Source organism: Onthophagus taurus, chromosome 11 (assembly GCF_036711975.1).
Source record: "Onthophagus taurus isolate NC chromosome 11, IU_Otau_3.0, whole genome shotgun sequence".
In the NCBI taxonomy this organism is placed as follows: Eukaryota; Metazoa; Arthropoda; class Insecta; order Coleoptera; family Scarabaeidae; genus Onthophagus; species Onthophagus taurus.
Genome location: NC_091976.1, coordinates 17,861,616 through 18,110,855, shown reverse-complemented (window position 1 = coordinate 18,110,855; position 249,240 = coordinate 17,861,616). Strand labels below are relative to the sequence as shown.

General features: G+C 32.2%; 17 protein-coding genes and 3 long non-coding RNA genes across 33 annotated transcripts; 7 read left to right on the top strand and 13 right to left on the bottom strand.

Moving 5' to 3' along the window:
- Positions 1-2,494: 2,494 nt before the first annotated feature.
- Positions 2,495-3,565, bottom strand: LOC111424120 (Zinc finger protein RP-8). The gene has a single exon (XM_023057552.2). The coding sequence runs from the start codon at positions 3,546-3,548 to the stop codon at positions 2,556-2,558; it is 993 nt and encodes a 330-aa protein (XP_022913320.2). The 5' UTR covers positions 3,549-3,565; the 3' UTR covers positions 2,495-2,555.
- A 9,561-nt stretch (positions 3,566-13,126) lies between these two features.
- LOC111424176 (sphingomyelin phosphodiesterase-like) lies at positions 13,127-21,260 on the top strand. Its single transcript, XM_023057619.2, has 11 exons — positions 13,127-13,269; positions 13,331-13,443; positions 13,511-13,613; positions 14,387-14,557; positions 14,609-14,736; positions 14,810-14,964; positions 19,848-19,926; positions 19,981-20,153; positions 20,218-20,412; positions 20,465-20,718; positions 20,770-21,260. Exons 1-11 carry the CDS (start codon positions 13,215-13,217, stop codon positions 21,207-21,209), a joined length of 1,866 nt encoding a protein of 621 aa, XP_022913387.1. The 5' UTR covers positions 13,127-13,214; the 3' UTR covers positions 21,210-21,260.
- On the bottom strand, positions 21,239-21,999 carry LOC139432132 (uncharacterized). Its single transcript, XM_071200481.1, has 2 exons — positions 21,682-21,999; positions 21,239-21,628 (listed from the first exon to the last, which is right to left on the bottom strand). Exons 1-2 carry the CDS (start codon positions 21,997-21,999, stop codon positions 21,239-21,241), a joined length of 708 nt encoding a protein of 235 aa, XP_071056582.1.
- A 4,207-nt stretch (positions 22,000-26,206) lies between these two features.
- On the bottom strand, positions 26,207-33,013 carry LOC111424195 (sensory neuron membrane protein 2-like). Its single transcript, XM_023057640.2, has 9 exons — positions 32,515-33,013; positions 32,306-32,463; positions 32,098-32,245; positions 27,629-27,791; positions 27,479-27,570; positions 27,210-27,421; positions 26,861-27,158; positions 26,679-26,804; positions 26,207-26,629 (listed from the first exon to the last, which is right to left on the bottom strand). The coding sequence occupies exons 1-9, from the start codon at positions 32,626-32,628 to the stop codon at positions 26,273-26,275; spliced, it is 1,668 nt and encodes a 555-aa protein (XP_022913408.2). The 5' UTR covers positions 32,629-33,013; the 3' UTR covers positions 26,207-26,272.
- A 3,877-nt stretch (positions 33,014-36,890) lies between these two features.
- LOC111424228 (arylsulfatase I) lies at positions 36,891-42,508 on the top strand. Its single transcript, XM_023057707.2, has 6 exons — positions 36,891-37,225; positions 37,277-37,613; positions 37,668-37,967; positions 41,405-41,872; positions 41,929-42,196; positions 42,254-42,508. Exons 1-6 carry the CDS (start codon positions 37,091-37,093, stop codon positions 42,414-42,416), a joined length of 1,671 nt encoding a protein of 556 aa, XP_022913475.2. The 5' UTR covers positions 36,891-37,090; the 3' UTR covers positions 42,417-42,508.
- Positions 42,410-43,840, bottom strand: LOC111424229 (uncharacterized). Of its 2 annotated transcripts, none has more exons than XM_023057709.2 (4): positions 43,040-43,840; positions 42,737-42,981; positions 42,617-42,678; positions 42,410-42,564 (listed from the first exon to the last, which is right to left on the bottom strand). In XM_023057709.2, exons 1-4 carry the CDS (start codon positions 43,110-43,112, stop codon positions 42,501-42,503), a joined length of 444 nt encoding a protein of 147 aa, XP_022913477.1. In that variant the 5' UTR covers positions 43,113-43,840; the 3' UTR covers positions 42,410-42,500. The 2 variants fall into 2 exon arrangements, with proteins under 2 accessions (XP_022913477.1, XP_022913478.1); XM_023057710.2 differs by having other exon boundaries at positions 42,621-42,678.
- A 5,717-nt stretch (positions 43,841-49,557) lies between these two features.
- LOC111424124 (uncharacterized protein KIAA0930 homolog) lies at positions 49,558-57,224 on the top strand. Of its 2 annotated transcripts, XM_023057556.2 has the most exons (6): positions 49,558-49,891; positions 49,959-50,119; positions 50,508-51,330; positions 51,538-52,302; positions 56,698-56,847; positions 56,898-57,224. In XM_023057556.2, exons 1-6 carry the CDS (start codon positions 49,783-49,785, stop codon positions 56,936-56,938), a joined length of 2,049 nt encoding a protein of 682 aa, XP_022913324.1. In that variant the 5' UTR covers positions 49,558-49,782; the 3' UTR covers positions 56,939-57,224. The 2 variants fall into 2 exon arrangements, with proteins under 2 accessions (XP_022913324.1, XP_022913325.1); XM_023057557.2 differs by lacking the exon at positions 51,538-52,302 and having other exon boundaries at positions 49,563-49,891.
- A 60-nt stretch (positions 57,225-57,284) lies between these two features.
- LOC111424141 (extracellular matrix protein f-spondin) lies at positions 57,285-67,627 on the top strand. The gene is made up of 10 exons (XM_023057573.2): positions 57,285-57,547; positions 58,296-58,548; positions 58,610-58,745; positions 58,808-59,138; positions 65,089-65,219; positions 65,270-65,495; positions 65,552-65,726; positions 65,778-65,950; positions 66,796-67,221; positions 67,290-67,627. The coding sequence occupies exons 1-10, from the start codon at positions 57,373-57,375 to the stop codon at positions 67,499-67,501; spliced, it is 2,238 nt and encodes a 745-aa protein (XP_022913341.1). The 5' UTR covers positions 57,285-57,372; the 3' UTR covers positions 67,502-67,627.
- LOC139431690 (uncharacterized) lies at positions 58,926-65,094 on the bottom strand. Its single transcript, XR_011641747.1, has 2 exons — positions 62,844-65,094; positions 58,926-59,945 (listed from the first exon to the last, which is right to left on the bottom strand). It is a non-coding gene; the product is annotated as an uncharacterized lncRNA (long non-coding RNA).
- Positions 67,628-67,728: 101 nt separating the features above from the next.
- LOC111424259 (uncharacterized) lies at positions 67,729-69,250 on the bottom strand. Its single transcript, XR_002707593.2, has 2 exons — positions 67,912-69,250; positions 67,729-67,844 (listed from the first exon to the last, which is right to left on the bottom strand). It is a non-coding gene; the product is annotated as an uncharacterized lncRNA (long non-coding RNA).
- Positions 69,251-69,575: 325 nt separating this feature from the next.
- Positions 69,576-81,997, bottom strand: LOC111424066 (uncharacterized). 3 transcript variants are annotated; one of them, XM_023057479.2, is made up of 5 exons: positions 70,929-72,241; positions 70,276-70,545; positions 69,912-70,217; positions 69,724-69,846; positions 69,576-69,666 (listed from the first exon to the last, which is right to left on the bottom strand). In XM_023057479.2, exons 2-5 carry the CDS (start codon positions 70,328-70,330, stop codon positions 69,638-69,640), a joined length of 513 nt encoding a protein of 170 aa, XP_022913247.1. In that variant the 5' UTR covers positions 70,331-70,545; positions 70,929-72,241; the 3' UTR covers positions 69,576-69,637. The 3 variants fall into 3 exon arrangements, 2 of the variants coding, with proteins under 2 accessions (XP_022913247.1, XP_022913245.1); XM_023057477.2 differs by having other exon boundaries at positions 69,906-70,217; positions 70,929-71,696; XR_011641827.1 differs by lacking the exons at positions 69,576-69,666; positions 69,724-69,846; positions 69,912-70,217; positions 70,276-70,545 and adding exons at positions 70,602-70,875; positions 74,649-81,547; positions 81,620-81,997 and having other exon boundaries at positions 70,929-74,581.
- Positions 81,998-82,490: 493 nt separating this feature from the next.
- LOC111424174 (aspartic and glutamic acid-rich protein-like) lies at positions 82,491-88,389 on the bottom strand. Its single transcript, XM_023057618.2, has 2 exons — positions 88,082-88,389; positions 82,491-88,013 (listed from the first exon to the last, which is right to left on the bottom strand). Exons 1-2 carry the CDS (start codon positions 88,202-88,204, stop codon positions 86,514-86,516), a joined length of 1,623 nt encoding a protein of 540 aa, XP_022913386.2. The 5' UTR covers positions 88,205-88,389; the 3' UTR covers positions 82,491-86,513.
- Positions 88,390-88,592: 203 nt separating this feature from the next.
- Positions 88,593-89,153, top strand: LOC111424126 (UPF0587 protein GA18326). The gene has a single exon (XM_023057559.2). The coding sequence runs from the start codon at positions 88,649-88,651 to the stop codon at positions 89,132-89,134; it is 486 nt and encodes a 161-aa protein (XP_022913327.1). The 5' UTR covers positions 88,593-88,648; the 3' UTR covers positions 89,135-89,153.
- A 99-nt stretch (positions 89,154-89,252) lies between these two features.
- On the bottom strand, positions 89,253-95,403 carry LOC111424125 (Nedd4 family interacting protein). The gene is made up of 5 exons (XM_023057558.2): positions 95,255-95,403; positions 94,957-95,175; positions 90,086-90,200; positions 89,846-90,031; positions 89,253-89,789 (listed from the first exon to the last, which is right to left on the bottom strand). The coding sequence occupies exons 1-5, from the start codon at positions 95,294-95,296 to the stop codon at positions 89,686-89,688; spliced, it is 666 nt and encodes a 221-aa protein (XP_022913326.1). The 5' UTR covers positions 95,297-95,403; the 3' UTR covers positions 89,253-89,685.
- Positions 95,404-95,686: 283 nt separating this feature from the next.
- Positions 95,687-181,382, top strand: LOC111424091 (glutamic acid-rich protein-like). Of its 7 annotated transcripts, none has more exons than XM_023057517.2 (8): positions 95,687-95,905; positions 130,218-130,332; positions 143,876-144,038; positions 144,371-144,545; positions 161,994-162,113; positions 171,332-171,476; positions 178,547-178,753; positions 179,023-181,382. In XM_023057517.2, the coding sequence occupies exons 2-8, from the start codon at positions 130,218-130,220 to the stop codon at positions 181,314-181,316; spliced, it is 3,219 nt and encodes a 1,072-aa protein (XP_022913285.1). In that variant the 5' UTR covers positions 95,687-95,905; the 3' UTR covers positions 181,317-181,382. The 7 variants fall into 7 exon arrangements, with proteins under 7 accessions (XP_022913285.1, XP_022913282.1, XP_022913283.1 ...); XM_023057514.2 differs by having other exon boundaries at positions 178,912-181,382; XM_023057515.2 differs by lacking the exons at positions 95,687-95,905; positions 130,218-130,332 and adding an exon at positions 138,984-139,136 and having other exon boundaries at positions 178,912-181,382.
- On the bottom strand, positions 99,490-109,665 carry LOC139431754 (uncharacterized). Its single transcript, XM_071199882.1, has 2 exons — positions 109,581-109,665; positions 99,490-102,727 (listed from the first exon to the last, which is right to left on the bottom strand). Coding segments are annotated over exons 1-2 (1,947 nt in total). The 5' UTR covers positions 109,583-109,665; the 3' UTR covers positions 99,490-100,782.
- On the bottom strand, positions 154,080-155,103 carry LOC111424093 (uncharacterized). Its single transcript, XR_002707575.2, has 2 exons — positions 154,726-155,103; positions 154,080-154,639 (listed from the first exon to the last, which is right to left on the bottom strand). It is a non-coding gene; the product is annotated as an uncharacterized lncRNA (long non-coding RNA).
- A 6,800-nt stretch (positions 181,383-188,182) lies between the features above and the next one.
- On the bottom strand, positions 188,183-210,595 carry LOC111424113 (E3 ubiquitin-protein ligase SH3RF1-like). 4 transcript variants are annotated; one of them, XM_023057542.2, is made up of 8 exons: positions 209,714-210,595; positions 209,531-209,645; positions 201,523-201,764; positions 201,122-201,469; positions 200,117-200,852; positions 198,014-198,177; positions 190,730-190,858; positions 188,183-189,442 (listed from the first exon to the last, which is right to left on the bottom strand). In XM_023057542.2, the coding sequence occupies exons 1-8, from the start codon at positions 210,139-210,141 to the stop codon at positions 189,142-189,144; spliced, it is 2,463 nt and encodes an 820-aa protein (XP_022913310.1). In that variant the 5' UTR covers positions 210,142-210,595; the 3' UTR covers positions 188,183-189,141. The 4 variants fall into 4 exon arrangements, with proteins under 4 accessions (XP_022913310.1, XP_022913308.1, XP_022913311.1 ...); XM_023057540.2 differs by having other exon boundaries at positions 188,183-189,445; positions 209,714-210,593; XM_023057544.2 differs by lacking the exon at positions 188,183-189,442 and adding an exon at positions 197,574-197,611 and having other exon boundaries at positions 190,769-190,858; positions 209,714-210,594.
- A 1,160-nt stretch (positions 210,596-211,755) lies between these two features.
- Positions 211,756-248,847, top strand: LOC111424156 (Nucleosome-destabilizing factor). Its single transcript, XM_023057591.2, has 9 exons — positions 211,756-211,854; positions 211,942-211,978; positions 212,512-212,594; positions 212,670-212,796; positions 212,856-212,969; positions 213,049-213,219; positions 221,848-222,021; positions 247,821-247,952; positions 248,115-248,847. The coding sequence occupies exons 1-9, from the start codon at positions 211,820-211,822 to the stop codon at positions 248,766-248,768; spliced, it is 1,527 nt and encodes a 508-aa protein (XP_022913359.1). The 5' UTR covers positions 211,756-211,819; the 3' UTR covers positions 248,769-248,847.
- LOC111424155 (immunoglobulin domain and leucine-rich repeat-containing protein 2) lies at positions 227,931-231,444 on the bottom strand. Its single transcript, XM_023057590.2, has 5 exons — positions 231,197-231,444; positions 229,319-231,031; positions 229,119-229,263; positions 228,916-229,056; positions 227,931-228,592 (listed from the first exon to the last, which is right to left on the bottom strand). Exons 2-5 carry the CDS (start codon positions 230,992-230,994, stop codon positions 227,939-227,941), a joined length of 2,616 nt encoding a protein of 871 aa, XP_022913358.2. The 5' UTR covers positions 230,995-231,031; positions 231,197-231,444; the 3' UTR covers positions 227,931-227,938.
- Positions 248,848-249,240: the final 393 nt, after the last annotated feature.

Here is a 249,240-nt window from a genome sequence, read left to right as displayed (position 1 = left end):
ATGAAGAGGAAGATGATGAAATGGACGTTGAAGACGAGGAATTGTCAACGATCGAAGACGTTATCAGATGAATCTGTCGTAATTTAGATTAGATCAAGTTATTATGATTATTATCATCAAGCCATTGTTAGACATAGGTTTCCCCTATTCTGTTCCATTCGATTCTATTCTGCGCTGTCTGAATCCAATTGTTGAGCTTTGCTACAATGTTGACCACATCATTTGCACCAGTTCTTCTTCATAGGTCTTCATTTCGGTCTTTGCGTTACTTTTAGCCTCCTGGCAGTGGCTACCGTTAATGTTAATGTTTCGGAGCCTTATGTCATAAGCGGAAACACGCATTGATTGAAAGCCTTTCTTTTCAAATATATCGCTCTTGAAGATGTCTCTAAGTTTCCTGTAGGCTGTTCAGTTCGCTTGTTTGATTATCTCTCGATAGACGAACCTCATGGCCAAGATACACATCTGTCAACCCTCTCAATTTCATTATCCCCAATGTTGATGGTACACTTGGGAACAAGATTTGTCATAAATTTTGATTTCTTTACGTTAATATTTAGCCCGACTCTTGCACACACCTCCTTTAAGTCGTTCACCATTAGTTACATCTCTCCAAGCCTATCCAAAATAAGAACTATATCGTCTACGTAGCGTAAAATACTTAGGTATTTGCTATCAATGTTGATGCTTTTTTGGATCAAATCCAGTTGTTTAAATGTATTCTCCAGGACTGTGATGAACAATTTGGGTTCAACATTGTATCGCTTTATTTTACTCACAATCAGCACTTTACTATTTCTACTCTCTTCAGTATTTTTATGCAATTTTACCGTCATTGTAGCATTCTTGTATGTTATAAACAAGTTTGGTGTATCGATAATCGACTCTGTATTCTTGAAGTGCTTGCAAAACTGCCAACAACTCAATTTAAATTAAATTTTATAAATACCTCTAAATACCCATCTTGGGTAAATACCCCCGGGTATATATCCAGGAAATTTACCCTTGAAAATAAATACCCGGGTATTTAACAACACTGAGTACAACACCCTTGGCAAGTAATTTTAAAAGATAGCCTGTTTAGTCAAGTTTCCAAAATGGTACTTCACTTGCCATTTTTCTTATCATAAAAAATATTATTGCCTGTTTTTCTGCAAAAAACACGTTATTTAAAAAATTCATACTTTCGTATGTTATTTGTATTTCCTCCAAAATGATTTAACAAGTTTGTTAGAAGATGTGCCACTTAATATCTACAGAGAAATGTGGTTTCAACAAGATGGTTGCCCAGCTCATTCGGCTTGTCCTGTACAGAATTGCATGCAGAATACCCAGAAAGATGGATTGGGCGTCGTGGTTCGATTACGTGGCCTCCTCATTCTCTGGGTCTAAATCCCCTTGAATTAGTTAGAACTTGTATTAGTACCGACGGCAAATAATTTGAGCATTTGCCTTAGTTTTAAGAAAATAATGTTATAAAAGTAATAATAAATAAATTTGTTTGTTTAATTTTGTCTTTAGGTTAACCTTATTTGAAAGAGTCTTTTTGCAAGACATAAGGGCAACCATCTTGTTGAAACCACATTTTGTAGTTCGTAGATGTTGACTGGCACATCTAACAAAGTTAAGAGGAAATAAAAAGTAAATACAAATAACATACAAAAGTATGAATTTTTTAAATAACGCGTTTTTGGCAGAAAAACAGGCAATAATATTTTTTAGGAAAAGAAAAATGGTAAGTGTTATACCATTTTGGAATCTTAACTAAATAGGCCATCTTTTAAAATAACTTGCCAAGGGTATTGTACTAGTCCTTTGTTTAGAAATCGTTGAAATCGTGTGTCAAACTTAATAGACATAAATTCTTTCAACCTTAACTCAATCAAACTGATACTTTTTCTTGCAAAACTAACGACTTTTGTTGTTCGATTTGCGACTGCATAGTAGCATATTACCACTTAACTAAGGGACATGGAATTTTTTTCTTATTTTTACCAGAACAGGTATGAGTTGGCGTCTCACCCAGTGCCTGTTTGACGTTGAGTTTCTGGACACCTGTATATTTTAAATTTAAAAGTCATCTAAAAACGTTTCACTTTATGATGTGTACTAATATGCTGTATTGTAAATGACTTATTGAATAAACTATTTTATCTCTCCTTGAAAAGTATATATTTTTAATTAAGATTTTTTCATTAGATAAAAAGATCTTATAATAACTGAATTATTTGAACTATAATTATTAAATGAATTATTGTCGAAATCTAAGGAATAATTTTAAAAATAAAAATTTAGTCACGTAATAAATAATTTGTTGATGAGTTAATCTTAATTTTTTTATAAAGATCCCATTTTTCCTTGATAACAAATCATATAATTTAGATAAGAATTTGTATGAACTCAAAAATTATTAATGGACTGCTAAATCAATTAAAAACAAACTATAATAATTAATATAGCTCCAATAAAAAGGCTATTAAAGTCTTAACTAATCTATTATTTAAACAATTTATTTTCAAACACTTTGTAATTAATAATTACACAGTATCATTTTATTATTTGCAAACATCTTGTTTAAAAATAAATTCACAAACATACTTATTTCCTATATCACAACTTTTCACACATGTGTAAACGGCCAATATACCCCAATCAAGAACGCAATCTTTAGATAATAAATTTAGAATTTGTGGCATTATTTGAAATTCAAATTGTCGAGGTTCTCCACAATTATCACAATTAGGAATTGACTCAGGAATGGGTTCTTCAGCTATCCAAAGTGGTTCACCACCTCTTTCATATCTTAAAATTTGATCGGGATAATTCTTGATGTGTTTTTGAAATTTTTGAAATGTTTTATCGGTAATTAAAGATGAATGGGCTTCAATTTCTTCTTCTGATATATCTTGTAAGCTTAAACCTTGCAATTCTAATTCTTTTAATTTTTCAACTTCTTTATTTTCGTCAATTTCTGGCTTTAAATCAATTTCTTCTTCTTCAATAACTATTTTATACTCATCAAATAAATGTCTTGATTTTTTCTTTTCGACCATTTCGCCTTTTCCACAAAGTTCTTTATGATTTTCTTTCCAATCCATAACTTGGTGTTCTTTACAACAATACATCACTTTTTTACATTTACTACAACATTTATTAGCCTTTCCTCCGCATAATTCACACAATTTCACCCATTTCGATACAGAAAAATCTGTATCGTCATTTTCATTTGGTGGTTCATCGGAATAAAAATCATTTTTCCTAGGAATGTTGCTTCTAAAGACTTTTATTGTATCAGGAGTATTTAAAGAACAATTCATACATACGAAAACAAATACGGTTCGGTGGAAATTCTTTTCGTCTTCTTCAAAAGGGGCATAAACTTGGCATAAAAACGATGTGGGTTGATTGCAGGATTTACATTCTAAGTTTGGAACGTTTTCTAACGATAACCAAGCTGGTTTTCCACCGATTTTACTTGGAAAGAAATGAGATTGTAACTCTTTTAATTGAGATTTTTCTGCAAAGCCTAAATCTACACGTGATGACATTTCGAAAGTGAGGTTAGAAATATTTTAAGGTTATGTTTACAATGATTGCAAAATATAGTGAAGTCTAATTAAAAAAATAATTTTTAAATATAGCAATAGAGTACAATAAAGGAAGGAATACAGTATATATTTATGAAATGCAATAGAATTTTTAAAATTTGGAAAGAAATTATTTCAAATACATTTGATGCTGCCATCTCTTGGCAAGTAGTTTAACCGTTACGCATGCATGAGCAAATCATGTAATTTACAAATAGGGGTTTTCCCAAATTATTACTTCCGGAAAATTGGAATCACATAATTTACGTACTTTATTATAAACCCTGTTAAATCTTTGCTGGTTTTAGTCTGTATCTATTCGATTTATGTGAATATAGTGATATTAATGTGTACTTTTGAAGAGTTCGTTAATTACCGAAATGAATAAATAAGTAATGAACTAAATAATTATTCAATTCTATTTTTTAATACCATTATTTTTCTTAATCACACTTCCTCAGTCTTTCAATTAGTAGCAATAACGTTGCTATAAATTATGAAAGAGTTAAACCATTCAAAACCGACCTACATCACCTACATCTTGGTCATTAATTTTATTATAACAAAAGAACCACTGAATCGATTTTGATAAAAAATGTCTCATTCGAAAGCTGAATCCTTAGCCAATACGAAAGTGGAAATGCCCGATTCGAAATCTCTTTTGAATTCCGCTAAAACGCCAAAATATTGCGAAGGTACACGAAAATAACACAAAAACGACCTTCTTTAAATACTCATAACTCGTAAACGATGTACTCGATTATCAAGATCTATACGTCATTCGATTCGTCATAGTTTCTTCTATTGAAATCACAAAAAGCCCGATCTCGATTCTTTTCCGTTAACTTTGTACAGCCCTCGAAATGACACCGTCTACACTTAATTTCAAATTATTTCATGTTTTGACAATGTTAATAATTAGATCTTTATAATTTTTCAAGCACAAAATGTAAAAATTTATTGAATGGTACCGTTTTTCAAGCACAAATCCAACGAGTAGCGTTCAAATGGTTTTTATCTAGCGTTCAAATCGAAATATCCCGATATGTTTTGGTAAATTAATAAAATTGAAAACGACTCACCGAATGGATGTTGTTTCCCTTGGATTTTACTTCGAAGCTCAGCTGGAAAAGAAAGATAAATTAATTTATTGTAACAAAAAAAATGAATACTATACCTTTTAACATCCATAAAATAGCAATCCGATGATCTCCACATCACTAATATCACCTAACACTTAGCACAAATATGGCACATATTTATGAGCAAATCATGCAATTTACAAATAGGGGTTTTCCAAAATTATTACTTCCGAAAAATTGGAATCACATAATTTACGTACTTTATTATAAACCCTGTTAAATCTTTGATGGTTTTAGTCTGTACCTATTCGATTTATGTGAATATAGTGATATTAATGTGTACTTTTGAAGAGTTCGTTAATTACCGAAATGAATAAATAAGTAATGAACTAAATAATTATTCAATTCTATTTTTTAATACGTTTTTTTTCTTAATCACACTTCCTCAGTTTTTCAATTAGTAGCAATAACGTTGCTATAAATTATGAAAGAGTTAAACCATTCAAAACCGACCTACATCACCTATATCTTGGTCATTAATTTGATTATAACAAAAGAACCACTGAATCGATTTTGATAAAAAATGTCTCATTCGAAAGCTGAATCCTTAGCCAATACGAAAGTGGAAATGCCCGATTCGAAATCTCTTTCGAATTCCGCTAAAACGCCAAAATATTGCGAAGGTACACGAAAATAACACAAAAACACCTTCTTTAAGCACTCATAACTCGTAAACGATGTACTCGATTATCAAGATCTATACGTCATTCGATTCGTTATAGTTTCTTCTATTGAAATCACAAAAAGCCCGATCTCGATTCTTTTCCGTTAACCTTGTACAGCCCTCGGAATGACACCGTCTACACTCAATTTCAAATTATTTCATGTTTTGACAATGTTAATAATTAGATCTTTATAATTTTTCAAGCACAAAATGTAAAAATTTATTGAATGGTACCGTTTTTCAAGCACAAATCCAAGGAGTAGCGTTCAAACGGTTTTTATCTAGCGTTCAAATCGAAATATCCCGATATGTTTTGGTAAATTAATAAAATTGAAAACGACTCACCGAATGGATGTTGTTTCCCTTGGATTTTACTTCGAAGCTCAGCTGAAAAGAAAAGATAAATTAATTTATTGTAACAAAAAAAATGAATTAATACTATACCTTTTAACATCCATAAAATAGCAATCCGATGATCTCCATATCACTAATATTACTTAACACTTAGCACAAATATGGCACGTATTTATGAGCAAATCATGCAATTTACAAATAGGGGTTTTCCAAAATTATTACTACCGAAAAATTGGAATCACATAATTTACGTACTTTATTATAAACCCTGTTAAATCTTTGCTGGTTTTAGTCTGTATCTATTCGATTTATGTGAATATAGTGATATTAATGTGTACTTTTGAAGAGTTCGTTAATTACCGAAATGAATAAATAAGTAATGAACTAAATAATTATTCAATTCTATTTTTTAATACCAGTATTTTTCTTAATCACACTTCCTCAGTCTTTCAATTAGTAGCAGTAACGTTGCTATAGATTATGAAAGAGTTAAACCATTCAAAACCGACCTACATCACCTATATCTTGGTCATTAATTTGATTATAACAAAAGAATCACTGAATCGATTTTGATAAAAAATGTCTCATTCGAAAGCTGAATCCTTAGCCAATACGAAAGTGGAAATGCCCGATTCGAAATCTCTTTCGAATTCCGCTAAAACGCCAAAATATTGCGAAGGTACACGAAAATAACACAAAAACGACCTTCTTTAAGTACTCATAACTCGTTAACGATGTACTCGATTATCAAGATCTATACATCATTCGATTCGTCATAGTTTCTTCTATTGAAATCACAAAAAGCCCGATCTCGATTCTTTTCCGTTAACCTTGTACAGCCCTCGGAATGACACCGTCTACACTCAATTTCAAATTATTTCATGTTTTGACAATGTTAATAATTAGATCTTTATAATTTTTCAAGCACAAAATGTAAAAATTTATTGAATGGTACCGTTTTTCAAGCACAAATCCAACGAGTAGCGTTCAAACGGTTTTTATCTAGCGTTCAAATCGAAATATCCCGATATGTTTTGGTAAATTAATAAAATTGAAAACGACTCACCGAATGGATGTTGTTTCCCTTGGATTTTACTTCGAAGCTCAGCTGGAAAAGAAAGATAAATTAATTTATTGTAACAAAAAAAATGAATTAATACTATACCTTTTAACATCCATAAAATAGCAATCCGATGATCTCCACTATATCACATCACTAATATCACCTAACACTTAGCACAAATATAGCACGTATTTATCACTTAATTCGAGTAATAAGTTTTATTTTTCTAAACTACTTTATCACCCTTAAATGCCCGCACATCAACTAAAATGCGTTATTAGCGAATCAACTTCCAAACATCCCCTCCTTAATTTATTGTGTGAAAAAGGAATACTGGAGGTGAATAAACAAAAAATGTAAAGACGACGGGGCGAAGCGGTTTTAAATCGTTTTTTGGTTTCAATAAAAAAATTACTCGTTTTCTCGAAACATTTCAAATAAAACTTACGTAATTTTACTAAAATAAAACGCACTAATCGAATTTCAATGTTTAATACTTCCTGCAAAAGAATCGGATGTCCAACAAATAATTAAAACTAGTGATGGAACGGATAGTGATTTTACGAAATGCCGGATACCGGATTTTTCAAAACGTTGTAAAAAAAATTGTAACATCGAAAATTTTATCAAAACTTCAAATACTGTTTTCTCAAAAACTATAAGTTATTTTTGAAAATGTGTTGATTCATTGGAAAGAGGACACTCTTATTAACACTTTGAGTAATTTTCAAACTCATATTCCAAGAAATGTATTTTATAGGAATTTTTAAAACTTAATCGGCGAAAATTGCAAAATTCGAAAAAATTGTCGATCATTTCAAAAATTTATTTCTCAAGAACTGAAAGTGATTTTTCAAAACTGCTTTTTGCATTAAAATGGGGATACTTTATTTAATAATTGGTGATATTTCCACAAGGATCCTACAAGAAATTAATTGTATAGCGAATTTTGAAAATTATCGATGAAAATTGCAACATCGAAAATTTTATCAAAACTTAAATACTGTTTTTTCAAAAACTAAAAGTTATTTTTCAAAACGTGTTGGTTCATTGGAAAGAGGACACTCTTATTAACAGTTTGGGAAATTTTCAAACTCATATTCCTAGAAATGGATTTTATACGAATTTTTAAAACTTAATCGGCGAAAATTGCAAAATTCGAAAAAATTGTCGATCATTTCAAAAATATTTTTCTCAAGAACTGAAAGTGATTTCTCAAAACTGCTTTTTGCATTAAAATGGGGATACTTTATTTAATAATTGGTGATATTTCCACAAGGATCCTACAAGAAATTAATATTACAGCGAATTTTGAAAATTATCGATGAAAATTGCAACATCGAAAATTTTATCAAAACTTAAATACTGTTTTCTCAAAAACTAAAAGTTATTTTTCAAAACGTGTTGGTTCATTGGAAAGAGGGCACTGTTATTAACATCATATGATATAATTTAAATTTGATAACAAGTACATCAGCATACTAATAAACACAACTTCTATCCATAAATCTAAGGCCAGTGTGATGTCATAAACATAACTACATAGGCTTATTGAGTTGAAATTTCAGTCAAATAAAGCAAGAATAATAATTCGAACAATCCTATATTCTACATACCTTGATGACCACATTATTTAATTAAATTATTTATAAAATAATTTGTTTATATGTTATTTAATTTGAAATTAGAAAATTTATTAAATTTAAAGTCCATTAAATTAGAAGTAAAATGCCATCTATTATCAAGACTGAAGACTGAATAAATAAGTAATGAACTAAATAATTATTCAATTCTATTTTTCAATACCATTATTTTTCTTAGTCAGACTTCCTCAGTCTTTCAATTACTAGCAATAACGTTGCTATAAATTATGAAAGAGTCAAACCATTCAAAACCGACCTACATCACCTACATCTTGGTCATTAATTTGATTATAACGAAAGAACCACTGAATCGATTTTCATAAAAAATGTCTCATTCGAAAGCTGAATCCTTAGCCAATACGAAAGTGGAAATGCCCGATTCGAAATCTCTTTCGAATTCCGCTAAAACGCCAAAATATTGCGAAGGTACACGAAAATAACACAAAAACACCTTCTTTAAGTACTCATAACTCGTAAACGAGGTACTAAAAGCCCGATCTCGATTCTTTTTCGTTAACCTTGTTTTGCCCTCGGAATGACACCGTCTACACTCAATTTCAAATTATTTCATGTTTTGACAATGTTAATAATTAGATCTTTATAATTTTTCAAGCACAAAATGTAAAAATTTATTGAATGGTACCGTCTTTCAAGCACAAATCCAATGAGTAGCGTTCAAACGGTTTTTATCTAGCGTTCAAATCGAAATATCCCGATATGTTTTGGTAAATTAATAAAATTGAAAACGACTCACTGAATGGATGTTGTTTCCCTTGGATTTTACTTCGAAGCTCAGCTGGAAAAGAGAGATAAATTAATTTATTGTAACAAAAAAAATGAATTAATACTATACCTTTTAAAATCCATAAAATAGCAATCCGATGATCTCCACATCACTAATATCACTTAACACTTAGCACAAATATGGCACGTACTTATGAGCAAATCATGCAATTTACAAATAGGGGTTTTCGCAAATTATTACTTCCGGAAAATTGGAATCACATAATTTACGTACTTTATTATAAACCCTGTTAAATCTTTGCTGGTTTTAGTCTGTACCTATTCGATTTATGTGAATATAGTGATATTAATGTGTACTTTTGAAGAGTTCGTTAATTACCGAAATGAATAAATAAGTAATGAACTAAATAATTATTCAATTCTATTTTTTAATACCATTATTTTTCTTAATCAGACTTCCTCAGTCTTTCAATTAGTAGCAATAACGTTGCTATAAATTATGAAAGAGTTAAACCATTCAAAACCGACCTACACCACCTATATCTTGGTCATTAATTTGATTATAACAAAAGAACCAGTGAATCGATTTTGATAAAAAATGTCTCATTCGAAAGCTGAATAATTAGCCAATACGAAAGTGGAAATGCCCGATTCGAAATCTCTTTCGAATTCCGCTAAAACGCCAAAATATTGCGAAGGTACACGAAAATAACACAAAAACGACCTTTAAGTACTCATAACTCGTAAACGATGTACTCGATTATCAAGATCTATACGTCATTCGATTCCTCATAGTTTCTTCTATTGAAATCACAAAAAGCCCGATCTCGATTCTTTTCCGTTAACCTTGTACAGCCCTCGGAATGACACCGTCTACACTCAATTTCAAATTATTTCATGTTTTGACAATGTTAATAATTAGATCTTTATAATTTTTCAAGCACAAAATGTAAAAATTTATTGAATGGTGCCGTTTTTCAAGCACAAATCCAATGAGTAGCGTTCAAACGGTTTTTATCTAGCGTTCAAATCGAAATATCCCGATATGTTTTGGTAAATTAATAAAATTGAAAACGACTCACCGAATGGATGTTGTTTCCCTTGGATTTTACTTCGAAGCTCAGCTGGAAAAGAAAGATAAATTAATTTATTGTAACAAAAAAAATGAATTAATACTATACCTTTTAACATCCATAAAATAGCAATCCGATGATCTCAACTGTGTCACATCACTAATATCACCTAACACTTAGCACAAATATAGCACGCATTTATCACTTAATTTAAGTAATAAGTTTTATTTTTCTAAACTACTTTATCACCCTTAAATGCCCGCATATCAACTAAATTGTGTTACTAGCGAATCAACTTCCAAACATCCCCTCCTTAATTTATTGTGTGAAAAAGGAATACTGGAGGTGAATAAAGAAAAAATGTAACGACGACGGGGCGAAGCGGTTTTAAATCGTTTTTTGGTTTCAATAAAAAAATTACTCGTTTTCTCGAAACGTTTCAAATAAAACTTACGTAATTTTACTAAAATAAAACGCACTTATTGAATTTCAATGTTTAATACTTCCTACAAAAGAATCAGATGTCCAACAAATAATTAAAACTAGTGATGGAACGGATAGTGATTTTCCGAAATGCCGGATACCGGATTTTTAAAAAAGTTGTAAAAAAAATTGTAACATCGAAAATTTTATCAAAACTTCAAATACTGTTTTCTCAAAAACTATAAGTTATTTTTGAAAATGTGTTGATTCATTGGAAAGAGGACACTCTTATTAACACATTGAGAAATTTTCAAACTCATATTCCAAGAAATGTATTTTATAGGAATTTTTAAAACTTAATCGGCGAAAATTGCAAAATTCGAAAAAATTGTCGATCATTTCAAAAATTTATTTCTCAAGAACTAAAAGTAATTTTTCAAAACGACTTTTTGCATTAAAAAGAGGATACCATAATTAATAATTGGCGATATTTCCACACGGATCCTTCAAGAAATTAATTTTAGAGCGAATTTTGAAAGTTATCGATGAAAATTGCAACATCGAAAATTTTATCAAAACTTCAAATACTGTTTTCTCAAAAACTAAAAGTTATATTTCAAAACGGCTTTGTTCATTGGAAAGAGGACACTTTTATTAACACTTTGAGAAATTTTCATACTCATGTTCCAAGAAATGAATTTTATACGAATTTTTAAAACTTAATCGGCGAAAATAGCAAAATTCGAAAAAATTGTCGATCATTTCAAAAATTTATTTCTCAAGAACTAAAAGTGATTTTTCAAAACGGCTTGTTACATTGAAAAGAGGATACTTTAATTAATAATTGGTGATATTTCCACAAGCATCCTTCAAGAAATTAATTGTATAGCGAATTTTGAAAATTATCGATTTAAATTGCAACATCGACAATTTTATCAAAACTTCAAATATTGTTTTCTCAAAAACTAAAAGTTCTTTTTCAAAACGCGTTGGTTCATTGGAAAGAGGACACTCTTATTAACACTTTGGGAAATTTTCAAACTCATACTCCAAAAAATGGATTTTATACGAATTCTTAAAACTTAATCGTCGAAAATTGCAAAATTCGAAAAAATTGTCGATCATTTCAAACATTTATTTCTCAAGAACTGAAAGTGATTTTTCAAAACGGCTTTTTGAATTAAAAAGAGGGTACTTTAATTAATAATCGAAAGTGATAACAGCGACAATTCGCTTAGTAATGAATGTGATAATGAATAACAAGCGAAGAGAAGGAAACTAGATGAAACTGCAACACGTTATTGCAATATTACTATTACTACTTATTATTACACAATATTGCCTCATATGTCTAGATTAGTCTAGATAGTATTCCAATAATTCTTATATGTTTAATTGTTATAGATGTTACAGGGTACATCATCTATAACAAAAAAGGAAGATATCTATAGTTATCTAAAGATATCTAAGATAGTGTCTTACAAGCTGAAGTTGCTTTTCTAATTTAATTGTTTTTAGTCATCAATACTGTACAGATTTATTATGTAATTGATGTTTTAGGCAACATATTAATATTTGATTTGTGAAAATATCTAATCCGATTCTTTCACGATTATAATCTTAATAGATTTTTTAGTTAGATGTTGCTTCTACAAATTATAAGTTTTTGCAACCATCATAGGATATAATTTAAATTTGATGACAAGTACATCAGCATACTAATAAACACAACTTCTATCCATAAATCTAAGGCCAGTGTGATGTCATAAACATAACTATGACAGCTTATTGAGTTAAAATTTCAGTCAAATAAAGCAAGAATAATAATTCGAACAATCTTATATTCTACATACCTTGATGACTACATTATTTAATTAAATTATTTATAAAATAATTTGTTTATATGTTATTTAATTTGAAATTAGAAAATTTATTAAATTAGAAGTAAAATGCCATCTATTATCAAGACGATAAAGTGACACTTTTTTAAATTTATTCATTATATGTAGTACATCATGACATTTATTTATTAATATATAATAAAAAAATTTAAAATAACCCAATTTTTATTTAAAATAATCAATAATTAACACCATTAATCATAATTCGAATCAATAAATGCACTTTTCACTTCAGATTTCGAAACAAATTCAAAAATTGCTTATTTTGTATAACTTTAAATAAACAACTCGAAATTAGGGCGTTTTAAAATCGTTTAAATGGAAGAATTGTCGATTATATTATTATAATTATATTATTATTTATAACTTTTTATTAAATTTTATTTTTTCTTTAATCAAACCAAATTACAATCGAAAAGTTTAGAAAAACATCTATGAGCGCAAAAGTGTTCAGTTCTACTAGGAATACAGGTTGCCTCGTTAACCTTGGCTCTTTAAAACAATAAATATATATGCATGCTCAGTTCTGGATGTAAAGCGAAAGAAGTAACATCTTTTTATTAACCGTGACCAAAATTTAAAAAAATAAGTAGTTGATATTTTTTTATTTTAACTCCAAAATGTTTCATTTAAAAAAATTCGTGCTTGTTTTTTGTGTTTTAAATCACATAAATGGTTTGTTTTGAATCATTTAAATTTATTTAAATTTAAAAAAAATGTATACATAAATTTTTAGGACGTGTTATAAACTTCGAAGATCCGTGGTCTTATGAAATACCACCTCACAATGATCCTTTATTAAATGAGGGAGGAAGTAATCATATTTTACCTCCAATGAAAGAACACAAAGTACAAATTTTAGTGAAATTTCGGTTTTAATCTTTTTGGGTTAATCTGTTTTTGTTGTGTGTTGTAGGCTAAAAGTTTTGTTCGGCTTATAAATGCAAATAGAGTGGATATGAGTAAAGAATATGGAAATTCTGTTCGTGAAAAACTTTCATGTTCAACTTGTAGAATTGGTAAGTAAATAATTTAACAAAGATTTGTTAAAAATGTTGTTTTAAAAAACCCGTTTAAATTGTTATTTTTTAATTTCAAATGTACGTAGTTGTACAATTAAATTATTTTTAACCCGATGTATCAACAAATTAAACTCGGACCTTGATACATAACCATTAACAATACCCAGGTTTTGATTTCACCTACAAAAATGTTTATCTTTCGGTTATCACACGATTATTGCATAGTATATAAGTGTCTCTACGTATATCAAATATTTGTTTTAATAATAAATTTTCTCAGAATATCAATTCATAAATATTTAATATATCTAATACGACGAAGAAATCTTCCTATTTTGGTAATTTAAAATATGATTAATCAAAAATTTCGAAATTTAATTGGGACATCTTGTCTGGATTAATTAACTATTACAAAAAAAGTCATTAGTGACGATTAAAAAATTAAAGTGGTGTTATCACCACATTCTTATAATAAATGATTCATTATTTTTTAAATTGATCAATCGATAAAATGATTTAAAATTAATATTTTAAATCGAATGTTTTTCTGACGTCAATAAACTTAGAGGAGAATTTCCCTCATCGTTTTTAAATTATTAACTTGAAAATCAACAGAGGAAACCGCAGGAGTAAATAACATGAAATTAAAATGCGAATTGGTGTCATCGTCAATGTCAGTGTTGATTTGAACAATTTTATTTTCTATATAATTTACAACTTAACATTAAAAAGTTACTTTAATAAAAAAAAAATATTATTTTTTACTTTAGGTACAATGCTTTTGCAAGGAGCAATCCTAGATGGATCTTCCTTTGAAGAAATAAGAACTCAATTTGTATCAATTTGCACCAGTTTAAATATTGAAAACGAAATTGTTTGCACTGGACTCTTCAACACTTTCGCTCCAGATTTCTTACCAGCTTTAAATCTAACAGAAATTAGTAAATTCAAACAAAAAATTAATGCATCCAAATATATTAAGATTTTTTTAGGTGTTGAACAAATTTGTAGTTTAACCGTTGGCGAACTTTGTGGTGATATTGAAAATCCTTTGCATGAATGGGACATTAAATTACCCGATAAACCAAAACCACAATTACAACTTGCCGAGTTACCATTGGTAAATAAAATATTTTTGTAGTGTCCCATTAAATATTGTTTATTTTATATTTGTTTTCTTGGAAAAAAACCAGAAGGATTCCCCAACTTTCAAGGTTTTACACTTAACAGACGTTCATTATGACCCGAATTACGTTCAAGGTAGTCCAGCAAATTGCGATGAACCCATGTGTTGCCACGTTTATAGTACTGTTGAAGATGACGAAAGAGTGATAGAACCAGCAGGAAAGTAAGAAATTATTATAAAGAGTACAAAGTGTGTCCCCGGATTAATCATCACTGCAAAAAAATTAGTATTACGCTGCAACTCGGGATGTCGTAAACTAAATACAACCAAGTTTCAAAGTAGTGAGCAATTTCGTAATCATTACAGATAATTTGGAGATTGTGTTAGAATTACGATAAAATCTCAATCGTAATTTTCAAGAATTTTCATATTTTGCAATAGAATTATCGAATCATCTGTTCACTATCGCAATATCATCACTTTAATCACCGTCCGATATCCTTTGTGCTTGTGTAAGAGTGAGATAAAGAATTCTTTATTGACTACTCATCTATATTTGTTAAAAATAAGCTATTTATATTAATATACAGGGTGTTACAAAAATGTTGGGCTGGCTATACATAGACGGTTTCTACAACTAAAAATAAGCAAAAAAGTTTATATAAACATATGTCCTAAAATGGTTCGTTACAGAGTTACATCCACTTGAAATTTTTCATTTTTTTATTTAGAAAAGGTTACAGAAAACGGAAGTTTTTAATGTAAATCATAACAAATGTTCAAAATGACCTCCATGGGCAGCAACACGCTGCTGAGCTCGTCGTGTCATGGATTGCCTCACGCGCTCAAAAAGTCCTGGTGTATTTCGAATTTGCTGACATCCATCTTCCACCCTACGTTGAAGATCCTTAATATTTTGAATTGGAGTCCAATCCATCTTCCAGGATATACGGCATTTAACCGTCATGCATGAACCACATGCGTTCTCTAACATTTAGTGGAACAGCTTCCAGCAAACCTGGTAAGTCGTTTTCTGAAAAATAACGATAATTCTGCCCAGAAAGTCATACTCTGCCCAGAAGTATACTTGGTAAGCATACTGATAGAAACTTAATGGATTGTACGCCAGATTTGCTCAGTTGCTATTTCAATTTGACCACAATCTTTAACAGTATATGAACAATATTAATAACAACATCTTGATTATCAATAAGTTACCTCTTAAACTCTTCCTGGTTGGTGCCCCCGATGCATATTGTGGGGTCTAGCGGCAAATCAATTTAAAATAGAATATGAAAATGCCTATGGTCTGAACACAATGGATCAGAAGGGATCATCCATGGGAATTTACTTCTGCTCTATGAATTTGAGATAAACATTGTGTCTAAAACCTCTGCTCTATTTTTGACAAAAAAGATCACACAATAAGGACTCAAAAAGACACTCGTCTCTATAATTGCTTTAATCATTGCTCTAATAGGGCTGAACTTCGCTATGTGATGCCCGTAATTAATACATACAGCCAGCAATTAGGAGAAGATCAAGGTTCCCGAGAAATTTAATCTCCACAGATGACACAGTGAAGAAGTTGACTGCTTTGAGGCGTTTAATCTACCCTGAGTGAGATTTTACAAAAATAGTGACATACATCTACTTGAGGAAATCCTCTAATTAAACCAATTTAAGGGTGGCATTATCCGTCAGCAATTTATTAAACAATTCTTTGTTTCATAATGCTTTCCAATTAACCACTGAGAGTAAAAGAAACTTTAAGCTGTATAAAATCTTAATAACATCCAAGAAGGCCGTTTTATGGAAAGCAGCTTCTATATCTGCAAAACTCCCAAGGCGGTCTCTTTAGAGTCCAACACCTGTATGAAAAAGTTGATCAGTCTGAAAGCTGTTGATTAAGATCTAGAGACTTATGTAGAAGTTAGAGTTACACTTATTTGTCAATGACATAATCCCAAGGTTTTCAATAAAAATATTAGATTAATAGATATTCTATAACAACTATGGCGTATGATGCAACACATATCCATCAGTTGTATATAAGTGCTCGTTGATACAAGTATACCTTTGAAATTTTACTGGTATTCTACATCAGCTGAACTAAGACTTAGATACTTAAATATAAGTATGCTGAAAGTATGAGTGTTTTGCTGAGGAAATAATCTCGGATATGTTACGTTATTCTAAAGCCATTTTAATAAAGGAAACGCAACGATTGACTTCAAAGTATAGCTATATACAATTTAAATAAAAATATCACTACAATGCTTATAAAATCGTTTGATGCCAACATTCATTACCGTGATAATCACCCAAAAGAGAATTTATGCCACATTTTCAGTTAACTAGTATAATGACCTTATAATCAATCAATTTTACTTATTTTAATTGTGTACATTACTCAAATATTTTGTAACAATTATTGTTTCAGTAGAACCATAATTACTTGAAATAATTAGTTTGAAATTTTTTGTATTTACCAATTATGTAGATATGTGCAAATGCGGTGAAAAAGTGAATTGTAATGATAAAGCTAGAGCAAGTCATCGATTAATCTCCAGATAATATCAATCATAAGTTGTTTCACAAGTAATACTTAGCCCCGAAATAGTTTCATAGATTTATGCGATGGATTCTCTCAATTATATATTATATATATATAACTACTACTACTACAACTAAATTATATATATATATAACTCAATTATAAAAAGCTAACTCCAAAAAAGGTCTCCATTTAAAATCGCGAGATCACTCATCTATCCCAACATCTTTCCTACGTCTAATATACCTTTTATACTTAGGTCCACTTTTATCATCCTCTTGATAAACTATCTAAGGATAGTTACCATGGTTACAGCGCTTTTACGCTCTCTCATTGGCTAAGGCTCGTTACTACCATCTTCTGGTTAAGCTATCTAAGGGATTATTACCATGGTTACGGCTATTTTACGCGCTCTCATTGGCTAGTAGATGGGTTTATCTATTAGATAAATTTAACTAAAAGATGGTAGTAATGGACGTAAGAGCGCCAATTTATCTATCGGATAAATTTATCAAGAGGTGGTAAAAGTAGGCCTGAATAAACTTTTTAAACCAATTTTTATAAGTTTGAATTTTTATTTTCTCAAATATGCTTAGCTTATTTTTTATATTCTCTGTCATTGTATGTTTTGCTTCCGTAACATATAGTAGATCTTATATACTCTATGTTTATTGTTATTATAAACATTTTTTGCTATTAGTCTGTAAGATAGTGCAAAGTAAGATCTGTTAGTAATGGTGATTCCTCTAAGACTCTAAGAATTCCTTTTTTTTTTCTTTCCATCCGATCTTAGTTCCGTTCCCAAGTATACCAATGGGTAAACTTACGTTATTGATATGCTGCATATATCTACTGCAATGCGTGTGGGTCGTTAATATCATGGTTTTTTGCGTATTCCAAATAGATTTTATTTGTTGTAGATGCCGACTACTAGACTCTCCCTCCTACTTCGTTAAACTCACTTTGTCTTTTCCTGGTTCTTCTTTGTATGTATCTCACATGTGACCTATTTCACTCCTCGAGCTTGATTATTTTTCTCTTTGCTGCCCATTGTCGTTTTGGCCATTTCTTTGAGTACTGTCTTGACATTATTCCAGCAATCCTAGACACTAAGATGGTTTTACAGTCTTGATCTTATTTCTCTGTCTAAGTTTGTTTTTACGTTTGGCAACTGTACTCTATCCCTATCAGGTTTCTCTTTCTTTTTGTCCCTGTGAATACTAATCTTGATAATTAACTTAATTTTGATTATACCAGAAAAAGAGCTGAGTCATAATATGCCCCTTTTCTTGTTTTTGCATCTAGGATCTATTTGGTCTATTTGGTTTATTATACTTTCATTCGGTGATATCTATGTTGTTTTGTGAATGTTTCTTTTCATACTTTGGCGTTGAGTAGTTATCATATACCTTTCTTCAGTATTCCTGTGCCTCGCGTGTACATTTTCGGCCTCCATATTAAAATCCAATTCCGCCACTTTACCTCCTCCTATCTTACTATATGGCCCGCTCGTCTCCACTTCGCGCTGGCATTTCTTTTTATGACATCTTCCACTTTTTTTTGTTTATCTTTCTTTTTTCATGCATTCCAATTTTCCAATAGCTGCCCGTATTAGCCGGATTCTTCCAGTTATTTTAGACGTCTGGTTCGCTATGCCTGTTTTGAATGTGTGAGCCAAGTAGTTAAAAACATATACGTGGAAAAGATTGGTTTTATTCCTTTATGCAACAGAATCCAACTTTAATCACTATAAATGGTAGGTTACTATAACTGTTGGTGTTTAAGTGGCTGATATTTGCCTCCTTTCCCCTACATGCCCGGACTTTAGAGTCGTGCATTTTTTACCTGCTGGTCTTGTTTCGCTGAGACCGTGAATGTTATTCAGTTCTTCTTCTAGTTCTAATTGATGTTTTATAGAACACTTCGTTTGTATATTGTACGTGGCTAAATGGTTTGGGCCAACTTTTGTCTCCACCAGAATCCATGAGGCAACTCCCTTCGAGATGTGGGATTGAACAGTAATGATGTATTATCTATCAGGAGTACTTTCCTGTTCGCTTAAAAGTTTGTCGCCATAATCTTCCACGTTGTCCAGGCTGAAACCATCTGTTTCAGGAATAAAGTTTTGAAAGGATTAGAACTAGATTTCTGCTTCGAAGAGTTGAGGAGGAATCTATACGAATATTTTTTTGCTATCCCTGGCTACGGAAATTAATTATCCACGTCTTCTTTACATTTGGGATTTTTTCGTCAAAATACTTACATTCATTTTCGCTTCAGAAGGAACCAAAAACTCAATATGGAGTTCTTTGCTAATTTTTTGAACATAGCTAGCTCAAGAAAACCTTTAATTCTTTGTTCTGAACCACGATTGAAATCAAATTCCTGACATTAACTTCATCATATTGACAGCATTTAATATAAAACTTTGTTCTACTTCCGGTTATATGTTAGTAATATACAATAATTATTATCATTAAGTATAAAAATATGATATAATTGGGGGACACACAATACAGAATTATTTTGTAATATGAATTATTTCTAGATGGGGAAGTTATTCAAAATGTGATATGCCAAAAATTTTTATAGAAAGTATGTTAAAACATATTGCAGAACAACATCCGGTTCGTAAAATGATCCAAAAAGTTCGATAATATATAATTTTTTTAATTAATTAGGATATCGATTATATTCTTTGGACCGGAGATTTACCACCGCACGATATTTGGAATCAAACCAAAATGGGTAATTTGAAAATAATTCAAGAATCTGTTGAGCAAATGTTGCGATATTTTCCTGAAACTCCAATCTTCCCAGCTGTTGGAAATCACGAAAGCTCACCGGCAGGGAGGTATATTTTTTATATTTTAGTTTTAAATATTGAATTTGTTTAATACTTTTTTTTATTTTTTAAGTTTTCCTCCACCTTGGATGACAAACCAAAACAATTCAATTTCATACCTTTATGACACCTTAAGCGTAAACTGGCGAAAATGGTTACCTTCCTCGATAAATTCCACAGTAATCCATGGAGCTTTTTATTCAGTTTTGCTTCGACCAGGATTTCGGTTAATTTCAGTCAATTCAAACTATTGCATTTCATTGAGTTGGTAAGTTATAATTAATTAAAAAAGAATTAAAATAAATTTGATTTAATTTTAGGTTTTTAGTGGTTAATAGCACAGATCCGGCTCAAGAATTAAAATGGCTTGTTTACGAACTTGAACAAGCCGAAAACGCCGGAGAAAAAGTTCATATAATCGGACATATTCCTCCAGGTGATTCGGATTGTTTAAAAGTTTGGTCAAGGAATTTTTATAAAATAATTGATAGATTTGAAGATACAGTTAAAGCTCAGTTTTATGGGCACACTCATTCAGATCAATTCGAAGTGTTTTATGACACAACAAGTTTTAGTAAGAAAATTTTAATAAACCCAAATCAATTTTTATTTTTTTTTATTTTAGAAAGAGCAACTAATATAGCTTTTATTGCACCTTCTGTTACAACTTTTGAGCATCACAATCCGGGTTATAGAATTTATTATGTTGATGGGGACCATGAAAGAACTACGCGAGAAGTAATCGACCATGAAACTTGGATAACGAATTTAGAGGATGCAAATAGCGATGAGAGCGAGCCAATTTGGAAAAAATTGTATACAGCACGAAGCGCGTATAATTTAGAAAGTTTAAGACCTCAAGATTGGTCCGATTTAATCGATAAAATGGTTGATAATCCGGGTGTTTTTAATCTTTATTATAAACATTATTACAAAGATAGCCCGGTTAAACCACCCTGTGATGATAATAAATGTAAATTATTGTTACTTTGTGATTTGAGAAGTGGAAAATCTCACGATAGGCATCATTTATGTCGGGATTTAGAAGAAAAACTTCGCGAATAGAAATATTTTTAATAAAAATATATATTTTTTTAATAAATAATTCTACAATAAGGATGATTTTTTTCGCAAATTTCCCCAACATTTTCAACTTCATCAATTGTGGGAAGATGTTTATATAAAATATTTTTACCCGAATCATTTTGAGTTGGATTATTTTTTAAATAAGTTTGCATCTTTTCAATAAAAGGGGATAATTTACAAATTAGTAATTGAATACAACCGGAGTCTTCATCAGAAGATTTTTCTTTTATGTATTTAATTATAATTTGAGAAAGATCTTGATTTTTTGAGTACTCCAAGAGGTTTTTAACTCCGTAATTATTTAGAATCCATATCAAAGGATCTTCTTGTGGGGAACTTCTTAACTCGTCCCTTAATTCTTCTTGTTTGTTGAAATTTGTTGATAAAGATGAACTTATCTAGAGATTAAATCAACTTTAAAGATTTCGCGATAAAATGGTGTTAAACTTACCAATTGTGCCATAAAAATAATTCCATTAACTCCAATAGCAGCAATTTTTTTCGGATCAAACCCAAAAATCCTTAGAAATCCCGCAAAAATATTATCATTATGATTCTTATTTTCGTCATTCTCAACAAATCCATTTTTTAAGCGTTTATTAGAACTGAAAGCTTTCGAAATTAACGAGCTTACATCAGCTACATGATCAATTCCGAGTAATTTCCCCGCAAATTTAAAACCAGACGCTAATTTATCAAATAAATTCGATTCTGAGTTGATGTGAAACCAATTTATGGTGAATATAAAAAATAATAAAAACGTCTTCATTGTGAAAAGGATAAAAGTAGAATGGGAGAAATTTCTTTTCTTACACTATTTTAACGGTTATTTTCATGTGTAACGATACGAAATAATTTTTTCTAGATAAAATTTACCGTTTTAATTTTTAATCTCAAAAAAGAAATTTTATGTAGCGTATGGCATCAAGACACAACAACGGAAATCACAATCAGAATATAAATTTAAAACAAAATCAAAAAAAAATAGAATGAAATTAAATAATAACGGCATTAAAACATTCTTTTTTCAACGAGACGTGGTGGCATGACTGGAATTAGTTGCGGGTAAGAATAACAGTTATTCTTGGTTGGGGCCAAGGAAGCTAGAATCTAAAAGGACTGCTACATCCTTTATTCTTTTGTAATCCAGAAAATAACGTCAGTATCGGACCAATAAGACACACCTGTTGTGTCACGGTCAGTCAGCTGTCCTGAAGACGCAGGGCTCAACCCGAAACTCTAGTTCTAGATCTAGTGTTAGTCCTAATTGTTATTCACCGCTAGATTTTTGTATATTTTTCTTGAACTAAAAGCAGAACTAATACTAGACCTAGAACCTAGAACTCGAATCATTCGGGTTTAGCCGTCTTAAGAAACACTCGCTAAATCCGAATGTTTCTAGTTCTAGGTCTAGTGTTAGTTTTAGTGATAGCGCTAGTGTTAATTCCAGTTTTAACTTGATCACGATTTTTCTTTTATATTATGATCTTTGTTAATTATCAAACGTTGATGTCACAAACGGGCCGTTGAGTTATGCACGTGTTCCTGAGATATAACAGTCTTTTTAGATTCTACCATCCTTGGATGTGGCGCGGTAGTGTTTTTAGCCGAGAACGTTGATGGTTGAATTTGTCAAACATCACGTTTGCAGTAGAAACCTACTTTTCACGAAGCCAATTCTCCTCGGAGTTCCGTAGACGGTAAAATATTCCCCCTCGAGGTGCTATTCCTGCTCGGGGATCCTATCGTTGGTGGAAGCTTTTAGAGCAATTGAAAATTTGTCCTGCAAGAGACCAAACATCAATGCCGTCCGAGCTTAAATTTTGCGATCTTCTAGACGCTCTGCTTCAAAACATGCGGCTGCTCTGTCGCACAACAACTTTTCGAATGTGATTTGGTTTCTTCGACAAACGGCATGCGACGCCCCTTGACAATTTGCCCGCTGACGCTGTTGTGTGGTTTAGTAATTAAGGTCATTTCTACATCTCAGATTCTGTTCACAAACAAAATGTGCGATATTGGGACGATATCAATACAAAAAGAATCATGATACTTCATGAGAGGCCTCTTCATTCGGATCGGGTCACAGTTGGAACTGAGGTGTCAAGAGTAGGGATCATTGAGCCACATTTTTTCGAAGAGAACAATCTCTTGAAAATTGGGTGGAGTATGATTTCAGCAACATGAAACGACTGCCCACACATCTTGACTTATTTCCATTAGAGGTGACATCTCGTGGACTGCAAGCTCGCCAGATTTGTTGTGCTGGAGAGAGTCCACTTTCACTTCAGAAATCAGATAGAACAATGCATCGATAAGAACGTTGGACACATACCAAATATTGTTTTTATTTATATCTTCTCTACGCTTCTTAAATTTGAAATTACTTGCTGATCCATTGGCTGTAATAAAGGTGTGGTGTTAGGTGGCAGAAATTTGATCTTAATAATGTCGTATGCAAGATAGGTCGCCTTCAATATATGGAGGATGAGCATGAGCATTTTAGGGCCACTTTCTTTTAGTCAAGATATGTTTTAACCGAAAGACCAAAAACGTCAGTCATCATTCAACTCTTTAAAATATTCTTTTAACCCAAGCCTTACAATTTAATCTCCACATTACTGGAAGCTTACGTTGTTTTACTTTAATGCTCTTAAATACATGCGGATTGTCAGAATCGTATACTTGAAAGGGGATTAATTTTGAAATTTCCACTTACATTTGCTCACAGTAATAATCTAAACCTATCGTTCATTGATTTGTGGCCAGGTAGTAACGTTTCCTCTTTGTTTATGTATATCCTCTATTACATTTTTTTCCAAAATAGCCCCATTTCATCGCAATTGAAAAATTAATTCGAGACCTAAGCTTTTAAGTCTATAAATTTACCAAAGTCCTTCACATATTTCTCTGCTGCCTTTTGGTCCGAACTAGCCGCTTCTCCATGCCTATCAACACTATAAATTCTAGTTCTTCAACGAAATCTTTCGAACCATCCCCTACTTGCCTAAAATTCCATGACACTACTAGTATCGCTTGTACTTGGCTGGTTCGACAATAAATATTGATGAAGTTCTAAAGCGTATCAAGGCTTGTTAGAACTCTAGTGAAGCAAAATATGTTCGCAAATTTTGTTCGTATTCCGATTTGTTCTGAACTGACAAATTCGCAATCCGAGGTATGACTGTAGTTTACTTATGTAAAATGTTGATTCTGGAGTCAAATTTTCCGGCAGTCCATCTCAAGTTGTTCAAGGGCTAGGGCAATCTCCTATAATATGTTTCACGGTTTTATTTTCACCGCATTTGTAGAAGGGCCCCATGTTTTGCCCCATTTATTCTACTTAGAGTTGACCAAGTTTTGCGTGGTAAATTAAAAACTAGGAGGCTTTTGGGTAATACATGAGATATATTCTTCTGGTTTGTTATCCATTCTAGATGCCAAGCTTTAGTCAGTCTGAATCCTTCATCTGTGGCAGTGGCTGCTCTTTTAATCAGTAGCTTTCTGTATCGTAGACGGGTGTGGTTGGCGTCCTCAATCTCCTTGTGTATTGATAAGTTTTGGTTTCCCAAGATCTTCTTGTACTCTCTCGTGAGAGCAGTTATGCGATGCAAGTTTGTAGGGATGGTATATGGCTTACTATTGGGAGCCATTCCACTGGAGCAGATTTGAAAACCCCCTTGCTGATCATTCTCATCGTGTTATTCAGCTGAGCATCGATTTTCTGTACATAAGGACTGTTAAGCCACACTAGCGCACAATATTCAGCGATTAAGAAGGTCATGTTGTTCCATAGAGTTTTTGTATATTATTGTTCCTCGTTTTTAGTATTTCCGCTGTTTTCATTATATGTTCTTTGAATGAGATCGTTCTATCAAGTATAACGCCTAGGTATTTTGTGGTTGATGGTGAGTAAGCCATGAATTCTCAAATTGTATTCCAAACTTTCTGCCGAGGAGTTTATTGTTTAGATGGAAACATGTTACCTTACTTTTGCTATCGTTTAGGTGAAGGCACCATAACCGGAAGTACCTTCCCAGAATCTCTAGTTTGGTTGTCAAGATCTCCTCTGATTCTTCGAACGATCTACATCCATTGCGAGGCGTAGCCGTGTTTTTTAGGTCTTGTTTCTGGCGTATCTGCGATATATACATAGATTAAAGAGAAACGGTGAAAATACCGACCCTTGTGGCAGGCCGTCCTTGAGTTTGCTTGCTGAGCTCACATTGGACCTCATGACAATTCGGAATGCTCTATGATAACACGGAGGAATTTACGGATTATGCCTTCTTTTCATACAGAGTTGTAGGCAGCCGACACATCAATGAATGCAGCAGAAGTTTAACGCAACTCCGTTTTGCCCTGAATCCTGCTATTATTATATTACATCAAACACTCTCTGACCGATTCTTTTGTAGATAAGCTTTTCAATTAATTTGTACGTTACTGATGATTCGATGTAGCTTTTAGATGAGTCCCTGGTTTTAGGATGGCTATTACCTTTTCCTGTTTACATTTTCTGAGTAGGTTACCAATCTGGATTACATCAGTGAAGAATCTGCCAATGTTTAGTGTATTTTTCACTATCTATTAGGAACTCTGGGTTGATATCGTCAAGTCGTGGTGCCTTTCCTGACGTGATTTTCCTGAGCGCTCCCTCAACTTCTTTAGCTGTCAAAGATATCCGTCGCCTCATTCCACAGGTTTCTTGATTCTTGTGTTATTTTGGTTGCAAGTAACTTTTTTGGTGTTGTACTAGATATTGCTACTATGTAGGAGGCAAAGTCCATGCTTAGGGGCTTGAGGTCTGGAGGTTCAGATTTTCTACCATTTCCAACTATTTCTGTTGCTTTGCAGCATCAAGGCTGTGGAGAAGCTCATCCGCCACCACATGGTTGCTCGTCTCAAGGAAGTTTAAACAAAATGAAATAAAAACAGCGGAATAAATTGTAACATCTTTATATTCTCTAAACAACAACAATATCTATCTCATCTAATAAAAACTTCATCGAATAAACATTTTTTCAATTATTTTTAACTCATTACAATTTGAATTGCCAAACTTCTCCTTGATTGTGCTGATTTTTATTAATAAAGCTCATATTTAAATTTCGATTTTCTACCTGTGGATATAAAGAAGGACGCTTAACGGGATCGTTTAAAGCGATCGCTGAAGAATCACGATTACTTTGAACTTGAAAGGGTTCAACATTTGAAATCGAAACTTTTCCTCGATTCGAAAAGCACATTAAACTCTCCTGATGCATAACCAATAAGAAGGAAATGACCATCAATATGATTCCGGTGGTGATAAAAATCCATTTTACTACGTCTAAAAGCCCCATTTTTTTAAAGTTCGATTTCATAAATGAAATAAAATCATCTGGGATGATGACAAACTACAACAAAAATTTAAATAGTTTAAATAATTTGGTAATAAATTTGTACCTCATCCAGCCATAATATTGGAAAAACACCTTGGGTAACGTTTGCTAAAAGTGGGATTTCCTCGATTGATTTAAGAATCATACTCATTTGGACTCTTTTAGCACCGGTTAAAGGCGTAGCAGTCATCTTACAAAAAAGTTTTTAATAAGTATAAATTAAAAATTGATTAAAAAATTTCTTACTGGTTCAATAATTAAATATGATTCATGATTATTTTTATCCGGATTTAAACCTTTGGCAAACTCAATTAAAGTTTTATCAGCGTATAAAAAATGCGGAAACGACAATAAAACCGGCGCTTTTATACAAGGACTTAAATCAACCAATCCATCCGGTGGACAAACGTAACTTCCTTCATCATTTGAAGGACAAAAACACATATTATCGCTCGTTTTTGATAAAGATTCTTTACGAGCGCTATATTTAAATGCTTTTATTCCCTCAAAAGTTACAGGTTTTTCGTATTTTACAAAAACGGATCTAAAAAATCATAATTCAAAAAAATAACAAAATAATTAAATGTTTCCTAACCTGCAAATATCGGCTGTAAACGTATAAATTTTCTCAACTGGCTTTTTCATGGTGAAATACATTCCCGAATCACTTCCATTTAACATATTACAACCATCACCGTTCCAAACATCCAAACTCGGTTCATCCAAAAAAGAAATCAATTCGCCTCTTGTTGAATTTGGTTTCATCCCCCTTTCCATTATGTAAGGCCCAACAGCAGTGTTGTTCATCTTAATTAATAAAAAAATAATTAATTGATTGTTGTGATCTAATAAAAAAGTTAATACAAATCTGAACATTGAAAAAATGAAATCTCGATCATTTTCCGCCACTTCAACCGTTTGAGGGAGAAATCCTTTCATGGTGCTGCAGAAGAAATCTAAAAAAGGCATAAAATGTTTTAATAAACTCAAATCATAGGAGGTAATTGTGATTACCTATTTCGGGAGCTGAACAAAATAAAGTTATTCCACCAAACAATAATTCTCCTATTGTTGTACGTAGAAAAACGTCTTTTGAATCTGGGTAAATGAAAGGGTAAGCGTCTTTTACCATTGTTAAAGCTGATGGTAACATAGTTTGTACTTGAAGAATCATCCCCTAAATATAAATAAATTTTTAATCATTTTATTAAAAGTTTAAATTATTAATTTGGACAAGGAACAATGTCTTTATGGGGTTGGATTAACTTAAACCTCAAAGTCAAGATTACAAGAAGTAACTGATGCATAAGAAGGCTAAAGTTGAAAATGATAACTGGAAAAGATTGCATCATAATGGAAATAGTGAAGAATGTGGAATAGGCGGCAATCAAGTTGCTGTATACAACTTGTAGTTAAGCCTGGAAAGAAGAAGAATACCACAAGATTAGCAAGTAAAAGAGTTGGTTCCTATGCCCTAAAAATACAAGGAATTGCAGTAACTGCAGATGAGTTTTGCTTTTGTTAAGCATACCGTATTTGAAAATGTTGTGGAAAAAAGGCTGCGTCTAGTTACAGAATCTCAACTATTTGTATGATTGAGATGGGAAGTACACAAGATTCACGCATTGTGAACCAAGGAAAAAACTGTAGGCATGTCTAAGATAACCAAAATGTACAATACAACTCGCAATCAGATCAGAAACAACAATAAATCAGTAGAATTTGTCACTAAGGAGTAAGACAGGAATAAAATTATTAACGCACACAAGAATAACAAACCACGATTTGTTGGATATAGAAATCTGACAGCAGTAAAAGTTTTTGACAACCCTTTCGCCGATGACAGCAATTGTTGCGGAGTAAGAAGAAGAACTCAATAGAAAACAGCAACTGGCGTAAGGTAATCAATATAAATGACATGCTAATGAATAAGGAACAATAAAAGTAATGCTTATATCAAAAGATAAAGGAATGTTAACGTACAAATAGATGGTCAAGAAGTAAAATAGGTCAACGATACAATATTTGAAAACGATGCAAGACATCAAACTGAAATTAACAACCAAATAGAGAAAGCTAATCGAATCTACCACACCTCAATCATCTTAATAAGAAATCTATTAGAAACAAAGACAAAGTGCCTGGTAAGCAAGTATATCCACGCGGAAGATCAAAAATGTCCTTGAGGCGCTGCTGTCTTGAATTAAAGTATCATTCGCGACACCATCATCAACTCAAACCAGCATGAAGGCTCAAACAATGAAAACCAACAAGTTTTTTAAAAAGTTTTAGAGTTGACATAGATATATATTATCTTATGTCGAATATGGGTATGATTACTGCTAAAAGAGACAACACAGAAGACTATGTAGAGCATACACATGTACTTATACTTGTAGTATGTCAAAGCATATACATATTCATTTTCAACCTGAAGGAATTTCTTTTCTTATAGAGAACCGTTGGAATTATATGGACATGATCGTTAAATTTTAAATTAGAAGGCATGGCATAAACACTTCCACAACTTGTTGGCTTATCTTTTATATTATTAGTTATTAATAACTAAAATATGGACTAGCACGAATTAACGTCCTGTTTATTGATACTCAAATTTAAAAGTTTTAGTCGGAACTATAGTCTGTAATATTCATAGAACTTTATATATAGGCATTTGGAGCTATTTTTGGATGCTTGCGACTTGACTGTTCATATGTTGCTGTGAAGTTCATTAGTTGTTCATTTTAAGTAAGTTAAGCGATGTCTAAATTTCCAAATATTTAGCACATGAACTTAAAAGCTATGCTCTCGATGATGTATTTATAGATGTTGGAGAACAAATTACGGTTATATATTTTACGGTCATTACGAGGTAAGTACATTGTTATCATGCAATACATTAGTACACGACTATAGGAAACATTTATCAAAGTTCTTTTCAATTTGTGATCAATGAAAGCACAGATATAAAAAATGTTGGCCAAGTTCAGGAAAATTCAACCTTCCTCTTGAAAGGCTTGTTGCTATAAAAACTGACGATGAGGACTGATTAAGAAAGTAAAACTTGTGATAATAAACCAAACGCATTCTCTCAAATTTGATGAGTACAATACAATTTGAAACTAAATATTTATCTTTTGATTTTTCTGTTAACCCACGAAAAACTGTTTTCGTAAGAACGAATATGATCTAAGCTATAGAAGTATAAAGCGTCGATACGTTCAAATGGGTGAGATAACAGGAGATTATACCCATGGAAATGGGTAGTTTTTTTGGGGTTAAAACCAATGCTCCACTGTAGAACATTCTCCCCAGATGAAACTGTTTGAAACTTCTGTATCACCTTTTTTCCATTGAATGTAAAAATGATTACGACTTGCGTTGACAACGGTCAAAGCACTTTTCTGAAAAATCCTTTACAGTTGTAATAAAGAGGAAAAGAGGAGGAATTATTTGGACATACACGGAAACTATACCTGAGCATAGTTTCCAACCTGCTACATCTCCATGCATCAACTTCCAGCGGTTGACTTCACGCATTTCAAAGTCCATCTCCCCCAGTTATCTCAATTGTAGACAATTTCTCCCGTTCCTTGGGCGACTTTAGCCAAAGGAATTGTTTCGTCATGATCTAACGTGGAAGCAAGGAAATTATACATCTATCCTCCCTTTGTTAAGACGTGACACTCCCAAGCTCCGAAAAACTTTACGGTAGTGCCTTTTGTAGTACTCGAAGCGAACTATAGCTCAAAACTCTAGAACGAGGAGAGTACCATATACGCACACACGTTTCTGCAACATAACATCACAGACAAATCATGCAGCTATAATCTAGTTCTATATGGCTCAGAAGTGTGTGGCCTGCAATCGTATCACTATTAGATAATAATCTTCCAAAACTTTGTACCACCGTAAGGAGATTGTCTTGAGTACGAGAGGTTAATTAAATTATAGTGTAAGCTGCACAGTTTTTTTTACAAGCGCTCACTGCCCGATCATTACAGTTGCTTGTTAGTGTCAACACCTTCTTTACTTGGACATACAATACAAATATCTCTCAGATGCTTAGTTATCAATGTTTGATATAGAACCTCTTTTAAACACGTACAAGCATTATGTTCTCTTCCGTCAACAATATTTCTCCCTCTTCTAATAGAACTATTTATTGTTTATTGTTCGTAGTGAACATTTTTAAGATTTCAAAAGTTAATAAACAACAATATCATCATAACTAGACTAATGATATCTTAAATATTAAGCTTTTTGAATCTCTTAGAGTTGGATTCAAAACGCAAGACTTCTCACCCACTCTTTGAATTAAAGTAGAAAAATATAGAAATATTTATTTTTATACAATGCTAGTCAGTTTTTCTTAGAAAAATCCTTTTTGTGGAAATTTCTTTCGTAATTGCTCTATTTTTACGCAATTTATATTTATAATTCATATATGGATTTATGCATTTAATTTCGATATGAACAACATTCGAAAATATATGCAAGAAGATGTAATCAAGTTGATTTACGATTCAGGAACGAAAGATGACTTTGAAAATATGGAAATTAAGTCTTTTTCAATAAAGGGTGGTCATCGGTTATGATCGCAGAAATAGCTGCAATATTTTATATATGTGTCAATGGCTTAATTATGCAAGAAAGGGGAATTAAAAACCAATCAATTCTTAACGAATGTTCCAAATTTTCAAGGACACAACTTATTTTGCAACTAATTCCAAACGAGTCACAATTGGAAAAGTTTAGAAAGAGCAGGATTAAACTAACATTTTGGTTCATCTAGATCAGATCTGCCATAATTATTATAGCATTTATTTTGATTTGGTTGTTATTCAAAATAGATAAGTGATATAGGAAGGACAGTAAAACCTCGATGTAACAGAGCAATACGGAGCAATAAAAGTCAGTTATATGAAAAATTTCGTCTTTAACAAAAACTTGATTAAAGTCGAATGTTTCTAGCTCTAGGTGTAGTGTAAGTTCTAGTTTTATTTCAATAAAAATTATATAAAAATCTAACGGCGAATAACAACTAAAACTTGACCTAGCACTAGGATTGGAACTAACACTAGACCTAGAGCTAGATCATTTGTGTTTTGCCGTACATCTCTTAAGACGACTAAACCCAAATGATTCTAGTTCTAGGTATAGTGTTAGTTCTACTTTTAGTTCTCTAAAAATATACCACGATATAACGCTGAATAACAACTAAAACTAGAACTAACACTAGTATTAGAACTAACGTTTGATCTAGAACTGGAAATATTCGGGCGTCTCTTAAGAACACAAAAATAGCAAGGTTTGCCTTGGTATAGTAGATCTAATGAAATTAAGTTCGTTCAGAGAACTACGCAGAATGATTAAGATTTGACCAAAAAGTAAGATTCTCCCTCATAGTTGTAGTATATACTAAGAAAGTGTTACGATTTGAAATATGTAAGGTGATTAACAAAGTATTAAATTTTTTTTACCATTAAAGCAGCATTTAAAATCGTTACTTTATCTTCTTCACTTCGACAACCAGATAACTTCTTATTAAAATGAAATGTTTTCTTTAAATAATATTTAATTGTATCATCTTTTTCATTAATTTCAGCTTTTGTACGTTCAACTTCAATACTACAATTTAATTAATATATTTCTTAATAACATAAAAATTAATTTAACTTTTTGGTTTACTCATAAATGTATGGCCCCATTTCTTTAAGAATAGGCTTTTCACCTATCATAACAGCATCGGGATTAGTAACATGAAAAATGTAAACTTTAAAAAGTAAAGGAAATGGTTGTTTCTGCCAAACTTCGAAAGCTTTCGTCCCGGGATGAAGCGCAATTTGCTAAAAAATTAAATAAAAATTTAAATTTAAAAAGTTACTAATTTAGTTTACCTTCGAAATTTCGTGATCAATTATTTTTGGAAATCCATACCAAGTGCACAACACCCCAATTATTAAAACTAAAAACCCGGATAAAGCTGTAATAACTGGACAATGTTTATACATTCTTATTAAAAACAATTTTTAAGTTGAAATAAAAAGATTTAATTAACTCGTTCTTTGATAACTCTCGCGGTCGGTTTAAAACAATAACCAAGTCGGAATGGTAACATTACCAATAAAAAAATAAATTGTTACCATACCAATTCCTAGATTAAGGTCACATGAATATCGGTCACAAATTATTTATTATAATGTTGCACCACAGACATAGAGATATTATCATATACCATCAAGTGAAATTTCCCGGCGATACTATCTTTGTGACTCATGTGTGTGCCTGTTTAACTAATCATTAAGTGGCCATCATTGCATACTCATACCTTTGAGAACACACTTTGTTATTACGTACTGAATCGATTAAAGGAGGTGCAACAATTTCTTTTCGAATTACTAACGATTTATTTAAGTGAATTCACCAGAAAGCGATTACAGGGAAGTAAAAGGTAAAGAAGATTAACATTTTAATCAATATTCTTGTATTATGAAGTGTTTAGTAATAGATGATCGTAATAATTCTTTCATACATATATGCATAAATAATTTAATTATTGGTTTTCCATATAGAGAAATCAATAAAAATGTACAAACAATTATTAAACAACACTGAATAAATTAAAAATTTTTTATGCAACAAACTTTTCGTTATAATTAGTGATGGTACGGTAGTGATTTTGCGAAAAGCAGGATAATGGATATTCGGTATCCCCTTCGGTAGGATATCCGGTTATCCCGCATATCTATCCGGCCATTATGGTTATAATTTCTGGTACATTTCTGAAGTGATACCCTAAATTGCCACATTATTGCGATATTTGATAAAAATGAAATTAATAAGAAAGCTGATGATGTTAACTTATTTGGATCCAAGATACAAAATGAACTTTTTTGATGCTGATTTAACTAATGAAGCAACTCTAAAAAGAGGATACTTTAATGAATAATTGGCGATATTTCCGCAAGGATTCTTCAAGAAATGAATTTTATAGCGAACTTTGAAAGTTATCGATAAAAATTGCAACATCGAAAATTTTATCAAAACTTCAAACACTGTTTTCTCAAAAACTAAAAGTTATTTTTCAAAACATAGTCGTTTTTGGAAAAATTTCAGAGAGACAAAAAAGTTTTAGAATACTTTCATCTATCTATGTAAAATTTTTCTAATGTATTAATTTATCATCTACATAAAAAAAATTTTCGCAAAAATGCAAGGGGGGTGGTTACGTTTAGTAGTTTAGAAGGGTAGATTGAAAGTACAAATAGGGTCAAAACATGCCCTACTATGTGTTAAACATATTCCCCAAATTTCATTTTCCTAGCGTTTATGGTTTTTGAGAAAAAGAAATTAAACCAAAATTTTCCGCTATTTTTGGAGGGGTGTAGCTCCTTAGGGGAGCCGAAGTCGCCCATGGTTCCTATATGAAAGTACCCTTAAAATTCACTAAAGAATCACCCCTTGGAGTTTGTTGCAGTCATTCAGATACTGCAAGAATGCAGATTTAAGACTGCAAGAACATAAAACAAAGACGAATTCTAACATATTCAAACACAGTCAATTGACTGGTCATATTATCGACTTAGATAACACGAAATTGTTACATAAATGCGAGAAAGGGTTTAAGCTGGATCTTTTGGAAACATATGAAATCGATAAACATAAGAGAAATAAAAGAATAAATCTTCTCAACGATCAAGTTGATACTTTTTACACCCCATTATACTCCTTCCTATCAAAAAGCAAGAAAAGAAAAACTAAACAAATAAAATAATAATTTTCTGATTTTACCATCTCTTTATTCAACCGATTTTAATATGTAACCGGTTTATTCGGGTGGTGTACTTACTTTCATGTAAAATTTCCATTATTGTGCGCTGGGTTCGTCTTGTTGTGCGTTTCATTTTAATTCGTAACATATTTATTTAATTTTAACATTTTACCTTAGTTTATTTATTTAAATTTTAATATTTTAATATTCAATGTGTTATTTTTATAAAATTCAACGTTAGCATTTTCTTCATTGATGACGTAAGTTATATAATTTTTATAACGAAATTTGATTTTGATGTTTTTATTTTTCGCTTGCAAAGTTTTTGGCTGATGATGACCTTTATGTGTCGAAACCGATTCCAATAAATATTTAAAATTTAAGCAAATAAGAAGTTTTTTATATTTTTATATGTATATATACATATACATTTTCTCATACTAAGTAATAGGTTAGGATACCGTATAGTTACCGGATATTCGTTCCACCACTAGTTATAATGCACTAGAGATGTTATAAACTAGTATTTTTGGAGACAGGTATGATATGTTACTGCTTCCAAAAAGTAATAGTTCATAATACCTATTTCTTTGCTCATGTGTTCCTAATGATTTTGAGTTATGGAGATTTATGCTATATCTCCAAAATATCAAAATAGGATGATTTTTCTTAATAAAATCAATTACAACCTAACTACTAAAACTGACGGAGAAAGACGTTATGCATAAAAAATATGTTTGTCCACGACTACCTTATAATATATACCTTATAAATGAGTTTTCTAAAACAAAATGGTAGTCATTTTTCACGGAGTGAATAATAGCGGTGAATAATAATCATTATCCACGGGTAGCCATCTTGACTGATAATAATTATTTGAAACGTTAAAAGTTCAAAAACGTGAATTTAATTCAATTTTTTAGCAGTTTCTAAATGTTTGACATTAAAAAAACCTAAACAAATTCCTTTTTTCGTACGATTTAAGCATAATAGTATATTATTATATGAGCATAATATATAATGAGGGCTATTATTCACGAAGGTTAAGTTTATGTCACGAGCGTAGTGAGTGGCATAATTAACCTGAGTGAATAATAGCTCATTATATGCGAGTAGAATACTATACTTTGTCCACGACTATTCAAAATTGATTCCATAAATTTATTTTTTAAATAAATTTTTGAATAAAGGTAACTGTAACCAACTTCACAACAATTTGTCAAAATTAAATGTCAGTTTTATAAAACGTCGTTTTCTTTAGGAAAATTAATTAATTTATGCTTAAATCATACGAAAAATAGTATATTGTTTTATATGGAAGAGAAGCAGTGTTTTTTATGGCGTGGTCTGTCGTTTAGCGACGAACGCAGTGAGTCGCTAATGACAGATGAGCCGTTAAAATTGTGGCGTGTCCGACAGTTTGCCGGACGAACGAAGTGAGTCCGGCAATGACGGACCAGCCACAAACGAAACTGCTTCTCTTCCGAATAAAACATAGTATTTTTTCTTCAAACGTCATTTCCAATACGGCGCTAAAGTGACATGTGCTTCAGCGCTATGGCGCTAAAGTGAAATTTACTTTAGCGCCGTAACGCTGAAGTACTTTTTTGCTATGTTGATCTTAGCAACCGTCGTTATGCAACAATGACTTACTTCTACCGCGAGTAAACACGACAACAAAGTTGTCATTTAATGACGTTTGAAGAAAAAGGAATTTGTTTAGGTTTTTTTAATGTCAAACATTTAGAAACTCCTAAAAAATTGAATTAAATTGACGTTTTTTGAACTTTTAACGTTTCAAATAATTATTATTAGTCTGGTCAAGATGGCTACCCGTGGATAATGATTATTATTCACCGCTATTATTCACTCCGTGAAAAATGACTACCATTTTGTTTTAGAAAACTCATTGATAAGGTATATATTATAAGGTAGTCGTGGACAAATTAATTAATTTTCCTAAAGAAAACGACGTTTTATAAAACTGACATTTAATTTTGACAAATTGTTGTGAAGTTGGTTACAGTTAGTAACATTGAATTTGTGTCACATTGACGTTTAACCTTTATTCAAAAATGTATTTAAAAAATAAATTTATGGAATCAATTTCAATAGTCGTGGACAAAGTATAGTATTCTACTCGCATATAATGAGCTATTATTCATTCAGGTTAATTATGCCACTCGCTACGCTCGTGACATAAACTTAACCTTCGTGAATAATAGCCCTCATTATATGCTCATATAATAATATACTATTCTAATGCATCATGAAATCATAATCCATACTTATTTCATTTTTATCTATCACCAGTTTCTAGTGATATAGCATAAATCACAAAATATCAAATTAGGATGATTTTTCTTAATAAAATCAACTAAGTATAACGTTAGTAGTAAATACTAATGAAGAAAGTTATTATAAATAAAAATAGTATTATTTAAAAGTTCTATTTATGGTGTTAATTAATTCTGATTATTTTAAAATTAACTATTTATTTATACAAAGATGATGACATCATTAACATTTATAAAGATGATTTTTTGAAACGGTGGGGGATTCGTTAGATTTCGGCTTTTTGAATAAACCGTCGACCGAAAGATCAATAACACTAGCTTGTTATTAATTCTCGTCTCGTAACACCGAGAACATACACGTAACACGTAACTTTAGCTTGTTTACAAAGCGTATTTATAACAGTAATGCAGTGTATAAAATATTCGTTAAAACAATCGTTTATTTTTTTATTTCTTACGATAATATTAAGTGTTATCAATATTAATGGACTTGAAACCAAACAACCTCCTCATATAATATTTATATTAGCCGATGATTTGGTAAGTTTAATTTTGTTTTTAAATACTTTTTAAATTTAATTCTAATTTAAGGGTTTTAATGATGTTGGGTTTCATGGTTCGTCTCAAATACCAACCCCAAACATCGATATTTTAGCTTACTCAGGAATTATTTTAAACAATTACTATGTATCACCGATATGTACGCCTTCAAGAAGTGCTTTAATGACAGGAAAACATCCGATCCATTTAGGAACACAACACGGGGTTTTATACGGAGCCGAACCCCGAGGTTTATCGCTTTCCGAGGCTATAATGCCAGAATTTTTCCAAAAATTAGGATACAAAAACCGAATAGTTGGAAAATGGCATTTAGGATCATGGAAATTAGTTTATACCCCAACCTTTAGAGGATTCGATTCGCATTTAGGCATGAAATTATCAATATTAATTTTACTTCTTTATGAGTATTTTTTATTTGAAGGTTTTTGGACTGGTCATCTAGATTACAATGATCACACTGCGATGGAAAAAGGAACTTGGGGTCTTGATATGAGAAACGGTACTAAAATCGCTTATAATCTTCATGGGGAGTATATAACAAGTGCAATTACAAAGGAATGTGTTAAAATTATTGAAAACCATAACGAAAATGATCCATTATTTTTGTATATTCCTCATGCTGCTGTTCATTCAGGAAATCCTTATAATCCTTTAGCTGCACCTGATGAAACTGTTGCTGAATTAAATCATATTTTAGATTATAATCGAAGAAGATTTGCAGGTAAATTAATTTTTTATCTTATAAAAGAATAAAGAGTCTAAAATTTACTGATTACATCATTTTGAATGTTGCAACTATATTCTGTCCCACCTCGCAGCGTTCATAAATCACCCTGATAGATAGATAAGCTTTTCGTGCATTCGAAATCTTGCCTGAGATAATGATGATATTGTTAAAGTAAGCTTATATGCCTCATTTAACTTACCTGTTACTTCATGTAACTTCATAATGTGCAATTTAGCAAGTTGGAATTATAATAACGAAAAGAATCCGTGAATCACTTTTTAAATTTCATCCAATATCTAGATTATCTAGAAGACTATGCCGCATAAGACTATGACTTCTTTTCATTCTTATGCGGTGTAGTCTGAGGTTGTGAAAGAGCATATTGCAGAACAGATATGATGAACTCCAAAACGTATGTGAGAAATTTCCAAAACATGACGCCATTATGGTCCTAGGAGATTTTAATGCTTAATTTGATAGATAACACTGTTTTACAGATATCCTTTGAGAAACACAGCCTCCATGCAAAGACAAATTTTACCGCAAGCAATAACTTGAAAGTCTAACCAAGAGACTAACCAAATAGACCATATGTTAGTCTGTAAGAGATGGGCTACTTCCATCTAGAACATCAGAACATACCGAAGCCCAGACTGTGACTTAAATCACTAATTGGTCCAGTAGACCAATGGCCCAATAACACAAGAAGAAATTCAGCGAGACTTGAAATTGAAAATGTAAAGGAGGAGTACTAGACGAAGTTAAATTAGACGCTGACAAACTGTCCTTGAGATAGCAACTCGCACTATGGGTGTGACGGGAAAACCAAGTAATGAAGAGTGGCATGATGAAGAATGTGGTGAGGCGAATTATCGAGGATTCACGTTCCTAAATGTGTCTTAAATAATAGAGTAGTGGAGTATACCAAGGAAATTCTGGGCGAGAATCTATCAGATAAAATCAGTCAAATTAATAGAAGCAATTTTAGTGACTGAACCCAAAAATTGGTTCATTTCATACCAAGGCGTTTGGAGGCCGTTAGAAGAAAGCCGCTGCGGAAAGCCATCGTATTTTGGTGGAAGTTTATGGAGATCATGCTCTAGCTGAAGCAATTTGTGAGTGGCGATTTCGACGTGTATGATAAGGAGCGTCCCGGTCAGCCGAAAGAGTTTGAAGATGAAGAATTGGAGGCTTTGCTCAATCAAGGCTCGTCTCAAACGCAAGAAGTGCTTGCAGAATCATTAGGAGTAGATCAATCAACAATTTCTAGTCATTTAGAAGCACTTAGATTCATCCAAAAGCAAGGAAATTGGGTGCTATACGAACTGAAGCCAAGAGACGTCAAAAGACGATTTTGCATGTCTGAAATGCAATGTTTCTGCATCGAATTGTTGTGGGCGATTAAAAGTGGATCTATCCATTATGGCAATCCAAAGCGCAAAAAATCGTAAGAAACCCGACCAACCAGAAACATCGTCGCCATAATCAAATATCCTTGGTGCTAAGATAATGCTTTGTATTTGGTGGGATCAGAAGAGTGTCATCTATTATGAGCTTTTAAAATCGGGCGAAACGATCAAGGGAAACCTGTACCGAATACAAGTGATCCATTTTAACAGAGTGTGATGCGCAGTCAACTACACTACTTAATTTGGTGGTGGAAGCAGCCACAGAGAATTAAACATCACTGGGTATATTGGTACCGAAACATCGCAAGTATGCGAAATGTGAAATGATTAAGAGAATACTTGACCATATTGGCCATTGAAACGCAGAGGAGAGGGCTAGAATTAAAAGAAGGCTACAAGAATTTGCTCAAATCTAGAATATTGAGAAAAATATAAAACTAACTATTTATAAAAGCCATATTAGACAACCCAAAACAAACTTCTTAGGACACTTGAACGAAAAATTCGACAGAAACATTTTCTGCAGTTTTACAAAATGAGGAACCAATTGATAAATTGTGCCGATATTTCCAGGTTCGTTAAAAATAGGAGACTCGTATGGATGGGGTACGTGGACGAATAAGCGATGAGACAACAACAAGGAGAGTTGCAGATTAGAAAATAGTGAGTCGAAGCTAAGAGCTAATCATTAAAAAAGCACTCATCAATGACAATATGTACTTAAATGTCAGAACCTAAAACTTGAGTCCGAAACTTGAGGTGTGCCTTTCTTCAGAGAAGGTTAACCTCGGAACACAATCCTTTCTAAACTGCAATATTGACTGTATGCATGATCAGTAGCCCACTCATTTTAAAAAATCGCTAACATCATCTTCTAAATCAACTTTTCCTCTTTCATAAGAAAATGAACAACTGTATTTCCGAAAATGTTCAAACCATGCCATAATTAACGCTGTTTCCCTCTCACCCTCTCATATTTTCTATTATCGATTTCAATTTTTCTTGCCTTCTTTGTATTTCCAATAAAACGTCATACTATGGTCTACCTCATTTTTGATGAATTGATGTTGCAAAGATGAATTAATAACAATAGAAGAATCAAGTTTATTACAAATGTTTTGAATACATACAAAGAATGTTTGGACAATGTTTGGAGAGCGAGGTGCAACCATGAAATAAACAAACATCTCGAGAAACGTCCTCTGTCTGACTATACGAATATTCAAAGACACCTGAAAAGAACGATAAATAGCCAAATGCAGGGAAAAAGACCAAGGAAAAGATGGAAACACGCCAAGAAAGGGTACTCAAAGACATGGCTGGGAGTGCGAATTTGGAAGAAATCAGCTGTAGATAAGAAAGAATAAAGAGGCAAACTAAAAGAGGCCAAGGCCCAATTTAGGCTGCAGAGCCATAGAAAACTAACTTTTTATATGAAATTCTCTTGCAGAGCTCTTCAATCACCAAACGATTTAATAAAAGCTCCTACTATCCGTGCCAAAAGTCTCTTTAAAGATTCATATCGGAAAACGGCTGTGTGGATTTCAACGCGGTTTCAACCAAAATATGTGTAATAATAATAATTATAAATTAAAAAAAAAACAGTAATACATCATTTAGGGAGTTCCGTCTAATCCGGCTGCTGTGTGTTCTAGACTAGACGTCGCGCCTTTATTTTACCTAGAAAAAGAAATAAAGGCGCGACGTTCACACATAATAGCATCATCTTTTCGGATTAGACGGAAATTAAACTATTTTTAGTATCTTGATTATGAATGATTTGATGTCTTTTTCTTCTTCAACATTGCGCAGCTCATCATATGAGTCAGTACGAATATATAATAATAATCATCATGGAATAAACAATTAAAATAAAAATCTGAAAAATGATGATTAGTATATCTTTGTGGTTATGTAGATCATTGTTTATATTTTGTGGTTATCTTAAGAATATTATTGTTATTAAAAATAAATATAAATTATAATTAACATTATTAAAAAAAACATGTATTTATTTTTTAGCTATGATGGTTGAATTAGATAAGTCAGTAGGAGAAGTAATAACCTCTTTAAGTAAAAAGAACATGTTACAAAATTCGATAATAATTTTTAGTACAGATAATGGTGGTCCTGCTGCCGGTTTTAATTTAAACGCGGCTTCGAATTTTCCGTTAAAAGGTGTTAAAAATACATTATGGGAAGGTGGGGTTAGAGGGGCAGGATTTTTATGGTCCCCTCTACTTAATAAAACGCAAAGAGTTTCCCAACAAATGATGCACATAACCGATTGGTTACCAACGTTAATTACAGCAGCTGGTGGGGATCGTTCTTTGTTCACATCAGATATAGCAGATTTAAAATTAGATGGTAAAGATTTATGGAAAGCTTTGTCTGAAAATAAACCATCACCGCGTAATGAAATTTTACATAATATCGATGATGTTGAAGGAAATTCAGCGTTGACACTTGGCGAATGGAAAATTATTAAAGGTAAAAAATAAATTTCAAATTTATTTAAAACAAAAATTTTTAAATGTTGAATTAAGGTAGTACTTACAAAGGACAATGGGATAATTGGTATGGTCCATCCGGAAGAAGTGATGTTTACAACGTTTCGAAAGTTTTAACATCAAAATCTGCGGTAGCACTTGAAAAAATTGGAAAAATTCCTTCGCATAATGAAATTTTAAATCTAAGAAATGAAGCTACAGTTACTTGTTCTAACGAAAAACGGGTAGAGTGTAGCCCATTAATTCAAGATTGCTTGTTTAACATTAAAAATGATCCATGTGAAACAATAAACTTAGCGGAGAAGTAACGAAATATTTTAAAATCGATATATTAAGTTTATTTTATTTTAATCATTTTTAGATTCCCGTCGGTTTTAAAGGATCTTCAAAAACGTATTTCTGATTGGAATACAACAGCAGTTCCCCCAGGAAATCTTCCCGTTGATCCAAGAGGTGACCCTAAATATTTCGAATATGTTTGGACAAATTTTGGAGATCACGAATATCAAGTTTTAACTTCATAAAAAAAATTTATTTAAAAACAATATAAATTAATTTCAATAAATTACAATAATTTTAGTCCTCAACATCAGATTTACGGACTCGATTTAAGTCATTTGCGGTTTTTTTTTCTTGCCCTTCCTTCTTGGATCCCTTTTTGGAAATTTACATCTAGAAAATTACCGATTTAAATTATTTCGTTTATTCAGGAATAGATACACACTTGCAATTGTCACGTGGATTTGGAAGAGTTCCGGTTGTGCAAACAACATCAGTACAGTTTTTCTATAATAGATAATTAATATAAATAAATACAAAAATAAAATAAAAACTGTTATAGTACCTTTTTGATGAGCTTGGCTGTACACTTAATGTGGTCTTCAATTGTAACTTGTGTGCATGTTTTATTCTTAGGCACACTTATTGTTATATTCCGTATCGTTGGTATGCATTTAAAGAATTCATGATTGCTGATACATTTATTAACAGTTATGACCGGATGATAAGATGATTTATTTTTGTAATCCGTAATTGATTTATATGTCTTTACTAGTTGACATGGACTAGGATTCTTATTATGGCACATATCTTCAAAAAAATTTTTGTAAATCGCTTTAAGATTGTAAAAATTTATCTTTAAACTTACCTATAACATCTGCTAAACAATAAACCACACAACACATAGAAATTAAAATAGCACATCTAAAAACCACTGCCATTTCCGGTTCTTAATACTTTATCAAGAAAATGACTTTATTAAGAAGTTATCCTTAAAACGATTTCAGACACACTAAGTATTCATCTCTGGATTTAAGCTTTTTGTATGCGAACTGTTTAATATTTTATTTAACGTCATCGCGGTTTCCAATTAAGTTCGAGATAATTTGACGTATTCTTTAGAAGGGAATATGTTTTTTCCTTTGCATATCTTTCAACAGTGATACAAAACGTGGCTTTAAAATATAAACAAACCGGATATTATACATGTGACAGACGTATTTCAGACGCCTATTATAAATAAATGAAATGAAAATTATGAAAATAAAGTTAAGTTGGAAATCCCTATATCCGGTATCACTTTAAAATATTTATAAATTTATGTTTGTTTGATAACAAATTATGGGACGAATACATTAAATATTAAACATGTTTAATTTTTCGTTGCATTCCAAAATCGAAATACAAAGTATGATATCATTCACAAAACATAGCATGTCGTAGTTATGATTCTCGAAATACGTTTCACTTGCATCATAAACATCTGTAAAATGTTAGTGTAACATCTTAATTAATTTACGTGGGATTGCGCTGGATTATCATGCGTATGCATGCAATGTTGTACGTCATACAAATCTGTTCTGTGCTGTGATAGACTTGGGTTTAATATTGAACAATATTGCATAAGTAGTTAATGTTACATCATACTTATAAAAAGACTTTTAAAGAAGAAGAAGCTCACCTAATTAACAAAGAACATTTTTCGAATTAAACTCTAAATTCTAAGAAAATTTCAAAAACTACACTAGTAAAACATTAAATTGCAAATATGGAATTTTAGTGGATAGAATTAAATTAGTTTAATAAAGAATTAGGAATTACACTGGCCAAAATCTACGACGAAGTGTGAATTGCACTGAATAAATTTCAAATGTAAGAAAAAGAATCACACTACAATGATTACAAGTTCTTGCCTTCAAAAAGAAGTCTGAAATAACACTTCGCAGACTCCAGATTTTAACAAAACCTTCGAATTATACTAAATGCAAGTGAATGTCTGGAATTACATTAAGATTCCACCTTTCAACAAAAAATTGTTGTGGAAGGACTAACCAATACACCTACATGCAATTATTTTCAAGTTACTCTGTGTTCTTATACAAAGAACATTCTCAAACATGCCATTCATAAGCACGCCGAAATTTTCTGTTACATTATCACAATAGCAATAATAAATAGTACTCTAATTACGCTGTGCTGCAAGATTTTTGTACAGTTGATGAGTTGAATGTTTTTAGTTAATTTTCGGTTGGTGATTTCAAATATGCCTTCCATTTTTCTGTACGTCACGTTTTTTTTCTCTCACTGCTGCTGGACATAGGATTTTATATTGCAACAAAATCTTCTTAAAATCAAAATTTTCTTAAAAATAGTAATGTTATGCAATTTCCGGTGTAACCGAAAGTGGTACAAATATGACACTACCTCTAAAAGGTTCACAAGGTTATACAAGTTCTACAAGGTTCATATCTCTTCACCTTATATCAAGGTACCAAATATCAAATTCATTGCATCTATAGTTTCCCTATAAAATCCTAAGTCTCGCAGAAACGTGACGTGTTACAAAAAGTAGAAGGCATGTTTGAAATCATCAACCCAAAATTAACTAAAAACACTCAACTTATCTACTGTTCACAAAAAAAAAGTTGAAGTTTGCAGCACAGTGTTATTATTGAAGATGTTCAAACATTTCTGGTTCAGCGTTGAAGCAACCCGTCATTTTCATGAATCATCCTACAACCCTGTTCTATTCGTTGACGCAAATTTTCCAGATGGTTCACAGATGTCGAATAAACTAAACTGTTTAAATAGCCCCATAAACAAAAGTCTAAGGAAAAACTACATCTCCCAGAAAATATGTTGTTTAGACAGATAATGCTTTCTGCGGTGGAGCTCTATCTTGTATAAACCAGAGATTTAGTCTCCATTTTAACGATAAGTCTTCCAAAAATCCAGGATGAGTATTTTCCAAGAAATCTAGGTATGTATGACCGTTGTGGTAAAAATCGGTCCAATTTGTTGATGTCTGATTTCAGCAACTGCTCAAGTATTCTCGTCATACCACACATGATTATTATGGAAACTGAATATGCCCTTTCTGGTAAAATCCGCTTCATCACCAAACAAATTGTTAGGAAGTGTGGGCGTTCAGAAGATTGATAGACATAAACCATTGACAGAATGTCAATTTTGCTTGGTAAAGAGGACTCCGGAGGAGTGAAGGTTTGCCCACGCTGGATATGGTAAGGATAAATGCTATTCACGAAATTCTTCTCCCACTTGTGTTATGATTTTCATCCTTTACATTTAAAATTTATTCAATCTCCGGCTTACATACGGATGTCTGCCGTCCGCTATCATGAGACCTTTTTTTCTTAGGGCCCAGTTCTCTTTAGACGGTGAAAAACTATCTGAAACATTATCGGTGAAGGCAGTTGGGAAATGGGAAATGTGTCCATAACTTAAATCATTCGCATTGACACGACCGACATGAACATATCGGCCATTAGCATTTGAATAGACCATTGCAATCGATTCAAATTTCATTACGGGTTTTGTAAAGCCGAACCGAATCAAGAATCAACATACAAAATTGTAAATCAGAAAGTCATTTGAGCAAGGGCGTCGCCAGCCAGTGGGCCAGGGGGGGCAGGACAAAAAAATGGAAAAAAACACCAAATTATTTAAAACATAATGTTCGTGGTTTCTTCGCGAATTGGTCAACCAGATTATTATTAAAACCCTCAAAGTTCTCAAAAATATGCTTCCTATACACACTCATCATGGGAAGACCATTGAGACGATATTCTGCCACAGTGCTTCTAAGCCAGGTTTTATTGTCCTCAAGCTGGTAGAAGATCGTTCAACAGTATATGGGTAAAGTGACCAAAATTATAAAGGCTTTTCTCGTCTCAGGGAAAAAAATGTCGACATCTTTTACGACATCCACAACACTTAATTCTTTTGAGTCAGGTTTATCTTGCCATAGTTTGATTTCGATATTGATATTTGATAAATTGTAAAATTGGGAAGACTTCACCAGCTTCTACGAGGTCTTCAAGGGACATGTCTAACATTTCCGCCGGGTGTAATTTAGATAAGGAAAATGACGGGGTGTTTTCTTCAGAAAAGCGAACTTCAAGAGAATTAATAATCGAGTCTAAGTATGGTATTATTAAAGACCTCCGCCAGAATTCTGAGGGGCTTGCTGCTGGGTGGTTGTTCTCATGTTGTTGTCTCTGAACAATACGGGCACGGACTTCATGTCTTCTCCCAGTCCAAGTTTTTCTGCGACGATAGTAGCGTCCCTAATAATTCCATTTGTGACGTTTTCTGGACCGTTACGGTGGTTTTCTATAAATTGCAAAAGGCGGCTAATCTGCTGGTATGCCTTAACTGCTTCCAAAGCTACGGATTGAAGCATGTTTACCACAGGTTCCATCATAGCCAAGTATTTGGCTATCAAAATAAAGCTGACAATAAACGAAACTGTAGAAGCTGCTGCATGGAGCTGATAAGTATTTTTTCTAGTCGCGTTATTTATTCTTATTTTCTTCCCGTGACAAGGTTTCTAAGGCCTTCATTATAACAGGAAAACTCTCTTTAAAAACTCTAATATTTTTGTGTTTCTCGCTCCACCTTGTTTCGCAAAGCTTGGAAATATTTGGTATCAATTTGCGTCTCCAAACTGATTCTTGAAAAAATGTAATAATATTTTTGATGGTACCTTCGGTGTTCCGGATTTCAGACAGACTATTTAGATCATTAACGACTAGATTTAATTTGTGTGACGAGCAGTGAAAGAACAAAGCTTTTTTATATTTTCTGCGTAGGATTGCTTGCACACCACCTTCTTTCCCGGACATCGTCGAACAACCGTCAAATCCTAAACCAACACATTTCTCCGAATCAAGATCTTCTTCTGCCAAAAACGCATCTATTGCTTGTGCAATACATTTCGCATCTAAAGCAAGGTTTAAGGCTCCAAAGTCTTGTTCCTTTATGTCGTCCTTGTTTAGGTGTCAGGCAAACCTTAGCTCGGAAAATTTTGTATCTTAGGCGACCTCTGGCGACGCAATCACACAGAATATGTTCAGCAGTTTCTGACTTGCTGTTACAAAGTCGACAATTTTTGATCTTCGAAGTATGGAGGACTTCGAAATCCCTCTCCAGTTAACCCTTGTAGCGATTTCGAGGTCGACCTGGTTATCTCCTTGTCATGTTAGACTCGAACATTCTTCTTGATAGTCGGTGATTTGCCATTCTCATGTCATGCCCAATCCACCTAAGACGTTGGGCCTTTATGAAGCGTACAATGTTTTCTCTCTCTAGGCTACCTTCAATCTCTGCGTTCGTTCGTATTCGCCAATCCCGATTATTTTTCTTTCAAAAACAAAAGTTTCTTTGTATCGCTAGCTGTCAGGCTCCATGTTTCTGATCCATATGTGGCAACCATATGTTTATTTCGGCTCCCAGATACATGAAATTTTCGACATATTCGAATGTTGCATCCTCGATAACGATGTCATAACGACTTGTAGATAATTGTCCCAGTATCCACGATATTTGTTATTGTAGCTTGAAGTACCAGATTGAATAATGTGACTGATTGTGAGAGGGCGTCACCTTGTCTTACCCCTCTACTCTATATGAACTCTCTTCCACAGCGTCCATTTACAGAAACTCTTGTCTTAGCATTCTGTAGCGTAGCTTTTGTCAATCTGAGTATACGTTTATCTCGTAGCATTTTTCAAATGTCTGCCTGACAATGATTTCTTCTGTGTAAGGTGTTAGTTTTGACAGTAGGATATTTATACATTCGAGTATTTCGTTCCCCTATAATTATTACATTCGAGTTTGTCTCCTTTTTTGTATACTGGGATGATGATGCCTGTTTCCCATGTATCTCACTTTCCCTAATGTCTTCGATTATCTTGTGCAGCTCTTTTACGACATCTGGTCTTCCATTTTTAAATATTTCGCTAGGTATGTTGTCCAAACCGGGTTCTCACTGGTGTCTTAGTGTTCTGAGAAAGGCCCGCATGTCGTTCTGTTCTGCCTAAAAGGACGGTCAAATCATATCGGGGGATTGCTTTTATCACTTAAGTTAGTTTGTCGTAGAAGGTCTCCTTTTCATCTTCTTCAGCTTCTCCATTTGGGGCATAGGCTGATATCAATGTGATATTGCGAATGCGCCCTTTGATACGGATTTTAAATAGGCTTTCGTCTATAGGTTCGAAGCCAATAATATTTTTAATTATTTTCTTGGTCGCAAAGAAACCAGTTCCTTCTACTCCTGCTTTCTTTTGGTTGCCGCTATAATAGAAAGTGGAGTCCTTTTTTCTTATTTCACCCTGCTCCTTCCATCTAACTTCCTGAATCACTACTACATCAAGTACGAACTTCTCTCCCGATTTCCTGCATCTTTCCAGGTGCCAAGAACGTTCTGATGTTCCAGGTCACCAGCTTTATTTCGTTTTTTCATTTCCTAGGTCCATTGTATTATTGCATTAAGCCCCCTTTGTTGAGACATAAAATCTCTTTGGTTTTCTTTTGCGACGCAGCTATCATACTCTCTGAATGTCTGTGCCCTTGAAGTTGTTTCTACCTTTGAATCATCCCATGTATTAATCACCTGTTTTAAGTGTCTTTTTTATAGTCCATAGCCGGGTTGGGGTCCAATAAAGGGTGACCTCTTTGGCCAGCTTGTCAATGACAATGTCTTTGTGATCTGGAACCTATCATATACCTAACTTCATTACCCCTGACGAGTTTTCTCAAGATATTCCTTGATATATACATTCCTTGACCAGCGGTTTCACAGGTGTAGGCCTGAATTGTCTTTAGGGTGGCCCGACTGTCTGTAAAGATGTTTATCCATGATCCTTTCTGTTCCTTCGCAATGTTCAAAACGGTGCAGAAGCTTATGGAAAAAACTTCAGCCAGAAAAATTGTTGTATCTAAGCTTTTTTTAACTATGTGCTTAATAAACAAATATAGATATTATTATTAAATATTGTTGAAGCAAATATGATGTTTTTATGTAAAGAACAATTTTAGTAGCAGATGTTACATACAAACATAAACAACAATTTATTAACGTTCATATATGTATAAATTGTCAGTGACTTATCAAAATTATCAAGTGTTAATCAAATAATAAAAAAAATTTTGTTATGGATCATTATTGCAAAATATGATATCAGTTAAAAGCAAACAAGATATATCAACTAAAATCCAATTTTGAGATAAATTTTTATCAAGAAAAATAATCTTATATAACAAATTCTTTGAAATTTCCTCAAACTTCTACAAATTGTAAAAATTCATATTTAAAAATAATAACTACATAACTTATAGTACAATTTTAGTTCGCGTGCGCGAATGATAATCGATCCACTTCTCTTTTTGTATAACCAGAGAAAATGGGAGTTCCTCAACGACAACCCGACAACCAAAATACATCAGATAAGCTCCAAAAATAACGGTAAATACTAAATACAAAACCTCGTCGTCTGTTTATAAACAAACTGTGTCAATTTGGTGATGATTCACGCGAGATAACACTTCGTTTGCTTTGTATATTTAAATACATATGTAAAAAGTCTCGAGATGGCTTTTTGCAATAACCCCGTTTTAAAAACGCCGACAGTTTTAGAACAATTACTCGAGGAAATCAATTTTCAACGTACGAAGGAAATGAGGCAACTTATGAAAGACGGTAAACATAACCTTAAAAAATTTGGAGTTATAAACAAATTAAATAAATTTAATTTTTGTTATTGTAGATTCTGGGTTTGTTATGCTACAAGGTACCACTTACTGGACCGATCTGTTCGTGAGACATTTCTTATTCCAAAATGAGACCAGCATTGATTGTGATGATTTGTTGTTTTTCGTTAGGAAGAAACATGTTAAAGGATCACCTAGATATTTACCTAAATTTGAGGTAATTAAAACAAAAATAAGATTAATTTAAAGAAAAATATTATGAAAAACTTAATAAAACCTGATTGTAGACTTCAAATCATGAAATGTCAAAAATTGACATTTAATATAACCTACAAAATTGATTAAATTAAAAAAATAATTTAATTAATATTTTTTTAATGTAAATAAAACATAAAAGTTTTAAAAACTAAAAATAATTAATTTGAATTAATTTCTATAAATATCGTAATTTAAATTAATAAATTGTGAAAAATTTGACGTTTAACATAACCTCAAAAAAATCTAAAATTAATTTGACATTAAACATAACCTCAAAAAATCATCTAAATTAAATTTGACATTTAACATAACCTCAAGAAATAATCTAAATTTTATTTTACTTTCAGACGGAAGTAGATGTTTTTCGTAAAGACAGTAGAAAACTCCCAATAGGTGACCCTGATATAGATTGGGAAGAAACAGTTTACTTAAATTTAATAATACACCAATTTGAATACACCTTAACGTTAGCGATTTGCACAAGAACGAGTCCGAAAGAACTACAAGTCCTTAAACGTCACTCCCAAAAAGTTTACGCATCTCCTAGTCGTCGCCGAATGGATACAAAAGGAGAAGTAGAAGAAATGACTTATCCTCACATTTGTTTTATGGTCGATAACTTCGACGAAGTCTTCCACGATATTTTAGTACGCGATGGCGAAATGGTTTGCGTCGAATTAGTTGCTTCAGATCGCGAAGGAACCATCCAAGGCGTAATATTTTTGGGGTCGATTCGTTACGATGCTTTAAAACGCGTTTACGACGCGCGACAGTCGAGTTTGAGCACGAAAATGGCTCAACGAATGACGTTTGGGTTGTTTTCAAATTCAAATGCGCAACGATGTGAATTTGTGCGGATGAAGGGACCTCAAGGAAAAGGGCATGCCGAAATGGCTGTTACTAAACCTAAAGGATCAGGGGTTGAGACTCCTACTTCAGAACCTGGGTTCTGTGCTACAGATTTATGGGATTCTGATTGGGAGGAGGACCCAGAAGATTTTTATAATTATCGTCAACAGAGGAGACTTAGCGATCCGAGTGCTAATATTAATAATTTCGTTCGAGGTGGGTGGAAAACGAAATTGGATGTTAAATCGAGATCAGAAAATGAAGGGTTGGATTCGATGGATAATGGGGTTTCTGAAATTGAAGCTGGTGATTTAAGAGATGGTAAGATAAATTATTTTAATTAATTTATTTTTTTATAAAGCACCCCACTTTCATTTATTTATTATTAGTTAAGTAGTTGCTTAAAACATAAAGAAGCAGGACTAGAGAGAAAAACATTACAACACGTAGTCAAAAATACCTAAATTTCCACAAAAAACCTTTTCATTAATAATTTTTTATTAATTTCTTTTTGTTGTTGTTTTGTAGTGGGCTCTGGTCCTGTTTCATCGACAAAAACGAATTGCTGCGGCTGTTTCCGTCGCTCCAAGCGTGATTCTCTCACCCTTTCGGATATTTACTGTCGTACACCTTTGGGGCCACCCGAACAACAGCATTGTTCTTGTGCCCCCCCACCAAATAAAATCGCAAGCTTACTCAATCAATCCGAATACGAATTGGGTAAAGAAAAACCAAAAACCATCAAACAGAAGAAAAATAAAGATGCAACAAGATCCAATGCAAATTATAACACTGAATTTGAATTTGCTGATGACGCCATTAGTTTAAATAACGAAACGAATGCGGAAAATAATACTAATAATACCGATAATGATAATAAACCGAAAGGTTCTTTAACTGAAAATCCTTATATAACTGTTAACGGTAAAGAAGAACTGCCTTGTGTGCAGGAATTAAAGAAATATTCATTAACCATATCGAACGCGTTAATATCACCGAAGAAAAACGCGAAACAAATTGAAAAGAAGACTGAGGCTAAAGTAATAATTAATCATAATGAGTTTAAAGTGAATAATGCTTTGAATCGTGCGAGTCATTTCGATGGAAATTATAATAAGTTGAATGTTAGTAAGATTTATAGTTATTGTACTTTACCAAAAAGGAAAAATGGGGCTCCACCTACAGTTGGAGTTAATAGGTGTTTTCGTCCACTTTTTTCACCTCCCAAAAGAATTACTCCAGATGGTACTCATATTTATTATTGGTGTGATTTACATAAGAAATGCAATAATGGTAATAATTATAATGATAACTTTACTAAATTAATTTTTTTTAATTTAATAAATATCAAATATAATACACTTAAACCTCGATATAACGGAAAATATTTTTAAGTCATACTATTAATATTGTCTATTTAATTTATCAGTATATTTAAACACAAATGTTAGTTCAATAATGCTGCATTCTATGTTAATAGATAAACGAAACTTGGAGTATTCCCCATGTCTATATGATGTATAAATCAAGGACATTAGAACTAGAAATGTTTGGGTTTAGCCATGCATCTCTTAAGACAGCTAAACCCAAATGTTTCTAGATCTAGTCTTAGTTCTAGTTGTAGTTGTTATTTAGCGTTACATTGTTATATATTTTTCATTGAACTTAAACTAGAACTAGTTTTAATTGTTATTCAGCGTTAAATTGTTGTATATTTTTATTAAAAATCAAACAAAAGGCAAATCAAACTGGAGGGAAAGAAGGTGCAGATAGTCACAGTATACAGGGTGTTAATAAACAAACTTTACACACGCTGTCAGGTGATAGTAGAGATAAAAGCAAGAAAAAAATCCTAATACACATAGGTCCAATACTCATTGGTTTTCGAGATATGGAATTTTTAAATTTTCATTGTCAGCTATAAATTTGAATGCGATATCGCACTACCATTAACGCGATAAAACAACAGCCGCAGAAACTGCATGTCAATAAACATTTTGTGACTTATTCTTATTTAAGCTAGCTTATTTTCGCAATGGTTCAATTTACATTCGCGGAATACGCCGATATGCAGAAAATATATAATACACATAGGTCCAATACTCATTTATATTCCAAGATACGGCTTTTACAAAAAAAAAATTACAACACGCAACGCATTTAGCACACTCGTTATCGCGGAAGATTTTCAAACTGTCGTCCTTCCTCTTGTAAACAAAGTTGCACTCGTTGTCGAAGAGAATTACGCACTCGATTGAAAGCAGTTTGATTTCTTAGTTGCTGGCAACCGACTACTATTCTCTGCCAAAGTTCATCTTCTGTATAAACTTCCGTGGCATAAACAATACCTTTTAAATGTCCCCAAACAAAAAAATCCATTGGCGTTAGATCAGGAGATCTTGGTGGCCACGCGACAGGTCCTCCACGACCAATCCATCTGTTTTCGAATCGTTCGTTTAAATAGTTTCTTACGTTTAGCGAATAGTGGGCTGGGGCACATCTTCCAGTAACTCGTTTAAATTGTCACGCAGAAAGTTCAAGTAGATTTGACATTTAACCGATTCCGTAAACGAAATGGTCCAATTAAAAAATCACCCACAATGCCGGACCAGACATTTATCGAAAATCCAAATTGATGGTTTCTAACATGAGTTGCGTGCGGATTTTCATCAGACCAAACATGCATATTGTGGAAAGTAAAAACTCCATCACGCGTAAAACAGGCTTCGTCTGTAAACAAAATCTTCCCAAGCAAATCTGGATTTAAATTACATTCATGTATCAGCCATTGGCAAAATTGGATACGGGGACGGCAGTCCGTCTCTAACCGTAGATGATGAATCTTCTGTAAGTGATACGGATGAAGTAATTGTTCTTTAAGGGTCTGCCAAACAGATACAGGATTTACGCCGATAGCTCTACTTATTCGCCTGGTACTCACGTGGGGATTATTATCTACAGCTTGCAAAATATTATCTCTCGGTGTTTGGCGTGCGGACTGTACGAAGTTTGCCAGTGTCTGATTTTGGCGGCTTAAAGCATCCTGTTTCTCTGATCCTACGGTCGACTTCTTGAAAGGTTTATCTCTACTATCACCTGCCAGCGTGTGTAAAGTTTGTTTATTAACACCCTGTATAGCAAAGCAATGAAAGAGGCAATAAGGCAATGGGAAGAGATGACAGGAGGAGAGGGGGGGATGTCTGATTACACAGACCTGCAAAAATGAATTTAATAAAAACTTTTTTGAATATTTAGGGTGATCTAACAGTTTTCAAACGTGCTGAATCCGAAAATGGCAACAGTTTTTCACGCTTTTCCGCATCTCAACACAATAACCTGAAACTAACTGGTATGAATATAGACTAACTGGATTTCTTAGATGAAGTGACCAGCAGTAGTCACCAATCATACTGACATTCCAATTACCCTGATATCTCCACTCCATGGTCTTAATATCCAAATAAGAATGTAGAAAGTGAACTTTTATGCTCATCAGGCATTGTACATCAGGCAATGTATTGAAGAGTGCATTCCTAGTTAACTGGACAGGTGGCTTTGTTGTCTTTGTATAGACATTTTCAAACATATTTTGTTCTTCTATCTCATTTATCATAAATTGTAAAGCTATATCTGCTTTTCCTAGTGCAATACACCGCTAACATAAGGCTTTTACAGTCAGCTTTGCCGCTTCCAATATGGTTACTAACGCTTTAATAAGTTCGTACTGTGAATCTACAAGAAAGGGCTCTTTTATGTCAACCATTGCTTTACGTGTGCATTTTTCTAATAATATGAATCGCTCCAACATATCAAACAGTGTACTCCACCTAGTCTGACAATTTAAAATTAATTTCATTTCTTTTTCATGGTCTTTTTTTTTGTGTAATTTTGTAATATCAAATGCGTGCTTGCAGTGTCAACCGATAGATCGAGTGAATCGAGTCTTATTCTTCAAGAAATAGTAAATTAATGACATAAACATAACCCCGAATATCCCGAAATTATAATCGATTTCCCGAGATAATTTTCGAGATTTAAATATGTACGGAATCCCTATCTGTATATTTAATTTTGTTAAGCAACTCTTCCAAATTCTCGTAATTTTCTTTGAGGTGTACAAAATGCCCTAGAAGAAGAGATGCATATGTGTTACCATTGTGTCTTCAGGCTTCTTTTTGAAGAATCAATGAAAAGCCTTCATTTATCAGCTTTGTATTCAATTTCAAACTTTTAAACCAAACCAGGAACATCACAACAGTAAACCAACTCGCCTTCTTGTTTGAAATAGTCAGTGTTTATTCCTTGCTTTGCTATTTCATTCAGAAATATGTTCCAACAGCCAGCTTTTTTTCTTTTAGTCTAGAACAAAAGAGTTCAGCATTCTCCTTGGTAAGTCCCAAGTCTCTCACCAAATCATCAAGCCGATTCAGACTGAGCGAAAAGTTGTGGGGTGGCATAATCTAAAGGATCTTGAAAATCTTCATTCACATCAGAATCACTAGAGCTTGTCACACCTAGCGTTGCTGGAGGCTGAGGTACAGATACATCTGGTCCATGAGCTACAGGTCGCATATCAGAAGGAAGCCGGTGATACACTACATCTCTTTTATTATTAGAGTTATAGCCATTAAAATCATAGTAGCAAAAATAATAGTCATCACTGTGATTTTTTGGTTCCCTCCACACCATCGAAATGCCAAATTTGAATGATTTTTTTACCTCATTACTACTTCCTGCGATCTTCTACACAAATATAGCACACTTTGTGAGGTGCCCATGATTTGTCCTGGTCCCCAAGTCTCACCCCGAAATAGTACCTAACAAAGTGTGTAATGTTTCTCTGGTGTTTCTTAATGACAAGTTCACCACAAATGTAACAAACATTTTCGGGAGAATTACCAAATAAACACACAGATGAGCGCGTAGAAGGGTGTTTGTGTTGAGATGACTTAGAGAAGTGAGGTATCGAGGATTACTCATTCATGACGATATTTGCGAAAAAACTAAGGGTGATGGAAATATTTCATTATTTTTCTCGGATTCAGCACCCAAAAATCAATAAAGATCGGCAAAAAAATTTTTTTAGTCGCAGACCTGTGTTATTGGAGGGGACTTTAATGCGTGAATAGGGGAAGAGGGTGTTGTGATGGGGCGACGATCCAGAGATAAGACACTGAATGGAGAAGGAAAGGAGATGTTGAGGTGGGCGGAGAACTGAATGGGAATAGGGAGGAAGAAAATGAAAAGGAATATACTTATATGGGTGCAAGGGAGGCGTCTGTGATAGATTATGTGGTAGTGAACCAAGAAATGTGGGAGAGGGTGGATAGATTCAGGGTGATAGATCTGGTAGATTCGGATCACCAACCGTTGAAGGTGCGATTGAAGAGGGTAGGAGGGAGAAGGCGGCGAGAAGAGGAAGTAAAATATGTTAAGACAGAACACTACAGGGGAAAATTGATGTCACGAACGGGCCTTTGAACTGTACACCTGTTCCCGAGATGTAGCACTCCTCTTAGATTCTACCATCTTTGGTATAAATATAAAGCCAGGTAGACTGAATGCAACGATGTGGAGTTATCCGAATTTGTGTGCATTAGAATTATTCATTCAAATATCCCGTATTAGTCCGTTATATTGAGGTTTTACTGTATTTAATAAATATTCATAAATTGATTTTTTTTATAGAACTCGATGATGGAGCTTATAACCCATTGTGGACAATGAGAGGATTTACTCAAACATTCCACTTTTGGAAAGAGAACAAACGAGCTCAATCAGTTCCTTTGAACGCGTTTTTAACGTACGTTACATTGCCTTGGTGGAGTATCGCAAAAGGTAATTTCTAAATTTAATTAATACAAAAAGTAAAATTTTTTTTGTTGTAGATATTTTAGATCATCGAGAAGGTCCCATTTTAACATTCTAGTATTTTTGGTACATTTTATAAACGTACAGAAACGAACAAAAAAAAAAGACAGCCACAAAATACTCTAGTCATAAAACACTCTTCTTTATTATTAATACTTAATTAAGTTTTGTATTTTGTAAGATTTATTTAAAACTGTGATTCTTTTTGTTTAAAAACCCTCAGATCTAAATCAATCGATCTGTGATACAAAAAAAAACTTTAGTTTTTTTGTGTCGTTATGATTTTGTAATTTCTTGAAACAACAACAAAAAAAATAAAATTAAATGATATTCTCAATTTAAAAGTTTGTTTGATTTCTGTGTTGACCTCAGGTCATGGAACCCATTCCAAGAACCGTTGATAACGTTAAAGATATCATGTTTAATAAACATCCGTTCATTTCTTCTTGTTTTAAAATAGTTTAAACGAGTAATCTAAGTGAGAGTAACGCGATGAAGGTCGCACTTTGGGGGTTTATATTCGTTTTAGGGGTCGTTGTCGTTTTGGGGTGTCCGCGAGAACCAAGTCCTTATCATTCGCACGTAGGGAAATTAGAAGGGGATAATGGATTTCAAATTAAAGTTAATGAAAATCCCGAAAAGTATATACCAGGACAAATTTATACAAGTAAGTTACTTAATTATTTTTCTTTTTTTATTGGGATGTCGACAAAAAAGGCTAAATAATTAAAAAAACACTTTTAAGACCAAATAGTCTAAAACAAACAATTAATGTTTATGATTGTGCAAGGTTGAATTGAAAATTGATAAGTCTGATATTTTATGGTTTGAAAAAACTATTATTAAGATAAGTATGCCAGCATGCGAGACTCTATATTTAATTTGATCGTATTGTAGCTTGATAAGTTGTATAATTTTAATATAATTCCTCAGACAGAGATTCCATCAATCTATTCAACATCACCCTGTTGAAAATTGTACTGGAATCTCCTAGCAAGATTTTTAAACTAACACTAGCATTATCAGTAGAACTAACCCTAAATCTAGAACTAGAAACTTTCGGGCTTTCTTTTGAAAAACTGTTACTTATCCTAGCAAGTTTATTAATTTGCTGTAATCGTTGCTGCACTTCGAAAGGTTACCCTTTTTCCCTATTTTGACAATGATGTCTTCAAGCCATTCTGCAGGAAATGTCTCGGTATTCGAGATATCCTGGAATGAGAGGTATAGATCAACAGTAGTAGTTTAGTTTTTGTATTGATGCTTTTGATATGGTATTGATGTTACTGAAGAATTGACATTGACAAATACATTTTTATAATAATACAATGATATTACATTGCTTCGGTTACAGTTTCTTTCTAAACTCAATAAAACACAGATATACAAATACTTATACAGCAATTTATTTTTAGTGTACTTAATGGGTTCAAGAACATTTGAAAATGTCCAACATTTTAAACGTTTCACAATTAATGTTGAATCATCCCAAGAACCTGGAAATTTGTCCCCACAAAAAGTGGGCACGTTTCAATTATTTGGGGATTCTCTTTCAAAGTTTAACGAAGATTGCGTGAATACAATCTCGGAAACGAGCGTTTTACCAAAAACTGAAGTATTTTTTATGTGGAAAGCTCCACCACCAGGATCCGGTTGTGTAACATTCAGGTTAATTTAGAAATAAAATAACTTTTTAATCTTTGAAATCATATATATTTTAATTTTTTAGAGCAATGGTTCTTGAAGATTCCAAACGTTGGTTCGCCGATGAAGGAAAATTAAGCAAAACGTTTTGCGAACAAACCGAAAACGATCTTAAATTTAATCCTGATGATTGTTGCGCTTGTGATGAAGCAAAATATAATGTAAAATTACAAAATTTTTCCTTAAATTTTTTTAACATAATATATAATTTACACATTTTTAGTTAATATTTGAAGGTATCTGGTCGAATAAAACCCATCCAAAAGATTTTCCATTTTCACTTTGGCTTACTCATTTTTCCGATATTATTGGGGCTTCCCACGAGCGCAATTTCACATTTTGGGGTGAAGGTCAAATTGCATCTGAAGGATTTCGAAGTTTAGCCGAATGGGGTTCTGTGAGGCTTATGGAAAGCGAATTAAGGGCGAAATCAAAGTATTTACGATCGATTATTAAAGCGGCTGGTTTATGGTATCCTCACGTTAACACAAACACTTCTGCGACGTTTAAAGTTGATAGGAGACATAATTTAATATCACTAGCTTCAATGTTTGGTAAGTTAATTTAAATAATATTTAAAATATAATGATTCAAAGATACGTATTACAAATTATGGTTGGTACTTAGGTATACACATTCCGTTAAATATTTTTTCATCACCCTTACACTTGACAGTCTCGAAGCTTTTAAAATGGGTACATCTTTGCGTTACGACATTATTGTTGGGAAAGTTGTAGATAATTTGACAAAGAGCCAAAAAATAAAGACCGAATAGAAGAAAATGCATCGTTCTTAATACGTAAATAGACTCTAAAATGTTTTCAAAATAATCCTACTTTTATAACCAATCCAGTCAATCCAGATTTTATCTGTTTGTTCTAATAAATAGAAATAAATTACAAGTATATTGAGATAATATTTTAAGCAATAAATTCTCGACTTTGAACAGCACGAAGTTATGCATGATGCAGTTTTAAGTATCTTGATTATCCCAATATAGAGATATAGACTTTAATTGTAAACAAACAAATTCGCAGTCCTTTTGTCCTTGTTATTGCTCGGCAGAATTTTCATGGAAGTTGTGCCGTGATGTTTATGATAAGGTCCGTATACCTTGTAGGGGATCTTCCACGCGACGTTTTTCCAGCTACTATGCCCTCTAAGTCAGTCCTTCTCACATTCGCACCACGTGTCCAAAATATTTTGCTATGTTTTGAACTACCACGCCTCGCCATCTGTTTTTGGTTTCAATTGTTGTAGTGTTGTCTATAACGTTAGTTGTCCTCTGCGTCCACGGAATTTTTAGAATTCTGCACTAGCAAAACATCTCCATGGCATCAATTTTCTTTTTGCACTCTGATCTGCAAAGAAAGATAGAGAACATCAGACTCCTTACCAGTCTCATTTTCGTTGTTAAAGATATTGACTACTTCATGTGCATGTTAGTCTAGTCATGATTTCTTCACGATAGGTAAATGACTGTATAATAAATGTATCAGACAAAAAGACTTTGTACATACTTTTATGTGTTTTTAAGAACATCTTAAACTGTGGCTGTTACAGTTTTAAGTTTTTGCAAGAACTTCTTCAACTTTTTCAAGAAGTTGTGAAAGTTACTAATGCATAAGGCGGATTAAACATAGGTATTGTTTTTGCATAGAGGGATTACGAAACATCTTCAATATTAATATTTAAAATAGAGAATGCAGTGTAAAGAACCAATAGACCCCCATCATCTTCATACTCCCAAGCAAATTCAAAATCAGTAGCCATCAAGTCACAATCTGAATCTAAAGCGTATACATTTGACGATGCCATATCTCATCAACTGTTGGCTTATACATAAAATTGAAAAAAAGAATAAAATTCTTCGTGTTACAAAGACTACGAATTTTTTAAGTGAGAAATTAGGTGTTACTTCAGCTAGGAAAGATGTAGAATATGTAGCAATTCACACAGACATAAATTCCATAATTAATAACAACAACATTATCAATAGTATTGGTAAAAACAACAAAAAGATTGTTAGAAAAAGCGCTACTCAAAATGATGCACAATATCTGTTTATGGTATTAACTACATCGCCTCGTCTGGAATCAACTTCCGTTTTTGACCTATATGAGGTGCTTGATTACTACTTTTTTGATTAATACAATTATCGCAAAACCTTTGGGGCTAACTAATTTTAGCTTTTTCCAATCTTATCTTAATATTAATTGGTATCGCTTCCGATTGACGTGCTGCAATATGTACTGATAAGTTTTGATCAATGATTTCGACTAAACTAAGCGATCTCTCATTGCTATGATGTTTCTACTTGTTTTTGCAAACCATGATGTGATATAATTTTTGCCCAGTGCTTTGAATTTTATAATGAAGAAATTCAATGAAGTGCAAATAAAATGGTAAACCATGTATAAAGCAGCCTACTCAAGACAACCTCACCTATTACACATATTTTAACAAATGAGTCTCTTATTTTCGGTTTTATGAGTAGAGGAGATTATGTTGCAGAACTCTATGTATGGTAGATATGAAAAGCAATGCATGCTCTGTTTAGGATACTTTTAGGATTTTTGTCATCCTGGCTTTCAGCTCGATTCTTATTTTCTTTCTTCTTCTTATCGAAAGTCTTATGACTTGGTTCTGCTTCTTCTGTGATACTGAGGTCTAGCTGTCTTTCCATCGCTTTGAAGATCTTCTTATCGGCCTTTTTATGTACGTTTTGCCAAACACAACTGATCCATTTTTGACTCATATGACGATGTGACGGTGTTGCATTCTTCTCTGATTTCTGTGTTTCTCTTACGATTCTCATTCGATTCGAGTACAATAAAAGATCCAGCTCGATATTCAGGAGTGCCACGAGTTAATTGTAGAGCGTGGATACACCCTCCCTGCATACACGCTAGATGTAGATGAAACCAATCCACATATGACTACCTATGTGGTTGCACCTTGGGGGAATATGCTAAATCGTTGGAAGTTGAAGCAAAGGAGATCGGTTAAAGACTATGTATAGGTACTTTGCTAATGATGACAACATGGGAGAACTAAGTTTAAGTGTAATCTGGTTAACTACATCTGCACATCATTCTAAAGATAATCAAATATACCACAGTCTGTCTCAATCCCGGATAAAGTGGGACGAATGAGCGAAATCACATATAATCTTTCTTAATTTTAGCAGGAATTACGTTTATTTACAAGCACTATAAACATTCACGAAAAATAAATAAAATAAATACATAAAAAAGAAAAAGGAAGTAACTAATTAAGAATGTGTGTTTGGATTACTAAACCAGTAATAGATTAACACAATTTCCGCCCACCACACGATTACGAATTTGATAACGAACTTTTACTACAAAAGCAACTCAAACAATGGAAATTCAGAAAGTCAATAAAAATTCCTTATTTAAATAAACCACATTAAATTACCGGTGTAACTATTTTAATTCGTATCATCTGAACATCACGATGACGAGTGACGAAGATAGTAGATTGGAAGAAAACTTGCAGTTTAGAAGACGCATATTTTGAAAATCATTATGTAAAGATCTGATTCTAGCAGATATAAAAGAGTGATTATCAATCGAATGCCAGGGGAACTTTAATTAAGCACATTAAGTAATTTCTAGCCAGTCTTTGCAAGTGCTAGATGCTAGACGACTTGATATTAAATGTATTTAGAATTTGTATTGTTAATGGTGGAAGAAAAAAAATACACCCACCAGTTAAAGAACTATCAAAGAACTAGTACATATAGTGTCATGAACCACCTAATTATATCTTCTTGGCATGTAGTGAGGTCTCACATCTTTCAGAACGCTCATAAGTTTTTTTTTATTTAAATAGTTTATAATTTTGATCATGACTTACGATTAGATCAATGAGTGATATTTTTCAAACCTCATCTACTAATTTAGAGAGTTGAGATTCGATATTCATCGTAAGGATTTAAATTAAAATACCCTGGGGTTCTTTGTACGACGAAAAATAGTTTAAATACTAAATCCATTAGTTCCTGAAGTCGCGTGGTGTCCCTCCGATTTGTTTTGCTTATATTTTGCTCTTCATTATTGACGTCGTGCCTGAGGAAGGTTTTTTCTTGAAACCGAAACAGCTGTAGCACTGATTTGCCAGTTTTAATAAACTATTTTTCGTCGTACAAAGAACCCCAGGGTATTTTAATTCTCATCTACTAAGGCTACGAAGCTTATACACAAGAAACTACTCACTAACACAAATTACACTACCTTGAAGAATTGGATCCTCTTGAGTTCTCTGATCTGGTTGAAGAAGTTGCTGTACCAAGGAGTATACCCAGGTGTACCAGTATAAGCGTTTTCCTGATTAACTCTAAAGACTTGATCTCAGATATAAGACTTCAGCAATTGTGCCAACTAGCTAGGTAAGGGCTTGCTTAATTTGTAGTGAAATCGCACACTCTATCAAAAGCTTAAGGTACATTTAGAAATACGGTGGAACAAACCATTCTTTCTTCCAGCACTTTTTCAATTATATCTGTGATCCTGTGAAACTGTTTAATAGTTTTGTGACTCTTTCTAAAATTAGATGAGGGAGTTTGATCCATGTTGACCAGTTATTTTTTATATAATATAAATTCAATAAAAGCAATACTTTTTCTGGTCTTTTTCAATTTATTGTCTAACCGGTTTCGGCTTACGCCATCATCAGAGACATTAGAAATATAGATTAGATTTTAGCAACTTATTTTCCATTTAATTGTTCATGTAAACGGCTTCACAAAGGTATACAAGATAAAATTATAAATATGAACACATTAAAACTCACGTTAAAAGTTAAAATTTACACGTTAAAATATATAACAATACTATGATAGTAGTGTTATATATTTTATTTAGTATTGTTTTATATTAAACAATGTGTAAATTTTAACTTACCTGTGAGATGACACTTCATTGCTGGTAATTTCTATACCTTGGGTACATTCTGTAATTTCTATTGGTATTTCTTTTGAAACAATGGATCTGATATATCTTTCCCTTGGGTAAGATTCTTCTAGTCGAGAATATCTTGACACTGCTTTGGCTGAAAAGTGTTTTCAAGATATTCAGCATATCTGTTGGCCTTTTCTGCATTACTTTCTGCCCACCTACTTTCTAATTGGTAGATTTTGTTGGATTGGTCTTAAGCAAAGGTTCACAATGTGCGGATTGGATGTTTGTCTAAATATATCAATAAGGCTGTACAAGAACTTCCTTTGTTTAACCAAATCAAAACCATCGATCCTATTAAACGTGACGGCGTGGGTAGCATTCTTTTATTACTGATTACTGGGGCGATAGCGCACTTCTATTGTGTTTCACTTATGAGATGGACATAACGCTGAATAAGCTCAAGGCGGCTTTACCAAAACCGTATTTACTTAACCCAAGTCCCCGAATTATATTCTGAGACATTCCGTTGCTAATTTTCAATATCTACTGCCAAAACACAATTCTGCCATAACTGGTTGTCAACATCACATCAAATAAAAACTGTGTTAGAAGCTTACTACTGACCCACCGTTTGGATTTACTTTCAAACAACCAATACAGTTTCTGTAACTTTGTACAGAATAACGTTTGGATGTCTTCTCCACAAATAATGACATGGTTTTTGGTGGTAAAAATATGACAGAGACACTACGCTGATGAATAGTTGCTTTGATAGGGGTGGGAAGATTTTCATGTCTTGATATCTTATATGAAAGTATCAAGTCAAGTTTTTTTCCATCTTTCTCGTAGTCGGATTTTTTTTTTAATAATATACTCGAAGGTTATTCAGCTTCTTGATTTGATTTGATCAATATCACAACCTTATCAATTTATTTAGTTTATTTGTGCTTCAGCTTTATCAACTTGTTTAGCACATCTGTTCTAGTTTCGGAAAATTATAAAAATTGAATATAAGAACGAATGCAAGAAAACGCATTATTTTTACTACTCAAACACTCAATTTTATTAATTTCAAACATTTTCTTGTACATATTTTTATTAGTTTCGCAAATTACATGTTTTCTGGCTATCTTGTTTACATACAGATATGAATGTTGAAAAATAACACACTAATTCTAAAATAGATATAATTTAAGATTATAACCATACATTTTTTTAATTATTTTTTTAAACTCGTTGAAAATTTAATAATTTTCCTACACTTATTTTTCACTTTCACATAACCATCTAAACACGGAGCCCCAACGATGTTGCTTGATTTGGTGTTTTCAAACATCTTCATAAAATTCTTAACTTCACGTATTTCTCGTTTGTCCTTTCCGCTTTGTACCATTTGGAAATGAAGAGAAATTATTAAAATAACGGAAAATAACCACCACGAGATTCGCATTTTCATCTCAAAAAAAGGAAATTATAATATTATAGTAGAGCGCCGTTATTTATTACAACAAATGAGATTAGATTAGATTTAACCTTGGTCTGAAAAAAACATAATTTTCTTCCCGATGAAATTTTCTAGGTCCTACGCCGGATTGGGTCGTTGGAGTTAACGGATTAAATTTATGTTTAAGAAATTGTACGTGGATAGAAAATTTGATTTTGGACCTTTATCCTTATGACGCAGGAACTGATAGTGGAATCACTTATATGGTACTAAGAAAATCAATAAAAATTATTTTTTTGTAAATAATTTTTTTTAGTCCCCAAATAGTGAAACTAAACCTCGCGAAAAAATGTATAGAATCACTACAACTTATCCGGAAGATCCTAGAGCACCATTTTATGACCCAAGTAAAAATGAAATGCATCCTTTAGCTAGGATGTATTTAACAAGAGAAAAAGTCATTCCAAAATCATGCGATGAAAAATTTTTAAATGCTCAATTAGAAGTGGAGGTTAATGAAAATACGGAAGATACATCAAGAGGTTTTTTTGGTCTTAATCATTTCCACAAAAATATTTTTTTTTAATTATTATTGTAGTTGAATGCAGCGTAACCGAATACTCCTCATGGAGCGATTGTTCAGTTACTTGTGGTAAAGGTTTAAGAATGCGCACAAGAGAATATAAAATGCCACAAAAAGCACAAATGTTTAGTTGTAATCGACAATTAGTTTCAAAGGAAATGTGTGTTGCCGCTGTACCAGAATGCGAAAAGTAAGAAATTTAAAAAAGTGATTAATTAATATACATCTTTTTAATTTTAAGCAAACCAGCCGAAGATTCCGAAGAAAAATTAGAAGTAAACGATGGTATTTGCGCAACAACCGAATGGACTCTTTGGTCGGAATGTTCTTCAACTTGCGGAGTTGGAATGAAGACCAGAAGTCGTCAATTTTTGGATGCAATGGGAAGAAAGAAATGTCCTCATATTTCAACAAGTAAATAATTTTTTTTCTATTTAAACGTTTGTAATGGTGCAAAATTCGATTCGAAATTTTGACGAATTTATACGTTGTGATGGTGATATTGTAATGATTTTATTTAAAGTGTTATAGGATTACCTTGCAGATTATGATCCAAAATGCATGATTTTATTAGATATAGGCTTCTAGCGAGATCAAAGATATGGACTCAATACTGCCATATTGACTCAAAATTACTTATCTTTTGATCCAGAAAGACACAAATATCCGTCGGTACAGATTTTGATTATGAATACTCCAGCACCGTCTAAAGGAGTGACGTGGAGAACGATTTCGTGTGAACAATGACTTGAATTTTGTTTGGTTGCTCCTAAAAAATCTGCAGAACTCGTCGAAAGATGTTTGATGAAATTTCGTTTCATAATAAGCGGTAGATTTCCAGGATATCCTCTAGAAGAATGATGTGGTTTGGAGAGTGAAGAGCTCCGTATTAATCTATGATCGATATCTGTGTATGAACCTTTGAAAACAGATTCCATCTCGATGCCAAATGCCCGAATGCAAGGAACAAGACCTAGGGCTCTAGGGGAAAGTCGACAGCAAGATGGGAGAAGGAAAGGGATTCTTGACGTTCCTGGTCAGAGATATACTTGGTCCAGAAAATGGTGAAAGGAAACCATGGATAGAGAGGCTTGGAGGAAAAAATTGAGGGAAGCCATGATGAAATGCAGTGATAATACCAATTCTACTATGAGCCACAAGATAGCATATAGAACGGCACCAATGCAAACGCTAGTCACTCTAAAAATTTATTTATTTAAGTTCATTTTATCATAAAATCAAATAATGCTTTGTTTCAGTGGAAAAAGAAAAATGTATGGAACCACCATGTCAACCAGATCAAATTGAAGTACCAGATCCGATGTGTCCTGTATCCGAATGGAATGATTTTAGTCCTTGTAGCGCTTCATGTGGAAAAGGAGTTAAATTCCGAACGAGATTATTGCTCGTCGAACCCGGTTTACAAGAAAAATGTAGCTCAAGAGTTGAATTAATGCAACAGAGACCTTGTATGGATTATGTGGATTGCACTTTCGACATGGCAACTGCAAAACGAGTGTGTATGGAAGAACCAATTCAAGGACCCTGCACCGGATACTTTAATAGATGGTACTTTGAACCCAGCAAGCAAATGTGTGTTCCTTTTGTTTATGGGGGTTGTAGAGGAAATCGAAACAATTTCTTAACGGTAGATGAATGCAATGAAGCATGTAAAATAATGAGAGGTAAATTAAGTTAAATTATTATAAACAAAAATTTGTATGGGATAATGTGTTTTTATTAAATTTAACAGGTGAAATACAAAATCCTAATTTAGCACCAACAGCCTCACCTGCAATCGATTGTATGGTTTCTGACTGGTCTCCATGGTCTGGATGTAGCGTTTCTTGTGGTAAAGGTTTTCAATACAGGCAAAGAATGATTAAAAGAGAACCGGAAAATAACGGAAAACCTTGCCCGAATTTAACAAAGAGGAAAAAATGTATTAGAGCACCATGTTTATAAGGAAGTGCAAGTTTATTTTAGTTTTGTAAATTACTTGCAAAAGATTTTAATTTTTTTTGTATAAATTTTTCTTAATTACTGGTAAAAAAAGAAATACAATAAATATAATAATTATGAGTAATTAAATTATATTATTTTTTCCCCCACTTTTCTATCTTTTTGAAGAAAGAAGATGTTTTTGACTAACATTTTTTATATAGATATTTATTTCATTTTTAAAAACATAATTTTAGTCTGGAAGCTACTTTTATTGATATTATATTTGCATTCAACAAAATTATCGTTCATTAATGATGTTTATTGCGTTTTCTTCGGTGTCTATGGTTTCTTTTTTCTGCTTAGTCTAAAAAAGAAACTATTACTAATTATCACTGATTATTTAAAATATAATTTTCTTTGTTGCCTTTTACCTTCGTCTAAAAAGGCTCGAGATCTGGTTCGCAATCAATTGTGATTTCTTGATAGCCACGTTTACACGGAACTTTTACAATAAACAACCGACGTTTAGGAGCTTCTGTTTGCTTTTGATCCATATCATCAATATCTCGCCCTTGAACGTTATAATGTAGGCAAATCGCCAGGAATATAAGAACAAGTAAACGAAAATGCATCGTTCTTGATATTCAAAGATACTAAGATTTGTTAATTTCAAACATATCTATTTCGTATTATATTTCTTATCAGTTTCGCAGATTATTCTTTTTTTAACTATCTTGTTTGTGTTCAACAGAATTATCGTTTATTAATGATGTTTATTAATTTTTGGTGTCTCGATTTTTATAAGAGATCCTCAACAACATTCTGAACGATTTCTGCTGTAACTAGTATTTGTTAAGCTTTACATCATATTATACAGAGTGTTTCTGTAAATCGTAGCATAATTTTAATCCCAAATAGTAGTCAGAATGATGACGATTCGGGTAAAAATTTTTAGTACAAACCCATAAATGGCTAAGATATAGGCCATCAAAGTTAAGAAATTTCTAACATTCTTTTAAATATTTTCAAAATGGTTTGTCTTAGAAAGATTAAATTTGGCAAACAGTGCAATGTTGTTGCACGGGACCAATGCTATACAGAGTGTTCAGCCATTTATGGGTTTAGATCAAAAATTTTTACATGAATCGTCATCATTTTCACCCTACTATTTGTGATTAAAATTATGCCACGACTTACAGAAAAAAACCTGTATATTGTGTGTACTTTTATCATTTCGGTATTGATTCCTTTGTTATTTCAACTTTTATATTTATGCATTTGTTGAAATTTTCATGCTTGTAATTCTTCCTTTCTATGTGGCACACTGGTAAAGAATGTAGGTAACTTTATTTTTCCGAGTGTGCATTTTATAGTGTAACTTGAAGCAGCTGCCAAAACATTTTTTAAACATAATACACTAGCTCTATTAATATGATATGATAGCCAATAAGTCCAAGGCACAAAAAATAACCATATGGCTCGTTGTATATTAGTAACCAGCATGAATGAATACGTGATATATAGTTCCACTGCCAACAGTAGATAGTTTTGAACCTGATTTGTTCAAAATGTTGAGTAATGGGATACAGCGGATAATGTCGACCGAGGGTTGGATTAAAAGGAGTTGACAGAGCAATGTGTTAAGCGTAAAATTTGATACAAATTTTGTTCAAAAAGTTTTCTGTAACATACTCCGAATACCGAGTTTTACCATAAACAACTTGTTAAACTACGTATTCTTCTAAATTTCATATTTCCGTATTGTTCTCGACATTTTCTCGAGCAAAAGTGAAAGAGAGCATTGTTGTTGAGAATAAAATTTGCTACAACTTTGATTGAAAAAGTTTTTCTGTAACATGCTCCAAATCTTGAGTTTTACCATTAATAACTTGTGAAACTACGAATTCATCTAATTTTCATATTTCCGTATTTTTCTGGCCTTTTGTGCATCTGAGAGAAAAGTGAAAGAGAGCATTGTTGTTAAGAATAAAATTTGCTACAACTTTTGTTCTAAAAGTTTTTTACAACAAAACGAAACCATCAGTTCATTTTGATAAAATGATGAAGGTTATTTTTTTGATATAAAGGAAAATGATTGCGGCTGAGAAAATCTTTAATCTTTATTTTGAAGATTTAATACAATAAATCAATAACAATTCAATGATGTTTATGATGTTTTTTATCACCTAAATTCATAAAATGAATAATTAAAAAAATAGAATTAAAAAATTAAAATAACTTACTTGGTCCAGGATTTACCACTGTTGGTTCTTGTGAAATTGTTGATACATCTGGTTGTTCTGTTGTAGATGATTCAGGACATGGACGGCAAGGACAATAATGTGGAATATACCTTTTGTTTATATCTATAAAAAAATTCATTTAAACAACTAGTTTATCACGAATTATTATTTAAAATTTATACCTTTACCATTTCTAACAGCGTGATGTTTTTTATTAGGAGCATTAAAAATCTTTTTATTATGAAACATATGTCGTTTATTCTGAGAAGATTCTGTTGGAATCGTATCAATTGCTTCAGTCGTTTCAGTTGTTTCATTTGGACAAATAACTCCACAAGGACATGCAATAGCGGATCCGGGTTCCGATATAGGTGGATAAGAGTAAATGTTTGGAGTTGTAGTTTCAGTGGGAGAATCAGAAGAAATTTCAGTCGATATGGGGTCACCGTCACGAAGTTGATGGTGATGTTTCTTAATATAATGACGATGGGAGGCTTAAGTTTAAAATATATGTTAGCTTGAAGTAAATACACAAAAATTTTTTTATTTTACCTGAAAAAGCTTCGCAGGCAACGCCTAAAGAAATAATGAGGAAAACAAATTTCATTTTTATTTCTATAATAAATACGAATACACTAATTTCGCAAAATAAAACAACGCCTTTAAATATATACTTCAACAATGATGGCTATGTGTTGTTTAAATATCTTCTAAATTTATAAATAATTCGTGTCATGATCGCTTTTGTTATGCAGTTATACTATGTTGTCAATGTAATAGTTGCAATAACTTTATGGGAGTACGTAGAATGACAACCACTTCCTAGAAAAACTTTTATTAATATGATATTAATTTTACATATGTAAAACAATAAAGCTATAATAAATATAAAACTCAGCCTTTTTTAAATAATTAACAAATTATTAATGATTTATTTTAACAACTTTAAGCAAAAGGTAATGATGTGTGATATAGAAAGAAAAACTTTTAAATCAACTACAATTCATATAGCAAATTCTAGAATTTCAAAAATTATTGATTTACTTAAGCTGAAACAATCGTGTTGTAAAGATGATTAAAATCAGTGATGATTTTTCTTCGTATCATGGTGCTTAACATGATGTGCTTTTACGTTATGGTGTTTTTTACCATCTGAATAAAAAGAATATTAAAATATAAAATAGGAAAATATGTTAGTTACTTACGTCAGTTTTGAGGTGCTTCCGTGGTTGATGAAGTTCCTTCACTTACAGTAGTTTCAGTACTTTCAGTAGTTTTTTGATTTTGAATACTTTCTGGATTCTTTGTTGTTGTAGTACTTGTAGTACCATTATTACATCGACTAACATTACATAGGTTTAAAATATATACTATATGCGATTAGCTAACATTTTTTGGTTCACAAGATTACGTATAGTTGATGTGGTTTGATAGTATTCTTCAGTCAAATTAAGACTCTTCCTCCCATAAAATCACCGAAGGCAGCAAATTTACAATCTTTATTAAAAACGACATTTCGCCTAGACAGAACTGGGCATAAACACGTCTTAGACAAGCAAGTTTCGAACAGAAACACAACATCATCACAAACGAACACGAAAAACGCAATAGAACATGCGACTTAACACAAATACCATGCACATGTTAATAATAACAGTGCGGAGGGTTATAACTATGTGCTAAATTTATTAATCTTAGAACTTTGCACTTCGATGAAGGGGAGTGATAAAATTTTGCCATACCTCACAATCTTTCAATCAATTAAACTTAATGTAACCATAATGTAAGTTCCTATAAGTAGACGAGGATTTAAGATTAAATAACCAAATCATACTAACCAATATGAACCATTCAATGATATGTAATAATATCCAGTCTGAGCGAGCATCAAAAATCATCAAATCATCAAAAGTCAATGAACTGGGTAATAACGAGACTTAGATGCTGATACGGAGGATGACATAGAGGTGGTCTCGCAATTGGTATATTTTCGAAGAATACTGGCGGCCAACAAAGTTTTCTATACAATAGCTCATATAATCAAATCTAAATATATATTTATATAGGAACATAAAATGCCGAATCTACAAAAACATGTTAATGCCTATAATGACATATGACTGTGAAAACAGCATAGATGTCTTCGAGTGGAAGATCCTTAGAAGAATTGTAACACCGATATATGAGCATAATAACTAATAACAGCTGACATAATACATGAGAATAACCAAGAACTATACAGCTACTACAAGGAGACAATGCACTCAGGGTACATCAAGATGTAAAGATTGCAATAGACAAAACATGTGGTCAGGATGAAGGAGGAATAAATACAGAAGCAACTACTTAACAAGAGAATGCAAGGAGCGAGACTTAGGGGAAGATCAAGAGCAAGATGGGAGGACGAGAGCAATCCTTGGTGTACCTGTCCAGAAGTATGCTTTGTCCAGAAAATGATGGAGGGAGACCATGGATAGACAGGCTCGGAGGCAAAAATTAGGGAAGCCTAGCCGCTAGTATATAGCCAAATATTAATAGTTAAATAAACATAAAGTTAAATAATATAATCAGTGGCGGCGCTACGTACATTCAAAGCAGGCAGCCGCCTATAGCGGCCAAAATTAGGGGCTGCCGAAACCACGTTCCTGTCAGGCATAAAAAAACTGATATTAATCACGACTATCAGAAGTTATTCTTACACTAACTAAATAAAATTTGCCATTTAGAGGAAAATCTGATGTACTCTTTAAAAAAAATAACGGAGTGTTTTTGAAATTTATTGAATGTCTAGGTTTATAGGATCCAATCCTTAAAGAACATCTTCGACGTATAACGTCTAAAGAGACACAGGTTCATTATCTTAGTAAAGACATACAAAATGAATTAGTAGGTTTATTGGCACAAATGACTAAAAAGATAATTACAGAAATGGCAAAAAAGCCGAATTTTATTCTGTAATCGTGGAAACAAGTCCCGATATCAGCCACAAAGAACAACTTACATAATAATTAGATTTGTTAACACCGAATCAAAGAATACATATTTGGTGGAAGAACATTTTATTGAATTTCATCTACTACTAATTTAACATTAAAAAAAATTTAACATTAATGCGATCAGGCTCGTTAGATTTTTGTCCCGTCACTTTTTGGTATTGTAGAACACACGTCTTTGCTGGGTTCTCTTGGAAATAATACTAAAGTAGATGTAAGCAATATATTAGAGAAGTTTAATTATCAGTTCATATGCATTACAATAATTTGGTATAATATACTTTTGATGTTAACAGAGTAAATCTTCTACTACAAAGCCTAAAGTGCACGGTTTGTGCAGCAGTTAAAACAATTGAACAGGTTGCAAATATAATCTAAAAAAAACTGAGAAGTGACAAAGAGTATCAAAAATTGTTAGTTATAGCGTCTGAACTAGCAAATTTAGTAAACGTACAACGAATCTTTACAGAAATCAGATTAAGACGTCGAAAACGCAATTTCAATAATGAAATTTTTGACAACCCAATACAAGATTCGTTACAAAAATTTAAAGTTGATGTAAAAGTAATTTAATTTTAATTAAGTAATGTACTTGACATAGCGATTCATTCAATAGCGGAGCGTTTTCAACATACATTCGGATTTTTGCACAATCTTGCCCACCTAAGAAATTGGGAAAAGACGACATGAGGACGTCATAAAGCAAAGTATGAATTTGGAGATTACTCTTATACATAACAATAGAAAAGACATCGACGGCATCCAGCTGGCGGAAGAGTTGAGTTTTATTTCAAAACTTTTAAACTCAGGTGACACACCTTATGAAGTTTTGAAATATATTTTAAACAACAACTTCATTGTTATGTATCCAAATCTTTATATCGCTTTGAAAATCCAAAGAGAATTTTAACAAATTTATATTTGTTAGACTGCAATTCGCAACTTGTTCAATAAATAAATAGAAATAAATCAAAATGAAACATTACACTTTCGACATGGCAACTGCAAAAAAGGAGTGTATATATGGAAGAGCCAATTCAAGGATCGTGCACCGGATACTTTAATAGATGGTACTTTGAACCCAGTAAGCAAATGTGTGTTTCTTTTGTTTGTGGGGGTTATAGAGAAAAACGAAATAATTTCTTAACAGTAGATGAATGCAATAAAGCATGTAAAATAATGAGAGGTAAATTCAGTTATTATGAATAAAAAAATTATATGAGATAATGTGTTTCTTTTATTTCAGCTGGTGGAATAGAAAACCCTAATTTAGCACCAACTACCTCACCTGTAATCGATTGTATAGTTTCTGACTGGTCTCCATGGTCTGGATGTAGGGTTTCTTATGGAAAAGGTTATCATGCAGACAAAGAATATTTAAAAGAGAACTGAAAAATAAAGGAAAACCTTGCCCGAATTTAACAAAGAGGAAAAAATGTATAAGAACACCATGTTTATAAGGAAGTGCAAGTTTATTTTTAGTTTTGTGAATTACTTCCAAAAGATTTAAATTTTTTTTAATATAAAGTGTTCTTAATTACTGGTACAAAAAGAAATACAAAAAAGAAATATAGTAATTATATTGAATTAATGTATTACTATTTCCTCCACCTGCCTTTTTTTTGAAGAAATCAACTTTGCTACATTTCCCATTAGAACACTCAAAACGTCCTGAATCTTATTCGCAATTGAGAATAAATTAGCATCTGATTTTTTTGGTAGTAATTAAATTCCGACGTCATTTTATTTGGATAAACTTGACTAACATTTTTTATATAGATATTTACAAAATTAACAAAATTATCGTTCATTAATGATGTTTATTGCGTTTTCTTTAGTGTCTATGCTTTATTTTTCTGTTTAATCTAAAAAACAATCTATTAATAATTATCACTGATTATTTAAAATATAATTTTCTTTGTTGCCTTTTACCTTCTTAACATTTAATTGTTTGCAAACATTTCCGATTTTTATATGTCCAGGTCTACACGGAGCGATTACAACAGACAACCGACGTTTAGGAGCTGGTGTTTGATATTGATCAATATTATCAATATCTCGCCCTTGAACGTTATAATATAGGCAAATCGCCAAGAATATAAGAGTAAGTAAACGAAAATGCATTGTTCTTAATATTCAAAGATACTAAAGAGTTTAATTTCAAACGTATCTTTTTATTTCTTATCTGTGTCACAGATTATTCTTTTTTTAACTGTTATGTTTTCTTACTGTGGCAAAAACAATGCTCTGGATCAGTGATGGCGAACCTATGACTCGTGAATCAGTGTCTGACCCACGCAAGATTTTTAACTGACCCACGATTGCTAGACAACCATTTGTTTGTTTACGCCCGTTTATTTAGATTTTCTAAATTGTGCGGATAATTTATATTCAGTTTGTATTTTTTTTCAAGCATTGCATTAACACAAAAGCAATTTGAAAAAATCTACAAACAAAGCTATTAACTATATTTAAAACACTTTCTTCAGATAAAATGTACTTTTGTTAGAATTAGAAAAAAATATTTCTTCGCAAATACACAACGACTTAAATTATGGAGAAATGGTTACGCACAATTAGCAGTTTTTGCTCGGTATGCTGGAAATATAATGAAAGAAGAGTTATTAAAACTAATAACGTTGAAACGGTAGTGTACAGGTCTTGATATTTCTAAAGAATTTGATATTGCATGTAAAGAAATTGATATTGATGTTCAGAAAATAGTTTCTGTACCAACAAGGCGCACCTACTATGACAGGGAAAAACATTGGATTCATTGAGAATCTTAAGCAAAATATTTCACATTCTCTGATTGAATTTCATTGCATAATACACCAACAAATGTTATGTGCGAAGCATCGTTTAAAAACATTTTCCAGTGTAATGTCAATTGTAATAAAAATAATCAACTTTATAAACGCAAGAGTTCTTAATAAACGGCTATATTCACAATTCTTAGAGGAAATTGAATGCCAATATTCAAAAACGTGCGATGGCTTAGCTTTGGACAAGTCCTTAATCGCTTTGTAACGTTATTAGTTATTATTAGAAATTAAGCTCTTTTTAATTGTAAAAGACAATATTTACAAACATTCGATATATATCAATAGGACAGTTTTTAATGCGTTATGGCCTATCCAGAGCAACAACAACGCTGATTCTAAAGACGCAAAAAAAATTTTTGAAGAAAACGATTATAGTAAAAGATCCTCAACAACATTCTGAACGATTCCTGCTGTAACTAATATTTGTTAGACTTTACATCATATCCTATGCCACTTCAACTTTTATATTTATGCATTTGTTGCGATTGTCATGCATGTAATTCTTCGTTCCTAGGTATGTGGCAAAATAACAACGAATTGTTGAACTATTATCATTGACTTTTAAAGATGATTCAGGCAAATCCAAACCTTTTATCACAAACGCTATGGATGCATGAAGATGCTCTTGCAGGTCATTTTGGTATGTTGTGCACGTGGTTTGGGAAAGGACCAAAAATCCATTAAATTTTCTGCTAACCGGCTGAAGGTTCTTGCGTGCGGTTGTCTTATTTCCGGACACCTTGTGAAATATAATTCCGCGACTAACGTCGCATTCTTTTCTGATAACATATAGCATTCCATCATGTTACATTTTTGATAATTTTCGAAATTCATTGTAAAGTTTTATTCAGTTTTGTTATACTTTGACACTTAACATGCTGGTGCTTCGTTCACATAATGCCAGAGTTGTTATCGAATTTTTAAATGCAAACTTTGGCAATTATTTGATACATTATGTTCCATCATAGTATGTATGGCTATCACCATAGTAACATTAACTTTTAAATACATACATTAGTTTTAGATAGAACAAAATGAATTTTTGTTAATTATTATTCAATAACTATAAGAAATATACCCGACAAACTATATATATTTGTTATCAAAAGAAAATAACAAATTATTTTAGGTCATAGCCAACTATGGTTTCCATTTAAAAAAATATATAATATAATATATAATGATTTATTTATAAGACTCCATCTTTGATAATAAGTGAGATATTCGCGATTGTCGTTTTCGCAAAATTTTCAGTTTTTGCCGATAGGGCGAAAATAAAAGACGATCGCTGTTCAGAGTTTTCGGCATTAGCATTTTCTCGAAAAACGAGATCATGACATGTAAGCTACTTTTTTTCTATCTCTTTTATTTTCGGAGATAGAGCCTATGCGGACATCGAAATTGGACACTCTGTACAACAAAAGGTAAACCGGAAACATATTCTAAATCAAATTTATTTATGCATTCTAATAACAGTATGAAACAAACCAGAAAAAAATTAATATTTTATTTATGTTTTGTAGACTAATTTATTTAGATTTAGTCATTTCAATTGGATGGTTTCATAAAACTGGTGATGGTAGTTTGGCGACATAAATTCTTTTTCTTCTCACGTAGGATTTATTGATAGCAGGCAATCGATTGCTCTATTCTTCTCTTTACTGTCATAATGCGTTCTTCATTATTATCTATTTCTTCTAAAACCTTTATGCCATTTTGTATGCAATTAAGCCCTTCTGTGAATTTTGCGATGGTTAGGGTATTTTCCGGCTGTGCTGGTTCAACATTACTTTCTTCACAGTCATTTTGTTTTTGCATTTCAATCACATCTTGCACAGTAAGCTCCGCATCATACGACTCTAAGAGCACAATGACATCTTCATTATCAACTACCAAATCGACTTGTTTTCCTAAAGTAACAATATTTAGTACTACTTCGGTTATATCGTTTTCTGGCGCTGTTTCTGGTGAGTCAGCGAAAAAGTCCGAGCAAAGTTTTTTCCAAACCCCCTTCAGGGACCCCGTTCAGTATAATAAGCTTTAAATGTTTTTTTTGTAATTCGCGGCGGTAATGAAAGCTCTAACAGTACTCAAACGGGTGCTGTAATGAGACTCCTTACAGCATCCGATGCTGTAATGAGATTTTAGTAACATTTTATGGAACCAGTTCAAGTTGGTGACATTGGGTCATTAATTTTTCTAGTTGTCAATGTGACAATTTTTGTCACATTGACAACTAGACATCATACAAGGTCCACAATGATGAGGACATTAAACATTGAGCAATTTCTCTTATTTTGGGAGGTGTATATGAAACATTTTTTTCAGGTGAATACATTTTGTGTTTTGACAGTTTCTAATTGTCAATTAAAATTTCTATTTTCAAGTGTTACGATGTTACCAACTGCTACATACCTATTTCTCTACATTGACAAAATTTATTTTATTTTTCTTAAAAAAAAAGGATAAAAATGCGAATTATTATTTTTTATTATTTTTATCAAAATAATGTAAACCCTAGAGTGCAGATAATGCAAGCTTTTATGCTTGTTGATGAACATGAAGTAACTATAATAATTAATAACATTAAAACTGCAGCGGCGGGTTCTGATGGTATCTCAATCTGGATGATTGACTTGTGTACCCCTTTTCTCATTCCTTATATTACTCACGTAATAAACGCTGCTGTTCATCAATCAGTTTTTCCGGATGCCTGGAAAATGGCTGAAGTAATTGCATTACCTAAAGTATCTTCCCCTTCTGCCCTAAGGGATTTTAGACCGATCAGTATCCTCCCAGTAATGTCAAAAATTTTAGAGAGAGTCTTGGAAAAGCAACTTAGAGCACACTGCGAAAGGTATAGTATACTGCCAGATCGACAATCTGGGTTTCGTTCGGGTTTCAGCTGCGCAACAGCTTTATTGAACCTTACTGATGATGTATTTGCTTCTAGAGAGGCCGGGCAAGCCGCACTTTTGTTATCGTTGGACTTCACCAAAGCATTTGATACAATAAATCATAATATACTTGCATCTAAACTTAATTATTTTGGTCTTGGAAATCAAGCTGCAATTTTGATAAAGTCATTTTTGTCGGACAGATCTCAGGTTGTGAAGATTAATAGTCAAGTGTCGAGTGCTCTGTCTGTTACTCGTGGAGTCCCTCAGGGGTCCATTTTGGGGCCACTATTGTTCTCTATTTGTACATCTGATTTTGACCAGGTTCTCGAGCATTCGCAGATTCACTTGTATGCAGACGATACACAGCTTCTGCTGAATTTTAATCCAAATAATTGGGTTGATGCCTGCATAAAATTTAACTCAGATATAGCATTATTTTCTGATGTTGCGAAACGCCATGAACTTGTGCTAAATCCATTTAAGTCTTCTGTTCTTCTGTTTTGCGGTAGTGTCACAAGGAGAGCGATTAAGCCTTTGATATCCGGTCAATAGGTGGTGGATGGCGAACCTCTTACTGTTTCTGATGATATAAAAATTTTAGGAGTCACATTGGATCATCAGTTGAGGTTTGAGGAGCATGTGGCCAGGTGCTTGAGGGGTGGGTATGGCGCCCTGCGTCTCTTGTATGCCCATAGGGATGTCTTAAGTAAAAAATTAAAAATTATGCTGTGTGATAGCTTGGTTCTAAGCAAATTAAATCACTGCGACGTTGTTTATGGTCCAAATTTAACGGAGGCGAGTGGGCGTCGTATCCAGAACCTTCAGAACGGTTGTCTGAGGTTTATTTACGGAATTCGTAAATATGACCATATTTGTCATAAGTTGGCAGATACTGGGTGGTTGAACATGAAAAACAGACGTAAACTGCATGCAACTTGCGTTTATCATAAAATTATTAAAAGTCAGCGGCCTCCTTACTTGCTGCAACGGCTATCTTTCAGAAGCGATATCCATAACATTAATATAAGGAGGAAGGATGTATTGACGGTACCACGCCGCGCCTCGCACCGATCCTTTTCCTACCAGATAGCTAAAACGTACAATGATCTACCTATGAACCTTATAGGATTGAACTGTATTTCGTTCAAGAGTAAATTAAATTCCTCCCTCCTGCTTGAGTCATCATGATTTTTTTTTTATATTCTGAGTTACTAATGTATCGCTTTATACTGGCATGTCGTCGTATTTTGTTATTTTGTTTTTTTTTTATTTTGTTTATTAGTATTGTTAAAAACATTCTCATTTTTGCTTTATATATATATTTTCTGTATATTCTGGATTAAGTGGAAGAGCAGTTGGTTAATAACCAAACTGAACTTCGTCCAGAAAATAAGTCTATTTTCTAAGAGTGTATTATTATTTTCTTTCCTTTTTTTGCGACTTATTAATAAAGGTATTATTATTATTATTATTATTATAATTACAAAAAATAGCATAACAACACGTTTCATAAGACTTCAAGTACTCATTCATTAAAAAACTCGTGGCTTTGCCACTCGTTTTTCAACTTGAATTCGTGCATTTCAAGCGTGTCTTACGAAACTTGTTTTTTAATATACTATTATAACACCTTGATCCATAGGTTGAAGTAAACTAGTCGTATTTGTGGGCAAAAACATTACTTTGACGCGAGAATCATAGTTGATAAGAATGTGATGAAATACCTTTTCATCACGTGCAATAAAAATTCTTCGCGGCATTTTCTTCCACAAAAGGCCCGTTACGTCTACATTGAACTATAGCCGCCTTCTTGTATTATATTCTTTAATTTGCCAGGAAAAGTAGATACAGCGACTTTATCTGCACTTGCTGCTTTTCCACTCTGTGTAATATTGTGCCAGTCGCATCTTTTTTTAAAACTACAAAACCAACTATTGCTGGCTAAAACGGTTTCATCTTTTGCTTCGTCACCAACTTGTGTCTTTAGTTCTTCAAAAATCTGTTTGGCTTGATTGTATATAGCAGGGGTGGCCAAGCTCCTTGATACTCCGAGCCATTATTCAAAATTCGAAATTTTTCGCGATCATTCAAAGAGCCGCATGTGGCTCGCGAGCCGCAGTTTGGCCACCATTGGTATATAGTATTTTGGTCAACTGGACAATTCTTGACTTTTACTTGGTTTTCGCACCATACTTTAAACAAAGATTCCATTTCCGCTATCAAACCATGCCGTTTACGAATTATATTAGAAGTTAACGGATGAGCATTTTTAACTGCGTCGAAAATTTTACATTTGTCTTTTATTATTGTATACACAGTATAGGATAAATTGTGCTTGTTTGCTAATTGACATGTTTTCAGGCCTTGTTCAAAATTTTTCAAAATCTCATACTTTATTTTTAATGTCAATTTCACTTCTTTCTTTCTCTTTGACATAATAACTAATATGAAAGAAAATAAATTAATTTTTCAACTAATATTTACGTATTCAGTATGTATAACATAATAAAATACTTACGTTATTCTAAAACACTTAAAACCACGATTTATAATAGTTATGTACTGACTGATTAATCAGCTCTCTACGAAGAACGCGAAGAACTCGCATAAACTGAAGGAGCTAGAAAATTTTATGATTCAATTCGCTATTGAGCGAAACAGGGGAATACCCGACAAAAAATATAATAGACAAATTCGTAGTTACGTATCTCCGAATTTACGTAAGTCGGGGTATTACTGTAATAATTATAAGTAATTAAATTGAAATAATTATATTATTGTTTCATCCACTGGGTTTTTTTTTGGAAGAAATCAACTTCGCTACATTTCCAATTAGAACACTCAAAAGTTCCTGAATCTTATTCGCCACTATTAAAATACCTGTAATGGAGAATAAATCAGTACCTGATTTTTTGGTATTAATTCATTTCGGACGTCATTGTATTTGGATAAAATTGACTAACATTTTTTATATGGATATTTCATTTTTAAAAACACAATTTTAGTCTGAAAGCTACATTCTATTGATATTATAGTTGCATTCAACAAAATTATTGTTCATTAATGATGTTTTCTTTGGCGTCTACGTTTAGTTTTTCCGCTTGATCTAAAAATAAACTATTAATAATTATCACTGATTATTTGAAATATAATCATTTAAGTCTTTGTTGACTTTTACCTTCGTGCAGACTTTCTTAATGGTTTGCATATATTTCCGATTCGTATAGAACCATGCTTACAGGGAACATTTACAATAGACGTATAAACGATATCTGTTTTCTTTGGTATTTTATATATAGAAGCTTTTTTTTGATATTGATGAATATCTCGCCCTTGAACATTGTAATATAGGCAAATCACCAAGAATATAAGAACAAGTAAACGGAAACGCATTGTTCTTAATATTCAAAGACACTAAAGTTTGTTCATTTCAAACGTATCCTTATATTTCTTATCACTTTCGTAGATTATTCTTTTCTTAACTATCTTGTTTTTGTAGATCTACATGCGCAGAAATAAATACACGCAGTAACCTCTAAAATAGACATAATTATAACTCATAGCACCGCGATTCATAATAATTTAATTATTTTTCATTAAAATTTTAAGTAACAAAGCTACAACTCTCATAAAGACAATATTTGACCAGCAATTCTAAAATAAAAAAACTCGTCTAATCTCAAGGACAACGCTGATTTTAAAGATGCCAAAAAAAAAACTTTGAACAAAAACGATTTTTGTAAGACTCCGCATTGCAAAATGTTAATATCCTCAACAACATTCTGAACGATTCCTGCTGTAGCTGATATTTGGGAGGCTTCACATCATATTACATATTCTGTGTACTTTTATTATTTCGGTATTTATTCCTTTGTTATTCCAACTTTTATATTTATGCATTTGTCGAGATTTTAATGCATGTAAATTTACATTTAATTCTTCCTTACTATCTAACTGCGTTTGCTACAATCTCGCAGACCGTTAAGGTCAATTAAGATGACGTTAGAGCAAAGAAGGAGAGGGCTAAAATCTAAATTACAAGTACGATATTAATAAGGAATTACACATTCGTTTATTTTTTGTTTTGTAAATTACATGCAAAAGATTTTTAAATATCTGATATAAATTTTTCTTAATCACTGGTATAAACGAAAGTACAATAAAGATATAAATCAATTAAAAGTAACTAAATCTAGTTATTTATATTATTTTATATTACAAATTATAGTATATACACATTTTTAGATATCTTTGAAAAATTATTAACATATTTTTATAGAAAATAAAAATCATTTAAAATAACTAATTTATATAAAATAAAAACAAAAATAAGTAATTGGATTTCGGATATAACGAATTTAAAGTGTTACCAATAAAACTAACAACAGTTTATGTTTAAAAAAAAGAGTTTCTGTTACTATAAAACCTATATACTTTTATATTTTGCTCGGAAGAAGTCTCGTAGTAGACAACCAATAAATAACATAAAAAAAAATAAACGTGATAATCATAAAGATGCCTTTTATTATTCAAAAAACCTAACTATAAATATGAGTAATTCCGTTTATTGATGTATTGATATACAATAGTAGAGAGCTGGCAAAGATCAGCATATTTATCAGCACATTTTTCTCTTTGATGTATACTTATGTTCATGTACTTACGTAGAGACTGATTAGCATTCATTAATCTACCACCGAAAAGGTTGTACAAATGGAAATCCCCACTAGACTCTGGGGAACATGTAATGAGAAATCATATCGACTATATATTAGTCAATAAGAGGTACAAGAACTTTTTTACATCTGTTAAAATTTATCCTGGGGCAGATATAGCGGACCATATTCCCGTAGTTGGTATACTCAAGACTAAAACTAAAAAGGATACATCAACCAGGAAATAAGAGCAAATATGATATAATGAAATGCGACAGAACACACAGAAAGCGAAAGGAGCAGCTGAGATGTGGTTTCGGAACTTGAAAAACTAAAACATGTAATTAATTCGAAAAATTCTTAAGACTAGACCAAAACGTCAGACGAAATTCATGTGTCCATCGATGTGTGGTGATATGCTATAAATGATGGAACGAAGAAAACTCATAAAAGAATATCTAAATAATTGGCGATCCACAGGCAAATACAAAGAAAAATCAAGGAAGCTAGAAAGAAATTAAGGAACAGCTGGTCTGCTCAAACCCAGAACAATATGGTTTAAGTTGCCAACAATCACGTCATAGACAAACAAAATAAAATAAAGACATATTATCTATGGTCATCTACAGCGCTGAGTTATTTCAAAACTTACATCGGAATTTTAAAGCTTTTTAAATCGGCAATTATATAGATGATAAGTATGTGAGTGACTACAGCAAGACATATTGTTCCCTTTATTATTCAACGTCTACTAAGAATATATATTCAGAAGGCTTCTTTGTGAATGAAGGAATATCTGTAAATGGGAAAAGATTGAATAACATCCGGTACGCTGACGATACAGTTATTATGACAGACAGTCTGATGGGGTTGCAGCAACTGATGCCTCAAGTGAAAAAAATGTCAGTAAAAGATGTGGAGAAGAGTGAGAAGATGCAGTTTACTGCAAAAAAATAGTGCAGAAGACTTGAAGTCATCAGAACATGAGTATTCCGTGCAGCAGTGAACAAGGTTGTGATAGAGAGAATGATCGCTAAGATCCGCACCGAATAAGCACTATAAGAAGAATAACTGCGTTCAAGACTGCGCTTAATCTTATTTATGCGTATTTAAAATAAACTCAAAAATTACTTCAGGTTTTGTCTTCATGTTTATGAAATATTACTGTTATTCTTTCATTGAATAAAATGATTAAGGAGATTCATAATCGAAAATGTGAAGGAATGATCTCTGGTGATACATTCTGTCTCTACCCTCATCATTCTTACAGTAATATTTGAAATTTTTTGTGACAGAAGAGCATTTAAATTTTCAGTCACCAATATTACATACATTGATTTACTTCAAACGAAGAAACATGTTCTTATAGAACTTATAAATATTTTTAGATAAATATAATAACTATAATCTTCAAATATAGTATACTAGGTCATTCACAAAATGTTCATGTTACTAGAACAGTTAAGGGAGGAAACCACATTAGAAGGTTAAAAAAATCGATAGTTCTAGACAGAATCGACGTAGTTCATTGGAGTCGAAGAAAGGTCGGCAAGTTTGAACGGCATTGCTGCAGGCGCAAAATGAAGCCTATGAGGAAGAAGAAGGACTAATATATGGTGCTGAAATCGCGGATTAATCGGTGACTGCTTTATATTATTCACTTTTCTAAATTTCTAGTTTTCGAGATGTTTTTTTCAAACGCGTGTTTCTCAAAATGACATTTTTCACATTTGCGGGAACTCTAACTCAAAAAGTAATGAACCAATCATTATGATTATTTATGAAATTACGAAATATATGAACCAACTTTTGAGATGATATCATGATTTTAAGAGTTTTTCTTGCATAATTAGTAAAGAAAAAATGTGAAATTTGAAGTAAATTTTTCCAACACCTGCAAAATTTTTAGTTTTCGTTACATTTACCTGCATTGAGGTTCATATTCTTAGAAAATAAGTTATTAATCTAAAATGAAAAACTTTTTGATATCAGATGAAAATTGAAATGGCTACACGTCCCGCAATTGGAGAACTCTAGGTACAACATCCAGCGGACATCAGAGCATAACTTTGTTATTTTTCGATAAAATTATCCAAAAAATTCACAAAAGCTGTTCGAAATATAAACAAATATTGTCAAAGTTTGATTAAATTCTAATTAATTCTTCCCACCCAAAAAAAAATCCTAAAAAATCAATGAAAATGAGTCTCCTAATGCGGTTTCCCCCCTTAACAATAAAGTTAATACTAATATTGTACTGCATTCAATATTTTGTAACAATCCACTAAAAAAGTATAGATAATAGTAATGAATATAATTCGTTATAACCAAAATATCCTTATTCAATAAAACCAATAAATTTATTTTAGAAATAAACGAAAATACGTTATTTACTTATTTAGCATTTATTTGTAATTGGATCCAAGATAATCCTTGGATTAAAATTAAGGAATCAGCCATGAAGAATACATGGAATAAGTAGTGTCTCCAATTTTGCGGGTGATGAACAAGCAAAAGACGAAGATCTTCAAAATGAAATTGTGGGCAAGATTGTAAAAATGGGAGAGCGATTAAATCTAGAAATAAATAAATAAGTGACAATCCCATGAAGCAGAACTTTCCATAGAAGATTTACTTCAATTACAAAACCCACTTGATGTCGATGATAGAGACTGTTCTGTTGAAGAAAGTCTTGTTGCAACACTATCATGTTATAGTTTTTTGTTTACATATTAAAATAACGTATGGTTTGTTAAGATTTTTATATTCTTAATTTTATATGAACCTGCTTACTATTTCTTACGATCTTTTTCAATTCTAGTACGTTAATGCGGATGGCGATGGTACGTTAGACGAACAAAAGGTTTAAAAATATCTTGTGTGTACTGCATTCAATATTTTGTAACAATCAACTAAGAAAGTAATGATAATACTAATGAATATAATTCGTTATAACCAAAATACCCTTATTCAATAAATTTATTTAAGAAATTCCAATTTTAAATGATTTTTAATTTATATCTTAATTTTATAAAAATTTTTTTAATTGCTATAAAAGGTTAAAAATTAACTTTTAACTACTCCTACTATGTAGATGGGGCCTTACTTTGTACTTTGACAAATAATTACTTAACAAAAAAAAATTGTGATGTATTAAAAAGTACTAAATGTTCATTAAAATCACCCTGAAACGCAGAGAATTGGTCAAAACATCGTTTTTATATGACTAGAAGTTGTTTAAAAATCTTATTGGAAAATGAACATTCAAAACAATTCTAACAAAATTAATATCTATGTATATAAATTAATCTATTGTAAAATCAAATTAGGATTAACGCAAAATATTAATGCCTTATTTACAATATTAATTTAAAAAAGAAAAATTAAACTTATATAAGTAAAATAAGCATATTTTAATTAATCACTATCAAACGAATCATATTCTGTATCTGTCCTTAAATTATTTTTAAAATCATACTTGCCACTCCCACTACTTCTACTTTCTCCGCTTCTCCTCCTGCGTTGGTAAATTGGAAATCTATTTAAACGTGTCAATAAAGCCTCATCGATTATCATTCGAGTAACATCCACTTTAAGTTCTCTTTTTCTTAACATTTTGTGTAAATCTTCAGGAGATTCAGATTCAGAGGATGATGTATCAATTATATCGCGAACCATTCTTTCTGGTTCTAAGGCACTTGGTATATAACAAGAATTTTCTTCATCATCTTCACTTTCTTCTATTTTATCATCTAAATTTTCTTCATTAACTTTATCATCTTCACTTTCTTCTATTTTATCACCTACATTTTCTTCATTAACTTTATCATCTTCACTTTCCTCCTCAATTTTATCATCTTCACTTTCCTCCTCAATTTTATCATCTTTACTCTCCTCAATAACTTTATCATCATCACTTAATAAACTCTCACCTTCAGCAATGATATTATCTTCTTCACATTTATCATCAAGCTCAATTTCATTATATCTATGTATGTCATCTTCACTACTTGTGATACTTGAATTATTTGTTTCATTTTTTTCGCTTGTTATTGAAGAATTTTCTTGTCCTGTATCTAATTCTGAATCCTCCACGTCGGATTGTTGACTACTTTGAGATAAACTTGTGTTTAATGAAGGTGTAATAACTTCAGGAGACTCTTGAAATCTTAAAATTGGGCTATCATTAATTTTTCCTTTTTGTATCAAAACTTTTACATGAAAATCTCCTGTTGTAACCTGCTTTGAATTGTTATTTGGATGATCATTATAATCAATACGATAAAAAGACGTCATTTCTTCTGAAGCTTTATGATGTACGAAATCTAAGGATGTAAATCGATCCGATCTACACTCACAACAAAAGTATTTCGCTAATAATTCGTGATGGGAAACGTGATCTCTTTCGAAATTTTCCTTTTCTTTTGCGCCACAATCGACGTCTTCTTGCATCGCGTTTAATAACCTTGAAACTGATCTGGTACGTTTGTTTAATAATCGGCCGTCTTCATCATAACGTAAACAAGGGGGTGAAACTCCTGTGTCGTCATCAATTGTTGATTTAGTGGATCGTCGGCGTTTTCTTTTTGATGGCCTAAAAACTTTCTCCACTTCTTTGTCAATGTACGGGGTGTTTCTATCACTCGAATAATCATAATCAATTTCACACGGAGTTGAATGCATTGGTTTTAATAAATCAGATACACCACCATCTTCCATTGAATCCCCATCATCAAAATTTAATTTATCTAAGTTGTGTAAGAAGAGTTTGTAAGCTGCTGAAAAGCTTACGTAAGAATCTGAGTTAACTGTATCGTCGATTATTGTTTTAACCATGAAGTTTTTTATGTAAATAAGCTTATTAAGGAGGAGGACGCAAGTGCTACATATCCCGTGATCTTCTTTTAAATATTCTTCCTAAAATTATTTTTTGAGGTTAGGTTCTTAAAAATCTTTATAACTCAAATAAATTAAACTAATCTTACCACATCTCCGAAGAAACTTATAATATAACTTGTAATTGGTCTTTCCGTACGCCCATAAATCTTGTAAATGTTAAATAAACGCCGTTTTCTTTTGCAAAATAAACAACTTAACATTGGTATCATCTTATTTTTTTTTAATCACACAATTTTAAAAGGTTAAAATACTTCCAAATCTTATTTCTATTCAATTTTAAGGTATTAAATTATACTTTAATTATATATTTTGATGTATATTATATTTTAAACATGATTAATAACAAACTAAAATTTTTTTAGGTTATCCGCCTCTAACTCTAATAAGTGGTTACTGTTTTACCGACATGTATAACAAACTAAATTTTATCGAAATTAATAATTTTCCACAATTATTTTTTAACCAAATCATTTTTTTAATTGAGATAAAAATAAAATGTAACGTTATTAATTAATTTTTATCTAAAATACAAAATGTGTTGTATCATTATTTAGAAATAAAAAATTCTTTTTAAACGAAATGCTCTATATACTTCGACATTTTTAGGGTTGACATAACCTAAAAAAAATTGACGTTTGTTAACCTACAAAAAAATGGTTAAAATAAGTCTTCAAATTAAAGCAAATCTAGAAAACCTCGACGAGCTCTTCACAAACCATCCGGATTACAATTTCCTCTTAAAACTAAAATGTTTAAATTGTGGTGAAATCTCCGATAAATGGCATGATGTTCAAGAATCCCAAAGATTCCCCACAAAAACGGGAAAATCAGATACTCATTTTTTAGCGCGATGCAAGCTTTGTGGAAGAGAAAATAGTTTGGATATAATTGAAGGAAGTAATGGGAAATACACAGGAGATGATGTAGGGAAGTTTAAAACATTGGTAACTTTCGATTGCCGTGGGATAGAGCCCATTGATTTTCAACCAAGTGATGGTTGGATTGCCAAAGTTGAGGAAAGCAACAAAACTTTCAATGATGTTGATTTATCCGAAAAAGAATGGGTGGAATATGATGATAAATTAAAACAATCTGTTGGGATTTACGAATTAGAATCAAAATTTGTTAAGGTGAAATAAATTAAAATAATTTTATGTATTACGTGGTTTTATTTGGGTCTTATTACACAAAAAAAATAAAGGTACAATAAGTAATTTGATAAATTGTGCTAAAAGATAACTAAATTAAAAAAGCACCTCATCGTTACATTTATTTTTATTGTTTATATTTTTTTTACGATTATATGAATATATACAGCTTAAAAAGAGGCAAGAAAGTGCCTCTTATTTAGAAATCTAAGAATAACTTACTAACTAGTGAATAAAAAATAAATACAATGGGAATGTAAAAAAATATACAACATTGTACAGGATTATTATACAAATTGACTTATTTAAGCAATAACAAATAATAAAAAAATATCCTAAAATAAGTAGACCTAAAAATTTACAACAAAAAGAAGGTGCTCGGTTCTTTTATGCAAAAAAGTCAACTTTTAAAGAGGTGTAAAGATCAAGTTAACACAGCCTCGAAAAACATACCTACACAAAAAATGATAAAAATAAAAATGATTATTATCATTATTATTATTATTGCGATCTCCTTCCATTTATTTTTTCACTTTTAAAATTTAGTAAAAAAATAATAAACGTTCTTGATGACTGGCAGTCAACATTCTCCACCCTCTCTTGATACTCCAATATTGTAAAATGGCTCGGATACAAATTATTAATCCTAAAAATTTCAAAATCACCAAACAACCTCTTTCTTTGCCTCTAGGGATAACTTACCAAAAGTCATTATCAACCACCATAACCAACTATTGTCTTTTGATGCTAAATCAGTTGAATGTTTCACAATTAATGTCCATTTAGCAAGGGATAACCCAAATCCTGATAGGGCACCATAGCGAGATGCGATTGTGTGACAGAAACACATTAATAAAAGAAAACCGATCCAGTTAAATATAAAGGCAACTAAAATTAAGAAATTAAAAATTAATATCATTATTACACAATTATTTTACGAACCAAAAAATGCTGTATAAAACATAAAATCAGTCCCCAATAGACTAGTATCTCCATCTCCGGTTTCTTCTGCGTCCAAACCAATAATTGTTCTTTGAGTATTTGGTAAAAATTCACTCTAAAAATTAATTAATTTTATATTCTTTTTTCGGTAGGATTTTATTTTGGTGTAGTTTGTATTAAGAAAACCTAATCTCAACTGCAAATCAGGAATTATTCTTGATTAATGATAAATTAATAAATCAAATGACGTTTTATGTCGCAACATCACTTTCTTCGAGTCTTAAAAAGTAATCATTGAACATAATCTAATTTAAGCACGCAACTTTCAACGTGGAATGATTCGATTCAATAATACAATACTTTCGCTATATATGGAGATTAATCATTCCGATTTTAACAACCAAAAAACGTGCGAATATTTTTAATGATGTTGTTATGGTTCAATTATTTTCACGATTATACCTGTTACAGTTACCATATTTTCTCGAATCTTATCCGCACTCGAATCTAATCCACATCCCGAAATTAAAAATGCATAGTGGTAAAAAAATTTAGTTTGCGAATGTAACCGCATCTTTCTTTGAGCAATTCGACAACACCAAAACGATGCAATGGTTGTTGTTAACCATAAATATATATTTTTTCCGTTGACTGACGCTGATGCACCTAAAGAAACCTTGTTTACGACGAGTTTTTATTATACTAATAAATTTACCAAGCCAGAAAAAATTGGAAAATAAATATAATTTTAAAAATAAATAGTAATGCCTAGCACGAATTCAGTTCATATACCGCCCTCGTAGTAGCTCAAACGTGGTGTGTGCTTAAATATACATATAACAGCGTAATTATGGAAACGAAGTAGCAAAAATCGAAGAGATTCTTCTATACAGCGAAGTTTAAAGAGATGTTATTAAGTTAGCTTTAAAAGAAGGAAATCGAAAAGGTGGTACAATTTTTGCCGTTAATGAGAGTAACGTTGCGGCTGTTGCGGAAAGACAAGGCAGCTATTGCAGACTATGAGGCATTATTGGTACTATTGATATTGGTCTATATTTACTTTTATCATTTGTATCCCCTGGTTTTTGAATGGGAATTACTCTAATATACTTTAATAATTGTATAAGTTATCTTATTCACATTAAAAGCGATCTACCCATATATCAATTTAACTCGTTAATCTTTCATTAGTCGTTTCAGACTTTATATCAAATTATTTTTGTAAGACTTTATTCTAAAGCTCTCTAATTGATTACAAATGCGTTCATTTAATACATACTTGTATTCAATGTTAGAAGGTATAAAAAGGAACTAATAATAATATGTATGTAAGAATCCTTTCATTCAAACACATTGGGGTGACACAGTGTGACTTTTACACTAATTGTAAGACAAGAATCCGCAATGTATTCAATGGTTCTCAGAAGAACTTCAGATCAAATCTGAATCTTCAATTCCTTCAAAGTTATGAACTCACAACAGTAACTTGCCATCTCTCATCTAGCAACTCATTGTATTCGAAAACTTGCTGAAGAACAAAGAGAAAACCAGTTGTTCGGTTCTTTCGTTCATTTTAGAGACAATTACATGGATGACATCATCTCCTCTATAATAATTAACAAGAGGAAATTTCAGTCTATAAAGCGACTTTAACATAGCGCTATTGTAGTTATATACGAAAGTTTATCATCTGGATGCAAAGGCTTCACAGAAGTTCAAAAACTTTCTTATATCCGTCATAAGAAAAATAGTCACTTTGGAGAAGATTCCATCCTTTTGATTTCGATGCTAAACGTTCTTTCATTTCCTGTAGGATATCTATATTATCACTTGGCGAAGCAGTGGATTCCAGTTTTACTCAGGCAAAATCTAAAAGACTGGTAGCTTTGAAACATGATACCATTTTTGGGTTTAAATCTCGGAAGTATGTTGAGTTGCCAATTGTAATTCAAAGTAGATGTTAAGCCGTCGGTCTGAGTAACCAATCATACACCTCTAGATATCGTTATCATGCATGTGCAGAGAAGACTAAACACTGGGAAGGATCCCCCATGATGGCACGGGGGTTGAGGAGACGGCACATTGGCCAATAACTTCAATAGCTACATAACAACGTAATTTTTAATTAAAAATAAATTGTTAAACCTAAGTAACAATAGTTTTCAAGACTTTAATTTGGTTGATCCTCCTGGATATTCTATAGCTACGCAAAAGAATTAGGCATTAATTAAGTTTATTATCTCCTCTTTGTTCTATGATTGCTGTAACGGAGATTTGACCATTTTTAAAAGTAACAGCTAAAAACTAACCCACTAAAAGCTTAATGGGTGCATAACTCAGCTCCAGCTTTTGATAACGTTTACAATGTGCTTTGGGTGGCAGTCTTGCCGCAAAATCCAGCGTTCCTCAACTCCCAATATCCACTGATAACTTCAAAGTTTATTGTAATATACTTTTCCTGAAACTGTCATGTAATGTTACAATTGCAAGGCTGTTTTGATAAAAGAAAGTTAGCCATTTCCAGGCTCTGTTCGATAATTTTAAAGTACTTACTCCTTTCCTAGATTCTTTCTGCCTTCAACTTTTTTCTAATCTAGGATAGCGTAATTTATTTGAAATTTGAATTTATGTTTATCCCTTGCAATTTACACTTTACGGACTTGGATGTAAATTAAAGTAAACTATTTTATACAAATCGGGCCATAGTACTGTAAATCAGTAAATGTTTCCTATAACGCATATTGCAATAGCTCTCCAAACCATAACATTGCCTGTGTTGTGCAGCTCTTTCCAGCAATACATTTTTCTGGGCAACATATGGTAGACAAGAAATCGATTTCTTTGTCAACATGAGATTGAACGAATTCTTCTCTTTTACAAAGTAAGAAGTTTCTGTGGGGTGCCTTACTGAAAATTTCATTATCACATAGAACTCTTTGGACACAACTTATTAGATACAATTGCGACATGGTCGACTATCTTTCGTGAAATATGCAGCATTCTTCAGTATCTGTTAATTAACTATAATACTAATTTCACTTTAATTTCACATTTTAAGACTAGGCTTTTGAGACTAGCGCATTTTATATGGGTAGAATTTAAAATTTAACGCAAAACTGTTCTCACAGATTCACTAAGTTAAGCTGTAACTGGCGTGTATGTTGCTATGCAAATCGACTTAGAGTTCTTTCTTACTGCCATGAGATTTTCGAGTAATCTTGCTGTTTTTCCAGAACATGGCTACTTTTTCTTTACTATATTGCTTGTTGTACTCAATTTTTCTACTAATTTCTGGATTATCTTGTGTCATAAAACAGTGTCATTGTTACGATATTGAAACGGCCGGAAAATCCACTACTAATCATTTTAATAAAAATATTATTTTTAATAGAAGAGGACTAGAGTTTAAAAGAAGGCGGAACAAAATGGCTTCGTTTTCTTGCAGCAACAGGAATACTGTTAAAGCTTCGTTTTTGTCAGATAAACATCGGTTCAGAACGTCACTCGCCTTCATAAATGTGACAAACCTCAGAAACGAACTCCACGATTGAGCAAACATTCAACCGCCAAAGCGATCTTTATGTTTGCCGCCCAGGTGATGATTTAGGCAAGAGTGACTTCGACAGGGAAGACACCATTGGATTTTTGTGGATTAGGGGGTCAAGATTAATTCCCCTGGAATACCCCAGGACATTACAACAGGACTCAGCGCCCGCGCACAAGGCTAAGATGGTTCAACAATGGTGCCAGACCAATTTTGCAGCCATGATCACCCCCACTGAATGAATTTCGACAGTCTGAAGCGAGCCCTTCAGAAGGCATGGCACAATCTTAACGTTGAGTATCGCTCCGTTAATTTAAAACAGAAATACCGTGCTACCCGACTTTTGTGGCACCCTGTATAATTCAAAATAATTATCTTTTTTTTTGGTGTCAACATGATATTGAAATGTTTTCATTACATCTATTCATGAGTCAACATGGGTCATATTGCAATCATATACAAGTAAACGTTGAAATTCTTTTATAATTTACAGTGAGTCAATTGGACTAACAAAAAAAGTAAAGATCTCAAATTACTCCTATCTACAATACTAGATTTCATTTTAAGTTTCTGTTATTATGTTTTAAATAAAACAGAAAAAATCAAGAGTTCACTTTGTCACATCAACCTTCTACAATTACATAAATTAAAATATAAAGATTTTTTGACATGGTTAAGTATAAAAAGTAGGTAAACATAAAATTGCTTTAAAGTGCAAAGACTTCAATTGGAGTTCACAAACAGTTAAGGCTTTAAAGTATCCAAAAATAATCCAAATGTGCTTGAATTTGCATTTTTTCCAATCAGTTTTAGTCATTTTTGGTAGAAACGTAAAATTATAAATTGAATGAATAATTTTAAGGTATCAAAATCAAATAATAAATAATTTTTATATCTTCTTAAAATAAAACAAACCTATATTATTGTTTAAAAAATTATTTTCTCCATGAAATGTCAATTTGACATTTAAAATTTCATTTTTAGGTTATGAAATGTCATTTTGACATTTAAAATGTCACTTTTAATTTACAAACAAATTTAAAGTTGAATATAATCTAGATAAAAAAATGTAATTTTATCACCGTAAAATAAAGTGGTTATTAAAAACATTCCTAAATCCATAACAACATAATTAACATTCCTAAAAGCTTATTCGCCTTTATGAATTTTTATGTTAGAAAATATGTGGAGAGAAATGCCTTATCAAGTAAACACTAAATATCTGAAGTAATGTACTAATAGTAAAAAAATGTATAACTTTGAATTTGAAATTAGATTTTCTGTTTTTTTTTTATGAATTAAATTCATAAATCTTATTAATCCTTACTGTTACATGTTGATTTTGAGCACTTCCTTGTCCCTCAAGATGTTTTTCTCTTTGAACTTCCTCATAAGTTGGCAATTTTGTGGCTGCCTCATAAGGTGGTGGTGCTGAAAAATCTGGTTTTGGTGGCGGTATATCGTCGTAAGCATATGCGGTTATTGTCATCACTGGTACGTAAGGGATTACAGATGTGACCTCATTACGTTCTTCCGGGGAATGTCTCTATAGTATGTGAGATGTTTTTTAAAAGGATTGGTTATGAATGTATATTGTTAAGAAGGGATTTAAATTGGTATTTTACCTCTTGCTGAGGACCCTCTGTCGAAACGGGGTGGTTATCCATATTTTTTAGGACACTTTTTTATGATTTTGATCCGTTTTTATGATAAAATAAACAAATAGGGTTACAATATGGCCACCAAAACTCTCTCTCTGTGGTGTTGGAAATGTTCGTTTTTCTGACAGATTTGTATGAATCGGTGTTGGGTGTTTATAGAATGCACCCATTTTTGTTTGTATTTTCATAAATTAGTTACTAAATTTTAAATATTTACATGAAATTGAGTTTAAAAATCTAGGATATTAATAAAAATATTTATAAAACAAATAAATGTTAATATATTTCATTTTAAATACAAAAGAATATGTGAATACGTTCTGAATCAACTGTCAATCAAGGTTAAGATAAATGCCGCTAGATGTCCGACTTCAACACAAACATTCTGCACGGAGCAACAGTTGACATTTTACCTTTGTAAGGTTAAGACGTATGTGAAGTTGTTGTTGCACGTGTTGTTTTTAAGTTTAATTAATTATTTTCTTTTTGTTTATGGTTGATATTCGTTTTTGTTAAATGAATGTGCCCTTTTACTGTGTTTTAAATATTTAAAAGTGTCCGAACTTGGGGATGGTTTGCTAAAAATGTTCTTTGAAAAATCTTAAAAAACTTAGGGTAAGAAACTTTTTATATTTCTTTTTCTTTTAATGAACTTGAATTACTACTTAATTGAATAAAATACAAACTATGTATGCACTTATTTTCAGATTAGTGCATATAAATAAATTTCTTCTTTGAAAAATGATGTGTTATTTTTCGGTTTTTAAGAGGACTTACTAATGATATACTAACATTAAAAATAGAACATTCATAAAATTCCTGTGTTCACAGAGCATTAAGGTCAAACGAGAGCAAAATACGACTTCTTGGAATGAATAAGTTTTTTTTAATATCAAAAAAGTCGTTTTAACAAGCCAAAGTTATTTATTTAAAATCCTTGAAGACTTTTTAAATGTGTTATTTTAACAAAACTTTGTTTAAACGACAATAAGAAGTTTTTATTTAATCATTTTCGGATTATAAAAGAGAATTGGGAATGAAATAAATTTTCTTAACAAGTTGTAACAAGTTTAAAGTTATTTGGTAAGAGTCCTACTTAAAAAATGAATTTGTTATTTAAATTCTTTTGTTTATTTTAAAATTATAACATTTTTAAATGACACTAAATAGAGTCAGTGTTTGTATAAATTTTTTTAGTCGAATCAAATCTATTCATTTGAGCACCTTGAATTTACTTGAGACCTTTTTTTGGGGCTATAAAAGGAGAGCAAAATGCTACTTCTTATGTTCTTGTAATGAATAATCCTTTTTAAGCGAAAATCTCGTTTAAATAAGTTAAAGTTATGTGTTTAAAAACCTTGACGACTTTTTAAGCGTTCTACTTTGGTTAAAATCAGACCCATTCTTTGTCTAAATGACTCAGTTTTTTTTTTGTACATCATAATTCGATGTCTATTTTTTGTTAATAATACTTAAAGTTTAAAATTACATTTAAATATACATATATTGTCTTCTTCAATGATTTTCCTCCACATACAAAATTTCAAAAACAAAAAATGCGAGTTTGGTAGAATGAGACAGGTGTTTAAGTAAATTATTACTTCCGGTTGCGCGGCATGTTTAAAATTTTACACCTGGTTTATTTGTTGCTATGTAACTCTTCGTATAAATGAACGGATGATTCGAAAATCAACATTGTTGGTGATACAGTTTTAAAGATTCCTGAAAAATATCTGAAAATGCTTATGGAACACTTTGTTTAGTTTTCCGAGTATTTAAAGAGCCAATTTTGTCTAAACCCATGAAAGTTTTAGGGGAAAGAACAAATACACTACTCCTTAGTGTTTTGATAAAAAAAAAGTTTGGTTGGTGAAATATTAGCTTGAAAAGATTTTTAATCTTAACCTCCAGATCTCAGCCATTCTATAACTGAGAGGTAGTGTTACATGAGATCGTTGATTGTTGTGTCCTTTCGTATAAATTCGAGATAACATATTTAAATATACCTAACGTTTACAAGGAAACAAAACATTCAGTGACAGTGCAAGAATAACGTTTTGAAGTGTAGGTGAGGTCTGCTTAACCCAAGTGTGCCTTTCGCGTGATATTTTTTGTTAAGCATTATTGACTAGTTTAAACAATTTTAAATATTTTACTTGGTAAGTTTTAAAATTTGCTAAGTCACACAGGTATGTTGTTTCATCTTAGTAATAGTATGGCCACTACAACTGTTAAGGAACTAAAAATCGAAGTAAATAAAATGTTAAAGAGGACGCTTTCAGTGAAGAAGAAAGTGAAGAAGATTCCGATCAGTTTGAAGAACAAGAAGTTTTAGATAGTGAGGAGAGTGACGAAGATTTACATCAACAGGAGGAAGAAATTGCAAGTGAAGCATCGGTAATATCAGGAAAAAATGATTACAACTGGTTGAAATATAGCATCGTTTATAGCAGTGCGAAGAACCAATGATGAATTTGATCCTCTTAGGAAAATTTGAAACATATTTATTTCAAATTGTCATAAATATTATACAATGCACTCGTATTGCACAATAAGATAAGTATGATAAGTATAATTTAAAATAGTAATGATGAATGACTGTAGAATTTGGTATATGATCAATACAATTCCATATGTAGGAAAAGTGTTGTCGGACCGTAAAGAGTCAGTTCCTATGTAAGAAAGCATTCAGAACTAACGCATGGGACGGGATGAAATGTTACTGTTGACAATTGGTGTTCTTCTGTAGACCTCTTCGATAAAATGTTAGTCGATCACAACATTAACATGATTGAAACTCTGAAGAAAAATAAACGGGAGGTACGTTAATCATTTCTAAATGGAAAAGCAAGAGGTTGTTGCACATTTGCGTTTGATATTAATGAAACACTCCTTCATTATGTCCCAAAAAAAAAAGATTAAAGTCGTACTTCTGCTATTAACTATCCACCGTTGTGACAGTATAAATGATGAAATGGGAATCCTGTAATTGTAATGGATTATAATGATACCAAAGGGCGTACTGGCACATTTTATAAACTGCCACACTTATATAATAGCGAGAGCGACCCGAAATTCTTTCTTCTATGGAATATTAGATCATAGTGGAATAAACGCTGCCATATTACTTAATTTTGTACATACTAATGACAGAATGAATAGAAGAAAATTTATTAATGACCTGACCTTTCTGCCAATAGAGGCACTATTGAAAGCTCGGTTAGAAATCAAAAGTGTAGAAAGATCACTTAAGACATATAAGACATGTTGATTCGAAAAATCTCCTTGATCGGTAGAAAATGCGTATATACATATAAGGGTGATAAACTGCTTAAAATCACACGGTTTCCTAATCGATATACAGGATAAGTCAAAAAGGATATCAAATCTATGAACTGAAATATTAGACACCAAAATAGTCGATTAAATTCAATACGCTTATACTAATGTGGTTAGTTAAGAAGATACAGATTGCACAAATTGTATTTTTTTCTTAAATATCTTAATAAAAGAATACAAATACCTAAAACATTCAGAATTTAATAAAAAAATTAGAAATGAACTTCAACAAAAATAACGATTTTATGGTAGTTCAGAAAAGGAACAAGCGTAAAACTACGCTCGCTACTATTCATGACACAGCCGGCGATGTCGAATTAAAAGTTGCGTGCTATCCGTTATGTGCACCTGCACGTTTACAGATTGGTACTAAATCAATCATTTTGGAAAAATTCTTAAATAACAGAATTGAATAGTTAAATGCCTATAATTAGGTGCTAAACACACGGGTTCACCGTTCAAAGTATCTATTTCTTTTAAGGAATTGCAGATTAAATTGAATCACTGGGATGTATTATGGTTAAATAAACATTGGATAGCTGCGACGTCACAACGTGCTAATGCTGGTCTTAAAAGACCAGAGGTGGCGCGTTAATATGCGTAAAATCAAATTTTATAAACATGGAGATAAAATCGGTTAAATGCTTTCTATAGATAGAATCATTGAATGCACCTGTTACCACCCCCGAGCGTGAGGTGGTAAGAGGCCCCCGAGTATATTCTCGGAGAAGGGTATTCTCCTCGGGTCCACTCTTTATAGGAGCCTCGTAACGTGGTTAAGTGTGTCAAAAGACAATGGGGAAAGGATCAAGCGGCGGATGTCAATAAACAAAATACAAAAGATCAATAAAAACTTTGAATTAATTAATGAGATACTTTAATTTAATTTCTTTTAAACGCAAATAAAATAAACAAAAAAAAAAAAAAAAAAACAGTAATTATTTCTATCTCGTACTCACATAATGGTTTTTGGGTTGATTGACACCTTTTTCTTCTCTACTTTCTTCTCTTATTTTTCTCTTTTAATTTCTTTTAGTCTTTTTCCACTTTTCATTCCCACACTTTACCCATGCCTCTACTCTAACTCTCGACCACACTCTCTCTAACCTCTTCTGTCTGCCTGCTCTTTTCGCGAGTCCCTCATCCGTTGTCCCCACTCCCAAAATATTTCTGTACTTCCCCGAATTAAATATAGATATCTTTTCTGACTTGTTACATTACTCCCCCCTTTAATTAAGATGTTGGTTACGCATTACCAACAACTTATTTAAAAAGAAAACAGAAATATTTTGTATAATCCAAGTGTCAATCAACAATTTTATCAAAAATCCAATACATAATTAAACATCAAAATAAACTTAACTCTATTACAAAAAGAAATTGAAATATTTTTTTTTTTCTTATAAAGTACATATATGTTTATAAAACTAATGCCTTAAATACTCATCAACATGGTCATCAACATGTTATCAATACTCGTTTACGTTTTTACCCAAACAATATATCTATTCAAGATTTTTTTTTTTTCTTCATTGTAGAGCATCATCGTTACTATTAGTGTTAACTGGCTGTGTCAACTACAGTTGTAACTTAATTTTCGCTTTTCTTCATAACATATACATATATATTGTTTTGTTTGTTTTTTCTTTCTTTTCTTTACTTTTTAATATATATGTATTTTTTTCTTTCTTTCGAAGTTTTGTGGTAATTTTTTTTTTTCTTTTCCTGTCTTTACTTTTTCTGTATCGTTTTCCATACGACATGCCCGATAACTAACAGCTTCATCCTTCGTAGTTGTTTTTTTTTTTAATCCATTCTAAGGAAAGGAAGGCGTTTCCTTTTCATTTCCCAGCATTTTTTTTTCTTTTTCGGAGAATTATTTTGATAAGATATATTGCGTTATTCAATATGCAAACCTTTGTTTAAATCAAAACTTTTCATTCATAAATTTAAAAAATTTTTAACAACTCAAAAAAAAAACTATTCGAAACTTATTACCTCCACATGGTGATGAGTATCAAACTTTCTTAACTTTCTCTTAATGAATTATTATTTTTTTTTTCCTTTTTCATAACAATAACTTCTTAACCTAATTACAGACAATAAGAGTGTCTTTGTGTTACAAACACGTAACGACATATTTAATCGAAAATTCATGGCGTCTCTTGTACAATATGGATTTCCGGATACATCACTTTACTGCTATGGGGTGCTGTAGGTTGAACAGAATGACCATCTTGTACTCGTGCAAAATCTTCCTGGTTCTCTGGATCTGATACTTTGTGATTATAACTTCGATGTAAAAACCATGAAGTTAAAGTCGTCCAAAAACTGGCAATAATCGAAAATCCGCATCCCAGAGCCTGGTATAAAACAAAACCATTTAAAATTACTGAACAAATATATTTTAGGATGATAAATGCTATGTATATTCCCATAAATCCTGACATAAAAATCCCAATATCGGTAAACCAACCCCAAGCATAACTTAGTGTCGACTTAGCGATTCGTTTAATTTCTTTTGAACTAAATAATTTTGTTGTGTCGTACTGGTTTGAATCATCAGTTCTACCTGCAACCCGATTGACTAAAAATGAGGTAATTGCATCACGCTCGGATCCAAACAGAAAATTATGTTGAATCTTATCAATTTCATTTTGAGTATACAATCCTCCACTTCCCAAATTTCGAATAGGACTAAATTTTATATTATTTTCATCGTTAATTTCTAAAGAAGCTGGAGAATTATACACTGTGGGATATGGACTAAATCCTACCCATCGGTTCTCTATGTAAAATAGTGAAGGAGCTACCGGAGAGCACATTATCTCTTCGGCATGCTCTTGCACTACATGTGTGATTGGAGCCATAAATAATGACTCATTGTTATTAACCAGTATCGGCAATTCATTATAGCATTTATCAACCCTTCGCACTTCTGCGATTTTTGGTTCACATTTAATGATGTATAAAACTTCCCCTAAAACCCTTCCCATATACCCCAGAGAAGTCTTGAAAATACTGGCAATAGCATTTGTATTTAAAGGTGCCATCAACAATCTATTTCTCAATACTTCTCTCTTTATTAAACATCTTCGATATACTGCTTGAACATGTAACTCTCTAAACAATAATTTTGACGAAATTTCAATATACATAAATTTTGAATTAACATATGTCAACAGATTTATATTATTGACGTCATGAGTTTTAGAATTTAAATGATAAAAAGCATTTTTAGATTTTGTTACTAGTAATCGAGGATGTTCGGTAACCCAAACCTCATAGTTACATACAATACCCTTCCTTAGTAGATTCAATGCAAAGATGTATTCGTCTTGCTCAACAACCAAATAATTTTCAACTGTATCCTGACTACTTACTGAAACTTCTGTTCCAATACCTTCATAAATAATTGAATATTGCCGTTTCTTACAAGCTCCTTGTTCTATTTCATCCCAAATAGTTTCACCTGCTTCAACATCCATACAGTATCCATCTACAAATGGACATGTAACTCCTCCCATCAATGATATTTCATTAGAATCCAAAGCGATAGTGGCATAATATTCTTTTAACATAAATGTAACAGCTGCAGTAACAACTACCCTAGACCATGTCTGACCATTTTCTGTATAAACTGTTCCTTCACAATCTCCGTTCATAGATAACTTCCCAGCAACGGTAATTGATGCAGATGTTGTGGCATTTACTTTTATATTAGAAATAACATTCCCTGAATATCCTATATAAGTACCAGTATTATGAAGTTTTCGACACTCATCTCGTCCAATTGGCCTGATGGTTTTCATCAACCCTTGGTGGACATCACTAACATGACTATTCATACCACAATATCTTATCAACCGTGTTACTTCTATAAGACAAGTTTTTACTTTTATTTTGGAATAGTCATTTTTCTGAATCACTCGGACATTTATTTTCTTCTCGGTGTAGTTTGTTTGCGGAGATGGACAGGGTGCCACATCGTGAAGCGACACTGCTGTAATGTTGGTAGATGGTCCCCGACAATCGTATACAATTAAACCCTTTATATACATCCCCGTAAAAATCAGTAGCCAACTAGTTAAATAGAACCTGAAAATATATATTTTATTAATGTATTCAAACAATTATACTCCTATAAATCTATAAATCCCAAGAAAACGTATTATATCTATGTATTAATATTCGAAGCCTTAACAATATACTATGTCTAGATAGATAAAACCTTATTAATAATAATCAATGAAAACAACCAACAAAATGTATACATAAAAATTATTAAATTCTTTTCGGTAATACCCATGGCAATTCTGGTACATCACCTCTACTTCTGGTAAGATATGAATGCCCAGTGTTTTCTTCTCTTTGAACCGTTGTATCATTCCCTGGTTCAGTTGTTTCGAGGTTAGTATCTTCTATATTTTCTTCTGGAACGTATTCCACTATACTCTGAGCTGTCTGTTCTTCTAACAGATCTTCCCCTCCGTCTTCGTTATTTTGGTCCGGAAATACTTTCCAATCATACCACATAGGTTCTTCTATATCAAAACTCAATTTGTTGTTCTCTAGGTCTTTAGTATCTGACTCTTTCTTTCTCTTTTCTTCAACATCTCCCTTATAGAGTTTTATACGATTCGAATGTACTAATTCGACTTTTGAACCATTAATTTCCTTTATTTTAAAGTTTACTGGACCTGTTTGTCCTATTATTCGGTATGGTCCTACCCATGGTTTACTTAACTTTAAATTTACTCCAGTTTTGATCCCTGGATTATATAATAATACTTTGTCACCTAGTTCCAGATTTTTCTCTTTAGCCCTTTTATTAAATTGAACTAATTGTTTATTTTTAGCTTTGACCTCATGACTTCTCACAAACTGATACGATTGATGTAATCGTTCCAGCAGTTCGGATACGTAATTGTCGTCATAATCATATCGATAACGATCTGGTTTGGTATAAAGTTCGTAGGGTAGATTCATATCCCTTCCGTGAAGTAAAAAGTATGGAGACTCTCCGGTAGTAGAATGTACGTTGTTTCGGTAAGCCATCATTACATATGGCAACCAATCGTCCCAATCTTTTTGTTTATCATCTACCACATGAGATAGTAAGTCCTTTAAAACTCGATGCATTCTCTCAATCATGCCATTCGTTTGTGGATGATATGGAGTAGTGCGAATCTTTTTGATTTGTAGTAATTTACATACTTCGTCCATTAATTTCGACATGAAATTTGTGCCTTGATCGGTAAGTAATACCTTTGGAGTCCCATGCCGCGTAATCACATGCACCACAAAAGCTTTCGCCACTGTCTCAGCCTTCTGATTTTGCAATGGGATCGCTTCGGTGTATCTCGTAAAATAATCTTGAACCGTGAGTATATATTTATTTCCATTGTAGGTGATCGGCAATGGTCCTACGATATCCATTGATACCCTTTCAAATGGTTCCTGTGCTGGCGTAAATAATTGTAATGGAGCTGGTTTTAAATGTGACGAACTTTTCCGTTTGTTACAGGCTAAACATTTGTCACAGTAGCTTTTTATATCGTCGCCCATATTTTTCCAATAGTACTTTTGCTTCACCTGAGACTTGGTTTTATCGACTCCAAAATGTCCAGCATACGGCAAGTCATGACATTGATACATAATTTCTTTTCTTAATTCCGTTGGTACTACTAATCTATGGTATCTTTCATTCTGTTGTTTTGTTTTATATAGTATCCCCTCTTCGTCAATAAAGAAATCTAAATACTTTGGATCGTTTTCAATTCTTTCAATAATAGTTTTAGCAAAACAATCCTCCTTCTGTTTATCTGCTATTGTCTTTATCTCTCCGGTGGTTAAAGAATTTACTCCTGCCTCTATTTGCACTCTGGATAACGCATCAGCGTTTCCGTGTAATCGTCCTGGTCGATGTATTATTTCAAAGTCGTATTCTGCTAGCGTTAATGCCCATCGGGCTAAACGTGAGCTTGGATCTTTGATTGACAATAACCATTTTAATGGTCGATGATCTGTTATGATTTTAAAATGTTTTCCAAACAAATATACCCGATAATGTTTAACGCCCCATATCACCGCCAAGCATTCTCTTTCTGTAGTGGAGTAATTCATTTCTGCTTTTTGTAGTTGCCTACTGGCATATGCCACAGGTTTTTCATGTCCTCCAACTTTTTGACTTAGTATAGCTCCTATTGCTATTCCCGAAGCATCCGTGGTTAGATAAAAAGGTTGTGTGAAATCAGGATAGTGTAAAACAGGTTTATCACACAAAGATTTCCGAAGTAAAGTAAATGATTTTTCCTGTTCTTCTCCCCAAATAAAAGGTTGATCCTTTTTTGTTAATGCCGTTAAAGGTTTAGCAATTGCTGAATAACTTTCAATAAACCGCCTATAAAATCCTGCTAATCCTAAAAATGCCCGAATATCTTTTACAGTTTTTGGTTTAGGATAATTAAGTACAGCTTGAACTTTTTCTGCATCTGGTTTGATTCCTTCGTTTGAAATAACGTGACCCAAATATTTGGTTTCGGATAGTAAAAACTTGCATTTACTTGGTTTTAATCTCAAATTTGCCCTTCTAATTCTTTCAAACACTTCTTTCAGTCTGTTTAGATGTTCAATTATTTCGTTCCCACTGAATACTATAACGTCGTCTAAATAAACTAAACACTTACTCCCCGTTAATCCCGATAAATTGGTATTCATTAACCGTTGAAAGGTACTGGGCGCATTGACCAGACCAAATGGCATCTTTTTACAATGATAGTGCCCTTCTGGCGTACTAAATCCGGTTTTTTCTTGATCTTCTTCTTCTATTTCCACTTGCCAATACCCAGAAGCAAGGTCTAGTGTTGTAAATATGGTAGAACTTCCCAATCTATCTATTGTTTCGTTCAGGTTAGGTAACGGATAGAAATCCCTCTTAGTGACTGAATTTAACCCTCGGTAGTCAATACATACTCGAACTTCTTGTTTTCCATTATCAGACTTTTTCGGTACCATAACAACAGGTGCTGACCAAGGTGATTGCGACTCTTCAATCACTCCTTCGTCAAGCATTTTGCTTATTTCTTTATTTAAAATTTCCCTTTGACTATGTGGTACTCGGTATGGTGGTTTTGCAATTGGATGACAAGCCTCTGTAACAATTCTATGTTTCACGCCATTAGCAGTTCCCAATTTATTATTTCCAAATAAAAAGATATCTTTGTACTCAATTAACAATTTTAATAATAACCGTTTATCTTCACCTTTCAAATGATTTAAATCAAATAACTTTTGTATGTCATCCTCCGCGTTTTCAATTCCAGTATCTATTACACGAACTGAATAAGGGTTCACATCCCTATCCAATCCATTAAGATGATAAATTCTCACCCAAATATTTGATCCTTTAAATATCCATCTGATCATATTGATAACTCTGTCCCACTTTAACCCATCTAACCCACAAGCAATCTTTGGTAGGGCTAATTTATGAATATTATTTTTCTCACAAAATTCCCTTAATTTTCCCAAGGTATAAAACAAATCTTCGTAAGTTGGTTTATAAAAATATTTTCTTTTAGTAATAAGGTACAAAATATACCTTCCATCTCGTCTTAAATACAAAACATCTCTCACTTTTGGATTCTGTTTATTTAATTCTTTTATTCCCATAAATTTCTCTTTGACTTCAGCAGCGATTCCTGCTCCCATTTTCAAATCTTCACTCACACAATGTGCCAAGCTATAATCCCTCGGCGCATCAAATAAATTACCCTTATCTTCAAGAATATCCCAATTTTCTACAATATTTTTCGATATTTTCTCTTCGTATTCCCTGTAATTTCCATACATTTTCTCCCTTTTATGAGTAGTGCTATTTACACCATTTACATTTTCAAGTTGAGGTACCTCTTCCCAAATCCCAGCTGATGAATTCTCATCTCCTTTGTGTTCAATATCAATTTTATTTACGCGCGTAATAATTCCAACACTTGTTCCCTTATTCAACATTAATGGTTTCTCGGTGACGTTGATCAGGCGCACCGGAACCCGTTGATTTTTATTTACCCTTGTTACAACTCTTGCTGACATTGACCCATAAACACCCGTATCAATTGGTTCAATGATAACTTCTTCATCTTTTTCCCATTGGTTTTGTAAAGCTTCACAAACAACCTCACATCGTCCCGGAATTTCTAAAGCCTCCATCAACAGAGCCGAACAGGGACCAACTGTTCGTTCTGTATCACCAATCATCTTTGGTCCAGATGACGATGATCTCTCCGTGTCCTTTTCTTTCTCTCGATGATCCTTCGTTTGTGTTTGCATTACTCCAACCTTTTCCATATTTTCTTTATTCGCTATCTTTTGTTTATCGCCCCCATTTGACAAACCAAAACCCAATTCCGAAGATTTATCGGAAAATAATAGTTCTTCATTTTTCGATGTTAACACCTTAAATGGGAAACTTTTAGTTAAAACTGGAGAGGGAGTTTTCATAATTTGTGTTTGGCAGTTGCTTTTCTCGCTCATATTCATGTCATTTTGTAAACAGTTCCCATGCGCAGTAGAAGATTTTTGTCTTTTTGATGATGTCATGATCAATTTCAAGTGAATATGTCCTAACTTCAAAATTCCCTGATTATAATCAAGAATAGCTTGATTGCTAATTAGGAAGTCGCATCCGATTATCCCATCGGTTTCAATGGCAATATTTTTACAAATCACACAATTAATATTAAATTTCTTGTTTTTCACCCTAAAATCTAACAAAGAAAATCCTACTCCTTCTACTTCATTTCCCGTGATACCTTTTAAAGTTATATGTTGTTGCAAATCTAATTGGTAATTAATTTTTGTCCGGAGTAAACTCTCCTCCTTCAATAACGATACTGCTGAACCCGAATCAATCAAAAATGATAATTTTGTACACCCCATTGTTAAAAAAATTATGGATTTGTCTGCCTCTGAATTTATAGCACTGCTAACTGATTTTACTATTGCGTTTTTATTTGTAATCTGATCATTAACCCCTGGATTTAACATTTTCCCTCGGATTGGGGTACATACGAGGTGGCATTTAGGTTTAAATGACTGGTTCCCGTTCTTATAAAATTTTGTGTTTCATTTGGGTTGCGTGATTCATTTCTTATATTTCCATTTTGATGGTTAAACTGAGTATGGGATCGAGTAGTATGGTTACTCGTACCGGCTTGTCCCCTTGATTGGTTATTCTTTTTCCAACACTTAACTTCTACGTGACCCGTTTTTTTACAAAATCTACAAACAACCTCATTCCGACAATTCCCAGAAAAATGTCCCGGTTGATAACATTTGTAACACACATTATTTGATTTTTGATTATATTTAAAATCAGGTTTTGTTGAGTTAGATTCGAAAGGTTTAGAAAATGATGAATGATATGAAATGGATGGGCGATTCTTTTTATTGAATTGCTGTGGTTTAAAATTTGGTTTATTAAAACTAACCCGTGGTGCAGTTGAATGAGGCTGAGATTTAGAAACACCTTCTTGAGAGAAATTACAAGCATATTCAGAATAATAACTATGTGAACAGTAGTTAATTGTATTTTCCGTCATCATCTGGTTCAATTCTTCTTGACTCGCTATTTCTGCGGCTTTATCGAGTGTTAAATCACTCTCTCGCATCAGCAAAACTCCAATAATCTTAGAAATTTCCCGTTTTATTCCCATTCTAAATTGCGTCAATAGAATATTGTTATGTTTTTTAATTATACCCTCCCGTTCCGCCTGTGAAGCGTCAATTAAATCCTCTTCTAATACCTCCTGTCCAATTAATTTTAGTCGCGTGAGAAATTGACTGATAGTTTCGTTACGGCCCTGTATACATCTTGACAAAATTAGTTGAGCCTGACCTGGTATTTTCAATTTCGAAAATTTTGTAATAAATTTTTGTTTGAATTGCTTATATGTTATTTCATTTGTTGATAAATTTGATTCGCTTTTATAGTAACTGAATGCGTCTCCCGTTAGTCTACATCGCACGATTTTAATTAAGTCTTCGTCTCCAATGTTATCTAAACTTGCTCTCTGTTCTACTCGTTCAAAAAAAATGTTTAACGTTCTCTTTACCAGTAAAATTTTCAATTGAATTTAAAATAGATGCTAATGATGGTTTAGGCATTTCAACTTTTACGATAGGTTTTTCATCTGTATTTGTAGCCATTATTTTGGTTTTTAGTTCGAATAAAACTTAAATAAAATGTAAGTATATGGTATTTGCAAAATAAAAATTTTATAAAGGGGTCCGTTATCAAGAGTAATTCGCAACTTGATGATTTCGCGATTTCTAAAGTGCGATACGCTGGAACAGCTCAGACCGTCTGGATCTCAGTTTATAATATGATAAATTTGTTTTAGCAAAAATACTACCTTTCTCTCTCTATCTCATTAAAAAAAAGATTTGAAGCTCTATTTTAACTCAAATGACCGACACAAAATAACAATGAAAATAATTTCGATTTTTACATAACCAAATCTATGTTGTTGGGATTAATTTTAATTTGAATAAAGGGGAATTTCTCATATTTTTACATACATCTCACCGTTAACACGTCTCCACCCGTCTTCAACACACATCCCACACCGCTTCAACACACATCCCACCCCGCTGCCACCAAATATGTTACCACCCCCGAGCGTGAGGTGGTAAGAGGCCCCCGAGTATATTCTCGGAGAAGGGTATTCTCCTCGGGTCCACTCTTTATAGGAGCCTCGTAACGTGGTTAAGTGTGTCAAAAGACAATGGGGAAAGGATCAAGCGGCGGATGTCAATAAACAAAATACAAAAGATCAATAAAAACTTTGAATTAATTAATGAGATACTTTAATTTAATTTCTTTTAAACGCAAATAAAATAAACAAAAAAAAAAAAAAAAAAACAGTAATTATTTCTATCTCGTACTCACATAATGGTTTTTGGGTTGATTGACACCTTTTTCTTCTCTACTTTCTTCTCTTATTTTTCTCTTTTAATTTCTTTTAGTCTTTTTCCACTTTTCATTCCCACACTTTACCCATGCCTCTACTCTAACTCTCGACCACACTCTCTCTAACCTCTTCTGTCTGCCTGCTCTTTTCGCGAGTCCCTCATCCGTTGTCCCCACTCCCAAAATATTTCTGTACTTCCCCGAATTAAATATAGATATCTTTTCTGACTTGTTACACACCGTTACAACTGTTAAGTTTACATACACTAAAATTAACGTCATGGTCGTTTACAGACCTTCGAGACGCGATAAAACCTGAAAAGATTTAATAAGACTCTGAAAATCGTTTCTGGAAATTCGAAAAATATCCTCTGATGCTGCGATCTTAATATTGATGGCCTATCATGAATTACACAGTTAAAAGTACGATAAGGACCCCATGGGGCCTAAGTACTGTGTAGGAATTCACAAAAATTTTCTCAAGTTCCATTTAATTATCCTCAAAATCATGCCAAAAACAATTTTGTTTACTCTACTATCCGTTCTCTCAACAATAGACAACCCAGAAGACTTATTTATAGAGATGCTGAGACAAAGAGATGTAGTGATATACCTGACAGTTTCTTAAATCTCGCAACATTGCATATGTTTGTAGCATCATCGATTTCCTAAGCAGTTATTTGGAAAGGCATTCCCAGTGATGGAATTGTTATCATTGTATAGTAGATTCATAATCCATGGTTCTTTCAGTTCAGCCGAGGATTAAACTACAAAGATTGAAGTATTACTGTATTTACTATGTCATTGGTCTGTGTCCGGGATAGTAACCCGGCATATAAGTGCACTGAAAATGCTCACTATTTGTTGCTACTACATTATGGAATTAAGCGTTAATTTCTGCTAGTATCTTTTTTACGAACTATTTATACTCTGAAAAGACGAAATCTTGAGATATCTATATCTTTTCCGAAAATCCGTTGTTGTTCTTGATGTGGCTTTTAGATCTAACAAAGTTTATCTTGACTTATAAAATAATTAGTTATTGATGTATCGAGTAGTATCTCAAAGTCAACTTTATTATACCAAACTAAGCTCTTCGAAGTGAAAGAGAAGTAATTGGATATTTGATCAGAACTATCCATACCTTGCTTGGATTAACAGTTTTTGAAAAAAGTGAAATGGGTACGTAGTTATTGAAAGCTGTTTCTAGGCATTATTCTAGGACCTGTATTTATTATTGTGTTGCATTGATTTGTTCTCAATGTCAAAATTATAGATTGGTGAATTTTGAATTTCTTCTTCTTTTTCTCTTGCTCCCATTCCTCATGCTGTTGGGTTTCAGTTCCATCTCCTAGACTGTTCTTACTTATCTGGGAAAATCTTCATAAATCGGTGACACTTTTCTTTCCTCCTTTTTAACACAAAAAATTGTGTTGAAACACAACCAGGTGCCCGTACCATTTCAGTTTATTTCTACTAGAGTTCTATACTAAGTTCTTCTTTGACGCTCTTGTTTCATACTTTGTCTCTTGTGGTTTTTCTTATTATTTTTTCGCAGATACTTCATCTCTGCTGCTCTTATTTTTGATTTGTGTCTGCTATCATGGTCTAAGTTTTCGACCTATAAGTGAATGTGGTATATAGATCGTGAGTAGGATAAGTTTTTTCTTATATACCAGGATATTATTTATCTGGTAATAGACTCTGGCCTACTTTTACCATCCTCCTGATAAACTATCTAGGGGATAGTTGCCATGGTTACACAGCTTTTAAGCCCTCTCATTGGCTAAGAGCTGGATTTATCTATCAGATAAATTAAGTCAGAAATGGTAAAAGCGGGCCTCTGCTTGCCGTTGCTATTTTGTAGCGTGTCTCTTAATTTATCTTGCCATCGTTACTAATCATGATTCTCAGATTTTTCTCTACTTAACTCTAGTCGTCGTTGTCCATCTGTTTTTACGTTTTCTGTTCCTTCTTCTTTTGTGTTCGAGCATTCTAAGCACACTGGAATATTTTTGTCAACCACCATTCTACTGCTTGTTCCTTCTTTTTGTTTTCTGTTGTTTCTTTTCTTCTAATTTAGGAAGATAGTTAGAATTCTCGAGTTCATAGCTCCCAGTTGTTTAGCATGGCGTCTACTGCCTTAATCTGCTATAATTTTTGCTCTCTCGCCGGGTTCCTATCGATGTACATATATCAAATAGTATTGTTCCCTGTCTAAAGTCTAGTCCTAGTTTCTTTTTTTTTTTTCAATTTTCTGATACCCTTAATCTGTAGCTTCCTCTTTTCCTATCAAGATTTTAATGTTGTATGATCCTCTTCTGTTCAAAATCCTTCTTTGATGCGCTCGTTATTTCTCGAACTCAATCATATCTCGTGTAGATGATTGGCTTAATAACAAGGACCTTATTATCTCAGGACAACTAAGGTTGGGTTATAGTCTTCGACGCTGGATCGCCAGAGCTCCGTTAGTTATCTAGCAGCGTGCATCGAGCAATAAATTAGATCAGTTGTACAGGTGTGTTTTATATTTAAGACCTTAGGTGTCCCCCTTACATCCCTTTGAATTTCTTTAATAACAATAAGTTTATTGTATTTTCTTTTGACATGAATTACTTAGTTCTTAGATAAGGCTGCATCTTGTAAGCTGTCTTCTTTATGTCAAAAAATGATTTTATTTTCCAAAATTTTTATTTATATTTAAAAAAAACATTTAATGTTTTATAAATATTTATGAATCACTCCGTATATCTACTTAAATAATAAAGAAAATAAACATCTTTCTTTATTTTAACAGGATTACAACTTCCAAACACCACGTTTAAACATAACCCGATTTGTTATTCTTTATTTTTTCCAATTGCAACCGAAGTAGCCACTTGAAGGTCAATAACTAAGGTTGTATAAACAATTCTGTATCGAAGAACCAAAACAAAGTAAAAAGAAGCAAATTTAATCATAAAACGAATGCGTTTAAAATTTCTTTAATTAACATTGATTAGAAAGTAAAATAGTTACGTAATAAATAAATTACTTACTTCCACGTTTCTTTCAAACACATTAAAATTTAAATTAATACCAAAAAGAGATTCCATCCGGATCCGTTTATGGTCATGCAACATGCACATTAAAGCTTTTCTATTGGATAAACTTGTACTTACAATTATAGAAAATTTGTAATTTGAATCCAACGATTTTCATTACTTGAAAGTGTTTTATTGTTTATTTTTGCGATTATTTAAGGTGACCACTTTTTATTGTTACAAAAGAATTTCCTTTACAACCGCGTTACAAAACGAAAAAAAAAGAAGAACCTTGAAGATTCAAAGAATCTTTTATATTCTATATCGAAAGCGATTAAATACCACATTATAAGTGCTTTCATTGTTACGCTTACCATATGTTTAATTAACCCGAGTGCGTGTAAATAGTTCTTGTAAATACTTGTAATTTCATCTCGAGAATCCCAAGAAAAAAGAGAAATTTATTTAAAAAAATTTTAGTCTTAGAAGAAGATACTTAGAACTTGACGTCTCATTGGAAATGTTTAAGAACAGAATAGAGTCAACTAAAAAAAAAAAGAGTTGAGCCAAGAGGTAAGATAATTAAAACACCGTTAACCGTGTACGCGACTGACTGGCTCTCGCGGTGTGAGCGAACCAAACGAGCAAAAGTAGGAAGCTGTTGCAGTTACGAGAGCGATTCGAAAACTTCGACCCGTTAGTCGCTTCTATTTAATAGTTTCTACTGTCTTATAAAACCCGATAAGGTTATTATTATCATCTACAATTTATACAAAAAATCTCATAAAAATTTCGTATTAGGTGTTAATAGAGATTCTTTTGAAAATACAATGTAATTTAAACGCTAAACTGGAACTAACACTATCACTACAACTTCGAACTTGTTTCTGAAGAAGGTTGCAACATGGCATCCGAAACGTCAAAAATTTTTTCAAAAAACGCACGGCTTAGCCCCAAAGTTTCTAGTTCTAGGTCTAGTGTTAGTTCTAGTGATAGTGCTAGTGTTAGTTCAAATTTAGTTTAATTAACACCAGGCGTGAAAGCCTTCGTACTTACAATGTAATTTATTGTTATATACAGAAAGATTTTTTCCTTAATATTTTAGTGATACGAAATCAAGTTTAAGTTACCTAATTATCTTGTACTAATTAAATTTCCTACTAATTAAAACAAAATGTACAGTAGCAAAACAGTTCTTGGTCGAACGGTCAACTTTCACCTGAAAACTACGTTGCGTTTGTATAAACTTATACGGCCAAGTGAACAAGTGTGATGATTGTTGGCGTTTAGTGGAGTCGTTGTATGTGATCCTAATGGCCCGATTTTCTTGTGATTTACGAGACTCTATCTTTCAGTGGCGTGTAAATACGATGAAGAAGAGAACCGCCTTAGTTTAAGTTTAGATTTCGAACGATTTAGTTCGAAACGGTCGAATCGTTGGTGATTTTGGATTTTCAGTGATTATTTTAGTGATGGAAGCTTTTAGCAGATTGTACAACTCGATATGGAGGGTAAGAAAACGAACTCTATTTTAAATCGACTTGTGACGAATTGGAATGTTTATTTTTAAAGTAGCCAACGAGAGAAAGGTCATCCACTCAGATTTCCTGTAAATATAGTTTCAACAGGAAGTTTTAACTATTTTTAAAATAATGTTTTAAAAAAGAATTATGTAAATTAAAAAATTACCAATGTAAATTTTTGAAAAAGAAAAACAATATAATAGTTGTAATTCAACCTATACAACTCAATAAGAACATTAACGGTTAGTTTCGTCATCGGTAAACGTAAGATTACGAATGTAGGTGACATTTGTGGCCCCGATTAGTGAAAGTATGGCAAAATGAAACGAAAGAACGTACCTTCGCGGGAAACGTGTACAACACACGTACAAACGACGTGTTCAGACATGATTGTCGAATCGTTGACAAGTTTTACCATTGTCTCGTCACGTATCGTTAGTCTCGACGTCTTTTTGATGAGACTTTAAAAACGTTTTCTATGATTTACAACGACCTATTACCCCAGAAAAAGTTTAAGAAAAACTTAAATTATCATTATAAGATTTTTTTTTAACTTGATGTCGAAGAATCGTTTAAAACTAATTTGTTTAGAACTATTTTGTATTCGTAAAATGTTAATAACGCATTAAAATCGTTGGAGAAGGATTTGAAAGTTGTTTAAAATATTCGAAGATTCTTCTTTCCAATTCAATTCTTGCAAAATTGCGTGCCAAAAAAGAATTATGACTCATAAAGTTCAAAAAGTCTTATACATATACTATTAACGTGATTTTTGATGAAACGCTCGAATACATAAATCGCAGGTCGAATAGAATCTTTTTCTCCTACATTCTTGGTCTAAAACGCTAAGAATGTTGTCTTCTGTTCTGCTTCTGGGCAAAGATAATAAAGCTAGTTGACGATTTTAGGTAATGAAATGAAGTTCAGTTGGATAATTTCGCTAACATCTTCTATATGTTTGCTCAGAAGTATATTCCTCATGTTAACTTAAGCACTACTCTTTTAACACCGTTTCCACAATTTACGTTAGTGCATTCTTAAAATTACTTTGCTTTATGTTCCTCATTCCGTTGTCTATTATACTTAGCATCCTCCTTTAAGTTTATAAAACACGTTTTACCATAGACATGGGAAACGAGAGACCAAATCATAGATGGTTGTTATTAGATTCATTAACATGCTTTCCACGACGTTCCAAGTAATTGCAATAGTATGGATATCATCAGAACACTCTATCTTACAAGTCTTGTATAGTCAATAACTACCATGTCATACAATTCACTTCAAAAATTCTCATAAGATTCTACTCAGTGAATCATCATTATTAGAGTCAAGTACTGAGTATCTGGCATAGAGATGATTAAAATAGAGAATAGTTGTTATTAACATAACTGCGTTGAAACGTCTTCAAGCTACATTGTTCCGTGGAAACCCCCCTGGAACCCTGATGATCACGTTATAGGTGCAATATATTTCTGATTTTGATATACTTCTTTGAAAGTTACATATTAGAAGGATAGATCCTCACATCTTGAAGTGTTGTCTCAAACCTGGACGTGATTCTTTGTTGTGCCATAAATGATGTCTCATTTGATATACACGTGTACGACCTAGTACACAAAACAAGGAGTAAATCCAGTTTACTTCATTAAATATGTTTAATGTTCTCACAATTATCAATTTGAGCTAGCATCATAATTAATATGGAATCATAATCTGTTAGAGAACATTTTGATTGATTTGTTCACCACATTTTCTGTAACAGCCACATCATCTAATTCAGTATAATGGCTATGCCAGTTATTATAAATAAATTACTTCAAAATGTGCATAAATAATTGGGCATAATGTCATATGAAATGTATGGCTGTAGAGATAAACTATTGATGGGCTTAGAAACGAAAAGGTAACTGGAATCATCCTTTTAAGCATCCTCGTTATTTGGTCGAGCTTATTATTAAAAGTGGGATATTGTTGAAGTTTCTTTACTCAGACTATTTAGAGTAAGGTAACGGGAAAGTAATTTGGACCAGACTTGACCATATCTATGTAACAAGAAATTTAAGATTTCAAAAGTAGTAAGAATACGATACACACCATAGTGATGGTTATGGACATCACTACTACACCTGCTTATAAATATATCATGGAAATATTTGGTAAAGTGGCAGAGATATTTGAGAATAAAAAAATTAACTGCAGTTTATTTTAAATAGTTCTTAGGGACCAATTTTATAGTGAAAGTAGTGAACATTTAGCGGGATTTGAAGCATAAGGCATGTTAAGTATGCATAATGGTGGACGTTGAGAGTAAAGCTGTAATCAAGAACAAGACTACCTTGCACTAGTAAGGTATTTTCAATAACCTGTATGAGTCTAAACGTGATTCCGCGAAAGAAGATTAGTTCTTGTTGTCCAATCAGGGTTCTATTAAGGGCACTTTGTGAAGCCTTGGTTTAAGGGGCATAATCGAATGTGACTATTAGGTCTGGTAAACACACAACAGATTACTTTAAATTTCTAGCTGTTTTTATTGGAAAAGACATATCATAACCATATATTTGTTGTTTTACAATAGTTATTTTATTAAATATGGAGCTTTATTTTCTTATTTTTATTGCTGCCTATAAACTTTTTTCCCTTTGCGTCATAGGTTCTAAAATCACTATCGGACATCGTGGGAAGCAATCTAATTTAAATACTCTCTGCATACAAATCTTAAACGATAACGTAGATTTTTTCGGTAATTTATTTTATGCCTTTAGGGACGGTTATCTTTTTTTCCGATTATCTTTTAATTTATTTGAGACGACTTTATTGATTTTTATTTAATATTTTGACAAAGATGTTGAATAGCTACCAACGCACAATTTAGAACGTGATAACATTTCTGCAGATTATCTTCTACATACTATTTGTGTTTAACATTTTAGCATGGACATTTTTTGAAATAGTGGATGCAATGATTGGCAACTTTTTTTAATTTTCATTTTAGTTAATACTTTTTAACACGTTTCATTAAATCATCATTTGTAATAATGAAAGATGGCGAAATTTCATTGGCATCACTTCAATTGCAGGTCTACAAATTATGCGGAAACCATATTTATTGTTATGTTTCTTTGCGTTAACATACAGAAAAACCAAGCTGCGCAAAGTAATAGTATTTAATTTTGCTCTAAGTAGTCATGGGTTTCTAACATGAATGATGAATTGACATAATAAATCTTTCATTATAACATTTTGTGACGTTGGTTAATTTAGTTTAAATAAATGTATTTTGTACAGTTTGCATTCATTTATCTCAACTTCTCTCATTGATTTAAGCTAAATCCGTATCTCGTTGTTATTTATGATAATTAAATAATTGATACGTGACTGATAATTGTGATTATATGACAAATACTGATATACTATACTATATGACAAAACTGTAAGATTACTTAATTAACAGTTTCTGGAATGAAGACGTTTCGGTAATACAGTTGAAGGGCCATGATACCCACCCATTGAAGACGGATACCCCTCGATCTCATTCCTGATATCTCCTTGGTTTCGATCTAGCACGAGTAAAGATGATTTTTAGCACAAAATTTTTTTTATCGTCAGTTGAACGCAAACAAAGTATCGTAACCACATATTAAAGAAATCGCCAAAGCTTAGAACTGAGCTTACGTTTCTTAGAACATTTTCATGTTTGCCGTAGGAAGTCCAGCATTACACCTACAACATTTAAGGCAATGGCATTCTCGAACGTCATTACGTCATACGTTGGGATCTTTCGTCTTACTTCGAACAAAACGGCATGACAACAATTTTTTGATAGCCCTAATACCATCAGGAGGGTGCGTTCTGATGAATTCAGTGATCCGAAGCCATTTCTGCAGAATGTCGTTCTTTGTCCAATTTATGTAGGATTGCATTAACCACAATGCAGTTTTATGAATCAATGGCGAGAGGTTTGTCGAGAGCCACTACGGATTCCGGCATCCTATGAAATAGACCGACATCGAACAATTAGTATTCAGCATCAAACGGAATCAGGTCGACCCCTTGGATATTTTTTTATTATACTCTTGGATATTAATCAACTTACACTGAGCTAGTCTTGTTGATTATTTCGTTGGTTAAAACAGTAATGGCACTAAATCAGATAACAATTGCAACTTTTCTAGTTGGCACAAACCAGGAAAACTTTTTTATCACACCTTTATTTCACATCAATCTTTTTATGAGGGATAGTAAGCTGCATAAGAATAGCCCATTTTGATATAACAATTCACATTATGACACATTATGCACATTATGCTATGTGTCTGCATGAGAAGCTCTAAAGGGAATTTATTGGAGTCCATAAAGCTGCATTGCGAGGAGTATCCATTTCCTTACAGAACTTTCTTTAGGATTTTTTTTTTACTTTACTTTTTTTTTGTTATCATTTGTTTAGCAAATTTCTACTGTTTCCATATATTTACTACCTTAATCCAGCCAAAAAGGGCTAATAGTTATTTAGCTCTCTAATACTTGTCGTTTTTTCGATTTTCAACTACTTCCCTACCTTCGATAATGTCGTTCTTTGGAGGTCAACGTTGGAAATATTGGAATTTATGAAATTACTCAATCTGTTGCTTTCTACATGTTCCAGTTCTCGGTTAACGTGATATATTTTTGATCATTGTTGTTCACTACTATATCATTTAGTTCTTCGCATAACTTGTTACTTTATGTCCTATTCTTTACGGGATTAAACAAAGCCACATTCAAGCAGGAATATGGTAACTTTGCTTACTATATATGTTGTGCTATGTTTGCCTAAATTAAAGATGATCATATAATTTTATCTAATAATAAGATAACATGGAGTCGTCTTAAAATGTTAACTCTAAAAATATTTTAGAAAACAACTTAAACTATAATTTTGGTATTTTTTTGATGAGAATTTCTTCCCACGTTTTCGAACCAGTTAAACGTCTTACATCACCTATAATGTTACCGGACAATTACCGGCATCAATTGCTGGTCGCTTTTTCAATGACTTTGAACGAAACGATGAACCTTTCACGCTTAGAAACAACAAGAAAACAGTTCGTTCCTATTTTCAAGATAAAACGACTGTGGGTGGCTTATTTTTTATGTTTATCTTGTGGAATTCCATTTTATCATTAGTGTTACAAAGTCCATTGTAAATAAGAACCAAGGAACTAAACAAACGAATTTTTGTTAAATTAAAAAAATAAGATTTTTTTTTTAAAAGGAAAATCTAGGGGATTATAAAAGAATTCCTTAACAGCGAAAAAACTGTTCCTGGTTGAATCGTCTCGTTAAAAACTAGAAAATCTGTGCTCTATTAACCATCAGGCAAGTTTTTTATTTGAATATTCATAAAGTGAAGCTCTATTTAATAAGAACCATAATTAACAAACTTAATTTACATTTACCACATTGTAATGAAATTAAAAAAGTAGATAAATAGATTTATATAACTAATTTACTTATTTATTTATTAATTAAAAAATTATATTTATAATAAATAATTTTATATTCTTGCCGTGGACAAATCAAAGACCGCAACAAAATTTACCGTTGTGAACACACCTTTGAAATTGTTCTGCAATCAATAAAGCAATTTAACATCTGCCCCAGCTTTCTGCTATAGTCAAACGACAGAAGCACAGGTGTCTTATCACAATGCTTATTTATTGTTCGCGATCATCTTAATCGTACATGAAACCTGTTCATTTCTCGTTTGCGTATAGAACGAAATGTAGTATCTCTAATCGTTGTACGGTAATAATTTAAACGCGTTTCGCAATATTTAACTCACTGTGTGCACGCGATATGGAACAGGAAAATTGCAAAATTTTAACAACCACACATTAAATTTTATTAGATATTTTAAGATTATTGCGAAAAAATGTTTTGAAAAAGATTGAAAATCCAATGAAATATATGATTTAAATTAATAAAAATTGTATAATAGTTATTTATATTACAAGTGGGCTAGAAATATAATTACTTACGTGTGGGGAATTGTACGACGAGGTCGTAGACCGAGTCGTGTAATCACACGAGTACTGTAATTATACTCTAGCCCACGTGTGATATACAGCATTTTATCTACGACTGCTAAAAATTACTAAAAAATCAAGTTCTCTAAAAAAGTCTATTTGACATTTATAAAAATATTTTGAAATGATTGTTGACAATTTTGAATTGTCAGTTTCAACAACATGTTTACTCATCTGGAATAAGTGTTTCGAAATGTAAAAGCATAACAATTAATGTTTATAATAAATAGTATTGTTTCTCTGTAAGTAGATAGTACTTTTTCTTTTGTATTGTTGCTCGTTTCAATAAATTAAGTTTGTTCTGATTAGGTTAAAAATGCGTTACGTAATGAAACCAGTGCGGTAATGAACTTCATTACATAACTCAAATCACCTCAAATGAGTGCGGTAATGATGACTTATCCAAGCAGTCGTAGATAAAATATATACTTTATTTACAATTATTGAAGATTTAAAATAACAGTAAAACCTCGATATAACGGACACAACATTTTTGAACCATACCATTATTATCTAATTTTATCAGTATATTAATAATATGTATAACGAAATATATACGTATGCACAAACTTATTACTATCCACGACCATATCATCGATTCCTATGTGACCAAGATCAACTCTCCTAAATCTTTAGATCGATAAGAACTCATTAACACCTTAAAGCGTACATTTAATAATAATAATATATATCTTCATTGCCCAACAAAGTACCAATTAGAGGACAATATTATACTACACAGAAAAACAAACTTACATTAACACAAGAATCAATTAAACACTAAGCGAAAACATTGCAATCGTCTTTCAGGTTTACAAGCCTGTGCATTCTTTGTAGCGGAGCGCTAGCCTGCACGTTGGTTCTACTATTCTTCAAATACAAGACGCTAAGATAGCTGTATCGGGTAGCGTGGCTGGGTACAATGAAGTTAATGTAAGAAAGTAACCAGTTACAATTCGTTTCACCACTCACCAGTTTTATAATAAATCTAACGTCGAGATTATCCCTTCGAGTGTCAAGCGAAGAAAAATGATGACGTTGCAACAAAGATTCGTAGTCAGTGCCACGCATAGGATAAGCCCCATCTACGCGAAACCAAAGGTACTTTAAAGACCTTTTTTGAATTCTCTCCAATATAAGACGATGCGAGATATAATGCGGTGACCATACAACAGAACCGTACACCAGTTTCTGCAGAACAAGCTCCCGATGTGTATATAGCAGAATCCGTGAATAAACGTGAAGTACGGAGCACAAAGCCAAGCATCCTCGCAGTACAGGAAGTAACATCCTCTACGTGCGGTAAAAACGATAGTCTGCTATCAAAAGTTACACCCAGATCTCTAATAGAAGTCAACTTAAACAGTGAGATTCCACCTATACAGTAGGATGAATGAATAAGAGTAGATCTACGCGTAAATGTGACAGCACCACATTTCTCCACATTAATTCTGGGCTGATTACGATCGCACTATTCCACCAAGATATCAAGATCCGACTGTATCGAAGCCAGGTCTTCATCCGAGGTCAAAGGACGAAATATTTTAAGATCATCAGCATAGACCAATACACCAGACTTAAATCTGTTTAAAGTCGTTAATAAATATTACAAACAGTAGTGGACTCAAGTTAGAGCCCTGTGGGACACCAGATCGTGCAATAAAGTCCACCGAAGCAAAGCCATTATGAAATACATAATTGGCCCTATTTGACAAATGTGATGAAACAAGACACATGAGCCCAGGGAAAAGCCAAACATACTGAGCTTCTGGAGGAGAAGATCGTGATGGATCATCAAACGCCGTGGAAAAGTCAGTGTACACTACATCCACTTAACCACCCCCATCCAGGGATCATACACATATTATTTCTGTAATCACCACAAGGTTGGTAACGGTTGAACGGCGCTTAATAAAACCATGCTGGTGCGGCGATACAAACGATTGAACTTGCGGATAAATAGCTCCATAGATGATTTGCTCAAATACTTTAGCGAAGTTAGATATTATGGAGATGGGACGATAATTAGCAATGTTGTTACGATCACCACGCTTGAAAGCGGGAATTATCTGGGATCGCTTCCAGATGTTAAGAAACTCACCTGTCTTTAGACATAAGTTTATGATTCATTGAACAATACAAATCGACATAATTGTTGCTTTCTCTGGTAGCTTTATGTATAATATGATCATGATCGATCTTCAAGATGTTTCCAAACCGTCTTTCACCGAGCCGAGCCATGGCTCCCAATATACGATTCAATAGAAGCAGCAATGACTAAAGTTACGATTGTTATACGCAAACATTAATAGCAACCACCCAAAATCCCATATAATTGGAAACTACATAAATGTCAACCGCATTTTTTTCAACAACTGCGCAATGTTTGTTGAGACAAAATGTAAAGGTTAAGAACTGGATAGTGATTGAAAAAGCAGGCAACGTTGTTAATAGATGTGTTAGAGGGAGACCTGTGGTCATTGGAAAATCCGATCCCCCAAGAATCAACTGTGAACTAAACAACGCTGCATGATAACTGCTAGATTATTGGGGATTTTAATCCAAACCCTGCAAAAACCGAACACATTATTCAATACGTATCTTGGAATAATTTTGATCGCATTAAAACTGTTCCAACGTTCATCATAAGTAAAAACATAAGAAACTTGACTTTGACCACTTAGGTATTCTGGTCCACTTGCAGTTTACGACTCTCTTTTTAAGACCGATTCTAAAATCTCTATTCTTCTATCATAAAAAATTACAGTTGGTACAATATGATGCATTCAGCTACTTGGCTTAACCTTAGTTTATCTCCTTCCAGTTGGGTTAAGTATTTAACAATAGTGTTTATTAGGTGATAAAAGTTTGAAACTTTTACCCACAAAATATCCTCATCCAACATCAACTTTGCAACTCGTTTACTGAGTGTATCTTCAATTTTTTAACAACAAACTGCTAATGTTTTTAATGTATATTTTGTATCATGATTCTTTTTAAGCTAAGAATAATTGATCCCATCGTGTTTTCACAGGTAATTTTAAAGGAAATGGCTTCTTTGATGTCATTTCTTTCAGTTTGCATTTTTTGAAAGTAGCCAATAAAATGTGAGAATAGTTAATTTCTTTGAGGACAACCTTAACATCTTCCATAGTAGTAGACATGGTTATCATTTCCAATTAACAAATTTATCGTATGAGCAAAGCATCCATAAACAGAATATGTTTCTACTTTTCATGAAGTATATTTCTTGCTTCAACCATTGCACTGGCATTGTTGGTTACTATAGCAAAGAATTTTTTTGGTACCAACTTCTCTTAAAATTTCATCGATGTTTTCAGCAATATATTCTGCGATATGTCGACAAATATTTGTTGGCAAAGTTTTATAAAATACACGGTTTGGTGTAGTAATAATGAAGTTAAGTATGGATTCGTTTCTTTGGTTGCTCCAACCATCACACTCACCAAACAACATTTCACCGAAGATTGGAAGACCTCCGTTATAATATGTATTCCCAAAAAAGAATTATCACTATCTGATCCGTCTAACTATCTCCCTTCATCCCGTCATCGGCAAGATCTTGGAAACACACATCAAAAAAAGGTAGGGGAAGCTGTCCCAAGTAAAATACCTTGGTGTCAGTTTGGCTTTCATTCTGGTAGATTTACGACTCACGCTCTGGCTATGCTAACTTCCAACTTTCAAATGATACGTTTCCAGAAACGTCATTCTGCAACAGTGTTCCTGGATATTCGAAAGGCCTTCGATTCAGTGTGGCATCGCGTATACAAGCTTAATAAATAGCCTTGACATAATTAACCAATTTTTTTCAAATCGTTCTTCAGTAGTAAGATTAAAAAACCCTCCCTGATACTCTAAAATGTGTTTTGCTTCGATATTTAGAACGATAACCCAGATAGTTTTGATTTGAACTCGTATGCCTTAATCTACGCTGACGACACCACTTTGGTGAGAGCTGATTGCAGAAATGGCGAATTCAAGGAAACCCTTTCAAAACCGAATTCTTCCATTTCTTCCCATCCATGCTCCTTCTCTCACCGTAACTATTTAATGCATGGTCATATCTTCCTTACCAAAGAAGGTTAAAGTTTTCCGACCATGCCATCAAGGTGAAGATGAAAACTATAAATCTTGCGAACCACTTCAGATCTCTAACGTACAAAAGACTAGATCCAGAACTAGAAACATTCGGGTTTAGAAGTACGTCTCTTAAGATGACTAGACCCGAATGTTTCTAGCTCTAGGTCTAGTGTTAGTTCTAATGCTAGTGTTAGCTCTAGTTTCAGTTGTTATTCAGCGTTAGATTGTTGTAGATTTTTATTGAATTAAAAGTAGAACTAACTAATACAGAACGCAACGACGAAACCCTTCAAAATGTTATGTTGTGATCGAATTAAGCTGAAGTCGATTAAATTTAGAGTGATTGCTGCTTTATACTGTTGATAATTTTTGAAATTTTGTTTTTTTAATAAAGATTTAAGAGAAATTTCTAATGAACTGTTCTTCTTCGTATGCTTTCAAACGTCTTCTATACACAAGTTGTTGCTACCTTTACGTGCACGTAACGGTGTCTAAACGCGTGACCTTTCCAACTGGGAAAGGTTTCAGTCTGTATTTCTTCGGGTGACAGCCCGAGGAGAGCTTAGAAACTATTGTGATCACGTAACATTTATTACGTAATTGTATTTGTTTTACAATACAATTATACTTTTTTTTTGCAAAAAAAAAAGTTCTCATATTCCATTTTATAAATCTATTTTAAAAGGTCATGATTATAACGGTTGCGAATATAGACGAGAGAAGGTCACGGTCGAGGTCGTTCCCGATCGATTCCCATAAAATCCTAGGGGTCGCAGCACGCCCCGGGATTCGACTACGACATGACGTCACGGGAATGTTCCTCGATTTCTTTAAGGAACATCTGCGACTTTTATGACGCGCTCGAACGTTTAAATTTAATCCATATCACAGTCTTAAAATAGCACGTGGAGGGCTTCGGGACCTATGAATAGAGGGGAAAAACGTTAACGAAGTGAGAGAAGTTGACGCACGTGTCGTTTAATGTGCATGTATGTGTGACTATTTGATGTAATCGGAAGCTAGATAAATTGAAAGAAAAAAAAAAATAAATTAAAACACGTGGAAAGAATTGGTAACTTAAGAAATTGTTATTGTTATTTAGTGTCAAATTTAACGCTCTGTTTAAAATTTAAACTTAAAACCCCTCCTCTCCAAGATTAAAAAAAATTAACTTTCTCGTAATTAAAAAAAAGTCTTAAGCGAAACGGTCGGGAAAAAAGTCTACCACTCAGACAATTAACAGCGACGATTATGCTTTAATTTGCATAGTTTGTTTAGTTATTAAGGATTGTTCGCGGGTTATCTCCTATGAAAAATCTTTTACGAGGAGCCAATTAGAGTCACTTGGTTTCCTGACCTCACTTTTCCAAGACAAAAACATCACAACACACACGCGCACACCTATAATTCCACTTTAACTTACAATTTCAAAACCAAACATTTCAACTTTTTTCTTCGTTTTGATTGAGTCGATCATTTAAATATTGAATCTCAATACAACGATTACAGTTGGAATTTCTGAATTATTCATGTTGCGTTCGCTACTTTGCGGCAAACTCTTCTCCATCGTCGTCGTCGTCGTCCTGCTGTGGTTATTGATTACGCCAAAACAAAGACCTCAACGACGACGACGAGACAAAACAAAGAGCAGACAATCAAGGGCGATTGTTCTCTCGTCTAAAGAGACGAACAACCACTTCTTTTCTTTGTTGCGTTTAGAAATGCAATATGACATTTCTTATAAACACTTTTTTTTAAGATGAAGTATTCTTATAATTTGACAAAATAAATGTTATTTATTTTTTTTTAAGCTATTAAAAATGTTTTTGATAAGATGTATTTCTCTCTATTCAATTTGGGATACGTATTAGTCTCATATTTGCTATTAATCTTCTATGTCAACACTGAGATATTCTATATCACATTGTCGTATATCGAATGTTGTGATTCTTGGTGACCACCAACGTTAATGCGATTGTTATTTATGGTAATAAATATGACATTTCCAACGCAAACCGCATGTCTCAATAATAAAAAAAGCATTTAGAGCGATTTCTTAATGATGAACGATGATGCTAAAGTTAGTGGCAAAACTTTGATAGAGATACTGATTAGGTAGAAATGTACGCATAGTTAAATAGTGGGCATAAATAGTTAAGAATATAATATCTGCAAATGTGACCCTATTCTTTATTAGCAGTCTTATCCAACACAACATATACTCCATCACTCAGAGTCCTAGAGTACCAAGACTACTCCATTAATGATAGAATTTCATAGAGGTGAATAATATTTACTCTTTTCCAATTGCAGGAGAAGAACTGCCCTCAATGAAGAAGTGTAGAAACAGCGATCTTTGGCATATCAAATTCATACTTAAAAACGGATAATGTTCATCTGCTATCACACAAGCAAAATATAATGAAATCTGTTCATGTCACAGAAGAGTGTATCATGAGTTTTTTCATTCATATTTAAGATCTTGTTTGATGAACTTTTCGAAATCCAACGTTTTGGAAAAGATTTTGGTAAAACCAAAACTCAGAATATGCAACATGCAAAGCTCTCCATTTTGAATCCATATTTTTTTTCTTCAAATATTGGTTGTCCAAACTTGATAGTCTAAAACGCGTGCTGCCGCAAAAATATATTCGATTTTGTAAATTGGCTTAATTCCAGATGTAGCTGGATATTAGAATTAATAAAAAAATGGAGTAAAGTATACTGGAAAAGTTTGTAGAAAAGCCACAAAAGAGGACTTGCTACATCTGCGCCTTGTCTCATCAATCTGGTGATATCAACTCTGAAAAACCTTAAAGTAGCTTCACATTAATGGAAGGTTAAATAAAGAGTCACAAAATCTACTCTTTTCGTGGACTCGCTAATTCGAACCCTCGGTAATCAGAATTCTTACCGAATCTACATACGTCGGGGAATCACCTTAACTGTTTATCCTATGTATTAGGTGACTAAACGAATGCAGAAAACTCTAACGTTTAGCGAAAACTATGAAATTTTACAATAATTAAACAGTGGAAAATCATTGGCCGCAAAATATGACGTTGGTGCGGCAACAATTTTGAACATTAAAAGTAATAAGAATAATAATGGAGTATGTACACCATTATTTGCAGATTTATGGCAAACATTACAATTATAACAAGTTTTTTGCAAGTAAAAGGTGGCTTAACGGTTTTAATGAGAGAGATGGCATTTGCAGATTAAAAGTTACTGGGGAAGAGCTATCAAGCGATCCTACAGTGGTCCAACCTTTTCTGAAAAAAATTACGAAAAAAATTTACGATAAGCTGATACCAGATCATATATTAGTACACGTCAAAGAAACCTCAGCGCCAGAGCGAATAAAATGCAAAGAGAGTCACTTTTCTCGCTTGTTCTAATAGAGATGGTACTCATAAACTCAAAATGATGATTATTGGCAAATTTAAAAATCGCAGAATAATTAAGACCGCTAATATTCCAGTTGACCATTCAACAAAAAATGCATGGATGGCATTCGCTTTATTCATTGAATGATTTCATACATCTTTCGTCAAACAAATAAAACATTTCAAAAAGAGAATAATCTTAATTGGAAGGCGCTGTTATTAATCGACAATGCTCTCAGTCACGCTTCAGTGGCGCAGTTGAGAAGCGATGTTGGTGAAATTGCAACTATGTTTTTGCCGCCTAATTGTACCCAGTTACTTGAGCCAATAGATCAAAATGCCATATGGCTAACATAACTTTATTATCGAAAAAGTCTTTTGGTCATTTCAAACGCCATCAAAAAAATTAACTTGATGGATGCAGAAAAAAATATTTGCTTATTCTACTGATAATGCTACCGCGGCAACATCATCTGAAGATGATTCAGATCTTATTGTAGATATTAATTCTAATAAGTGAGTCCCCAATGTATATTGAAATTGAATATTAAATGATAGACAATTAAGAAAATTATCAGTTGCTTTTATTTCATTTTTCTAGTGCAAAAATTCTGCAAGAGTTGCTTTGCATAACATCTCAGGAAGGTAATTTACTGGGCGGTTTAGACTTATTTTTGCGATTATTCTTTGTAAATTATATGTGTAAAGATGGGAGTGCATAAACTCAGAAAACCAACGGGGTTAAAATCGAATTTCGCGGTACTTCCGCAAACTATTTCCGAGCAATGGATATTATTATTATTTTATTTGATTCTCGCTGAGGATTTTATAGAAAGTTAAATATCCGTTGTTATATTATTTATAAACATGTTATATTTATATATAAACGCTGACAAGTCGAAGGTGATTCAAAGCAACTCATATTCTCGTGTGGCAACTTGCCAACAAAGTGTAAATTAAAGTGGCAGTTAAAAAATATAAAGCCGTATAGAAACTTTATTTAAAATAACATCACTTAATTAAAGGAATAAATGGAAAACGAAACAAGACTATTGACAATATACCTGTAGACCTCTGAAAGCAAACACCTGACAGTAAATACATAAAAGATAAGATATAGTGATAGTTAATGAATGAAATCAAAAATTATTTACTTAAAATTAATTTTATTTAAGTTAACTTCGCTTAAGCTAAAAGGTTGAAATAAAGTTATACTTGATTAGCTAAGTCGAAAAATATTTATGTAAACTTGATTATAATCAAAAACAAAATCTTGGCGAGAAACAAATATTTTCGTAATATTGTTATGCATAAAGGATGAAAAAATTCAATAAAACAAGAAAAACTATTCTGAGTATGAGTTACCTATGAGTTTCCTAGATAGCTGTGGTAATATTGAACTGGTTGTCATCGTTGAATTTAACTAGATTATAAAACTCATAAAATGAGCATAAACAACTTGTAGCTGTCATTTGACTAAAAAGAAAAATAATTTTTAGTACTTCATCTTCCTAGATAAACTCAAAAATAAAGATATCTAAACTAAAACTACGACGTGGCATGGCATCCGAAACGTCAAACACTTTTTCAAAAGACGCATGGGTTAACCTGGCAGTTTCTAGGTCTAGTGTTAATTCTAGTGATAGTGCTACTGTTAGTTCTAGTTTTGGTTTAATTAACACCGGCCGTGAAAGCCTTTGTACTTAAATAAAGATGGCTATTTCGAATTTGGATAGGAGAAGCTATCTTTGTTTATCCGTAAACTTTTGCCTTACACTTATTAACTTAATTTAATTTTTATTTCAATAAAATAATTGGAGGGCTCAACCTGTTTTTGCTAACATTTATTGTTAATTGAGAGAGAGAACAATATTCAGACCAACAAAACAAATTCAAATAGTTTGATTAAATTAATTAAACGTTTGTCTAAAAGAGCTATCGACCGTAGTCCTCCTGCCCTTTTGTCATATTTCTTTCATATTCAATGAAAATTAAAAAATTAGAAATTTGATGCGATAAAAACTTAAAATTTATTGAGTAAAATCATATATTATAAATTATAAGTAGTTGTGAAAGATTGCGAAAATTGAGTAAAATTAATCATCACTTTCATAACTTAACATGTTAAATTAATAATCAAAATAAAAATTATAATAAATGTTATAAAATTAGTTTTATTACAAATTCAATTAAAATTACTTTCACTTTTTTCTTAAACATTTTATAACTTTATCAAGTTGATCTTGTATGTACTGATAATCAACGTTTTAACACGTTATAAAGTTGCACAAGACTTTCTTGTTGTTGTTAACCCAATTGTGTTTTCCTTCCTTTACTCAATAACGATAAATTTTCAATTGCACTTTCTCCTCGCGGTTTTAACAATCCTACAAACGAAATATCATCATTAGATCATCACGACTTCTTCAAGACTCTTTTTGTATTAACTTAATTAAGAAGATAACTTTCTTATTAAATTTTATTTTCTAATTATCATTTTTTTTTTCAGATGTCAACTGCTGTGAGTAATCACGGTGGATCAGGACCTTTAAGTTTAATGTCCTGTGTAAGAGAATCGTCACCCCCGCAGGATTTTGGTCCTGAATATGAACCAGAAAAAACCGGTAAGCAAAAAAAATAATTAAAAAGATTTTTTAGAACGAAATTTAAGACCGTTAAAAGTCTATTTTATTATATTCGATCATGAAGAATCAAGGTCAAAAACAATTAGAAACGCGCTCGCAACATATGGTGTGTGTGTAAAACTTGTGGAAGTAGTGCTTCGTCAGCGAATTTTCTTCGTCTCCGCCATCCGTTTTAAAAGGGATTCATTCAGAACGACTCCATTTCGACATTAATTACGCTTTCGTTTCTTTACCGATCCGTTTACTTCTATTACGATGAATAGAAACGACTTTCTATGTTCCGTTTCAATCTGTATTCCTCCGAGAAAGATGTAAAGAAGGCAAAGTTTTAACTCAAGTTGTTCGAATCTATCAACATAAACCTTTTTAAAACGTACTATTTTAAGTCGTTTTGATAAAAGATGAAAGTAAGAGGCAATATCTTTCGATAATTTCGAAACCGCTTTGATCATCGTGACTATTCAATTAATGATTCGTGTCTTTAATGAACAAGTCGGATAATAATAATAAAGGCGCCAAGATTATAAATAGAACATCAACGTGTATTTTGGTAGCGCGAAAATATCCGAGGTGCGTTGCAAATTGGCGCAGTGCAGTGGTAAATTATGAACACCAGTCGTTTACTGGGTGAAACCATCAGTTCACTGCACTTTTAATGACTCATTTTGTTTATATTAGAGTGTCATTTAACTTTAACGCTGAAATATAAACGTTTTAGTTAACAATATTGTTATTGGTTCAAGGTGAATTTAATTTAAACTTTAAACATTTAATTTGTTTTCTTTAGAATGGTTTATTCTGAAAGTTTTTGGTAAATACATAGAAGTCTCAGAAAACTATAAAAATAGTTTTGCACAAAAATGTATCATTAAGATAATACTAGATTCATTTAGTTAGTTAACTTCTTTTTTATGTTAATTCAAGTTTGTAACGATAATGTTCTTCTATGGTCATATAATATTTGTGCAATATTAGTCTAACCGACATAAATTGATATAGAAGAAAATTTAAATAACATTTCTGATTATAAAAAGTTAAAGATTTTTTTAACTGCTTATGATATTCCAAAAAACAGTTTCTTTTTGCGAGCAAATACAACCCAAGTGTACCATTTGTGCAGCTGTATGCGAATTAATGAGGTACTTCACAGCACAGATTTTAATGTTGCGTACGTGGATTAATGTCTTACTTGACACGTCATCAGTGTATTGGCATATACGGTTGAAATGAGGAAATAACCTTTTCTGCGAAAGATAACCATACATAGGATGCCTTAGCCAAGAAATGTCCAATCAAACTGTATTACTTCACATTGGTGAATCTTATGAATCATATCACTTTTTTTATGATATGTTTGAATACTATAAATACATCATAACTTCCTTTTATAATAACTTCCATACATTTTGGATTAGGACCATCTTAGCAACAATTAATCAAATACGAGTGATATTGCGATTTTTGGAAATTTAGTACAGAAAAACTCCTTGAGGAGTTCTTACCACCTTTTCATAACATTTATCGTATGACTGATTTGATGAAATTGTAACAATTTTATCGAAAACTCTTTCGCTTTTATTCGATCGTTATGCATCTGTTCGTAACAAGAAATTCCTAAGAAACTTTACACCCAATTAATTTTATAATGAAATTTGATTGCCATATCAAAATGATAAAAATACACAATGGCATTAATAATTATGTTTTGGTTGTGCCATTTATCGATGAAATCTTATACCTCATGTTTGTGTATTGCTTTCCCCATTTTATACCTCTCTTAACGCATGTAATTAATATGTCATAGAAACTGGCCATTTCCCGTCACCGTGAAAGTACGAAAATGTTAATCAATTCCGAAAAATAATTCTCTTACAGCTCGCTCAGATTTATATTCAATAAGAACAAGAATATATCAGTTGATTGACATAGTTTTACTTGATTACACATAGGATTTTATCTTTTTAACTCTCTTGAATACGATTGCATCTGCATTATATCATTTGGTGAAACTGTGCTTTATGGCAAGTTAAGATAAAGTTATTCTTGATCAATGAGTCACAGCTAGTTGTATTATGTAGTGATTCTTTTGGCTCGCATCCCCTGGCTTTCTGTGTTCTGCAAGATGCGTTTTGACTTTTTGACACCGAGAGCACTGTTTATATTTGAATGTGGCTAAATACCCGGAATTACCTTTTTGATCGAAATATACCTAATTGTGCTAAAATGTATAAAGAAGTATACATTTCTTAATAGATTTGTTCTCACGCAGGAGGCTTATTTGGCTTTGTTGCAGTCTCATTGGTATGAAAACTAATTACCAGAAAACTAAACTGTTTACGCTTATTTTGAATTAGAAATTATCATCACTCAACCCAAAGTTTTGCTGATTTTATCCATTTCCAATTTTCTACCAAAAGAACATTACACCATTATACAAAGTAAGAGATATTCATTGAAAAGTTGCTACTCCAAAGATATCGTAAAAAACAGAAGCAACAGTATGATTCTGCTACTAATATTACAGTCAACAACAACTTATGCCCTGAAGTCTCCTTGTGTATCCTTCCAATATTCACTCTAGTTTTATTCATCCTGTACCAGCCAGGAGTTACCAAAGGCTAAGATACAGCTCACAATCAGAGGTATGTCTCTGACACCATCGCTGCTCGGTTATTTTTTTTGGAATGGTTCAATTTAAAGTTTTGCAGAGAGAGCATCAACACAATATATATGTATGTGTATTTGACCATGTCATCGTATTATTTACAAGGACGACATAAATTTGACAGCCGTGTTGACAGGGGGTTGATAGGGCGTAACCCTAGCCCTACAAAATATTGAGGTGCTTCTTCGGAAGGATAACGTAATTTGAGAAGTAATGACATACCCAGGTTATATCATTAATTTCTAATCGAATTGCTGACACTATTTCTTACGCATTCTTCAATTCAAAACTCTTTTTTATTAATTTTTTTGTTGATATTCAAATTCTTTGTATCTAAAGAAATGTATTGCATTTCTTTTTCTATTATCCTACTCTTTGTCCTATTGCTAAGGTTCGTTGAGTTTGTGATGGCATGCATTGCCTTGAATTGAAATTTATGTTCCTTGATCTCTTGAATGTGTTTTAACAATATTTCTATGGGTGTGTTTTTGCTACTTATAAGGGACAATGTTGAATACAAAATAATTCATTTTAATAGCACGGTTATTAATGGCTATGAAATCTTATTACGGTATTTTTAATTTCTTTTATTTGTTCTTATTATCTATCAAATTGTAAAATCAACAACCCGATTTTACAATTGTAAAATTCCAATGTTATTTCCCTTTATTTTTGATTAACCTTAATTAACTGATATTATTTTGAATTATTTTTCTTTAATTTCTTTGTACATATATTTCAATGTATGTAATTTAACTTTATCCCTTTTTTCTCCCTTAACACAGATTGACCTTCGTAGAGTTTTATTATTTTTCCTTTGCTAATTTCATATGTTTTCCTTTATTACCCTTCTGAAGAGTTGTATTGTAGTTTTTCAATGAATTTTTGTATGAAGTTTTCATTTCCTAAAAAGATTTTAAAAAGGTAGATGGATTTTAGTTTTTACAGTAATGTGCTTTGAGAATTTCTAAATGTGATATAAAATTCTAATTAAATTACATAACCGGATATAATACTTTATCTGAACATAATCCGTTAATCCAGGTTGTCAAAGGAGCATAGAGAAAGAAAAAGAAAAAAAAACAAAGGGCCAATGGCAAAACTAAATAAACAAGAATCATGGTAAAAGCTTAAAGAATAAAATTCTAATTTATAATCTTTGTGCAAGTACTGATTGCTTAGAGCACTAAACGTCTTGCAGAGAGTTACAGAAATTAACATTTCTATAAGAAAAAGGTCTCTTAAACAGTTTCTTGCTATGAGTTAAGTTGAACAGGTGTTTCTTCCTGCACATATTTGAAAAAAAATCTTCCTGCACATGTTTTTATAATCAGCACATCGCAGGTTACCACTTATAAGATATCCTTTGATTTCAACGGATACTAAATATTAAACGGAAACATATTTTCTGGTTTTGTTAGATTTGTGCTGCAACATCAGCTATTAAGACGAGTCAATAATAATGTGTAAGTAAGATTCCATCTTGCATATTTAGAATTTGACAATCGGCTATCCCAATCTAACCGCGTGTCACGGTTCACCTATCTTGGAAGTATCGTTTCAGCTGATGATGGCGCTACACTAGACATTAAGAATTCAGAAAGCATCAGGAGTTTTGCCCGTTTACGGAAAACATGGCTATCAAAACTGAATTGAATGTTTTCAACGCATATGTTAAATCAGCTCTGCTTTATGGATACGAAGCCTGGCTCGTTATTGAAGGCATAAAAAGCATGCTATAGGTATTCATGAACAAATGTCTGGCAACGATTTATTTCAAACGACGAGTTATGGGGAGTGATTGAGCAATATAGTGTAAACGAAAAGATAAAACAGAGAAAGTACGGGTGGATTGGACACGCGTTGAGGAGAGATATAAATGACCCTTGTCATGAATGAGTCCTGGAATAGAACCCTCTTGGGGCCAGAACACAAGGAAGGGCCAAAATGAAATAGAGGAGAACAATTGAAAAATAAACCAGCAAAATGTTAATTCCACAAATGAGAAGTATAGCAAGGGACCGTTGGAAAGGTCGATGGAGAGATTTCTTAACAGCCTATGATTCACCAGGATTATGTCATACCATTGATGACAAGGCAGTGGTAGAAATAGTAGTAGTATCCGAATCCAACCACACTCCGAAGTGTTTCATAATATCAACTACCATGTTTCAACTATTATTTATTACCTTACCAGGATATTTTTAATCTCTCATATTGGAAAGCTAAATAAAAAAATAAAAATTATTGAGCGTTATCCGCATCTAATTGTGAATCATGTTCGAATCACAGTTTTTTCAACTACCTTGGAATAAAGATGGATCACAAATAACCCTTAAAACAGAAAAATCTGAAAAATATGATTTTTTTTAGATATTTAATAAAAGCACGTTCTATTAAATCTTAGTGCAACGCCATTTCTCTATAGCAGTAGCATTGATGTTGTTGTAGTTTTGGCACAGACTTATTGTCAGTATCAGTCTGAGAAAATAACAATCTCAATTGGATGTGTCATTGATTCCGAGATAATACTATTTCTCTTATCTATATTCATATTTCCCTTATTGTCTTGAAATTAATATTACGAATATTATCGAGATTTAGAAACCAATATACGCATTTTTTCCCTTCTAACGTACTTCCTTAAAATTTTATAATAATCCCTATGAGAATCTAGCTGAGTATGCTTACATCTCTTATATTATATGTATAAATCTTCAAGTCTTCAACTTCTTCAAGACTGGCCGAAGATTGGATATGTTCACCATGTTACTAGAAATGTGAACAGAAAAGTGTTTATCGTTGATAATCTATATGTAAACAAATTCATGGCATTATCGTTGAGTTTCTTTGAAGAACTTCTCAACTAGTAATCCAAGTTTATTTTAAGAACTGGAGAAACCCTGAATTGTCCAAATGATATAGCACAGAAAGTGAAAAGTAATCAATCTTAAATTCTACAGTCCATAATAAATTTGGGATCCTTCACTCTAACACCAGATGGTATCTTGGATTATCCATAACAAGTAACTTCTGATATATCTGACACTCTCCAGGGTTTTGCTTTGGCCTGAGTAACTTATTCCTTCCTGTGATGATCTTGGCACTATCATTGTGATAAATTCAAGTTTTATCCAATTATACAAATCGCCATGAATGAATCGTCTTGTTGCAAAAGACAGTTATGACAAGATGTGGTAATTTCTAATATTTCTTTTAAAATTCTTCATACCGACATGTTCTTTCGTTTTTCCATTCTTAGTTAGTTACTAGTTTTGATTTATAAATTTATTTAAAAAGCTTCATTCGTCGAAATACATATTCTTCATTATCATCCATTCGTGTTACAGTGCTTATACTACATCCCTATCCAATAGCAACCAGTAATAATAAACACGGGTTATTATGAAAAATAGAACTGTAAATCTCATTTACTTTCATTACAACATGGTGTCGTGATGACATACGGATCAATGCTGGTGAAACAGACTTTATAACATTTTTAATCAGATTTCCATTAATTCCCAATACTCGTGAAAATTCCAATTGGAATAAAAAATCCAATGCTGCATCGAAAATCTTACGTTTCCTTTTATCATTCAGATTGAATGGCTTAATTAGTTAAATTAAAAACGTTTTATCACTTGTTTAATATTTTAATTACTTCATGAAAAACTTCAAATAAATGAATTTTTAAATGATTTTTCCATGAGGAAGTCCATTTATACATTTCTTTTTTTCATGCTAAGGAAGTAGTAAAAAGAATTCACGAAAATTAAAAGTTCAACACGATGCCAAAACTTTCAAAAAAAGGCTTCACACAGGATTAAAGACTTCTTAATGAAAAAGTGATTTTATTTAAAATAAGAGCTTTGCGTTTTAATAATCAAAAAAAAAAAATTTTTGACATCGACTTGCTCTAAAAATGTTCTAACTCATTTCTTTATTAAAACTTTTTTTTGTTTACTTCCTTCAAGTTATACTTAACGGGAGTTTATCTGATTCTTGTGAAACCGGCTTTTAATCACAATCCCTACTTAAAAACACTCTAGACAACGTCTCTTTACACAATAACAATTCAATATAACAACAAGATAATTTCACGCGATATTAATTAAGTGTTATATTTTGCCTTATTATTAATAGGGATTTAGATATTTTGCTATAAAAATAATTATACTAAAAAACAATATTTTCATTAGCCAATATTTTCATTTCAATATCAGCTATTGTCAATTCTTGATATGTATTTCAATTGTTTAGAAACTCCAATGACGTATTATTTTGTTTTTAAATTTATTGATGAAATTTATATTTAAATCATCATAACATAACATATTTTACGATATATTTTTTAAGTAATTATTACACTAAAAGTGTTGATTTAATTAAATTTGACCTATAAAAATTGAATTAACCCTTTTGTAATCAACTCAAGAGAATCCGACTCTCATTAAAAGTTTGTAGACAATCTTAAGAATCCTCAGAAAATCAATACCAGGTGCATTCCACCTTTCAACAGAATGCACACGCCTTCAAAAGCTAAAAATAATTTTAAGAGAAAATAACCATCACTATTCGAATTCCAGAGTGGCCCAAAAACTCTATTCACTTTTTAGTCTTTTGTATCAAATTTCATTTATCACGCTTATCAACACATAAATACTTCTGCTTTAAACCTGCCCTATATACGCGCTTACCATTCAATTCTAAATCAACATTATTTCCATTATAACAGTTTAACAAACAGTGATAACGCCGAGTTACTCCGTTTTCAATGCGGAAAAGCTTTTGTACTAAAAGTACAAACAGTGTGGAGGAAACGTTGTGGAAATGGCACGATGAGAATAACGGCAAACTAGGGATTGTAGGTGGGTTTCGGTTTACTGGCGATGCTTGAAAAAGCCGCGCACTATAAACTTTCTTGTATATAGAAAGAGAATAACAAAAATTGATGTTAAACGAATTTTACCTCGTTTATCTCTTCCAATTTAAACCACCCGTTTTGAATTTGGTTTTGAAATGGAGCTATGAATAGGCTTTGGTGTCAACGTACTTTGTTAATTAAATTGACTGGTTTAAAAGTTTTTTTAGGAAACGTTTCGATAGAGTTGGTTAAAAAAGTGCTTTTAGACAACCCAATATACACTTCAAAACAATACAGTATTGGAGTATTCATTATAGCCAAAAAAGTATTAGATGGATCTCTTGAGATGGCTAAATCCGAATATTTCTAATTCTAGGTAATTCTAGTGTTAGTTCTAGTTTTAGTACAATGAAAAACATACAACAATCTAACGCTGAATAACAACTAAAGTTGTAGGTGTAGTAAAAAGGTGAACTAACACTAACATTAGAACTAACACTAGACCTGGAATTAGAAGCATTCGGGTTTAGTCCTCTTAACCCGAAGTCTGTTATATCGAGGTTTTATAGTACTTTTCTATTTATTGAGAGATTTATATAAAAAGGAATCTGACCACATGCGATTCAATTTAGTTGTTTTTGTTGCCTACGTATCATTATAAGTTAAAAACAGTTATTTAAACGACTCCAATAAACTCATATATGCGGGAAATCCCGAGCTCATCACGCAACTGGTTCGTACTTGACGTGATCTCGTTAGTATTTCTCCGATATTTACCGTTGTAATGTGAAGTTCCAGCTTTTATTTCAATTTTAAAAAAGAAATTTAATAAAATAAATGGCTTATTTATAAAAACATAATAAATAATAATTATTACGCTTATTTATTACTAACATGATTTAAGTCAACGATCAATTTACAACAATGAAATTGATCTGTAAAGTTTTAATCTAGATTAAATGTGGGTTCTTATCGTTCGGATATAAACAATTTATTTATTGTGTTTTAACAAAATTTAGACATGACGTCTATTAATTACATACTAAAACCATTGATACGTTATCAAAGAGAGTATGTTAGATAACAAAACGGTGTTATTGCCATTTTGATGTGATGTACTGTGGTTGGTTTTAGTGCAAAATATATTCGTTGTGTGTTTAAAAGGTTGTTGGTTTTAAAGAAATACTAAGAAAACTGATATGGATAAATTACGATGGAAAACGTTATCTTTGGATAGTGTTTTTGAAGATGGTTAGTAAATTTGTAATAAGAAACTTGTATTTCTTTATCAAATTGGAACATTTAAAACCCGTTAGTGGTTTTGGTGCTGTTATTGACCTTTTTAAAATTTATGGAAAATTATTTATAAATGAAAATTGATTCAAAATTGAAATTCAAAAATGTATCACATTTTCTTATTAGAAAAATAAAATTAATTCTTTATCACCAAAATGTTTCAAAATCTGTATTAATCTCTTTAATTTTTTTTTAATTCATAATAAGTGGAAAACTTAAACATTAACTTACAAAGGTATAAACTTCATCTTGTTTTTTATCAACTTTTTATCAGCAAAAAAATTATTCGAATTTGCCATTAATCGAACTGCTTAAAAATATTTCTCATAGTAAAGGTAACTTAATTCATCAATAAAGATAAAATGTTGCAACTAAACGAAATAACGTTTTATCTATCTTATTATACCATTTGCACTATTTATACATAATCTCTGTATCAAGTTTTCATCAACATTCTAATAAGTCAAATCTCTACTGAGCCAAGTATCTAAAAAGTCTGCTCCTAGATTGTATGCATCATATCTATTTGGTTCGCATCAAAAGTGCATGAAACTCGTTCAGTTTTGTGTAAAATGTTCATACAGTCCTTATTAACTAGTGATGGAACGGATAGTGATTTTGCGAAAAGCCGGATACCGGATATTCGGCATCCCCTTCTGCCAGATATCCGGTTATCCGGCATATCTATCCGGCCATTATGGTTATAATTTCTGGTGCATTTCTGAAGTGATACCCTATATTGCCACATTATTGCGATATTTGAATAAAAATGAAATTAATAAGAAAGCTGATAAGATATGTCAACTTATTTGGATTCAAGATACAAAATGAACTTTTTTGATGCTGATTTAACTAACGAAGCGACTTTAAAAACAGGATACTTTAATTAATAATTGGCGATAGTTCCACAATGATCCTTCAAGAAATTAATTTTATAGTGAATTTTGCAAGTTATCGATGAAAATTGCAACATCGAAAATTATACCAAAACTTCAAATATTGTTTTCTCAAAAACTAAAAGTAATTTTTCAAAACGTGTTGGTTCATTGGAAAGAGGACACTTTTATTAACACGTTGGGACATTTTCATACTCATATTCCAAGAAATGGATTTTATACGAATTTTTAAAACTTAATTGGCGGAAATTGCAAAATTTTAAAAGATTTTTCAAAACGGCTTTTTGTATTAGAAAGAGGATACTTTAATTAATAATCGAAAGTGATAACAGCGACAGTTCTGTTAGTAATGAATGTGATAATGAATTACAAGCGAAGAGAAGAAAACTAGACAAAACTGCAACAACAGATTTTATACAGGGTGATTTATAACATACGGAGCAAACTAAAAGGGTAGGTACTAGGGGTCAAACTGAAAAGATTTGCTTAATAATGTTTTGTTAAAAACTTAATAGTTACATAGATATCGCTTAAATATAATAATTTAACGTCCATTTTTGAGAACCGCTGATATTCAGTAAAGAACGATAAAAATATTTATCACTGTCATCCTCAGTTTTGAAGGAGCTGTAAATGTAGACAATTTATTGTTTCAGTAGTTGTTATTTTAGGTAATACCTAATTTGTTAAAAGAAATAATAGATGTTAAATTTTGACGTTAAATGACATGTCCGCTGCTAACTGCTAAGTAACCAAATCAACTGGATTGGTAGTAATAAAAATATGGTGTCAGCGGTTCTCAACAAAAAAACACCAGTTTTTGAGCATTTTAACAAATTTTTAAATAGCCGTAACTGCTATATTACCAAAATTTTATTATTTTTGTTAATTATGCATTGCTTAAGTAACCCCGAAATACTCGCAGTCTGAATTTAAACGTAGTGTAATACCGTATATGGTAAGAAATGCTCGGCCATTAGTTCAACTTTAACGTTCTATATCTTTGTGATTATTAAGTTGTGGTCAAAACATTATTAAGAAAATATCTTCAATTTGGCCCCTAGTACCTACCTTTTTAGTCTGCTCCGTATGTTATAAATCACCCTGTATATCGTATTGGGATTGTTACAATGAGGTTGCTAATGACAAACCTGATATAAATAAAGTTGGATTCAATGAAAAAACGCCTATTGGGGTTGATCTTGATTATTATTAGTGTTATGCACTGATAATCAAGTTATACAGTATCCAAAACCTAAAAGAGATACTAATTCCTGTGGATGGTGTAGTACTAAGTAATAGGTTTTTAATATCCGACCAAAGCCGGATATTTGGTATCCGGCCGGATTTTAAAAAATGGCCGGATAGGCCGGATACCGGATAGTTGCCGGATATCCGTTCCACCACTAAGTGGGGTATCATGGACCCCAGGAATTAAAAACTCAAAATAATTTAAAAACAAAAAAAGACGCGCCAGATCGTTTTCTATGAAGTATTTTATAGAAGTAGTATTTTATTTTCAGGGTAGATATGTCAAACCCCACCTAGTATAGTATGTGAGATTAATTCACCTAGTATATGCTTAATACGAGTTCCAACATAATTGATGCTGTAAATGTAGGCAATATTTTGTTGGTAAAATGTAGATTTAATAACACTTTTAAACAAATTCTTAAGATTGGAAATAATTGTGTTGAAGTACCGTTGGTCAAATAGATACACTATGGTTGTAATGAACATGAGTCCACTATGTAAAACTGCTATAACTTAGGAATCAAATTGTTATCTTAAATTGTGCAGTGGCGTCAGCGTTGAGATTACCATGAATTGGGATCAAAGGTCTTAATCTATTCAAGAAGAAACACCCTCAGACCATAATCCCACCTACGTCAAACTTTACTGTTGGCACAATGCATTTGGGTAAGAGACGTTCTCCAGGTTCACGCCAGATCCAACACATTCTTCTATCCCAACAGTAGAGGGTGAACCTTGCTTCATCGCTCCAGAGAACCTGCCTCCACTGATCTATGGTCCACTGTCGACGTATTTTACAAAACATTAATTGACATTGACACTTCGGTTTCACTTCTGAATAACATAGAACATTGTGGATTTTGGGTAATTCTTCCCGACGGTTACAGCTCTTTGGAAATCATGTTGTTTAGTACACGATGTTAAAGGGCATCGTTAAATCGCAGATGTCAGCTTTTACATGGGTATCAAAATGCTTATTTGTAGATAGTGTATATCCTATCCGGTTCTTTACGTGAACGGCTACTAAGGAAACTATGTCCTTGAACCATTCTAATAACTATTCTAAGAAATCAGATTTACCTCATTTTACTATGTATGTATAGAAATCACCCTTATTAGTTTTAAAACCTGTTGCGTACTCGTTAATAAATCTCTTAATAACTGGATGCTTCGTGGTCGAATATACCAACAATACCAAGCAACCTAAATTTACTGGCAAAAACGGGTATCCTTCAAACGGTTTCAAATGCTTAATGTGGCATACAGAGACTACCTATATCATACTTCCACAAGATATCGTCTACAAAGTCTAGTAAGGCAGTATATAGCACCACGTATAAAACTCGATGGGCAGAATGTTATTATCTACTGTATAATTATTTTTTGATGGAACAAAATGCAATTCATAACATGGACAACACGGGTAACACATGGCTCTTCGCTACTCATGTTTGTTAATTATGTTCTGTATAAGTTATGTGTAATTAATGTCGAATAACACAAATACAATGGTTGCCATAATTGATAGAAGTTCACTTCACACATTATTCTTTACAGAAATTTGTTTGTAGCTGAATTTGAAGCGGCAAAGACTCTGAAATATTACTTTTTAGTCTTTCTGGTGTCAATTAAATTTTAATTGCATTTCTGTACTTAGGTATATTTTTATGAGCAATGTTCGGGATAGTTGTTCAATACAAAGAAGGTCCATAAATAGATCTTTTTAGAAAGATGTGCATGAAGAAGTACAAGCTGTATTTTTGTAGTACACCACAAACATTCATCTATATATTCTACTATTTCTGGAAACATAGATCCACATAACTGCATAATTCCGTACTTTGTTTAATAAACTTATCGATTTTGCTGTATTGGCATTAACCTTTTTCTTAATCTCAAGTGATGAGATTGAGATTTTTCATTTTTGACATTTCTGCTGATGCTGTTGTTCGTGATACAAACTTACTAACGAGATGCTGTCTTAATGCAACGTGGTGAATTTTTCCTTTCCCATATGGTGTTCCAGTTATGTTTTATCATCGTATAGGAGTTGGTATCATCAATGTTTCTATAATTTCGCATGAGAAGAAATGAATTCGACTTTAACTTTTACAAAAAGAAGAAACTAAACAGAATTTTTCGTGATTGTTACACATAATAAATAAAATTAAACCGTGGGAGTGACTCATTCGTAAAATCACTGTTGCGATCAAGCCCGACACAATACCAAAGCGGAAAGGCAACAACACAATTAAATGACCCTCTCTGTTACTTTTATCTCTTGTTACAACTCCGCCGGCTTTGTCGTTTTTATTTAGTTTGCACGTAACTTTTATCATTACAGTTCGGAAACCAACATTTTTTTTTAAAACAGTTTCTATGTGGTTGTAATGAAACGTGGACGTAGTTACGATTTGGGTCAGTTAAAATTAAAAAAAGATTAGAATACAAAAAAGAAACGAAAATCACTCATTAAAACATCTTTTTTGTGTTAATACTTTGACAAAAACACGTTCTTGAGACGTTTTTCATTTTTGTCTGTAGTTAGTACAAAGAAACGGTTTTGGAACCCCAGGAAGTGGTTTAAAAGGAAAAACAACAAAGTGGCCGACGACGTCAATGTGTCTAATGACTCGGAGGTTAAAGAAGGGCTTCGAAGCAGGTCTTCGAGTGAGTTATCGGAACCGGAAGAGGCTCCTAAGCGAAGGTAAGCAAAATTGTTTAGATTATAACTTTCTCTAAGAATAAGTTAGAACTGATTTGTTGCTTTTACCCTTTTTAAAGTGCACTTTAAATAAACTTCCTTTATGTTGCATATCTTCAAAAACATTTTCTTTTACTATTTGTCATGGAATTCATTCGCAAATGAAACGATTTGTACTCATACTTGACATAGATCTTGGTATTCAGATTAACGTCCTGAAGTAAAATAAGATGACCGTTCTACTTTGGCTATGTTTAGATAGTCTGGATTTCAGTTTTGATACTCTCAATACTTTATGTAGGTTATGAAATTAAAGTTTTATTTTGTTTTTGTAGAAGTGGTGTTCCTATGCATCCAGGATTAAGTGTATCCCATGACAGTGTTTTCCATTCGCCACACTCTGGTTCAGAAATCGAATTAGAAGGTGCCCATAGCGCTTCCTCGCTCTCGGTGACGACGTCGACGACGACAACGACGCCTCACGGCGCTCTCGGAGGCGACAGGTTACAGGTCAGTAAGAAAACCCCTTGCTTTAAATAACTTATGGCAACCGTTAATTCTTCATTTCCGAATCGATTCGTCGTCGTCGGCGACGTATACTTTGACTCTCCGGGTTTAGGTCAGTGAACTTTACAGATAGATCTTATATGTTTATGGTTGGTTCTTTCACCGACTTTCGTTATTTACCAATCAAAACCGTCGTGGATCGGTTTACCTTTGTGGTTAACGTTGGTGACCCAATTATTTACGAACCACAACCAATTCACTTTAAAATTTTATTACATCAAAAAAAAATAATGATATAAGTAGACAACCAAAGTTACACGTTTAAAACAAAAATTTTTTTTATTATTTTGTTGCTAAATAATTTGTTACTAAGAATTCTTTAATCCCGGTTATCGACATTTAAGAAATGACTAATGCCTATAACAACTCAACTAACAACAGCAACACACAGATTCCGAATCGTGACTCATTCATCATAATTTAACAATTTAAATGATAACTCAAAGATATTTTATTATGCGTTTTATGCAAATTAGGTCGTTAATAATATAATAACCTAGTAGATAGAAATGGTTTGGATGCGAAACAAATAAAACTAAATAATAATAAAATGTATGATTTGTAGTTGTTGATGAAGTGTAATTATATCTCGATGGTGTTTCCTTCCCGACTAGATTTGATTTGAAGACGCTCAAGGTTATAATACCCTGATAAAATAAATCAATTTAAAACGTAATTGAAAGGAAATAATTTATGTAAAGTTGTATTCTTTTTCTAAGAACTATAAGAAGTTGAGCTAAAGAATCTGCTTTACCTTTCAAACACATTACAGGTAAGGTTCTTTTTTTGCAATAAAGCATTCAAGGCTAAAGTAAGGATTTAGTGATAAAATATGTTAATTCAAATTCTTTCTTTTTATTGCATCCAAGACTCTTATTTCAACATTCAACCTGTTTATGGTTAAAATAAGACTTCCGTAGTAAAATGTGTTAATTAAAATCGACATTGATGGGAGAGTTATAAAAAAGGCGATTTAAAACTTTAAAAGCGCATTTAAAACTTTTTATTTACCATTAAACATGTTTTTCCCAAGCTAAATAGGTGTTCAGGTTTAAATGTAAAGCTTGATTGATAATGTATGTTAATTTAAGTTGAAATTGAAAGGAAATACGTAGCGATAATTATAAGAAATCGTTTGATCAAAGTAAACTAAGTAAGACATCAACGTCATCAGGTGTAAGTTCGATACAATTCTCGTGAATTTATTGAGCCACAAAGCACACCGGAGCATATCATTCACTGGTTGCAGTCTAAAGTATTGAAAAGCATGTCGACTTAGCAGCGATTGAATTGACAGACAAATACAAGTAAAATCGTTCTATTCGTTTACCGATTCCCAGACGATGATAATAACGTTTTCCTAGAGATACCTAACGAGATTTTAATTTATTTTCACGGTTGTTTCCTACAAACAACTATAAAGTCAAACGAATTGATTTTGTTAAAAATTATTAAAGTTATGTTCACCATAAATAAGGTGTGCTTGATAAAGCATATATATATATATATGTTCTTATTCAATCAAAATGTCAATACAACATTATGTCATCACTTTCTTGTTATTTACAGCTGACTTAAACGCTTATAATGACAACAATTCACAAAATGTGTTGTAATAACTCTGATATATGCGACAGGATGTATATGATGTTTTTTCAAACATTTGTTCTACAATCATCACGACATTAATGAAAATGCTGCAAGTAATCACCTGCAGGATTTCATTAACACTTTAGATCAAACAAACCATTCTATATTTTTGGTAAACATTCAGAAATGTCTTTCGGCGTTTTAACGGTAAACAATGTGGAACATTTTGGGCATCTACATATCAGCGTAGAGTTAATGGTAACTCTATGTTAACTGGTACAGTTATACCCTGAAGTTATCAGTTAATAATCGTCAAATTTCCATAAGTCGATGTACTTTGTAAAGTACTAATAAAATATAACTTTAGAAGGGTTTTCAAATATTTGAGAAGTTAAGACATTGTTGACGTCTGTATTTTCAATATTTTTAAGTCCTTTCGAAATGAACTGGCTATACTGAAAACTGTACTTGTCTAGTGAAACTAGGCCAGAAAGAGTCTCTTCCCATGTTGTTCTCGTCTGGGCCCCTATACCCGACTTGCGCTATGATCTCAATGTACATCCGTGGTTTGCTTACCTGCCCGATTCGTCTATCTGTCTATCCTTGATCATCCTGTAGATCGGCTGCTTATTGAGTTCTTCTCGAATGCGATTGTTCCGTGCTCTGTCCCGTCGTATCTTTCCTGCAACCCGCCGGAGGCATTTCGTTTGGATCGCATCAACGCTAGTCGGTCGAGCTTTCATTGTCATAGGTAAGTATAGGGTCAATGACCGCTTTATAAATCTTTTAGTCTTGTCTTCAATAATCCGTCAAATATTAATAGCTGGGTGAGAATCATTCGATGCGGATGTTATCCACCTGTTCTTCTATCCTCGCCACTACCATAACTTGACACTTCACCTTGTTCAACATCATGCTCCTCCTCTTTAGAGTTTCTGACCACTTGTCTGCATATATCGGCACATGATCGGCCTGAGGTTGAGCATGCCGACCACAGAAGTTTCTGTTCTTCTCTTGCATGTTCACCACTTCATCCATAAAAGCTACAAATAGCAAGGGGGATTAACTGAGGTCTGGTGAAGAGAGAAGGAATGCTATTAGCCGAAGAAATTAAAGAACTCTCCCAAACGGTATGGAGACTAGAGCTCAAATATTTTGTTGTTTTGCCGCACATCTTTAAATCTACAAATGATGAATACCTTGTGCTGTGTAATCTGTTACACCTTCAATAGTGTTCGTCATCGAGTATGACATGATGACCAAATTAGTCACGAGCAAAACAGACGTTTATGCCGACGCTTTGTGATTTAACTTTGAAACGGCTATTCAGGTACATGTTTAAGTATGTTATAAGACGCAGTTTTCTTTATCAGTATTTGCAGGGTCTCCACTCTCTGCAGTGCTGCGCCAATTATATCGAGCTAAATCAAGCATTACAACAAAATTTTGTTATATAATTATCAATGCTGAAATTTTTGACAAGTTTTTAAGAATTTTGGAATTCCTTTCCATTTTTGCCATTCGGTTGATTACATTAAATAAATTAAGTGTCAGGTACACTGATCAACCAAACACTACATCGCGACCAATAAGATCAATCGTATTCTGATAGACATGTCCAATTTCATCTTTCAGCTCTATGTTCTTAACAAATATCAAAATTTTTCTATTTATTGCGCCGACAGCATCTAGAACCTGCGTTGAGGTACATACGTCTTTATCGTATTTGCGTCCAAAAGTATGTTGTAAAGATTCCCATTAGAATCTTAATGACTAAGTCGAGTTCTAAAGTTTTCTTGACTTTGAACGATGCGATGTCAATAAACCTCTTGCCGTGTCTCATACCAGACAATTAGTGCTGAGTATAATGAGTCAGCTCTAAATCCATTTTCTAACTCATTTCTTGGTCATCATAAGCCATACACCATTTCTGGATCAAGGAGAGCTTATTCTCTAATAGCCTTAGCTACCTCGTCAATCAATACCACATTGCTGTCATCAGGTAATGTATATCTATATATTCAAAAGAAGTTCTGATGTCAATATCCGTTCTGCCTCTTAAGGAAGCAGAACCTTAAAGAGAGAATTCTGAAGGAGTAGTGTTTTTGTCACTACGCTAGCGAACTGCAGGTATACCCTCTTTCTTTATGTGAAAATGTAGAGGATTGGTACAAACAAGATGTCTATCCTTACAGGTAATGTAGTGCCTATTGCTCTTGAAAGCGCCAAATCAACAATTGTCAAGACTTGTTGAACTTTCTTATACTAGATTTTAGCACCATATGTGAACGTAAATTTAACCACAGTCACAAGTATTCTCTGTAGATAGGTAAGGAACAAAGATTGGACAATGTGCTATTAGTTCATCAACTAATGGCACATTGTAAGTTAACTTCTTACGTCTTCTTGATTTTCAATCTGACGATTTGGTGCCAAAAATCATCACGAGTAACGACGTCCATTTCCACATCTGTGAATACATATATGAACAAATAAAATTTGCAGTATTGTAGCACTGAAAATCCGAGAATAATCCACGAGGAGCTTGTGAGTGAGATTTCATTCGCTCAAACTCACTACATGTTGTGTTTACGCTGGGGAAGTTATTGTCCATTTTTCTTTAAAAACGGCATAAATCAAACAATCACTGCAGGTAGTGAGCACTACAAAGGCATGATGAATGAAGTTTTCATTCCTCATTTAAATGTAGGTATTTCAACTGAAAACGTAAATTCAGCAGGATGGACCAATTGCATGTTCAGTACAGTATCATCTTGTATTAAATATGAGTAGATACAACGGTGTGCAGGGATGAAATCTAGAACCTGTTCGTGTGTAAAGTATATAAATAATTCGTTGAGCTATTGGAAACTGTGTCAGGCTGGATGTAAGCATACCAGCTTATTTTGAATAGTGAAAACCCTACAAAGTAAACTTTGCAGTTTTTGCATAGACCAAGAAGTAGCAAAGCAGTTTGTTATCGTTATATGGGGTTAATGAAGTTTTAAGGTCCAATAATATTTCCATGTATTGTATAATCTTAAGAATAGTGAATCATTAAAAAAGCATTTCAAAAATATTGAAACATTTACCCTACCGTACATATACCGTCTTTGCTAACATGACCTATATACACAATAATAAACAGAGTTATGATAAAATCTCAGTTTTTTATGTGTATACTAGATGGAGTGTCTTTATAAAAAGCTTCCTTACTGCCGTTTAAAGGTCACGTAGTAAGGATAGACTACCACGATACAAAACTTTTTAATCAGTTTCCGGAATTTATAAAAAAGGAGAATGTTACATCTTAAAAATACAAATCGAGTGGTTCTTGTCTATCGTGTAATCTTTAAACACAATTTTACTTATGTTTATGTGAATATTTATGTACCAAGACTTCAATTATCTTACATTGTATCTTTAAGTATGACGTTTTATCATAAACTTTTTTAGATAAATAATATTATTGATAGCTGTATAGTAAACATTTTACTAAATTCATAATACTGGTTATGAGTTATAGTGACAACCTCGATTCGAGTACTGCACATTCATCCCTTAATTTCTAATTTCCACTACATATGGGCGATTAACAATAAATGTCGGTTATTAAGGTCTCTGAATAATCTTAGCATTGATTCAAGGAAGAGCCTTTTTAATTGAGTTAAGTTGCTCCTAATTTCTTCATTTTTGGCATGCTTTTGAAAGTAAAATTAAGGTTTTATTGCTGATAAAGGCATATAACGACGTTTGTCTTACAATCATTAACATTTCTCTGCATACTAGGAATCTGCATAACGCTACATAAAACCATCTTCTTCTATATTCTTCACCTTCAAAAAATTTTTATTACCACCCACTCATCATTTCTTTTTAATGCAATTTTTTTATTTTTTAAATCTCAATAACTCAATATTATCATCCACACCTCTTTATCCTTGGTTTACCTGTAGTCATGATTCATAATTCTTGTTATGTTCCACTTAGTTTTCTCTTTGTATTTATCTTTATATTCTTCATTCTTATTTTAATTCTTCTTCATTCCATCGTCATTTTTCATCACCTTCGTTTATTCATGTTCGAAGTCTTCTTTTACTTTTTGTACCATTTACTTTCTTACATATACGAAGTCCCGAGTCTATTTTAACTTGTATTTTTTTTCTCAAAAACCATAAAGAAAAATGAAGTTATACTTTATGACTTAAAAATGTTGAAGTCAATAAAATACAAAACTAAATTGCATGAAACAATGAAAGTTAGAAATCAAAATACAGAATACAAAACGAAGCATATGGCAAATCTATTTTTGTAGATAATGAAGTTTGCAAATTGTGTCTGAAGTCCCATCCAGTACATAGTGAGGGTATTAACACATGTTTTTCTTTTATACCCTGTAATTTCACACATCGTGCTCCAAACTGCCGAGGCGTTCTACACTTAGATCTCGCTTTGTATCTCAAGTCGTGCTGTACGGGGAGTAGGTTGGCGAGAGCCCTAAGACCATTAAAACGCGTAATGGCTCGCATGTCGGCGAACCCTGACCGAATCAATGGAGAAGCATCGTAGAGAAAGTTCTATACAAATTGATTAAAAATTGATTAAATCTTTTGTATAATGACGCGTTTAACGGAAGTTACGTACTTAGAATTCTAAAAAAAAAACTACCAATCATTGAAATCTTAGATTTCAAGTGGTATCCTATAAATTAGCTAGTTGCTTTCAAAGATTTGCTCCCAATGATTTCATTGAGAGCAAATTCATGCTATTTTCTATAAATTTGCTGGGTATAACATGAAAATAAATGTAAATTAGATTTTCATCATGACACCAAGCGATACTTTACTTGGAAGTAATGAATCCACGGAATATTAATATGGCTGTAGTTGCAATTCTATTAAAACGTACAATTTGTATCAGTTGTGGTGTTAACTCTACAACATACACAATATATCACTTTATTTTAACGTCTTTTGCAAATTATAAATATAATTAATTGTATAAATGGAGTCAAAAAGACACAAAATTAATTTTCTCGGTGTTAATTTCTTGCAAAACCGACATAGCTGATGATAATAAACCTTTATTATTAAATTATGTAAACTTGAATACAGTTTCATTGTAATTTTGGTGACTGATCAAAATATCTAATTATTGCGAATCTTTCAATGATAATGATCTCTATTATGTCAAAACGAGGAGAAACATTTAAATCACATACAATGCCTACGGTGTTTTTGGGATGGGATACCAAGAAACCTTTCGAGATTTTCGGAGGTATGTTAAACACGGCAGATGATCGTGATGTCGTCTGAATCTTTTGACGTCTCATCAGGATCTTCTTCTGAATTTTAGGAAGAGAAGGTTTCCACACGCGACAGCAATCTAAAAACAATTTTAACATGGTCAAATAATTCAACGACATGCAAGTTCGTTTCATTACCGGTGGTCATCAGCAATGAGAACTGATGACATCAACAGAGTTATTATAAACTTGGTGGCATGAGTTCAATTGACAGAGCACACTAATTTGTTATTATTTGTCGATGCCTGAACTTAACTTTGATTCTTTCGTATTTTTATTATTGCTGGAGGCAACTACAATTTCATGGAGATGTCATTTTAGTCACCATAAAGTCTGTCTTCTTTGATTCTACCAATGATTGACATGAAATTCACCGCCACATTTCTAGTGAAGGAGGAAATTTCATTTTGACCAAAACTTACTTTACATCGAGACACAACAAAAAACATCATTACAACAGCAAGTCAATTTACGCCAATTCAACTAAAAAAAGGCTATTGTTTACGCGACAATTTCTTGAAGCAGATATATTTGTCATATCATTCAAAACTATATCTTTTGCCCAAAAAAGACTATAAAAAAGACTATATCTGGCGCCTAAGGCGTTTTGACAAAGTCATATATATATTCAAACACCATAATAGGATTTCAAAATATTATATCTCTAAGTATTTTTAGACCATGTTCTTCTTATGCTGCTCATATCATATTGTAATTTTTTTCCAAAAGTTGATCTGCTGCAGCTAACAAATTTAATTGGTGCAACGTCGCCAGCCGTTTAACGTTTGCTTAGGAATCATGTAATGTGAGAATCATAAAAAGATGAGTGTATTAGAAATACTCATCGGAGAATAATAATATTTACACCATTAATATGTTGCTTTAAAAATGCTTCAACGATTTATCAACTATGTCACAGGTCCCTTAAATTTCATTTTCGTTTGCTTGGACGATATAATCATGGTTAGTACTGATGTAAATAAACAGTTTTAGATTATTTTCCTAATACCATTAAACCTTAAAAATACATTTTTGGGGTTTATAGATTTGTTGGATTACACAATTTCTTCCGAAAGCTTTATCCTTTCCATTCAAAAACGAAACATATCTTAAATTTTCCCCATTGGCCAACCGAATATTTCAAAATATACCTCTTCACACTATGTCAAACAGACTTTTCAAAGACAAATTAATAATTGAGCAACTGGCCATAAAAGATCTTTCTCTAATACTCATACTTGGGCAGTTCAATCTATTTTTCTTGCTAATCTTTTTCCAACACCAAACTTATTTACGCTAATGGCTTAAGCATGGCCAAGGATATGGGATTATCTCAAGAGGTAAACAACATTTTCTAACCTATAGCTTCCTTTTCCAAAAGAACTCTCAAAAAGCTATTTAGTTAGAATTCAAACATTTCTTATACGGTTATAGATACTAGTTATTGTTATAAATTATAAGCTATCGATTAGCTCTTTTCCAAAGCTGATGCTTTCCAAGGCTGACTGTAGGTTAGAGGGAGATTCCTATCCGGTTATTAGTTATTGTTATAGATTATAAGCGATCGATTAGCTCTTTTCCAAACTGATAAATTATTTCCAAGACTGACTCTATGTCAGAGGGAGATTCTAATATGAGATCCTGAAACTATATTACGTGTTACTATAGAATCTCTTAATCTCATCTACTCTGTTTTGAAAGATATCCAGAAATCTCAACTAACTGATACACAACTAAAATATCTCTAAAATTCACAATAACATAAACTACGTAAATCCTATCATAAACGAAGATATCCTCATCCCATAATGTCAAAATGTATACCCCAGAAAGATTTAGTAATAGGTACATTACTAATTTGGTGAATTCTATAACTCATCTTATTCTGATTTCTCGCAGCAAAACATAGACATAAAAACACATTTCTTATGGTCACATATAAACAAAGATATTAATGTCTAGGCAAAAACATGTATTCAGTACTAAAACCCTATAATCAAAAAATAAACAAAATTCCTTTTACGGCACATAAATACACATGCCATGAGGAAGCTTATCTCACTTATTCATTTGGTTATAGACTAACTATGATTGATCATTTCACTCGTTGGTTTGAAGAATTTCTAATCAAAAATATCTTATCCAACAATCTCGCGAATTCACTCTTTCTAAATTATTGTTTACAAATTCGGGTTGCTTCATGCAATTATCCATGAGGACGTCAACTCGATTCTCACAGTTTTTCAAAATTCAGCAATTAGCTTGTATTACAAATTTATACCTACCTAATTCTATCTAACTCTGAAAATATCTATTATTGCAACTGAAATAACATAACGATTTTCCAATAATATTGCTGGAGCTCAACGAAGATCTAGGCGGTTTTCCTCCAAACAGTATGGTCAATTTTGTTTACCTAGGTTATCTTAAATTTCTTAATTTATACTTTTTTTAATATCCAATCATGTTGATTCAATATTGTTAGCCGTATAACAATGCGAGAAAGTTGAGTGTTACCTGAAATAACTTGAGTGCGATTTCTTTCTTTGTTTAAAAGTAATTGAATTCATTGATACACAAAGTTATGTTAACTTAATTTTCATTCATCATTAAAACTATTATAAACATGTATTTTTAGATATGATTTACATTTCTAGTGATTCTTAGATTATCTTCCGTCTCCACTTCCTTTTTATTCTTATTCATTCTTTAATAATTATTCATAATTCTAACATTTCGAATTAAAATTAACACCAATGTAATCGTTAGTGAACCAAGTGTATTCATTCATCATTAATAAGTTTTCCATCACCACCTCCACACTCTTCATTACATCTAAGATTCTTCTTTTAAATGTAAATTGGTCATTACTTGATTTCCGTTTCATTAATACGATTCATTCCTCTTCGGCATGCTCAACATTTCATTCATAATCGGAAATGTTTCACCTCCCACTTTTCATAAGATGCATTTAAAGTTTCTTTCAAATGCAAATGATGTTTTATTTTTACTTTTCACTTCATTATTATGACTCACTCCTCTTCATCAATCTCGGAATAAATTTCCTTGCCCACTTTTTCGCACTCCAACTCATTGTTCTTCATCACTACTTCCTTTTCTAAACCTCGTTCATTTATTGTTTCTTCAGATTGGGTTGAGTGATGAAAAGGAATAATAAAATGTATTTTTTTAAATTTATTATTATCATCTTCATCATTCTCAGTTTACCTGCTGTCATCATTCGACCTCCTTCCTTCTCTTAAAGTTAACTTTGCGTGTTCAGGTTCATTCTTCTTCACCCCCTTCTTAGCATATTCTCATCCTCTTCCATTTCATCTTTCTCATTCCTTAGAAAATATACAGTTACCTTACCTACTGTTTGTTGTTGACTGGCCAAACGGGTTAACTCCCCGAAGGTGAAAGAAACCTCCGTTTCTCTCTCACCTAAGTCGGTATCCTTAAGAAACACTTTAAGAAGGAGAAAGGCGAAAGAGTTGAGGAAGAAGAAGAGAAGGAGGGAGGGTGTCTCCACGAAAAGACCTCGTGTGTACGTATACGAAGTACACACATACACGCGGCGACCGCGCCCGAAGCGGTAGCAGCAGCAGCAGGAGCGTTCACAAAGAGCCTAGACCTAAGCTGCTGGCGGCCCCCACAAAACGCCGCACGCTCTCCTCGATGATGCAGTCCTCCTCCAAACGCGAAACCGTTCGGATGCTTCGACGTTCGAACGCGACTCGTCCTTCGAGTCCTCCTGGTGGAAGTCTTCTTCTTCTTCTCCTGGCAGCCACCGGGTCTTCCGACCTTCGGTGACCCAATTTTGTTCAATCGAAAGAGTTATGCGTGAAGGTGAATCGAGTGAAAGTTTTTTTTGTTAAAGGGTTCTTTTCTTGAATCATTGATGTTGTTATTTTGATATGTGTGTGTTTTGTGTTGTTTTTTCTTCTTCTTTTTAAGTAGTGTTGAGAAATGAAAATGTGGAAAAAAAGTAAAAAAGAGGATGAAGGAGGAGGAATTGGTGATGATGGAGGAGGAGGTGGAGGAAGAGGGGTTTTTAGAAGGTTGTGGGTGAGTCAATGATTATGAATAAAGATAAAATTAAAAAAAAAAATTTTTAAAGTATTTTTGGATTTAACTCGATAAAATGAGAAAAGAAACGTTTTTTAAGGATACAATGCATTTTCCAAAAAAGGTACTGAAATGTTTCTGCGGTGTCGACTTCTACCACATCGTTGACTCATAAAACCTTATCGCTTTTATTTTACACTCACACACAGACGGGAAAACACGCGTTTCAGTACCACTTGCGACGTTTTACCAGTTGGTTCTGTTTACGTCTTGTTGAGATGTTCGGATTTTGTTCCATTTAAATCGAATTTTTATAAACAATCATAAAGACTTTAAATAATAAAAGAATTTATTTTTATCTTAATCGAGGATGTGAGAAGTGAATCAAGGACTTTATTGTGGTTTTAAAGTTTGATAAATTTAATATTAATTACATTTTAATTGTATTTGCGAAATGAATACATTAAGGAAAAGTTTTAAAAGATCCAACACAGAAAAGAGTAACCAAGAAGGTTTTTTTCGAACGATTTGGGTAAGAAATGAAAAAAAATTTTAAGCGTAATTTTATGGTATTGATTAAAAAATTTCGCAGAAACGATTTTGAAGTCAACATAAACCCAAACCGCACATATTTGAGTTGGTTTGTTGTTTGTGTTCAGTTAGAGTTTCGGTTATCACGAATTGTGTATCAATTTTCCTTATGTAATATCATTTATCACTCGTATCGTTTACTTTAACAAGATTTTTATTATTGTTTTATCTTCCTTTGTGTTAAATTGTATATATTTTGATTTCGTAATTCATTATTTTCAAACAAATTGAGACGGTTTAAACTTTAAATCATAAAGCCCTGTATCACTATAATTAGAGATTCAAGAGAAAATTAATGCTAAGTAACGAGTAAAAAGATTCTTAATCAGTTACTTTTTAGTGGTTAAATCGCTTTGTCTGGACAGGATACAAGCATGAGGAACTTGTTGTAACTTGATAACAAAGGCGAGCATACGCAAGGTCTTTGAAATCATCGTGTCAGTGTGCTCGTCAAATGAGAAATTTAGTGTCAAAAATGACGCCTAAACCTTTTCATTACTAAAATATTGAAATAATTATAGTGAATAGATCTCAATGCATTTGAAAAGGAGATATTAAATTTGAATGAGAGGAATGAGAATCAAGATTGATAAGAAAGGAATTGCTAAAATTGTCAAAATGGAGGGATCACTTCTTAAAGTGTTATTTAGTTCAAAACGTGTGAAACAAAATTAGAACTAAAAATACCAGCTAAAGAAGTAGTAATGATAAATGACAAAATTTTGAAAGACGTGAGTAAATCTCATTTGCTTCAGAAATCAGCACCCTTTCTTTGCTTTTGAGTAATGTCCCGAACGATGTAGAACTTATCTCTGCTTCTTAAAACTGAGAACATTTAATTTTCTCACGAAGAAACCTGATAGTACCATGCGAAAACCATCCGGGTTAGCCTTTAGCGGTTTTACACTTTCTATGGACAAAATTCCAAAGAGCTGGATATAAATTCGCATAAAACACGTTAACGACTTGATTCATATCGCTAGTATTAAGATGCAATCCACAGTCACTTGTGTTATGAAAGTTATTAATTTTATGAAAATGTTTATGTTTAGAATAAGTAGCTGCAATTGATTTAGTAGTAGCTAATTTAGGAAGAGTTAATTAAGATATAAACAATTAAGCTAAAAATGTTATAAAAAGCGTTGCATAACATTTTGGAAACTTTTTATAATCGCTTGGTAATTACAATGAACACTAAACTATATTCTATAGCTGCAAACTCGACTTATATTACTGTTAATGGAAACAGTAAGTGAATCTCCTTTGGTCATTTTCATCACTATGTCAATATCTTGCTTCAAGCAATATGCTTATATCTCATGATTTGGTTCAAAGTATCAAGATCAATCAATTTCGTGAGTCTCTCATGTTTGTTCAGTTTTCTCTCTTGCACAATCATACTTTATACTTTGTACTTATCAAATTTTTCTAAATCAAAAATAATCTTTAATAGCAGTATTGTGTCGGCAATTAAAACTCTGCTCTGTTCATTTCGTGGAGCTGAAATGTATGTAGCTTCATGCTTTTAAGCAACCTTTTTAATTTTTTCCTTAGCAGTGAAAATCTGGAGGTCGCTATGTATATCGGATTTTCGCACATACCAGACATTAACTATCTTTTGTAGCATTTTATTCTGGAATATTTGAATACACTTGATATTCGAATCACAGGCACAACCCTAGAGCTGAATATCGTAGTGCCATATTGGTTTCAGAATCTGATTGTAAATCAGCAATTTCTTGGAGATAGAAAGGGCTAATTCTGCTCTTTACTTTTTTACATGCCGGTTCCATCTTAGTTTGGTCTCTAAAATTATGCCTTTTTTCGGCGTTCTTCTCATATGGAACAATGGTGTCATTTATATCTAGAAGCAGTGGGCCTTTTTACAGTTTATTTGTAAAATTAACGTTGTAGCTTTCAGCTTGTTTAACTTTACCTCCATTTTGTTAGTTCAGTTGAGTATTGTTTTGTCGGCTGTTTGTATTGGCTATTAGATCTAGTGCTGTGTCATCTGCAAACGTATCCTCATAGTCTCATAGAACGGAAGTACTCCATTTGCAAACTACATGGGCTATCGAGTTATTTTATTATTATATATTTATTGTAAAGTTTATCGATGTTGAGGTTGGTAATCGTTCAAGAATCACAACAGAATGCCACAACTTCATGTTTGGCTGATAACATTTTCCTATTGTCTGTATTAATGTTTGTCTGCGCCTTGTGTAAAATAAAATAAAAAAAATAAATGAAATAACTAAAGAATTAAAATATATCAAATTGTGGCCAAAAATTAAGTGTTTAAAAAAAAATGAGCTTATATCTCCTAGCTTCAATATTATCTAGCTTAATTCGCCTGTACTTTTGTCCTTAAAAGTTTTCATACTTACTCCATCCTACTGACTTGGCCTCAGTCAGGCTGTAGCTAACTTAATGCATTATGTAAAATCGAAATTTTATTTTTCTTAAATTTTCTTTTCTTAACATCTGTAGAATGAGCTATAGAACACGATGAGTACGCACAATTTAAATTTGACAATATCAAAAACATATGTCAAACTTTTCAATGCTGACTGCTTAGCTTCCAAAACTAATTTAAAAATTTTTTTTGTTATTATCTGTAAAATCAAATACAGAACACGACAAGTACACACAATTTAAATATGGGAGTGCCAATTCATTGGGTAATATTTAAATTATTCTGTCATAGTAATTAATGATAAATCAACCTAAAAGTCTATTGCTCTTTTACTCTTTTGTTCTCATATGTATGGATATCGAGAAAAATACGATAAAGGTATTTATGGTATGGTATCCTCAAGGCAAGTGTCCCTATGTTGGACATATTGTTATGCATATTGGTGATTTGTATTTAGTTTAAACCAATCGAGACATCCTACATTTAATTCCCACTTTAAGTTTCTTTTTCATCTATAACTCCTCAAATAAGATTAGCACCTTTTTATCATCCTCTGTTGAAGCCACTGATGCTTGGAATTGAAATAATAAAAGGAACCAAGATAATACAACGAAATTATATCGTAATATGTAAGGGATATTCAGTATCATAGCAGTAGAATGCCTCACCTACCTTTTTTTATCAATGACAGTATTTTTATGACTTTAATCTCATCACTTACTGGATTTAGAAGATAATCTCCTTTGTTGAGTAATGTATATTCTCGATTTGTCAAAGAAAGAATAAAAAAATAAAACGATATCCAATTTTAGACAATAATATTAAAATTTTGGAAATAGCAAAGCAAATATATTATATTTGCTTCTTAGATTGTTTCTTAAATTCAAAAGCATAGGAAGATGTACATAGAAGAGATATCACAAATTATGCTTTATATGGGCATAATGATATCTATTAAACTGTAGTTATCAGTTCTGTTCTACAGACGTATTATATTACGTTGAGCTATTTTACTATTGGTTTTCTTCCATTCTTTTGTGTTTCTGCAGTAATGATCGAGCAGCTAATACGTTTCGTCTATATGCCTTAAGTTTAGGCTTATTCTATTTCTTCTTCAGTAGTCTTATCAGTTTCTATCCGTTCATTCTATTCTCCCCTCTGCAGTTCTTTATCTTAGTGGTCCTTCTTTTGGAACTTTCTTAGACCAGGCTTATAAAGCCTAGCAATCAATCTGAGGTTCAAATCAAAAAACTTAGCAATGTATGTTGTAACAAAACATCTTGCAATGAGATTTCGGAAAACCCCTCCTTCAGCAGTTAATAAATTTTAAAGATCTTCCACTGCTGATCAGATTATGAGGTGTTGAACACTGACCACCAGCTGTGTTATACAAGTTTTAGTTATTACACATACAATTTAATGCCTGAGTTTACTTATTATAATTATCGCTGTGTGCTTATGAATCACATCACTCTTATGGTTAAGGAATTAATTGAGGTTCGAATGACAAAGTTTGCAGCATCTTTGACGCTATATCTTGGTAACAAATTAAAGAATTTTGCTGGGCAGAAACAATTATGAAGTGAACAGAAAAATATGTTTTTAAAAAAATCCATATTTGATGACAGAACTAACAGTTATGTTTTGTTTTCCTTGGTTCGTGTAATGGAAAGCATATTGAATGATTGTTTCGAAACAAATCAACATTTAATGATATTATCTTGAAGATGACGTCATTTTATTAATTGTCAGAAACTTTTGAGATGTTATACATTTAATGATTTAATAATCTATCATTTCCAATTTTGTTATTGAATACCATATGATAGACAATCAGGAAGATTTATATCCACTTTCTTATTATGCTAAACACGACATATAAGAAATTTTTCCAGCACAGAACAGACATAAAACAGCTGCTTTAAATGATTCTCAGTTTGCTGTTATAATTCAAAATCCTTTGTTAATTAAGTCTCATTACCGGAGAGGTACTTTTTATCATTATTATTGCACCGTTGTCTCTTTTTACAGCCATTTCAGCCTTGTCGCGTCGAATCTTAAAATTGAAAGAATGATTTTCAAGTGGTTTGATATTAATTGTAAAAGCATCTGCATTTTTAGCAACTAAGTACAAGGACAATGATCTCACAACAGCAGTCATTATGTACTAAAATACTTTTACATTATATAACATAGCGCATAATTGCAAAGATACCTTCACACTACACAAGTCTACAGTTAAAGTCATCCCACATACAACAACACTGACATGCTGTAAAACTTGGTGAATAACTACAAACACAATTCAATGTGTACAACGCCGTACACATTTAGGTCAACTTATATGAATATTTAAATCTTATATAAGTCTCTTTTAATACAATTCCAATAATATTAAGGTGTTCCACATTTCCGTTGTTTACGTTTGGAATTATTTTAGTACCTTAGTCAATTGGTCATTTGATTCGTTCTTGTATACGTTAGTATTCTTCGTTGTGATTAAGATTCTGAAATCTATGTAATTGAAAGTTGCAAAACTTTTTGCAAAAAACATTTTTAGATTTAAAGATTTTTAAAGTCATGATTTAATGATTTACGTAACAATTTCTTTAGTACCAACTTCACCTTTAACTGTATGATTTATGAATATTTAACCATATTTTTTAATGTTATCACATAAAACCTTTATGTTAATAAAAGAAAATGTTATTTAGCCACGCTTATTATTTACTTTTAGTATTAACATTATCACTTTTGTTTAAGATTTAAATGCTGGTTTTGTTTCTAATTTAACATGAAACAAACTTACGTCACCGACAGATCAGGTGCAAAACCTGCACAAGTCAAGTTTTAAAGTCGGTGTTGCAATCGCATTTATTCCCCTCTACTGATAATAATACTCTCCAAAACGTTGTCGTTTTTGTTGCATAAACAACGTTGACTCATTACTCATTACCAAAGGAATAAAAAAGGTTTAAAGGAAATCATAAGATTCTTCTTATCTAAATTAATATAATAAATCACTTTTCTGATAAACATTTCCTTGGTGATGTCAAACTAAAAACGAAAATTATTCAATAATGTGACTCAAGAATTAAGATTTCTTTTAAAAAATATTCGCCAAAACCTTATCCAATAATAGAACATGAGTCAAATATTCAACAACAACTTTCATATAACGGTTTATTTCGTCTTAAACGGGTCTCGATGCTTTTAAAATCCGCCCACCGATTTATTACGTTGAAAATGTTGTCAATCAAATATTCCTTAAAAAAAAATTATTAAAAAAACGAACCGGAATTGGGTTTTTTTTACCTTTCTAAAACTTTCAACAACTAATACCTTAATATAAAATTAACAAAAACTTTCTTTATTATTTATATTAAAACAAAAAGTGTATTAAAAATTTGTTTTGTTACAGACTGAACTTATAAAAAGGTTAAGATTGAGAAGAGGTAGAGAAGACACAAGCGAAGATGATGAAGGCCTTCCAAGAAGTCCTTGTAACTCGCCGACTGCCACAGAAAAGACTGCAAATAAAGTAAGTAAAAAAAAAAGTGATTAATTAAAATGGTGTTTCACAAAATCAAAATCGTTTCCACATTCTTATCGTAAAATTTTAGTATCGAAACGTTTGCGCATAATCGACCCATATTTGAAATTGTTATCGCGTTAAAAATTATTCTACCTCGACAATTAATTAGTATTAAAACTTATTCGATGGGATTAAGTTGAAAATAAGATTTAAAAACTTAGTGTTGTAAGTAATTTTTTTATCTTGTAAAATCTTGTAAAAAGGAGGATTTAAGTTGCAAAAGACTCTCATTAGAATCGTAAAGAACCTATTTTGCAATCGTTAACATGAAAGCTAGCGTACAAACTGATTGCGCTCGTTACCTCTCCGGTTTGAAATAAGTAGCTCAAAGGACGGTCTTTGAGCCATTTAAACGATTAACGAGTTAAGTTTTGAGGATATGCGAACACGCAACGTTGTAAACATTGCAATTTTTAAGTGGTTTTAAAATTACACGTTTTTATTTAAATCTAGATTTGCTTTAATAAAGCTTAAATGTTGTTACAATGTTAAACTTAAAGACTATTTGTGTTTAATAGTGTTAACAATGACTCATACAATTAAAACTTACTCATAGCGACTTTGGTTACAAGTTGGTGTAGTTGGTCTTTTTTTACACTTTCACTTTTGCCACAACGATTATTTATTCACATCTAGATTAAGGAGGTATAAGAAATTATCTAACTTGATAAATAATTCATTATTTATCAATTCGCTTATCGACTTTATCCTTTCGATAATGGACAATAACCGCCTGTTAAAAGATAGAATTAGAATTAAATCGTTACATATCGGTCAGAATATTTCGCGTTGTTAAAATTAAAAAGTTGGTGGTAAAAATATTAAGGTTTGTTTAAATTAACTTTTTATTAATCCTAAAAGTTCGAAATTTGAATTATTACAACATCGCCCTTTTGGTAATATGGGTTAAGTTTTAACCTTAAACGAAGAGAACTTTGGAAAATATGATCGAAAACCTCTGACATTTTGCTTAAAGAGTAATAATTGACCCAATTTTCAAATGGATTAATTACTCAGTAGTTCACTTTTTTGTTAAAAAGTTTATTGCATACGTGTTCGAGTTCATTTTCTTAAAGTCAAGTGTTTTGGTTTGATTAAAAGGAGCCGTTTTTAATTCAGTTTTAATTAAAATATATAATATTTTTTTAATTAAATGTTTGTGGCGGTGATTTTGAAAAATCTTTATCGTTAGATCAACGAAATAATGAAAAAGGTGAGTCGAAAAATAAGAGAGAAACTTTTTGACATTACTTTAATCTATTTTAATTGAACAGTTCTCTCCAGATAGAATTACATTTTGATTTGCATATCTCACGTAAAACCTCGACATAAAGAGGCGAGATTAAGAATTCAAGTGCTTTCAAAATTCTCAATTTAATGTGCCGCCTTTGCCACATTTGAGAAAATTTTTTTGATTAATGAATTTATTAAGTTGGTGGAAATTCAGTTTTATTAGACATTTTCACTTTTACTTTTACAAAAAAAGAATAAAGTTTTTGGTACAAATTAGACATTTTGCTTTTATCATATCATTAAAATGAGCAAAATACTTTAAACATAGTGCAACATTGCATTTACTTTTTGTATTGTGTTGTAGAATGCTGCTGCTTTTTTCTTAACTATAATGAATACGGCGTCTATGTGTTTTCTAAACGTTGTAAGTTGTGATGTGGTCGAAACTGAAGCTACGATATAGATTACTTACTATGCAAACTATCCAAGTTTCCACCTCATAATAAAAAAATTTTATCCATTATCTTCTATTATTTTATAAACTACTCCATCCAGATCACAACTGACCAAACGATCGTCATAAACTTTGATGTAAGGATGTAAATTCAATTTATCACAAGGAGATCAAACTACAGCGAGTTCCAGCTTGTACTAACTAGTACAAGCTGGAACTCGCCTATTTTCTTTTGTATGTTTTTTTTGTACAATTAAGCTTATTTTCTAATAAAGGCATTTATTATCAATACAAGGCTTATCTAGATCATCATAGAGCGCTATATCGCTCATTATGATCCTTGGTCTGCCTTAACACTTCGTCCACAAATTATTTCTTTGACCTTCTAGCCAATCTTCTACCTACAGGTCCACGGTGATCAAAATTATTTCTTGTGGTACTTTGTGTGTCCATTCTGGCTACATATCAATCCATCGTAACCTTTGCATTTCGATAAATTTAACTATTTCTGGTTCCTAATATAGAAGATACTTCGTAATGCGACGCTAGACACCGTTGTCATTAGCAGCGCCATATACTCTCCTAAGTACTTTCTTTTCGAATCTCGTTAGTGCTTCTTGGTCTTTCTACGCTAAGGTCTATGTTTCCGACCTGTAGATAAGTTTGTGTAAGCAGTGTCTAGTCGTATGCAAACAGCAAATTTTCTGCCAGCAGCACCTAGTATTCTGCCAGCAACATCTAGTATTTGGCAACCATAATAGACATCTGTAAATGGTATATAATCTTTTGTCAACAATATCTAGTCACCTATAAGCTGTAAATAACCTTTATCAGCATTTTTTATTACTGGGCCTATTAAGGTCTTGTATAGGACTAATTTGATTTTTTTTTGGTAGCTTAGATGTGAAGTTGTTTTGAAGCCCATAGAAGCATTTGTTGGCTTGGACTATTTCATTAGGGATCCCAACTATATAAAATTGGTACAATTACCAGAATCGCTTCGGTTCTGAAAGAATTAATACATAAATACCAACTATAAAGCTTTCTCTATTAATAATTATACTTAAATCAGATCTACTTATATTTGCAATGTTGCTGATCGAGGCGCTGTTATCGTCTGTGAAAAAAAAAGGGTTTAAAAGATGCAGCAAAGACAAGAATTCAACCTGATTGGTGTTGATTTGTTTTACAACTACTGAAGTACACAATTTCTGTACATCAAAAGAAACAGTCATCTCCATAATAAGCTAATAAAATGCGCACCCATTTTATTAGCAACACGGGATCGTTTACCTTCATAAATAAACGTGAAGGGTACATTTTTTATGATAATGATAACAATCCTGATTCGCATATATAAATCAACTTCCTCGACCATAATAAATATATCGAAGAGAATAGCAAAGACGATAAACAACATTATAAATATGTATTAATTTCAGAAACAAGTTCGAAAGATATTTATAACGAATTGGTGTCAAATTGTATACATTGGAACTGAAACTTTTCTGTTGCAGATAATGGTAATTTATAGTTTGATGTAAAATTTTTTGCTTATATACGTTGAACAGTAAAGTGTCTAATTGCTCTTCGATGAACACTCAGCTTTGAGTCGAAACCGAAATTAAGTTCATGATCGAAGACTCGGACGAATTTTTTCTTGAACAACATGAATGACAACACCGTTTGCGGAAGGAATATAAAATGCGTAAAAATTAAAGAAGGATACAGAAGGACTCCTTGAATCCTTCCCCGTCCTCATCACCTTCACACTCACCTCTCTCATCCTGTCACGTAACTCTGTACTCACCTGTTGCAGAAATTGTACTTACACCACCTCATTGTCGAAATAAACCGTCCACACCGATTAGTCTTCATGCTTTACTCGTTCCAAACATATCTTAACGTCTTCTAATTACATCAGATAAATCAGTAAAGATATAAAGTTGCTCATCCAATAACTTCTTCTCCCACCCTTTCTCCACAAACACTGCATATACGTTTCTCATCTCTTCATCTACATCCCAATTATCTTCCACAATAACACATTTTACTTTTCTTGTAAATTCTAAAAAGCTGTACTCACAAAGGTGTGAGGAGCAATTACTGTTCCTTGTAGGATTTCAAATTCATGAGATAGTGTTTGAGTTGGTTTATTTTCTTGTACTATACTATTCTGAATGTAAAGTTGTTGTGGACGAGTTTAATAAATGGGGTGAATAGTTAAGTTCGTTGCTTGGCCTATTAGTTCTTTTTTAAACTAAACAGTAATCAAAACAATCAAGCTGATATAGGAATGAAAACTCAGGTGGTTGACAGTTGATGACACGAGCTATTTGAGGAGGGGATATGTGATTGTGAGGTTGGAAATCAAATTGATGATTAAGTATGATGTTGATGACAATGTGGGATTTGAGTTCTCCAAAAATGATTTATTCCACTTTTTGCGACAAGAACAGTAGTAGTAGTAAAACGGAGTAATAGCTAGATAAGAATTATGGCTTTATGGTTATTGTATTTAGGATGTACTAATTCCGCGATGTGTCCTAGGGAATTTGGTTGGATGATTATGATGTCTATTAAGGTTGGGGTTGCTCTGTTTTTTGGAAATGAGTACTGTAAGCTAGTACAAAGATGGATTATTGCATGTTGTATATGTTTTGATCTTTGTTATAATGTTTCTAAAAGGTACCAGACAACTCAGCAGTGGTTGACTTGAAACCTAACATATCTTCTAGCTACAATATTTTCTCCTATTCTGCTTATAAGGAATGATTCTACTATAGAGCGGTGCTCACAACAGCTAATTTTGTCTCTTAAAGTGCTGTTTTTATCACTCATATGCAGATGACATCCAGACTAAGTCTAACGCATCATTATTAAACTGTCATGAACTTATTTTTGTTATGGTGTACCTGACATAAGAGCATACGAGTTACAAAAACAGATCAAAAACTGTATCACAGAAACTAAATTACCCAGTCACAACTGCTTCTTAATCATAACGTTCTTCCAATATTCAAAAATACTTCGCCGAGGTCGCTTGCGGGCGAGGCGCTGGTACTGATGCGTTTTGAATACAAACCATTAAAAATAATCTGACCCACTGCCTTGCTCGTAAACGATCTCGGCGGTATTAGATGATATCGTTTAATTAATGTCTTGGAAAGGGAACCAAACGTATAACATTTGAATGAGAAATTGGTTTTCCTTACTTCGCCGAGGTCGCTTGAATCGAAATTTGACTATTGTTTTTGTGAGTGAATTTTTACTACTGAGTAATTTAAAATTTTCGAATATAGCTTTAAACTATTTCCCCGATCCACCATTCTGCAAAAAGTCCGTTCATAAATTGCAATCTGAGTCGTGATATCTTTGCTTCTTTATTGTCGTTGCTTATAATGTTTAAATGTTTAGCAAAAAAGCTGCATGCACAAATTTAAAGATTGTTTCATTTGAGTTAACATCTTGATGGTAAACACAATTGTGGCACGATTTGCCAATACATTAATGACGCAACATCTATTGCAAGCTTACGACGTTGAAAACATTTGTCGCCAACTGGCGGCATCGATGAAACTCAGGGCTGGATTAACCAGTAGGCGCTTGAGGCGCACGCCTCAGGGCCCCGTTCTGGTTTGATATTGTATGGGCATATAATATAGTAGTACATATTTGCGGATCCTCCTGTAGTGGTTGGTAACATAACTAGGCAGAATACTATTAATGAAATCCTTGCATCTACCAACGTGCTTTCCTGTTTATTCAGCTTGGTTACAGATGCTGAGGTCCGGGATGCTTGAACTTACTCCAAGTCCACTTGTGTCAGAGCAGATGGTAATGGACTCAGATTCCTCTTACCCATTCTGGATATAGTTATTACACTTATTACTCCCCTATTTGCTTATTTGCAGATTCACAATTATCTTCAGGAGTTTAATCTGATTAACAAGTTCCAGTCTAGTTTTCGTGAAGGGCATGGTACTACCACAGCACTGATTAAGATCACCGATGATATTAGATCTGCGTGTGATAACCGTTGTGTTACCTTGCTAGTGTTACTTGATTTTACTAAGGCCTTTGATTCTGTGGACCATGCCCTCCAAAATGCAAATCGTTCCATTGCGTTGTGGAACGATTTGCCTGCTGTTGTTCGCAATGCAGCTAGTTTAATAAGTTTTAAAAATACCTTGAGATGCCTTCTGCTATCTCTTCAACTATCTTCTTCTTGACCTATACGCGTTTGTTTTCTTTTCTAGTCTGCCTTTCATCTATCGTTTACTGCACTTTTTTTGTGTCTATTTCCTTCCTTGTAGTAACTGACTGCCGATCCGTTACATAACTCAAATATGCTCATTCGCTCAGTCCTATTAGCACATCATTTAGTGTTACTTTTTTGGTAGCCATAATTATTTATTTAAAATTACATATACACTGTTGGTCTCTTGGAAGATATCGCTTATTGCGATAAATTGATCCGTTTGCCTTAATGTCTGTATTTGTTATGAATGTATATATTTATATAAATACTTGTTTTTGAGGCAAAAAACATTATTATTAATATTAATCATAATACTTAAATGGTAATATTAAACTTTTTGGGGCCCAAAAATTCAGAACGCCACAAAAGGAGTGATCCGACCCTGATGAAACTGCTTCCTAACTCAAATGTCAGTTTACACTCAATATCAAACAAAAACTGTGATTTTGAAGCATTTCAAGATGCTGTACCTCCAAAATATAACCGTGTATTGATGCAACCCAATTTTCATTGCTGTAAATAGCCGAAAAAGAAACGCAGTTACAACAAAGAACTGCAGTGTAAATTTTGCCAGTCTTAATAATACTTGCATTTTTCTTTTTTGAAACTAAAATCTATTTTTCGAAAACTACTATTAAAAGTTAACTTTTGAATGATAGTTTTTTGTCAACAGGACGTAAAAGTCTTTTATGTCCAGGACGCAAAAGACTTTTATCTACGTCTGCTTGGATAAGTCATCATTACCGCACTCAGTTGAGGTGATTTGAGTTACGTAATGAAGTTCATTACCGCACTAGTTTCATTACGTAACGCATTTTTAGCCTAATCAAAACAGATTTAATTTATTGAAACGAGCAACAATACAAAAGAAAAACTGCTATCTACTTACAGAGAAACAATACTATTTATTATAAACATTAATTGTTATGTTTTTACATTTCGAAACACTTATTCCAGATGAGTAAACATGTTATTGAAACTGACAATTCAAAATTGTCAACAATCATTTCAAAATATTTTTATAAATGTCAAATAGACTTTTTTAAAGAAATTGATTTTTTAGTAATTTTTAGCAGTCGTAGATAAAATGCTGTATATCACACGTGGGCTAGAGCATAATTACAGTACTCGGGTGATTACACGACTCTGTCTACGTGCAATTCTCCACACTCGTACAGTAATTATGCTTTTAGCCCACTTGTAATATAAATAACTATTACGTCCAGCTACAAGAATCAAAGAATTTGATGCTATTAATTGTTAAGTTATTGTTATGAACAAATTATAAACACAAAATAATCAACATTTAATTGTTTTATCATTTCATTTCATGTTTAAATGCAAATTTATAGTAGTACATTTGTTCAATATGTGAGGTTAAGTCGATGTAACATTAAGTTTTTGACATATGTAACTTTAATTGAATTCTAAATGTCATTAGTTATTACACTGAATTTGGTCGTTTTATTAATTTATAAACTTTAGAACACGTAGTTTTCGAAAAAATGTTGTTTGATACACGACAGCGTATCATCATATAGCAAATTCTTTTACATTTCGCTATCTTGTATCAAAAATAACTATTTAATTTTTTTTTTACAAGATTAGAGCCTCATTTACCTGGAATCGCACAATATATCAAATAAATATTTGCTGCGTCAACATGAAAGATATATAAACATTTTAAAATTGTTTACATTGCGAAAGATATTGTTTTACTGTTGTTATCTTTCATTCTATGTAGTATTTTCTTTAAATATAGAACGTTTTGACTAAGTACACAAAACGTTACAGAACAGTTCTGTATTATGACGTCTCCATCGTAAATAATATAAACTCAAGAGCTTTTAACGTAGGAGTTTCAATTTACAGTTTCAAAAATAAAAACGATTCGTGTTAAATCACGATCCGGAAAAAGATGAATCGTCTTCGTGTAAACCAGCTATTTTGCGAGTTGTTAACATACATATATCCTGGCACAAGTTACAAAGTTGCGTTTACGTTGAACAGCTTTTCCGTTTACACACAAATATTTACCTCTCTTTTTATTCTGCACGTTGCAATATGTGTCTAATATTTCCATCAAACGAATACATACATTATTAAGTAGGGCAATATAATTTTCTTAAGTTAACATGCAACACTTTGTATTTTATTTCTTCATGTAACTAAATTAATTACATCCTATGTTCTTTACTCAAGTGGATTTGTAGATTAAAAGGAGTGGTTTTAAAATAAAACGAAACGAATTTTAAATTGGAGGATTTGTTAAGCTTTAAAATTAAAAAACCGGACGTAGTTCCTTTTTATTCTTGAATCATTAGAGGTTGTAGTCTTTATTTTTGTTCGCGTTGAGGTGATTAACAAAAATCGCGTAATTCGATTGGGAAAACATGTAGTCGGGGGGCGGAAATCGTTGCAAAACCTCACCGGTAGTAGGAAAGAAAACTCCTCACCTCTTCACCGCAAACCTGGTGCAATCAAAAGCCGTACAATTACATAATTCCCCAAGCTAAAAGCAAGTCGGAACGTAAACCCAGAACGAACACAACAACAAACGCTTTATGGTTCTTCAGTTGCATTTTTACCTTTGTAAACTCTAAACATACCGTTGACAATTTCATTCTTTGAACATTTTAGAAAGTACTTAATAAATACTTATTAAATATACATATTAAACACAACTGTGTTTATTTATTTAAAAAAATGTTTTGTGCAATTGATTACACGGGTGATTTATTGTGTTTAAGAAGTGGAAATGTATTTAAAACTGTGTCAAACGATTATTTAGAGGTAAATATTGATTGCTCTTATAACTGTTTAAAGAAATCGATAAAACCGTTAACCCTCATTAAGGAAACAACTTTTTTCTAATTTACCGTAATCTTAATGAAAGCAAAGATTATTAATTTGAAAATGCAAGAAAAAATGCGCTTTACGTAAGTCCACTATCGTAATCATATTAAATCACTAACCTTTACCTTCTGCGTTTATAAATATTTATTAAATCGCGAACAAACGCAACTATCTATTTTGCTTCTACGTTGTTATACAACGAATGAACCTGACGAAGTCTGTGCAATGCGGAAAAGCGTATACCGATTAAAATAATAATCAATTTGTTGCACAACGAGACACCCGACTTCTATTAATACTGTTAAAGTATAAGATTTCTCTTTTCTTCTTTTATCGTTTGTTTAATCTCTTTTATTATAGGACCATCCAACTAAATCTCACAGCACTTGTAGCGAAGGTTCTCTTATCAGCATGGGTAGTTCAGAAATCGAAGAAGATTCTTCCGGCCCACAATCACATCATTCCTCAAAGGTTTCCTTGCAGGACAAGAAATCTTTAGATGGAGGTAAGATAAAAATTTTTGTATTAAAATTTGATTAGTAAATTCATTTGAAAAAATAATAGAATATTATATCATTTTTATTGGATCCCAATAAATTTGCTTCAAAATTTTGCCAACTTCCCAACTTCTTAGCAAACATAAGCAAATTAAATATTGTTTGCATTTTTTTTTCTATTCTAGTTGATTTTAATTTTAATATTTAGAACTCTTTAAAATAATCTGGATTTTGTATAACATCCGTTGTTTCTTCAAACATCTGGCTTCGATTTGAATAATAGGATTCAAGGCAGAGTTCATGTTATGCTCATGCTTACCCTAGAAATTTTTAGAGATCCATATGTTTGGTGCCTATCTTGTAGTGATCAAGTTATATATATATACAAGGTGAAAATGTTCACTTTCCACCTTTCGAATATGTATTCTGCAATAAAAATAACGCGAAGATGAAAAATACTGAAATTCCAAAAACGAAGCCGTCAAAGTGAAATAAATAAATTTACTTTTTTTTTATTGTTCGTTTATTCTCGATAAAACTAGTTTATAGAATCTGAAATGATAAATGGATTAGCCACCATTGGTCCACCCCACTCAATTTAAATATATATATTATGAAATCGGCAATTTAAAATTTTCGATACTTGTAATGTAGCAAAAGCTTTATCATGTTGAAAACATTATTGCATATTGTTGTAAAAGATTGTCCCCTAAGATATTTGGTAGAATACCAATTCTTGGATGGACCAACGATCTGGCTTCTATAAATTCCAGTCCAAACATTCACAGATTAACGCTTTTGCTGATTCCATCAATGTATAATATAATTAATATGATAATTCTCATATAGTATCGTTGAAATGCGCTTCATCACTAAGCAAAAGATGGAAGAAATCACGAATTTTCGTGTAATGCCCAAAAATTTACTCCAAATATATCCTTTCTGAAATGCAGCATTTGATGCAAGCTGTTGATAGTATGGATACAAGATATATCTTAGAAGCTGTATATGAATAGACGGTTGGGTTTTAACAAAAAACACGATTATGTTATCCGTACAAGCTTGGGGTTAATTTGTACTTTCCACATATCATTTTCGTGTTACCTGGCCATGAATGCAGATTTAAAATCTAAGAGGCCAATTTATCCCAGTTTTGTCAACTTTCATTTCTATTACATTTCTGATTGTAAAGATATGCTCTTAGGTTGGTCTGTAAAGACAAAAAATTCATCGTCCAATTTATTTTTGATTTGGTTCTTTTCGCTACAACTTTGACACAATTTACATGCAACTGATGATAAGCATATTGCTGTATACTTGTCATAAATTGTGATTTCTCCTTTTTTGTATATGGGCGTAATGATGTCTCATAGTCTGTTGGTATGAGTTCTGTTCTCTAAACCTAGAGAGATATTACCTTGAGGTTTTTTTCTTTTCCATACTTTTAATAATAATAAGTTATTATTAAGGCCACCAAGATTTATAATAATAACAGAAAAATATACATTATCCTATAACATTAACACAAGGTTGACAAAAGGTCAATTGTATGTATGGAATTAAGATAAAGAATTAATATGGCAACTATGGAAAAAAACAAAAAAAAAATAACAGAAAAAGAATAGGAAAAAACAAGAAAGAAAGAAAATCGGATTAAGCGAAAAATGATTGGAAAAGAGCAAATAAAGTTATAAGTACGAAGGCTTTCACGGCCGGTGTGAATTAAACTAAGATTAGAACTAAAACTAGAACTAACACTAGAAACTTCCGGGTTTTACCGTGCGTCTTTTAATAGAAGGTTTGACGTTTCGGATGCCATGTTGCAACCTTCTTCAGAAACTGGTTCGAAGTGGTCACTTCGAACTAGTTCTTAGTTTAAAGCAAATAAAGTTGTCAGCTGAAGAGGGAAAAGAGAAGAAGCAGATGACATCAAAAATCAGTTCCAGATAACTGTAGAGACAATAGCTGATTTCTTAGCGAAGCTTTGAATACGGAAAAGCTACGAACATTACGCAATTGTGTGGGTAAATTATTCCACAAAGTTATAGCTTGTACATTGAATGATCTGTGATATATTTCAGTACGATAAACGGGAAACATGAGTGAGACATCAGGTTGTGCTTTAGTAGGAAGACCGCGAGATGCCATGAAAGCGAAATGCAGTGAACAGGTAAATTGGAGATTGAGAGGAAAGTATCTTGTATAAGGTAGTTAATATGCGAAAGGATCTACGTTTGTCAACGGTGAGCATTTGGAGATGATTATGATATGGTGTAACATGGTCATACTTTCTCAGGTTGAAAATAAAGCGCAGACAATTATTTTGTAACTTCTCTAATTTGTTACGGAGCCTAATCGAAAGATACACGGTATCGGCATAGTCCAAATGGAGGAAAATTAAAGAGTAACAGAGGTTGCAACGAACAATAGGTGGAAGAAAACAACCAAGTTTGCGTAGGGAATAGAAACAGAAATAAACCTTCCTACCGACAGACTAACTCTGGGGCTGCCACGACAATGCAGAATCCATCACCACCCCTAAGATTTTAACTGTTTGAGAGAATTGTATGATGTTACTACCATCAAGTGTCAGATGGGTATTATTGATGGAGTAAAATTTGTTAGCAAAGGTCTTGATCCGAAAGCAATATCTTGAGTCTTTGCTATATTCAAATTCAAGCCATGGTATCTAGACCAGTCTAAAACACTAGCAAGATCCCTATTAAGCCGCATTACCGCTGCTGGAATTTCATCCACAGCTGCAGATGTATAAATTTGGAGGTCGTCTGGATATAGGTGAAATTGACTCTTAATTATCTTAGTAATGCAAAATTATGAAGACGGAAAACAGAAGTGGACCCAAAACACTGCTAAGAGGCACACCGCAACGGCTTGTAAATACAGACAAGAAAGATGAGGAATTACGCACACTCAAGGAACAACACAAGGAAAGATGTATGATTAAAAATAAAAGACATAGCTCGGCGAAAAACCTACAAAAGATAGAATTGCCACCAACAAGCTACGATCAACAGAATCAAATGCCTTGCTGAAGTCGAGCAAAACCAATAAGGTCAAACGCAGGTCATCACAACCGTTAGACGTGTTTCTGATCATCAAGAAGTTTGATAAGTGCCGATGTCGTGCTATGACCTGGCCGGAAACCAGATTGAAAATCAATCTAATAATCTATAATCTTGTGCACATCGAAATACCACTGCGCCGGCATATACATATATCAAGCGCTCAAGTGCTTTAGAAATTACGGAAATAATAGATATAGCACGAAAATCACTTAGGTCCGCTTCTACCACCTCTTGATAAATTTAACCGATAGATAAATTGGCGCTCTTAGCCAATGAGAGCGCTTAAAACCGCTGTAACCATGGTAATTATCTACCGGATAAATTTATCAAGAGGTGGTAAATGTGGGCCTTAGACGTGTAGGACACTTAAGTTTAGGTATGGTTACAACATAAGCTAGTTTCTAAATAGAAACGAAGGACGATGTCTCAATGGAGAATTTAAATATGTGGAATAGTGGAGGAATGATTATATCCAAAATAGGAAGGAGATGCTTAATGCTGACACCATCAGCACCAACACTAGTGGACCGAGAATGTCTGAGAGCCCGGCGGACTTGGAATTCGTCAAGCAACTCCAAGGAAAATCTGGAACTGATATTAGCGGAGGCATTAATGGTGAAAATTGTTGATACCTTAACTGAATTGTCGGGAGTGATAGGGGATTTAAGTAACTAGCCAGAGAATCACAATCAAAACTACCATGATAAGAAGGAGATTCAACTACATCAAGAGTGAGAACTACACCACAGTCTTTTGTGTTTCTGGCATAATGATGGCACCTCCAGCAGCTGATAGATTCTTCTTGAATTTAAGACTTGTGGTATTTCTTATTCAATAATATTATTAGTTTCTATCTCCTCATTCTCTTCTTCCCTCTGCAGTTCTCTAAGTGTTCCTTCTTTTGGAACTTAGTTTTGTGGTAGTTTTACCGTTTGGTTTGTCGTTGTTCCCAATTCTCCTCTTTAATTCCAAAACTTATTATTGTATAGTTGTCTATATTAGGGTTTCCTTAAATTTATGACACCTTTCATTTCGATTTTAGGGGGTCTTTAATTGCTTTTTTTCTGATTCTGGTATCTTTGCTTTAACATTAAGCGTATTTTTATCTTGTATCTAGGATTCCCAATTTAGTTTTAGTATATTATCACATATTAGTTTGCTTTTCAATTGAAGTGTCTGCTACAGATAGTCCGACAGAAATAATGCTCTGCCCCTCTAATTACCCCTTAATTATTAGGAAATTACGATTCTCTTATGTCCCAATTATTGATAGTCATATGTAATTTTATGTATTTTTTTATGCATTAAAAAATCTATCTGTAAGTGGATGTTAACTAACATAAAAATCTTCATAGTTCCATAATTCACTTCTTTGTTATTATCGATTCTTAGTCTTCCATTGTTTTTGATATGCATCTTTTTGCTATTTTGCTGTAGTTTTTCGTAGAAGTGTTTTTTATCATTTATATTGATTCTGTTGGCACATATGTTTCGATATATTCTAGAACTAATGGCCTTATACTCTCTAGCAAAATAGTGTTTCAGAAAATCTAAGTATACTCCTCTTATTATCTCGCGCAGATGATTGAATTAATAGTTCCTTATGCCCTTCCATATATCACACATCTCATAAACAGCTGCATAATTGAGTCACATTTTTCCTCGCAGTGGAAGTCTGCTGTTGTCATTCCAATACCGAAAATCGAAAAACCTACTGACTTTAAGCACCTGCGACCGATTTCTATTCTTCCTACCTTGAGCAAAGTACTGGAAAAAGTTATTTCCTACCAATTTAAAACCTTTATTATTTCATTTTAGCAGATTTTAGATTTTAGCAGGATTTTAGCAAAGCGTTCGATGTTGTTGACCATGATATTGTGCTGTCGATGCTTCACTATATTGGAGGCGGGGAGGAATTTATAAGGTTGATTAAGACGTATTTAATAGACAGATGCCAATGTGTACAGGTCAATGGCTTAATTTCTGAACCATTGAAACTGAAGCGTGGAGTACCGCAGGGGTCGGTGTTAGGTCCTTTGCTGTTTTGTTTATACACATCTATGCTTCCAAAAGCTGTCAATTATTGTAAAATTCATATGTATACTGACGACACTCAGCTATACTACAACTTTCCGTTTCGTGAATATGAGGGGACAGCATGGAAAATTAATAAGGACTTAGCGAATGTCAGTGAATTTGCAAAGAATGACGCCTTGATATTAAACCCTGATAAAAGTGTAGTTATTCTGTTTGGCAGAAATGTGGAAGTCGAGAAATTGAAAGCTAATCTGATTCTTAGGTTGAACGGTTGCAATATACCTATTGTTGATCAGGCAAGGAATCTCGGGCTAGTTGTTGATAATGCCTTTAGGTACAAACAGCACATTACTAAAACATTAAGTGTTTGTTTTTTGAAATTAAAATTACTCTATTCTTTCAAAGATATTTTTAATTTAAAAATAAAAAAGATGCTTTGTGAATGTTTTGTACTGTCTTTGCTTAATTATTGTATTCCTGTCTACTATCCATGTTTGGATTCCATGGATAGATTGAGAGTGCAAAGAGTGCAGAACGCTTGCATGAGATATGTATTCAGAATTAAAAAATTTGAAAGAATCTCTCATAAGCTTAAAGAGTTAACTTAGCTGAATATTCACAATCGTTATACTCTACAGGCTTCAGTACTGTATCACAAGGTTGTCACAACTGGCTCGCCTAATTATTTGAGTAAAAAGATTCAGTTTAGAGGAGATCTACACAGTATAAATATTAGAAATAAAAATGTTGTTAATCCGCCTGCTCATAGTACAGCTCTGTTTTGTCGTGCGTTTAGCTACTGTGCCTATAAGCTGTATAAATCTATCCCCGTCACCATTAGGGCCAAAAGGGAGGGTGCTTTCAGAACGTTATTGTTTAGGCATTTATTTGAGCGACAGTGACTTCTTGTTTGCTTTGTAGTGGATCAATCTAATTTTAATGCAAGTGGAATAATTTGTTTTTGTTTTATTTCATTATATTATTTCCACCTGTTTTGTATTTAAGTTATTTTTCTTTTTAAATATTGTTTTTTTTTTTTTTCTTTTTTGATTATCTTTATTTTGCATTATAGTAACTATAGTTACTATTATTATTGTTTGTTCTCTTTACTCTGGAAATAAAGGCAGTTTATTATTATTATTATTATCAAATCACTAACAATAAGATGAGTAGCAATTTGTGCCATTTTTTTATTTCTGCTATTCTCAGTACTTTTATTATGTTATTTCTTTGAATTGACCCGATGAGGAGCGTTTCGTTACCTGTAGGTCAGGTTATATCTTCCGATACCGGTTCCAAAGTCTCATTCGTTATCTCACATTGTACCCTATGATAAATAACAATACGGAAGGACGGCATAAAGAAATTCATGATACAGGGGAAGGTTGATAGCAAACGGTTAAGAAGCAGGTCACCGGTGAGATATTGCATGGCAAAGGGTCACCAAAACCTGTAACGACGTTCGCCTAGGTTTACCAATATATAGAATTTGCTATTTTCGACTTTTCCAGTCAACTTCGTCTTCTAGTAATACACCTATTGTAACAATTAACGAAATACTGACTAAAGTCGTTAACCCTGTCGGCTTTTGCATGTCTAATATAAGTGGTTGCTCTGATTGCTGATTCTTATAACGAGACCAAATCTATCCAGTCTTCTGCTTTTTCGATAAAAGGACTCTATGTTGCAGAAACGTATGTGTGGTAGATAGTTTCAGTGGTAATCTTCAAGTAATCAAGTGTTCTGTCCAAGCACTCCTCATTCAGCACGGTTTGAGCACGACGAAATTGCTTTGCCTATGACTTTCTTGCATCTCTATCAGATCATGGATTGCCAAAGTACTGTATGTAGATTACCAGATTTGCTGTTGATTGGTGATTTAAACATTCATCTCGATACTATTTGAGGTTTTCAATTAAAAGATGGGATGATTTTAACAAAATAATTCTTTTTAGATTTAGAATTAGAAAACGTCCAAAACAGTTCAACCCCATTAAATCACAGCGCAGCACATCATCGCGTTTCCGTTAGACCTAGTAGAAGATATGGAGCACCAAGAAAAAGAAGAAATCAACCAATATCAACAAACGCACTTCCAACAACTTTAGAAGTTAACGAAGAATCTTCCAATCGAAGCGTTACTCCAGAAATTACAATAAGAGGTAAGATTTTTTCTACTAAAAAACTCATTTTGTTTCCTAAGCTTGTTTCCTTCATAAAAAATCTAAAACCAAGCTATTAACATTATCATTGAATAAAGCTATTTTTATAAAAATTAAGCATGGCTTTTTGTTATGTTTTCAAAAAAAAATTGTTGCAGAAACCGTCACAGATTTTTACACAGCTTCTTCCTCTGTGAGCAAACGTTCCGAGACATCTCGTTATCTCACAGTAAACCAATTAAAATGCTCTTCTCTTCCTCCTGGCTTAGCTTCGCCAAATTCCAATGCGAATAAGCTGCATAGAAGTCGCTCGAACGCTGGAACAAAATCTCAAGATGAAATTGGAACGTTGGGCGAAGAAGAAGATGAAGGTGCCGAAAAGAAAAACGAGTCGTTTTTGGGGAAATTATTTCCAATTAGAAGAAGCGGCAAAAAGAAACGAGGATCGAAAGAAGACAAAGAAAAAAATAAGGACGAATGTGATCAAATTAAAATTGATGATGTTGATAAAAAGAGTGTGTCATCACCGATTGATATTGAGAAGAAAGTTTTGGAAATCCCTCCAAAACCATTTCCAAGATCTGGACCAGCTTCGAGACAAAGAATCGCTCCGAATGATATCCCACCTTCACCCGATTTGAATCAACAAAGACACGACGATTTAATATTAACTAAATCATCGCCGGAAAAAAATGTTTCACCTTTACATTTAGAATTAGAATCTAAATTACAACAACGAATGACAAACCTACAATTTTCTCCTACATCAGAAGATAAAAAGCATTTTATCAAAAACGAAAAGAAAATTGAATCATCACAATTTCAAAAGAAAACGGTCACTCAACAAATCGAGGACGAAAAAGGTTTCAAATCGTTAACTAATTTCACTGATAATCAAGATTTCAAACCGATCATTGCAAAATCACATAGTTTTAAGGTCATTAAAAACGACACGAAATGTGAGGTTGAAACGAAAAATGTTGATGTTGTTAAATCAAATAGTTTTGAGAGTATCTCAAAGTTGGAGGTTTTAAATAAAAATGAGGGAAATAAGTTTGGGGAATCATCAATTACAATTTCTTCAGGTCCAAGTCATAAAGCTATTGTTAGTATTGGAAGTCATAAAGAGGAAAGAAGTGAGATTACTAAAGAAGAAGTGAAAATATTTAAAGAGGAAATTAAAGAGTTAAAAAATAGAAATGATGATGTTAAATTAGAAAAAGATGATGATTTTAAGTTAACCGAATCAAATCAAGTTTTGATTACAAAGGTTCAAGTCAAAAAAGAATCAACACAAATAATAAAAACGGGTGCGAAAATACCTGAGTTTATGAACGTTCAATTACATAAGGTTGAGAAATCTAATAATAATGTTGTTTTATCAACTGGGAAACCAAAAACACCTCCAATTATTGATGAGCAATCTGAAAAAGTGCAGAAGGAAGAAATTAAAAAAGATGTTCAAAAAGAACAAAAAAGGGAGAGTCAGATTGAAATTAAAAAGGAAATTCAAAAAGATACTAAGAAAGAGGTTCAAAATGAGATTAAGAAAGAAAATAAAGTCGAAAATAAAATTGAAATTAAAAAGGAAATTAAGAAAGAAAATAAAATTGAAATTAAGAAAGAAATTAAAAAAGAAATTCAGATAATTGATGATGTAGCTGATGAGAATAAATTAAAATTAAATAAAGATGATGATAAAGATAATCAAGTTGTTGAAAATGAATCAGAAAAAATTGAAAATGTTCGTAAATTTAGTAAAGAAGATATTGAAATAATAGAGAAAGATGATGTTGATAAAAATCACACAGCAACCGCTTTAATAAAAATAACAACGATGTCAACACCAAAAATATTAAAAAAACCCGATAATATTCCATTAAAAAAATCGAATTTTATTCAAGATAAACCAATATTAAAAATAAAATCATCAAGTTTAGATATGGTCGAATTACAAAAAGAAAAAGAAATCGATAAAAATTTAAAATCTGACAATGAAAAAATTGAATTAAAATCAAAAACTCATTCAGCCAACGACATAAATATAAACGATACAAACCAAGTAACATACCGAAGAAAATCAATAATAAATCAAAAAAAAGATGACGAACCGGAATTAATGAAAGTATTCGCGAGAAGATCATTAAAATTAAAAGACTCCGATAGCGAAGCTTTAAGTCAACAAGTAGTAAAAATGATTGACGAAGAAAACGATGTTAATAAAAGTCGCGATTGTGATAAAGAAAATCAAGATGAACGTAATAAAACGAAAATAGATCCGGAAGTAACGTTAAGAAAACCGATTGTTAATAATAAAATTGTTACAACATACCAAAGAGCGGTTAGTTTAAATCAAAAAACGAACGATGTTAACACGGAGAAATTGTTGCATAAACAGTATTCGTTGGCGGAAAGACCGAAAACTGAGTGGATTAAAAATCAGGATGAAATTATTTTGGATAAAGGAGTGTTTATTGAGGAAGATAATAAGCCCAAAAATTTTAATCAAAGAATGGCTGAATGGGAAAAAAGAGCACAATCAGTAAGAAAAAATTCACCTTAAAAAAATCAATTTAGATTTTATTATAAATATAAATAAAAATAAAAAAGAAAATCAGTCATTTTTGTATATATTTGTAAGCTTCTTATTAATTTATTTATTAAATTAATCGATAAAAATGTATTAAAAAAAAAATAATTTGTAAATATTGCTTTTTATAAGAGCTTTCATTTTTAAAAGGAAAAAAAAAATTTTGTTGGGTGTTATTTTTGCAGAAATCTCCACTAATTGGCTAAACAACGTTAAAAATACCTTTAATAACATTTTTTAAATTAATTTTAAACAATTTATTCGTAAATTTTTTTTAGTATTATTGTAAATAGATCATCTTTTCCCCCGTGTAGTAATAATAAATTAATAAAATAAATGATATCATTTTAATAAATAAATGATTAAAATAATTTTATCGTTTTAAAAAATAAAGTGGTGCCATTCGCTGTACCATGATTAATTAATAAATAATTTTATAATAATTATTATAAATACAAAAAATCATTTAGGTGTACATTATTATTTTTTACAAATTAATCTCATAGTAGTTTTCTTTAAGTGCCTTTTTACGTTTTTAATTATTTTTTTTGTTTTTAAAAACTAATAATGTAATTATTTGTGATTATATCCCTTTGACCTGTGACCTTAAAACGAAAGCCTTTTCTAAACGAAAGATATACATATATATTCGGTGCTCATTGGATCAAGATTATACGAGAAGTAAAGAAAGAAAAAATAATAATAATAATAACAAAAAAAGAAGAAGTATGTATACAATCTTTTACCTTTTACATAATGTAACAAATTAAAAATTATATTGAATATATGAATTATAAATATTATTATTATATTATACATATTGTAGTTAGGAATTATATCATTGTTATTAATGTTGAAATGATTATAGTAAAGAAAAAAATATTTATACAACAAGAAAGAAATGTTTTATTTTTTCATTCCATTTTTTGCAGAATCCGAACTTGGTCTTATACAGGATGATTCAAAACACCGCTAGAGTCTGTCAGCATGAAAATACATGAAAAATTAAGATTAACAGTCTTAATATACCTGGGCTCTATACAACTTTCTTTAAAATAAAGCATTATCTGCAATAAAAAGCCGTTTTTTAAAATATTGTCTTCGCCATTGCTAATTTTGTCAAACGGGCAGTATTTTCGTGTAAAGTGATCAATTATCTATCAATTGGTCTCTACAAAACTTTGATTAAAGTAACAGTTTTTGATTGGATTAACAAATTTTCTATAAACGTGTTTTTCTTAAAATTGACAAAATTAGCAGTGGCGTTGAAAATGTTTTTAAAAAAGGGTTTTTTTATTGCAGATAATGTTTAATTTTAAAGAAACTTTGACACCCTTATATCTCGTTAAGGTGGCATTTACAAGCCCATGTATATTAAGACTATTCATCTTAATTTTTGATGTATTACCTACCCTAGAAGTCTATCAGTGGTTTGAGTCACCCTGTATATTGCTGGTGCAACCAGGAGATTTTGAATCTGATTATTCTGCTGTGTTATTTATTCTTGATGCCATGCGTTTTAGTCAGGCTGAATTCTTCATCTTTGATCAGTGGCTTTCTGGCTTGGATGCAGGTTTGGTTGGCGTCTTCAATCTCCTCGTGTATTGATAGCTTTTGCTTGCTCAAGATCTTGTGAGGACATTTATGCGGTCCAGGTTTGGAGTTACTGGAGTAGATTTGATAACCCCTGCGATCATTCTCATCGATTTTATGGACACTTGCACAGTATTGCGCCGTTGAGAAGACAAACTGAGTGCTGTTGAGCGCAGGGTGGAGACCCACGCTCCCTATTTTGTTCCACAAAGTTTTTGTATAATATTGTTCCTCGATTTTAGTCTCTCTGATGTTTTCATTATGTTTTTTGAACGAATGTTTTTTCTCGAATTGTATTCTCAGTTTTGCTAACGTTTGGTTGAAGGCGCCATTTCCAGAAGTACTTTCTCAGATACTCTAGGTCGGCTGTCAGAATCTCCTTTGATTCGTCGAATGATATACATCTTGTTGCAATCGTCCAGTCATCGGCGTAGCTGTGATCTTGTTATTGGCACATCGGTACCAGCACCAATCCTTATGGCAGGCCAAGGCAGGTCTCACCAATTCTTTCTACGCATGTTAGGATTAAATAATTCAGCCTAGGGTCCGGGCTAAATTGCTATTACTTGGTTCTGGTCATAATTATACACTGAAATGACTAAAAATAGATACACAACTTGGCAAATTTATCTTAACCGATCAGTTGCGCAGAAGAAGATATTGTTTAAAACTTACATTTCACATCCATAACAAACATGTAGAGTGAGATTTAGAAAAATCTGCAAAAATTAGTGATAGTTCAGTTTTTAGTACGGCATAACTTGCAAAACCTTATCTTGTTCTAAATGAATGTTATGAAAATCTTCTGCCAACAGTTACTAAATGTGATAATGTTAACTACAACAGTTTTATCAACAAGGTAATGGCGTTTTAGAGTATTTCCGTAGAACTTTTAAGCCATCTATTGTTGATAGAGATAGCAGTCTTTGGTCGTTTTTTAAAAAGGATTATTCACTATGATAACGTTTTTTGAATACAAAACCTTTACCTTTTAGATCACTGCAATCTCTGATATCTTAAGTACGCAAATACATTATAATAATAATGTCTCTTTCGCAATGGTCTTAACACATTCCCATTCTAGATAATAATCCCATTTACCCTTCTTACAAGTAGTGCTTGTTTTCCTATATCCTAAATATCCGCCAAAATAATTCAGTTCCTTCTATGGCTCTCAATTATTATAGTGTAAGAAAATGGGTGATTAAATGCGCTATAATGGAAAATGTGATCAACACCTAATTGTCTAAAACGTGTTTGAAGCATTTATTGTTTTATTATTTGTTTATTAGCTGTGAGAGAGGTACCAATGACACAAAGTTTGTTAGGCACTTTGTTGTTTTCTTCTTTCTTTCTAGTCGTTCTCTCATTACTGAGAATCGTGATCATTAGCAACTTGTGCCGTCAGTACTCTCCACTAATTTCAATTTCGGGCCTTATTTACAGATCCGTAAAACGAAGTGCATGAATCTTCTGAATCGGGTTGGTGAACCTCATCTGGACCTTCTTCTCTCTACGTTTCCTGATACTATCAACCTCTCCATTATCATCTGTTCGTGTAATGTATCCAAAAACCCTCAAGATATTTTGAGGTTCATATCGGAAGATGGAGAAGATCAGCGATTGAACTAGGCACATTTTAGTACTTGTTGTAATAGAGCAGTCTTTCCAGGCTTAGATAGATTCTTCTGCGGCCACATTTATTACTCTCAGTCCCAACTCGGTTTAGAAGATCCACCATTACATTTTTAGATGCAGCTATCGAAATTTTATCGTCTGCATATCACAGGTTTGTAATCTTCTTGCTCCCAATTAATGCCTTTCTGATTATATATTCTCCAAAGATGTTAAAAAGATCAAGGAGAGTATGCATCCCTGGCATCTTTGTTGTTGCCAATTTTGGTAAAAATTTTCAGAGCGAGTGTCGCCTGGAAATATGTGCCGGCAGAATGGACTAAGGTACGGGTATCTTACATACCCAAAGCGGGCCGTTCGGTCCCTACTCCTAATGCCTTTCGACCCATCAGCCTAACGTCATTTCTGCTGAAAACCCTTGAAAAAGTTCTGGAACGGTATATCCGTACGGTGCCATTGGTATCTGGTCCACTGAGTCGCCACCAGTATGCTTATCAAGCGGGAAAATCGGCAGAATTGGCTCTACACAACTTAGTTGGTAGAGTATCCAGGACGCTGCAGGATAAAGAAATCTTGGTTTGTGCGTTTCTGGATATAGAGGAAGCGTTCAACAACGCAATACCACAATCTCTTGAAAGAGCCGCTCTTGACAGGGGAGTGGAAGCAACTATAGCGGGTTGGATCCGCAATATGCTAGATAGTTGAATAGTTTCTACTTCACTCCACGGTGATACGATACGCTTCAGGCCGGGAGGTGGCTGCCCGCAGGGAGGGGTGTTATCTCCCCTGCTTTGGTCCCTCCTAGTTGACGATCTGATTGCGATAGTCGAAGCCGTTGGTGTGGAAATACAAGCTTATGCTGATGACATTGTCGTTATGGTCAAAGGAACCTGTTTGCCGAGGATATCTAAAGTCCTCCAGGTAACCCTAGATACCATTTGCGCTTGGTGTAAGGGAGAGAACCTCTCAATAAACCCGCAAAAGACAATTGTTGTGCCCTTCACCAGGAAGCGAAAGTTGGATGGACTAATCCGCCCAACTATCCAAGGTGAAGAAATTCCTTTCTCAAAGGAAGTCAAATATCTAGGAGTAATCCTAGACAAAACCCTGTCATGGAATGGACATTTGCAGGGAGTTTTGCACAAAGCTAGACTATCCTTGTGGACTTGTCGTAGTCTTTGTGGAAAAAGTTGGGGTCTTACCCCTGAAAGACTGTACTGGCTCTATGTGACTGTGGTTAGACCTATGATCACATACGGAGCAGCAGCCTGGTATAGGAAAGTCCGACAGACTTCAGCTATCAGTAAACTTTCACGAATTCAACGAGTAGCTGGATTGGCAATCTCTGGTGCGATAGGCACAATGCCAACTCTAGCAATGGAGGTTCTGCTTGGCCTATCTCCTCTGCATTTGCATATAGAGAAAGTGGCTAGAACAACCATTTACAGATTTAAGCAATATGCTCAAAACTGTTCCGACATGTCCTACCAATGGGCTGCGGAAGACATTATAAGCACTGATACTGTGCTATCAATGCCGTCAGATTTGGCGGTATCACTATCAGTGATTAATGCTCGATACCAGATTGTACTGCCTGAGCGGCAGTCCTGGATCGAAAATGAAAATTCTCTGGTTCGGGCAGACATTTGCTTGTACACAGATGGATCAAAAACGCCTGAAGGGGTAGGGGCAGGAGTATACTGCCAGACACCTCGAATTAAGCAAGTCTACAGCCTGGGTACGTACTGTACTGTATTCCAGGCGGAAGTATTTGCTATTGACATGGGTGCTAAAATCCTTCTGGAAAGAGGGGTGAAGAACATGACAGTACCAATCTTCTCAGACAGTCAAGCCGCTCTCCAAGCGCTGCAAGCCGTGAAAACGGTGTCGGCTCTGGTTAATGATTGTAAGAGAACATTAAACACACTGAGTTGTGATAACAGAGTCTCTCTGATCTGGGTCCCGGGTCACTCTGGTGTTGCTGGCAATGAAGCGACAGATAAGCTAGCACGAGATGGCAGCGCTGAAGCGTTTGTGGGACCGGAACGAGCAGTTGGTGTATCATTTGCGATGGCCAAATATAGGATTGGACTGTGGGCTGAAGAGAGACTTCGCCTACTGTGGACCAGTTCTCCTGGAATGAGACATGCTAAGGTGTTTATCAACATCGCCACTGTCAAACCCGGGAATATTTTGGGACTTGCCCGTAGTAGCATAAAAGTTCTAGTGGGTGTTTTTACTGGGCACTGCCGATTAAAAGCACACCTCAACTTGTTGGGTTTAGCCGACGATGTTGAATGCCGACTATGTGCGGAGGAAGCAGAGACGGTTGAGCATGTTTTATGCCACTGCCCTGCCGTTAACCGTATCAGATTCTCGATTTTTGGGTCGCAGTTTATCTCCTCAAAAGATCTGAATGACCTTTCGCCGAGCAAGGTATTAATGTTCGTTAAGAGCATTGGACTGCACGGTGAAATTTGATAATGATATCTATCGGGGTACAATAGATCCTTAGGGTCGCGGTGCAAGGTTGGTTGGTCCGCCTACCCGATATGTATTCTATGTAATGTAATGCATCCCTGGCGAACATCTCTACCAGTTTTAAAGGTCAAAGAATGTTGGTTCTCTATTCTCACTATGGCCATGGTGTTGTCGTAGAGGTTTCTTATGAGTATAATTAAGAGACTCCCATCTTGCGAAGAGCCCTCCACAACATTTTCTAGATGAGGAGTCAAAAATCTTTGACTTTTGTTGTTTTCATTTTACAAAAACACTTCACTTGAGCGAGTTATTATACAGCGAATTTACTTTAATTGCGCTTTTTCGAAGATATTCGTGGATCAAGTCCTTATATGTAAACAAGATCAACAACTTGATTGGTGTTACAACCTCAATGTCACTCATGAAACTCATCGTTTAACAAACATCGAAAGTTCCAATAAAACATACACGTTTGGATATTCAACTAAACGAAGGTGTCTTACTTAAGTATTGATACATCAAAATATTCCAACTATAAATAATATATGCCACAATTTATTATATATTTATAAGAAAGTCTTGTAGTTAAGGTACGTCGGGTAACAAAGGTCTTAGTTTCTAATAATTGAAATAAATGAAAAGGTCGAAAAAGCACAAAAACAAAAATAATTTTTGCAAAAATAAGATAATTTTTAAAATTTTCGTGCGACATCTCATATTCAGTAGCGAAACTTACTACAAGACGGTTCCTTTTTTCTTTAGGGGGTTTATAATTCAACTAAATTTAAGTAAAGTTAAAAATTTTTATAACAAAGGTTTGTAACTTAGATAAAAATACAAAATTAAGCTATTGATTAAAAAATGTCCCTCAAAATTTATTTTTTTTGAACAAATTTGTGCCGATTTAAATATTTTCGAAATTTTTCATATTTTATGATTAAATTTCAAAAATAAAACACCGAGGTAACCTCGAACCTTGGGTTATCCACAACTTATGTCTCTTACCATCTCAGCCAAGATCAACTCTATATTAAGGTTGCAATGAAACCGTTTTGCATTGATCACTCATATTACTAAAACTCTCCAAAATGAAATTAAGTAATCATTACAAAATTTGTAATCAAAAAAACTTTTAGTGTTTAATAATATTTATTAATAACACAATAATCAAAAATTGTATAAGTTATTAATTAATTAATACAGAATGCACCCATAAAAGTATATTTTCCATTTTGTTCAAAACTTATTACAAATGTTTATTTTAATTTATATCCTCACCAAAATTTTATACTCAATTTCCTTAAAAAATTTGAAGTAGATAAATGTTATATTTTTGTTTTAATACCAAGAAAACAGAATAATGAATACAATACAAATATTTAAATATGATTATACAATTTAGTTTCGATTAAGAGTTTGAAAGAGCGAGAAATATTGATTACTTATTATTGTTTTTAAGTTATTTTATGAATATTATGGCCATACTTAATCGCTAAATGTTAATAGATGTTAGCATAATTATTTAAAAACAATTTAATTTGTTAGAAAGATATCTAAAAACAAACCTTTAAAAAGAATCTTTGTGCTTTGAAAAGACGTATTTGTTTTAAATAGAAAATATTTGGTTTTGAGAAGGAAACTTATGTTGTTATAAAAGCGTAAACTTAAACATTAGCAATGTTACAATAAATTAATATTTCAAAAAAAAAAACATTTTTAATATTTACAAACGAACAAAAATGACGTTTTAATATGAACACATCAATTCCAAAACCTTCTGTTCCCCAACTTTGTTCTTCTTTGTTACATTTTCTTAACGAAAAATATTTCTTTTATTTATACTTATTATTTAATCGTTATTTTTATTTATTTACACACGCTATTTTGTTTATATTTATATAAATTAATAAATAACTATTTACTTTAAGTAAAGAGTTAATAATTATTTTTGTTCCTTATGATATGTTCCTGTTAAATATTTTTTACACACAAAAAGAAATAATACAATTACGATATTAATAACAAATACATAATAATACGGTTAATTAATCATATGAGATAGCGAATCATAATAATGAGTTTTAATTAATTACTTTAAAGCTTCAACAAAACTAGCAGGAAACAATCCAGTTCGTCCAGTTCTTTGCTGGGTACCTTTATACCAACCGTCATCTCGTTTTTTACACACATAAATAATATCATTAACTTGTAATTCAAGTTCGTACTCCGTATTTGGTGGATATGGAGCGATGCAACGAACGCGTTCGCGCACGTTTTGTGAATTCGTTTTTGTTTTATTCCCACCGCCACCAGCATCCAAAGAATTCGATTTTCGATGGTGATGAATATCGGGGCTTGAACCGGAACTTCCCGTTGGATTTTCCGTTGTCCTACTATAAAAATTATTTTAAAACAACGAAAACACTTCGATATAACAGACTTCGGATATAACGAATAAAACATTTTTTGAACAAAAAGTAGAACTAACACTAAATCATTCGGGTTTAGCCGTACGTCTCTTAAGACGGCTAATCCCGAATGTGTTTAGTTCTAGATCTGGTGTTAGTTCCAATGCTAGTGTTAGTTGTAGTTTTAGTTGTTATTCAGTGTTAAATTGTTCTATATTTTTCATTGAACTAAAACTAGAATTAACACTAAACCCAGAACTAGAAAGTTTCGGAATAGAATTAGAAACTAGCACTATATCTAGAAACTAGAAACATTCGGGTTTAGCCGCACGTCTCTCAAGACGGCTAAACCCGAATGATTCTAGTTCTAGGTCTTGTGTTAGTTCTAGTTTTGCATTAGCATTGTCACTAGAACTAGAATCATTCGGGTTTAGCCATCTTAAGAGACGTGCGGCTAAACCCGAATGTTTCTAGTTCTAGGTCTAGTGTTAGTTCTAGTTTTGCACTAGCACTATCACTAGAACTAACACTAGACCTAGAACTAGAAACATTCGGGTTTAGCACTAGCACTATGACTAGAACTAACACTAGACCTAGAACTAGAAACATTCGGGTTTAGCCGCACGTCTCTTAACACGGCTAAACCCGAATGATTCTAGTTCTAGTGACAATGATAATGCAAAACTAGAACTAACACAAGTTCTAGTGATAGTGCAAAACTAGAACTAACGCTAGACCAAGAACTAGAAACATTCGGGTTTAGCCGCACGTCTCTCAAGACGGCTAAACACGAATGATTCTAGTTCTAGGTCTTGTATTAGTTCTAGTTTTGCATTAGCATTGTCACTAGAACTAGAATCATTCGGGTTTAGCCGTCTTAAGAGACGTGCGGCTAAACCCGAATGTTTCTAGTTCTAGGTCTTGTGTTAGTTCTAGTGATAGTGTAAAACTAGAATTAACACTAGACCAAGAACTAGAAAATATCTAATAGAATGTTTCTAGTTCCAGATCTAGTGTTAGTTCTAATGCTAGTATTAGTTGTAATTCAGCGTTAAATTGATTTTTGGCTACAACAGACAATTTCGTCCATGTATTAGTCCATTATATCGAAGTTTTATTGCTATATTTTAAAGAAAATTAATAAAAGAAGCAAAAAAAACAATAAAAGCAAACGAAACATGAAAGCATTTATATACAAAAAAGGTTGTAATCCAGAGAAAGAAGTGAGAGTGAGATTATTAAGTCTTTTGAGAAGAATTTGAGACAGACCTGGGGCTTTGTGTAAGAACAGTTGGACGTTCTTTGTGTTTGAGTCTTTGCGAGGACGTGGAGGCGTAAATACGGTGATGGTCCACGGGTTGGACTTGTTGAAGGAGCTGGCTGGGGCACGAGCCGGACCTGGGGGCACACAATGTGACGTGCACCAAGTGTTTTTTTTATCATGCTTTCTCAAAAATATTAAATCCAAGAAAAAACTCAAAAAAATGATTTTTACGTTAATTTAAGTGGGTTTGATGAAAATTAATTTGTTGCTTTACTGATTTACTTAAAAAAAAATAATTGATGGGGAAAATGATAAATGCTTCTAATTTGGAGAAAATTAGACGGTTCATTTTCGTTTTAATTTTCAATGGTTTATATATTAATTATTAGTAGTTCAAGATATACTAGATATTTAAATATCTTTGTGTCTTCAGGTGTTTACTTTTTTAGAAGTACTTATTCCAGTTTTGCTCAACTGTTCATAATCCAGAAATAGCAAAAATTGAAATTCGTGGAAGCATTGTCAAAAAGAAAATTTTTTGAGTATGCCAGAAAGAATACTATGATCCACCTAGGGATCCAGGAATGATGGAAAAATGAAAAATTACTTGAAAATCTTGACTAACAACGCTGAGAGAAATTAATGGAAACCACCTAATCACTGGGTTTTAAAAATTTAAGCATCGAAGCTTCAGAAAGCTGGGTGATAGTAGCCTAATTACACATGGCAACTCCAAACTAAATCGCAAGTAGAATAATATCACTATCTAGACCTCCTCGCGACCCACAACATACGAAGGAGGTTAAAAAAATCACTTAAAAGTTTTCAAATAAAAAAAGCATTTATTGGAAAAAGAATTTGTTCTCTTGGACGAGGATGCCTTCGGTGGTTTTCTAAGTTCTATATTGACACTTGAGTCAATACAATTGTATGAGTGGTGTTGCCAGAATCGATCAACATATGAATAATGAGATAATATGAAATGTTTTCACATTCTGTAAAGCAAATAGAATGAGAATTTAGATTAGATTGTACGAATGTTATTTTTATAATGGATACTTACACATATGATGAGCAAGTAGATATGATTATAGTTTATGGCCAATGTCAATTTAATGGTCACAAAACCGTTCGAGTCTATAGGGAGAAGTTTCCTAATCGTCGAGTGCCAAATCACCAAAAGTTTGGACATATTGTAAGACGTCTCAGGGAGACAGGTAGCTTGAAACCGAAACACACAGACTGTGGATGTCAACATACAAGGCGAACTGTAGAGTTGGAAGAAAGGGTTCTTGAAAGAGTGGCAAAAGACCCTTAGTACGAGGGGCTTAGGAAATCAACAAGAAGTCTCTAAAGATGTTGTCAACAATTATTACACCCATACCACCTTCAAAAAGTGCAAGAGCTTTTACCTGTGGATCACGAAATGCGTTTGACTTTCTGCCAACTCATCCAAAACGAAAGAATCCACGACCCACATTTTAGTAGAAGGATTTTATTCACAGATGAGGCAACGTTTACCAGATCTGGTATCACTAACATGCGTAACGATCATGTTTATGCTGAAGAAAATCCGCATATGACCACAGCAGTCCGTCATCAGCATCAATTCAAAGTCTAAACGATAACTTTTTACGACGTGTAAATTTATGTATTTTGAAAAACGGTGGTCATTTTGAATAATTTCTGTAAATATTTTCTATTTGTGTTTATTGTTACCTTTCGTTTCTTAGAATTGATTAAAAGTTTTTCTCTCCAGTACTGAAACAACTAAATACGACTACGTTTTTTCCTAACACTGTATGCTTTTAGGATCATTGAATTCCCAAGCTTTTGATCAATTAATGATATTGATTTCATGTTAAACATAAATTGCAATTAATTGAAATCAGTGCTAATTACGATGAGGTTTTGTAATTGCAATGCTCAAGGCTTGCAGATATTTAAAAATACCTTTTTTCTAGCTTAACCACTTATACAGGGTGTATCTGAATGACGTGCCCAAACTTCAGGGGGTGATTCTTTAGGCAATTTTAAGGGTACTTTCTCATATAAACTATCAGCGATTTCGACTCCCCTGCGGAGCTACGCCCCTTCAAAAATGGCGAAAAATTTTGGTTTATTTTATTTTTCCCGAAAACCATTAACACCAAGAAAATGAAATTTGGGAAATATGTTTAGCTTATAATAGGGCATGTTTCGAGCCTATTTGTACTTTCAATCTTCCCTTCTAAGTTACTAAACGTAACCACCCCCGTTCAATTTTTGTCTAGATCTTTTTTATGAGGATGATAAATACATTGGAAATATTTTATTTAGATAGACGAAAATATTCTAAAACTTTTTTGCCTGTCTGATGTTCTTCGAAAAGTTAATAGTTTCTGAGAAAAAAATTAATTAAGCAAACACTAACTATTAAGCTGTAGCGTTGTTAATCGAAAGTTGGAATGAATTTTTAAAGAAAAAATCTTAGCAGGCTTAACAATCTTTGTCAAAAATATTTTTGACGTTTAAATGTCAGTGGTTTTCTTACTATTATTATTGTTTTATTTAAAATTTTGAAACGTCGAGTGAACGAGCGTAAATGCGGTAGAACTTTATTCATACATTAATTTGAAAAACAATAATAATAGTAAGAAAACCACTGACATTTAAACGTCAAAAATATTTCTGACAAAGATTGCAAAGCCTACTAAGATTTTTTCATTAAAAATTCATTCCAACTTTTGATCGACAACCCCGTTGTTGAACGGGCAGTGTTTGCTTTATTATTTTTTTTCTCAAAAATTAGTCGTTTTTGGAAAAATTTTAGAGAGACAAAAAAGTTTTAGGATACTTTCATTTACCTATGTAATTTTTTTTTAATGTATTTACCCTCTGCATAAAAAAATGTTAGCAAAAATGTAAAGGGGGTGGTTACGTTTAGTAGTTTAGAAGGATAGGTTGAAAGTACAAATAGGGTGAAAACGTGCCCTACTACCAGTTAAACATATTCCCCAAATTTCGTTGTCCTAGCGTTTATGGTTTTTGAAAAAAAAAAATTAAAACAAAATTTTCCGCCATTTTTGGAGGGGCGTAGCTCCTTAGGGGAGCCCAAATCGCCCATGGTTTATATATCAAAGTACCCTTAAAATTGCCTAATTGCCTAATATAATCAAAATCCTATAAGAGACAAGAACGGTTCAGAACTAAATGGGCTATTCAAAAATTATAATAATGTAATTTTGGCTTGGCCAGAAAAAAAAAATGGAGTAATATTCAGTGAACATATAGCTTTTCCATCATTCCTGTGTTTCTAAAATTATATCAAAAACCATAAAAATACGTTAATTGAACTCACTTCTGAAAAATGGTTTCAATTGATTTACGCGTTTTCGAGTTATAAAAAATAAAATAACTTTTTTGGTAACTTTGAAGTCCTCTAGCGGTGAAACGAAGCAACTTTGGATATAGATAACTTAACTTAAATCTACCTAATTTGAGCCAAGGAATCTGTGGTCTTCCGTTGTATACGGATTTCGGAGACACCCGTATATTACCTGTTGTAGTTAAACAATATCTATCTTTTTAAGCAGTTTCTAGTATTGTATAGGTAGTATTTGTCTTCCGTAAGGAATTTTTGGTCCTCTATAGGAAGTATTTAGTCTTCTGCAAGCAGTATTAGTATTCTGGAACCAATTACTTGGCTATTGGTAGCAGTATCTAGCCTTCCATAGACAATATCTATCTTCTGCAAACAGTTTCTAGTATTGTATAGGTAGTATTTGTCTTCCTGAAACTGAATACTAATACTACTTGCAGAAGACGAAATACGAGATACAATACGAGATATAATTCCTTACGGAAGACATATACTACCTATACAATACTAGAAACTATTTAAAAAGATAGATATTGTTTATACAAGGCTAGGTACTGCTACCAATAGATTACAAATTGGTTTCAAGTCCCAATCTCATACACGTTAACTCTTGCAAGGCGCCGGAGCCTGCCACGGTCTTGAATCCGTTGCCGTCGCATGAGTCCTGACGCTTCTCTACACACGATGCTTCATGCCGTTCGACTCTTGACGTCGCTGCAAGAGACGTCGTGTATGGGCCGCTTAACACGCAGGAAAATTCCCGGAGTGTTCCGAATTATGTTGCAAGATACAACAATGCGCTCTCTTAATTGGTCAACATTTTCGACTGGAGTAGCGTAGACTAGGGTTTTCAGATGACCCCAAAAGAAAAAATCTAAACAATTAAATTCGGGAGATCGCGGTGGCCAAGGATGTGGACCTCCTCGACCGATCCAACGGTCTGAGTATTTGTCGTCCAAGTATTGGCGAGCAACCAAACTAAAGTGGGCCGGAGCTCCATCATGCATAAAGTACATGTCTTGTCTTACTTGAAACGGTACATCTTCCAGCTGTTCCGGCAGTACTTCTTCTAGAAATTGTCGATAATCTGCACCGTTTAATCTATTCGGTAAAAAATGTAGGCCTATCAAATGATCACCGACGATGGCAGCCCAAACATTTACGGAAAATTGTTGCTGATGATGGCCTTCTGCAATTTCATGTGGATTTTCTTCAGCCCATATGTGGTTATTGCGAAAATTGAAAATACTTGTACTCTTTGGATATGGTAGGGACACAAAAATTGCGTTTTCAAAATTCTCCAAACCGTCGAGTGAGATAGGTTTAAGTTGTGAGCAATTTTTCTGGTACTTGTGGTCGGATTTTCATCAATTTCGTTGAGGTCAGCTTCTTCTACTTAGGGATTTGCAACCTCCATAGGCCGCCCATTATCAGCAGTATTCCTTTTAAAACTTCCATTTTCCCATAGTCGTTAGCGCATGCGTAGAAACAAGTTATGGTGTGGTACTGGGCGATCAAGATGTCTTTTTATACAACCGCCTTGCTTCTGCCAAATTACCGCACGCCATTCCGTAAAGGTAATGCATTTCGCACATTTCAGCGTTTGTGTAATTCATTTTTAATTTTTTAATATAAGTTTACTTTTTACAGGTACAAACTAATAAAATTGTTATTTTGAAAGGAGGTAGCTTTTATTATAAAATTTAAAGCCTAAACTTTTGTATCATTTTTTTAATTTTGCAATTATGAAGTTAACGCTTGCTTTTGTTACTTGTTCTAACGTTTATATAAATTTTGTTTAATTGTAAAAACAAATTTTTAATTCAGAAAATTGACCATGCTTTTCAACTTAAAAGTTGATTTTTCTAGAAAACGGTCAACTTTAGAGGTCATGACCTACAGTACCTTTTTTGTCCTGAAGTTCTGCGCATATATTATTAAACATCCTGTATAGTGAATTCATATGTAGGTGCAGTTCTCAAGCAGCTTTTATTTATTGTTTTACACATTGTTGATTAAATTTAAAGTTTTGTTATTAAGCATATTTTCAATTATTCTCTTGACAAAAAAAATTCAGTTCTAACTTTTGCGATTTTCAACTTATTTCTGTTTCATCTGTTACTTCACGTTATAATCGGATCTCAAATGATGTGATTGGTATTGCTTAACATTAACAAGGCTTAATTAAGGAATCGGGTTGATCATTCTCTCTTCTTGACAAATTACTATTATTCACTCTGACTTAGAAATCAAATATGACGTTCCTCATCAATAGCTGTTTTGTTCAATTTTTGTGAATCGCGTCATCAATAGAATTTTATATAGCTATTATTTGTAGGCTAGTGATTTCCAATTCTCTACTCTCCAACTGAAGATAACTATCAGAATGTTGTGGTACATCTTAATAACAGACTTTAATACTGCTAAAAAATTTGGCACAGATGTAGGTACTTACTTATTAGACAATTTTAATTAACTTATTAATTCATCGATTATAAGCTACGACGTTTTTGTTTTGCGTCTTTCAACTTTTATCACAGTGCCAAAATCTTTCACAAGTCAGTTATTGTGCAATCAATTAATAACTATTTTCTCCATTCTGTCTTTATCTTTGGTGCTGGATAGTGCCTGACGATTCACTCCGTTTCTCACTCCAATTCAGCTTTCGCTTCGATTTCCATAATATTTATTTCTTAATACATTTATACTAAGACCCAGTTGAGGTTGTTAATAGATATAACATAACGCAGTAAACTGTTACTATTACTTATTTTGCTTTCTAGATGGATCAATATTTCAAAAATGCGTATTAGATAGCCATTAAAAACTTTTATATTTAAATAACTCAATCAACAATCCACATTAAACTCCACATATTTTTGTATTAGGAATCTGAATTTGTAATAAAAATTACTACCTATTTTAATGAAGATTCATTAAAAAAAACAAAATTTGTAGCCTACTTCATGTTTGATAAGAAGGAAAAAGTATTTCTACGAAAGTGTTTCACATTTTCCTGAAATGTTACCCAATTATGTCTCTATGATTTGACATCAATAACTAAACAGCTTTCTGAAATTACCGAAGATGTTGTTGAAAAAACTGTTGGATTTTTTGAATGAGTAATAAAGCTACACCACGTATTTCTTAGAAATTATTCATCGCAGTTTTAGCTATAATTTTTTTAAAGACAATATTTGCATTGTAGATCGCGACAATTTGCTTGGAAATTGCTGTATTAATATTTACTGTTGCTGAATTAATAATTGGTAACTAATAGTAGAAATTATATCAATGAAACCCGCCAAAATAAATTTTAACCAAAATAAACAGTCTAATTCCGCCCTAAGATTAATTTTTAATGGAAGAAGAAAATTAACTAAATAAATCTGAATCTAATTTATGAAGAATTTGTTAGAATTGGAAATGATTTTTTTCTATGAAGGAAATTTTGATTTTTTTTATAATCTTGACGATTTATTACCTACCTAAAAACAGATGATTTACTTACTATAGGAGAGAACAACTGTAACAAAATCTTTTGTAAACTGAAATAATCACACATTAACCAACAAAATTTAGGTGCAACTTGATTAAACAAAAAATACTTTTTGTTTATAAATATAAAGACTTGGTCATCGTCAAGTGTTGAAGCTTAAAAAAATAAAGCAAAAACTTCGTTGTGAAACTCAACTCATCACAAAGCGGGATCTTTTCGTGTTAAATTTCTTTTAAAAGCATCAGTAAAACAACAAAACAAACCGTGACAAACAAAATAAAAAGCACAAACTTATTAGTGATTTTAACATTTGTTTACAAACAAAATAACACTTAAGACAATTTTTACATTTATACAAATTATTTTCTGGAAATATCAAATTAATTTTTTTTTAAACAACCCTAATAATCAAATAACATGCAAAAATACCTGACATGAACCGGATGAACATTCGGCGTAGACAGAGAACTATCCTCAAAAACCGGATTATCCATTGAATAAGAAGCCGGAGGAGGGGATTTTGATCTCTTAATACTTGTCAAACGCCGCATCAAACTCACAGTTCCCGATTTTTCTTTACGATGATCTTTAGACTATTAAAAAATAAACCAATTTCTTTTTAACGACATAATGTTACATATTTAAACAAAAAATGAATACTAATACAGTAAAATCTCGATATAACGGATATAATGGTACAAAAAGTAGAACTAACACTAGACCTAAAACTAGAAACATTCGGGTTTAGCTGTGTAAATAGACGCATGGTTAAACCCGAATGTTTATAATTCTAGGTCTTGTGTTAATTGTAATGCTAGTGTTAGTACTAATTTTACATCTTATTCAGTGCTAGATTGTTGTATGATGTTATTGAACTAAAAGTAGAACTAACACTAGAACTAGAATCATTCGGGTTTAGCTGCACGTCTCTTAAGACGGCTAAACTCGAATGATTCTAGTTCTAGTGTTAGTTCTAGTGACAGTGCCAATGCAAATCTAGAACTAACACTAAACCAAGAACTAGAATCATTCGGGTTTAGCCACACGTCTCTTAAGACGGCTAAACCCGAATGATTCTAGTTCTAGATCTAGTGTTAGTGCTAATGCAAAACTAGAATTAGCACTATATCTAGAAACTAGAAATATTCGTCTCTTAAGACGGCTAAACCCGAATGATTCTAGTTCTAGATCTAGTGTTAGTGCTAATGCAAAACTAGAATTAGCACTATATCTAGAAACTAGAAATATTCGGGTTTAGCCGCACGTCTCTTAAGATTGCTAAACTCGAATGATTCTAGTTCTAGATCTAGTACAAAACTAGAACTAACATTAGACTTAGAAACTAGAAATATTCGGGTTTAGCCACACGTCTCTTAAGACGGCTAAACCCGAATGATTCTAGTTCTAGATCTAGTGTTAGTTCTAATACAAAACTAGAACTAACACTATATCTAGAAACTAGAAACATTCGGGTTTAGCCGCACGTCTCTTAAGACGGCTAAACCCGAATGATTCTAGTTCTAGTGTTAGTTCTAGTGACAGTGCTAATGCAAAACTAGAACTAGCACTATATCTAGAAACTAGAAATATTCGGGTTTAGCCACACGTCTCTTAAGACGGTTAAACCCGAATGATTCTAGTTCTAGATCTAGTGTTAGTTCTAATGCAAAACTAGAACTAGCACTATATCTAGAAACTAGAAATATTCGGGTTTAGCCGCACGTCTCTTAAGACTGCTAAACTCAAATGATTCTAGTTCTAGATCTAGTACAAAACTAGAACTAGCACTATATCTAGAAACTAGAAACATTCTGGTTTAGCCTTGCGTCTCTTAAGACGGCTAAACCCGAATGATTCTAGTTCTAGGTCTAGTGACAGTGCTAGTGTAAAACTAGAACTAACATTAGACTTAGAAACTAGAAATATTCGGGTTTAGCCACACGTCTCTTAAGACGGCTAAACCCGAATGATTCTAGTTCTAGATCTAGTGTTAGTTCTAATGCAAAACTAGAATTAGCACTATATCTAGAAACTAGAAACATTCGAGTTTAGCCGCACGTCTCTTAAGACGGCTAAACCCGAATGATTCTAGTTCTAGTGTTAGTTCTAGTGACAGTGCTAATGCAAATCTAGAACTAACACTAAACCAAGAACTAGAATCATTCGGGTTTAGCCACACGTCTCTTAAGACGGCTAAACCCGAATGATTCTAGTTCTAAGTATATTGTTAGTTCTAGTGATAGTGCTAGTGCAAACCTAAAACTAACACTATATCTATAAACTAGAAACATTCGGGTTTAGCCACACGTCTCTTAAGACGGCTAAACCCGAATGATTCTAGTTCTACGTCTAGTGTTAATTCTAGTGACAGTGCTAGTGCAAAACTAGCCATATAACTAGTCATATAATAAACTTTTAACTATAACAAACACCCCCTTCCCTATATTAATCCGTTATATCGCGATTTTACTGTATTTATTTAAAAGGTTTTTTTATTCACCTTTTATTTAAAATAAAGCATTTAAAACAAACCTTTTCAGAAGCTTTTACAACACAAGACGAAGACGTACTAACACTTAAATTCTGCGCAGTAACACCAGACGACATAATAGCACTGCTGCTACGCCCCAAACCAGCACCAGCATGATCTTGTTGACCATGCCAACTAGAAGATATCGTGTTATTCGTAGAACAAGCTGGAGAGGCTGACCTGGGTGGTAATTCCGGGGGTAAATTAGAAGTTTGCTGTCGTGGCGACGTCGATTTAACCCCTCCTTTCAACCCAACAATCACCGCTTTATTTTCATCGGATCTACCAGCCGTTTGAGGACTTCTAGGCGCTCCCCTAGCCAAAGCAACGTAATTTCCGGGGAAAACCCCGCATTTTTGTGTGCGATTTGATGTCCCTTTAAACCAACCGTCTTGACAACGTTCCGTAACCATGTAAATTCCACCCTTTTTCAGTTCTAATTCATCTTGTTTTTGTGGTTTATAAGGGTATAACGCGATGTAAGCAGCTGGAAGCTGAGAATCCGATGTTGATGAAGGAGCCGATTCGGTTACGTTGCGTCTTTGATGAGGTGGTTGTGAATTTGGCGAACTTTCCGGTGATAAAATTTCGGCGGAGTGACGATGTGGGTTCGATGGGTGATGTTGAGGTGTTAATGATGTAAAACTGTGCCGTTTTTCACGATTGTGACAATGATCTGGACGTGGAGGTGGATTTATTTGTCTTTGAGGGGTTCCTAATTGATTATTATCATTTTTTCTGTTAAAAAAATAAAAATAAATACGTTATTTAAATAATTAAACACATTTTTTAACTAATTCTTTCATCAAATATTTATTTTAGATAAACTGTAGTAGTTCAAACAAAACGAGTTTTATAGAATCCTCACAATACGTTCACTTTCGTAATAAATAAAGAGAACGATTAAATCTACACGTGCCTATTTTTATACAGCCTTAACCCAAAAAATTATCTCATCATAATTTCGATCATATCCCTTATAATTAAAAAAATCGTAATAAACTTACTGATTACTTCTTGGTGTTTGGACTTGATTTCTTGGAGGTGGTGAAGCGGGAGACGATGGGGCCGTGCTAGAACTCGAAGAATTATTGCTAGAAGTCGTATTTGGAGTCGTCGTAGAAGAACTCCCTGAACTAACCGTCAAGCTCGAATCGGAAGCTGGAATTCCAGCCCCCGGTTGTTGTTGTACCTGAACTTGTTGAGTTTGAATCAACCCTTGATTAATATGTTGTTGTTGAACATTTTGATTTGAATGAACGTTAGTGTGTCTTCTATGATCCGTTAAAATTAAAGGGGACGTTTCTTCAGTTGTTGGAGTTGGTGGAGCTACTTTAGAAGGACCGGGTTGAACACTAAAATATTTTTTTTTAATTATTTTGATAATATAAACTTAAATTAATATTACTTCGTCGATAATTTCATTAAAGATCTTGCTAAACTATTTAATTCGACGAAAGCTAAAGGAAAAATCCCGATTTTCCCATCCAATTTTCCTTCAGCCCAATTCTCATCGACTCTCCGAATCACATTGATGATGTCACCTTTGTTGAAGGCCAAACAACCTTCTTCTTCATCATTAGTCATTCGAAAATCGTATAGGGCTTTACATTGCGGAATATGACTCGGTACCGGTGTTATATGGATAATCTATAAATAATAATAAATAATGTAAGCTTTTTTAATAAAGAAACGCGTTGTAATCAGTTATCATTCTTCCTTTATCCATCCTGTTTACTTAATGATATAAAAATCTTTCCTGTATAACGATTTCACCTTAACTCTTAGGTTTTTGTAAATTAATCCGATTATGTATAAAGTAAAAATAAAGGTGTGCAATTTTTTCCTTTGTAAATACACGTGTTTGAAATATAACACCAATAGCGCTTAGTAATTGAAAAGGATTAAGTTGTTTATAAAATTAGATTAAAAAATAAAGCAAGGTTATAATAACATAAAGCTTTTAATAAATTAATTTATTGATTGTTAATTAAAATTAAATCAAATATTGATTTATTTATCTACCCAGATATGTTGGCTCAAAAAGAGTGCAATTTTGTAGATATTGAGTTGTTGTTGATGGATGGGCCAAATTTATGTAGTTAGATAAATGTACTTACATACCATCCATAATCTCGGTATATATGAGTGTAAGATGTGAAACGCAAAAACCTGACAGTGATAAAATTGACTAATATATGATAAACTCAAAAATAAAAAAACAAAAAGAGAATCATTGAAAAAAGTTCAAAAAGGAATAGAGAGACATGTATGGAACCCAAAGAAAATTATGGAGAATGCTGAAAAGAATAAATGATTTCCAAAAAGCTATGATATGATATATATTTTCCATTAAAAAAACAAATCAGATAAAGAACTCTGTATACTGTGACCTTTCAGGAGTATTTTATCCCAAATGGAAAATGTTAATTTTCTTAGAGTTATGGATGTATGAAAAAATAATCTTAGACTATGTTTAAAAACTGTATGGTTGCTGTAATTGATAATGAAAATTTTAAACTACCATTTAATCGCAGATATTCTCAGATGCCAGAATTTGCGCATAATATGGTTTTAAGAATTTAGATGAATCTGATATTAAAAAATTAGTTGCTGAGGAAACTATCAGAACTAGCCTTATTTATACATAAATTTAACTATCTCTTGCAAAAAACCTGCACAAAATGTTAAAACTTAAAAGTTATTAAAAAATGAAATAAAAATTGTTTGTTATGAAATTCAACATTTTGTTCCATCTATCAAAAACAATGTTTGTATATATCATATAATGTAATAATAATAATATAACATATTTCATCTTTCTGTTGAGTTGAAAATCATCGTAACGGATTGCCGCCTATCATTTACAACTGCATATTGCGATGACAGAAATTAAGTCTAGTGATGGAAGTAAACAGTATGAGAAAAATGTGCCGCTGATAATGTTAGCAAAAGGACAAACACTGTTTATAAAAGGAAGCTAAACATAAAAAGAACATAGAATTGAGTCGTGTTTTTAAGTACATCAGCTACAACAAATAAATCACAAATGCAAACAACATACATTGTTCAATGCTTATCGAATTTACAACGATTCTAAGTAGATTCTACTTGCACCAAACAGGAAAGACGCAAAACAAGCAGCAATTTCCGATTTTCCATCCCCTAAAGGACAGGAATCCGCAAACACCCAAAGACACTCTTTGCAGTTAACGGTTAAAAAAAATCGCAAAATTTGAATCGTATACAGTGTTCGCCGAAAAGTCAGCAATACCAGTTTTTTTTGTGCATTTTATCTACGATTCTAAAATTTACTTTATATTGGAGGTTCATACCGATTTTTTGATCTAAAGAATTTTCAACATGGTCAAATATCTCAAATGCTGTCAAATAGATTGTCATTTGCTGTATTACAGTAGGTACCTTGTACAGGGCTGTCAGAAATTGAATTACCGTTTTTTTAAGGAAAATACTAAAGAGACAAAAAAGTACCGCTAAAGAATGAGCTTTACAACCCATATTTTTTTAAGTTAATATTCCATGGCGTTAAAAAGTTCTTATAAACAAAGTCAAGGGTGTGGTGAATTTACTTTACGGTTTACTTACAGTCGAAATATAAAAGAAAATGTAAATTTTTGGCTCGACTTTGATCGCCCATAGCTCGAAAACAAAAGAGTTGCGACCCTATGTTTATATAAAAAACATGTGTTATTTTGGCAAGTACTACATCCTAGTAAAGTTTCCCGATTAAAAACTAAACCACCCTGTATACGATTCAAAGTTTAGGATCTTTTTTAAACCTTAACTGAAAAGAATGTCCCGGTGTTTTTGCGGATTCCTGTCCTTTAAGAGATGGAGAATAAGGCTGTGAAATAAAATTTTAAGATTTCGATGTTGCATTTTGAAAATTTTGACAATGTTTTATATAGGCCTTCATAAAATTGGTAGGTTCACATAATTACAGAAAATGTGATTATAAGTTTTGTTATGGAGTTATTAGTACCAAAGCTATTTATTTACATTATATTTTTACATATTATTTTTTTTTTTTAAATAATATTTAGGAGAAAAATCTATTGCTGGAATCTATTGCTAACATCTCACCGGTTCAAAAATAGTATGGTGGAAACATATCATTACTTAAAACCCATTTCTTTGGGGATACCAGATAATTCACGCAACGTATTATACAAAAATAAGTTTTTTAATGAAAAATGTTGAAATTGGATATGACAAAAAATAAGTATAAACAATGAATATTATTGGCGGCAATAAATTAAATATTAAAATTCCACACAAAATTGAAGTCAAAGGATTAACTTAAAACAATGTAAGTTTATGTTATTTATTAACAATGATTAATTAGCCATTTCCTTTTCACAATGAATAATAACATTTTACTTTCACTCAAAAAAATAGTAATGGGATGAGGTCATATTAAGTTTTTTAAATAAATCTCAATGAATCATAGAAAAAAAAATCATATGCCTACATTTTAATTAGAATTTTTACACGGATTTACACGAATTTTAAAGATTATGATATGACGAGAGTAAAAATTGATCAACAAGCAATATTATCAACACACATCAGCAACGAGATCCATATTAACCGAGCAGAAATACGTTTTCGCAAGAAACACAAACAACGCATCACAGAGACGAAAGGGTAAAGTTGCATGATATGTACGACTTGAAAAAAGAACCGGAAAAAAGAAAAGTTTCTACAACATAAGTTGTAGATTTTTGTAATTAGTAACCATGATTACTCAAAATCTACTGACTCAATTGTGTTTAAACATTGAACACTAATTAATCGCATACATTCTTCGTCTGAAGTAGAATCAAGTAAAAATATTGATTTTTATTAATTCTAGAGTTCTTTATAATGTAAAAAAAAAATAAATGAATGAAATGCAATTTTCAAATTGGCGCCATTCTGTTTTTAATGACGTGTTTTTATTTATTCTAGTTCAAACGATAGCTTGAGATGTTTATTTTAAGAATCAGTAAAAAAAAAGACATGTTTTTATATTGTTGTTATAAAAGATGTATTCTGAAACATAATGGAACAAAAACACTCTTTATAGGTGGCTATATGTACTAATATGTATATGAGTAGGTCGATGTCTTCGGAAGTGGATAAATAAGTATTGATTAAAAAGAGACTCTTTACTTCCGGTAATGTTTATTAAGTATCGACTGGACTAGTTTCGGAGTTAGTCCATTTTCAGCTGTCGTCTAAAAAGCGATACAAGACAATGAAAGATAAGATGATTGATTTATCTTGTATCGCTTTTTAGATGACACCTGAAGATAGATTAAGTCCGAAAAAGGTCGATATTTAATAAACATTACTAGAAATTATTAAGTCTCTTCTTGAATTATTAGTGGTTTAAATAACTTTAAACTGTTTTGCATAAAAAATTAATGAAGATACCTAAAAAATCGCGGTTTTAAACCGGAAGAAAGAAGATATATACTTCAAATTACCATCATCGCCAAAAAATTCACTACTACTAATCAGTTTAAACTAAAAAAAGCTTCAATTTGAAGTCGTAGTAACAGCTATTTTCAATAGAATTTTTTAAATACTCATAAAACAAAGAGTTAATAATAAGATGCTGTTAAAGAAGAATAGAGTGTGTTGCATTAAGTGTAGTTTAATTCACATCTATTTGAGTATAGTAATAACTTACAATAATATAGCTTCCACTTTATACAAAGACAATATTAATTGGTGGAGACCTATTAAATTGTTTATAATGACCATGCCTATTTTAGACGAAAAAAAATATGTAATTTAAATAATTTTAACTATAACTTAACCGTTTGTGGCATATAATTTTTTTATTATACAGGGTGAGTTATTAGTATCCCGACGGTCGATAGCTACTAAATCATTTGAGCTAGAAAACAATGTTTTAATCAAAAGTTGTTTGATTCACCACTTTCTATAACGTAAAATTATTTGCATTTATACAGGGTGTTGTATTTAGGCGTGACGGCAAGTATGTAAATCTTTTTAAACAGAACGTCCTGTCTATTTTACTATATTATGAACACAAATAAATTTAGTTATCAAACCGTATATGTTGCTAACTCATAGCGTTAATACTTCTTGAGATATTCAATTATTTTTCCAAAATATACCCGTTGCAGAATCCTTATAGAGCGTGTTCATAAAATATTGTAAATTTTGATGTTTTTGAAGTGGCTTTTTCGTAGGTTTTTTAAATGGAACAGCCTGTATATTATGTGCTGGTAGAATTGCCCATTAAGTTCTCTTTAATTTATGTTAAGTATATTACATGTCCAATTTTCGTGATATTTAGAATTTAAGGAAAAATGTGTAATAAAATTTATTATTTTTTTATTTAAATAAGTACATTATTGTACTTAAAATTAAATTTAGTATAAAATTTGTATATTTTTGTCTGTTTTTTTTTGTTCTTTCTGTTTTTGTTTGATTAATATTTTATAATGTAAAATAATTTTGCTGCCACATACCTAATTTTAATATGATTACTTGATAAATATCATAAATTAATATTTTAATAACTCATTACTTATGTTCATGTTTTAAGTCGGTTTGCCCATTAATTTATAAATAACTACTTGATGTGCAACGTTTAGTAAGTGTTTATAGTTTGTTTCTGCATTTGCTTCAAATAGCTTATTGAATAAAAAAGGGATTTATTGTTTAATAAATGCTAATAGTACTAATTAAAGTTAAATTAATGTTTAATTAAAGTTAAATCTATTAATTAAAGTCCTGATTTACAAATCAGAAACAAACAATAAAGAAAGAACAAAAAAAATTGACCAAAATAGACAGAATGCAATATTAAGTACAATAACGGCATATTTTATTACACATTTTTGTTTAAATTCTAAATATCAAGAAAACTACTAAAGTTAGACATATGACATACCTATCATTAATTAAAGGGAACTTGATGTTCCATTTGAAAAACATCAAAATTTACAATGTTTTATGAACATGCTGTATAGTGTATCTATTATCTTTGGATACTATCATCTACCTACTGGCTTTGTCTAGCATAGTTTAAAGGCAAAATCGTTAAAAATATTACTTTTATATCGTTTTATATCTCAGGAACTATTAACGCAGTGAATGTTCAATATATACGGTTAGATAAACGAATTTAGTTGTATTCACAATCTGATAAAATATACAAGGTGTTCCATTTAAAAATATTTACATACTTAATGTTACACCAAAATGCAACACCCTTTATAAATGAAAATAATTTTATATCATAGAAAGTGGTGTATTAAACAACTTTTGTATAAAACATTTTTTTCTTTCTCAAACGATTTCACCTTGTATATTTATTATATACAGAGTGTTTCACTTAAAACTACCAGACCAAGTATCTCTGGGATAGGTTGAGATATTTTAGTTTTGTAAGAAGTTGTTTTTAGGCTACGTAAAATCACTTCAGTTCTTAAGTATTATTATTTTTAATTGTATAAAAATAAATGCGGCTCTGCAATAAAAAGAAACTTTCCCTTCAACACAAACTTTTTATTAGGTGCTTGTGGTTGACATTGATTTGAAAAATTTTGTAGTTTTGAAGATATTTAGTATTTATACTGAGAGAACTTTATTTTGAATGACAATATGCTGATAGAATTGAGATGATTTGACAGGTCATGTGTTACATGGAAACCATGCACATTGTTTATTATTTTGTGATTTTTTTATTACTTTATGGAGTAATTTTGTGTATGTTAAAATTAACGGCTAAACTTTTAGCTTATAATGGTTCAGACTGCGATAAACTCAGACTCGGTAAACTAATTCCAGATCGAAAAACATTTATAAATTTATCCACAAACCATACCAATTTTGGAACATTTAAGAAGCATAAACGACAGAGAGAAAAACGAGTTCGAAGTGATGAAAATACTGCAATGGTCTTACAACTGATAACCCTCATAAATTATTACGACATCATTGCCAAATATGAATTTTAAAACAAATAAATTTTTGCAGTATAAGCGCAATTTTGTTCAACATTTACGATCAGGCGACGAAATCCGTAGGCTTCTATTCTTGGCTGAACTTTCAATTTTGGCTGAAAGGAACAACTTTCTTAATAACATTCTATGATGCCACGAAAATCGTTTCCATAATAACGCAGTAGTGTGCAAGCAAAACAATCGATATTGGTCTCAGGACAATTTTAGGTGGACCATGCAAACAAATAATTAAACAATTTTTGGGGTCAATGTTTGGTGTGGGATAATCGATGGAACTTTGGTAAGACCTTATTTATATCACGATACCGTTATTTGGAGCTTTGGCAGAACAACCTTCCAGACCTGCTGAATGATTTTCCGGATGCACCCCCACATAATGCACAAATTGTGACTCAGTATCTGGACCGCATGTTTCCAGGAAGATGGCTAATATACCGCATTTATACACAAAAATTTATGCAAGTATTAATGCAATTAACCGCGCCACGAACGAAAGATGATTCGAATTGTGCGTGCGTGAAAATGAAAATAATTTTGGAAATAACAGTTATTATAAGTTTTTTTTCGTTGTTCCATTTATTATTATGGCGGCGAAAAATTTATTTGGTTACCTAACATGTTATTTTTTTAATTTTGTTAATGTTTTGTTATTTATGAATAATTTTGTTTCAATTCTTTTCTTTTTTACTTTTAAATATCTTTGAATCTACTAAGTTCTGAAATCAATGTTAATAAGGAAAGTTGCACAGTTTTGATTTTCTATCACATGCACCTAATAAAAAGTTTGTGTTGAAGGGAAAGTTTCTTTTGTTTTTGGAAAAGTCATTTACATACTCTAACAACTTCCATTTCAAAGATACTTGACCTGGGAGTTTTAAGTGAACCACCCTGTATATAAGAAATTGATTAAAAGTCAATATTGAATGAATTTATCCATATCTTAACAATAATTGGACTCATCCTCCTTAAAACACTTTTTCTTATTTTATTACAAAGTAATAACTATAAGTTTTACAATTAAAAAGTATTCATCTAAATCATGAGTATTTTTTTACTTTTTGTAAAATAAATGTGTTTTTGACTAAAAGTGTTTAAAAGGAAATTTCTAAGGTGCTAGATTAGTACAGGCTTACATAATTTTAATTTGATATGATTTTAAACTATTTTAAGGTTTTTATTATCTTTGAATTTGACTTCATCTTAGTGGAAATTTTTTTAAAACTTTCCAATTTATTTTTATCCAAATTCTTAATTTTTTAATCTATAAAGTATTCATTATAATGCAATTACATCTTATCTAAAAAAACTATGCTGATTATAAAGATCTCAAATTAAAGCTTAAGTAAAAAATAACAATGCTATTAGTCACATTAGCACATCTGAATCATGCTAATAAAACTCAATTACCTGAACATAACTGATTGGAAAAACTCCTTGTTTTCCCCCCGATTCTCCCTGATACCAATTACTATCAATTCGCTTGCGTAAAATTATCAAATCTCCATGCTTAAAATTCAAATCACTGCAAGAAATAAAACCATTATAAATCAATTCTGTCATTACACATTCTTTCGTGTATCTTTTTCTTACCCAGGTTCTTTTGAGGAGTAATCATAAAGAGCTTTAGCATAAGCTTGATGTGGTTGTAAAAAATTATGTACTGGGGGTTTATTAACTTTGTGTCTGTGATGTTCTCCTTGATTAATTTGATGAACAGGAGTTAAATTTTGAACGTTTTGATGGGTTTCTTTAACATTCCTTTGCTGTTTTTGTTTTGGTGCTGCATTTCGCATACCCTCCAAAATCCTCATTAATAAAACATTCGGCGGAAGATCATCTATTTTCGTATGAATTAAAATCCGACATTCCGGACATCGTAGCTCTTTGTGTCTATCGACAATCTCCTCTAAACATTTCTTGCAAAACGTGTGCTGACACGGTAAAACCTTACTGGATGTATCTAAACGTTCCAAACACACCGAACACTCTAAAAGGTCGTTTAAGGTCCCCTCGTCCATTTTTAGAAACAGGTGCACCAGCAAATTAATACGTAACAGTTCCCGAGTTTATTCTATTTCGTTTAATACGGTTTTTTTTAAACACCACCCAAAAAAAGAACAAAAAAGGTTACCACTTTATCAGATTTTCTTTTTAAATTAATATTTTGATTGCGTATTTTTCGATTCTCGCGAACGAGTTTCAATTTGCGTTTTTTACTTCCGGTAGACGACTCATTGCGCGTTCCGACGGGTTTTTAGTTGGGTGCGGTGTAGAATAGGAATCGCGGCCGTTCCCCCGCAACGTCAACGATTAGACTATAGGCTACACGAGGGCGAGCGGGAACAAGTTTATTCCCCTCCACCACCATTCTTCCTTCAATACTTCTCTCTTCAAAAGGCTAAAGTGAATGGAGCAAGTGTATAACGCAATTTGGGATTTTTTTTTCTTGCATTATTTTTTTACTTGTCATCTGGTCGGGGACGTTTTGTTCGTGTGGGTTGGCAACACGATTGCGTTATTTTATCGTTTCATTGAAATCTTTTTTAAACCAAAAAAATTAATCTCCTTTTTTAATTTTCTTTTTAAAAACTCTATAAGGAAGTTGTTTAACTAAAAAAAAATGTTTTTTGTTAATTATTAAGGTGATAACGTGTTAATTATTAAAATAAACAAGAAAGATATAAAAGCGCCATCTATACTCACAATTTTCAATTATATTCTAATTCATTTTTAATAAAGAGGTTTCTCTAAAATCGTTTTATAATAATTTATTATTTCAGGCTTTGTTCCTATTTTAACCCTTAATAGAATTTATAAGTAATTCTCCTTTTCTCCTTAAATTTACCCGTTGTTTGGGAATCTCTTCGTTTGTAATAGTCCACGATAAGATTGTTGTTATTTCGGAAACTAATTCAAACTGTTTGTAATCTCTTTTTAAAGAATATCGTGTTCTGAAAAGAAATATATTTATTACTTTAAAATTGTATGCAATTATGTTTTAAAATTAAACGTCATTTCTTTTGAGGTTATGTTAATCAAACTAAATATATAAAGCAGTTTATAAATCCAATAAAAACTTACTGTTTATGCAGTTTTGTTAGCAATTCAAATAATCTTCTTAAATAACGATTTTAACATCCTAAAATCGTTTTAATAACTAAATTAAATTTGGTTTACAAATTTAGCTTAAATCAAAACTCATAACAATACCGCCATCTATATATAAAAGGTGAAACGAAACCATTTCATCAAAACATAAAAAAATACTCCCTGCAAAATAAATCTTTTAATGTATAAAACTTAAATAAAATTAATTTGAAATGAATTATTTACTTTATATTAATTAATATTAATAAATATAAATTGATATTTATTATTTTTAATTATAATTTTTGGGCATATTCAACGTCCATACACGTCAATCAGCATACTAAAAGTATAACAAATGAAAATGTGACGTTTTAAAGTTTAATTGTAATCCTAACCCACTTAAATGCTTTCAAACTTCAAAAGCATTTAAAACTATAACAACAAATTGATAATTTAACCTTTAAAATCAATTTATAAACAATCAAATTTGTTGAGTGTTTCTTGCGCATGCGTGCATCGCCCCCCACTTATGTACCGAGCAATGTAAGCGCGGCATAAACAGAACGTGCACACTTTGAGTTGAACATTGTTAGGAGTGAGAACGTCATGTCGGAAGAATTTAAATTGGGTGATCTTGTGTGGTAATTAATTTTTATTTTTTATATTAAAGTTTGAAAATCGAAAAGTACGTTACGATTTCGGTTCATTTTGGTGTTGTTGTGTTTCAGGGCGAAATTGAAGGGCTGTCCCCCTTGGCCTGGCATCGTAAGTGTACCGCCGCCACTAACACATAACCGTTATTCCCTCTCCGTGCTTGATTCTGCGCGCGCAACACCGTGTTGTGCTTACTTATTCAAATATCTAACCTTAAATGATTATTTTTTTAAAGTTTTTATGGTACATTTTTGATACAAAATTGATTTTTTTAGGTTATCTCTTTGATTATCACTGTCGCCATCTAACGTTTTTTTTTGTTAACCGCCATTTTTAATTTTTATAAATAAATTTTAAGTTTAATTTAAGGATAAATGCATTAGATTAGTTAATAACTCATTAAATTAGATAATTACGCCTAATTTTTGCAAATTCTCCTTAAAAATTTCTTTTTAGAAAAAAAAAAATTTTTTTTTAGGTTAGTTTTTGATGTGTTAATTTTTATTCTTCATCTACATTAATTATTAAAGAATTATTTATTGGTCTTTGACCAAAATTATGTTCAATTATCAAATAATAATTCAATTCACATTTTTTTATAAATTAATATTAAGAATTAACTTTATAAATAATTCATTAATTAGATTGCAAAACCTAAACTGCATGTAAAGAAGCCACCAAAGAAGACTGGAGTACAATGGATCAAGTTTTTTGGCAGTAACGACTTGTAAGCTTTTTATTTTTGTAACATTTTGTTATTTTAAAGTCTCCTTGATAAATCAATGAATTATGTTTATAATAGCGCATGGATCGATGATATAAACATCAAACCTTACTTAGAGTTTAAAGAGCAACTGGCCGATTCAATCAAAAAAGCTTCATTTAAGAAAGCTGTAAGAGAAATTGAGCTTTATATTGAAAAGAAAAAGGTGAGATCATTTCTTTTTAATTACCTTTAGATTTGTTTGATTAATTTTTTTCTATATAGAATGACCCCGAGTTTGATCCTGAAAAAGACGAAGATGAAGAGGAAGGAAAGGACGAATTTGATAAGCTAAAGGAAGAAGAAAAAGAAGAGGTTAAAACACCAAAGAAACGTAAAGTAAGTTTATTTTAGTAACATTTTATAACACTTGGTTCTTTGCTCTAAAATATTGATCATTTAAATTTGTATGTTTCAGGATAGTGGAGTGAAAAAAGAAAGGTCCTCCTCTACCACAAAAGTAGCAGCGAAAAAAAGACGTTTGGATGATTCTGAAGAAAATGGTGCAACCTCATCTTTTACATCAAATCATGTGTCCAACAGAAGTTACCAAGAGTTACTTGATAGACCATCGATTTTGGATGTACCGGTAAGTTGTTGATTAAAATGTTGCAAAAAAATAGATGTCTTTAATTTTTTATTGAATATTCATTAAGTGGTGTTATGTGATATACTGGTTTCAATGGGTTGTTATTTAAGTGATATCTTCTACATTTTCTCTTGAAACTTTATACAGGATTAATATAAAGTGTTAGTTTGGTTTGACAAAATATGCTTATTCCAATTTTTCCAATATTTAACTCTATACAGGGTGCTCCTAATTTTGTGCTCACTGTTAAGATTTTACATTATCCTTGTAAACAAAAACGTTTTATATGATATTATTTAATGTTTATAAATGATTGAAAAAACATTACATGATAATAATTACAACATTAAAACTGAATGCAATATAAATGTGAAGATATAATAAAGATGCAACTATCATCTATTCATTCTATAGCAAAAAAAAACGTCAACAGTGTAAGACAATTTTAAAGCTTGATTGAAGTATTTATTGTATTTGGAATTTTGAGAATTCGCAGTCAAGCAAGAGGGAATTTAAGCAAAATATCAGGGAAGTTAAGCGCGCTATTAACAAGTTTATATCTAATATACTTTGTCTAAAAATGGGTTAGTAGTTGAATTTGTTACATTTTGTTCATAATTATTGGCATATGGTAACTAGGCATATTTTCTAAATCTCATTACTTTCATGCTACTAATATATACTATGTAGGAGATATTTGGAACAAAAAATTTTTTTTTTTGAATTGTTATCGTTAGCAGACGTGCTTTTGGAGTTGGGCAAAATCAATGCCCTTCTATGACATACTTAGCATAAATTAACAGGAACTTGATGGGCAATTCAACAAGCACCTAATATACAGAGTATTCCATTTAAAAACTTATGAAAAAGCCACTTGAAAAACATCAAAATTTACTAAGTTCTATGAACACGCTGTATAGTGTATCTAATATTTTTCGATACTATCATCTACCTACTGGCTTTGATTATTATTAGACATAGTTTAAAGGCAAAAATGTCTTTTTTACATCGTTTTTAAAAAGATCTTGCAACAGGCTTATTTTTGAACAACTGAACTTTTGAAGTTGAATATCTCAGGAACGGTAAACTAACGTAAGGTAAGGTTGGATAAACAACTTTAATTGTATTCATAACAAGGTAAAATACACAAGCGCTCCATTTAAAAAAAAATTATGTACTTTCCGTCACGTCTAAATGCAACACCCTGTATAAATGAAAATAATTTTACGTTATAGAAAATGGTGAGTCAAACAACTTTTATATAAAACATTTTTCTTTCTCAAACGATTTAGTAATTATCTACCGTTGGGATATTAATAACTCATCATGTATTATAGTTGACTATTCTGCATTAAGTATTTCCTTATCTACAGATACCATTTCAGCAGTCCATTAAGTTGTAAGTGTACAAATATTTCATTCCCAACATCCACGCAAGTCTATCATTCATACCTTCACTTGCATAGTATCTTGTTTGAATAAATGGTTCTATAATATGTCATTCATACATAAATGTTATTTGAATTTTCAACATTCGAGTTTTCACTTTTACATGATGAGATCATGATAGAGACAGAGTATATTGGATTCGATACTGAAAACCTATGACATAGTATAGTGTTAACAAAGATCATGTATAAAACGATATTATACAAAGAATGTTTGAAAATTTTTGCTTAAACAGATTACAGAAACAAATTTTGCAAAGCTTTTATCACCATAAGGTAGATATGAATATGATGATATATGTTGGTATCCTTGACCAAGGACATCCTCTGTTGTATCAGTGGATTCAATATTCTAACTATTCAAATTATATTGGAAATTATCCAATGCCAGACATTTTATGGAAATTCTTATGGATTAATGTAATCTAAACTAGAACCGATTTCCCTAAAAGCTCTGTTATTGTTCGCACAGAACAAAAATGTACAGCATTTGAAACAAGAATGGCTGCCTGACTCCTATTGGATAGATAGGACATAACCCAATGAATAACACTAACTGAAATACTCAAAGTGGAAAGCTCAAAAATAGTACAGCCTATTTTCATCCATCGAGGGCTTCTGAGTAATTCGTATAGATTGTATCAACTTGAGAATAATCATTTAGTACAGATTACATAAATAGGATAGATGCCATCAATTACCCTGAACAGAAAACCAAGTTGTTCATTGGCGATAAAGTATGGAAATTGTATACTAATTTAATACCAATTGTTATTACTAATTGTTATGTTTACACTCTTTTTTTATACATCCATGGGTGCTACAGTGAAGCATGATTACGAAAAAATGAGGAACATTTTGCAGCCTATTAATGAGCAAATTGTTTTATCTCTGTGTTTAACGATCTCATTGAAGTTGTTTAAGGGATACTTCGCAGTATTTTGCATAAAGTATGCAGGGATGTGTAGAAAAAAATTGCTATTGCAGGCAATTATACGGTTTGGTTCTCTATGGAAATATGTGTTTTTTTTGTCTTTTCATTCCAAATGTAACATTATTTTATATATATATAATGGAAAACAACTTGATTTATTTCAAAAGTGGTGAGTACACAATGTAGGTGAAATATATTCCAGGTTTTTTCCAGTCTAGACATAAAGTTTAGTATGTTCCCAGATATGAAATTTCATAGCAGGTTGATCCATAGGATGTCCCGTATTTTCCGCATCAGAGCATTATACTGTTGAAGGATACATTATTCTGAAGCGATTTTTGTTATAAATATATTTTTTGAAATGTTTATAATAACCGCACAGGAACTGTTTAAAGTCGTCCAATAGGAGATCGTAAATCAGACACAGGTAATCGACCCCACCCTCGGCCGGACCGCCGCGACGTTCATAACACCTTTCTCACGTGTACTCAGTCGTTGGTAAATTGTATTTATCCAATGAATCATTTAGATTAAATTTTAATTGAAAGAAGTTTATTAATGGTTAATGTATAGGTGTAGTACCTTTTGGTGGAGCACCTTAAGATTTAAATTTTTATTAATTTATCTTTTAACGATATATAGTGTACTCACCAATAGATTCGACACGGAAAGCGAAATAAACTTTTTCCATGAATATTAAATTCCGCTATTGGACGACTTTAAACAGTTCCCATGCGGTTATTATAAACATTTCGAAAAAAAATTTATTCGAAAAGTCGCTTCAGAATAATGTATCCTGCAACTGTATAATGCTCTGATGTGGAACACCTGTATAACGTATACAGTCTATGAGAAAAGCGTTATTTGAGTAATATTTACTTCAAAATATCCATCCAAGGAAGTAGACTTATCAATCAATAGTGTTCTTTATACCAGTAAGATTTGTCAACTATGAGATATGAAAAACATGACATAACATGACAGAAATAATCAAATACATTAACAAAATACAACATTACGTGGATTCTCAACCTGTTTGTGTACACAAAGTGCATGATTTTATATTTTATTATTACCAATTGATTGAAAGTATAATAAGAATATGTGCTTATAAAGTTATGATGGACGTTTCATGATGGTCTTGGATAACTTGCTTTTTTAAGATGAACACAAGAATACACACGCATAAGACAGCACACTAGAGAAAAAAGATTACCTCTGCAAACTTCCAACCACATGTTATACTGCAGCCGACGGTATATACATTATTACATGCAATGTACTGGTATATAGGTATACTGGCAACTTATGTACACTACTTTACGAATTCATGCATTAATCCCATGTGAGATATGGTAGAGTTGGAATGTTTCGATGAGGCAGATGAAATCTTGAAGATATATTGACATTAGACTAATAGATGTACCATCCTATAATTTCTATAAACACTGTTGTAGGTGATTAAGACAGCTTCCCGCAGCGACCAAATCTACAGCCTTAAGTTTCGTATTCTTAACGACTACCCCGCGTATCTATATGACCTTATTACCATAATTGGTTCAAAAAATGGATACGTTAAAATTTTTTTTTAATTTAATGCTATGCAAAGGAAAAAAATAAAATAAAAAAGAAAAATAATTTCATCATGTTTGATTAATACATTTTTTTGAAAAATGATTTGAACTGATGTAATTGAATGTTACTGGGGATATTGAAAGATCAGAAATTTATGATTGTATCGTCAATAATATCGTTCTACACTTTTAGAGTATGGCACCGTCCAAAGCATTCTAGGCTTGATAGAAAATTTTTTAATGACTGCAAGTAGCTATGAACTTGTTCCTAAGAATTTCTTAGGAACGACTACATACTTTACATGTTAGGCACTGCGTTAATGAAAATAAGTTATCTAAAGGAGGTAAAATATCTTCATTAAATATGTATGTTTTAAGCCCCCGTATTTCTTGCATTGTAGGTACCCATACAGTAGTAGCTATTAGTTGTCTTTTCATTCATATGAAAACTTTACATTAATAAGCGAATGTTGATACATCCACAAAACAAGGAATAATTAATATATAGTGAATGTAAGTCACATCTATAAATCAAATGTCAATGGGGGCGATTGATCAATTGTTTGAGACAATTTATGCTGAATATAAAATGCAATATGTTCATCTAAAAGGTGTTCTAAATCAAGTATGATTATAGTTTATTACGGATCAACATGAAAAATGATTATGTATTGTTGACTTGGTCATAAAGCCTGTAATTAGTAAAACTCTAACTACAAACTTTGTATATACAGGGTGATTCTCAATCTATACGCATAACCTTGGGGATTTATTCCTCACGACAAATAATGGCTAATAGGTGAAAAAAATAGTAGTAAAAGATTTTTGATTTCCTAGATATTCGATATATGCGGCAACATCTAGATAAGGTGCTTCCCGGAAGATGGACAGGTCGAGGTAGTCTATGGGCCTGGCCATGTCGATCGCTCGACATCAATCCTCTTGTTTTGTTCTGGGATCACTTAAAAAACATAATGTACGTCATCGAAGTTAATACTGAGTAAAGATTGCGAAATCAGATACAAACTGCTGCCGAGACAATCCGCCAACACCCTGGTTTAGGCCGCGCTCTCATATCATCTCCAAAGCGTACAGTCTTTCCTTCTAGAAATCATCGTACACAGCAACACCAAACTATCTCATCTGTTTAGAACTGATACCATCATACTTATTTCATCTTCTGCAAAAAAATGTTTACATACATTTGAGTGGGTCGTTTGCACATGTCCTCCTGATTGCAAGAGTTGCCTACAAAAATGATGCATGGCGAAATTTAGTAACGAGATGAAGAATGACATGTACGGATCACACAATGTTGAGGAAAATGTTGAGAGCATCAAAAAGAATCAGATAGAACTCCGGCGAAAAACGTCAGGCAGCCTTCCTGTGTTTCATTGATCTAACCAAAACGTTCGACAAAGTAAGGATAAAAGAATTAGAACGGGGCAAACACTACAAAGCACAAAATCACGATTGAGTGCTATGCAGATGATGCCGTCCTCTTGACTGATACTGAGGATGGCATACAGTGGTTATCACAAGCATTTAACATTGCAGCTGAGGAAGTGAATATTGAGGACGTTAATACTGAGCAATGATTATAAAATTAAATACTGGTATAGGCCGCGCTAGTGGGACATCGTGGATTCAGCGAACCCAATTGTGTATAGAAATATTGGAAACAACTTGGAACACTTGATTTGATGTTCATTTTAAATTCTTATATGTATTCTTGATTTGAATGTAAATTTCATTGATATCTAGGAAACTAAAAAACTTTTGCTACAATTTTTTTCACATTTTACTCATTATTTGTCATGAGGAATAAATCCCCAAGTTTATGCGTATAAGTTCAGAATCACCCTGTATTTGTCCTGACCCAATGAAGTTCAGATTTAATCGAACCATAGGGTGCATTGATGAAGAACTTTAACTGGTTGTGCACACAAATTTAAGTTTAATTTACACTAATCGCAATAAAGTTATTAGTTCTTAATGGTAAGCTAGCTCACAAGCAAACTCACAAATTGCTGGAAGAACTAATAAATACACAGTGATTGAAATCCATACAACTGCTATAATAGAAAAATTAATTTCTGTTGTATACAAAACGAAAAGCTGCCAATGAAATATAAATTAGATAAGACATTTTGATATTTATTGAAATTATAATTACTGTTTAGACATAAAAAAAATAAAATTAAACATTAGTATAATTAAATTACATATGGGCTTATAACAACACCAAATCCACGCTCAAACTAAATGAAAGAATTGATAAGCAATCAATAGCTTTTATGTACTAATCCATAAAGGAGAAATTATAATTGGTTACTCTCTATGTAACCAGAAATTGTATGTTCAAATATTGATTTAAGTATCTCATCTTTCTTTGAGATGTATTCTTTTTCTATCTTGTGGAACGTTCAATGAGTTGCTCTTATATTAGAATAAGTTACTTACAACAGAGTAATATAAACAATTAAAATTAGCCAAGGAGTATATATATTATGGTTTGAGAAAGTTTCTTTTCGCCAATTTTGTATAGCATCATACCAACGATTCAATACAAATTTTCTGAGGATTCGCTTGATTAAATATCCAAAATAAGGTATGGCTACCAAAAGTGAAATCAAGCCACGTCTAAGCTAAGAAAAGACATTAAACAAAAACGTGAGGAATGATAATATTCTTAGAATGGGAAAAATGGATCGATTAACAGTCTTGTCATTAGATGAAGATAACGTCGTTTCAAAAAATAAACTTGGAATTACGGTGCAAATATTATTAAAAGGTTTTTTAAAAAACATACTCAATTGGAAAAATGTAAAAACGTAATTTATTTTGTGAGAATATGTTTTGGTGTAAATTTCACATTTATACTCTACTAGATATTAAGCTGGTTTATTTACAAATGCAGTGTGTGTAGATTAATTGAAACTTGACGCCAATGGGATTTTACTCTTTAACTTAACCGCTTTTGCCATTGACTAATTCACCAATTATGTTTTTTGTTAATACATTTTTTTCCTCAATTATAGAAATATAAATAATCGGCTATTCAACTTTATTACTATTTAGTCGGTTACAACTCCGCCGTAATTGATTTTGTTATCCCATATAAAAACACATGTTTAGTCGCTGTTCAAACAATTAACACATTTGCAAACTTTTTTGACAATCATGCAAAATATTAAATTGGAATTGGCAGTAATTTAAAAAAATTTTTTTTGGAATGATAGCATAATTATTTAGCTACAACTTAATGTTACAAAGAATATATGTTGCGAATCCTTAGTATTTGAAGATTTTTTTCATAAATCTTTAAAGGCAAAGTATTTTCGAAAAAACCAATTTTCGTTATCTGATATTCTTACAGTTTTACTTTACTTCTTATTTTAATTCGGTTAATGTAAAGCTTGTTGAAGCTACCAACGCTGGTTAAAAGCCAACGCCACCAAATGTAATACAAGCGGGTACTACCACCAACATAATTAAATTAAAGTGTGGTGTATGTAGATTAATTAATTATTAATAGAAAAATTCTATTGCTGCGGCCAGGCAAGTTATCGTACTTGATCGAGTACTTGAAAAAGGAAAAAAAAATAATTAAATATGTACATTAATAAATTGTTTGATTGTTATATTTTTTTCAAGGGCAACTTATACATTCAATTTAATAATAAAATCTTAAAATTTTTAATAACAAAGAAAAAAGATTATTTTTTGACAATATTTTTCGAAAATTGATTCATTTAGATTTTAGATCAATGCAGTTTTTTGTAACTACCCAAATTAATTTTTGAGATTTGTTTTGTGATCATATTACAATATAGGTGTAAACTTTTTTGTACTTTTTATAAATAATTGCTTCTAATATCAAAGTCTGATGTTGGGTTAAGGAACAAAATTAACACATACCAGTTATTTTATATTTTTGACACTTTGTGTAAATCTTTAGTGGAACTTAAAGTGTTAAATGACTCACAAATAAGCACAAAACACTTTCTCTTAATTTCTTTTTCCTTGTAAAGTGGTATGAAAGTGAACATTGAAGTACATAAATCATATTTTTTGTGATTAAACTAAGATAAAGTTAATATTAAGTAGTACTCTTCAAAAAATCATTTTATATTTAATATTTTAATTATTTTTAAAGTTATTAGTTCTATCTTTGTATTGTTCAGTAAATTTATAACTCGGTTTGTTATCAAAATCGGTTTAATTTAAATAAATTCTAATCAAATGTGTAATTATTATACTTATTCTATTTTATATTACATGAATGATGATAATCCCAGCTGTAAACATTAATATTGAATTTCCGTAAATAATTCTATTTCAACTTTCTCTTATTAAATCAAATTAAAAAGAATTTAAAAAATAATTACTTTTTAATTATCTTCGAATATTTGGCATATTTTTTATTATACTTTTTTTATTCGATTAAAATAAAAGTTTGAAGTTATTTCATTCGAGGTAGTAATGGAGAGGTTAACAAACTGTCCAAGGTCATTTGGTTTTTAAATAAACTCTTAAAGCTCTTCAATGATACAGAAGAGCTTATAATTTCTTGGAAATCTTTTGACTCCTAGAGATTTTTATTTATTTAAATAATTTTTTATTTATTTATTCAACAAATTTTTATGTCCCTTTTGTATCTTTTTTTTAGCATTCTCCAACAATTGACATCAACAACGTTTCGGAATCCTTCAAAAGTAAGAAGATTGAAGCCTCGAAGTCCCGGTTTGGATTCATCGGGCTTGGCATAATGGGAACTGAAATCGTCAAGAACCTGATCAATTCCGGTCATCGAATCAACCTTTGGAACAGGTCTTCGAGAAAGGTAGGATTTGATCTTATTGTTTTTCTTTCGCTGTTAATATTAATCTACACATAGATTCTGTTATTCCAATATTGATATGCAAAAGGTTATTTGCATTTCCGAAAAAATTGGGTTAATTGAAACTTGGGAAATTTTTAATTGTATTTCCAGTTATACGTCAAATTATACTTGGAAAATGTTAACTCTCATTAATTTATTACTGGGTATTTTCTTTTTTTTTTGGTTTGTTTAAGGCGGCGTTTAATGTGGGTAGAAAAGAGTATTTTATATTTTCTCAAAAAATTTAATTTATTTAATATCAAAAATATTTCAATATTTTGAGTCTCTTAAAGTCTAACTTTTCTTTATATCTTTAATTGAATTTTCTTGATAAATTTATCTAAGGAATAAATCGAGCTGTTAGTCAATTACAGTCAACAACTGTAACCTAATAGGTAGTTATTGATTTACATAAAAATAGTTTATAATCATCTCAATTTGAGTTTCCAAAGAAAAGAGATAATAAATGAAATAAAATGCTGGTAATATCTCTAAAAAGCCAAATATTGAATAGAGTACAAAAATAGAGCACTTTTGGTTACTTTTAAAAATTCGTCCATTCCTTATTTATTTGTTTTTTATAGTTCTAAATTTCCAAATTGCTATATTCTTGCTAGAGTAGAAATGTTAAAATTTCAGAAATCCTGTCTCCATTTTTTAATATCAGCTATTGGTAAAAATCTTGCTAAAAAGTTCTGGAAAATCTCTGGAACATTTGCTTCTGAACTACTTTATAACCTATTCCAAACCTTGCTTTGTGGTTGAATTCTGTTCATCGTACTATAAGATTTAAAATAAAGGGAGACATAAAGGTTACATTGTTTTTGATGAGTGTGTTTTATGTATTTGCTTTGTAGTAGTATTTTATATACGATGTTTACCTACCTGAATAGTTTGCCTGATGGGAAAAGTAAAAAATGCCTTGAAACCGGTTGAAAATAAATGAAAGAGTATCATCATCAAAAAAAATTCTTCTAAATAATCCAAAGAAAAATTAAAAATATCGATCATTTTTAATTTTTTTTTTATATTAATAACTATCTTGTTTGGGCAGATTTAAAACATACTACAAATAATCGAATCGTAAACAACAACAGAAACAACATAATAATTTCTTATATCTTCAGTGGTGATAACGGATTTAAAGTTCTGTATAATTTGGATGTAAAGAATTTATTATTAAGAACCACCATTAGAACGACAATGATCTGATTATGAGAATTTATTAATATTTTTTTATCAATTGTACCTCCTAGCTCTGAGCTTTTTGGTCTGAGGTTTCTCTCCAACATTGCAATTCTTTGTTCTGGCGTTCCCTCAACATGTCCGTACCAGATTAGCTGTTTTTGTTGCTCTTAATTATTCAACATCATTTTATTATTCACAACTTCTTGCTCTCTTTTAATACACATATATAAATTCTAGATCCTCTTTATACTATTCAATGACTCTTTGCCCATAACTGTTATGTCATCTGTGAGTTGTATTTCCATTCCTTAGCATGATCTCCATCTTCAGTTTTTCGTTCAGATTAATTTTAAAGTGTTGAGGACAAGCATCAATCCTGTCTAAGGCCTTTAATCACTGGAAAGGTTAGGAGACATCGTTTGCCAATTTTCGTCTGGACTTCATATAATTGTTTAATTGCACTTATTCTGTTCTGTTGATTGGTACCTGCCGCAGTTTTCTTATCGGTACAGTCGTCGAATGCTTTGATAAGGTAGTAGTTTAATAGTAGGTGGGCTTCTCGATTGGTTACTAAAATATATCTATAGCTTTGGTCAATCGGTATTGCATCCTTTTTTATGAATTGGTGTGATCCAAGCCCTTTCTCCAGTATTGTTTCCCGATTTATAGAAATCTCAAAAAGTTGTCGCAACATTTCTATTAGTTTGTTAGCGCCAGTTTTCTATTCTTATTGATTTAATTCCAAGCCATCTCATCACTAACTTCCAATATAATTGGATTTCAATTTGCTTTGTTGGAGCTTGCACTTCGTAATGATTTAATTAATTTCCATTATTCTGATGAACTTGTACCTGCTATGTATGACTCTATTTCCTCACAGTTCCTTTCCCATGTTTCATTCTTGTTTTGAATCACTTCCTGCGGACTTAAGAAGTTGATAGGTATTTCACTATATACCTCTTCTTCGTAGCATGAAACAGAAACGATGTGGGTTGGGTTGATGTTTAGTGATACTATTCACAAGATAAAAAAGAAAATAGCAACTAAAATGAAAATATCGCCAAACAACCTTAAACCAAATTTAAAATTTTGGTTGCCAGGTCTTTATACAATCAAAGAAAAGTTATTATGTTTGGAAGTAGCCGTGAATATACGCATTTTACTAAAGTATAACTATGTTAATGTAAGCACATATAAAAGAACTACTGCCTTGACCAACATTTTCGTGTATCTACTAGATAAGTTACATTTACAAATGTGAAAAAAATCACATGAGATACAAATGAATTGTTAATGTGTCACTGTTTGATATATATTTTGCCGGAAACATTGCACCATTTCTCTTTGCAAGATGTTATTCGTAATGGCACGTAAATTCAACAGAATGGTGTCACTTGTCATACCGCTCCTTAAACATTGATGGTCTTCCAAGAGTATTTTCTTGGCGATGTTAACTCTTGTTATGATGACCAGAATTCTTCCAATTAGTCCATGCCTAAAGCCTTGAATTCCCAAATTGAAAACAATATCAACCGAGTATCGCAACATTTATTGTCAAAAGCTACAAACTGGCAACTATACAAGCTCTTACAGTCCTGTCATAGAAGGACGAAAGGATACTCGGCATCGTTGAGGGGAAAATACTGCGCCATATATGTATACAGGGAAGTGTTAAAAAATGGAAAGTATCGCAGAAGATGAATCCTGATGTTGCTTTTATAAAGATCAATCGTTTGCGCTGGATGAGATACTTCCAGAGAATGAAAGACGAAGACTTTCCAAGATAATATTAAAACAAATTTCCATCGGAACAGGATATAGGGGCGTAATCCAACACAAAATACATGAAATAAGTGGAAGACGACGCCAAAACCCTTGGCATCGTCAATTGGAGAAGGATGTCTGATAATAGATCGAAATGGCGGAACATGGTGGAACAAAGGGTTGTCAGGCCATTGACGATGATGACCGAAACATTACAAATTTATTGCATGTATTGTTCCATATGTAATTCTTATAAGTCTATGTTATACAATTATACAACAATTAATACTTCACTGTTATGCTACAGAGATTATATTTCATAGTATTCTTGTGCTGTTATTGTAACACAACTCATACATAATGTGTTACTTTTTTATGGCCATTTACACACAAGTGTAAGGATTCTAAATAAACATGCACATCAACAGAAAATGGCTTACATGCTATTATGAATACAATTTTTACAATCTATTTATTTGTACATACTATGATATATTAGATATATATGTTCCAATAGATTTAATTAGTAACCCAAAGATTAAACCATTGTTGCTACATGACATGATTCAACACCACTAAGGGTTTAGTAATCTTCCATTATCTTCTCAATTCTTTTTCAAGAAATTGTAATTTTTTTCTATTTGCACGATAAGTACCAATTACAGGTTACACATACAAAATAATTCTGCAAATACACTGACATAAAAAGCCTATTAAGATATAATATTTAACACCCGAATAGTTGATGTCCTTTGCACTGTCTCCTTACTTGATAAATACTTCGCGTCGTTGCCGCATTCTCTTGTTACAGACTTGACTGATAGGTAGGTAGCCGTTTAGGGTTGATGTGGAATTTAGTCATCGGTTTTATCGATTGAGTGCTTTCTAACGTTCCAAAACCGTATTTCAGACTAACTCTTCAACATTGTAGATTTTATTTGTTGCTTTCAACTCTTCGGGGCAATTGAAATGTTTGGAATGCAACAGTAGAAACCTTCTATGCAAAATTTGTTCCAAACAAGCGTGTGTTGTTAACATAACTCCAATAATCAGATTATACTCTATTATGTCGGCATTTCGTGATTTAAATGGCATGGTTAAAAAAATCATTTGCATTACAATAAATGTTTTAAGGTTGCGTGTGCTATTTTGAGACTAACTTTATATAAACAAACATTTACATTACGTCAGATTATTATAATTGCAATTGCAGCAAGTTTATCAAAAAATAGTGAAAAAATATAACATTCCCATTTGTAGCTTTAATAAAAATAGAGACATTTCAACATTTTACGTAATATAAGAATTTTGTTATGAATATAAGTTAAAAAATCGGTTGTAGTAATTTTTAATCACTTTATGATTCACTGAAATACCTTAATAAGTTTAATATTTTTTTTAAATTTTGAATTTTTATTGAATATCAAGCCTAATAAACGCTCTGGTTTTATTTTAATTGTTTGGATAAAAGGAAATAAAATTGCATTATTGATTTATTAATTGATTTATTTATCATTAAGTTCACCAGTTTTTCGGCTAGATCGCACGGACACACACAAATATTTACATTTAACAGGAAAAAAATATCTTTTTATATATTTTAAGAAAAATAGCTATATAAAGACTTTTTTTGTGTTATTTTTTTAAGAGTTCTTTAGTACCCGCTTATTTTTAATTAATCTTATCTTTGCATATTTAAGTTCTTTCAAAATATACTTCATACCGGAAATCTTCCAATCGTTTTCTTATACTTCGAATCATTTTTTTAAAATTGTATATCTTTGTATGATACAAGCGGACTTAGACTAGCAACAAGAAGATTTTATTTTAGAAAACCTTAGCGAGGTTATCTCCGAGTTTATTAGTTAATTTCCGTAATAATATTTCACTCGAACAAAAAGAAAGTTAAAATTACTACAATAATTATTTTTCCGTGATTTCTAATTGATAACAATAAAATTATTAACCACTAAAGGTATTCATGATCTTAAGATTTTTTTTTCTTCATAATTTTCATAGAAAATAAAAAAAAATATAAATTCTTTTAAACATGTTTAAAAAAATTAAAATCTTGAATACCCATATTTACTTATTTTTGTTACATCTAAAAACGGTTATAACGCAGGAAAGTAATAAGTATCATCAACATTTTAGGCTTAAATTTATTACAGCTAGGTTTTTTTTTCTTGTTAATTTATTTTCTGTTGTACCTAATCGGAAAAAAATTGGAAGGGTTACGATTTAATCAGTCTAATTCACAGAATAAAGAGACTGTAGAATTAATGGAGATAATAATAATAAATTGGTTAATGATTATCTTTTTTATTTTTCTGTTTGGAATGTATTTCATGCGGGAAAATAATGATGTTAGATTTCGATTAAAATCTATTCTTATAGGTATATTAAAGTAACTAACTACAACTACTTCTTTGTTTTAATAATAGAGACACATTTACGGGTTTTATGGAAAGTGAATTATTGGGACGAAATACCTCATTCTTTGTTATCTATATTATATACGATTTTACCGGCCTTTATTCTGTGATATGTCGTCGGTTTATAGTGATTCATTAAATTATAAGTACCGTTACTTCTTTTTTCGCTTGTTATTGTTAATTTAATTATCCGGTGGGAGTTGTTTTTTCCACAATTTTCATTGGAAGGAGGAAAAAGCAAGAATCTCTTTCGCGGATGTAGCTCTTATTATTTTTTTTTTCTTCAAAAATTTATTTATCACAGCGCTCAAAAGCCTGATTCGCAAACCATTTTCTTGCATTTTCCACCTCTGTTTAATTTTTTATTTAGATATTTTTATTTTACTCTTGGCACAATTATAAAAGAAGAATTTATAACCCAACAATTAATTTATTAGTTTCTTTTTTTTTTTTTTTTCGTTTATTACTTACATTTTTTCTTACTTTTCTTCTTATAGAGTTGTTTCTAATTTTTCATTTTGACCGCCACCTTCCACCTTCGCGATTTCCACCGATGTTAACTCGGGTAAACTAGCACTTTGATGTATGAAATCGTTTTTGTTATTAATAGTCGCGCACTCTTCCATGTTTCCTCTTATTTTCGGAATATCTTCTGTGGTGACCGCGTTCTTCGACGTGGACGGCCTAACGTCGAAAGCGGCCGGTTTATTCTCGATGTAATTAATATGAACGCCGGCCAAAACGTCACCGGCCGGCGTCTGCCTCGAAGCAATCGACCTTTCCGTAGGCGTATAATACAAAGATAATTTGCTTTGGTTTATATCCGACTCGCTTGATGTTATTGGATCCTCGATTTCCGTTAATTTCTCGATTTTCGTTTTAATATACATGTCTAAACTTTCAATATCGTTCATATCGAAAACTATTGATTCCGCCTTTCCACACGTCCCAGCTCGGCAATTTTCAAAATAAAGACTTGGCAGGTTCTCCAAGACTTTATTTAACGTCTGTTGTTGATACTTGTAAGTTTCGCGTAATTGAAGGACTTTATGCGCGCTAAATTTCCGAATTTTGTTTCGTTGGAATATGTAGTTTTCCCTCACCCAGTTCAATTGACTCGTCGAATAATCGCGTACCTTACGAATCTGGAAATAAAAAATAAATTAATTTAGAAACCTTGAAAAGTTAAAAATTATTTATCAAAAATCTTAACAGAGGAAAAACACTTTGATTATCATTAATTAAAAATAAATGTTCAACTTGCTGACGTTCACAAGTGGTTTTTTAATCGTTCTGTAAACGTTGTAAATTTTTATATACATATAATAAACGTAATAAATTTTGTTAAAAATCATGAAATTTATCAAATAACGTAATAAAGCGGTCAAAATAAAAAGTTACGATAGTAAATGATTAAAAAAAAGTTGGGGTTTCACAATTATCTCAAAATTTAATTAAATATAATTACCTGATCATAATACTGATCTCGAAGTGCCGTTAAATGTTGAGTTCCTATATCCCTGATATCTTTCAGATGCTTTGTTTGAGTTTGGTAGCTTCCCTGAATCCATTCCATTTGTTGAGTGCAATTATCCTTGATTCTATTCACCTAATAATAATATTAATCATAAATAATTTACTCAATAAAAAATATTTCCTTTAATAACATACCTGCAAAGTGTAATTTTCGCGTAATTTCTCTAATTGTTGTGACTTATACTGTTCGATGTTATCCAACATGGCATAAATTTGCCGAGCTCGCGGTGAAACTCGATCTCTTTTGCAAAAACTGCAGCAGTTGTTGAGAATTCCCAATCTAGAATTACAAACAGCAATAAAAAAATGGGTAACAATCACAAATTAATTCTTACTTGTTTAATATGTATCTGAACAATTGTACTAAAAGTGTTAATCCTAAAAAGCCAGCAGCACAATAAAATCCAACTAAAATGCTATAAAGTCGAATATTATTCCAATCGGTTGGATCAATATGAAGAAGAACATCTCGCGTTGTATTTGCAATTGGGTTACTAGCGTAACATCGATATCTACCGCAATCTTCTCTAGTGACGTTTTGAATGTACAAGGTTCCGTTGTCCAAGACTTGAATTCTTGGTGGTATCTGTCTTAGCGGTATCTCGTGTTGATCATGCGCGTGAGGATGTTTGCGAAAAACATCGGGAATACTTGGATCCGGATTCCAGTGATAAACTTCTCTTTTCGGTGTCACCCATGTGATTGATGGTGGAGGATTCGCCGTATATTTACATTCCAATAAAGCGTTGGTTTTTAATCGATATTGTTTCGTAGGCGTTTTGTACATAATGGTAGGTCCCGTACAATTTAAATGTTGTAACGGTGTTATCATATCATCCGGATACGAATGGGGTCCGCACCTCAATTCGGAAAATTCAACTATATTTTTTCTTTCTTCCACCCAAGGTGCAAACCAAAACATTCTACAATCGCATGCCCAATGATTATCGGAAATGTCTAGCTTTTTTATTTTGGTTAAGTTAGATAATGACAGAGGTAAAAATGTCAATTGATTGCCGCTGATGTTTAACGTTTCGATTAATGGCGTATCGTCAAAAACGTACGTTTCGATTTCTTTTAGGAACTCGTTGTCTCTAATGTACAAATGCCGTAAGTGTGGCAATCCGAGTAGTTCGGTGTTATGGATAATTTCTATTTGAGTGTTGTCTAAAGTGAGCGAGATTATTCGTTGACTAAAATGAAACAGGCCGAAGGTCAACTGCTTGAGTTTGTTGTCGCTCAGATTTAGGTGGGTTAGACTTTGGAGACTCCTGAACGTTCCGCTCGCCAAATTCACAATCGGGTTACCGGCCAAATTTAAATATTCCAATTTGTTTAACGAATCGAAAAGACCTTTCGCTATGGACGTCAACGAATTATTAGACAGATCCAAGCGTTTCAAATCGCTCAAATCTTCCAGTGCGTTTGAAGTAAGTTTCGCTATTTTGTTGTTATTCAAATAAAGCTCTTCGATGTACTTGTTGAATTTGAAGAAATGATCTAGAATTGTAACGATGTAATTGAAAGAGATGTCGAGAATTTTTAAATCTCTTAGCGGGTGGAATACTTGGAAGGGCATCACTCGGAGCTCGTTGTGTGATAAATCGAGATGAGTTAAAAAGAGATTCGAAAAAACGTGGCGCGGAAGATCGTTGATTTTATTGTATGAAACATCAAGAATTTTTAAAGTTGCAAAATTTTTTAATGTATCGTTACGCAAAACGATTTCGTTACTCGAAACGTTCAAACTTTCTAAATTTTCACCATTTTTAATAGATCGATTCAAATCAGTTAGATTACTTTCCGTCCAGGATAGATGCTTCATATGTTCTACATTTAAAAAATCGTTTTCTGTGGCTGCTTGGTGCTTGTAGCACCAAACATTTGTGCCATTTTTGTTACATCCCGTCGTTATTCTACCATGCCTGTTGTGACTTATGACGATTGTTGGTGTCACAAGTACCAGGATAAGAAAAGTAACGCCGGCATATGTCAGCCGGAAAAGCTCCATCTTCTACTAGGCATGGTGGTAAAAAAATCCTTTTAACCTAATCCACAAAGAAATAAAAATTACAAAAACAAGTCTAAGGAATCATACAAACAACAATAATCATTTACGTCAAACATACTATGACCTTTTTAATATTCTAAAAAAATACTATTTTCCGCACACTATTTTCTTATTTATTTTTTCTTCTTAACAAAACACTTACCGATTCGGCTCGTGGCCATTTTAGAAAAACCGTTTTTTTCCTTTTAAAAAGTCGTTTTCGTTTATTCAATATTTTTGGTTTGATTGCGTAAATGCGCGCGCGCAAGTTTTTTTTTCGTTTGCTGTTTCAATGATTTGAGAGCACGGACGTGGTAACGAAAAAAACGCGGAAAATGATATAGAATAATATAGAATAATGTAGTAAAACGGGCGAGGATACGTATCGAACGGAAACCGAATGTGCACTGTGGAATACACAGCTGCTCGCGAAGTGGGGAGTAGACTGGACTCGTCCAAACAAGAACGTCGTAGGGGAGTCCGCGTTGTCGATAGCTTTCGTTTTTAGTAACAATTGAACGACTTCTACTCAGATAATTAACTGTTTTTAAGGATTCTTTTGTTTTTTATATCAAACAACCTTAATCTAGGTAATCTTATAAAAAAATCAAATCATTTAATCCAAATAATCTTAATATACAATTTAATAATAGCCATTAATATAAAAAATATTTTGGTATTTACGTCATTTATCATACATTAACAATTTTTTAATGATTCATTAAAAATTGCAAAGTGTAACCCTTTAAAACTACAGTGCGATCGATAAAGTTAGAATATCAGTCGGCAACCAGGACACGGCAACGCCATCTATACCATCACGTGTCGTTTCGTTGCGTCACTTCGCCAGCGTAATCTTTTAGTAGCGTTAAAGGACGTTATCAGTGTTTTTTGTAATTATTCAGTAGTTTCTCATTCCCGTACAAATATATAGCGCATCCTAAAAGTTCTACATTTTTTTCCTTTCAAACTAAAATTTTGTTTAATTATTGATCATAAAAATTAAAAAAAAAATCATTTATTATTAAATTTGAAGTTCTGTCAATTCTAATTTTGAGTTATACTGATACTGATAACATAATGAGATTAAAAATTTTCTAATCATTGTTTTTCTGATTTCTATTTTTACACAGTTTATTTTAATACCTACTTAAAGAAAGTTTTTAAAATATAACTGTGGAGTTATGAAAACTTTTATATTTTGGCTGCGCAGAACTCTAAAAATATCCCTTTCAAGTTTTGGTTCGAGTTTTATGTGCGTAAAATGAACTTGAAACTTTTAATTTTATCTAACCTTTCCTTTGATCATTTATTTAGTTAATTAATGTTAATCTGGTTGCTATTTCTTTAATGTTCTTTGGGTATTTAATGTTATTCTTTTAATGCTAGGTTGAATTTATAGAAAAAAGGCGAAATATTTCATGAAGTATTTCGAATAACTTTGTGTTTGCGCGTACTTAAGATGTTTTTCATTCCATTTAGTTTTTTGGCATGGTTAAGAATTTTAAATGATTGTTCAACTTTTGAATTTTTTAATTTAAAATTATATACATAGAGTATTGAGGAGTCCCCGAATAAAAGAGTGGGATTTAAAATTATGTCTACTTCACCTGATGAAAACCTGGTTAACAGTTATAACATAAAGTATGGCTTCTAATTAAAAAATTTGAGTTATATTTGGCGTTGTTAGCCTGATTGAATAATAAGCAAGTACTCGTGTATGTGTTATGTTTGGTTTCAGTTAGCATCCGCTCTGTGTGATCTCATTTTTGAGGATTAAACTCTATTGTAGCAAATTTAATCATACTTTTAACCGCTATTTTCCTATTACGGCATTATTATGAACGTTGCCGATTCTACGCTATAAGTCCCCCAAGTTACAATTTGCTGAGAGATGGTATAACCGTAGACATCGCCGAATTCTACCTAACATCATCGATATAAAATGATTGAAAGTGAATGATTGTGTGGGATCATCTCAACATCGACTTCCATGGTTCGAAATAAAGAAGATGAAAATGATAGAAGCGGAATAAATTATAAAGGTACAGCAAAGATAGTACAACTCACTCTTTATTACGTATTGTGATACGCCGAAGACTGGATTCTATAGAAAAAAAATTTGAAACAAAGTTGGGAAACTCCCCACCACAACATATCAACAGATGAAATGTCGCAGTCCGATAATTGCCCAACTACGAATATATAATTATATTTTCTTAATCTTCTGTAAATTTCGTATGCGTCACACTTCACAGAAATGAAAGATATGACTTACTGACATTTTACGATTTATAGGAGTGTAAGATGTAAATATAGATTAATCTCAAAAATCGAAAAGGGTTGTAATAAAAAGTAAATATGGAACATATATATGTTATGAGTCTTGGTATTATTACAATATCCAATTACTAACTATTATCATTTGTCCAATGATTGACAAATTTGATTTGTGAAATTTTTTTCTTCACTTGGAATTTACCAGTATGTGAATACGCTGATCCAATCTTGAAAATGATGTATGCCAAGGAACCAGTGTTGTTAAATACCCGGATATTTATATTCAAAGGTAAATTTCCTGGATTAAAAAGGTATTTAGAGGTATTAATAAAATTTAATTTAAATTAAGTTGATGGCAGTTTTGCAAGCACTTCAAGAATGCAGAGTCGATTATCGATATACCAAACTTATTTATAACATCTACAAAAATGCTACAATGACGGTAAAATTGCATGAAAGTGCTGAAGAGAGTAGAAGTAGTAAAGTACCGATTGTGAGTAAAACAAAGCGATACACTGTTGAACCCAAATTGTTCATCACAGTCCTCAGACTGAATTTAAACAACTGGATTGGACCCAAAAAGGCATAAACATTGATTGCAAATGCTTAGGTAATTAGCGCTACGCGGACGATATAGTTGTTATATCGGATAGTGTTGGAGAGATTAAACTAATGCTGAACGACTTAAAGGAGGTGTGTGGAAGGATTTAGGATCAGAATTTATGATACATCTTGTTCCCAGCTCTAACATCAACATTGGGGATAATGAGATTGAGAGGGTTGACAGCTATGTATATCTTGGCTATGAGGTGCGTGTATCGAGAGGTAATCAAACAAGCGAACTAAACAGAAGGATCACACTCGTATGGACAGCCTACGGGAAACTTAGAGACATCTTCAAGAGAAAAGGCCAAGAAAGGCTTTCAATCAATGCGTGTTTCCGGTTATGACATAAGGCTCCGAAACTTTAACTGAGAGACTACATACGAAATGAAGACCTATGAAGAAGAACTGGCGTAAATGATGTGGTCAACATTGTGGCAAAGCTTAAGTGGAACTGGGCGGGTCATGTCGCGCGAATGAAGAATGAGCAGTATACAAAACGGTTGTTTGAGTGGAGACCGCGAGTGAACAGACGAAGTAGACGTCAAAAGAATGACCAACAATTGGATTCAAACAGCACAGAATAGAATCGAATGCAACAGAATAGGGGAGGTCTATGCCCAACAATGGACGCAGAGGGCTGCTTGATGATAGTAATCATAATAACTTGATCTAATCTAAATAACGACAGATTCGTCTAATGTTAATACGTCTTTGATTGTTGACAATTCCTCGTCTTCAACGTCCTCATCATCGTCCTCTTAATTTTTTTGGAATCTGATATATTTTTACTGGCATCACTTTTATACTCACTGTTTGGGTATTTACCCTGGGCCTGCGTAAATACCCGGATAAATACCCATTTTAGAAATACCTACCCACTTCTACACTTCTTCCGGCAAATTGTTGCTTTTTCGTGATAGTTGGTGATAACAAGAAATAGGACGTCTTGTATTACAAATTATTAAAAAAAACAAGTAAATGGCTGATGACAGAACTGATCAGACTAAATAGCGAATCCATCGAACGAAGGCTGGGAAACTAAGCAGTGTGGCAGTACTTAAACCTTAGAAGTCTGTTTGATATTTAGAGTATAAATGCTGTTGAAAATATGAAACATTTTTTTGAGATGATTGAAAAACTGATTTTTTATTCAATTTCATCAACGTCTATGAAATGGTTATTGTCTGATATTAATTAAACGCAGTAGTTTTTTTAAGACTTCTAACATTCCCTTGATGTTGTGAAAGTTTATATGACAATATTTATTTGGCGTGTCATTCCAATATATGACATCTGAAGGTCTTGACAACCAACCTTAGTAATAAGTTCAAAAAGTTGATGGAGTGAGATAGGATCCTATCTCACTCCATGACTTTCCAAAAATTATTCACTATTTTCTATAACTAGTAGAAATTACAAAAAATACAAACAAAAATAACAAATAATTACAAAAACAATTTCATTAAAAATCTAGCATCTAGTTATAATCTATTAAATAACATTTAAAACAGGCAAATTTAATAAAGTTAAATGGATATTACACGTTTATTATAAAATGCCTTTTTATTATTGTATTAAATAAAAAACATTCTGTTATTTGTGACATTTCGCAATTTTTCGTAAACACGATGTTTGCCAGTATTTCACCACGGTGGTTCTTTTTTAAGGCGCGATCCTCATAGTAAAAAATATTTCCGATATTAAATTTGTAGCAAGCTCCTTTTCACGTTCATCGATTTTATCCTTTCATCGAAAAATGGTCCATTTCATCGTGGGATGTTGTTGATTTATCCCATATTACCTACCTTCCTGTATATTATCAGTTATTATTATCGTTTCATATTTCCTTAATCGCTTACACATCAGATGGCGCATAAACAACGTTTATGTTTCGCCTTTTTTATACAGTTTGTCGTAATTACAGCATTAAAAAAGGTGATACTTAAAGGTGCGTCATTTAACCATCATTTATCTATGACATTATTCGCGTGTCTAAAAAATATTAAAAAGTTACTGGTGCATAATAACGACTGTGCAAAATGGATTAAACGTTTTCATTGGCTAAAAGCTATTGTCTTTTCTTAACATTGGCAAACGTATTGTGGCTTGGTCGACATCTGTTTGGAATGTTTGTTGGTAAACACACAGATATGTCACATTCTCTGCAGATTTTTGAATAAAGATATTTGTTAAAAAATAGCTGTTCTAGATTAGGAAGCTGGATTATAATAATGTTTGTAAGTCCAAATTATTTAGGCATGGTTGGAATCTTGGCAAGTAATTTCAAGTGTGATCTGGTATATATAGCAAAAAAAATGTTATTGCACCACGACAGTAAAGCTTTTTTAGTCATCTGCCCAACTTTCTGATTTCCAGCTTTATTATTTTTTAGTAAAACTTTTCGAATTTTTTAATCGTACACTTAAAATTTTTTTGGTTCAAAACTTTTATTAACGACTTAACCAAGATGCAGTAGATCATCTTAGTCGCTCTGAAAGTTTCCTCCACCTCTGGGTCGAAATTGATGCTACAAAGAGCCAGGTAAAAATTATTTACAACTTTTCCTTTCATTTTAAAGGTTTTTAATTATGACTTTCATTAAATACAAAAATAATACAACAGTTTGAAAAGTTGGTTAGACTTCAAAAGCTTCGTTACAAGTTAATGTGACAATCAATTACGTCACGTTCCTTTCTACCTGGTAAACGATGACGGTCACAATGTTGCTGGGCTCTGGCTTTGATGTTGCTCTAGCGTATAGCATATACATTCTCTGTGCAAACTCTCTCTGGTCCTTTGGAAGAGAATTTATTAACTAAAAAATTTACAATTTTTGCTAATTAAAAATGTTCTTTATATATTTTTTTAAATTTTTACTATCGGGGTTTATATTTTAGATCCTAACATCTACCACAAACATTATTCGTGGCTGATTGTCAAATGTTGTAGTAACTTTTTATAAGAATTATAAGAAAATTAAAATAAATTTTCTTAAAATTACTCATTAATTTGAAGAATTTTATCGAAATTTGTACAAGGTTTTCACAATCATTTTAAGTGTTAGGTTGTACGTGCTTTTTACTAAATATTTTACTAATTTAAAATTTGCATTTTTCTTATTGAATTATTTAATCGACATTTAACACTTACAATTTCAACTATTTTTGCTAATCACTAAAACAATGCATAATAAATTTGTTTTTGAAATAACAATATCAATTAAGTACGTTTTTGCATAAAAATATTTAATGCATAAAAATATGTTTACTTACGATTATAATTCTGTTTCTGCAATTTTGCTTAATTAAATGATTGGCACAGGGATGTAAAAGAAACATTGAAAGAAATAAAAAAATAATATGGCACTAAAAAATTCTGTTATAAGAACAAAACCAACGAACTGTAACATTATTGAAAACTTAATAACTTCAAATTTTGATGTAGTTCAAGCAATCTGGTTTGAATATTACTGGATGACTTTGTAATTAAGCGAGTGTATTTATGTCTGATTTATTTCGCCTTTTTATCAATGTCACAGGTCGTTCACAAGTCCAAGATATATAATCCTTTCGGAGTTTCATGCAATTTATATTTTTCTATTAAATTTATCTTTTAAAATTTTTTTTACTGAAAACGTATTTTTGGACACATTTTGATTGATGAGATCGGTTTAAATATCATTTTAATTTAAAGAAAGTTTTAAATTATTTTTTATAGCTAATTTACAACGAAATAAATTTGTCTATTAACTCTATGATTAACTACAAACACAGCTGTTCTCATGGAATAGTCGGTTAGAAATTGCTCGGGAATGTAATTTATCAATTGTGTTAGGTGAGTGCCAAGTGCCAAGAAAGAACACGTGCTTTGGCTTGGTGGAGTTCTATTTGAATATTTTAAAATGACTTGAAGTATCCGTTTAGAGAAGTGTTTGTAAGTAATTTTTATATCAACAAAAAAGGAAATTGAATTAACCTTTTAGGAAGACCTCTATAAAATTTTTAAATAAATTTTGCAAAGTAATTGTTTATATAATTTAGTAGTGTACAAGGTTATCAATTTTCAAATATTGATTTAACTCTATTGGTATTTTAATATCAGTAATCGTTTATCGGTTTTATAATCAGTTACGAATTCTATTTATTTTATCGATTTTATTAGTAACACTTTTTATTTTTGTTAAAAAACCATCAAAAACGGAGGCGCAAGAGTCTTAAAGAGATGATGAAATTAAAACGCAACATAATGAAAGTTTTCTATTGCATAAGTTCTTATTATTGCTTACTTCACCAATCCGAAGTTGCTTATGAAAGAGTTTTGATTAAAACGCATCACTTTACCGTTTAAAATTAGATTAAAAAATGTTTTTGTAAAAGAAATAGCGAAAGAAAAAGGAATCCTTGGTTCTATTTACTTTGGTAGGTTTTATCAATACATTGGTTGACGTAGGGATCCAAAGTATAAATAACTTGGAGAACATCCCCCACTTTAAAGATCTATAAATAGATAGAAATCTCATTAACCCGAAAGATGTCGGCAGTGTTTAACACAAAATGAGTTTGTATGGAAGCTTTTTGTTTATCTCATAAATGAAAGGAGTTTATTTCTTGAAATTTAGTTTTTCGAATTAGGTTAATTTTAATTGGGATTTAAGTTTAATAGGAAATGAGTTTCATAGAAACTCTTTGTCCTTTTAAGGTATTTGAGATTATTTTTAGGTTATTCTGTAATTCCTTATAAACTTAGTTTATGTAAAAACAACATTTATTGGCAAATGTTATTCTCCCAAACTTGAGGCTTCAATTTGATTAATTAATCAACAAGATAACAACAAAGATGCAAATTGTGATCAAACTTTATTTACTTACGAAGGTCAATTTGCATGATGCAAATGACTCAAATCAAGCAAGAAGATGACATCAAATTCCTAAGGTTTTTTTCTTACAATTTTTTAATTAATTGATTAGCAAGTTAATATTAATTTTTTACAAGAAATTTTAAATGATTTGTTGCGTCATGCATCAATACAAACCGCATGTTAAGTTTTTAAATTAGGAGGCCACCGCATTTTAGCTGCCCAATACAAGCTAACCTAAATAAGCGCTTTCCGGATGGTTGGATGGGTCTGGTAGATTTACGACCGTGCTTCTAGGTCCGCCCAGCCACTGGAACTAATTTTTTTCGGTTTTTGCTTGTCTACATGTCTTGTATACTTAATTATGTTAAATGAAAATATATATGGTATGATTACTAACAAATTACTTTTAAAAATTATGTTTTCATCTTTGAGTACACAAGGGTACACATACAAATAGTGAGATGTTCAAAAATTTTCTATATTGTTTCTTTTTTCTGAAAGATGGGTGTGTATCTTTCCCTAACATTTTATTCCTCACATCTTTACTCCACATCTAGTTTTATTAAAGTACTTGATTATGCTCACGATCACTTTACTCTTCAACGCTTTAAAAATCTTTGAAAATATCTAGAAATATTTGGAATTCCAGAGGTATATGTGGACGTCCTTGGAAAGCTATGAAAATCGTTAGAAAGATATGAATAAATTTTAAAATTCTTAGGACTTCTGCAGCTTTCCTAAATAATTTCTTAATAATTAATGGATCTCCTCTCGAAATCTCTAAAAATTCTTAAATATTCCGGAAAATCCTGAAAAATGCTTTAGGAAATCATTTAACATCCTCTAAAAATACTTGGAAACCCGTGTAAATATTTGAACATTTTTGAAAAATCCAAAAAAATCCCAGGAAAATTTTAGAAGTTTCTGGATAGATTTAGAAATTTGTGACAACCCTAGCAATCCTGATAAATTCTCTGGAAACAATTGGAAAAATGACTGGACGGTCGCTAGGAAGTCTTGGATATATTTGCAAATTCTTAAAAATATTTGAATACTTGACGAATACTTTTATAAGTTCTCTGGAAATTCTTAAGAATTTTCTGGATATATTCCGGAAATCAGTCTTAAGGATTTTTGAAAATGATTAGATACTTTAAATTCTGTGGCTACACACAAGTATTTTTGAAAGCATTATGAATGTCATTATTTCTGGAGTATCAAGGGGCATTGATAGTGCTCCTTAATTCTTTGCTTTATTGACAATTTTTGCATTTTCTGTATTAATTTAAAAGTTTCCTGTATGTTTAGCAAGTTTTAGATATTTTTAATGATCTCTGGATATATTTGCACATTCTTAGAAATTTGGATTTAATAAATTCTCTGGAAATTCCTGAAAATCCTGTGCCATTGTTGCATCACAATTAAATGTAAAATTGGTGGATGGCTCAAGTCGCTCTTTTTAATATCCTGCATGACATTTTGTTAGGAATCTTTTGCTTTCTCTTACTGTACAAACTAGTTTCATGTTCTGGGAACTCAACATCTTGCACTATCCTTATACGTTCATCAATATTAAGTTGTCGAGGACCAACAAATATTTCATTGTAAAGCTTAACTTCATAATAGATATTCATTTGAAGATATATATTGTTCAAATTTAATATGGAAGTAATTATTCGTCAATGTCATACATTTATTAGACTTGTGGCTTGAGTTGGCTATTTTTTACCTAATATATACCAGCGATATTCGTAAATTAGAGCATGATACGATGTTGATCGAGGCATGATCAATACTGCATCTGATATACAAACATCAGTTTACAAAATTAGCAACTGAACCAAGCAATAGAGAATCAATTTAAATGAGGCTAAATATGCCCACATTAATTTTACAAATATAGATCGACATATTGTTGGAAAGAGCATGTCAAAAAGAAAAAACTAGACGACATTAAATTTTAAAAAAAATGTATTGGCTGCTTGTACGATACTCCATCCGGTCAATTTATAACAAAGTGCTTTTATATAAACAAATTCTCATGCCTGTATGGACATACGACATCTAGCTGTGAGATTGTGTGCCAGTAAGAGCAATTATGAAGTAATCCATCGATACCAAAACAAAAAATTAAGGAGCGTTGTCAATATCCCTTGATATTACAAAATTAGGGGCATGGAAATTGACTCCGTTAGTTCGGCCATCATTATCACCTTCATTTTAATGTTGAAACCAGATCAGAAGATTCGTGAAGATCATATCCTTCCAGCTAGAGTAATTTGTGTTAGAGCAAAAGAAAATGGTAAACCTTAATATTGGTGAAATTAAGTTATTAGAAAAGAATGGGGAACACCAGTGAGTAGGTGTTTATTGTAAATTTCGCAAATTCTATTAATCTTTCGATGGTATATACATATTTCTTCACATATTATTGACTTGAAAATTTTCTCCTAAAATAATCTGAATAATAATAATAATCTGTATCAGCTTCTTCCTATATTATTATGCGATGTTGTCACCTTGAGTTGTGTCACATTGTTACTCATAATGACGTTATATAGACATTGTAGTGAATCTTATGGAACATTATTCTGTATTTAAGTACTATTTTTGGAGAAGTAAATTTTGGACTAGTAAACTTATTCTTTTTTTGTCTATTACGTACGTCACGAAGTCGTTTTTGTTAAAAAAGTTTGTTCAAGCATGTTTTTAACACATTTTTTTAAATGATTTTAGAAAGACCACAAAAAAACAAGGTATTTTATTTTAAACAATTATTTGAAACATATGTATGATAAATATCAGTTCCCAACATTTGAGGACTACTGAATTCAGATAATCCGATTAAGCAGTAGCATTTAAAACGAAAGGCATTAAACTAATTGTGCTACGGTTGGTTAGCATTTGTCGGACTTCGACACGAAAACGATGTTTTTTATTTTTATCGAATTGGAAATCTTCGAATAGAAAAAATTGATTTTTGTTTTGAAACAGAAGTAAGAATTTTTATGTTTACCTGCAAATATTTTATCGAAACTTGAATTAAAAAAAAACCTTGAGAAAAAAACTTAAAAAAACACAAATTTTGTTGTTTAACAACCAATTGTAGAAAGTCTAATTTGAGTAGTTCGTTTTGTGTTAAGTGAAAAATTATCTTCTATTTCCCTTCAAATTATTTTTTTGAATTCTAAATGCTGTGAGTACCCAACATCACTGCCTCTGGACAAATGCTTCCCATAAACTTCAGTGCAAAACAAGAAATGTTGTTTCACATGAATACCGGTGATGTGGAAAATATTCAACATATTTTCTCTGTTCTTCTCAAGAATTACTAAAACACTTTGTAAACGAAGTGTGTATTCGTACTCATGCATTTTGCTGACACAGATGTTCAAATAACAACATTCAATGAATTATAATGCCAAACACATGTTCAATTTCATATTTATAAACATGTACTGTATTGTTTAATCGTAACAGGAATTATTCCATTACTTAATTTTATGGTATTGCCAAATGATTTATAATTTTCAAAACCTTTTACATCCTTCCCATATTCAAAGAATGCCATATTTAACAGATCAATTTACAAATCATATCACTTCAAAACTTTTAATAACTTGTAAATATATTGAACATTTAATATATTTAAAAATATTAAATACATTTTACATTACCGTAACACTCGTGAACGTGTTGATGCCAGTCCAGAATTAATTAATTTGGATATTTATTATTGTACTTGTTTATTAGTCTACTAAATGCATGTTCAAACATTGACCATTACGTGATCATAACTAAATAATTAATTAATAATTTTATGAACTAATCAATTAAATAAACCAATTATATTAAATGCACTTACAACCAATATACTGTTTTATTTCCAAATCTATCGTTTAAATCGCATCGTGAATAATGCGCCGGTTAAATTCATGATGAAATGTGGGGTAAAACGAGAGAAACCACAATTATTGGCAGACGTAATTCAGTAAATTAAACCGGTAAATGTAATGACGTGACGTAGATTTTCCTGGTGATGAACATGTAATTATTCAAAACCGGTACCCAGAAAATATAATTAAAAGTTAAAACTTTTCGCCATATCCATACCCTGCTTTAATTAGGCAAAGTTTGCAATATGAATTCTAATAATTAATTCAGTAAACAATTAAATACTACTTTAAATACGATAATTTGCAAAATCTAACAATACATTGTACTACAGTCATTATTTAAATGTGTCATCAATAGATTATTATCGTTTTCAAATTGGGGCATCACATTAGCTAATTTAACGTGACATTAGAAGATTTAAATGCGAGATACGATAAAATACGTCACAATGCCTTTTCAATTGTATCATCAGAACGTGCCATGAAATATTCATAGTGTCGTTGACTATACATTTATGTTAAAATTATGATGAACAAACGTTTAAAAGCTTTAAACGAGTAAATTACGAGTATATGTCAAATTCCCAAAGGGGTCATAAAGCGAAAAGTTAAACTTTTTCGTATATTCAGTGAGATTATAACTTACATTATCTTCCGGGTATTTACTCTGCTGAGATTTAAATAATTACACAGACCGCTATATGATCATTTAGGCTTATTCATAACGAGTTCTGGTTAAAAAATTGGGCTACGAATTCGTATATTGCGAACTACATTTTTTAACTTCATTCTCAAATAAAGCCGCATTTGTTAAATTCTCCTCGTCTACATAAATTTCAATTGAATTTGAAAACACATAGTGAATATAGTTTTTGTATTAATATTATTTGAGGTGGGAATGCGAAGATGAAGTGTAAGAGTGTCGCCTGTACCAATATTTATCCTAAGGGATAACTATAATGGTGCAAATAAAATAACAGTAAAGTTTCTGGGGATGCATTTTGCCCTCAATCTGACTTGGGGTAACATACCATATATACATACCATTTTACGCTATTTATACAACATTTCTAATGTATCTTTGTGACAAATGGTCGTATTATTTATACGTGGCATATAACCGTCTTTCAACAACGTTTGTGCCCGCGGCCAAAATTCAATTCTAATAATCGTAGAACATTTTTCATCATTTTTGGATTCTTAACAAGTTTCGCATGTTGTCCAGCAGTGTGTTTAATGTCTATGCAGAGTTCCAGTGACAAAAGAGTCCAGCAATATATTAGCCCGATGTAGTCTTGCTTCATTTGTTTTCCTTTATTGTTCATTATTCGCTCTGTTTTTCATATCTTTACTAGACATTGAAGATTTCTGATCTATTTTTGCATATTTTAGGACCTATTGCTATATTAACACGATTAACTATTGCATAATGCAATAAGATACCATAATCTTTATATTATTATGTTATGTCAATTAGACTGTTGTCATTGACTGCAATTTAGCAGTGATTTTGTATAATGTTTTTCGATAGGTTTGTGTGGATATCAACTCCTAATACGTCTTAGTTATCACTAAAAAAGCGCAAATTCCTATTTATATGGGTTTTTGTTGCATCAACTTTGAAAGCTTAACCATAATGTCGTATATGTTTTCTTTGATGTCTTCTACACATTAATTATGGGAACTCTCCCTCCTAAGATGCTTAAGAAGAATCTATTGGTTTTGGAACAAGCATGTATCACTTCCCCCATACGATTTTTCACAGCGTGTTTGACGTGGATGACTTTCTCATTATCTTTAGTATTGTAAGTTTATCAATGTTATTCTGTTTAGATGCTATGTCAGTCCCGTTTTGTTCCAATATCCAGTTGCTGTACTTTTTAGCTTTAGATTTGTGAGATTTTTAGATTGAAAGGTTCATCAACTGTTTGATGTCTATGTAGGTATGAGTCTATGAGGAGTGTCTATTATTGATTTCTGCATTTATAGTATAAATGTTAAAGTAGATTAATTGTGTTTTTATCGTACAATTTCCATTCTAGTACTATTTAACAAAACAATTGTTCCATAGAGCATTCTGACTTTAGATATGTATGTGTTTTGATAACTTCATTTTCCTTAAATTTCCTGTTTCTGTCAATTAGTATTCTACCTTTAACTAAGAGTCATAATAGTAAGTCTTCGAAACCACTTTGATGATTATGATAACTTGCTCAGTTGTAAGTTGATTTTTCTGTACGTTTTAGTAACATTAACTACTTTTAGATCATAAAAATCTTAGGGTAACTGACGATATGGGATATGTAGATCTTTTGAGCTCAACCATTTCGTGAAAAGCTGTATTTTCCTATTGAGTTTCAACAAATAAATAACGCTGCATTATATTTTTTTCAAAAATACTGTACAAATATTCCTTCTATAAACTTAAAAGTAGTTGTGTGAATATTTTCAATTTTTTAATATTCCAAGAAGAAATGTAAAAGTGAATAACACGATAGTCGTATTTCCAAGAACGTTTTGCTTACGCTTAAACCCGATATGGATTATGAACGTAATGGATGCTATTGAATTATCAATTAATATTTGTTTCAAAATCGATATTTGATGAATATGCACCTTTCCCTAAACACGCACATTTACCTTAACACATGTATAGTAATAACAGCATAAATATGTTTTATCGAATAAAAGCCCCTCATTGTATGGACATTTTGCTCATGCAACAATAATTGAATAATAAATGGAATATTCCACGCAATTTTAAAATTAACTTTCGTTAAACTTTTAGTTTTTAAGGTTGGTTTAAAAAAATGGTTTAATTATTAATAGAAGAATTAGAAGACTGGATAAGTACTGGATAGTCCACTAAGATCCAATTGTGATAAGTACAAGTACGTTACATTACGTAAATTTGGCGCTCTGAATTACATTACGTAAATTGGAATGGTTGAACCGTGTCTGACTGAAGGATACCAACGACCTAACGAGAATAAGATTATTCTCGTTTGTTTCACTGTTTCCGATCGATTGATGTATTAAGAGAAATTTAAGAAAATCAACGTTTTATGCATAAGTTAGAGCTATAATAAAACTTGAAGAGTCATTGACTCGATGCGTAATAGCACCCCTTTTAGTACAATGTTAACACCAATACATTCATTACAGTCTTTTCAAGTTTTTGCCTTTCCAATTTCCCACCACTTTGATAATCTAGAAAATAAAAACTTTGTGTTTAATAATAATGATGGTTACATTAAATTTATCACATTCTTCTTTTAGATCCAGATAAAGTAGCGGACAATCCTTATGACATATGTGATTATTTCTGCATCTTATTCAGTAGTTTCAATGACTTGGTGTCTATGACATTTATGGCTAAAACAAATTCCTACACTAGAAACTGTGCAAGATATGTTGCGCCATGTTAAGTATGAGCTGAGTTTATTTACTATATGTTCTGCAAGTTTAATTTCTACTTCCTGATCAACTGTTAAGCGGTTTGCACACGGAGCTACTGAAAAGGAACTAAACTGGTTGGTAAGCTTGGGTTACTAACCAGTTACTAACTCCTTAGTGACCGTAGTTTGTTCAGTTTAATCATGGATGTAGATCATGGATTCATGTTGGTGATAAAGCATTCTCGTTGACACGATATCTGATGAGACTAGTATCTGTGAGATTCGTCATTAAAGCAGCTTGCGTCCATCATAATTTTCTGAGAAGGCGAGAAGGACTTTCCTACATGTCAAGTGATACAATTGCTGCGGTAGATGACCAAGTCATAGTGCAGCCTCTACCATACACAACAACTCTCGTGCAGATGATCTTAGAGGCTATTTCGCCAACTATTTCCTTAATTCGCTGTCCTGGCAGTGAATATACGCTACATGAGGTTACCAGTGTAGTACCTACCTTTCACTTTATTACGTAGTTAGGTATGAATACACACTTTTGTATTCCTAAAATTAAAATAAAGAATATATTGGTCACTTTTACCATGTTGCCCACAACTTTAAAAGATAATTTCAGCAACGAAACTATCATAATATATCATATTATATTAGAAGGAGAAGAATGAATAAAAGAGGGTTCTCGGTCCACCAATATCTTAAGAGGCATTTTTACCATCGTTTGTTTGTTGCTGCGAAGGAAATTTCAAATGTTAAGTTTGTAGCATTCTACAGAATATCCAAGGAAAGTTATTTGGAACAGGCCAAGAAGTGCAACTCCTATCTTAGTTAAACTATGCATGCGTGTGTAACCCATGAGATCTACTTATATCACATGATGCCATTAGTTCAATGATTAGCTCCTCAGATTAGTAACCTCGGCTATGTTAGTATGATAAATAGTGTTAAAGTACCGCGGTTTTTCTTTTAATTTGAATTCGGTTCAAATTGTAATTTTTGTATTGAACATCATACATTACTCTTTTTAATATTCTTGTAGTAGTAAATCACGGTTTTATATGAAAATATTCAACAAGATTTATAAAAAATCATATTTTATACTATTCGATGATGATTCCCGTTAATAGTTATTATTTCTTCAGAATTATTTAGACAGTTTTAAGTATTAAGTTAAGCCACAAAGCACGGCGTGAGATGGCTACCGTTAAATCCCTCCCATTCAGATAAGAGCCGGTAGGCGTTTGTGCGGACAAAGCTGTCATTTTTAGTTGTTCTGCGACCAAGTGTTATTTTTCGTCTCACTCGCGTTAAGTATATGTCTCACATTCCAATGAGTTGCCATCTATTCATTTTCTAAAATATTCTATTTAAATGTTTACATCTGTATTTCTTGCAATGCGATGTTTGTGCCATCTTCAAAGTGTATTTTCAGATTTTAAGTATCAAGTAAATTTTTGTTAACTAATTAATACATTAAACTATGTATTAATTAATTACCTAAATTATTTGCCAATAATTTAAAATCTTTCTAATTTTTAATATTAAACATTGAATAAATTTTAAGTTAACTATATGTGTATAATATGTCTTGATTCATACATATTAGTTAATCGAACTTTACCAAAATAAGATAAACAATTTCAGAAATCTATTTTTAATTTGTTTCTTCGTTTCAATTTATTTTGTCTTTGAAAACATAAACAAAGTTATTACCATGTTATTTTTCATTTGATTCAGGCTGAGGAAATCAAAGCTCAATCGGAAGTGAATCATGCTGGATTGGTCGAAGTCTATCCAGCTCCATGTGATGTCGTCGAAAATTCAGACATTATTTTTTGCTGCGTGAGCGATCCAGCTGCTGCTATGCACGTGAGTAACACAAAAAAAATACCTCAGTAAAAAACTACCTTTAAACCAAAATATTTAACCCAAAATAAACCAGTAAAATTCCAATTTCCAACAACCTAAAATCCCAAATTAACCAAAACCAAAATTAGAAATAAAAAAAATATGTTATTCTTGTTATTTTAGGTTGTTTATGGAAATTGTGGAATTTTACACAACCGAATCTCTTTAGAAGGTAAAGGTTATGTTGAAATGACAACAATAGACAGCGAAACATCAATGGATATTTGTAATATGATTACGGATATTGGTGGTCGCTACTTAGAGGCTCAACTCCAAGGTAGTAAATTAGAAGCGAGTGAAGGTAACCTCATCGTATTGGGGGCTGGGGATAAATCGCTTTTCGACGATTGTAATTCGTGTTTCAAAGCGATTTCGCACACGGCCTATTATTTAAGCGGCGTCGGATTTGCGACGAAAATGAATTTGGTGATTCAGGTGATTAAAAGCGTCGCTTTGGCCGGACTTGCGGAAGCTTTTGCTTTGGCGGATCGTTCCGGAGTAACACCAAAAGATGTACTGGAGGTTTTAACATTGACGAATATTTCGAATCCGTATTTACAAAGGAAAGCTAAAATGATCGTTGAAACTGATTTTCAAACGGTTGAACATCCGTTACAACATATGCAAAAAGATACAAAATTGGCACTTCAATTGGCTGATACATTAAAGCAGCCTTTACCAATGACTGCAATGGCTAATGAAATATATAAACATACGAGACGTTTCGGATGCGATTCTCATGATGCTTCCTCGGTTTATATGAGGACGAGGCACTAACGTAATTTTTTCTTTTATTTGGTATAAGCTGTTTTTTTTTTCTTTTATTTATAAAGAAAAGATCAAAATTATTATTTGAAATTCATATCATTTTTCTTCATTTATTTGAATTTCATTAGCTTTTTTAAAATATGTAATTGTTTGATTTGTAGAATATTTGACTATTTGAGAGAATTAGGTGTAAGTTCATTTCTCTTTTTCTCTTGATTTTACTTTTTTTTGTGGATTACTATAGTTATTAGATGTTACGTATAATGATAGAAATAATATAATAATGTATAAATATATTTTTATTGTGGTCTTTGGTTGTGTTTTCGGTACAAATTCGAAAAGTATCAAATATTTCTTTTAATTTTATTACTTGAGAATGTGAAAAGATTTGGTCGTGTGCCTATAAAATTGTTAAGATCCAAAAATAACCAAAAAATTCTTTTCTTTTGTACCAAAAATAGTCGTCCTGGACCAGTTAAAA

Excerpts from the sequence above, each read along its gene's own strand:
- LOC111424120 (XM_023057552.2), bottom strand. The coding sequence starts at position 3,548 with ATGTCATCACGTGTAGATTTAGGCTTTGCAGAAAAATCTCAATTAAAA.
- LOC111424176 (XM_023057619.2), top strand. The coding sequence starts at position 13,215 with ATGTTTCATTTAAAAAAATTCGTGCTTGTTTTTTGTGTTTTAAATCAC. Across the intron at positions 13,444-13,510 it reads CTCCAATGAAAGAACACAAA|GCTAAAAGTTTTGTTCGGCT; the intron begins GTACAAATTTTA and ends TGTGTGTTGTAG. Across the intron at positions 14,737-14,809 it reads AACTTGCCGAGTTACCATTG|AAGGATTCCCCAACTTTCAA; the intron begins GTAAATAAAATA and ends GAAAAAAACCAG.
- LOC139432132 (XM_071200481.1), bottom strand. The coding sequence starts at position 21,999 with ATGAAGACGTTTTTATTATTTTTTATATTCACCATAAATTGGTTTCAC. Across the intron at positions 21,629-21,681 it reads TTATTTTTATGGCACAATTG|ATAAGTTCATCTTTATCAAC; the intron begins GTAAGTTTAACA and ends TTTAATCTCTAG.
- LOC111424195 (XM_023057640.2), bottom strand. The coding sequence starts at position 32,628 with ATGTATAAACATTGTCCAGTTATTACAGCTTTATCCGGGTTTTTAGTT. Across the intron at positions 27,792-32,097 it reads TTTTAAATGCTGCTTTAATG|GGGATGATTCTTCAAGTACA; the intron begins GTAAAAAAAATT and ends ATTTATATTTAG. Across the intron at positions 26,630-26,678 it reads CAATATTATGGCTGGATGAG|TTTGTCATCATCCCAGATGA; the intron begins GTACAAATTTAT and ends TTTTTGTTGTAG.
- LOC111424228 (XM_023057707.2), top strand. The coding sequence starts at position 37,091 with ATGCAGTGTATAAAATATTCGTTAAAACAATCGTTTATTTTTTTATTT. Across the intron at positions 37,968-41,404 it reads TAATCGAAGAAGATTTGCAG|CTATGATGGTTGAATTAGAT; the intron begins GTAAATTAATTT and ends TTTATTTTTTAG. Across the intron at positions 42,197-42,253 it reads ACAATAAACTTAGCGGAGAA|ATTCCCGTCGGTTTTAAAGG; the intron begins GTAACGAAATAT and ends AATCATTTTTAG.
- LOC111424229 (XM_023057709.2), bottom strand. The coding sequence starts at position 43,112 with ATGGCAGTGGTTTTTAGATGTGCTATTTTAATTTCTATGTGTTGTGTG. Across the intron at positions 42,679-42,736 it reads CAGCCAAGCTCATCAAAAAG|AAAAACTGTACTGATGTTGT; the intron begins GTACTATAACAG and ends TATCTATTATAG. Across the intron at positions 42,565-42,616 it reads AATCCACGTGACAATTGCAA|ATGTAAATTTCCAAAAAGGG; the intron begins GTGTGTATCTAT and ends GTAATTTTCTAG.
- LOC111424124 (XM_023057556.2), top strand. The coding sequence starts at position 49,783 with ATGGCTTTTTGCAATAACCCCGTTTTAAAAACGCCGACAGTTTTAGAA. Across the intron at positions 49,892-49,958 it reads GAGGCAACTTATGAAAGACG|ATTCTGGGTTTGTTATGCTA; the intron begins GTAAACATAACC and ends TTGTTATTGTAG. Across the intron at positions 51,331-51,537 it reads AGCTGGTGATTTAAGAGATG|TGGGCTCTGGTCCTGTTTCA; the intron begins GTAAGATAAATT and ends GTTGTTTTGTAG.
- LOC111424141 (XM_023057573.2), top strand. The coding sequence starts at position 57,373 with ATGAAGGTCGCACTTTGGGGGTTTATATTCGTTTTAGGGGTCGTTGTC. Across the intron at positions 65,496-65,551 it reads TACGGAAGATACATCAAGAG|TTGAATGCAGCGTAACCGAA; the intron begins GTTTTTTTGGTC and ends TTATTATTGTAG. Across the intron at positions 67,222-67,289 it reads AGCATGTAAAATAATGAGAG|GTGAAATACAAAATCCTAAT; the intron begins GTAAATTAAGTT and ends TAAATTTAACAG.
- LOC111424066 (XM_023057477.2), bottom strand. The coding sequence starts at position 70,330 with ATGAAATTTGTTTTCCTCATTATTTCTTTAGGCGTTGCCTGCGAAGCT. Across the intron at positions 70,218-70,275 it reads TGCCTGCGAAGCTTTTTCAG|CCTCCCATCGTCATTATATT; the intron begins GTAAAATAAAAA and ends TTTAAACTTAAG. Across the intron at positions 69,847-69,905 it reads CGCTGTTAGAAATGGTAAAG|ATATAAACAAAAGGTATATT; the intron begins GTATAAATTTTA and ends ATTTTTTTATAG.
- LOC111424174 (XM_023057618.2), bottom strand. The coding sequence starts at position 88,204 with ATGATACCAATGTTAAGTTGTTTATTTTGCAAAAGAAAACGGCGTTTA. Across the intron at positions 88,014-88,081 it reads TAAGTTTCTTCGGAGATGTG|GAAGAATATTTAAAAGAAGA; the intron begins GTAAGATTAGTT and ends AAATAATTTTAG.
- LOC111424126 (XM_023057559.2), top strand. The coding sequence starts at position 88,649 with ATGGTTAAAATAAGTCTTCAAATTAAAGCAAATCTAGAAAACCTCGAC.
- LOC111424125 (XM_023057558.2), bottom strand. The coding sequence starts at position 95,296 with ATGGATAACCACCCCGTTTCGACAGAGGGTCCTCAGCAAGAG. Across the intron at positions 90,201-94,956 it reads CTCAAAATCAACATGTAACA|AGTGAATTTTTACCAAATAC; the intron begins GTAAGGATTAAT and ends ATTAATTTTTAG. Across the intron at positions 90,032-90,085 it reads GTTTTATACAGCATTTTTTG|TTGCCTTTATATTTAACTGG; the intron begins GTTCGTAAAATA and ends TCTTAATTTTAG.
- LOC111424091 (XM_023057514.2), top strand. The coding sequence starts at position 130,218 with ATGTCAACTGCTGTGAGTAATCACGGTGGATCAGGACCTTTAAGTTTA. Across the intron at positions 162,114-171,331 it reads CAGAAAAGACTGCAAATAAA|GACCATCCAACTAAATCTCA; the intron begins GTAAGTAAAAAA and ends CTTTTATTATAG. Across the intron at positions 178,754-178,911 it reads TCCAGAAATTACAATAAGAG|AAACCGTCACAGATTTTTAC; the intron begins GTAAGATTTTTT and ends AAATTGTTGCAG.
- LOC111424113 (XM_023057540.2), bottom strand. The coding sequence starts at position 210,141 with ATGGACGAGGGGACCTTAAACGACCTTTTAGAGTGTTCGGTGTGTTTG. Across the intron at positions 198,178-200,116 it reads TTGTAAAAGCTTCTGAAAAG|TCTAAAGATCATCGTAAAGA; the intron begins GTTTGTTTTAAA and ends ATTTTTTAATAG. Across the intron at positions 189,446-190,729 it reads GTTCTTACACAAAGCCCCAG|TAGGACAACGGAAAATCCAA; the intron begins GTCTGTCTCAAA and ends TAATTTTTATAG.
- LOC111424156 (XM_023057591.2), top strand. The coding sequence starts at position 211,820 with ATGTCGGAAGAATTTAAATTGGGTGATCTTGTGTG. Across the intron at positions 212,797-212,855 it reads TTTATATTGAAAAGAAAAAG|AATGACCCCGAGTTTGATCC; the intron begins GTGAGATCATTT and ends TTTTCTATATAG. Across the intron at positions 212,970-213,048 it reads AAACACCAAAGAAACGTAAA|GATAGTGGAGTGAAAAAAGA; the intron begins GTAAGTTTATTT and ends TGTATGTTTCAG.
- LOC111424155 (XM_023057590.2), bottom strand. The coding sequence starts at position 230,994 with ATGGAGCTTTTCCGGCTGACATATGCCGGCGTTACTTTTCTTATCCTG. Across the intron at positions 229,264-229,318 it reads TTCAGATACATATTAAACAA|ATTGGGAATTCTCAACAACT; the intron begins GTAAGAATTAAT and ends TTGTAATTCTAG. Across the intron at positions 228,593-228,915 it reads GAGATCAGTATTATGATCAG|ATTCGTAAGGTACGCGATTA; the intron begins GTAATTATATTT and ends TTTTATTTCCAG.